The sequence below is a fragment of the Accipiter gentilis genome, chromosome 31 (assembly GCF_929443795.1).
Source record: "Accipiter gentilis chromosome 31, bAccGen1.1, whole genome shotgun sequence".
In the NCBI taxonomy this organism is placed as follows: Eukaryota; Metazoa; Chordata; class Aves; order Accipitriformes; family Accipitridae; genus Astur; species Astur gentilis.
In genome coordinates, this window is record NC_064910.1 from 19,894,550 (window position 1) to 20,182,907 (window position 288,358).

Consider the following 288,358-nt stretch of genomic DNA (forward strand, 5'->3'; position numbering starts at 1 on the left):
ATTATACAAAGGAAAGGAGTCTGTAAAAAGTCGATAGTCCCATTCAAATAAGATCTTACATTCTTATGACATATATTTCATTGTCCGCACGGAACTGTCCCACAAGGTCCTCACTGTCACTCTGTCTTCATTTAAGCCTTGAATACCATTTTCCAAAGCAACATACAGGATTTTATATGAAGTAATCTGCAATTTGGACATATCAACAGTGCCTTTTTAATAAAGGACACATATACTTGCTGGAGAATTTATTTTCTCAGGTCCTTTCTGAGAATTCTGATTTACAGATCACTACTACCAATTTGCCAAAATATTGAACTTCTGACTTTATATGGGATCATTTTTCCTCTCCCCACTTTTCTAAGGGATGGATGGAAACAGCAATGTTGTGATATGAAAGATCATTTCAAATTATATATAAATATAAATGTAGCTCCTATGGCTTGTTGCTGGACTGTCAATCTCTGGCTTCATGGTTAAGTGGCAAAGCTTTGACTATACCCCCAGACACTGAAGTCTGTTTATAATACTGGAGAAAACTAGCTATATAAACCTAGATTATACATGTAAAATATGTTGCTATTTATACATAAAATGCTTACAAAAGTGTTGCAGAGTAGCATCAAAGACAATTACATAAATGTTCACAGGCAATTTTTCTGATACATTATGGCCCCCGGCTTTTTTTGTAAATCAAAAAAGTTTCGAAAGGCAAAATAAATTTTACGTGTCTTTCACTTATAAATACAGCCAAATCAGATAAGAAATATTTTCCATTGCTAACCTGGGCCAAGAATGCTAACTAACAGTACAGTTCACAAGGGTCTCACCGAAAATAGCTGTTCTAAATATGTGGTTAGATTAGGCTGTCTAAACATTTGTAAAAGCTCAAGGAAAGCTATCTGGAAAGGCTGTCTTTCATTTCTAATTGTAATATTTTCATAGAGTATGACTTTTATTGGCTACCGCATTTAATCCCCATTGGATCTGCTTCCTTTTGTCCAGTGCTCAGGATTAAGCAATAATTCCCAGTGTCTTGAGACATACAGACCAGACCAATTTAACTATAGCATACATATTAAAATTCTGATTACTGCTTCTTTGTTTGGTTGGAAGTATTGAGCAGACTTACAGATTGTCCTAAACTTCTTAGCAAGGGAATAAGGACTACAGACATGAACATGGAAAAACTATATCCCTATGTTCTGATCATCCTAATCATCCATTTACTAGGTCACCCTGCTGGAAAGCGTGCTGTCAGGGGCACAGCTTTTCCCTGCACATTGCTCTCCGTGGGTGGCCCCTGCTCTCCCCTAACAGTGTGCAGGCATGCAGCCCCACCAAGATAAAAGGGTGGAGAGCATTGGGTCCTAAATCAGTTCCAGCAGGTGGCAAACCAGACCTGATAGATGATATTGAGCATGTAAATAATAATCTCGTAATATAAACCTGTTCTGTGGGCATTTTTCTTTAAAGCACGGCAGTACGCAGAGACTGAAGAGGAAATGAAAGCAGGGAGCTGTCAATCCACCAGCATGTTGTTCTGCTCAACCACAGACTTTTGTTGTTTTTATTAAGACCAGCGTCTCACATACTTGCAAATCTTGTCATCTTGTCGTTCACCAGACTGCCATTTTTGTAGAGCTGAACAGAAGCTTTAAGGAGAGTTGAATACAGATTTACCAACATACCCACTGCTAGGCTTGGTGTGAATAAAGGGCGTCAGCACTGAAATACAGTGAGACACAAAAATCAAAGTTAGTGTACAGACTTTTAAAAAAAACATATAGGAAGGACTGCACTGAACTGGGCTGAGGGGTTTCACAGACTTGTATAGTGAGCACAGATGCCTCTTTGGTCTACATCTGTAAGCCTTAGGTACAGTTGCCATCTGAGGAGCAGACACTAAGAACAGATTTAGAAAGGTGTCTTTTCTCCTTGTGTCCAACCTCACAGGCTCAAGGTGTTCTTAAAGCTGCTTTACAACTCGCTTACAGTCAGCAAGGTAATCTGGGACAATGACCAACTTTCCCAGGAGAGTCTAGCACCTCCTTCAAAGGCAGCGTTAAGGGTACATTTGTGCGCGTGTGTAACCCCTATCAGAGAACTGCAGCTCTGCATATGCTACTTCTCAGTTTTGTGCATATATATATATATCCATGCACAAATGTACGCAAGCGCTGTGAACAAGCACACTGGCATAAATATCAAAGCAGTATTTCCAGCCTTGGCTGTGAGGAACCTAGCAGTCTTGTGCATTGAAAATCTGAAGCCTAACTTAACCTCTGAAACTTCTTGCTCTGAGCCAAATCACACAGTATTCAAGGGAATTACTGGTACCTATGACTGGATTCCTTTCCTCTAACTTCAGACTTTTACAAACAAGTATACAGGTTTATTGGACCAAGTATACACACACATGCTTCGAAATGAAGACTGTGTCCTAGCAAGTCTGTTTGCCTCCACTGAATATACAGTGAGTCCAGGGTGACTAGCTCCGGCGCAGATGGATTCTGTCTTCAGGGTTGCAAGCAACTCCTTCAGATGTCCTTCAGCCATGTAGTAAAATCGGAGTGTTTTCCAGATGCATTTTTCTTCTGCTTCTCATATACTGCCTGGAAAATGTCAATTTCCTAGAAACATTTTAAATTCTTATGCCACGTAAGCCAATGACTTACCACTTCTTACGGAATTCACAAAGTATCCCATCTGGGGTTGTTGCTTCATCTGAATTGAAGTATTTCAACCCTGTGTCCTTTTTTCCTCAAGGTGAAAGGAGGTCTTCCAAAAATTTCTGCAGGTCCCTTCAGCTTTTAGACACGCTGTTTCTTGAACAACTTCCAGTAACTCCCTTTCTGCCTTAGTTACTATCCTGTAGCATTAACCTCTAGCAAAGGATTTCCCTCTAGATCAGTTTACTCCCTACTTGATTCAATCTCTTTGTTTTGGCATAACAAATTGCTTTCATCTTTAGAAGCTTCCCTCCATTATTAACTACATTTGCTTCACAGTCACACCTTAGCCGTGCAGGCTGCAGCAGCGATTACTTAAAAGTAAGGAAACAGCTTTTGTTCCATATGGAACTATGCTGCACCACTGCTAGGAGAAGTAATTACATTTAATAGAAGATGTAGTTTACTATCTGAGATGTACAGTAGTATCACTGGAGATGCTATACTGAATATTACACAGACATCTGTTAAATTCCAATACTCCACAACTGGTGTATATTTTCTAATGTTAGAAGGCTTTAGAAGGAGTTTCTTTTCAATTATTAATCAAATTCCTAAGTGTAGTGTGGCCTTTCCACATTGTTCTATGCTTTACTCTTCAATGCAGCCAAGTTAATATTGCTATGAAATTATGACTTTGCACTAAAAGGATTTTGGGTGTGTCAAATTTTAATGAGTACCACAGTGAGAAACACTCATATGTTAATACTACACACATATTCACTAACTACCAACAAGCTAACGAACATCTAGCTAACAGCTTTTTGGGAGCTGCTACTGTCTCAGGAATATATGTGCAGCAAATCAGCTGATAGGAATCCTGCTCAATTACACTGACCACATTTTCTACATTCCCTTCACTTGCCATGTGCAAGAAATAATTTGTCCTTGGTGATCACTTCTCACAGTGGGGAGAGAGGTGAAGTACTTAAGTTCTGAAATTCTCAAAAATATCATCTCTTTTATTCTATACCTTCAAAATCCCTATTTTTTCCCCTTCCATCCATTCTTTTATGCTTCCACTTAGTCACTGATAAAAATGAAGGGTGTACCTCAGTAATTTTCTTTTTTCCCCCCATAATTTTAAGGCTAGAAATACATAATTAGGGAAACCTCCATGACCCTTTTAAAATAACTTATCTTCATCTGCAGTTAGCTCCTAAATCAAGGCTTGATTCCTAAAAAGCACTACAGACTCTAAATCCCTCACCCGATGCCCATCTGTGAACATCTGCTTACGCTGGGTCTAACCCACTTCTTTCATACTTACCTTACAAATTGATCTTGGATGCCACACAATCTGCTCCTCAAGCCAAACTGCAGACTGTTGGTTTTGGCTTGATACAGTTGGCTGATACCATTCTCCAGAGTGACTGAAGAGTGTTAAGTCAGCTCAGATCTCCAAGGATGGTATTACCCTAGAGAACTGTACCACATCCTCCCAAAGGATTTATTCTTAGAAAGGTACTTCAGGTTAAAGAAATATCTTCCAACTTCCCTATCAGATAAACAGCACTGTTGATTATGATAACTGAAAGGACTTGACATATTTCTTTTGCATGGGATTGCTTAATGATTTTGCATTTCTCTCACCCTGAGCAATGAGAATAAATCAGCCTTATCTGGTTTTGCTTATAGCTGGTTTTGTTATCTGCAATTTTAAATCATCATAAGTTAACTGCAAATGATGATATTTAGGTTGCAAAGAGGTAGGAAAGTCTTCTCACCATGATTTTTAAAATTTATGGGAGCATGTTCAGTGCTTTTAGGTATTTGAAGAAATTATTTTTAAAACCCCTCAGATCCTGGAACTGGAATTTACAGGACATTGTTCACTGAAGAGTGTTTGTGGCAAATGGAAAGCAAAATGCTTCTCCCCTTCAACACACCAGGTCTACCATCAAAGTAACAAACATGCCCAAAGTACTACAAGTGTGATAGAACACCCATGGAAAACTTAGACCAAATGTAAAAAACAAATCACAACACTGCAAAGTTGCAATATAAAGAACATTGCGATGCAATTTCTTTTTAAGACATTGCAGCCAAAATAACAATAGTTTCAGCTAGAATACGCCAGAGAATCTCACAAGAAACTGTCAATGAAATCAAACCTTACTCTGTTTTTAGGTGTTGCTAAGGTAAGACATCACACCAATTCTCACTCAGCGTTTTTTAAACAATTATCTTTTGTGAATATAGTAATGTGCAGAGACAGAAGCAACGCAGGGTGACTATTTTAAAAGATGAGGTGTATCTACATGTTATTAAATTAAAAATCCCCATGACATTGAACCTACCTCAGAAACAACAGGTCAAAAGTGACTTTTTTTACGGCAGCTATAATACTACTCAGCTACCTCCACTTACTGCATTTGTGCTTTTACAAAGGGCTGGGTTAGAAACTCCGGTTCTACGTACAAATGGGCACGGAAACTTCATCGTGCAAGAAGAGATAAGCAAGTGTATTTGTGATTAAAGTGATCTGCTAAATCAGAGCCACCATCTTCTAAGTCATTCATGACCAGAAGGTTATTCATGGATCATCATGTTACTCTGACCCTTTGCTAAATTTAACTTATTTGCTCACTACGTTCCTGATAATTCACATGCTATGACCACCTCCAGGCTTTCTCCTAGCAGTTCAAAGCCAAGATCTGGTATGCTGATTACAGCAATTTAATACAGTTCTGACCACTCAACTACAGGTCTATTCATACATACCTCTATGATGCATATAATGTGTAATTTGGGGTGATTTATTAGGCCCAGCTTCCCATCTTTATTATTCTTCTAATACGTAAGTAATTTGTAACCTATGCCTGTAAAGACAAAAAAGCTCATTGGTGGTGTTACATGCTTGCAACTTTTGATAGCATCTTATTCCTCATCTGTCCTTTTTACGTGAAAGCAGCTCATAACTATATCTTGTACTGCAAATGAGATCAATTTCTGATGCAAATCAAACCCACTGCAATAGGTAGTAGTGAATCCCCTTTTATAGCTAGCAGGAAGAAATGTGTCACAAATGTGAAAGCATTATGCGACGTTGAGATTCTGCTAATCCCGAAGGTGACCCTTGACTGCTGTGACTAGCGCATGCTGCTCCCAAGAGGAGGGCTCATCAGATGGGTGAGGGTTGCAGAAGGTGGCCCCGGGTTCTCTGCAAGCCACATGGAACGTACTGCTTTCAAACTCCCAGACTGCCTTCTGCTGCTCTTGCACTGTGCAGAAACATCTGTCTTCTGCGAGAGCAAAATCACTGACCAGCTGCTTAACTCTTAGATGTGTCTAGTTTAAAGGAATCACATAGGCAATTAAAACTAGTTCCCTGAAAACTCATCTCTAATGGATGTGTGTCACCCTTTATTTATTGTTTCCATTCACTCCTGTGTGAATCCTCTGATGCTGATGAAGTGCAGATTCTGAGGGATGTTTTCCCTCTGGTTTTAAGGCTACACCTTCTCTCACAGGGACAGTAAGAGTGGCGTTCATGTTGTAGTCTTCCTCAGTTGAGGGCTCTTAATAGAGCCTCCATCCCTCCCTGTTTGCAGGAAGTTTACATTATCACTTGCATAATTGTTTGTGAGCAATCTGCTTCAGTCCCTCTGTTTGAAACTGGCCAGTGGGTAGACAACTGTGAACTGACTGACATCAAAGTCATTCCACGCTGAAGTCCTTACTACCTAAAAGAAATGCAAACAGTATCTTGTGTGCAATACATTGTGCATATATTATTAGGTACTTCAGACTGAAGTAAATATACATTGCAATCCTACAGGGTTTCTCTTTCAAAGTCTGTCTGTAGTAGATTTATACAGGAAAATATACGATTACCACTAGCATCTGTAATTAATCTTCCAATTGTAGTCTGACAACTAACAAATCTACAGAAGCCAAATAAAGAAGGAGCAATGAAACAACACATTCGAAATACCACATGAAAAATGGTACTGTTTGAGCTGTCTGTGTTTAATTCTTTCTCCAAATACCTACTCATTCATCTGCCCTCACATTAATACAGCAGATATGTATGAAGGCATTTGGAATGCCTCCTCACTTACAAGTTTATATAGCTGACAACTTCACTTTTGCTTCTTTTTTTAACTCCCACCAAGTGGAACTTTTAAGCTTAATTAGCACTAATAAAGCTGCCTTCTTTCACCAAAGCCATCAAAGGCCCAAACTCTCACTTGAGGGTTTTTTGAACCATCAGAGAACCCAAACGTTATCCCTAGAAATAAAAGGGCATGCTTTTCTACAAAGACAAAGTTTCTTCTCTCATCCTGTCCATCACCAGTTGAGACAAAGAAGTTCAGTCCTCTTGCTGGTATACTTTGACCTTTCATTATCCAGAAAGCAGTGAAGACCTTAACAAAATCAGCTCCAATGTTAATCCATGGTTACCCTTCCAAAGGACCAAGTTTTTTCCAAACGAGTCACCTGTAGATGGTAATCAGTATCTTCCCATTCTCCAGTCCAGACCGCAAAGTCACACTTACCAGGCTGGGGTTACATCTTCCAATTCCTGTTGATTCGAACTGCTCTTGAGCGATATTTTAGATCAATACAGATATTCTGCTCCCATATACAGGAACCCAGCTCCCATCAAGCACTGTGCTGCTCTGTCCTTGAAGCAGAATTTGGGAACAGGTAACTGCCTTTTTCGATATGTTTCCAAACACTGAGGATGTAGAACATTGCAAAATTAAGATGTTTTTCACCCTATAAAGGTGACATACTATACCTTGTTATGAATCACACCCATTTCATTACATTCCTCTTTTTCTCCCACTTTCCTCTTCCCCCCAAAATAGTAAGCTTTTTACCTTTAAGAAAGTGGTGTGTTCTTGACTTCTTTGTCCATCTTGAAGCCCAGGTACAGATCTTGTATTTGCATGTGGGTAAAGAAGCAGGGATTGAAAATGTTTACATATCAGAAGCTAGTTTGTAAGATGTATAGGACCACTATTCAAAACCAGTTTCCTTTCCTTTGTTCCTCAGAAGTTAGCTGTAATATCCTAGATAAATGGAGCAGTAGTTGAGGAAGATTCCTACATTAGTAACATTGTGGCTGTAGTAACAGAAGCTATAATGGCAGCTGTATAAACATAATGTGGAAACGGAGAAAAAGTTCATTGTAAAAAACAAAGCCAAGGTAGCAAACAGAAAAAAAAAGATGGGAAATCTGGCTGAGGTAGAACAGTTTGAGGTTAATATTTAAAACACTTTCTCAAGTACACTGAGTAGAAGTATGTAATGTCCATCATGAAGGAAGAAGGCCGTGGACAGTAGTTGCATCTTCTTTCTGCTTGACAGCTCCAGCACAACATAATTTTTCTCTGTATTCTGTAAGTATTTATGTACCTACAAACTCTTCAGAAGACAACAGGGAATTTGAAACAGGAGAGAAATTAATAATATGTATGGAGACATGACTTGTTGCTGTCATCATTCACATAGTAAAGCAAATTAAGGGAAGCTTAGAAGAATTAAAATTTTAATCAATATTACCCTTCACTGGAAATGCTATGCTTGCCTTCAGAGGTTACAGGCAAACTAGAGGAATCACCACCCTTGGACTGATATTCACTGGCAAATGCCGGTGTTTAAAGGATTACATCACACTGGTTCATAACAAAAAAAAAAAAATCTCATAGAAATCAATAGCAATTATGAAATCTCATCCATGCACGTGATGTGACTAGAACTTGAATAAATAAACCAAAGAAAATGCCCACTAGGAATAGCAATGCAGTAAAATAATTTTTCCAGTGGGTGTTTACTTGGCTTACCCTTATTTGGAAAGATTTCTAGTTAAGAGGCAATTCCAGATGTACATAAGAAAACCCTTTCATTTCCCTCCCTCTGCCAAATAAAAAGACAGTATGAGTGCATTGAAGTTGGACATTTAAGTTTTCCAAAATATACATCAGTCCTCCCTAAAAGAAAAGCAATGAGGATTCACTGGAACTTCCTGCAGTATTGTGTAACAGCCCCAAGGCGCTCCTGCATTCGTCTCTGCAGCTGAATAAAAGTGCAGCTAGTTACAGGGAGGGACCGTCCCATTATTAGGCCATTCAGCTGTAAGGGACACGGTTAGGAGGTCAGCAGCAGACTGCCTAGGTTTAAATGCTGCCAGACATTTCTCTATCACCTCTTCCTCAGTGGAATGCTGCTGCTGCAATTGATCACCTTGCAATTCTGGTAGAGCCTTCTTCTTTTCAAAGTTAACAATTTAGGGATTATTCCTGGAAAAATTGCTGCTGAGCTCATGTCCTTTCTTGAAGGCCTACTGAATCTAACATACAAAGCAAAAGCAAAAGAAAGTCTTTGAGACAAGCTGAACTATCTTAATAGAGAATTACATTTCTTCTTAAAAGTTCTAAAAAAAAGGCTAAACGCTATTCAAAGCTCATGCGACTTTTCAGGGAGCCCTCAAGGCATTATTGTTTCATCCCCATGCTATCCTGCAATGTATTTTCCTCACAGGATTCCTCACAGACTGCAGGAGGCTTCACAAGATGGTACTCTGTCCATACACAGCAACAAGGAAAAGCCGATACTGAACTAGCCACGAATGCCCAGACAATAGCAAAGCAGGAATGCTGTCTTCCTCCGTGCTCATAGAGACTATTCGTATATATTGCGTGATCATAGACATGACCTTTCTAGGTCTCTGCTGACTGACTTCAGCTACTTATATGTCTGTTTGACAAGAAAGTTAACTGTCCATAAGCAAACGAAGTAGAGCTCTGTGGGTGCCAGTCTGCACAACAGTAACTGGGTATGTACAAGAAACCATCTTTCAGCAGAGACTCTGTTCTGCTTGGACAGGACAGCTTGGACTCTCTAACCACACAGTGACAACTTCCTGATCAAAGTTATGCCCTTGATCATATCACAGCTGCTTTGAGCTGGCTTTTTCATCAAATATTTCATCAAAATACTGCAGTGATAATTTTACTGAAATCGCAAAACCAAAATAACAGAATACTTACTGTAGATAACTTCTTGTAGACCTTGCCTGCAGTATGCTCTTCATTTATACAAATTGGATAAAAATGAAGTAAACTGAGTTTAAAATTCAGTGGCAATGCTCTGTGAAACTTAAGTACTGAAAATCTACAATAAATATATGCAATGCATTCCAGTGCTATCAGGTAGGGTTTGTTATATTTCAAAATATGTAAACAACTGTCTTATGCCTGTCTACTTCTTCCATGAAAACAAAGCACCCACAAAACCGAGAGATTTCAGAAAGGTTCTGGGTGTCAAAGCCTCAAAAGATGACAATTTACTAAAAAGTAACACAGTGCCACTTCATTATTTTAGTAACAAAACGGTGTATCCCATTCACCTGGCTTTTTCAGTGAATGAAGTTCAGAGCAGAAATGGTAGTCGAAACTTTGGAAAAAGACACTGGAAAAAACTCAATGAAACAACCCAAAACATTCCAATAGCTTGAATTATCTGAAATTGTAACTTTTGGCTGCCTTTCTAGCTGATGGACAGAAACAGACACTTCAAAGGCTTATTTATCTTATCTTAAAATAAACAACAAAAATACACCTGTGAATATAACCCTAAAATTCTCTCAATGTACCGTAAGGAGCATCTAGGGCAACCAACTCTGCCTAATTAGGGCAGATAAATACCATCCTAGTTTTACTGGGTGTTTTACATCTGAGAATAGTCTACGTGCATTTAAAGGGAAGTTTCACAATGGAAAACAACAAAGAAACCAGAAAAAAACCTCAAGAGGAATTAGACTGAACATCTGCTTTACAGCACAGAATAGATCACAGAATCGCGGACTCTTTGAGGTTGGAAGGGACCTCTGGAGACTGCCTAAGTAGGGGCAGCTACAGCAGCGCTCAGGACCACATCCAGTCAGGTTTTGAGTATCTCCAAGGATGGAGACTCTAGCACATCTCTGGGCAACTTGTTCCGGTTCATACAATGGTCATTTACATCAGAGCATCAAAATAAGATGAGAGAGGATACAGGATGGTGGCTCACCCTGCACAGAAGGGGGTTAGATATTACCCCAAAATACTGAGTATGGAAAAATGTCAGAAGTTGTCTGGCCTAGCCTTTTTTTTTTTTTTTTTTACTGAGAATTTCTAGGTTTTGTCACATAATTAGTCTCTGTTTTGTCACACATGTGACAGTCATGAAATCATTATATCCTCATCATTTATATTTAAAACAGAAAAGGCCTATTCTGATGTTATTTAATGCACATGCAGCCTAGTCAGCTCTACATTGCTTGCTGGTTAACACATTTTATTACACACCCTAAGATTTAATTTTATGCACAGACCAAGGAAAAGCAAACTTGTATTTTTTAAGAGTGAAAACACCGGAAGATTAGACTGTAGTCTTACAGGTCCCCTTTCATACAAAGAGGTTTGTTTCCTTCTCCTGTTGCTCATACAGACTTCCCAGCACATTTATTTTGGGATGGGGATGATTGGCAGACTTTTCACTGCTGACAAATCCTCCAGTCTGCCTTGGTCTTGAGGCACCACTCCCAACTGGAAAGTCTGCCAAGGAACAGAAAAGGCCACAGAGCACCCTGTGTCCAGGCAGATAATGGGGGAGCTGCCTACCTCCTAAGCAAGTATTAAATAATGTTAAAAATTGAAGCTCTTTGATGTTCTTTACCTTTTTGTAATTTTACCAATACTATCTCTGTCACCACCACTAGACAGCTCCCTAATTAAGGACCGAACCAGTTGAGGAACTGGTCCTTAGCAAGCAGTCTCACATTGTAACCAAGTGTACTATCTCAATACAGAAAAACACACAGATCAGAACTAAACTAAACTTATAAATTCCCTTTCTGAAATGAAGAATTACCTATATTGTATGCCCTTCAAAGAGTTTCCATTCAGAAGTCTTTAATTTTATCACCCCTAACATTCTTTCCTTCCTTTCCTGGGTTTTATTTGTAAATGTGTTCTTAATTATAAGAAAAAAAAAAACATTGCCACACATAAGCTACGCAGCCTATTGAAATCACAGCTGCTGCAACAGGGAGACACTGAAGTTTCTAGCACAAGTATGAGAGGCAAGAGTATATATATCCATACTAAATTCCCCTTTTACACATTAGAACTGATTTACGAACCTTTTTTAATACATCCATTTTATTGCCAAACTGAACCAAAATATAAAAAGTGAAATAAAGAAGAGAGGCTGAAACAGTGGGGTCTGCATACCAGAACAGTCATAAATTTTTCACCATGTGGCTTCAAATGTATCCGTAACTATTTTACAATCATATTTTAAAAGATATTTTTATTTAGTGTTTTTCTTCAAGCTTGCTCCATTTTTAAAACATTTTTAGAGTATTGTGTTTAATTTCCTGACCCAATTATAATTTGCAACTAAGGTATCAAACACAATGTCTTAAAACATTATAAAAAAATGAATTAGTCTTTCTCCCTGTTTTTTTTCTTCTAGTAACAGTTGTTTCCTGACAGAATAAAGAAACCAAATAGTTTGCATCCATATACTGTATTAGGATAGGTTATTCATAATTCCAGGAACAATCTACGCTATGCAGTCAAAGGGATTTTTGGATGGGGATCAGCCAAGATTTTCTCCAGTTTTGCTTCTCGAAATGCTCTGTATTGGACATCCCACTCTTCTAAGAGCTGCTTCTACAGGTCTTACTCAGATCTAGTCAATGCATCTTCTAGAATAATTGCTGTTTGTTAAGTAAACTATACGTCGATAATTGTCTGTGCTTTTGTTTTGATTCACATATTGCAGCACTAACTTTATTTTACCCAACATCTTGCTTCACCTAGCTTTGTTTTTCTGTTGTACATCTCACCCATCCAGTCTTTCCCCTTCTCCTCCCCTCAGCGTCAATGAATCGTAACCCAAAGACACCATTCCACAACCATCCTCTCTTTGTAATTCCTCTCTGCTCTCTCCCTAAATCCTTTAAGTCACAGGCCTAACTTCACTCAAGCAGCTTTGCAGTAACATAACATCTAAGTCCTCAGGAATCAACTCTGCCATGTCCCGTATAAATACGAAACAAAGACGACAAGTCCTAGAGAGCTTATGGTACGGCTTCATCTTACTTTAGGACAAAGATCAGCACAGACAAATAGGCGAGTAAAGGAACCAGTAAGGCAACCTGGTGATGATAGGCAGTGGACTCGGCACAACCTCAAGTTATTATCAGGCTTGCTGTACACAACCTGGCAAAGCAAGTTCTCATGGAGAGATTTAGAAAAGCAGATGTCCCTAAATAACTACCATAATAAACAAAGATAAATTTTAAAATGGTGCACTAGAATGTATCTAAACATATAGCAGATGAAGACAGACATGTGGGTGAAGGCAAAGATGGCTAAGGCAACTTTTAGTGTTATCTGTGTTAATATTTACTTTTCTTAAGACAGATCTTTGTAACCTTTTTTTTTGCTATCATTTTCCTATTGCTTTCTGCTCTTGCAACAGATATCCTTTCTGCCAAGATCACAGCCTATCAATTGCGTCTGAAAGATCAAAACCTCTCTTTGCACACAGAACTCCCTTCAGCTAAACATAATTTCACGCCAGTTCAAGATTCTTTCTATGTAGATAAAAAAGCGAAATTGTAGCCTCAGATTATAGGCTGTTTCAGGCATGGATCACATTTGTGTGATTCTGTGAACTGCAGAAAACACTTTGGACAGCTAAAAAAACTTCTGCAATCAAGAAAAAATGTCACTTTGGGGACAGTATTTAAGGACTGCAAGCCAGCGGCATGATGGTAAGGAGGAGAGTCAGAAGGAAAAGATCTATTTCATTTTTAAGAGCAGTAACAACCTCCAAGTCAATCACTTCCTGGCAGTTAATGACCAAAAGGATTAAGATCTCCTCCAGATGGCCATTAACTGCCAGGAAATAGTCAACTCGTTGGCCATTAGTGCTTAAAACAGCATTAGGATACTGCTCTTCATTAGTCACATTCACATGATATTACTATGCACTGAGGATATGAATGCAGCAGTAAACCTTACTTTGAAAAGACAACAGAACGGAACAAAAATAACACTGAAATAGATGGATAGTTTCACTTATTGCTGCTAGAATGGTAAGAATGTGATGCTCTTGAAAATCACTGTCAGCAATGTAAGCCTCCCCACACTAATCCACTTACGTGCCTTTCTCTTATGTCCTGAAGAGACCACCCCAAGGGGTGAAAGGTTAGTCTCCATGCCAAATCAATTGATCGTTTCCCTGCTAAGATGTCCAAAAAAAGTATGTGACTGTTAAGATTAGGTTACTTGACCACTATTAACAGGACTAAGACAAAAATTCCAACGTGTAGAAAGCACAACCATTTAGTTTTAGGGTACATATACACACACATATGTTAGCCTATTCAAAGGCAGACTAAAATTTTTTCCAAGCAGTCTCTAAACACTACAGTTTACTATAGTTTATATATATATTATTTATTAGTTATTTATTATTTATAGTACTATAATATAGTTTACATGTATTTTACTATAGTTTACTATGGAACTATGGATTGAATCATGTGCTGGTATGTATTTATAACTACTGATATGTATATTTAACTATTCCCAGCTATTGATAAAAAACTTCTGTGGTAAGACCAATGGGCAAGCCCATAATTAATCTGAGCCTTAATTATCATGAAATCTCCAAAGTTAAAGCTAGACCATTAATCTATCTTTGAAAATATTTTTTCTGATTCTTTTTATGTATGTGAACAAACATATTAACATCTATGAACTGAAAAGGGAACAATTTGTGAAGTTGTGAGTAAAATAATTATGGAAAATAACCTGTTAATCTTACCAATCCAAGATAACTAAAGGGTAGCAGAATTATGGAGAACTGTCTTCAAAAGAACAGTGAGTGCATCTAGAGTTCTATTAGTTTTACTAGTTTTAACAACAGATGCAAATGCTTCTGCTTAGTCATCAGCCAATCCTTTTCTGAAAGACATAGGAAGGATGGTCTCACCGTATCTTTGCCAACTTTAGATAGCATTTTTGCAACATATTTTACACAAAGGGCATATTAAAGCTTACCTTGGAAAGATAAAGCTAGTAAAGAACTCAAATTTCTTCTGCAAAATTAAACATCACTGATTGCTCACTTGGTGCTGGTGCTTCAAAGCTTTCCCACTGCAACTTACAGCACTGACACTGCAGCCAAGCTTATCCATTTTGAAAGATCTGCTCTATAACACTGTGAGAGAGCTAAAAATTATTATAACACTCATGTACAGTGTAGAGGAGCTGCCAGCAAGATGGTCTTACCAAAATCCTGCACACCGTGTATTGCATTTTCGCTGAGCTTTGTGTCCTGAACATGCTAAAATTTCATTCCACCAGATGCTGCAGACATGTTAAAAATTTGGAGAGGGCTTGTTAGACTGGGTCAGAGCTGTCTTCTTGAGAAGAGGATGTTTTTACTACTTCCTTTTTTTCTGCATTATTTTACTACAGTAGATTACATTTGTAATATGTTTGCTGAGGTCTTCATAGGGGGAAGATGCCATTCAAAGTAAGCCAATGGATTTAAAATAAATAAATAAAGGTAGTGAAATTATTATCCCCCCAAAATGCCAAAGATTCTCAGGTGCTTTCTGAAACAAAAAAACACAGAAAGAAATCCAGCTCCCCCACCCCCCACAGAGGAAGCATTCTAAACGTGCTTGAAAACAGATGGCTTATAAAGGAGGAGTGAAGGAATCTTTAGCAATGTGAACATGTGTAAATTAGTAATTCTGGATACAACTGTTGTGAGCTCTTAAACTAATCCATCAATTAATGAGGAAGACTATTAAAAGTGTGCATGAACAACTCGGGCTGGCAAGCAGGCTGGATAGTCACTAGTGTAATCTTAACACCTTAATGTAACTTCTGTCAAGCTGCCTATCTTCACAGACATCCTGAAAAAAAATGTAGTGCAGCCACAGCGCACTATTGTAGCCCAACGGTGTATTAACTTAACGCAGCATTTGGCTGACGCTCACCAGTCCATGGTGAACAGTGGAATCCAGGTTACCTCTTTAACGCGCGTAGGGAGCTGCCCCTCAGCACATGAGAGAAAGTCCTGGATGACCCATGTAGGGCAAAATGGGACAGTTGGAGAGGGCAGGATTTCTTTTAATCCATGTACTCTGCATTAATATGCTAATACCAGAATAATTCAGACAACAAGCTCAGAACAGGCTTCTGAATGCCCTATATAGCAATGACTTACCATGCCCAGATGTCCTACACAACTTTTCTTCTAGTTACTTGTTCTAGTGATTTATATGCTTTTCTTCTGTATGTGCCTTGCTAGGCCTGTTGTGATGAGCAATCAGCTAGTTTACTCATTACTTGATTACCTCATCCCTTTTTTAGCAAACAAGAGTCCCTGCCAATTACAGGGTACAGATGTCTTACAGAGTTTAATGCCAAAGAAGTAGAAAACGCTCCTCTGTGCACAGGCAAAAGCAATGCCAGAAAATTTTTTATAATGAGGAATAACGACTTAGGTTCCAACTTTGAAAAAGTTAGACATAACACAACCAAGTTGTATCTGAATGTCACCTGCCTCAGGCAGGCAGTATACACAGAATATTCTCTTCCATCTGTTGATGGCAAAATATACTGACTTCAGGAGAGCCAGAATTTCACTCCAAAATTTTTCAGGTAGTTTGTATCATTAGGAATGCTAATATAGGAAAAAACTGACAATTATATTTTCCCAATTGATTTTACTGACAATAATGTAAAATACTGATTTGTGTACACTCTCACTGTGTGACTGAGTATCCTTTCAAGGAAGTTTACATGAGGATATTTTATAAAATAGCAAGCTGCAATGAAAGGGTGGTTCTGAAGAGAGCACTGTAGACAGCAAATCAGGAGATCAGGCTCTATATCCAGCCCTTCTGCCAGTTATCTGGCTGGGCAGACACCTCCTTATCTATTAACAGACCTAATACTTGGTGTAGTGTCCCTCATTTTCCCCCTATTTTGTGATGTTTTCCAAGCATTTTTTTCCTATTACTGGCTAAAGATACGTGAAAGACAAACAAATGGTAAAAAAAAAAAAAAAAAAAAAAAAAAGAAAAAAAAGAAGGTTTCCTCCCTTTTTTATTAGGGACGGAAAAAAAACCAGAAAAAACCTCCTAGCACATGGACCCACTATGTTCTTGCCAGAGGGCAGTAAATGTCAACACTGTAGTATATTTCCTGCTTTGAAAATGAACCAGTTTAATTCAGAACTATTAAACTTCATGGCAGTGGTAACCCCTTCCTGTGTGTCATCTTTCAGTTGGGCCAGTCTCTTAAATCATTCAACGCTGCTTGCTTGAGACTGAATCCTCAACAAACGAAACTACCCCTGCAGTCAGATTTCTGCAATAAGGCTATGCTTTGATCAGAGCCTTCCTTCTTTCCCTAAGGATGAGTTAACCTCATAAAAATGCATATCCTTCCCAAATGTTTGTTTGCTCTCATTTATTCCATCCTTAGTACTAATAGCAAGATCACTGAACAAACAAACTACTGAGCTTGGGTATAAATACCCACCCTTCAATGGCCATTTGTCAAAGGTGATAAGGCCATCCCACAATTCATGCTTTACTTGTAGGCTGGGCAGCCGCTGTTCCTTGTGTTGGTTCAAAGACACCCATTGAGAACAAGCATCTGGTCTGGGAGAGGGAGCAGGGACATTAAATCTGAACAGTATGAGCAGATACAAGTCTGAATTTTCTTAAATCTATCTACAAATTCTTCTGTGCTCTATCCCAGTATGGATAGTAAAATCCTTATTGGGAGTAGCTATGTATGTAACCACAATTGCCTACCACTGAAGTCTTTGTTCAACACCACCTTAATTTAGATCTGGTAGTGCAGACTCCTGCCCTTATCTGCACCCTACTAACCAACATCCAGGGGATTGCGGAGCAAGACAGGGAAGGGTCATCTATAGAAGAGCTTGGTGCAAAATCGTGGTCCTATTCTCTATTTTATAATAAAATGCTAGAGATGAAGTTGGATGGACCATGACCATCTGAAAGGTAGACAGCCAAAGTACTTTTCCTCAAAGTCAAAACAAACAATCTAGTAGACAGTACAGGAGACAGCCACTAATGTGTTCAACGTGCTGCACACAAGCACTGTCACCCGATGAAAGACTGAGACATAGTGCAGCTTATTACATTGACACAAAAGTGAAGATACAAGGCAAATGTAATGCAAATTTGCGTTACCTTTGCAGCCTTGTCCACTGTTATTTCCTAACTATTTTTACCCCTAGCAGATCTCTAACACAGAACCCATGCTTTCTTTGGTGTTGAGGGATATAGATTTGCACTGGCTCTGTCAGTGATACTGGGTTTTGAGGGGGTTTGGGGAGGTAAACAGAAGTCTCAGCCACAGCAGGAAAGGTACCAACATCATCCAGCCACTGTCACAACTGGAAATGTGCTGTCAGCTTGAACAAAAAGATCAAGAGGACTGAGCTGTTCCCACACCCAGTGTGCCTTTCCCATAGATAGGGGGAAGCATCACAGCTGCAGAACAACAAGAGGCTTGTGCTTAACCATCACACGTAAGAGAATCCATAAAAAACTGAGAGGCATCTAATTACAATGCTAGTAATAGATATAGAAATGTTATTTCAATATGCATTCATCTTCTCTTTCTCCCATAAAGGTTATTCTGAATAAAGATAATAAAACCACAGAGCTAGATATCTCTACAAAACCGATAAACAGACATAAAAATGAAGGAGCTACAAATGACTGCCTTACGTCATGCAGCAAGGGTGCCTGGAATGAGCTTATGTCAGACGTAATGCGATGTTCAATTTTAGGGAGTTATTAACTGGTGATGATTTGTTAATAAACATTAATTCAGTCCTTCCACTGAGACGACAGTCTAAATTGCAGTGGCCTTATCAACTATGAAAAATGCAAAAGGCCACATGCACTTTTATAAACTGAGTCAAAGCAATAATTATCTTCTGGGAAAGTCAGTCCCCCATGGCGTTTGTACTGAAAAAACTGGCTCCATTCTGTTGGTAACAAATAGTTGACTCTTATCTTGATTTGCTGAATTGTTTATAAGCTCCAGGACATGCCTCTGTGGCCCCAAAATACTGGCACAGCAGTCAGAAAGCAGTAAGATTTTGTTTTGGATGGACAAAACAGCACCAGAAGTTTGGCTTTAAAAGAAAAATAAAGTAGTCTACACCCTCATGTTAAGTCTACAGGACCTGACAACACTGGATGCAGAAGGGAAGGAGCTGGAGAAGACAGTGTTCTCCTTGGTGACGAGGCTTCCTTTAAACTCATTTTTAGTGGCATCCAACAAATCCATGAAGAATGGGAGTTCCCAAGTTTCACCTGCTTATGTGCCACCCTCATGAGAAGTATTCTTTATTATGTTCATAGTGGTGGCAACAGCAGCTTCAGTTGTGTCTGGGTCCTGCGAAAATGTGCAGGGAAACAGGTTTCGAGCCCTAACTCACGCTCGCATGTGAAGGAGGAGGCAGCAGCAACAGCCCCTACAGATCATGAACCATTCGCTAGCACAGGAAGCGGCATCTGACTGTTGTTCATCTCCCACGTAAGATAGAATCATAGAACCATTTAGGTTGGAAAAGACCTTCAAGATCATCAAGTCCAACCATCAACCATGTCCACTAAATCATGTCCTGAAGTGCCTTGTCTAATGTGCTTTTAGAATACCTCCAGGGATAGACTCAACCACTTCCCGGGGCAGCCTGTTCCAATACCTGACAATCCTTTCAGTAAAGAAATTTTTCCTAATATCCAACCTAAACCTGCCCTGCCGCAACTTGAGGCCATTTCCTCTTGTCCTGTCTCCAGCCACCTGACAGAAGAGACCAGCACCCACCTCACTACACCCTCCTTTCAGGTAGTTGTAGAGAGCGATCAGGTCTCCCCTCAGCCTCCTCTTCTCCAGACCAAACAACCCCAGTTCCCTCAGCCGCTCCTCATCAGACTTGTGCTCCAGGCCCCTCACCAGTTTCGTTGCCCTTCTCCAGACATGTTCCAGTACCTCCATGTCTTTCCTGTAGTGAGGGGCCCAAAACTGAACGCAGGACTCGAGGTGCAGCCTCACCAGTGCCAAGTACAGAGGAACAATCACCTCCTCACTCCTGCTGGCCACACTATTTCTGATACAGGCCAGGATGCCGTTGGCCTTCTTGGCCACCTGGGCACACTGCTGGCTCATATTCAGCCGGCTGGTGACCAGCACCCCCAGGTCTTTCTCTGCTGGGCAGCTTTCCAGCCACTCTTCCCCAAGCCTGTAGCGCTGCACAGGGTTGTTGTGACCCAAGTGCAGGACCCGGCACTTGGCCTTGTTGAACCTCATACAATTGGCCTCGTCCCATCAATCCAGCCTGTCCAGATCCCTCTGTAAAGTCTTCCTATCCTTGAGCAGATCAACCCTCTCTCCCAGCTTGGTGTCATCTGCAAACTTACAGACTCATCCAGATTGTTGATAAAGATACTAAACAGAACTGGCCCCAGTACTGAGCCCTGGGGAACACCACTTGTAACCCACCACCAAGTGGATTTAACTCCATTCACCACAACCCTCTGGGCTCATCCAGCCAGCCAGTTCTTCACCCAGCAAAGAGTACACTTATCCAAGCCATGAGATGCCAGCTTCTCAAGGAGTATGCCATGAGAGACAGTGTCAAAGGCCTTGCTGAAGTCCAGGTAGACAACATCCACAGCCTTTCCCTCATCCACTACGTGGGTCACATGGACATAGAAGATCAGGTTGGTCAGGCAGGACCTGCCTTTCATAAACCCGTGCTGACTGGGCCTGATCCCGTTTGTCCTGCACACACCATGTGAGTGCACTCAAGATGAACCATTCCATAATATTCCCCAGTACCAGGTAGTTCCTCAGATCCTCCCTCTGACCCTTCTTGTAAATGGGCGTCACATTGGCAAGCCTCTAGTCATCTGGGACCTCCCCCATTGACCAGGACTGCTGATAGATGAAGGAGGGTGGCTTGGCAAGCACCTCCACCAGTTCCCTCAGTACTCTTGGATGGATCCCATCTGGTCCCATAGATTTGTGAGTGTCCAGATGGCATAGTAGGTCACTATTTCCTCCTGGATTAAGGGGGGTATATTCTGCTCTTCATCCTTGCCTTCCAGCTCAGGGGGCAGAGTACCCTGAGGATAACTGGTCTCTGTATTAAAGACTGAGGCAAAGAAGGCATTAAGTACCTCAGCCTTTTCCTCATCTCTGGTAGCAATGTTCCCTTCTGTACCCCTTGAAGGATAGATATTCTCCTTGGCTCTCTTTTTATTGTTAACATATTTGTAAAAACATTTTTTTTTGTTGTCTCTTACAATAGTGGCCAGACTGAGTTCTAGCTGAGCTTTTGCCTTTCTAATTTCCTCTCTGCATGACCTAACAAGATCCCCATACTCCTCCTGAGTTGACTGCCATGATGTGCTGAGATGAATTGTTTTGAGGAGCACTTTGAAGCAACATCCGCAGTACCACCAACTGCTTACCTACTGTGGAAAGTGACCTGTGGAAAGGTATGTCTTGGGTATAAGAAATGAGAGCCTTACTGTTCTCTCTGTTCTGGCATAGCATGGGGTAAAACAGGCAACTCAAGGTCCTCCTCTCAAATAACATCAGGAAGCAGCTTCATTTGATCAAAAGCAGATGTACAAAATGCAGACATCTGCATTTAAGCTACTTCCTGAGGTCAACAGGCCTGATTCAGCTTCAGCTAAAATGGAAATCTAAATTAAAAATAAAATCCTTATCCAGTGACAGCCGAGACCTTTAAAATCAGGTAAAGTAATTCCACTCTGTGTTTCCAAGAAACCTGTCATACAGCATCAAGCCCAGAGTTCTCCTATTTAACATCCATCTGCGATTTTTGAAACTTCAGTTACATCATTTTCTTCCCCTTTCTGGAAACATATACTTGCTCCATCTGGCAAGGGGAACCATAAATCTCCCCTGACTCTACTTGCTATTTTGGCATATTTGCGGTAGTTCACACAGATAGAGTGTATTTAGACAAATGGCAGAAGGAAAACACTTCTGCAGGCATATCAGTGGAAGCCTCAGCTATGAACAGTGTTTCTACTGTATTACTCTGAGTTCCTGATTCTGCACATCTTGAACTCGGCTACACCTTCTGTCTTTCAGCACTACATTCATTGTTTCTTCATGACTGCTTTCTGTCAGAAATACAAGATTAGTAGATGAAAAGAATGCAGCAAATACCACCCTTGAATTATAGCAATCTGCCTTACAAAAATCTCACTTGCAAAATTAATGTGAGGCAGCTAGCATGAAAACAGTCATGTGGACTGAAATACTCCATGAACATAAGCAAAGGGTAGTGATAAATAGCTAAGTACAGAGGTCAGGGGAGACAGCTAATAGAAGATTTAGGGATCAGTGTAAATCTGGTTTTATTTAAAGTATGTATTTAGGATCAGGAAAAATAAGGGGATACCACATAAATGTAATTTTTAGATGTTACTAAACCAAGAGGAATGTCAACCACCAGTCAGAAGGGAGAAATCACGCAAAGAGTCTTTGATCAAAGGCAGAGGGTGAGAGCTTGGTGAAACCACGTCTGGGAGAAATATACAACTGGGGGAAAGGAGGTAATCTGAAAACCTGATGCATATAATAAGAGGAAGGAGACACAGTAACAGTGGTGCTGAATGGCACAAACAGGTAGTAGGAGTAGCAAAGTAGAGAGACCTTCCTATTACAGCGAGGTACCCAAGATGACCCAAGATGCAGTGTGGAGTTCCACGTGCAGAGAGGTCCTCTAGCGCAAATGGCACAGACACCCCCCCCCCCCCCCCCCCCCAACCGAAGTGCACCTCCTGGGACACTGCTGGGACACCGAGGGGCTGGGAGAGAGAGGCAGGCCAAGGACATGGTGGTTTCTCCAGGTTCCTTTCCCCCCACATCCATCAGCACCAACAGCATCATGCACGTTCTGTCTCCGGATGGGACAGCAGCTGTGAGGATTGATGGCCCCACTCTAAGTATACGGCTGCCACTGCCACAGACTGTCCTCACTTCTGGGCCTCAGATTGCTAGTGCTGCAAATCAGTGTTGAGGGAGGGAAAAAATCTCTGAGAAAGAAGATCTGGGGAGAGAAAAGTGGACTGTACTGGGAGAAAGAGCATGGGCCTAAAACTGTTAAGGCTTTGTATATGTAACACAGGAAGATATACTACTATTTGCTAGCAGGACATACACCATTTCAGTGTTGTTAAGTCTAATGGCATTCTTTTTAAAGCTCCAGGTCCTGAAATATAGTTACGCAGGAATTTGATTTTTTTTTTGAGAAATGTTTGCAAATGTATGCAAAACTGTAACATTTATTATCTTTTCTTTTTTAAATCCACCTGAAGACCTGGTTCCATATTTCAGTTGATAATACTGTTATGTAAGTTCTTAAAATAGCTATAGGTACTGGGACTAACAGAATGGGATGGCAGAAGAACAGAAATTGTAGGAGTATTTGGAAGGTGAGGGTGTCTGCTCCATTAAGGTTATCCAATCAAGAATCTTGTCAATGCCAAGGGGGATAACAGGTAGAGGAGAAAGCCATGAACAAGAATTCCCAGAGAGAGGAAAGCAATAAACAAGAACACACAGAGATACAAACCTGGTAGACAAGGAACGACAGAGGCAATGCCAAAGACCAAAAGTCTCCAGTCACTAATTGATGGGCCACTGAGAAATTACAGTTCTAGCTTTGGAAAAGGACAGCTTGGGCTTTGTAACTGATCAGCAGATGGAAACAAGAGGAACATAAGGATTTGGGATGTTCCAGGGGCTCAGTGGGACTATGCCGAACTTAAGGAAAGTTTAGGGAAGGGGACTGAGGAGGAACAGAGAGGAACTAGACAGAAAGGGATATAAAAGGGGCCAGTTGTATGTAAAACATCACTGGTCAGTACACTTCTGTGACTGAGCCCTGCACCTGATCACCACAGTCTGTCCTATCTGTTTATTTAATCCTTTAACTTTCTCTCTGTGCAATCTCACTGTCTATACTATGCAAGTGCTGTTAAGGATGATGTGCCCCTAACCAGCGTGGCAGGCGTGAGTGAACATGGGGCCAGCTCCTGGATTCAGTCTGGGTGGGGGTCTCAGCTGCCAGCCACCAGGGCAGGGATGGTGCATGTCCTGAACATCGGCTGCTGGGATGATTGGGAGCGAGCGAGTGGGAAAGCAGCAGCTGCATCTGTTGGCCTGGGATGGAGACCCCAGGTCTCTGAGCAGGGCTCCAGTGGCTGGGCAGGAAGAAGCCCCTGGCCTCAAACGTGCTGGAGGTGCAACTGCTTTTAATATCCCTTAACAGAAATCATGCCAGAATATTAGAATTATAGAATATTAGAAATTCCTTGACACATAAGGCATGCAAACAGAAGTGGTATATCCCACAACACTTGGGCTTGTCGGCCTCATGAATCAAAATACTTTTTCATCACTGACCTCCTGTTATAGGACACTGGTTGTTTAGACACTGACAGATCAGGCATGGCCTTTCAAGGCTTGCTCTTCTGGGAGATATAGGTCGGGAGACATAATGGCTCATGATTGAAATGTAAGGCCAGGGAACACCCCTAAAGCGTTACTTAGCTCATGCTCCATGCTAGGATTTTAATTGCAACATGGCTGCACTTTAAGGGAAGCCTGGGACACCCAATTTATCCCTTGCTGTATCCAGCATGCAGGTTCTCTGCTCCGTGTAGGTGCTCTGGCATTGAACCAACAGCTGAGAGGGTGGATGGCAGTGAAAGCAAGCTGAACATACTTTGCAAGAAAAGACAACAGAGGAGTAGTGACGAGCTGCCGCAGATTGCTTCAACGACTTGTAAAAAGACAGAAATTTAGGAAAAAGCAACAGTGAGGACTCCACAGTAGGGGCAGGAGGGGATTTTCCTACAGTGACAGGGCTGGGAAAGAAGTCCTAGAGTAAATGCAGGAGAGGAGCCTGGCCAGATAAACATAATTCAATACCTTGCGGAACAGGCAAAAGGACAAGTAGAGAAGAACAGACAGGCAATAACTTTTGTTTTATATTTTCAATAAGCCAGGACTGATGAGGTCTAGTCTTAATTTTAAAAATGGGCTGTGTGTGATACTGTTAAGTACCCGAGGACACAGCAGAAGCGGAGGCAGAGACAGGTTGTGAGAGTCCACAGGAGTAAAGCCTGCTTCAGGTTTGTGAACTTTGAGACTGTGTTTCACAGGATTTTCAAAGCCATAAAAATGCACAGAACCATCTGAGGAGCAAGCTTGCACCTGAGGTTTCTGTCAGAATTCTTCAGTCTTAGAGATAAAATCAATTATTAAGGCCTTTTACGCTCCACATTAAATTGTTCTCATCACTATTTTCATTAGCGAGAAACAGCTTCATATAGCAGTTGGGGATCTCTGAAATAACCAAATGGATACAATCAATTATTTCTCAGGAATTTGTTAGAAGTGGAGACAGAAGAAATGAGAGGCTGAAGCAATTCAGACAGACAGCTGGGTTTTGCACTGCTCTAATCTTTGCATACAAAATGAGCTCTGCTTTTTGGTTTACTGTGACAGTGGTCTGGCAAATTAAAATATGCTAACAGGAACACCACATGCTAGGCATTACATACATATATAAATGCCCATAAAAGAAGAAGGACTCAAATCTTTGCCTTGAACTGTTTTGGGGATCATTTTACATAAATGCATGTGAAAATAATACAATGAGTAGACACACAGGGAAAAGGAATTATTAAATCAATCAGTCTGAAGTCTATCCAATTGGCCAGCACCTTTTTTCAAGTAGCAACAAGCATGAGGTACTTCAGAGGAGAAGAAATCCCACATCAGGCAGATTAAGTGTCTTTCTGTTTTCTAACAGAGACTGTCTCAAGCCCAGAAGGATGTGGTTTAATAGCATTCTGATTTTTTAATATTTTTTTAAACCAATAACCACCACTAACCCTGAATGCTCTTATTAACCCTGCAATTCTGTCAAATGGTTTATGAATCTTGTTACATTCTCAGCATCAACAACCTCCTGTGGCATGAGTTCCAAAGCCTAAATACATTTCTGTTTAAAAAAGCATTAGCTTTCATCAGTCTTCAGTTTGCAAACTTCACATCTGCACTGAACCAAGTGTTCCTGGATCTAAAGTGCCATACCCTATTCTGAAAAACAAAATAGTTCTCACTATTAGCTCACTTCTAATATTTCTGTATATTGTTGGTTAATCCTCTCTATATAAAAAATTCCCAGAATACATTTAACTTTTCACTAGCTCCCTTCTGTTGAAACAGAATGAGACAATCTATGTGACATCTGGGAGTTACCTGTGGTACTAAACAACAACTAAAAGCACTACCTGCACAATTCCCTTTATAAAAAACAATGTGACAATATAGTTTAAATTCATCATCAATTAATTTGTAATTTAAACACAGTGGGGGTTTGTGTCCCAAGCTACTGCCCTAAACATAGATCATTCAGGGACATGCCCAGCAGTTGGATTTTCTCTTTTGTCAGAAGAGAGGTTTTGGCAAGCAAGCACTCATTTGTCCATCATTCTAAATGTAGGAGTAGACCCTGATCCTATAATATGCCCTTTTAGCTACCATTTGTTTATTGCCATGACTAATGAGGTGATCATTACATACTCACTGCATCTGTGCTCGAAGACATTTAGCTACCTATAATTTTAAGTCTGGCTAGTTGGTTTTGCTGCTTTAAAGAGAGGTCAGGTCATGAAATACCCTGGTTTTTAAGCATGAAGCCAGCAACGGCAAAACTTTTCCTGCAGAAAAAGTACAGACACAGATTGGAAGCGTTTTTGGGGGACTGTCTATTCCTAAAATCCTGGTCCTTTATGAATGTCTCTCTGTAGTTGAGTCTTCTGTGGTTAAAATAATCCTCCCTAATTATCTACCAGTAACACAGATGACATCAAGTATTTCACTAGCCAGCTTGCTTATTTCTAAGGGCATCATTTTTGCAAGAAATTAAATCACAGCATTTCATATGACCTGCATATTTGCAAGCCTGAGACTTGTTATACACCCAGGTGAGCTTTTAAAGTTAAGAACCTTATAACTCCAACCACCCTACCTAGACAATAAAGAAGAGGTACTTCTTAGTGTGATAAAGGCTGCAGGGCGTCTTGGAGGTGCCCATTTCCCTTTATTGAGAAAGGCTATGTTGAGTATAGGCATTGCTTAATAGAAGTAGTAAGGAACTAAAATTGAAATGACACCAGGCCTATCTTTTATTTAAATGTATTTTATTACACTTTCAGAGAAACTCTCAAACTCTTTCACTTAGAAGTAATTTAGCATCCACCCCTATATTGCATCTGTTCAGAGCAGTTCTGGCTTCTGCTCTTTTGGTGGCATGACCTTACTTCATATTTGTTGTAGCACCAGATTTGCAGCAGAGATAGATCTATTTTCCTTACCCCTAATATTTCTAAATATGCTGTAGTCAGGTAATTATTCTGTTTGTGATACAAGAAAAAAATTATTTGGTGCAATCTTGGTAAACCAGGACATAATTTCCAAATGAAAAAGTAAAATCCTTCATATCTAGCAATTCTTTTGTACACAGGAGGAATTTCTAGTTCCTAGAGTCTTCTACTTGCAGAATGATGTATATCAGTCTTATAAGTACTTTTCTTAGGCAAATGCATTGAATGGCATGAGCTCTGTACTATGAAGCAATGCTCTATAATTTTGAGTTTCTGTTTTTAGTCATGGCACTTACATGTTATTGACTTGGTACGAAACAACTGGACTTCAGGATAAAGGGGTGTGTTGGGACCGCATTAAGTAGCGAGAGAGGTCTACAAAACAAACAGAAAAATACAGCAACATTTTGTTGAATGAGGAGACACCTCATTCATAAAATGAATGCTTCTGATGGGATTCCTAGCACTTTCTTTAAAGCTACTCTACAAAAGTCCCTTCTATCATCCATAACACTCTTGACGTCCAGTAAAAAAAAATGTCTGTGCACTTTTTTCTGTCTACACTCTAACTATGCTTCATAGACTGCTTGGACAGGAAGAAATTTCCTGTGCCAAGCTACAGTTTGCAACAGAAAAATTGGATCCCTTCTGATCCACAGTCCCCAGTATACTAGTTCATATCAGCCTATCAGAAACAAATTACAACAGCCAAAAAAAGCTAAACATTCCTGAAATGACTTATGTTTTTTTTTTCCTCTTCATTTATCTGTCTGCAATTACAGATGGAACCCATTACCACCCACTTCCTCAGTTAGGAAATGGTTCCTCTGTACACTTTGTACTGTTCCTCAGATGCTCTGGGTGCATTTATCCAGACTGTTATGAGTGAATTCTGAAAACACTGTGTAGATGTGCCCCTCTATATCATTTGCTTGTAAGCAGAGACTTGCTTGGTAAGATGGTCATGGTGCCCTGTTACTTACATATATACAGTTTATTTCTTTCAACACTACATTATTTACATCCAGCCTAAAGTTAGCCTCCAAAAACCTACATGTCAGGCCTATGTTTTTGGATAAAAGTTTTTGCTGCCTAACTTTCTGTAAAGGCAGTGAAGAAAGAGAAGCACCTGGACAGCTAGTTTATCTGGTCTGAAGAACACGTGTACAATAGAGAGAGATGCTTCTTCTCCCATCAGTTAACCACGATCTCTGGATGTTCAGCTAATTTCTGTAGAGCCCTACATGCTTTACAGGAAACATACAAAACTGACAAACTTTCTGACTGAAAAAAGTTAAAGCCTGGAGATATCATTTACCTGACTAGTACCTCTTATTCATCCTCACTGAACTGGAAGCAGAACAGTAAGATACAAGCAGTTCTTTAGGGCACCCAAAAGTTATCACAGGAAGTTTCATCTTCATGCAGAGGTAAGGAGGAAAGCAAAAATATTCATTAGAAGGTATGATGCAATGGATGGGTACATTTCCTTACACATGCTGTTTATTTTGCACAGATTCTCCTTCTAATCATGCAGGCTGTCTCCTCTAAAGCCACTGCTTGAATGGGCACCTGGACTGAACTCCCCTTGGGTTGAGAACTGCCAAATAAACATGTATGTCTGACGGAGACACTTGCATGCTCTTGGCTTGCTACAGAGCTGGCTGGCAGGTTAAAAGGAGGGGATGAATGCAGAGGCCAAGGTCAACATTGAAGCTGGGAGCAGGAGGGAGCAGGCTCGCCAGTTCCCTGCATGGGCACCTGGAAGCTGCCCTGCAAGCTTTGTTTTTCCTTCCCAACCTTCTCTCATGCAAACATTCTGCTGGTTCACAGCAAAGACAAAAACTCAGTTTTCTGTGACAAGGCACATTCCTGTTGATCACAAAGGCATTCTTTCTTACCTAAACCTTGTATCTGTAGAAACTGACTCTCTCCTCCATCTACTTCTAGACCTGTGTGTACTCAAACCCTAATAACACATTGCATTCTAATACCAAAATTATGAGTGAAAATAAGCAGCTTGACTCATACACGTACAAAACCTCTCACCCCAAAGACAGGAAAGATTGAATTCTTTGTTTTAATTGCTCAGAAACAGGAAGTAAAACATGAAACAAAAGCACTTCTCATTGTGCTTTCATTCTTTTGACACAAGGCACACTTTGCTACAAGAAAATTACTAGGACAGGAAATTACATACGCAGGTAAACTTGAAAGTTATTATTTTTTCCCATTATTTAAATTTTTCCATTTCATAATACACTAGTACTCCATAGAAATTTTTCCAAGACAAGTTCCTATTTGACCAGACATCTGGAAAAAATGTGGGGTTTTTTTTTCCTATTTTGAAAAAGAAACAAATAAGGTTGTTGCCTTTCTGATGCACACAATTTTCATTACTATGAGCTTTAAGTGTGTATGAAGAAAGAAAATCTCTCCTGAGGCTCAGTGAAAGGGAATTTATACTTCTGAAATGTATTTAATTCATACTTCTTAAATACACTACAAATCTTCTAATCTGGACACTAATATGAATCTTTACATTGTCTATAAACAGCCCTTATAAAAGGAAAGCAAAACCATGTAAAGAAATATGAAAGTGTGTTTGACACCAGAAGGTTGTGCTGCCATCCACAGGGACATCAACAGGCAGGAGAAATGGGGCTCATGAAGTTCAACAAGGGAAAGTGCAAAGTCCTGTACCTGGGGAGGAACAACTCCAGGCACTAGTACATGCTGGGGACCAACCTGCTGAAAAGCAGCTTTGCACAAAAAGACCTGGGAGTCCTGGTGGACAGCAAGCAGGCAATGTGCCAGTGATATGCCCTGGTGGCAACAAAAGCCAGCAGCATCCTGGGCTGCATTAAGAAAAGCATCGTCTACTGGTTGAGGGAGGTGATCCTTCCCCTCCACTCAGCACTGGTGAGACAGGTCTGGAGTGCTAGGTCCGCTTCTGGGCTCCCCAGTACAAAAGAGACACAGACATACTGGAGCCAGTCCAGCAAAAGGTGACAAAGATGATTAAGAGACTGGAGCATCTGACGTAGAAGGGGCTGGAAGAGATGGGATCATCAGGCCAGGAGAAGAGAAGGCTCAGGAGGGATCGCATCAATGTGTACAAATGCCTGATGAGAGCATGTGAAAAAGAACCAAACTCTTTTCACTGGCATCCAGTGACAGGACAAGAGAAAAGAGGCACATATTGAAATGCAAGAAATTTCAATTAAAAGTAAGAAAAACCACCTGTTTTACTGTAAAGGTGATGGTGCACTCGAGCAGGTTTCTGCCATTGGAGCTATTCAAAACTCGACTGAACACAACCCTAGCAGCCTGCTTTGCATGACCCTGCTTTAGGCAGGGGCTTTGGTCTAAAATATCTCCAGAGGTGCCTTCCAACCTTAACTATTATGTCATTCTGTGTTTCTGTAAGGGGTAGAGTATTGCCCTAATATTTATACCAAAATTTTAAAGTCAAACACATCTGGATTTTGGTTAGTGTAAAAACTATAGTCATCAGTTTTATCTTGACAAGCTGCAAGAACAGCTTGCTTACCAGAGGGAAAAAATGCGCATGTCAAACTGAAGGGATTAAGGGCAATATGTCTTAAAACAGGTGAACTGTAATGCTTCTTTTTATGCAGCTATGCCAGAAGACCAGAACCTTTGTTGTTGTGGTACCCTTCCTCTGGGCTTCCTAACTGTGCCATCAGTTCTTACAGGTGAAAAAGGACTGAAAGGCTATCATTCTGTCCCCTTTTGCTTGGATTAAGTGACAACATAAAGGACAACATCATGCAGAACCAGGCCTCTTTTTACAGTCTGCTTACTACACCTCCCTGGTACCCTGCAACCAGTACTGTGCTGCTCCGTGCCAGAGGAACACAACCGCACCAGGACACGAAGAGCAGGCGAACAACCCAGCTTTGCAGACCTGTTCTGACACTCAGTCCCTACGGCACACATGTCCTGGGATCAAAACTTCAGAGTGGAGAGTGAGTTTTGTAGGAACAAAAGCAGCATAAAGTCTTTTTCACACCACCTACCTTGACTCAGTTGTTCCTGCTACTCTTCCCCTGAACTGTTAAGCCCATCCCACAAAAAGCTATCTTGACAGGGCCCTTTATCAGCAAGACTGGACCCCTCAATAGTATGACTTGTTTCAAAGAAATACTGGTCTCCTTTTTTAAATGTTATTTTTAAAGGATCTGCAATCTGATGTTAACTAACCCCTCTCAGACGAGCAGAGCAGATTCAAACTATTCATGCAAGTTAGAGTTGTACAGACAAGCCCCGTGCAAAGAAATGATAATATTCTTCCCTTAACAACATGTATACATAAGACTGTTTTTCATTCTGAGTGGAGAACCACACAATAAATATGATTTATAGTGTATCACATGAAGGAATGATTGTAATAAAATGAGGCATTGCAAGAAATATATCTTTCTAATTAGAAATGACAAGATGGAACTTTTACCACATAACTGCAACCCTCAAAATTTATTTATAAAAACCAGGGAATCTTTAGTCTTGAAGTATAAGGAAGCTGAGAAAAGCATTATGTTTAAACATGTCTACAGATGTATGATAAATAAAGCTCCACAGCATGCAAATCACTTGAATATACCTACCAGCTGTCCCAGTGTTCTAAAGAATTTGCCTTTGCCCCCAGCATCTCTCCTGAAGTGATGGATGGGATTATGCCATTCTTGCAGGGGTTTGGCATTGCTTTGGCATTGCTTTGTTTTTGTTGCATGATAGCGAGGCCTTACCATTTTCTCTGATCTGCTCAAATTGATTCAGATTTGCAGGCCATGGGCTAGTTTCTCTGAGTAAGAGATCTCTGCATGAAGACTTGTCTGTCTCATCCAGTAAAGAAGAAAAGGTTCACAGCTGACAAACAAAAAACAGAAGTCAGCCACTGAATTTTAGAACACAGGACCATATGAGGAGAGCAATGCCACAAAACATTTTGCAACGTAAGAAAGATCCATAGCAAAATACTAAAAGACAAACTGCAGTGTGGTGACATAGATAGAAAACTCACAGTGTTAAAGGCTACGTAAACATCCTACGCTCTTTCAACAGGAAAGACCATGTTAGAGGAAGCACAGATAGAGAAAAATAAATACTAGAATTGCATTTTATGGGACAAACTGATATGGCTGAGGCTTTCCCCTGATTTGAAGGTAAGGTAAGCAATCACTTCATATCTATTATCTGTTGATTTTTCTGTGTTGAAATGGTGCATGGGAAAATACCACTAAAATGTCAATCAGCACTAGCAGATCAAGAAAGCATGGCAATTCACTGCTGCTGGAGATTTAAGCAGGTCAAATCTAAAGATTCTCAGTAAAACATGGCATGTTGAGAATTCATCTGCAACATAAACATGCTACATTTGTGAGGGCAGTGTACAATACTTTGGCTGACTTCACAACAGCTGGTTGCAACATACCAGAGAGATGCGGTAACAATGACATGCAATATTTTAGGCTGCAAAGTCTTCATTAATTCACATAAGAAAGCAGATGGAGCCTTTAAAATATCAAGTACTCCTTTCTGTCAAGATTCCTTTATGTGTAAACAGCTTGGCTTCAGTTTAGTCACATGTCCACAGAAATTTTCATAAGCTATAAAACCTCTGATGGCTAAGTTACCTTGAAGAACAAGGGATACAGATTAACTCAACAAGTGCTAGCTACATTCAAAATGATCACAAACCCAAATACTTTACACTAAAAACAAAAATACACACTCTAATAGAATAGGCAGTGGTATAACCGAAATAGTTTATTCCACTGCAGCAAACAGCTGAAGTCAATTTGTGTGGTTTCTACGCCTGATGTGAAAAATTTCACTTTTTGCCTTTGTTCTCTTCATCCCTCTCCTTTTCTCATTTCTTTTCTTTTTATTAAGCCTTGCCACCTTTTCTGCCTTCTCCATTCTCACACCTTTGAACTTTCCTTTTTTGTTGTTGTCGTTTCATTTCTAGTACAGGAGAAAAGAGCAGTAGGAATAAGCTAGGACTTTAAACCTGCACACCACAGGTTTTGTTACAATTGTAACACAAAAGAACTGCATTTCGCTAAGACTGTCCTCAATGAGGAAAGCAGGAGGAAAAGCACCACAGCACAACCATGGTCAATTTTTCCTGCAACGACGTATTGAGGAAAGCACTGCCAAGACATCTGCAGACGAGTGCGCAGGTCTGGCTGTTCCTACGAGCACATAACACTCACTCTGAGGTTTTCAAAGAACTGCAAATTAAATCTGCATGAACCAGCTGCCGAACTCCCTTGTTAGCTGGACTGTAACTGCTGAGGCAAGAAGGAATACAATCCACTGGCCAAGCGCCTCTGAGTGTCACTTGGTTTCAGCTGCCAGATGGACACAGGTTCATGCATTTCTCCACCTGCTTTTGCTCATCTCAGATGAGCCTCAACATCTGAAGGTACAAAACAGTGCTGTACTATCTCCTCCCTGGCTCAGCTTCACAAAAAGAAGTTATAGCTTGAGCAAAACTTAGGTCGAAGCAGCTACAGATCTGAGACAATAAAACCAAGAATTGAGAAAGGCCAGGGAGTATAATTACATGGGAGAGAAGAGGGTCAGAAGTCAAATATAAAGCAGCATATGTGCGCACCTAGAATAAACAGCCAATCAAACCAAATATGATCTCCCATGCAGGGACTGACACAGACAGCGATTGTCAAAAAAGCCTCTGTCCCCCTACTCCAAGTGAGAAACTCAGCACAGCCCATCCTAACCATTTATAAACCACAAGTCAGGCCTCCAGAAGTCATGCTGCTTTAATAAATATATATGTATTTTTAGAGATTGCCTACTGTGTCAGTTTATTTTTCCAGGAAGCCTCCTAACTTCATAATGTAAGTAAACTGTTCAACAGTCACTACAAAAGGGAAGCAGCAAATAACATTCCCCCACTCTGCATGTGAGAGAAGCTCCATCCATCACACCAAAAATCAGGCAGGTGGGTATTTTAGCCAACCTCTCCTGTCACCTCCTGTCCCATCTGCACTATCTCTTTTGTGGACCTTCTCCTGCCCCCTCCCAGGCCATCTCCTTCATCTCCTCAGTCTGCCTACGTAGTCGCATCACCCCATCTCTCTCCCACTACATCCCAGCCATCCAGGCTTATCACATCTGCAGAACACAGATTTTTCTTTTTTGTTTTCTTTTTTTTTTTTCCCAGTAAGTTGCAAGTATCTTCAAATGAGTAAATTAAGAAAATGGCAGCCATTCTGCTCCACTCTGACTCCACTGGTATGGAGTGACTGGAATCTGCAGTTGTTTTGAATGGGGAAATAAAATCCCATGACATGGAAGGCAGAAATAAGGAAAAGACATGTAAATTAGGCACACATCTCAGTATCACAAGACGAAATCGACAGATACATCTCACAGAAAAGAATAGTGATATGCTTACTTATGCCATGGGTGAATTTGGTCCAGAACACTTTTTTTCTATTTATGAAGATGAAGAAAAGCTTTTTCAAAACACTAAGAAGGAGCTTTTGCAGGGTACATGTAGAAATTATCACAACCTCAACAAAACCATCTGTATCATTTTGCAGCCATGGATTTCTTTACGTACTACAGTGAGGCAGTATTTTATACAGTTATGACTTTGTTTCAGCATTTGCATAAAAAGGTTGCTGAAAAATCAAATTTTAAGGACAGCTAATCCATCTCCAGAATTATACCCACATTAATATTCTTACTCAACTCATGTATGAGGTTATAGTAAAACCCTCTCTCCTTTTCATCGAAGAGCTTCAGCGTGAATTATTTCTAGCATTTGTCCTCAATATGTAACAAGTTACTTCAATGTATAACTCAATTACAGGGGTATTACTAACATTTTTAGCTCTCTAAAGTTAGATTTTTGTGGTTTATGGTGTTTGTAGTACACCATGCATTAAGTGAAATGCAATCTTTGCAGGAGCTTTATTATTTTACATACAATTTGGTAATTTCCACCTAATCCTTCTGCTGTTTTCAGTACACCCCAGTCCTTTACCTTGATCTTCTGGAATTATATAGTAAGACCCACAAGCAGGGTCTCAAAACAAAAATCTGTGGTTACCACTTCCCAGTTAAAACAATGATTTTCAATATGAATTGCAATCTGTAATATTGCATCTTTATTCAATGCCACCATAGTAATCTAACAGCAGCATTTCTTCACTGGTTTTCCACCTTTTCAGTCACTGAACTTTGGATGCCTTGTCTTGTCCACTCTATAAAAAAAAAACAACTTATTTGCCCTTGAATTTACTGAGGCATTTAGTTAATATATGCTTACTGTGATGTTTGAATGGTGTAATCACCAGTCATCAATGAAAACCTGTATTTTATTATTTCCCCCAAGGTACGAGGGGAGATATTCTTTTAAAAAGGAGGGTTAATTTACTACTACCACGCTTAGTTTTATGCCACTGAAACTTTGCAGTGAGAAAAAGGCAGCAGTGTTACACCACTACATAACTGATGTTGTATCTGGCCCTTGAACAGAAATCTACAAGAGAAAAGCTCTATGGATAAACCTGTGCCAAGTCCTTTTGTATAGATGTCAGGTCCTAGTTTCTCAGGATGACAACTCAGGTTTGCTGATTCCCAGGTCAGGATTAAGGCGAAACAACAGCAGGCATCCTTTAACTCACAAACCTCAACTTTTATTCACTCACAACAAGAACTGGCATGCTCACAACAGAAACTGGTATGCTCTCAGCAAGAACTGGTATGAAACTACACCAGTAAACTGTGTAACATGTGCTAACTATGCTTCATCAAACATATACTACAGGCCTTGCTTATTTGGGGATCAGTTGAGGGAAGACAATAAGGAGAGCCCTCCTGTTCAGTCCCGAGGTTCAGAGCGGACCCCCCTGCTTTCTAGACTCCCTCTCAGAAAGGGGCCAAGGTGCAGCCAGATCCACTCCTAGTCCCAGACTTGGTCAACGGTTTATGCCAAGATGGATGAGGTGTAGAGATTACCAAAAAAAGAGAGAGAAAAGAAAGACGTCACCGGTCCTGGGTCCAGCGTTGGTCCAGTCAGCCGAAGGGCCCAGTCAGCCCAGAAGTCCAACTCCAGCAGGCACACGCACCTGGGGCTTCAGTTCGTGTCCTTTTATCACCTCCTTGCCCCTCCTTCAGGTGGGCACTCGAACTCGTTAGGCTAATTAGGGTTCATAGGCAATTTGTGCTTCCAGAACCTTCGGGAAATGGGTCGGTGGGCTCGGGGCTCCTTCGGGGAGGAACTTCTCCCTCCCTGCAAGTACGACCGTTCTTCGGCCTTTGGCCATATATGGTGAGCTGCCCCGCTCAGCCTATCAGAACACAGAACCGCGCACCCTCCGGCCCGCCCTCCGCGCCCTGCTGCCAACCGACTTCTTCGGTTCGTTGCTAGGCAGAGTTCGTTGTTCTCCAGAGGCCGCCATTACGCAGAACTTGCCCCACCACGACGTTTGAGGCTTTAACTCCTCCAGTCTCTGACAACAGATTACGTTTCACCTTTTCATTCTGTTATATTGTGAAAACATCCAGAAAAGTTAAAGCTGCTTTAGACTTTTTTATAACACCTCAAGAGACCTAGCTCGATTTTTTCTAACTATCAATCTAGAGATAATGTGCATAAATTCAAAAGAAAGAACTTTCAGGTGTCTGAGCTCTGGGAACAGGTAATGCAGTTACCCTTGGATCACCTCTTTAAGGTGAGTTTCAGAAAGGTGCCGCTGGCAGAGAGGCTGCTTATCAAGTGTGAATGCTACCAGAAGCCCAGAAAAAGAGAAGTCCCATGCCTCTGCACAGATGCCTCGGGATCTCTTGCTGAAATGAAACGCTGCTGAGATAAAACAGTGGAGAAGAGAACAAACAGCGATAGGCAAACATTACTGCTGCTTTGCAGAAACCCTCAAAACTTTTTCTGAGGAGGAAGACATGAAGCACCCATTGCTCCTTCACAATTATTAACTCCACAGCAGGGTTACAGCTGGCTGTGCTCAGGCAATTTAAAGAGCAATGCACAACTAGAACAATTTACAGATGCATTAATCACCACTTACTCTTGTTAGCGAAGGACATGTGAAGCATCTTCCAACTTTAAGGCAAGTGCCATATAAAGTTCATCAGATAGAGCCAATTATTCATCCTGAAACAGTGCTTGGTTTTAATCATAGAATTAACTGCAATGAATGAGAGTTTAATCTTCAAAGGGAGACTACCATTCATGAAATAGCTGAAGAAAGTTTTACACACAAATTCTGTTTCATAATAGCCAAATCAGACACACACACAGGATAACAGTGTCCCAGCAACTCAGCGTTTTCTGCCCACAACAACATTTGTAGATTTAACAAGATCATCATTTTTTGTCTAGGAGATTCTGCCAGATTAAAAAAGGTGGAGAAGGAGGAATAAAAACCACTTTACCAGTAACTAAAGAATGAAGAGTGTTTTTGCCAATGGAACATATTTGTTTGGGGCAGTGTCAAGGAAAAAAGAAACCCTAAGTCTTTTAACATAATTTGAAACCAGATTCTCCTCAGAGGAATGGAAAGAGGAAAAAAAGAAAAAAAAGCTGTTGTGGGACAAAGGCACACTGCACTATTTCTAATCAAAGGTTGCTGCCCCCACAACTATCCTCCTGCAGACACGTACTTCTGCACTGAAACAACACAAGGCTCAGGATCCAAATGAAGTGAGACTACTTTGTTAGACCTGTTTTCACATAGGAGACTCCAATCAATGTGTCTAACACTAATACTCCTTTGACAGTATTTCCCTTTAGAAAGCGTGGCTGGGAGATGCGGGCAGAGCCGGAGCCAGCAGTATTAGAGAGACTACTCCGATGGGTAACAGCAGGAGGGCCCCACCGCCTCAGGGTGGGGTTTCGAGCAGGAGAAAGAGGTGAACATGAAGCTCAGTTTAAAAAGATGTACTAGAATAAATGCTTTCAGGTGAATATTTCATCAAAATTGCAGATTCAAAATAATTAAAGCCTTCACTGAGAAGAGTGAGTTGAGTCAGAGATTGAACCAGGGCAATTAAGCTGGTTGGCACCTGGCAGTGATTGATTTTCCATCAGCCTAGCATCTCTGTTCCCGGCTTTCCCAGCCCTTTAGTCCCTATGCTTCCTTTAAGGAACAGGGAAGAGGCAGGCAAGCTGGCAGCAGCTAGCTAAAAAGTTGCATTTTGGTTCCCCCTGAAAGTGCTTTTTCTCTCTCTAAATGTTTGGTGGCTGTAGTTGCATTATTTGCTTTCCTTTGTGCCAATCCTGACATATGAAGGTCCCGTCTCATTCCCACATCCTCTCTTCTCAGTTCTTTATTTCCAACCCTGTATCACAATTCCCAGTCCTCATTATGAAAATACACCTTTTTTAGCACATAGAAATGAGTTTATGGCAAAGACCACAAACAGTTGTGTTAGTACAACTGAGAGGGTTGCAGGAATAGCAAAGAGCAGGCAGGAGATGAGAAAGGGCAAGAACTTCTTGCCTCCAAAGAAAATACACTGCAAAGCACCCTCCTGAGAGTTTGGCCGGTTTCAGCCAGGCTCCTGGCTCTCCAGAACTACTCCCCAGGCCTTGGCCCAGTACATCTGCTCCCCCTCAGCATCAGCTGCATTTGCCGTAGTCATGTGAATTTCACAATACTAGCTGTTTTCTGGTAGTTCTGCTGCTCTGGAATCAAGAAAAATTCACTTGCATTAAAAAACAAACCAAAAAAAGCATTTGTGGTTCGAAGACAAGTTTGATAATGCGAAGCCTGATGACTCACCACATCTAGAAAGAAGAAAGCTGCATGAAATTAGTTATTTGTTAATGGCTTGATTTCATGTCTTCGTGGACCAACTCATGAGCATAAAGCTCAATACCTGCAACACTCCCATCTGCATTTGACTAGGTAGGACACAGGGTGGCTTTCCCTCAGTTTGTTCATCATTTCTCCCTAAAAAATATCAACTTCTCCATGTCTATAGAATGTGTATGCAACTCAAAACGAGGTGCTTTTCTGTCTCTACACACACACATGCCCACAATAAAGCAAAATACAAAATTAAGAGGGAGGCCATTGGCTCTATCCACTCCCAGATGGAATAAACAGATCAACCGTATCAATGAAGTTTGGTAACACCTGCTTTTCTTTGCCATGCTCTGCCACCAGCACTACGGTGGAAGCAGTTTCATGACACATGGTGAACTACCGTAAGAGCTTGCACTTGCACTTGCCAGCTGCACGCTCCCTCTTGCCTTGGTTGTGCCAGCTTTTATGCTGTTCGTCAGAGTTCTCCATGAGCCAATGTAACTTACGCAATGCGGAGAAACAACCTGGCAAAAAATGAAGATACTTCTGCTGTTCTAGTGAGTCAAATCAGTTCGGCGGAAGGTGAGCCGCTAACACACAGCCTCCGCCAAGAAGAAAGCAATCTGAGTGACCTTGCACAGATCATTTTCTCCTTTACCTCAGCTTCCTTTTTGTAAACAATGCTCATGCAGAGAAAGACATGCTATTAGAACTGGTGTTTTTTTTTCTGAATGTTCATGAACTTCATCCAGTTGTTTTGGCCAGACTTGTTTCTGTTTTCCCAAGCTCTGAGTTTCCTGTAGTTAACCAGAAGCCACTTACTTGGCAATTGGAGGCTAAACAGAAAGAGGTAAGCAGTCTCTGCCGAGCAGTGTGCCCGCTGCCTGTGACTAGCAGTGAGCTACTCCAGAATGCAAGGCTTTAGCTGGTATTGCATAGCCATGTGCTCTGGAGGCATATCAGCCTCTGCACAGCTGGCTGCAGCTCTTCCAACACAGAGCTGCTTCTCTGCTGTGTAAACCTGCAAAAGGTTTAAGCACAACATTGCTTCAGGAGACAGGAGGCTGATAACCAGCTCAGCATTCCTAGCCAGATGAAATTCAATGCCTTGATCTGGATTTTGAATGCAAGTAAATTTTGCTTACATGCTGCCAAGGTCTCAGGCAGATGTTGCCTCCAGAACAAGCACTTTTACAAGACAGATTTGAACCAGAATTCAGATCTTTGGAGATGGGATAGATACAGGAGAAAAATGGGAATCCAGCTCCTGGCCTTGCACTCAGCACCTTCCTTAAGGTCCCCTGGCTTAAATTGGAAGCCTGATACACTAAGAAAATCCCTATTTGAAACCACCATTTCCTGAAAAATATGAAACTTTTCAGATTCTAGGAAGTATTATCAAAGACCTTAGTAGCTACAACCAAGGCTATTCCCTCCCTCCACCAATGCTATGTGTGTTTTTGGGAGGCATATGCATCAGGAAGTGTTTAGATCAGTCAGTAACAAAGGCTTCTCTCTCCATAGACTCTTGTCTTCATGTCCTAAGTGAAAAATTTCCTTTTAAGTGAAATCTGTAAACTTCAGATACAGAGATATCACACAGCTAGTATTTTTGTTCTGTAAGAATCGCAATTTGAACACTCATCAAAAAGTTATTCTTATGACAAGAAGAGATTGCAAAAGTCCACTATAGTTTCTGCTACTTAAAAATAAACCCAAGCAACACTTTCTATATTTTTTCTTGCTATTAACTCTGACTCTTGAGATTTAACATTTAGTCTTACTGCAGCCCTTCACATAAAGCAGACATATCTGAAAAACAAAGGTTCTCTCAGCTACAAAGAATGCATGACCTGATACATTAGTGATTGGCCCCTTGCTCAGTATATCTGCTCCCAGTTTCACTACTCTAAGTCAGTCATCAAGGCTGATATTTGACTCAGAATAGGTCATAAAGGTTGTTATCTTAAGCACTATCTCCATGTATTTCAGCATTTTGGTTGGAACATCTGCAACAGAATATGTCAGGAGTTCTTTCAGAGGATGAATTTACAAATGCAAACATTTTGATTTGACAAAACCATTATGCAACTCAGTCTCAACTCACAAACACAATTCAAGTTCAAATAAGCCAGCTAGTGGGATGTTGCACTTTTCTTTCAAACCCAATCAACAGCAATGTGCAGCACTATGTAGTTCAGCTACGTGAGATTCAGCACGTTTTCTTGTCTCAGCTTTATATGGTTTTGTACCTAATGAACCTCATTTAGACTTTGAGCCTAACCGCAGAATTGCTTCCTAAATTTGCTGCACAGGTCATGAAAGTTGAATCCCATATATTACACAAACACATAGTGAGGGCCTGGGTGTGAGGAAGACTCATGAAACCATCAACACCAACAAATGGCTACAAATAAACAAGAAGGAAGAATTAAATCGAGTTCTTTTAAAACATTTATAATCCTCTGTGAAATATTTGGCAGCCTTTTAGAGAAAGGACATTGACATAGTCCAGAGAGAGACAACAAGAATGATAAAATTTGATTGTTAGCATGCACAGAAATGCTGGAAAAAACATGAATACCATAAAGTGAAATCTAACCTTTTAAACTCTTCAGATGGTGTTTCATAAAAGAATAGAGCAAAACCAGCAGTATCACTCAAGGAACAAGACAGTGCATTTTGCAGAGCAATAATGGAACAATAATGGAGTTCCTTGCTTGTGATTTTAGGAGTAAAAGCTCTGTTTGCCTACCTCTATGGTTATACACTGCTTAGCACTGAGGAACCCAGAGTCCAACTCTGAGCTTTTTGGGCATTTTTAGTCAGAAGTCAGCATTCCCGCATTTATACAGATGATACTAGCATCCTGACCGCACTAAACTCAGATCCAAAAGTTCAATTCAGTAAACAGGGAGCACACTGAAGCCCTTTCAATTACTTTGTCATTTCACACATTTTAAAGATCAAAAAACCACAGGTAAGTGAAAGGACAGATCAAGTTTTTTTCTTCCTGTAGAAAGTGCTGCTGTTGTGCCCAGGCAGTGCCATCCTTACATGGCAGTGGAAGGATGGACACATATACCACAGGAGGAGTGTATGTATCCACAGTGAGTGTGTTTCCTGTGCACTGCATCCCGTTTCTGAGGATATATCCTATTTCCTTTCCTCCCCCTTTTCTGTCCTCACTCTGGGCCTTATTCAATGTCATTATTTTTACAGTAAAGGGAATTTAGACTGAAAATAACTATATGTTACTCTGGATGACCCTTTACTGTGGCTAGATCTTGGTGTCAGAGCTCTGACATTATCAGGCTGACAACAAATGAACCTCCCGAAATTCCAACACTCCCAGGGCAAAGAGCTCCCTACTTCAGCACATGGTTGTAAGTGACCCGACAGGCTCTACCCGCCTGATGAAGCTAGACTGAAATGTTCTGTCCTTCCCCGCTTGGCCTTCATTTCTGGCCACTAGACAACCTCTGCTGCTGTAAATTTCCACCAACTCATTTAACTGACTCAATTTTGAAGCCCCACCTTGTCTGCTAAATTCAGTAAGCGCTTAACATTAAGAGGAACAGGGGCAGTAATTTTTTTTCAAAGTGAAAGCGTGAGCAAGACATAAGGAAGACATTAAAATGACTGAAGGCACCCTTACACTGTGCAGTGGAGTATGGCACAGAGATCTTCAAACCATCATGCAGTAAATGAGCTCCAGAACAAGCAGCAATGTAATTACATCAGAACCACACTGTTTGTGGGCTCATTAGCCTTGCTGAGAAGCACCACATTAACGCAGTTACAGTGTTTCCAAGACTCAAGATCACTGGTTTTGTGGCTAAATCAAAACAAAAACTCATTTCTGTTAATGTGAAGCTTTGAAAATAGTGATTGTGGCAAAAATAACATTAAAAAGGACCCAATCATTTTAACCCAGTCACTGTGGGCATTTTTAATAATATACAAGGCTAATCTCATAAGGACAGAGAAACAGCCCCAAAATCCCTTTACTGTCCTCCATAGCACAGTCTTGGCACCTTTGCAGAAGAGTGCAGTTCACTCTTCTCTGCTTCACTGTGAGTAGACATTTGAACTAAAGCTTTGTCTCCTACTCTAAGAAAAGGTGGAGACCCATTACATTCATCCTTTTCACCGGTTCCAGTACCCAGACAACTACCGGCCACAGAGAAAAAGACTGACACTGTGATGGTGATTAACGAATTCTTTGGAGAGTTTTTGGTTTCAGCTCTTAATCCAGTACATATTTCAGAGGAGCCATTTCAAAGACCAGAAGAAACCACCCTGAATCCCCTGCAGCCTACGGCAAAACAAGCTCTACAGGAAACAAAGGACCACATTTCAAATTCCTCTCCCAAACCTGGCAAAGAAATGACATAAGGAAAGGTGCTCTTTTTCCTCCCACTCTTCAAAACGAATAGTCTGACCACTGTGTTACGAGGGTGGGCTTCCAGGGCTAGCAGTAAGTCCTTTGAAAATTGTTTGAATATTGTTTCTGAATTTATTTTAAACAAGTTTCATCAAATTCACCCCAGTACCGCCATTAACCAGTCAAATGCCACTTCTGACAGCTCAGTTTGTCCCCCTCAAGCATTTGTACAAATATATTGCTACTTCATCATATTAAGCACCTTCAAACTGCTCAGTTTGGACCTGTGTCTTTGTCCTGTAATTCGGAGCAACGGCATTTCAATACCATAAAGTGCAATACTAAAAAGTTAAATAAGCTTTTATTCCAAACACTCAGCTAGAATTTCTAAACTGACAGTAATCACAAAGCCTTCAGGTGCAAGTAGTCATCAGCTTATAAAAAACATTTATTTTGCACGTCTGCCCATTTCTGTGAGCTTCTCCCTGAGATTAAGGTAATGCATACATATAAGCTGACAATAGGTAGGGAAAACCTTCCAGCTGCAACATTTGCTTGTGCTGGATGTACCTGAACATGGTACACTGTAATTACTCACTTTCTTATCCATATCTGTTTACCACGGCAAATACTACTCAACCACAAGTCTTTTGCATCTACAGAAATAGTTTATCTTGTTACATTTGTTTTGATGTATTCGTGGCTTGTATCAGAGTACAGTAACACCAACAGCATAAGAAATCAACAATAAAATTAGATGGACCCGATCATCTCTAACAACCATTTCTGTTCACATAAAGACAATCCTGCTCCCTGCCTCTGTGTTTCCCAAGGACTCCTCAGACACTCACCAGAAATGAGATGTGGGCTAAACTGGTAAGCAGCAAGGTCCCAAATGCCTTCTCTCCTTTGAGTCCCATGTCCTGGTCCCGTTGATGACTGGTGGTGCACCTTTCTGAGGACCAAGCTGTAATGTCTCTGATGTGTTGGAGGGCCCATGTCTTTCACTCACTCAACAAGCTTATGTGCGCACACGAGGTCGTGAGACTGCCTACCTATAAGGCACCTATAAGGTGCTCCTTAACAGGTCAAATGGCCCTCCTGTTAGAAAGGGAGAGCCGGGTAAGATCACCATTAACCTACGGGGCTAACCTTACACCAGGAAGGCCGATCAGAATAGTGTAGTGTTACGGGGCTTGGGCTCACATAATACACTCTTGATACAAAACAGACCACAAAATAAACTTTTTTTTTTAAAACTATGATGAATACCCCTCTCTGAAGTAGAAGTTGTTCTTATTGAGCCCTTTTTTCCTAAATCAACAATTTTTTTTAGTATTTATTCCAGTATGAAACGTCCTTTATTGCCGCTTGTGGATTTACTGCTGTTGAACCGTGCCATCTGCTGGCTCTCCTGAGGAAGACAGACTGGTGAGACCTCAAAACCACAGGGTGCTCCCCAGGCTTAAAGGGACCTCCAGAGAGCCTTCTGCCCAAATTCCTGTGGGAAAGGATGGCCCTGCATATGTCAGGCTGAGTCTCGACTATTTCCAGCAAAGGAGATTCCACCATGACTCTTGGCAACTTATTTCAATATTAACTCTTCTCACAGTGAAGTAATTTTTCCTTATATCCAGACAGAATTTCCTGACACAACCTGTCTGTTGCCTCTTGCCCTGTTGTGCATCTTTGTGATGAGTGCCTCGATCTTCTCTAGAAGTAACTTTTAATATTTGATATTTAATATTTGATTAATTTAATATTTGAAGAATGTGACTAGTTCCCCCCAAACCTTCTCTTCTCTCTCCTCTTCTTCTCTTCTCTTCTCTTCTCTTCTCTTCTCTTCTCTTCTCTTCTCTTCTCTCAGCAAACCCAACTCCTTCAATCCTTTTTTGTATGTCAAATTCTTCAACAAACTAACCATCCTGATGGCCCTCTCCCAATTATTCAATGTCCCTCTAATAAATGTGGAAACCACAGCTGGGCAGGGTATACCCTGTGTAGCCTAACAAGTGCTGCATAGAGCAGCAGGAGTAGGGCAGTGATCCTCCCGCTGTACTGGTGAGGCCGCACCTCGAGTCCTGTGTTCATTTTTGGGCCCCTCTTTACAAGAAAGACGTGGAGGTGCTGGAGCGTGTCCAGAGAAGGGCAACGAAGCTGGTGAGGGGCCTGGAGCACAAGTCTGATGAGGAGCGGCTGAGGGAGCTGGGGCTGTTTAGCTTGGAGAAAGGGAGGCTGAGGGGAGACCTTATCGCTCTCTACAACTACCTGAAAGGAGGGTGTAGCGAGGTGGGAGTCCGTCTCTTCTCCCAAGTAACAGGCAATAGGACGAGAGGAAACGGCCTGAAGTTGTGCCGGGGGAGGCTTAGATTGGATATTAGGAAAAATTTCTTCACCAAAATGGTTGTCAAGCATTGGAACAGGCTGCCCAGGGAAGTGGTTGAGTCACCATCCCTGGAGGTATTTAAAAGACGTGTAGATGAGGTGCTTAGGGACATGGTTTAGTGGTGGACTTGGCAGTGCTAGGTTAACGGTTGGACTCGATGATCTTAAAGGTCTTTTCCAATCTAAACAATTCTATGATTCTAAGTAGGAGTGCAGTTTGTCATCCCATGGAATAATATCCTATTTCAAATAGAAGTCAGTTGGTAGATAATAAACAAATGACTAATCCTAAACCAGAATAAATGACATGCATGTTTAAGCACACCAGTGATAATATTTTAAGGGACTTGAGGCTAGACGCTACTAACATCCCCTTTAGAAACAATGAATTATTGTTGCATGTCCCCAAAAAGTAGTTTTGATTTTATATCATCATACAAAAAGTGCTGACCCTCAGTAATTTTTAATTGCACAGAAAAAAGATTGAGGGAACAAGAGAGCTTGGGGGGGGGGGAGATAAGTTTTCTGTATGTAGTGAAATTAGACTGCCACTTAACATATAAAACAGTAGGTATAATATTGCAAAGATTTCACGTGTCTTGTAATATAAGATCCTTTCCACTGAAAAGTGAGGGCCAAAATGCAGAATAATTCAAACCACCATTTTAAATGAAGTTTTAAATTAGAAGATAGAAAAGCTTAAGACTATTAGGACTATTTCCCATGCGTACTTGAGTTGTCTCCTTCACTGGTTTCCATTACACGAGGATCAGGAAACAGTTCCATCCCTTAATCTAAATATGAGTTGCTAAAATGAATACCAATAGGATGCATCATAAATATCTATATTTAAATACCATGGTTTAAAGGAAATGTGTTCCAATTTTTTATGTTTATGTTTTTATCATATTAAAATAAATTGCTGGTCTCATTTCTGATAGCTTTTTCTTCAGTGTTTGTGTTAGAGTCACCTTAATCATAAATTGTAAGCACCAAGGTAGTGCTTTGCAACTGGTTTAATTAACTAAAATGTATTTTGAGTGTGGTGGATTGGAAAAAGGTCAGTTTCTCAAAACATTCAAAGTTAAAAATATTACGGTTCACTAGCAAGGCTAATAAAAGTTGTAAGTAACTAGAGATGATTATTTTTGCGTCTTTCCACACCTTGGAAGTTTTAGAATTAGTAGCTCTCACCCTCCACATCTACTTTATTTGGAAGAGGAAAGCAAATGTGTGCTATTCCAAATTCTGGGTTGTTTCAGACCTCCAAATGAGCAGCTTACTGAGCTGAAATAGTTCACCTGAAACAAAGGACAAAGCTCTCTCTCTGAACCCACGGAAGAGAACGGCTGTAAAAGGTCCGGTATTTCTACAAACTGAAGTGGTGTTTGGCCGCCTTTTGTCCAGTGAATGCCAACAAGCCTGCTGCGGTGTCCTCACACCAGTAGGCCTGCCCTGGGGTGGGACTGGAGGGACATGATGGAGTCTTTCCTCAGAGATGGTCCGTGTAGCAGAACGGGAATAATCTAGTTCTGCAATGGCTCACGCTGGCTGACATGTGCCCGCCACCCTGAGGCCTTTGCCTGATGCCTCTCCTGCCCACCTCGACCCCATGTTCTGCCCTGGTGGCTGCTCATCCCATGGTCCTACTCCGTCCCCAACCAGCCGCTGGGCCGCCCTCCCCTGCTGGACACCCCCACCAAGCCCCTGTCTGCCCCCGCACGGACGCCCCAGACCAGGCCTCGCATTCCACCCCAACAGCTACACCCGACTTTCCACCCCAATGGCTTCATGGAACCCTGCCAGCCACCTCCCCGCCTGCCAGCGACCATGTTACTTCCCCCCCAGCTGCCCAAGTCTCCGCTCAGGGCTGTGCAAGGAGACTTGTAGCTGCCCGTCCTTCTGTCCCACCTGCCCAAGCCCTCCCCACCAGGCCTCTCGTTATCCCTGCTCTCTCCCAGCCCACCCACCCAACCCCACCACCCTGTCCTGGTCCCTCTACCTCTGTCCCCACCCCCCCAGCCTACCCCCGCTGCGCCGTGTTGTTAAGGATACGAAGCCAAGCGCTTCCCAACAAGTTTGCTTATTTCTTCTGGGTGGAGGACACGTTTCCATTCGGTCGGGAGTCAGGACCTCCACCTTGCCGGCACTTCTGAGGAGGGAGCCACGCTTCCAACACGGCTGTGTCCCCAGCCGCCATAGCTTGGTCAGGTTCTTCCCCAAGCTTCTCCTGTCACAACTGCTGTCCCTTTCCCTCTTAGTTTTCCAGCTGGTCACTCTTCTGGAGATAAAGGTTACCGAGAGGGAAGGAGCCTGAGTACTCTGCAGCTTGTCTGCTGCATTCCAGCCTACCGTTAGAAAATGCCGAACACCACGTCCAAACCTCCTTGTCAGAAGCAGCAGCTAACGCTAGAGAAAGTGCCTCTAGCCTTCGGGATGTCTTGGTCCCTTTCGCTTGTTCCTTGTTGAGTATGGTTCTGATAAACTGTCTCGCAACAGCCCTCTTTCTGAATGACAGGTTGATCTCTGAGAGTTTAAAGATCTGTTGGGGGAACAGATCTTTTATATTTGTCACTGTGTTATGGAAAGCAAAGAAAATGCAAATAGCCTCAGTACAAGCACAACTGTTTGAAATACAAGACGCAAATTTCAAGCGTGGAAAAATAATAAAAGATCCCTAGATCCTTCATGTCTCTTCAAATCATATGGAACAAATGTTTACAGCTAACTCCATATGGCTTTTTATTTTCTTCCAGGGAGAAATTTGATTTCACAGTTGAAGGAATAAAGCTCCATCCAGCAAAGAGGGAGGATACCATACCTTGCAATTCTCTAGGTAGGCAGAAATTTGTACACGGCACAGCCCGCTCTTTGCACTTTCTGCACCAAAGGATCATCCCTTCAGCACAGCGGAGTGGTTAGCTAGCACAAGCACGTTCTGACTCAGCACAAAAGACTCTGCTCACAAAGGAAGGGCAGCCTAAGCAGTGAAAAGGCAGTGCAACACAAATATATTTTATTCCTGGAACTGTAACCTCGTTTAAAAAAAAGGGGGAAAAAAGTTGAACAGTTCATTTGGCATAATTTCAGCTGTTGTAATTTCTTTCCCACAAGCAGAAAAAGAAGAGCATTGTGCACTGGATCTGGACAGGAAGTAGTTTTGCTGTCAGGATTTTTTTTTAGAGCTTGAGATTGTTTTCTATCTCAAATTGTAATGAGAAGTCAAAATCTGGAAAACATTTTTTTAAACTTGAGCCAGAGCACTGCAGTAATGAAGTGGCTTATATATGCTGCAATGTAAACAGCTGCTCCCTGAAAGGCGGAACACACAGTAATCTGTTTCAGAGAAACCAAGGGATGTAATAATTGTATAGGCTTCTTCGAGTCTTATAAGTGTTTCTCTTAACCTATACTTTTAACTTTCTATTGCACCCTTACAAGTAGGTCATGTGCTTGCCACAGGTCCACAGACAAGGCAGAAGGCATGCTATTAGATAACAAGGTGATCCAGTATGTCATTTACTATGCAAGGGCATATCCAGAGACATCGAGTTCCTAAATTTAACAGAATATTGTTTTCAGCTAATTACTTTTAAAAGAAGAGTATGTGGGTTTTCCCATATCAAGAAAACAAAATCTTGACCATTATAAATATTTATAATTTTAATAAATATGTTTAATTAATCTTGTAGGCATTTACTAATTACTTCATAATTTGTATTTGATATATGTAATATATATTCTTGTACTTTTAAATACTGTTTATTAACAAATAGGTGTTGCAAGGTACAGTTTATAGAACATAAGGTTCTAATATTTAAATGAAATTACATATTGTGATAAATCCTTTGGTCTCTACTCATTTCTTGGTGTGCACTCATGGCACAACTTTGTCAAACCCAGAGGTTGTTTTGTTAATGTTTCTACCAGTAGTAATGGAAGTACTTGGTCTTTTTTCTAAGCCACACTAAGTGTAGACTGCAGTCACTCTGTGTGGCTTCAGCTGATATTCTCTGGGCTCACAGTGGTCAGTGCTAGAGCCGATGTGGATTAGAATCCTGTTCTCACATGAGCAATGTTATCAGTCCTGGCAGTTCAGGTAATTGCTCAGATTAATTCAAGCAGCAGTTAGTAAAGATCATGTAGTGACAACCCCAGAAAAATGACCTGCTTTAAATAATGCTTTAAAATAGGGTAGCTGAAATTCCATCTCACCCATCCTTTTTTCTGACCTCCAGTACCCCTGTGAGCTCCATGAACTTCAGTGAGTTGGAGCTAAAGACTGGATGTTTCCCAATATAAAGAAACGAAAGCACATGCTGTTACAAAAAGCAGGAGTTCTTACTGCTCTGCCATGGGAATGACAAGTTTTGTACACTTTCTATCAAACCTAATATTTTAATCGCAAAGACAGCTTCTCTAAGCTGTGTTGAACTAACTCTTAATTTCATGCTAGTTACTCCTACAGTCAGTCAGGGCAAGTACCTACCCTGTAATGCCTGAAAAATTTCATAAAGTGGGGTGGATACTCCTCCTTTCCCCCACATCAGAGCAGACACCTCAATAGAAAGATTTCAGCCCCAGCTCTTCCTTTACCTACCCCAAGCTCTTATCTTCTTCAGATGTCGCATGTCATGGCAAGATTACCTTTAAGCTGACTCACCAGTGACACTAACATACAATGATCTCTCCAAAATGGAGTTGGTGGTAGGTGTAAGTAGGCACCCTGTCCACGGGGAGGGTAGCCAGAAGCCCCTGGTGGAGTAATGGCTAGTAAGGACCCTCCTTTCCTCTTCAGACTGTTCCTACTAGATATTTGTTTTTTTCTGGGTTCGAGTAGGTTTCAGTGGTTAGATCAAGTGGGTGTGATAAGCGTCATGCAAATTTTCTCATTCTGCTGGGCTCTCTGTAGTGAACAGGGACATAGCAAAGTGGGTTGCTTAGCACAACACTTCCCTTTGGAGCTCCAGAACGTATAAGGCAAAGGATGTGACCTGCTTTCTTCACATTTGGGTAAGATAACCTGAAACACACAAAACTATAGAAATATGATGGATCTCATCCTTCTTGGCATTTTCTACTGTATGATTATCCAGGCTAAGAAAAAATACATAGATATAAGTATATATGTATATATATGCGGTGCAAGAACAGTTTTACTTTTTGATCTTTTCTACATGTCACTGTTCCATAAACATGTATTTGTTTCAGTTGAAAGAAAGAAATGGGAAATTTCCAGTTCAGGGAACACACTTGTCAGCACTAGGTATGTTTTTCTGGTCTGTAAATAGAAGTGTTTTCTTTTTGTTGTCGTTCTCTCTGCTGCTGTAATGACTTCCATGTTATGCTGCAGATGTAATACATCTGTGCGTAAAGCAGCCTGTGCTCTTTGCCAGAAAGGGTGCATGGCTTTAAAAGGAGAGCTCCTCAGACAATAAAGTAACAGAGACACCTTGTTTAGAACTACAGTATATCTGTAGCTTAATTTTTGTATACTATGATTGTTTTTATCGAGTGAATAAGCTTAACAACCTCATTTGTTTAAGCAGTATTAAACACATGCTTTGTAACCATATATTACTAGAAAATTTTATAAAACATAAAGGGCAATGGCTCAATGTATTTGTTATTACAGTTATTTCTATAGTTGGTGTTGTTATGTTTATTAATAGTAGTAATAAAAGTAACTATGATGTTCTTTTAGGGAAATATATAATGGAGAAGAAAACAATTCTAGAAGAACTTCTTTTAAAGAAGTCACAACAGAAGAAAAAAATATCACCAATTAACTACAAGAAAAGGTTGTTTGTTCTGACGAAAGCAAGCCTTTCTTATTATGAATATGACAAAGGGGTAAGACATAATTTTTTTAAGTAAACTCTTCTAAGATTTTCCAGTGTCACCTTATTCCTCTGGTTTTATTCTGTGAAACCTGATTAGATGTTATCTTAGAACAACAGGTGTACTTTGTTTTGAGTAGAATTATGAGGTATCAAACCCTAGTTTCAGTTCAGAAAAACACTTAGCTGCAGGCTTAAGAGTGTCTCTATTCAGAACAACTCTTACTGTTGTGCTTACCATTGAGCATCTGTTTGTGTCCTTCCAAAATGAACTTAAGCAAGTAATTAACATTGGCATATATTTACACATTGCCTTGAATAGGGATGTTTTCCTTGCTCAGGTTTCCCTCTGAACTGATGTAAATAACTGGCTTCAGAAGTTACTTGTACGAGACATGGTTAGTTCAGAATCTCATCCCTCAGCTGCACAAAGCAGATGTTTAAACTATCCTTGTTTCCTAAGGAGTGACTGTATATCACAAAAGGGTGGCTTTTTACTGAGAAGATCTCCTGTTGGGAATGGAACTATATGTCTCAGGCAACTTATTTTAAAGTTTTTGCTCCTTTTCTTACATTTGGACTCCTCCTGTGAGTTACACCCCATTACAAAACTGCAGGGAAGCTCAGTGAGAATAAGCTCCATTACCTTAACAAAATTATGAAGGCCACAGCTAGGCTTCTGGTTTGCACTTAAGGTGTTTTTCTCTTAATTCCTCCTTCTTTTCCTGCTAGCCCCCCCCTTCTGCTCTGTACTCCTTCAGTTGCAGCGGATGCTTTCTCAGATGTAGGGCTGTGTCCCATAATTATTGTCACTGACTTAAAATTTAATTTGATCAATATATTAGATGCAGATAGGTCACCAAGGAGGTTTTTTTCCTACCTTTCTTTTAAAGTTTAACAAACCTGAAGCTATGGCTTATACAGCTTGAAACACAAAATTGTACAAAATCATCAAACTAGAATACTTTATATTGTGTTAACATTAGTTTACAGTTGGCTGTGTTTTTTCACTCTTAGAAAAAAGGAAGCAAAAGGGGATCAATTGAGATTGAGAAAATCCGATGTGTTGAGACAGTGAATCTTGAGGAATCAACACCTCCTGCAAGACAATATCCTTTTCAGGTTAGCCATGAAATCTGTTTCATTTGCATTTCATTAAATATGCCTGCCAGCCATCCTAAGGCTACACCTACTGTTCCTATCCGAAGTGGTGATACCTGTTACTGCTGAGTGCTACTGATATTTACGGCAAATAGAAAATCAGTCCCTATTACTTGAAATTGTGACTTTGCTGAAATACTTTGAATTGACTGTGATAGAATTTAGATCAAGTCTTGGTTTTTTTATGTTCAAAGGTCTATCAGATATTTGCTTTAATATTATCTGGAATACATAGGTCACTACACTATGTGATTATCACTTATTTTAAGGAAGAATTAAGCACTTAAAAATTCTCATTTTAATTCTTACTGTCTCTTTCCACTTCTTTTTTTTGGCTTCAATACCAAGTGCAGGATTTGACCCCTGACTGCCTGATTGCAATTCAAATGTGCCACTGTCAGGAGATCCAAGGCTATGCCTTGTATCAGAAGATGCAGCTGCACAAAGCACTACACATGTTTAAAAACTAAATGTGATGAGAAAACCATAACTTCAGCTTTGCTGCCTTTCACCTGCTTCAATTGCCCAGCTCAGGTTCCTCCTAGAGCCTCCATCAATCTCAATTCTATGGGCAGTGGGACATGCAGATGTGAGAAGTGCCCACAGATCCCCTTTTGCAGTGCCACTGGCAGGCTGCTAGAGTGAATAACAGGGTTGCTGAATAGTGCGTTAATTCATGACCCTGCAATAATTGCCATGCCCAAGGGCAACCTCATGACACACACTTAATATTTCACTGCCTGGTTGATCCTAGGTGTCATTCCAGTCTTCCTTTCCCTTCTCCCTCCCCCAGATTTGTGGCACTGAATAACACATTTATGTTAAATGAGTGTATTTGTGTCAGGAATGCATAATTCAGTTAAGTGGGGAAAAGAGTGTATGCTAGTTATAGGATGGGGGATGCTGTTCTGGGGAACAGTATCTCTAAAGAGGACTTTAAGGCCATGATAGCTGAACATAAATTCCCAGTGTGATGCTGTGGCCGAAGGAGCTAATGGCATCCTTGGACATGGAAGGGGGCACATATTGAGCGAAAGCACTCAATGTGATTTGACACTACTGCGATCACCAGGAGAATATTGTGTCTAGTTCTGGTGACTATAATTGAAGAAAGATGTTGTAAACTGAAGAGAGGTCAAAGGAAAGACTTGACAATGACTAATAGATTGGATGGATAACATGTTAAAGAGAAAGGCTCGCAGGGCTCCACCATTTAACTAAATAAGGAGACAGGAAGCAAATTGATCAGTCATGTATACTTACCAGTGGGAGTATGCATTTAATAACAAGAGCTCTTCAGTCTAACAAACAAAAGCAATAAAGTGGCATTTGAAATTCAGTGCAGATGACTGAAAAGCAATGTACACAAGGGAAATGAAACCCTGACCTAACGCAGGCACACACAGAGTCAGCCCAGTACTAAACATGATCCAAAAAGCAAAGCAGATGTTAGTAATTATTAGGTAGGGAACAAACAAAGCTAGAGGAAGGTAGGCTGAAAACAAGCTCTCCTGGTTTCAGCTGGGATAGAGTTAATTTTCTTTCTAGTAGCTGCTATAGTGTTATGTTTTGGATTTAATGTGAGAAGAATGTTGATAACACACTGATGTTTTCAGTTGTTGCTAAGTAGTGTTTATATGAAGTCAAGGATTTTTCAGCTTCTCATGCCCAGCCAGCAAGAAGGCTGGAGGGGCACAAGAAGTTGGCACAGGACACAGCCAGGACAGCTGACCCAAACTGGCCGAAGGGATATTCCATACTATATGACATCATGACCAGTATATAAACTGGGGGGAGTTGGCTGGGGGGTGCATATCGCTGCTCGGGAACTAACTGGGCATCAGTCAGTGAGGGGTGAGCAATTGTATTGTGCATCACTTGTTTTGTATATTCCAATTCTTTTTATTATTGTCATTTTATTATTATTATTATCATCATTATTACTATTTTCTTCCTTTCCGACCTATTAAACTGTCTTTATCTCAACCCACGAGATTTACTTTTTTTCTATCCTCTCACCCCTCCCACTGGGTGGGTGGGAAGTAAGCGATCAACTGCCTGGTGCTTAGTTGCCCGCTGGGGTTAAACCACGACAGTCCTTTCTGGTGCCTAACGTGGGGCTTGACAGGTTGAGATAACAACAAATCTGACTGGAACACATTAGAACTAATTTGTTATAAGCATTCATTAAATTAGTTCAATAATTGTGGGTCACAATGTTGATTTATTTGCTTTCAAAGTTGGCATGCTTTTTCTTAAAGTTCTGTTTTGTAACACCTTACTTGCAGTAAATGCTCCCTGTTGTGCTGTTTATCACCTGTGGGAACTGGGCTAAAGTTATCATGCTGTTGTACTTTGTAACACTGGCTTATGAGACAATGGAATTGCTGGTTATGAAACTAATCTGGTATTTGTATTCAGCAATGCCGTCATCTCCATACTTTGGGAGCCATCTTTCAGAAACTATTAATAATTACACATTTTACCTTTTCTCATTGGAAATCCATGCGGAAGACACATTTCTTCACCTTCCCCTTCTCCTCCAGGAAAATTACAATAGCTCTTGACAATTTTGAATATCCTTGGGATGTTCAAACCAGCATGTTCCTATTGCTATGTCTCCTGAGTGTTTTCCAGGTCTTGTTTAAGGTTAAACAACTGTTTAAGAATATCACGTAGAGATCTGCCCCGAGGCTGGATAATCACAGATGGCTTGGCATGTGGGAGAATATGGGCAGGTATCTCGAGAACTTCTCACCCCCAGTGGTTTGGAACTTCACTCCTAAACAGCTACAGGACCCTGATAAAGTGATAGAATATTTGAAAGGAAAATGCTGTGGCTATTCCAAAGAGGCACAACTTACCACACTGTGCTGGGCTCTGGCCAGTATCTACCAAACACTGCTGGATATTATGCAGCACCCTCAGGGGGAAGGGAGGTGAAAGAGACCAACAGACACTGCGGCAACTCCAACCTGTGCAGCTGATGCTGCAGCTGAACCAGGGAACCAACCTGTGCCAGCATCAGTCGCCCCTATACAGAAGAAGAAATATAAAAAAAAATCAGTTCACTTAGTAAGGGATGAAGGTCAACCAGGCTCATCTCGAGAACAGGAGGAGGAAGTGGCAGAACCAGAGGTAATCATCTGATTCCTATCCCTGAGTGAGCTGCAGGATATGTGAAAAGATTTCAGCCGGTGTCCAGGTGAGCTCATTATCACCTGGCTGCTCTGATGCTGGGACAATGGGGCTAGAAGCCTGGAATCAGAGGGTAGGGAAGCCAAGCAGCTGGGATCACTTTCTAGGGAAGGTGGCATTGACAAGGCAATTGGGAAAGGGACACAAGTCCTCAGCCTCTGGAGGCAACTCCTGTCAAGCATGAAGTAAAGGTACCCCTTCAAGGAAGATGTTATATGTCAACCAGGCAAGTGGACCACCATGGAGAGGTATCCAGTACCTGAGGGAATTAGTCATGCTAGAGTTGGTTTATTATGACCCAGACAACCCACAGTTACCCAGACATCCAGATGAAGTTCAATGCACACAACCCACATGGCAGAAGTTTGTACGGAGTGCGCTATCATCGGCTGCCAACCCGTTGGCAGTATTGACCTTGAAAGACTAAGAGGCACTGATAGTGGATGAAATGGCTTACCAGCTCCACCAATACGAAGAAAATCTCTCTTTGTCCTTACAAGCCTGTGGAAAAACTGTCCAAAAAGTCCGAAAAACTTATCAAACTGATCCAAAAGTCATATTGCCCACCTATATGACCAGTATCTGAGCTATTAGGAGCGATGGTTCCTCTGCTCAAGAGAGAGAATATAGACCATGGGGTGCCAGGCATGTGGTTTTACCTGCATGACCATGGAGAGGACATGAGGAAGTGGGATGGAAAACCTACCTCGACCCTAGATGCATGGGTCCGAGTTGCAAGGAAAAACAACCACAAAAGGGGATTCTTACAGGAAAAAAGCCGCTCCAGATTCCAGACAGAGTATAAGGGCTGATATTACTTCTGATCCTCTTGAAGGGACTTCTAAGTCATTTTTACAAGAAGTGAGTAATGAATACTCTGACCAAGATTAGAGGGGTCCTGCCTCCAGCCAGGTGGAGGAAAGGGACAACTGGGTTTATCGGACTGTGTGGATTCGATGGCCTGGCACGTCAGACCCACAGGAGTATAAGGCTCTAGTAGACACTGGTGCACAGTGTACCCCAATGCCATCAGGTTGTAAAGGGGCAGAACCCATCTGTATTTCTGGTGTGACAGGGGATCCCATCAGCTAACTGTATTGGAGGCTGAAGCAAGCCTAATTGGGAATGAGCAGCAGAAACACCCCATTGTGACTGCTCCAGAGGCTCTGTGCATCCTTGGTCTAGACTATCTCAGGAGAGGGTATTTTAAGGACCCAAAGGGGTATTGCTGGGCTTTTGGTATAGCTGCCTTGGAAATGGAGGAAACTGAACAGCTGTCCACCTTGCCTGGTCTCTCGGAGGACCCTTTGGTTGTGGGGTTGCTGAGGGTCAAAGAACAACAAAAGCCAATTGCTATCACAGCAGTGCACCGGTGCCAATATCGCACCAAGTGAGACTCGCTGATTCCCATGATAACCCGATTCGCCAACTGGAGAGCCAAGGAGTGATCAGCAAAACTCGATCACCTTTTAGCAGCCCCACATGGCCAGCGTGAAAGTCTAGTGGAGAATGGAGACTAACAGTAGACCACCATGACCTGAATGAAGTCACGCCGCCGCTGAGTGCTGCTATGCCGGACATACTAGAACTTCAATACAGACTGGTGTCAAAGGCAGCCAAGTGGTATGCTACAATTGACATTGCTAATGCATTTTTCTCAATCCCTCTGACAGCAGAGTGCAGCCCACAGTTTGCTTTTACTTGGAAGGGCATCCAGTACATCTGGAATCAGCTGCCCCAGGGGTGGAAACACAGCCCCACCATTTTCCACGGACTAATCCAGACTGCACTGGAGAAGGGTGAAGCTCTGGAACACCTGCAATACATTGATGACATCATCATATGAGGCAACACAGCAGAAGAAGTCTTCGAGAAAGGGAATAAAATAATTCAAATCCTTCTGAAAGCCGGTTTTGCCATAAAAGAAAGTAAGGTCAAGGGACCTGCACAGGAGATCCAGTTTTTAGGAATAAAATGGCAAGGCGGATGTCATCAGATCCCAATGGATGTGATCAACAAAATAGCAGCTATGTCTTCACTGACTAATAAAAAGGAAACACAGGCTTTCTTAGGTGTTGTGTGTTTTTGCAGAATGTGTATTCCGAATTACAGTCTGATTGTAAGCCATCTCTATCAAGTGACCCAGAAGAAGAACAATTTTAAAAGGGGCCCTGAGCAACAACAAGCCTTTGAACAAATTAAAGGGGAGATTGTTCATGCAGTAGCCCTTGGACCAGTCTGGGCAGGACAAGATTTTAAAATTGTGCCCTACACCACAGCGGGGGCGAATGGCCCTACCTGGAGTGTCTGGCAGAAAACACCGGGGGAGACCCAAGACCGACCCCTGGAGTTTTGGAGTCGGGGATATCAAGGATCCAAGGCTCACTATACTCCAGCTGAAAAAGAGATCTTGGCAGCGTATGAAGGAGTTCGAGCTGCCTCAGAAGTGGTTGGTACTGAGACACAGCTCCTCTTAGCACCCCGACTGCCAGTGCTGGGCTGGGTGTTCAAAGGGAGGGTCTCCTCTACACATCACGCGACTGACGCCACGTGGAGTAAGTGGATCGCACTGATCACACAGCGGGCTCGCATAGGAAACCCCAGTCGCCCAGGAATTTTAGAAGTGATCACGGACTGGCCAGAAGGAAAAGATTTTGAAATGTCACCAGAGGAGGAGTGCTGAAGAGGCCCCACAGTATAATAAACTGCCAGCAATATGCCCTGTTCACTGATGGATCTTGTCACATTGTAGGAAAACTTTGGAGATGGAAGGCTGCTGTGTGGAGTCCTACATGACAAGTCGCAGAAACTGCTGAAGGAGAAGGTGAATCGAGTCATTTTGCAGAGGTGAAAGCCATCCAGCTAGCGTTCTAGCGTTAGACATTGCTGAAAGAGAAAAGTGGCCAGTGGTCTATCTCTATACTGACTCATGGATGGTGGCAAATGCCCTGTGGGGGTGGTTACAGCAATGGAAGCAGAGCAACTGGCAGCGCCGAGGTAAACCCATTTGGGCTGCCACACTGTGGCAAGATATTGCGTCCCGGCTAGAGAATCTGGTTGTGAAAGTACGTCGTGTAGATGCTCACGTACCCAAGGGTCGGGCCACTGAAGAACATCGAAACAACGAACAGGTGGATCAGGCCACCAAGACTGAAGTGGCTCAGGTGGACCTGGACTGGCAACATAAGGGTGAGCTATTTATGGCTCGGTGGGGCCATGACACCTCAGGCCATCAGGGAAGAGATGCAACATATAGATGGGCTCATGATTGAGGGGTGGACCTGACTGTTGGTGCCATTGCACAGATTATCCATGAATGTGAAACATGTGCTGCAATTAAGCAAGCCAAGCAGTTAAAGCCCCTGTGGTATGGAGGGTGATGGCTGAAATATCAATATGGGGAAGCCTGGCAGATTGACTATATCACACTCCCACAAACCAGCCAAGGCAAGCGCCATGTGCTTACAATGGTGGAAGCAACCACTGGATGTCTGGGAACGTGTCCTGTGCCCCATGCCACTGCCCAGAACACTATCCTGGGCCTTGAAAAGCAAGTTTTATGGTGACATGGTATCCCAGAAAGAACTGAGTCAGACAACGGGACTCATTTCCGAAACAACCTCATAGACACCTGGGCCAAAGAGCATGGCATTGAGTGGGTGTATCACATCCCCTATCATACACCAGCTTCTGGGAAAATCGAATGATACAATGGACTACATTGAAAGCAATGGGGGATGGAACCTTCAAACATTGGTACACACACTTAGCAAAGGCCACCTGGTTACTCAACACCAGAGGATTTGCCAATCAGGGTGCCCCTGCCTGATCAGAACTTTTATGTACCACAGAAGGGGATGAAGTCCCTGTAGTGCACATAAAAAATACATTAAATACATTATATACATGACCTCCGAGAAATATTAGTGAGTTGTGGGAGTCTGATGTGGCTCCACAAAGCCTATTCTTTTGGTTCCCATGCCCAGCTCTTTTCCCCTCCTGCATAGCAACATGCTTTCAGGCAGTAGACTCTCACCATGCTGTCTTTCCCAACCTTTTCCAGGTTGTGTACAAGGGTGGACTTCTTTATGTCTATGCCACTAATGAAGAGAGCCGGGAGCGGTGGCTTGCAGCTTTGCATAAAGGTAACACTATTCCTTTGTGTACAAAAATATTCAAATAACGTGAGGCGAGATAGGAAAATGCTCCTGCCTCATCACTTTGTGCCACTCTTTGTCACTTGTTTTTAGTGTCTTTCTTACTTCAGTACTGCCTGGTTGAAATGCACGGTATTTTCAAGAATGGGTTAGAAATTTTAAAGGCTGAAGGTTTCAGTGAGAAATAAGCCAAAATAAAGCTTTTGGGGTTTATTTTTCATGGGCATTTTTTAATCTTTGTCATATGTTCAGCCTTTACTGATGCAGATTAATAGAGCACAACCATTCTTTATGTGGCTAGTATAGCTCTTACCTGCGTGAATGCCATTTTGATAACCAATACTGCTAGTGCTTTTTCCTTTGTATTTTCCTCCTTTTTTTTCCAAGGAAATTTCTATTGTATTCAATGAAGCAGAATCAGAGTCATGCAAAGTGTAAGTTATAAGCAGAAAACTACATCCCTGTGTAACCCCAGTGAAGGCAAAAACCTCACATTGAATAGGGCAACCCTCACACATGCTGGCCATTGTAGGAACAAAAATAGGCAATCTATAATGGGCTGTGAACAAATATCCTGCCCAGTTTTACTTGTAAGCCTGTGTATGAGTTACCTCTCTGGTTGTGACTCCCTTTGCATACACAGAAATAAGGGTATGTCAATTAATTTAGCAAAGTTATGAAGAATGTGGACCAGAAGCATTAGGCAAACTACACTGGCCCTTCTAGAAACCAAGATTTTCGGTAAGACTTTTTAAAATAAAATAAAAGACTTTTTAAAATGCAAGTAAGCTTGCATAAAGTGATATATTTTGTGATGGTCATGAGACAAATAATAGCACCAATATTCAACTGCTTACAAGCCTTTTTAAAAGTATATAAAAAGCACTTGTCACGAAGGGGTGTCCTGATCCTTCTGCAGCACTGTTGCACATTCAGCAATCTTGGGTTTACACTACCTTACTGCAGCACAACTGAAAACCTGTCCTGAGACAACCAATTTTAAAGTCTGACTCTACTCCTTCTACATTTCTTCTAGATACCTTTTGAAACCAAACTACTATTACAGCTTACAGAACTAGTGTATCACTAGCACAGGGATACTACTGGTGCTATTTTTCTAGAGTAAAGCAGTGCTTCAGATATAAAATAAATATTTCTGTGATGGTGTTCCCTTTTGATGTGCTTAAATAAGAACTGTATTTTAACAGATAAATGTTAGTTTAGATTTACCATATGGTGTATTGAGTAACAGTGAATATGATTTTCTTACAGTAGATAGATCTAGGAAAATACTCAGCATATTTTGATATATGAAAATGTTTAATTAGTTTTATTATTGATAGTGAAATCTTTGTAAGATGAATGGATTTGAATCACAGCTGTTGGGCCCTGTTTTGGCTTTGGGTGTTTCATTGGATTGTACTGTATCTCCTTGACACTCAGGTTTCTTTCTCAAAGAAATAGGGGGGGTATGGATTTCAGACTTGATTTTGCATAGAGGAATATGGTATAGAGATAAAAAACGTGACCAGGATATGTGTCTAGAGCTAGAAGTCGGTAAGCTGACTGGGGTTCCATGGTTTGGTGCAGCAGACTCTATTGATCATAAGGAACATTCCCATTGTGCAGCCTGTCATGTTCTCTTTGGTTTCTTTGTGCTTTCCAGAAATTAAAGACAATTCTGATTTACTAAACAAGTACCATAAAGGATTCTTCATCAACGGGAAGTTTCTCTGTTGCAACCAGACCTGTAAAGCAGCCCCTGGATGTACAATTTGGGAGAAATGTAATGTGTTTTTTTATTTGTTTGATTAGTTTTATTGATGTTTTTCATAATATTGCCAAATGACATGGATATTTAAGGCAGTGCAATCAATATATACTTACACCTTTTCATGTATGTGCTAAGCTCCTTTTAACTTCATAGCTGCTATACATTGTAGCTTATAGTATAACTGGGGGAAATAATACACTAAATTATATCTGCTGTGTTTGATCAAAAAGTTAGTGACATTTTTGCCTACAAAATAAACCAGTTATAGATAAAATTATTTTTGTCCTTATTCTTAAGATCTCCAGCTAAATTGTGGTATTATGGTATAAGAGCCTTCTAGCGATGAGGTCCAGTAAGCTGGATGGGTAGGAACAATAGAAGTTCAGCAGAAGAGTCTGTATGGATGAGTGCAAAACAATACAGTGTCATAACTAAATAGAAGTAAAACTCTTATATTAATATATAATTATATGATTTTTTTTCCTAAACAGTGTGATTTACTTTGCAGCATTTTTTTAATTTTAACATTCTTTTCTAAAGTATTTTTTGTAGAACTTAGTTGCAACTATTTAGGGGTTTTACCTTTTATCTGTAAAGACTGAGAGAGGAGAATTTGTAAAGCGGTACCCTCCTAGGTGTCACATTTTCAGAAGGGAATTCCCTCATGTCTATGTACATGCTTAACAGTGAAAGGCCATGTTTGGGAGAGGGCATAGCAGTTTATGCGTATTTGGGCTTCAACCTTTTAAAGCCTGATTATTTGGAATTGTAGAGCACTCATAGATCCACTGATTTCAATCATGATTGAACCTTTGTCTTAAGCAGTTACAGTCACAATCAAAAAAGTATGAATCCAAAATTAAATCCAAAAATGTAGGTGTGAGCAGTTAGGAACCTGATTTAGATCTGTAAGTCTGGTTGTAACAGGCATATGCTTTTGAAAATTGAAATTAATTATATAGGCTTATCTACTATTACTACAGGTTTCATCATTATGGAACAGTAAATAATGTAAAGAGTTGCCAGCTGATTGGTAACAGTAACTTGAATAGCTTCCTCTAGCTTCAAAACCACTTGTTACAAAAGCAAATAAAGCCATGAAACCCCCGGGCAGTTGCAAGGACAAGGAAATACCTCATTACCAGTCATGGATGGATTAGCCAAGAGAATTAAAAAGAGAATTTTTGTATATTGAATGCTTCATTTATGTCTGAGAAAATAATGCATGTAGGATAATGTGCTGTATCTACACTAAATTTGTTCCTAAATAAATTCCAAAGGTTGCTAAGATAGATGTGTGGAGCACAGGGAGACTGTCTGTGTAGGGATGACTCCAGACAGCCTCAGTCTCGTAAGCACTGGGTAATTGAAAACAGTATTTCTTATTCACTGCTTCATAGACTAAAAATATCAATGAAACAATTTCTGAAAAACAGGATAAAAATAAAGCGTACATACATATGTTTTCCTCTGTATGCAATCAAATTGGTCTACAAAATGACAGTTTTCAATTCTTGGAGAAGGAGGGGGGTCAGCAGAACTGCTACCTTGGACTTGTGGAGGGCAGCCTTTGGCCTGTTTAGGGAGCTGGTTGACAGAGTCCCTTGGGAGGCAGTCCTGAAGGGCGAAGGAGTCCAGGAAGGCTGGAAGTCCTTCAAGAAGGAAATCTGAAAGGTGCAGGAGCAGGCCGTCCCCATGTGCCGTAAGATGAGCCGGCGGGGAAGAAGACCTGTCTGGCTGAACAGTGAGCTTTGGCTGGAACTCAGGGAAAAAAGGGGAGTTTATGACCTTTGGAAGAAGGGGCAGGCAACTCAGGAGGACTACAAGGATGTTGTGAGGTTATGCAGGGAGAAAATCAGAAGGGCCAAAGCCCACCTAGAACTTCTCCTTTTCCTGCCATAAAAGACAATAAAAGTGTTCGTAGAAATCCATTAGCAACAAAAGGAGGGCTCAGGAGAACCCCTGCATCCAATAAAGGACAGAGAGAAACACAGTCACAAAGGATGAGGAAGAGGGTGAGGTACTTAATGCTTTCTTTGCCTTAGTCTTTAATAGTAAGACCAGTTGTTCTCTGAGTACCCAGCCCCCTGAGCTGGAAGACAGGGATGGGGAGCAGAATGAAGACCTCATAATCCAAGGGGAAATGGTTAGCGACTTGCTACACCACTTAGACACACACAAGTCTATGGGGCCGAAGAGGATCCACCCAAGAGTACTGAGGGAGCTGGCAGAAGTGCTCACCAAGCCACTTTCCATCATTTATCAGCAGTCCTGGCTAACCAGGGAGGTCCCAGTTGACTGGAGGTTAGCAAACGTGACACCCATCTACAAGAAGGGATGGAAGGAGGATCCAGGGAAATATAGGCCTGTCAGTCTGACCTCGGTGCTGGGGAAGGTTATTGAGTGCCATCACGCGGCACATACAGGACAACCAGGTGATCAGGCCCAGTCAGCATGGGTTTATGAAAGGCAGGTCCTGCCTGACCAACCTGATCTCCTTCTATGACAAGGCGACCCACTTAGTGGATGAGGGAAAGGCTGTGAATGTTGTCTACCTAGACTTCAGTAAAGCCTTTGACACCACTTCCCACAGCGTTCTCCTGGAGAAACTGGCTGCTCGTGGCTTGGATGAATGTATGCTTTGCTGGGTAAAAAACTGGCTGGCTGGCCAGACCCAAAGAGTGGTGGTGTGTGGATTTAAATCCAGTTGGCGGCCGGTCACAAGTGGTGTTCCCCAGGGCTCAGTACCGGGGCTGGTTCTGTTTGATATCTTTATCAATGATCTAGACGAGATCAAGTGCACCTTCAGTAAGTTTGGGTGGGAGTGTTGATCTGCTGGAGGGTAGGAAGGCTCTACAGAGGGATCTGGACAGGCTGGATCGATGGGACGAGGACAATTGTATGAGGTTCAACAAGGCTGTAATAAAGTAGCTGGAAAGCTGCCCAGCAGAAAAGGACCTGGGGGTGCTGGTCAACAGCCGGCTGAGTATGAGCCCAGGTGGCAACAAAGACCAAGAGCATCCTGGCCTGTATCAGAAATGTTGTGGCCAGCAGGAGCAGGGAGGTGACCATCCCCCTGTACTGGGCACCGGTGAGGCCGCACCTCGAGTCCTGTGTTCAGTTTTGGGCCCCTCACTACAGGAAAGACATGGAGGTGCTGGAGCGTGTCCAGAGAAGGGCAACAAAGCTGGTGAGGGGCCTGGAGCACAAGTCTTATGAGGAGCGGCTGAGGGAGCTAGGGCTGTTTGGTCTGGAGAAAAGGAGGCTGAGGGGAGACCTTATCGCTCTCTGCAACTACCTGAAAGGAGGTTGTAGCGAGGTGGGAGTCCGTCTCTTCTCCCAAGTAACAAGTGACAGGATGAGAAGAAATGGCCTGAAGTTGCACCAGGGGAGATTTAGATTGGACAGTAAGAAAAATTTCTTCACCAAAATGGTTGTCAAGCATTGGAACAGGCTGCCCAGGGAAGTGGTGGAGTGACCATCCCTGGAGGTATTTAAAAGACGTGTAGATGAGGTGCTGAGGGACATGGTTTAGTGGTGGACTTGGCAGGTTAACAGTTGGACTCGATGATCTTAAAGGTCTTTTCCAACCTAAATGATTCTATGATTCTATTATTCTAAATAAGGTAACAGAACTGGGTGAACCATAGAACAAAATACGACTGCAAATGTCCCTGAATTTGTTTTTTGGCATAGATGAAAACAATGGTTGATGGGGTTTTTAAAGATATTGAGGTGGTGCTTGAATTAAGAGAAGGTTGGAAAATACAGAGCTAAAGCATGTCGATACTTCAGAGAGATTAAAAGTCAGCTGTCATGATGCTGTTTCTGCCACCGTATAGATCCACAAGTGAGAAAGCCTCAAGAGATAAAGCCTTACTTAAATTCATGGTTTCTTCTTTAATTCTCCCTCTCTTCTAGTTGTGACTCTGTGTTGTACAACTGAGTCTGTGAAACCACTGCCTCCATTCCCTCAAACACTGGTAGGTGAAAACGTTTGAGTATCTGGCTACAGGGAAATATCTGGCATCCAGGTGATAGGGCAAGCTGTGGGATGGGATGGAGAATTGTAAAGAGCCACTCACTGGAAGCTGGCGTAGACCTCTAATCTGCAGTGCAGCTTCAGCATCCTTGTGTCCATCAGCATGTCAGAGGGAAGCCCTCCTCCACGTGGCAAACTGGGAAAGTCTCAGCCACATTCAGTTCACTTTAACATGCTGGTGGCAGTACTGGCTACAGCCCTTGTAGGTATGTCTTTTACTTTACACACTTATTTCCAGTTGGATCAGGGAATGCCATCAAAATTAGGTCTCCAGTGTGGGGGAGGTCCCCATTCCTAGGGATGCCAAAAACTCCCCTCCACCACCCTCCCCAGTGAAAATGGCACTCACAGTACTTGGAGAAAACTTTGTAACTGAAGATATGAACAAATATACCTGCTTTGCCTGGGTGAGAAATGGTGGATGAACTGCATTTATCTCTGGCAAGTCCCACGTTGTGATCCTCTGGGGTTGGGTCAGGAGTACAGATGCCTGTTTAGGAACGTCTGTTTAGCCCAACTTTATAGAGGCAGCCTCTGAGTTAATGAATTGGGAAGTGCATCTGAGCTCTTTATGCGCTCTTGCCTATATCTTGACTTTATATCGGACAGAAACCCAAGAGCATGGTGTCTCGCCAGCGCTGACTGGCCTTACTCTCTGTCTGAGAAAGGCAGGCTTTCACAGACCCAGAGACAAACAGGACACCAGGATGCCAAAAAGTACTACCCATGCTTGATTCAGCCTGAGTCCTCTAGCACAGCAGTTGCTTGATGAAGAACAACAGCTGGCAGGGTTAAGAATAAAAGTAAACTGGAAGATGTGCTTCTATGGTTATTTCCTCAACCTCCTCCTGTACAAATACAAGGGCAATAGTGGTATCTTTGATCTTAGTTTTACTGCCCAGCTTAATTATTGAGGTTTGTAGGTGGGAAGGAGGTAACAATGACAGGAGAATAGAAAAGGCTTAAGTTATGATGGTTTTATCTCTTAAAAAAAGGACTTACAGTATGGTCTGACGGTGTGTTCACACATAGTTACACAGCCTCCTCCAAATTAAACCAGATTGGGTTTCAAATCATGGGATTTTTAAATCTGTATTTTCTGCTTTATTTTAATTTGTCTTCTGTTCTGTATCTTTAGAATACAGTCTGGGTCTATTTCCTAGCTTCCCTCTGTTGATCAGAAAGTAACTTCAAAAAGAAAAAAGCTGGAATTTTTGTGTATACAGTTGACATGAACAGCAAGAGCTTTCAGAAACACATAGATTATCAAGAGACAGAAGGTAAAATCACAAAAGCCGTAAAATGGAGCTTTAAGAAAAATAATAATAAAGCCTTGGAAAGAAGCTATGAACAAAGAAGCTTTTGACATTTTTTCTGATAATGAGATTTGAAAGTAACAGCATTGTGAACACGCAGCAGCGTAATTAGTTTTGCATACCGTGGTCTGTTTTGCCTGGCTTCCATCAGGAGATGCTTTGTCTATCTGGAGAGATCATCAGTCATGCAAATCTGCTGCTGAACGTACTGGCTTCTGCTAGGCCTTTATGATTTATTTTTATTATCTGCTTTAGTTCAGAGAAGGTATTTTGAAAAGGAAATATAAAAAGCAAGGACATGACAGTATTCAGATGGGTACTTCTAAACCAGGTTCATTAAATGAAGATGTGATAACTAACACATCTGGTTAGAATAACTTGACTTAATTTTCCCAAGCCATCTGATATAATTAGGTTAAGAAGGCTAATACTGACTTCCCATGGTGAGGAACAGTCTAAATTTAGTCACAGAGCTACTTCTATAAGCTCTCCGCACATTTTTACTTTGCCCTTTCATCTACTCAGTTTGATCATCAAAGGTACCACCGTACCCCCATCCTTCCTTCTGCCTACCTCTCAGTTCACGTCCCTCGCCTCTCCAGCCTCTGCAAGTCTTCCTCCCTTGCTTTCTTCCCAGCTGACCAGGGGCATTCCTTTTGCATATAGGCAAAACTGACCAGAGGCATGACTTTTGCATGCTTACATCCTGCACCTCTGGTGCCTCTGTCCCTTGCATCATTCAGCATTGTACCGCTAGTCCCTCACAGGGGACCCGATTCCTAGAGAGCGATGCCATTACAAAGAATAGTGGGCACAAAGGTCCCTTCGTGGGAACCAGCGGGCAGTTCCCCTGTGCTTTGATAACAGCAGGAAGCAGGAGTTTCCTTCCTGAGAAACATTTTCCCCTCTGCTGGTGCCTGGCATCCACTGTCTTTGCAATGGAAAATGGTTCATGTAGGTGAGACCAATACTGCAGTAGATCAGAGAGAACTCCACTGAGTGCACACTCATATCTTCCCATGATTATGTGTTGGCCAAGTTTTATGGAAGCTGAAGTGATCCTGCACATGCTTCCTTCCAGCTGTGCAGTAGGGGTGCAGTTCTGCAGTAACTGTTCCCCATATACACATCGCAGCTGAATCGCAGATTGTCACCTACGTTTCTTTCTAGACGACAGTGGCACAGTCATCAGTATGAAAACCACAGTAATATCACTGTCAGCATAAAGGAAATAATAAGACCTACTCAGTTACTATTAGGAAATGCTCTGGGGCTTTCAGCCAGTGCTGGAAATGAAAAGCTGTATATATGGACACAAATCAGAACATTAATCTGTACCAGGTTACAGATGAAGTCCATCCAGAATATTGCAACAGACAAGTACACATCCAGCAGTGAAACCCAAAGGGATACAAATCTGATGTGCTCATCTTTGGCTAGTTCTTTTCCCTGGCAGGTTGGAAGAAGCAAAAGTCATTTCTATGATAATAATTCTTTGTACCATTCACTTTGGCCAATGCTCTGCGATTTCTTCTGTTCACACAAAAAGATGAAAGCTCCATCAGAGGATGATGCTCGGATCATTCCACAAGCAAAACACAGGAAATTAAGAAAGAACAACTTAATCTCCAAAAATTACCAAGTCCAAATGTTAGAGGTGAACATCAGCTCATAAATACCTTTACTGAATATCAGCTTGCTCTAACATCATTAGATGCTTTAAAGACAAAACAGTTTAATCTCTGTATTATAATTTTCTCCATCAGAAAAACAACTGCAACTGCAGTTTGACAACTGCAGGCAAATCTAGTTCTGTCATTATTCTACAAAGCAAATAGGCAATTCTAAGACTTGAATCCTGCCTAATACAGGCCCTCAAGCTATAAGCTCCTTTCCACCGAAGTCAGATATGACCAACAGGAACCACACTTACTGGGTTCAAGTGGTAGTACTTGATGAGTAACAGACCTACTTCTAGTCAAATGAAAAGGACTCTGCTGTGAGTGAGTCCTTTAAAGAATGAGTATCTCCACTGGAGCTTATTGAGATTAGATTGAGACTTTGTGTGTTTGCAGGAAGAAATCATGTGTGGTCTTCTGGCTCAGTGGACTTAATCAGGCATTCACTTGGCTCTTTGGTTTCTCCTTGTTGAAATTAATTAAAGAAATGTCAATAAAGAGGAAACAAGCAAACATACAATGCCATGGTCACTTGGACTTGATTTACAGGAATCACAGCCTCCTTCAGGACACTTGGCATTCTTCCCTAGTATTGCATTACAGTGGTTTTCAATAATAAATAGGTGGCATTTGGAGCCTTTTCTCCTAAGTCTTTCTTATTTTCCCTCATCATTTGCTGTCTGTGTTTCAAGTGTAGTTTTCTCTGCTCTTAACGAATTGTGATGTCTAGATTTTCTCAGTTATGACATTTCCCTGATTTCTAAATTCATTTCAGTGCCTTCATTTTAAATGCTCTTTTGCCCATGATTTGAATGATGTCACCTAACTTTAATGACAGGCTTCTTATCCAAGTCATTTATGTAGCCCTCCTCGACAATCAGTGACAAGAGGTAGACATTTCTGTAGGATGACATATTTCACATGAAGACACGAGTCAAAACTAGGTAAAATGAATCCCATAGCTACATACCTATACTTGTTTAACTCTGCACAGGGAAAGTTAGGCACCAAGGAGTGGGATTCCTTATATCCAACATGCTTAGCAGAGAAATGTCAATAAAACATGGTAACAAAAGGGAGTGATTTAGAATTAGCATAGCTTTTTGCTTTCAGTGGTTAGTAGTAACGATTGACTAATGCTTGTTGTGCTTCATGGTAACATTACTATTGATCAAAAGCCATTCAAAAAACAAAAGTTATTTTATAATACTCTGATGGGGTTTTTTTAGACAACTGGACATCATTGCATGTAGTTATAGTAAAGCATAATTTGGTCATGTGGACAACAGTATCTGGGCTGTGCTTCTAAATGGATGAGGAAAAAGCTGCTTGTCTCTGCCCATCTTCTAAGCTTTGATTAATTTGACTAATATCATTATACATGTTGAAGATATAAGTGATCATGTACATGCATTATTTCTTACTGTACCCTGTTGTCCTGGATTTGGCTGGGATAGAGTTAATCTTCTTTCTAGTAGCTGCTATAGTGTTATGTTTTGGATTTAGTATGAGAATGTTGGTAACACAACATTATGTTTTCAGTTGTTGCTAAGTCGTGTTTATACGAAGTCAAGGATTTTTCAGCTTCTCATGCCCAGCCAGCAAGAAGGCCAGAGGGGCACAAGAAGTTGGGAGGGGACACAGCCAGGGCAGCTGACCCAAACTGGCCAAAGGGATATTCCATACCATTTGATGTCACGCCCAGTATATAAACTGGGGGGAGCTGGCTGGGGGTGAGGGGTGGATTGCTGCTGGGGAACTACCTGGTCATCGGTCAGCGAGTGGTGAGCAATTGCATTATGCATCACTTGTCTTCTTGGGTTATATTTCACTCTCTTTTTGTTATCTTCCTTTTCATTACTACTATTATTATTTCTTTTTTATTTCAATTATTAAAATGTTCTTATGTCAACCCACAAGTTTTACTTGTTTTCGATTCTCCTCCCCATCCCACCAGGAAGGGCAGGCAGGAGTGAGTGAGCAGCTGCGGGGTGCTTAGTTGCTGGCTGGGGTTAAACCATGACACCTGTGCTGCATCTCCTTACCATTTTATTTCCTCTGTCTTCAAAAGCAGAAGCGTAGAAGCTTGCCTCAGGTGGTATCATCAGACAAGTCAGTCCTGAACATGGCTGTGGCCCAATGCAACTATGAACCCAAAGGAAATTCAGCTGTCCAGCTTGTCAGAAACAATAAATACTATGTATTGCAAGAGGAAGATTCCGACTGGTGGAAAGTAAGGGATTTGAAAGGGTAAGTACACCCTGCAGAATACTTTTGTTCAACAACCATGGTCTTCCACATATCTCATCTTCATAGGCAGCACTGCTGGCAGTCCTGGTGCCTTTCAGGACATATGTTAGCTTTTAAACATTGCTCTAGAAGCTTAATTGTCTTTTGTACAAGTCCATTTTCATTACCACCCTTGGCTGCCAGGTTGAGTAAGATTTATAACAGTCACTGCCTACTATACTAGCTAAGATAGCATCCAGTGGCCTTAATTTTGATATGTGCCTGAAGAAGGGCTTGTGTACACAGAAGCTATCAATTTTTTTCCAACTATTTAGTTTAAGTGAATAAAAAGATAAACTCGCCTCACAAATGTTGCCTCTATTTCATGCACACACTGTCTTTAGACCAATGCCATTACTATTGCATATCAGTGACAGCACAGGAGGCCAGCGAGAACTGCTGGGGCACGAATCACTTACCACTTCAGTCTCTCCCCAGCTTTAGCAGTACTTTTCCACAAAGACAGTGCATGCCTATCCTGCACAGGGTTTAATTATTCTCTTTGAAGTTCACAAGTGGAAGAATTCCCTTCAGCCATTGAAAATAAGATATTTTTCATTAACATCCAGCTGGGGCAGAAAAGAGCATCTCTTCTCAAGTTATTAAATGAGAAACAGCTTTAGGAGCACACTGGAAACAAAGGCAATGCAACAAACAGGAGCTGCCTGGAAGAGATAAGATTCCTTGTCTGTCTCATGATGGATAGTAGCTCAGTTTGATTTTAAGTACATGACAGAAATGTGGAAGGGAAGGATTTTGAGCTAGGGGATGCCCAAACTGGTTTGGAACAGAATGAAATTACTTCATCCACTCATAATTCACTGATTAAGTGTACAACTGCAAGAAAACCAACAAATAAAGCAACCTTAACTTAAGGTTAAGTGTCTGCACTTTGTGACTCACAGGATTGGCATACTGTTCTGGATGAAGAAAGCAGCACACAACTCCGGAAACTCAAAGACAATAATAAATTAGTAAGCTTGGGTATTAGTAAGCTTAAATGCTTTCACTGGACTGTTTATGGCTATGTAAAAACATATGAGACAGGCAGCTCTGCTTATAGAGCCTGAGTAGAAGGCTCTAAGGTAAATGAAGGAGCAGAGAGAGAGATCAAGAAAAAGGGGGAACGTTTACAGTTTTTTCTCTGCCTTGAGAAACTGAGACTTTTGCAGTATTGATTCTGTAAAGACAAGTCATATATATATCATAACAAACCCTTTAAATTCTGCTTGAAAAAAATTGAAGATCTTGTTTTCTTGAATGTAGTAGGAACAAACATCAGGAGTTACCCGTTTCACCTGTTTTCATACACTCTTAGTCTTTTTCTTGCTCTACTGAGATCTGTGTTAAAGAAACTCTTCCTTTCTGTGTCCGTCCATACTCAAGTATGCAATTTATTCCCCCTATTTATCCTTCTGATGGACACAGCATACAGCCCACCTCCTTACAACGATAGATGCCTGTTGGCCCCCATAACTTCGGTCCATCATGCCGTACTGCCAGCTGCTATAAGTGGTAGCTCAGCCGTCCGTATTCACTTAGCTTAACTTCTCAGTTGTGTCTGGCGTTGGGTCAGGAAGAGTGCTGAGCCTACCTATTGACTTTCTGCGTTCGACCTTGGATGCTCTGCCGGCACCCATTAGTCACCGGCATCCTTCATCACAGCAGCTGATTTGGCATGTAATGAAATTGTTGAACAGCTGCTCCAGTCTTCCATATGATGAATCCAATCTCTGAGGAAGAATCCATTTCAATGACTAGCAAAGAGTACTTCATCGAAATGTATTTTTCTAAAACAAATTACTTCTGTGTTTTTCTACATAGTAAGTAAAAGCAGAAACGTTTTAACCATGAGCAGTTGGTGGCATTCTAAAAAGTGACTTTTTGATTAATCCCTTTTCCTATTTTAAGGGACCAAATTTAAGATGCAGTCATGTACGATAGCTAAACTGTGTACTGTTTATTTTGCAGGAATGAAGGTTTCATACCAAGCGCTTACTTGAGAAAGTTATCTCTGGATGATGATAAGCCAAGGTGAATAAATATGCAGCCATCCACTGCTTAAATGTTTTCCTCGCAGCTCTAGTAAAGATTAGGCAGATTATTTCTGGAATATTTTTCTTTTGAAGTAACTTTCTGAGTACTAAGCATAACGTTTACTGAAAGGTATAGAATCAGATACAATTTTTCTTCTTGACTCATACATTAAGGCAAAAAACATCAGCTGAAAATCCTGGTTTCATTTAAATCAATAGGGTTTTGCCACTGACTTCAGTGACCCTGGGATTACAGTCTTTGTACTTTTATTTCAGCATTAAATCAGCCTCGCTAGCACTCTCGTGCCTTTGTGTGTATGTGAGTAGTCCTGTAAAAGGTAAAGGGAATCCAGGTCTGTCAAAGTGATACATCACACCCATCTTTTCCTTTTTAGTAAGGTGACATGAAATTGTAAGCATTAAACATAAGCCTAAGTATTTGAACAAAAATCTGACAGAAACATAGCAGATTGTCTCATAGTAAACCATACGGGACGAGATTCAGAGGTTTCCTTAAAAAAAACCCTACTCTTACAGTATCCTGTAAAAAGCAGCATAAATAAGAATCATTATTTCTGCACAAGAGGTTATTTTAGGGGCCTCTTTTTCTGCCACATGAACTCCTGTTGTCTGTCACGCTAAGAACATTTATTGGGGAAGTCTAGGGTTGTGCAGTTTTGGAAATCTCCCATGTAAATTATGAAAAGGTAGATGCAATCTCTTCAAAAAGTCGCTAAAGGAATATGTAGTTTCATTGCCTGTTACAGCATGCACAGAGAATATTTGGCTTTCCAACACATTGCACAGTGGAGGGGAAAGGTTGTATAAGTGTTTACCAAGTCAGAAAAAATCCAGACAATTAAATATGTCTCAACTTTTTGAAATATCCACCTTCAACCACGGCATAACTACTCAAAAAATATATATAGTATGACTTTTAACCCAAGGAAGGTATTTTTCATAACCAGTTTTTCACAGTTTCAGTGTGTTGTTTTGTCTTTGCAGTGAAAACTCCAGTGTCAGTGAACAGACGCTGGCAGAAGAGCAGAGTATTGCTACGCATGAGTGAGTATACAGAATATGTCTTCATGAGAATCAAAAGATTCTTTGGGCAGAGGTTGTCTTTCCACTTTACATGTTCACTATACCTAGAGCAATACATATGGCTGTCATGATAATAATTATAGATATTGTCATCAGCAACATCACTGCCCACAGACTTCCAAAGGCATGAATGTATTTGTTTTCAGACAAAAAAACGCATTTAGACAAATCAGTCTAGTATGCTAATCGAGGGATGCTTCATAAAAGTGAACTGCTATTAAAAAGGCTTCATTGGAGCTCCTTGAGCTCATCTGATATAGGATGTTTGGCTTGTTTCCTCCATTTGGGACCTCTCAGTTTACTTAAATGTTATGACAACTATGACAAGGTTAGAGGACAATTATGCACCTCCCAGCTTTTAGGGAGACAGCTGTGTCATGGTCTGCGGGAGACAGAGCAAACTGCTCCTGGTAGAGCTCCTGGCAGAGCATTAGAGCAGCAGGATCCTCCTCTAAGGATGTACTGTAAAAAGTCAGAGTCACAGAGCGGGGCAAGATATTTCAGGAGGAGCCCCACTGGATGGATGAGAGGAAGCAGATGGGAACTAGTGTTTTCTCTTTTATCTCATGGCCTAAAATCACACAGGCAGGACAAGTCCCAAGTCTACTCTCTGGCTTTTAAAAGCAGCTTTGAAAATATTTACAATGCCTGTCATTTTCGTGTGTCTGCTGTGCCTTATTCAGAAATCAGCCTGTGAATAATAAGCCCAATATTTCTCTTTGCAGTTGGTATGCTGGTAATATCTCCCGTGCCCAGTCTGAGCAGCTGCTCCGTCAGAAGGTCGTACATATCCTTTATCGCTTGTATATGAATAACCATGGAAATTTTTCTGTGTCTGTTGTCTTTGCTACACTGTGTAGCTAGAGGATGCTGATGTTCTTCAAATAGCTGTAGTATTACAGAGTGCTAGAAACTCTTGTGCTGACTTGGTATTGATAAACAGATCTCCAAAAATGCCTGGATGCGTTAATGGCTCTTCTACATAAATGAACAAATGCTGCACCTCTAAAATACGTCTGGAGCAAAGCCACGCTGAGTGCATTTCCCCTCACAGCTCTGCTTTTTGGTTTTACCTCTAGGCCTGTCTTGTTTGCTCCCCTGTGGCTTTTTCTGCAGGTCAGTCTAGAGGAATCCTCTGTGATGGTTTTACAGCACACAAACAGGGAGTAGAAGAAGTTCACCCAGACAACCCTGAGCAAAGTGCTATGCCCACTGAGCGTTGGCTGGATGCAGCTGACAAGGAGCAGGGATGGATAGCGCCATAGGACTGGTCGTGTGGACCAGTCTTTACAGCATGCGACTGCAGAGGGACATGTCCACGTACCTTTCTGGAGAACACCCAGCCTCAGCCATGCTCTGCACTTGAATGCGCTGTGTAAACGAGCTTTCCTCTTGTGGCTTGCTGCCTTCTCACAGCCATTCTTATTGGTACTCGGCCACTAACAAGTTTGATATAACCCAGCCCTTTGGGAGCCTTGGCTCAGTGTCCGTTCCCTTAGACCTGCACCATAGGTTCCGGGGTGAAATTCAAGTGTGGCAAGTCGCTGGAGAAAGGCGGTTATGTCCCAGTCCCAAAAGGTGCTGGATACTGACTGCAGTTAACTTTAAGGGGACGTGAAGTTTCCTTTGAACTTCACAGCAATGAAACTTGGCCTGTATGTGAGGTTCTAGATCTCTTCTTTCCTCCCTGCAATAGTCATTCCTGGCACATTAGAGGTGTAGCTGTTAAATGAACTCTGAAAACCAGAATTTCCAGCCCAGTGCGGTAAACCATTGACAGAAGTAGAAGTGGATAGTGAAAGTTAGGACTGGAGTACCACATAAAGACTAAAATTAGTCCAAATATAATAGAGTGCAGTGAAAATCTTTCTATTTATTCAGTAATTCAGAAATACTTTGGCAATAGAAAATAAATCAGTCTAATGCATTATGTAAAGGAACTAAGGGTGGTGGACAGAGCTCTTATTCAAATGGGATGTATGTGGCAGTGTTACCCTCTCTGGAGAGTAAATGAGGAAGGAGATGAGTTTAACAACTCTCCATCTTCCCAGTTAGAAATCTGTATCTGTGCACAAAAACAAAATTGCAGACTACTTGCTTCATGTCTGGGCTGGGGTGCAACTCACCTAACTTTAAACATTTACAGTGGGATACCACAACCAGTTACCTAGACCCACTTTTTAGTGGAGAGAAATAAATATTTCTAAGGCATAATTCATCTTGTCTTAATGTAGTCTTTAAAGGAGGTCAGAGGAGTCATGTCTCCTTCTCTCCTTCATGGACATTACAGTGTAAAAGCCTAAAGTTCACTAAAATGAATACCAACCTCATTGTTCCTTGTAATTTTTTTTTTTTTTTTAATTAGGGGAAGGAAGGTGCCTTTGTGGTTCGGAAATCTAGCCAAGCAGGAATGTATACTGTGTCTGTATTCAGCAAGGTTCCTGAGTGAGTATCCAAAGAATATGTACCATTTCTATGAGTGTGCTATGGGCATGCTGCTTGGTGTGACTGGTCAACAACAAAATCTCTGCATTGTGTGAAAGGTGAACCTCAGGCACATTCAGGTCGTATTAGTTATTTGAATTCATACATGACAGTGCCTCCCTGAACAGGGGAGCAGAGGTCCAGAATTGTCTCATCTAAACATAGGCACACGGCAGGCACATAATCTGGGGGAATAGCGGGGTCGAGAGAGAAAGAAGGAAGGAAGGGAAGGGGAAGAGGAAGGGGAAGGGGAAGGGGGAAGGAGAAGGGAAGGGGAGGTGTTCAAAATTAGATGTAGAACCATTGCAAGGGCAGTATATGAAAGTCTTTTGCTCTAGATTTAACCACTGGGAGACGAGTACTACATCAGAGTGTGCAGCAGAAGTCTCCAAAGCGCGAGGAGCCTGTGCTACATAGCCAGCAGGTGTTAAGAGGGCAAAAGCAGACTGAGGCAAATGTAACAGTCTTCCTGGTGACATCTACTACCTATTTCGTTATTTACCCAGCAGGAGTGTTGCAGTTCATTCAGCAACTAACCAATCTATTAATGTATGGGCTGGAAGGCACTTCGCAAGGCTTTGACATGTACTGCACTTTGTGATGTTTTTCAGAAGTAAAAAAGGAACAGTCAAACATTACCATGTACACAAAACCCCTGAGAACAAGTATTACCTCTCTGAAAAATATTGTTTTGAATCAATTCCCAAGCTTATACACTACCATCAGCACAACTCAGCCGGTAATCCTATATGCTCTTCCTATTTGATTGGCTTTGGCGTAGGCTTCTGGACTTCTCAGCATTATGGTGAATCTTTTCCAATACTGAATACTCTATTGAAACATCTTTTGGGAGAGTTTGGGTGAAACTTGATCTAATATCTTCACAATCAATACAGTTGTTTTCTTTTGCTGTACAGTGCTTTTTTGGTATTGTACTACCTCTTCTTGCAATACCTCTGCTGGACCAGCCCTTAAGCACAGAAAACTTTCAATCTTGTGAACTGATGCAGCAGCTGCTGAATATTGAATATCTGTCATTACCTGGATGGTTGTAATATAGCAGGGAGAGGGAGGTATTAGTTTCCCTGTATTTTCTTTGATTTCAGAAGACTCGTGTATATATTGTGACCTTTAACAGGTTTTCTTTGCAGGTATGGTGACAAGGCTCCGGCATGCAGTGTCTACACAAGTAAATAAAGTTCCATCCACAGCTTCATTAGGAAATGGTATGAAGATAACTTTCCTTTTTGAAACTGGTGTCAGTCTTGGCCACCAAGAATAACCAGAAAATCATGACTGTTACTGCTTTCAGACTTGCAGGAGGTTACAGAATCTTTGTTTGGTGGCCATTTCTGCTTGTCCATGCAGGAGGCAATGTAAAAATTTGGGAAGGATGATCTTTCAGTCAATAACTCCTTCTGTAGTTTCTTCTTGTCCAGCGTAGCATTGAGACTTTATGGTTCTATGAAATAGGGTATCCCTTCCTACAAGTGCATCTAGTCTACATCCAGGGCAACACGAATGCAAAGGCATTTTATGTCAACTTTCATGTTTTGCCCTTGTTAAGGCATTTTATGTCAGGTCTTATATCAACTGTGCAAGACCTTGCATGCTTCTTTCCCCAACACATCTGAGCCATGGCCATTCTTTCCTTTTGCCACATTACCTGGCACAGTAATACTTGTTCTCCAATCTCCTCCATGAAAATATATCATCATTTGATGAATAAACCTTTTTCAAATCTACTTATAAAGCTTAAACCTAAGCAGTAGCAAGCAACATTTGTAGGAAGTGTAATCTCCTTCCATAACTCAAACACAAAGCTGAGACAGGTATGTTGCTTCACTGCTGCATGGTTCTGCAACCCTCCAGAGAAAACAACAGCATCGTATATGGGGGATAACATGCTTGCATTTGTCCATTTTTTTTGCTAAAAGAATTTCTTTTGTCCCACTAGGAATCTGGGAGCTGAAACGAGAAGAAATTGTCATACTGAGAGAGCTAGGGAGTGGTCAGTTTGGAGTGGTGCATCTGGGAAAGTGGAAGGGACAATATGATGTGGCCATAAAGATGATTAAAGAGGGAGCGATGTCAGAAGATGAATTCATAGAAGAAGCTCAGACCATGATGTAAGCTATGGCATTGCTTAATTATTTGGAAATAATGATCTCTCCAAACATTAATCACTAATGTATAGCACACACAGGAAAGAGAATTTCCTCTTAGAAATAGCATTAAGTAGTGTTGAGTACATTAGGCACAAGCTAAATAGTTAGCCATAAGGAATATTTGAGGTATTACCAAAAGAACTTCACAAAGATTGATACTGTCATCTACAAAGTTTGCAATTAACTTATCTTCCACAACTTCAGAGGTTCCACATATGTCACTTAAAACTCTGCTTCATTAGCATTTATACAGAAACAGTTAGAAAGCTGTTCCTGCCATCCTGCAGGTAGGAATGAGAGACAGATCAACAACTGAGAAATGCCAGAAATATGAACATGAGACTTGACGTTTTAGTCTCTGACTCTGAAGAGGTAAGGATGTTATAATTTCCAGTGACAATCCATGAGATGATAAATGAAGCATATGAATTCAAGTATATTTCATATATCTCTTATCCTGAAGGAATGCACTACATTCCTGTCAGTTAACTACCTGATATGATCAGGATTCTCAATGTAAAAATTTTGCAACATGGTTTTAGTAGAAAACGTTAAGGTCTAAGGTCCACCCCACCAACTCGGATCTATTTTCTCCCACCATTAAGGTTGCACATTTGTGCTGCTAAATCCTATTTCAGGTTTTGACTATGGAGTTGTCATTTCATCAATACTGAGTCTTTTGTTTGTCATCAATACTGAATTTCAGAGTACTCAGCAGAAGGACACTCAGTTCTTCTTGAAAAGGAATATTTGAAAAATGAGATGGGACTGTATCCAGTCTCAATAATTGCTTTCACCATGTTGTATTAATATTTGAAGAACAAAACCTACAGAAATGCACAACAATCTCCATTTATTTGGTTATTTTTATGTATTTCAGGAAACTTAATCATCCCAAACTTGTTAGACTGTACGGTGTATGCTCAAAATCATATCCCATCTATCTAGTGACGGAATACATGCCTAATGGCTGTCTGCTTAGCTACTTAAGGAGTCATGGGAAGGAACTACAACCCCTTCAGCTTCTGGAAATATGTTACGACGTCTGTGATGCTATGGCATTTCTGGAGAGCTGTCAGTTCATACACAGAGATTTGGTAAGCTGTATTATGGGAGAAGCAGACCGGGGAAGGCAGGGGCATGGTGTAACACCAGGCAGTCCTGCCCCTCAGCATCACCCGCAGCCCCGCGGGCTCTTTGGCTCTCGCCCCAGCAGGCACTGTGGTCCCCTGGACAGGGACACCCCACCGGCTCAACACGAAGCAGCTCTGGGCGAGCAGCGCTAGAGCCATATGTAAACGGCACTGCCCACAAGCTAATTTGCTCTGCTTCAGAGCTGAGCAGGTCTACAGCCCTGCATACTGTGCTGCCTGCAGTTACGGGCTCGAGCCTGGAGGATGTGCGTGCCGCTTGGCAGCACAGACATCCGATTGTAAAATTAGTCCACTGAAGTAAAGGGTTCTGTCCAACAACGCTGCAGTCCTCCAGGAGAAAGCGGTGCAACATTAAAGATTTGGGTCACTTAGGTTGTTTTTTTATGAGTTAGGGATTTTTCTAATTGGGAGCTACTTCTCTCATAAAACGAGTGTGAACACTACTAGGATAAACCGGAATTTACTCTGGTGCTTTGCAAGCAGGAGCAGAACTTGAAAGTCTGCATCTACTTAGCTCTTTTAAAGACATTTATCTGCCAGATTTCAAGCAAGTATTTCAAGTTGCTTTCGATGAAGGGATCAGACCTTTCAAGGAGTTGGACCGAAAGTTTATGCAAAACTTAGCTTTCAAGTATGCTGGCTTTGGGAAAATAAGCTGTTATTTTATTGGCCTATTAAAACTGAACCTAGCCAAATTTCTGGTGCATTGCACTTCAGAGTCAGTAGCAGTATTTAGCCTTCTAGCTCTAGACAAAAATATGTTGGAAGATTTGTAACAATTATGTCACAGACTTGTTTAATTTTCCAATAGGTGTGCAGTCTCCCCAGGTAGCATTTTAAATGCCTTGTTGATGCTTTCAAAGAGTTGTCTTAAGTGTAAACAAAGTTGTTAAAGCCATACCTCACCAATTTTCAAACCCTGATTTGGAAATCAGGAATATCATACAACTTAAGTAGCAGAGTTTAAGCTGTAAATATAAATATATGGCTGTGCACCATGGGAAAACAGAGATAAAACAAACTTGATTTCATGTTGAAAACTGTAGATGCAAACTGTTTCACAGAAGTTAATAAGCATGCAGGCAGAGAATACAGCCTTAGATAAATGTTCTCAAGTTATCATTTGCAGAACTAGGCTTATACTGAACTTCTCATAAATCAAGCTCTTTAAATCACCTTTCATTGCTCCACTGTGTTTATAGTGCATTGCAAATAAGCCAATCAATGTTTTTCACATTTCAATGCCTCAGTAAATTCTGAAACTACTGAAAAGGACCCTGGAGTGGGACACCATTTGAAAGGCAGGGTTTAGTTTCTGGCTCTGTTGCTGTTTCTCTAGGTGAATGTGGGTTTCTCAGCTCTGTTTCCTCATCCCTCAATGTCCTTATTTGTAAATCTGTGATAAGGGTAAAGAAAGTTTTTCAATCAATAGTCAAAAAGTTAAATAAGAGAGCTACTTACTGTTCCCTTGCAGTTCCAAACTTAATTGTTTCAATCAAAGAATGTCATTATCTATTGAAATGCTAGAGGACAGAAATTATTATTAGCAAATTACCAAGACATGACGTTATTTGCTCCTCTTTGTATTTTTTCCACTCATCTCTTTTCTCATTTCTCTACTAAAGGCTGCTAGGAACTGTTTGGTTGACAGCAATCTTACTGTGAAAATATCTGATTTTGGGATGACTAGGTAAGTAAAAGAATTGGGATCCTTGGGAAGCTATGATGTTAGTGTACATATAGTTTACTGGCATCAATCAGCTAGCAACTGGCTGTTCGGAAAGTTAAGCACAGATACAGCTCTTTGTGTCTCCTTTCCATTAACGACCTGAGGTGGGTTGACCTGGCTGGGTGCCAGGTGCCCACCAAAGCTGCTCTGTCACTCCCCCCCTCAGCTGGACAGGAGAGAGAAAATATAACAAAAAGCTCATGGGTCGAGATACGGACAGGGAGAGATCACTCACCAATTACCATCACCGGCAAAACAGACTTGACTTGGGGAAATCAGTTTAGTTTATTAACAATCAAATCAGAGTAGGGTAATGAGAAACAAAACCAAACCTTAGAACACCTTCCCCCCAGCCCTCCCTCCTTTTCAGGCTGAACCCCACTCCCGGTTCTCTCTCCCTCCTCCCCCCGGCGGTGCAGGGGAACAGGGGCTGGGGTCAGTCCGTCATACCTGGTCTCTGCCGCTCCTTCCTCCTCAGGGGAGGAGGACTCCTCCGCACTTGGTCCTGCTCTGCCGTGGGGTGTCTCCCACGGGAGACAGTCCTCCAACAACTTCTCCAGCGCGGGTCCTTCCCAGGGGCTGCAGTTCTTCATGAAATCTCAGCGTTTAATTTGTGTACAAGATTTTCACCTAATTTGGGGGCCAAACTTCTTAATCAGCAGCCTTAATGGAGAGAAGTTGGAGACGATGAGCAGCCTAGAGAACACATCCTCTGAGAAGAGGCTGAGGCAGCAGACTGCTTAGTCTGGTGAAGAGGGGGCTAAGAGGGGGTCTAAAAGCTGCCTGTAGCTACTTACAGTTACAAAGCTGATGGAGCCAAGTAAGTCTTATCAGTGCCAGGTGATATAGCAGTGGATATCGGCCACACACTGCAGGTTGGGAAGTTCAGGCTGGACAGTAAGATGTTTCCCCAGGAGGGTGGTGGAACAGTGAAATATGTGGGTCAGGGAGACTACGAGATTGCAGACTTTGGAGGCTTTTAAGACTTGGCTACACAGAGCCATGGCTGACCTGATCTGATGTTGGGAGTAATCCTATTTAAGCAGGAGACTGGGCTAGATATCCTTACAACAGGCATTTCCATGATTCTGCATTATTTCTCTAGCTTGTTAACAGCAATGATCTGTTCTATGATTATACCTAATGCCTCTATCAGGTATCCTTTGGAAATTTGGGTTCTGCCCAGGCTTTTCTTAGGAACCCTGTGATGTACAATGAAGAAGCAGTAAATAGTATTTCACTGTAACTCGGTCACAACTGAGTTTGTGTCACGACCCATGCTGGACAGTCCAGGGAGGAGACGTGATGAGTTCAGAATTCCCTCAGGCTAAATTAAGGTGAAGCAACACCAAAAAAATCAGTTAAACTTTTTATTCATAGCAGAAGGAACCTGAACTTGGGAGGCATAACAGTAGGTGGTGGGGTTTCTCACAACAGGAATTGGTATGAAACTATGTCAGTAAGCTGTGTAACACGTGCTAACCATATATATCAATTCAGGGAATAAGGTGAGTCCTCCTGTTGAGTCCCCAGGTTCAGAGCAGACCCCCTTGCTTTCTAGACTCCCTCTCAGAGAAAAGCTGAGGAGCGGCTGGATCCGCTCCTAGTCCCAGACTGGGTCAACGGTTTATGTCTAAAGGGATGAGGTGTGGGGATTACGAAAAAGAAGAAAGAAAGAGGAAAACCACTCCTGCGTCCAGCACCGGTCCAGCCAGCCTACAGGTCCAGTTTGGGTGGACACGGACGCAGGGCTTCTCGTGTCGGCGTCTTTCATAGCCCAGTTCCCACCTTTTCTCATGTCAATCACGCCCCTCTTGGGCTTCTGGGCGCCGCCCATAAGGACGTATATCGCTCTCGACTGTGTGCACAGGCACCATTGGGGGTGGGGGACGTGGACATGAACGTGGGACGTGGGACATGGACATGAACGTGGGACGTGGGACATGGACGTGGACGTGTGACGTGGATGTGGTTGTGGACGTGGTCGTGGACATGGACGGAGGATGTGGACATGGACGTGGACGTGGAGGTGGATGTGGACGTGGGTGGTGGCTGTCGTGAAGGGTCTCTCAGGTGGCCGTGAGCCCCTTCCTCACGTCAACGCTGTGTGACCTCTGGCCATAGGTGGTGAGCTGCCCGCTCAGCACAGCGGGACACGGAACCACGCACCCTCCGGCCCAGTCCAGCCTCCATGTCCGGTCGCTGGCCGGCTTCTCACCCGCGGTTTGTTGCTCTGCAGCGTTTGTTGTTCAGCAGAACTTGCCCCGCCATGATGTTTGAGACATTAACTCTTTCAGTCTCTCACAGTTTGGTTCTTACCTTGTAGGTATGTTCTGGATGACCTCTATACAAGTTCACTAGGAAGCAAGTTTCCATTGAAGTGGTCAGCACCAGAAGTTTTTCATTACACCAAATTCAGCAGCAAGTCAGATATATGGGCCTTTGGTATGTATGGAATTTGACATATAAACATCTATGCATATATGCCATTACCTTTGGATTTCCTCAACTTCCTAAGCAAAACCGCTAGATATTTACACACTGAAGGAATGTAAAAAGCAGTTACAGCTTATGTTCTTGTTTAATATTTTTATGCATCCAAGCCCTATCCTCTTGGGATTTTTCTAGCCCTACTGTTTTTCTTTTAGGCACATAGAAACTCTGCTTGCTCCCCATTTGCTCTATATGTGTTTAACATGGTAAACTAAACTGTTGGTGTAACTAGACCATAAAACAGTGCTGCCCAAGTCAAAAAAGCTCTTCTGTTAGTCACAGAGGTCAGAGTGGACTCTGTGCATAAGCCAGCTGTGGAAGAGAGTCTGTGTGAGCTGGGACTGTATCTCAGCAAAAATAAGATGGTTTGCAAGTCACTTTCTACCCAGAAATTTCAATCATTTGAACTTCTACTTCAGTGGTTTTCAAGCTATGATTTACAAATCCTTGGAGTCTGTTCAGTCTTTCTAAAAGTCTGCAAAAGGTGTCAAAGGAAAGGGAACCTTCTGTGAACGGGCTTAAATTCCACTTACATGGGTTTGCTCCTCCAGTAGGAAAGTTTTGGCAGTAGTCAAGTCGATGAAAGATTGGCAACCCACTGTTCTTGACATTGAACCATCATGAATAAAGCAGATGAAAGTGTTTCCAAATGCTGGGATTCTTCTTATCTTTAACTTCAGCTAGTCTACTAATATTAACGACTCTGGGAGAGAAACAGCTCATTCATGCCCTTTATAAGTTGTTTATAATATATACGATTACATCAGGAGCTGGATTTTCTGGTGATATGTTTTCTTTTTTATTTTATCAGTGAAATGCTGGCTTCAGGCTTTATTGTTGTTAACTTCAATATTGGCTTTAACTTCAAGGAGAAACATTATTTTTCCATAGAAGGTCTTTTCTCATTTTAACACTATCCGTCGATGCAGTGAAAGCAAGGGGAGAGTGGGATCTGTCAGTTCTTGTTTGGTTGGTTTTTACTAATGAGGCTTTAAAGGGCTAAAGAACTGAACTGATGTATTCATATCCCAAAAGCAGATGTCAGAGAACAAATAATCTTGTTTTTTTAACGTTCTCATCAGGGAAAGCTGGGATTCAGGTACCATTTTATTCTGATCCCACTGTGACAATACTCCAGTCTTTGAAGCTGGAGGGAAGTCAAAGATCCAATAAATTTCTTTTTGGAAAAAAAAAATTTTAAAAAATCATTACTGCCAGTATTATATATCATTGTGAAATAAATATTTCACAATATTTTTTTTTACTTTATGGTTGGCATAATATCACATATGTTCAGTTACAACAAAAACTGTTTCTTGCAAAGCTATCATTATGAATTAATGATTATATTATCCAGTGTTTCTATTGTTTCAGTATAATCCAGTTTTTACAGGTCTGAGTAGCTGACACTAGAAAGTATTCAGAAACCTTTCTGCTACTAAAGGAGTGTATGTCCTACTTTCTTAAAAGAATCAGTAAAAATTTTCTTATTGTTCTATAAAAACATAGGTACCTATAGCTGTCATTTTGTTTTTCCTTCCCTGTCTTTGTGTACACACACATACGTATATAAGGGGATGTTTGTATGTATTTTGTAAAAAATTTGGTCCATGGATACCTATGTTTTGTATTTTCTCCATCATTGTCCACACTAAATATATTTTATAACTAGCTTTATGGTCTAACTTTACCTTCTGCAGTAGAAGTTGTTTTATATTTCGGTACAGAATCACACTTGTCAATCATCTCCATACCTTTTTTTGGACGATATTCTCTGTAAAGAGTCTGATCGGTTATATGTTGCATGTGTGTCTTGTTCTGGGAAAAAGGAGTTATCTTGCATTTCTTGACTTTCATTTCTTGCCTTCCACTGCCATGAATATTTCTGCAGGTATCTTAATGTGGGAGGTGTTCACTTTGGGAAAGCAGCCCTATGAGCTTTATGATAACATGCAGGTGATTGAGAAAGTTTCTCAAGGATACAGACTTTATAGACCACAACTGGCTTCAGACATCATCTACCAGATAATGTACAACTGCTGGCATGAGGTATGTATGTCTGCACACACAAACTGAAGAAAACAAAATAACAGGAGTCAGTAGGAGTCCCTGTTGATAGCTGAATTAGTGTTCATAGTGGAAAATATCCTTTACAAAAGCCATTGCTTGTATGTAGTACATTCTATACAGCAGTCTAGTTCAGGACATTGTCAGTACAGAAAACAGGGCATAAAGGAAGATTGGCTCCCTTCTTTTCAGAACCATGTGTTTAAGCAAATGACAGTAAAATACCTTCAACATCAACATAATACACAAGGTGAGATTCTTCTCAGCAAATTTTAATGGTTTAAAATTTGGGTGGTGAGCTAAGCTGATTGTCTGAATTTCTTCCATGATCGATTACAGGACCATTAGTGGTACCTCTCCATGGTCATTTGTCCTTTCTATCTTAGCCACCACAGAATAAAAGATACCTGCTTTCCTGCTTTAAGATACAGAGATCTTAAACAGCAAATGTAGATGAGACCTCTACCTTTTTAGATAGCTAAAGTTGTGTGAAATAATCCCACCCTTAGAATGACAGGGATGTGTTACCCCATCTGTGAGTCTTCGAGGAGTTTTAAGTCAAATGCTGATCATGCTCATTTTATTTTGAGAGATCTGCATCTTCTGTGCCAAGAATTATCCTGATTTATTGTTCCTCTTCATCTAAATTTTAGTCAGCTCTCTGTGGACGATGACTTGTTTCTCACGAGCAACAAAGAACTGTTTGGCACATTATTGGTGATACCATGAAGTGACAGTGATGTTTGGGTTTGTTTTTTTTATATAATTGTCAGAAAAATTAGAAAAATAACTTATATTTGAGAACATGTTAATGCAAAGAAAGAAGATTAAACTATCACAACATAAGATATAAAAAGTAACTTTAATTTGCTTTACCTCATAATCACTGTCTCTACAGATTTCTGCATGCTAAAATAAAGAAAAACTAATGTGAATTACAGTGCCTGAATTATTTCAAAATTAAATAACCATACCCATCATCTTTGCTTCATCTAGCTACCAGAAAAGCGCCCTGCCTTTTATCAGCTCTTATCATTTTTCGAGGCACTGAGAGAAGACAACAGAGCTTGAAAAAGAAGATTCAGAAACAGATGACTATGCGTACTGGTTCCATATCACTGGTCTTCTGTACGAGAGCTAAATCTGAAATCTGCCTGACATTAGCCACCCCTATTGTTCTGTATATTGGTGTTCTTCTCATTTAATCAGGGAGTTGACCAAGAAGCGTATGGAGAAAGCTTTTGTGACACTCTGTGGGTGACAGAATTCGGAAGGATACTGTGGAAGAATATAATTCATTTTGTTAGCGTTGTCTCAAAAGATTTCTCAGACACTGAGAGATATATACCAATTGTGTACACTCCTTCAGTGCTTCCAAGCTGTCATTATTTGGCCCTAACTGGAAATGTAAACAGGGAAATATATGCTTGTTAGGTTTTCTGATTATCATAACTCATCTGAATGTGGTTTTTCTTTATAATCACTTGAAGCTGATGCCTGAAGTCAAATTTAGAACTGCTGCAAGTGACAGCAACATAAATAGTTATAGTCTCGCTTTCAATCGCTTAGGAATTACTACTGCTAAAATATTATATCAGTTTGCTTACCAGTACTATTGACTTCAGTTTCAGCCCTCAGGGTGTACATTTGATTTGGAATTTATTCTAAGCTACATATCTAAGATATTTGCAACTTAGCAACATATGAGGTGTTTACTAGAGTGTTATTGCTTCCTGCTACAGGTAAAAATAGAGAGCAAAAAAGTTTTATGCAGAATTCCATAGTCATTGCAATAGTGAATGGTAAATTTGCTGATCTCTATAAAACCTGAAGAGAACTGAAAACACTATAAATATAATTGCTTAGCCTAATGTTTTACTACTGAGGAACTGGAATTTGGCTCCTGATGTTAACACGTAAATAAGAGTGTTAACTTTCAGATGTGCATAGCACCACACAAATTAGTGCTAACTTCAGTAAGTCCAGAGATACCAAATACATCCGAAGCTACCTAACTATAACAGAGGTGACTAAACTTAGACGCCGACATTTGTAAAACGCTGATCCAACATGTATAAAGGAAAAGGATTTAAAAATAAAGTAAGGTCTGAAAAAAATCCTCTCCTCTCTCCTGATATTTGAGCTAGTTCACTGTGCGATGCCTCGAAGAGCCCAAGTGACTTCTGCTTACCCTTTCCCTGCTGGAGCTGGCCCAGCCCTAGCAGGGACCCCTCTGCAGCTCCCGACGGAGCTCACCTGAACCTCACGAGCCAGAAACGCAGGTGCAGACGTGTGGGGAGAGGAGAGGAGACAAAAACCAGAGTTCGCTCCGGCGCCTGGGCTTGCCGGCGTTGCCTGGCCCCAGCGCTGGAAGCTGGCTAGCAGAGCGCATCCCCATCTCCGTGGGGAGCAATGTTTACGGGAAAACGTTTAAGGGAAAGCAGAATTTGGGGACGTGCAAATGACTGCGGGGATCTGCAGGGGCGCGGGGGGCCGTGGGAGGCTGCGCGTGAGGGAGAGGTAGGACGTGGTGTGATGTTGCCTGGGCACCAGGCTGGGCCGGGGAGCGCTGAGCCCGAGAAAGGGTCAGGAAGGAGAGCTGACACAGGGAAGGTCCGAGAGGAAGGTGGAGGTGGTGCTGGGGCAATGCACGCCGTTGATTTTTTTCATATAAATGTTGTCTTTTTATTTCTGTTCTTCCAACGTCCCGCTGTATTTTTTTAGTGGCTTTATGTGTTGACGATTCTGAATGGTGTTTTTTGATTCATAGCACAGCTTTTAAAATTAATCGCTTTGAAATGAACGCCTTGCCTTAACAGAAATGTTAATCTTAACAACAGATCTGAAGATGGCTGGCACGACTAATTACGTTTGATTGTTTCCAGCTTTGCCATTCCCTTTTTCCGTTCCTGCACGGTAAGTGGGAAGACCACACATAGTTGAATTATTTACCTTAAAAGATCAGCTAACGTACTAAGGTTTGGGGATGTTATGGCAATGGGATATGTGGTGTAGGCAGGCAACTGAAAGAAAAATTATTTTCATTCCTTTACCTTCCTGTTTAGTTTGTGTTTAATCAGTATCATCTGCCTACCATTTTGAACTGTCTCATTTGAGTCTTGTCTCTTAAATAGGAAATGAGTGCGGAGCAGTAGGATAGTGCTTTGAGAGCCCACAGCGTCCAGCTGTGTGTTTTCAGATAGATGTTTGATTGCTTTCTACAGTTTCTGATCATGTCGGAGGCCCATGAGTTTAGGAGTCTGTGCATTTGCTGAACGTTTTTGATGCAGGCTCGTGTTTGTGCTGGCTCTTTGTCGGAACGCGGGGCTGAGCAGACACCTTGTGCCCTTCGGTCACCCTGGTGTGTACAGAACAACTTCACAGGTATCGCGGCAGGTATGGCACGGGACCTACAAGGCACAGAAATGCTGACTCTGGAGATCATCTCGCCAAAATTCTCACTCCGAGTGGGACTGTCCCCACCAATCGATCAGCCGTACCTTTGTCGGTTACCTGAGCTCTGAAGACTTGTAAAGGTGGAGATCCCACAGCCTCTCCCAGAGCATGGAATAGGCAACCTGTTCCAGTGCTCCACTACCCTCCTTGTGAACAGCTTTTCTTTTTCAGGTGCAACCTGAACCTCGCAAGCCTCAATCTACTGTCCCCTGTATGTAACGGTGCAATTTGTATTTGCAGCATTTGTAATAGTGGAGGCAATGGCTAAGGTACTGAAAAAAAAACCCAAACCTTTGATCATTTAATATTAAGGAAGTTTATTCCATTTTTAGATGACAACATAACACAGGGGTTTTGGTTTGGTTTGGTTTGGTTTTTTAGGGAACATGGGCTATTTGGTCTCTACAATACTTATCAAGCAAACAGTTAAAAAAATAACTTATATTACAACTTCCTAACAAAGTTCCAGTGCCTGTTAGTCTTCATCCAGTATCCATTTTACATTGATACAGATTTCCTGAAGGTGCAAAATTTGCAGTTATTTCATATCAAATTGAGTTCTTCACTAAGGTTCTTCTGGTGGTCAGGTTTTTTTCTCACTATCTATTAGATACACTTTTGAAGTCTCCATCTGGAAAGATCAGGATGTTCCTCGTGGCCATTAGGAGTATGTGAGTTATTCTTATGTCTGTCCTGATCTGTATACAACTGTATACTTCCAAGATTTTTGTATCTCATTACAGAGGAAACAAAGAGAAGTTGGATGCAGCACACTTACGAAAAGCAGCACAAATAGTGTGTAATATTATGCGCATAATTCATAGAAAAGCCACAGGACATATATCTTCAATTTTTGCATGTTTTCTAGTTACCGCATAAACAGCACATTTAGTTGCTGTTGTCTGTGAACCAGTAGATTAATGGTCAACCAGAAGACATTATGTTTGATGACATCCGTACTGTTTTGGTCCTTGCTAGGCACTATTGTTAAAAGTGAAATGAAGAAAACCAGAAACCCTTAGTGTACCCACATCTTCTAGAATGATGTTTGTGTCTCTTCAGATGGCTCAAAAGCCATATTGCTTTTTCCCTCTTCATCATAAGGGTTCACCTGTTCACAGTTTGATTTTGCTTCACTCCTACTTTCTCTCGCTCTCCTGTAATGAAAATTCACTTTGTGTTAGAAGCCCCTTTTCTGTTCCGAGCCCATCTGGATCCCCAGAATCCCCTGCTGTAAATAATACTGTGTTTAACTGGGCATATTTATATAAAAGGAATTGTATTGGGTTTAAGGGGAACTGCAGCAAACCTACTACGTTCTTAGAAGCCCATGAATGGAGAGACGTAGAAAACCAACCCAGCTATATTGTTGTTCATGCAATAGTATTTAAGGAAAATTACGTTACTGGACAGCCTCCAACAAGATTATTGAAAACTGCCGGTGCTGATGAATGTGGGCAGCTCTGCTGTTGGAGAAGGCCCTGTCTTCCCAACAGGCCACTCCATCCACCTTGCAGCAGGGTTGGCAGAAGCCTGGCCACGCCGCAGCGTCCGGCTGCCTTGGTTAAACCGCTGCTGATGGGGAAATTGCACTAAGCTGCCAAAGCTGCCATGCACTGAAAGGCAGGGGGTTCAACCTTTAGCTATCGCTGTTGATGGGAGGGCAATAATAAGCTTTAATTCCTTAACTTGCTTCAGTTAAATTTGGCAGCCTGTTTGTAAGCGCCCCAATGATTCAATCATCGGGACATCTCCCGGTGGTCGTGGGGATAGTATCAAAAATATCACTCACTTTTTGCGATCTCTCTGCCCAGTGATGATCAAGACAATAACTCCAATGACAACCAGGCTAATGACCACCCCAAATATAATTAACCAGACGGTGACTGGCGGTTCATAAGGTGTGGCCAGGGTTGGAAGTATGCCCACAAACTCCAGCGTGTTATCACCCAGTCTGAAAGCCTCATTGATTCGTCCCCGAGACATCCTGCCATCAAGAGAAAATTCAAAGAGTTTCACATGTTTGTTCGAAGGAAATAAACAGTTTTTAGTTGTTTCATAAATCTCTGGTGTGACAAGCTTCCCCTGAACTGCTCAGTTGAAAAGGCTGCGCAGAAGCTGCTGCTAAACCCATATTACTTCTGGCATGGGGTGGTGAGTGACGACCACAGTCACTTAAGCCCTTAACCTGTTGCAGCTTAACTGACATGTGCAGACAGTGTATGCACTCTTAAACTCAGTCTTACCACTGACTGAAATGAGGCAAATAGCCGTCTCATCTCCCTCTCTATTTGCATTTTGCCCCTCATTCTCTTCCCCCTATGTTTCTTGGCTATCCATAAGTTTCTTGGATATGTGACAGAAAACCACAGCTTTGACGTCTTCTTACCTGCTTCCCTCCTACAGTCTTCCATAGTGTCGATTCTTGTGTTTTTCACTGCCCTGAAAACCTTTTCCCTGGTATATTTTCTGTGCCTTGTTTTTCCCTGAACTTCTTCCACTATTCAGTGCTAACCGGACAGTGACTTTCATAGCCATATTCTTCTCCCTTGATTCACCAACTTAATCTCACCGCATTTTCAACCCGGTCTCATGCTGCTGCTGCATTTAGATTTGTTCCCCCTTCATTTCCCACCGTACATTATCCATGACCATCTGCAGAGCTGCAGTTTTACTTATTTTTACAGCAATGACTTACAGTGGTGTCACACTGCGCTATAAAAGACCTCTTCATTGACTCGTAAGTGGGAACTAGCTTCTGCTCTGACCTTTTCTATATAATCAAATACATCTGGCTGTCTTTCTAATACTTCATCCTTCTGGGGTCCTTGCTAACAATAATTCTTGCACTGAATTTTCCTTAATGAGAGGAGGAAAACACGTGTGCATGCACACACCATTACCGTGCTCTGTATTGCAGAATATAAGATAGTTCCTGTTAAAATTTGAGCAATGATAATTCCTGGCAAGGTATGATGCAATTATGTGTGTTATGGCAGTTTTACAAGCCCCCTGAAGCATTTTACATTGGCTGTTGTCCAAGACACCATCAGATAGATGGACTGCTTTCTTTCTGTCATAACAGTTTCTCTCATCCGACTTTTTCCACGCTAACTGCAGAACTGACTTTCTTATCCCCCCCCCTTCTGCCTCAGCTGACTTGAGCACTGCTTTCCCTTCCACCCTTTCACCTCGTTGTTTCTTTTTTCTTTTTTCCCAGAGAGCATAATCTCACCTGATGGCATTTTCCACGTCAGCCTTGGGCACAGTGTCACTGATATTACCTGGCATGCTGACAGTAAGGTAGAAGGAGATCCTTTGTGTCTGTTCCCCAACATGAATGTCTGTAATCCTGAACGAGAAACAGAAGAGAAAGGGTTTTTTTGAGATTACATTAGCTTTAAATTTGGGCAAATGAACAGTTATGTTTGATCAGCAATGCCAGGGTTTTAGTTTATGCTGAGTGAATGCTCCCTAGTGACCTCAACTGGGAACTGAAATCAATTTTCCTGAGAGAATTTCTTTTTCTATGTGCTAATTCATAACTTCAGACGGAGAGAGTCTATCCTATTCCTAATACCATCCTTGGCGTAATTTTCCAAAGCACATAATCAGCTGCAGACCAGAGAGTGTTTGGGGCAGGTCAAGTACCAAGTGAAAAAAAAAAAAAAAAAAAAATCCTTCTTCCTTATATTCTGCTGGGATTAGATCCTAGACATTACATGACTGATGTTCTATAAAGTAATATCAAATAGCTTAAGCAGATAGCTTCTGAAAATTTTTGAAGAGGCCTAATAAAAAGGGTTGTTTTTCTTACCAAAATCAATTTCAGATGATAGATTTTATGCTTGTAAGTGAACCTAGATAATATTAGTAAGTCTGTGCAGAATTCTAGCGCTTTATAATCAGGTTTATCTTTCCTTGGCCCAAAACCTCTTGGATATTCAGTATCGTACACATACATTGTTAGAAATTTTTATTTCTAATCAAGGTATCTTCCCTGATATTCCCATATAGGCGTCAGGCACAAATTCTCAAGGCTCACTTCCACCACTGATAAGCTGTGGGACACAAAGCCTTCTGCATCCACTGAAGTCACCTAACTTTAGCACGTTACTGCTAAACGTCAGACGCCTGGGTGAAGAGGAAAGACAGCAGTAACCAAGCTGGCATCTTGCCTTTTACAGCCACCTGATGTTTGACATTGTTTGCTTTCACCTTACATTTGACAGAAGGTACAATTAATTCCACCAATTCTTGCCACTAGTGAACCAGAAGCAATGTAGACGTAGCTGGCACAATTAAGCAAGCCACTCACTGAAAGTTGACTTTCTGTTTCTTCACTTCTGCAAAGTATTTTCTCATGGCATAGGCGATGGATGACTTGAACAAGAAGAGCTCGCTTTCATCCCATTCATACTGCAAAAACAGCACAAGAGAAATCCATCAGAGATGGCAAGTTATCTGACACTAAGAAATCATTCTAAAAAGAAATAGCAATTGTAATGCCTGGCATGCACTTCAGTATTATTTATTTGTGCCATGATAGCACTTCAGGAACCTCCTCAAACCTTTTAGCTCTGTTAATTTGGGCGCTCTGCAGGAGAATAACCAAGCAGGCATCCCTGCTGCCAGGCACTGCATCATGCTGTCCCTCTGCAATTTCTGGTACCCTGACACGGGGCTGCTGAAGATGCTGCAGCCCCAGCCCATCTCCCTGCCTTACTGGGAGAAAAGGCAGCGGGAGCAACATTATTCCTACTACATATTGTGCAATCCATTTGAAGTCTAAAGATTTCATAGTTCAGATCTTGTTTTAATCACATAATTTTATTTGCAGACCTGTTCTTTTAAGGAGGAGAAACCCTGGGGTGGGGTCGCTGTGTGAAGGTGGCTCACTGATTTGCTTGACGAGCTGGGATTTTTGTTTGGGGTTTGTTTCGTTTTGGTAAAAAACTCTTTGCATCAGTATTTCTGCAGCAGGCATATATTTGTTGTTTTTCCGTGGAGAATAGATAGGTGATATAAAAAAATGCACTGCCTGCGTGCAGGCTCCTCCCGGCCTGCCTTACGAGTCCAAAGTTATTTGCAGTGGAAGTCAAAAACAGCTTCTCTGGGGCAGGAACCGAGAGCTGCACGGGGGCAAAAACCACCGCGGGACCTGATAGTGCGGCCCGGTCTGTTGTGCAACACTGCGTGTGCGCAAAGGGAAAATTCCCGTTTGAACTCTGTGGCAAATTTTTTTTTTGTCCCCCGAAGGCCTAGATCTGACTGTGTTTATGGTACCCGAGCCGGAACGCCTATAAACGCTGTCAGCGGTAGTTTCACACAGCTCCTGACTTTCTTGAGTATGGCTCAGGAAGGCGCGGTAGGAAGCAGCTCTGTTGTAACGGGCTTTATAAAACCCAGCGACGTTTTTCAGCCCTGTCCTCGTCTCGACACTGAGGTAAAACGAAGGGAGAGAAGTACCCGGGAGGAAAGAGCCGGCTGTCGCCGATCCGTGCGGGATCAGCCCCCGGGAGACGCGGCGGCGACCCAAAGCCACGGCCGTCGGAGCAGCCCCGTGGCGTGCGGAGGGCCGGGGCTGTGCCAGCTCTGGCTCTTCCCGCTAGCCGGGGCCGAAGCTCCGAGTCAGTCCCTTTTGCCTCGGCAAATGCCCCCGGCTTTGTCCTGCTGGCTGAGGGGCAGGCAAAGCCCCGCGCCGGAGCACCTTCCATCGTGACCGCTGCTGTCTCCGGCAGCTGGCAGTGTTGACCGTCACAGCCGACAATGCTGTTGGGGGGGGGGGGGTTGCAATTTTTCATTTATCCCAACATCTTTAGAGTCTGCAGTGCCTGCTTTTTTTTTATTTATTTATTTTTTAACCATTAGCTAATTGAGCTTGATTCCTCTACCACTGCTTTCTGTACTTAGCATCTCAGCTTTTTAATCATTTATGCATTTCCGCAGCATATAGTTTGTCTTTTTCAGTCTAATGTATTCTAATTGCCACTGTGCCTCTCAAGTGCCTTTACAAATACCATTACTGGCTGTGTGGATGGGAAGTACCTGGCTGGCTTCAGATCTGTGTTTGAGTAATGACTACCCCCACGCCTTCCCAAGGCATCTCAGAAACCTGCCGTGGCGCTCGCTGCTTTGCTTTCAGAGCGAAATGAACTTTGCCAAGCGCCTCTGCTCTATTATGGTGTGTTCCTTCCAAGATCCCACGTGTGACTTGAAAGACAGTGTAAGTCTGGCCCCCGATTCAAAAAGGATTTTCCACTGTAAAACACACCTAAATGCCTGTAGGCTGACAGCTCTCCGTTCCCCAAGGCTGTCTCGCGTGCCAGTCTTTTACAATGTAATCACATGTATGACATTGACCCGGGGGGGGGGGGGAATTTTGAATTGATGTTTGAGGAGGGGTCCCGTGTTCAAGTGGTGGTCGGGGGGCTGACACTCCTGGAACCCTTTATTTTAAATAAGACAGACCCCAAGCGATTCAGTGGGGGTCTTGTAGTGGTTTCCTTTAGGAGGGCACTTTCATAAAACCCCAGCTGAAGCAAAGCTGTGGGCGTTTCAGCCTCATCAGCTACCCCCGTTATCTGGTGCTGCTAGGGCTGCAGCTTTAATCTCATCAGCCTGAAAACAATTAGCAGGGTAATTGCGGCAGCACATGCTCTGGTACAGCTGGCGTAAGCCCATCCGTGTGTCCGGGTGCTTAGTTTGCCAGATCTCTGGACTATTGAAAGTTCCCTGCTGGCAACAGCCGGGGTCTGTGTTTGGGGGGTGCAGGACTGCAGCCCCGGCTGCGGCTGCCCCCGCTGCCCCCCAGCGCAGCTCTCCCTCTGCAGAAGAGGGGGGATCTTCCCCCTTCTGCTCTATCCAATGCTGAAGAGCAGAAATCCAAAAAGATTAGCTGGCATACTCAGAATGCTTTCTGCTGCCCTAACGGTGCAAAGCAGCTGGAAATACATCTTAAACAAACAGTTGCACCGGGTTCCCAGCTTCTGTGCGCTGTGAGCCGCATAAAGCAGCCAAAACATATTGCGCTGTGTGGTTGGGCTGAGATTCCTGCCTGAGGTTCCCCCTGCCTTTTCTCTTTGCCAGCTCATGCATGTACCATCACCCGCTGCTGGCATACCAGCATTCAGCCTCATGTCCCCGGGAGCAAAGCATAAGGGAAATTTGTGGGGAGGCAGAAAGATGCTGAAAGGAAAAGGTTTCTTGCAAGTTGGTGATGTGGGCTGGTTTTGAGAGGAAAATGCATGGCTGGCTCTTCAGAGCTTAGGAACCTACCTTCCATGCAATAATTCAAATTAAGTAATCTGTATGAGATTGTTTTACAGCTGCTCAATTGCACAACAAAAGACTATGATGGCAAAAGGCAGGCATAAAAATGGTATTAAGCTAAACATTAACCATAATGACTAATAAATATGTTGTAATATGGAACCTTTTCATGCTGTTGATATCAGTTTTGAATTGTATCTAACTCGACTCAGTGGTCTAGGAAGCAATAAAACTCCAGTGGGGCTTGCATGTGAGAAAGCGATAGAAGCAAAAGCACCAATTCATATGAAAAATGAGCGCATGGTATTGTGTCCTTGCTAGTCCAATAGGCTCCAACGTGCAGGTCTAAATGACCCTCCTGATGACATACTCGTTCTTGGAAAATTACTAATGTTCTGCAAGGTGAAAATGGCTATTAACAGGAATGAAGTGTCTGCACTTAAGCCTTCTCTGCTGCCTCCGCCAGATTAGCATGAAGAGGCACAGCTAGAATAAGGAACAAATTTTCAGCCTGGGTTGAGCAGATGGGCTAAGCCAACGCTCTGCTTAAAATCTTAAAAGCCATCTTTGGCTTTGCTGAGTTCTTTCAGTTGCTGTAATACATTTTATTGGACCAGCTGGTATAATTGGGGAAAGCAGACAAGCTCTTGGGAATGAAAGCCCTTCTCCTCGTCTGAAACAGAAGCAGCTGCGCTGCCCCCCCGCAATCTTAATAACAAAGCTGTCTCTGCATAAGGGTTGGAGGGCAGGGAGGCAGCTGAATATATCAGGGCCTGGAAAGATTACAGCAGACAGGCAAACAAAAATCTACAAAGGAATGCTGACAGAAGTGTTTCAGCGTGAAACCAAGAGCATCTGAGAATAGAGAGTGGGATTCAACCCCTCTGCTTTAGCCCCACATTTAAATGTGAAGTAGCTGCTCTAATAATAATTTCTGAAGGCAGCCACCATAGCCATGATAATGGAAATTAGAAGAAATTAGGTAGAGGCTTTATTTAGACACATCAGCTCAGCTGGGAAGAATATAGCTGTTTCCAGGTGCACGGGTTCTCCTATGCTAGCCTTCCAGTCCTGTCCTGCAGCAGTAAAAAATGACCAGTACCTCCACGGAATAACTCAAGTCATCTAGCCGCGAGGTCTGTCTTGAAGTGGGTGGGATCACCCCCTGGAGAGGTCCCTCCACTAACTGTAGAGGGAATCTTGACCACAAACTCGGATGAGACATCTTTTATGTGACAACCCTGCACCTGAGCTGATGCCACTCTTCAGACACAAAGACCAGCTATACCCTGCGTTATTTTCTGAGAGCCATTAGCACAACATCTCTGTTGCCCAAGCAATGGGAACGAGTGCCACAGCGCGCACACACTTACCGCCTGGTCCCCCAGCGCTGACTTCAGGCTGATGCGCACTTTGATGGCATTGCCAGAATCTGGTTTAAAAAGAAACAAGGGCCACGTCAGAGCTGCAGTGACAGAAAGTCTGTCCCTGGGAAACGCTGGGATGGCCGGAGTTTCCTGACAGGTTCCCCTGGCCAGCTTGGTGGGACTGATGTTGTTTCCCTTCAGCCAGCTCCGCTGCAAATACCTGCATCTGGGCTGTCAGACACCCAAGTCGGGGTTTGTAGTAGACAGAAAGAGCGAGCACACCAGGAGTGCAGCCCTCTGGTCTCCTTTAGACATTTCGCAAAGGAAATGCCTCATTCCCGCCATTGGGAATGAGCAGCTCAGTTGCAGATGTCAGTGTCTGGTTGGGTGAATCCCACCCTTAGAGACTGGCACAGCACTGTACGAGTTACGGTGCCCTCCAGTACTGACAGTGATTACACATATATAACCTGGGTGGTTCAACACTCAATGTCACAACAATAGGCTGAAAAATGCATTTTACCACGGTCTCCTCCCTTTGAGCCCCCTTCTTTGAATAGCACATGACAGCAAACAAAAGATTAGTAATTCTTCTGTACTGGTTTGCCCCTATGCTCCCACCTCAGGGTCCTCTGGCTCCCGGGACTGGTGGCTCCCAGCCCTGCAGAACAGGAGCACCACTCCCAGGCAAGACCAAGACTCCGGTCTTTCTTCCCTGTGCACAGCCATCCCATACTCTTAGTGCTGCCACTACTTAAAAAAGTAATGAACTCTATTTCTGAACACGGGATGAGGCTGTGACAAACCTCATGATTGCTGACTTCTCCAGCTTTGGCCATGAGGAAGCCAGTCTGCCTTCCCATGAGTAAAACTTACTGCTCAGTGTGTATTTCCCATAACCCTGCTTCCCTAGGGAGAGGACCCTTCAACAGCTGCAAGAGAAAGGGACTTTGCTGGTCAAGGGTTGAGGACTACCAAGTGTCCTTAATTCACCCACAAGCCATACGTACATGGAGCCCAGTCTGTTTTCCAACCAATATATCTGCCAGAATTGTTTTTTTGCAGCCACTTATATAAAGGTTCGAAGTAGTGGAGCAAGGGTGCTGCATTCATGTATTTCTCTCCTGTTACGCTTTCCAGTGCTTGAGTCCAGGGCTTGGATCTGCCTAATTCAAGCAATTGCCTGTGTATGTGGAAGGAGAGGTAACATATGTTATTGCCATGTTCCATCTAGACATCTAGCAAAACAATCTGCAATTGGTATCAAAGTTTTCCTTTTTGCTTCTGAATTCCTTCCTTCCTCCCATCATTCCCATTAATAAAAATAAATTATTTTCTCATTAACAGACAATTAAACCTTTGACGTTTTGATCCTCAGTGGACATAAATTTAGTCAACTTCTCGAAATAAACTGAGTAGATATATGCTAAATTTTCAAGGTAGGTTTATTCTTGATGCAACCTCATTGACTCCAGAAGCTTGCGAGGATGAATTGGGCTTTCTTATAGTCTGATTTATTTGTGAGAAATTTGCTTTGTTACCTCAATTTCTGACCAGCTGCACTGGAGTTGGTAATGTCACATGTGTGAAGAGGGCCGGTATGTTTAGCCGCTTTACAAAGTGCCTCCTGAAACTGGAACTGATAGATGGTCCGGGTATAATACCTAAAGGAAGGGAAGGAGAAGGGAGGCACGGGTTTTGTTAGTCATCTGGCAAGGAAACGTGCAAGCCCTTGGCCGTTGGGACGCTCTGCTCCGTGAGCCGGTGCTCCTGCCTGGGACGCTGCACCGCAGGGACAGAGGCCAGCTGATGTTCATAGGCTACGCCAACTCGGATTTAACAAAATGCCAAGACCAAATGCAGCAGAAGAGCCCCAAATCTGTTTGCTGCAACATAAACAGGGAGCAAGTAAGGTTTTTAAGGCCCGACTCTCTGCACTGGCTGGGCCCTCTAAAAGGAGATGGCTGGGACGCGGAGGGACATCCAGAGTTGGTTGCTCCAGTGCTGCGTGTGCATGGCCCGAGTGACAGCGGTACGGGGCACGCTGTCTGCCCAGGAGGCACATACGGACGTGCTCCTGCAGGTTCGATGGCAGCACGAAGCTTCTCTGCTCAGCAAGAGGCTCAGCAGCCTCCTCGCTGCTCAGAGATTGCTATGGAGCAGTGCCTGAAGTCCACAGAAAAAATTCCACTGACATCAGTGACCTTCAGGCAGGACTTTAAACAAAATAAGGTTGTGACCTGAGACAGTAGATGGTTTAGGTAGTCGGGGCTTGTTCTGTACCCAAAATGTAAGTCATGAATTAAACACTGAGCTACCTTATGAATGAGTAGTCATTGGCCACATGAAACAGCGCTGCAGGGTCACAGTAGGTTTCATCATGAGGGACTGGTTCAACAACACCAACTATTTCTCTCCTGGGGATGAAGGAAAACCACAGCATTTCTGTTAATAGATAATAAGGAAAAATAATCTGACTCTGCTCTTCCTCTGTATTGTCTGATAAGTAAGGACACCTCTCTCGCTTCCAGACAGAAGTCCATCCAGCTCCCAGTAGCCCCAAATGAGTACTGCTCCACAGCTGGAGACCACGAAGAAGCAGCTGCTTTGAAACTGGTAATGCAAGGAAGGGATTTGTATGATAGCAGAGTGTACAAGGAGTAATTAGTGGCATGAAAAAAAAATCTAAAAGACACGAGCTTCACACACACACCCCTCATGCCCTGGCCCATCCCGAGTTTGGAGACTAACACTTGTGGTTTTGTGCTGGGTAAGTGCATGCAGAGACTGGGTGACCCAAAAGTTGTATGGCCTGCTGTGCCACTGGGCTGGAGGTGAGGTTTCTTTTTATTTTCCTCTCCCGAGAGCGTGTTTCCTGAGCAGTACTATGGAAACAAATCCACACCCAAAATTCTGAAAATGGTAATAAGCTTACATGGAAATATTTTCCATAAACCTATATTTCAAGGTCTTGTTCCAGCAGAGAGCTTTGCTGTGCTGCTACAACAGATGTGATAAGCTTCCCTGAACAATTTGTCATTCTCTGTTTCTCTGACATCTCTGCTACTTTTGAATAAATCAAAGCTGACTGATTTTTACAGTGGGTCAGGAGGCTTGCTTATATCAAGTTTTATTATAGATTTTGTTTGCTGATGGAGGCTTGCTGTTTGTGTTCGTGTTTTAAAGTGCAGGCTCCATTTTCAGTGTGGGGCTTCTTTGGTTTCTTTGCATTTTCTGCCCCCATGATAACCAACCTGGGAAATGACAGACTCCAGTCTGAATCAAACTGCTTTTTAATCTTGAGCTCCCAGGTGCTGAAAATAGATTGGTTGGTGGGCATAATCTGAAAAGGCACCTCTGGATGTTACTTGCCAAGAGAACTGTATTTTCTTGACCAAGGTGCTATCTTAATACATCAGCAAGGAAAGAATCAGTCTGGAGTCTTTCAGATAATTTGCCTCCAGAACCACTCCAGAAGGCGGAGGAAACACAAAGCAGAGAAGTGTGCACACATTTTTGGTAGGCTGAGATCTATATGCTTCTCAGGCTGGCAAGTATGATGAACTTCACTTTCCACTTGCCCTTCAGAAGGTGGGAAGCAAACCAGAGCGTACGTCTGATGAGACTCAGGGAAGGGCTGTACTTAAGCCATGAAGATCTCTTGGGGCACGCGTTGGGGGGGACAGCAATGTTGATCCTGGGATCTGGAACACCCTGTGCACAGGCCATGGGCTGTCTTTATCCGAGAAGCTGACATTAGAAATTAGGAGAAAGTCTGCTGAGAGGCAGAGTAAACTGCCTGGGGCTGTACACGGTGCTAACGGGGACACACAGCTTGTGAGACGTTGTCTGCACCAGGTTGGGTGTTTCTAGCCGGCACTCTGCCGGGCTTTGTAGAAACACCCTGAGAGACAGATCCTGCCCTACGGGGGCACAGGCACCTCAGTACGTTGAGTAACTACAAAGAGTTGGCTTTGCAAGTTCATTTGCAAAAAATCATCTTTGTTTCTCAAACTTACTTCATCTCCCACCACCGCTTCGTCCATTCCTCCTTTGTAATCTCACCCTTAAACACCATCCATCTCCACTTCTCCAGCATGTAAGTAAAAGGCATTGTTCCAACAATCGTTAGCGCTTGTTTGAGCAGAAAGTTGATTTCAGTTTCTGAAGAGAGAAGCAGTTAAGGTAATGGTTATGGTAGCAATTAGTATCTGATTAGACAGCTAAAGTTGCTTCCTTTTACAGCTAATGCTTACATCTGGTTTGAATTACAGATTTTCACTAAGGAAAAAGTGAAATGAAGAATACTGCTGAAAAAAAAACCATGAGAAAAGTTCACTTAGGTATTGTATACAGTTTTGACTCTCTTTCTTTCCCCCCTACCTCTTAAATAACCTAGCCCATTGGCATTTACATTTCACTATCCTCCACTGAAAACCTTCCCAGGCTCTGGGGAATTTTGAGCTGAAGACTTTGGTACATCTCCATCCTTATAAGGTAGTACTCAAAGAAGCTAGACAAGCGGCATTATAATCAGGGCCTAACTACATTGCCCGCTCAATATTCACTTAAGTGGAGATGTAAATCTCAAGGTTTCAGTTTCATTTGAACTGCTAAATACATACCTTGGTAGAGATAGGTACGGATTCATGCAACAGAAATTGAAAAGACTATTGGAGGCTCACCTACATGAACTATGAAGATTTTGGGATGAGTTGTTTAGCACTGAAGGTAATGCAGTGCTAGCTATTTGTTTCTAAATTAAGTAGCAGCATTATAAAGTAGCGATCCATGCTTCACGATGTGACTTGGGAAAAAAACAGTATTTCTGGTAAGTTAGAGGGGTAAGAATTTCAGAAGCCTCTCAGTCGGTCATTCGTTTTGCAGACACCATCTTCTGCGACAAAATAAGGCCTGCAAGTGTTTTCACTTAAATATATAATATTTACGCATTTATTTACCTTCATCCTCTTGGAAAGTTGGCTCTAGGAGGTCAAGAGATTTCAAGTGCTGAGGAGTGGCTGCAGAAAGTGACATAATTTCACCCACGGCTTCGTGGAAGCCCTCGTTGGCACCGTCTCTGAGCAGGTAGGGCTGCACGGAGTACGCCATGTCGTACTCGATGTGGCCCATCTCGTGGTGCGCGGTCAAGAAGTCGTCCATGGTCACTTTGGTGCACATCATGATCCTGCGCACCGGAGCAAAGCGTTTGTGGTTAGAGGGAGGGTGGCCCAGCCAGCTGCCGCCCGGTCCCTGCCTGCCGCAACCGCGGGGCAAAGCGTCCTCCAGAGCTCGGGAATGCCCCTCGCCCCTCGCAAAACCCAGGCAGGCACATCCTAACATGGGGTGCAGCTCCTCCTGCAAGAGCAAGGCTTGGAGGGGAACTCGGCAAAACGCTTTCAGCAGCCTCAAAACTGTGCCGGGAGTCAGAGAAAATTGCCGTTTTGTGAGAAGCAGCTGCTCTCCGAAACTCGGTGATAAACTCGCTGTGTGTGTTGGAGTGGGTACCCGCCATCAATCTTAGGCAGAGAGTAGTATAAAAAAACCTGTGTGTCAGTGACTCCTGCTACTTCATCCGTGTGCAAATCCTATTTAATAACAGGGTTTCCTTTCACCTTCCCCAGACTGCGGAGGTGTGAGGCCGGCGGCTCTCACTCAGGCTCAGCTGGGGACCAGCCTCTTTCCCAGGGTAACTGTGGGGACAGCAAGAGGGGACAGGATTTGCCCCAGAAACTTACTGTCCCTCTCCTTTCCCAAAGATGGAAGAGACTGATGGATTTTCGTGAAACTGGATATATCTGCTAACGATAGATGGTGGGCTCTCAGGAGGTTTTCACTTGTGACCAAAGGACCCTATGCCATCGCTGCAGAATGTGCAGGTGTCCACAAATCTCAGTGGTATCCACAAGCACCCGCATTTCTGCTCATTCCTTAAGCCCTAGAACATAGTCATTATTTCTCTAATTCATATAAATGATAGTCACTTCTCTGCTTTGAGAGCAGTCCTTGGGTCTTCACAGAAGTTACACAGAAAGGTTTACAGTCCTGCAGGATCCCTGCTCTCTTGTCTCCCTTTCCCCTCTTATTAGCCAGAAAAAAATTAATAAATAAGGAAAAATTATAACTTAAACCAGCATGGTGCGCCTTTAGCGAAAATATGAATGTTCTAGGAGATGGTATAAAAAGGGGTCGTAGTAATTGCAGTACCTGTAGTCATTTTTCCCCAGATCCCATGCCGTAGGATGGCAGACAACCTTCCTGTTGTCGGTCGGCTCTGTGAGCATAGAATTATTCCAGAAGCCCTCAGTCATTGCACTGAGGCCGATGGAGGTGAAGAAGGCCTCAGCAGCTTTGAATATTTTCACTGCATCCCATTTCTGAAAGAGACAACACCACCGTTAACCACCGCTTCTGCACGGAGCCTGACCCCGACGTCTGGCTTAACACAGGGCAGCTGACTTCATATTTATCTCCCAGCCACTTCAGAGCAGCCCCTGACTTACTGGGAGTAAGACGGCAGCGTCTGCCTTCGGCACTTCTGTAAATTCTGCCGGGAACCGGAATTAAGTGTTTTCCCCACGAACAAAATAGGTTTCTGCACTGAGAGTTTCAGCAGATAGCACCTGACCCAGAGCAGAGAAGCCCTCAATAAAGTTAAGGTGGTGAAGATAAAGAAGGCATTCCTGTCAGCGACACGTCAGATCTGGGATCCGACCTTTCAGCCGCTTCAGTCGGGGACAACTCATCTGAGGCTGTGGAGCTGCACTCCCAGCGGACGAGCAATGAGAGGAAATCGTGGCCAGAACCATAAAACCTGGCAAATGTACCTAGAGGAGTTACTTATCGGATTGTAACTGCATGTTAATGTCCAGAATATTTTTGTCATTCAGCAGTTTTATTATTCTACATAGCAGTAACTCTGCGTTTACTGGACTGAGTTTTCACAGAGATTTAGGTGGCAGACAGCTCAGCTGGATGAGAATCCTAAATTGGGCACATCCACCAACCAGGATGAGTCCAGCCTTGCCCCGAGGCTCTGTAAGTAATGCTTCCCTCCTCACGGTGGTACTTCAATTACACAAATTTATGGCTACAAGGGGGTCAGTACTGTGAAATGGAGGTGAGATAAATGCAGACTTGTGCAATCTGCTTATGAATCAAATTTAGCTATTCCTTCTCTTGCCAGCATAACATTTGCATGGAGTGCTCCCTACGAGAGGAGGGTAGATTTCAGGTGAATAATCACATCTCAGAAATCAAATTCCACCAATCACTTTTTATTTTATTCCATGTTCTCTGTCTGCTGAAGGTGCTGTCACGGCTGTTAGCACTACAGATCTCAAGCACAGGCCTTATGGTGCTATGCAGTTATCAAAAGATAACAGGCAGCATTGCAGTTTCCTAGCTGTATCCAAATAAAGGAGACTGGCAAAAAAAACCCCCGCAATATACAAACTATTTGATTATGGTAATGGTTGGCAAAGGTCATATTTGATACCAGCCAACTCCGTGATTTGATACCAACCAATATGTTAATGAATAGGTGTCTCTGAAGAAAATAGACTTGGAGCCAAGATTGAGCCAGTCAAAGACGGTGGAGAAGAAAGAGAGGAGAATAGCTGAGGGAAAAGGTACAGTGGAAAATGCATGAACGCATTTAAGGTGAAGAGAAAAAAAGGATGCAGAAAGCAGTGCTTTGCTGGTGGTGTGTCTGCCTTAGGGCAGCTATGGTTTTCTAGAGAGCAGCTAACATGGTGTATAATTTTTATACCGTCTAGATTTGCTACATAATGCGTAAGGCATGTCCTACCTTTTGAACCATTGCAGAAGTTACATCAATGTTTGGTTTGGCTGGATAGGGAACGGTCAAGGCATACAGATTTGTCCAAAATCTACCCCACATATCACCTTCAAAAAAGAGAGAAACACAGAAACACTTTAAATGGTTGATTACATATTGTTCGAAAATGCCAGACAGTTCTATAAATTGTGCAGTGTCTGAAATAGGCAATCCTATACATCTAAACAGTTCTGATCCAGATGTGGAGGGGAACAGTTCTGGGAAGTCAGATCAAAGGGCCAAAGATCCTTTTATTCCCCAAGATCAGCTATTCTCGTACAATACAGTTTCAGGACTGATCACCTTCCTAAAGGTCTATTCACAACTGAACATCCATGTTAGTCCACGTGATTGCTGCTGCCGTGTTTATGTACATTACAGTTACAGCAGCTTGATGCTGCATGCTTTGAAAGCAAAGTCATGAAATGTGGGAACGTAGGCTAAGGTTTAAAAGGAAAAACGAGTCTCCGAAACTCTCATTTCTAAGGCAGGCAAGTGCTGCAGAGGGGAGATAAATGTCCTAGCCCAGCGCTGGAGTTTTGAGCTGGGTGCCGCCAGCTCTGGCAAGGATAAGGACACGTGCCTTCCCTACCTGCCTCTGCTGCTAAGCACCCGTGTCATCCCTGCCAGGGACTTCTTCCCCATTTCTCCTCCCTCCTTCTCTTATCTGTAACCTGTTTGTTAATATCCTGGGCAAACAGGCAGATTACTGTGTTCCCACGTGCCTTGAAGGTGAGTGTCCTGTGTACAAAGTCAGGCTCGCACGACGCGGCTGCATTGACATACCCAGCAAGTGAGCAGGGAGGCATCCCGTGGAGCTGATGAGCTCGGGGCCATAGACCTGCTCCAGCCGGTGCCTCACGTAGGCATGCAGCTGCGTGTACAGAGGTTTTATCTGGAGGCAGAGGAGGAGAAAGAAACAAATTATTTTCTCTTTGCTCTACACCACTCATCCTTCCTAAACAGGGGGCCTCAGAGGTGTCTCTGACGAAACTCTGCTGGCAAGTGAGTGCACCCCAAACCCGCAGCTGAACTTTGCCCCCTGCCTTGGGGCTCAAGCACTGAGTCCAGAACCTAGCCCCAGAAGTCCTGCTCAGGTACGAAGGAGGGAGCATGGCTAACTTTAGATGCGGCGTATCAAGGATGCCATCTACCCCACGGGGACCATACCTCCCGCCATGGGCCCTACCTGGAGGACAGACATGGGTCTGCAGAGCTCCCTCTTTCCCAGCCTTCGGCACAGTGCAGCCCAAGGGGACCAAGCTGGTCCTAGAATGGCTGCAGAGGTAAAAATGTCATGTATGTCTCCCAACGTCTGTTAACGCCATGTAGACTGAGATTAGCCAATTTAGAGCAGGCCTTGTCTTCCTTCGCAACACCGACACCGAAGCCCGCCATCACAAAGCACAACCCCGTGGCCCAGGTGAGAGCTTTTTCCTGCCTCTACCTGCTCAAACGTCTTCTCCACATCTTTGACCAGCTGCTCACGGCTGTATTTGTATGCTTCTGGGTAGTCTGCTTCATAATTTGCTCTCCAGTAATCTCCGTAGTCAGAATAATCTGTAAAGTGCAGATGCGTCACATCAGGACACCACACGTGGCACTGCTCAGGTCTGCAGGAGCAGTGGAGCTCCTCGCTGATCCCATGCAGACCTCCAGCCTTTCCCCCAAAGCAAAGCGTGAGATGCTGTGGGTCTAGCGGGGAGGAGAGTGCTCCCCTGAGGGTCTGTCCCATGAACGTGCGGGTGCGGGAGATCTCCAAGAAATGCAGAAATTGCAGTCACGGTTGTCTGCTAATTAGGGTCATTCCAGCTGGAGATGGACGCCAAAGGACATCGTCACCCCTGACTGGAGCTCCTGTGGCTACGAGGGAGGGCAGCCTCTGCTCAGGCTGGATACTAAGGGGTTCTCACGGAAGATATAAGCTGGTGGACATTGAATATGGGCCCCCTCCTCCAGCAATAAAACCACCAGGGCATGCATAGACACCAGGACTGAAATTCAGCTCCCAGTTCCGCTAAGCCTTCCAGTCCACGGAGCTCCGTCAAGCCTGGAGCAGAAATGGCTCATAGCTGAGAGCGGTACGGAGGAAGGTCATAATGACCATTTCTTAATGTTTGGTTTTTTCCTGTCTAATTATTTGGACTATGATTTCTTATTCCTGGTGTCTAGCTCCAGCTTTTTAACCACCTGGCTGCATCTGCTGGCCCAGGTCTACCCAATCTGGTCATTCTGGTTAGGGCATAATGCTTATAAATGTAAGACTGCTTGTGGCTAGTGCAAGAACGTCAAGGCTGAACATCAAGCAGATGTCACCAAGACTCAGCGGCACTCAAAAGCTGTTTAAATTGAGCGTGCTCGCCCATAAGCCACAAGCAGTGCAGTTCTGGGCAAGGCAGACTGTAATGAAGGACACTGATACATTACGGTGTTTTGGGAAAGGTGCCAGCAAAGACATCTCCCTTCTGTTCTAGGCTGGTGACAGACCTCTGATCTGGTCAGTGGCGCCTGTCTGCATTGCCTCTCACTTTGCGACATGCACACCAAGAGCAAATTAAGTGCAAAACACTGCTCGTCAATGTTTAAAAAAGTATGGGGTTTGAATTCCTGTGCAATACTGCGGTATGTTTGTTAATTTCTGGAAGCCAGCAAAAAAAAAAGAAAAAAAATTGTGACTTACTATTAAGCTCTGCAACCTCATTTTTAAGTTCAACATACTCTTCGTATAATGGTCTCATCAACCTGCCAACATCAGCTCTCCAGCCTTCCCAGGCCCATAGCCTCTCGTGATAATCCGTGCTGTTAGCCATAATAGCATCCAGACCTGTCAGATGAAAAAAATAAGTACTAGGCCTTGAAAAAAGCAGAATCTCTTTATTTTTCTTTCACAGCAGGCAAATGAGCCAAAGCGAAAGAAATTTCATAAACTAAGAAGAAAACACTGTGTTCAGTACACTGAAATATCCTGTTATTTTTTTGCATTCTTTTCTGATATAAGATTTTCCCCTCCTTCTCTTTAAGAGACACAGAGCAGATCACGAGTCCCTTAAATGCTCTCTCTGCATTAGCTTCCCTTAAGTTGGTAGCATTCTTGGGACTGGCCTCAACACAACATTGAGTCCAACAAGACTTTGACGACAGGGGAAAAAAATAGACTTTCTGTGACGGAGGCAAACCCCAGGTGAGAGGCAGGCTGTCATACGAGGTGAGCAGCCCTCTCCAAATATTGCCTACTACAAGTAGGAGACAGTATGTCTCGTGGGCAGCAGGCCCGCTGGAGGTCCCTGAACTGCAGGGTGCAATTAAATTATGACTAAGCTTTATTCAGCAGGATTTAGCTATTGAACCTACAGCCTGGTCTCTTGCAGTCAGGAGCCACCCTGGGGCTTTTTCTTTTTGAACCCTCAGTGTAAAGGACACAGCAGGGGCACTCGTTAGTACCGTACCTGGCTCCAGCACCAAACACTCAGACGGTTCACCAATTTTACAGACGGTCCCAGTGCTGTAGATGGTACTCATTGCATTTAGCACAGTGTTCAGCTGCAAGTTAGATGTGAGATAGCCCGTTAGAAACCCACTCTGCGCAAAATAACAGCCAATTATGTTAATTCCTTAAGAGCTCGATTCAACACTTCACCCACCAGCTTAACATTTAAGCTGAGTAGGGATTAATGAAAGAATTTGCCTAAATGCATTACTGAACCAGGACCTAGCTGGAAAAGACAGATAATCTCCCAAATATGTGACGTAATCTACAGGTCCTTAATATCCAGTCAGACCGAGCTCTGGGTTTAATGAGCACAGACTGTCACGAGAGAGCTCTCAATATACAGCAGCAATAAAACAATAAAGTTCAGCAATGCGCTGCCATAAGCGTGGACCCACCTAAACTTTCCAGGTAGGTTGTGGTTTCGAACGGCAGCAAAAAGGGCCCCTTCTGCAGATGCTGCCAGGCTGACTGCTGCTTGTGGTTTTTAACATCGCATCACACCGATTGCATAGAGCTGCTTATACTCCATTACACAGAAGTTTTGGCTCATGTCTTGGGTCAGCTGAAGGCCAAATGCATCTGAAATCATTCAGCTCTGTCTCAGAAGCCAGGCTACATAGCTCTGGTTTTATTTTTTTTTTAATGTTTTCAGGTTTTCATACCTCGAGAAAAACATGCGCCACTTTTAGCTTTTCCTTGAGGACTATGTTATTTCTCATTTAAAGCTTTAAATCAGAACTATGTGGAGCTGTCAGTGGGAGGGGTAGTTAATGACTAGCTCTAACTTTATCTCTGTCAGCATTAAAATAAGTGGACGCCCAGGGAAATTTTTGTATCAGTGAAGAATATTTAAATATTCCTATGGAATCCCATCAGACTATACAAAAAGTCACTTTTCAAGCAAGAATCAACAATTTCATCCCCAAAGGCCATTTATCTAGGAAACTGCAAGTGTCTAAAGACGGAGGATACCGAAGAAAATAACCTCCTCAACAGAGACAGCATTACCATCAGTGCACTGCTGCGCTCCAAAATAAATATAAGTTTGTATGACCTGTCAGCGTTCCCACCAAGGTAATGGGTCTTTCCAGAAAGACATCTCATTTGGATCAGACAGGAGATCCAGCCAGTCCGCTGCTTTTCTTGCTCGGTGGTTAACACTGCTGATCTTAGCAGAAAAATCTCAGGATCCTTCTATAATCAGGACTGTAGGATCCCCTATCTCAGTGATATGTTTCAGTTTGATCTCCAGCAAAAGGAAGCTAATTTAACCCTCAAGTGTTTGGTTATAAATCCTTTTTGCGTCTGCATAGCTGCTTGCTCCAGTTCCACCTACGGTCGTTATCTATATACATGCCTTTTACACAAACTTGTCAATGGAAATGTCAAATCTCATTACGAATGTTGCTAAATCTTGCTGGCCTTCAGCAGCTTGCTGTGGAAGGAGGGCACCAACCCTCCCCAGCTTCAGGCATCCCAGGGTGCCCCCTGTATAGAAGCATCCCCCCTTTTCCGCGGTTTGATAACGCAACGTGTGCAGAGAAAGAAAGTCTTCCTCCACCTGCACCCGTCTGGCTCATTGAATGTCCCTTCACCCACCTCCTTCTGCTCATTGCCCTGGGTCTGGACTTAGCCGAGCGCTCACCACGGGTCCTCTTTTCCTCTTATGACTAACCCGGCCATTTGTGCAAGGACAACTCTGAGGCGTGTGCGTGTTTGAAATTCATTGCACACATTACCCGGCCAAACTGCTGACTCGAATGGGAACCGGCTGCCCAAGCCAGACCGCCCCTTCCAGTCCTGTACTGCTATGAGCACCTTGTGGAGGGACCCTCTCCACACCGATGCCGGGACACAGCGCCATCCTGACACAAGCAGGGTGCCCACAGCACCATGCCCTCCCTCGGGGGTGTTGTGGGAGGCAGCTCGACTCACCCCACAGAAAAACGAGCTTCATTCAGCAACTTACTCTGTTATATTTTTCCAGTGGCAGTACAGATGATCCTCTCTCCTGGAGAGCCTGGATCTGGAGCCTGGTGAGGTCATCCTGGATACTGGCTAACGGGAAGCTGCTGGCGTTCCTCGAGGCCTCGTCATAAAACGCGGACCACTTGGCAGCCGCCTCGTTCTGAAAGGGGTTCACAAAAACCCTGAATTACTCCGCCAAAAGAGGGCAGCCTGATATACTCAGTGGGCAAAAATATTACTTCTAGGGAGAACTTCATTTGCGGAGACCACCTGTGGATCGCGGCTTGAGCGCTTGCACTGCGCGGTGAAATGGCCGGAGAACTTTTTGCCTTTGTTTTATTCACAGATCCAGATAACCGTTTTCCTTTGGAAACAGCAAGACTGGCCCCTCACACCATGCTCGTTATAATTTATCCAGCATCACCTGGCTGTGCTCCCTGCTACTCTAAATCACCACATATTCTTCCCTTAGTGCTTTTCCTCACCCACCTGTGCTTAACAGCAACCAGATGCAAGCCAGGGCACAAGAGGTCTGTGACACAGATGTCATTCCCCATTTCTCCTTCAGTAGCACTGATAGGCACCAGCCAAGATATTGATATTGAGTCTTTTCATTATGCAAATATCACTTGCTCCTGAAGTTTTGGTAAATAAAAGACTATACTTGGGTATAGGAGGCTTTAAACCGGTGCCTGAATCGGGCGTGCAAAACCTCAGTGTTTTGCATGAGGTTGCTTTTACCACTGCCGCGATTACATACCGTGACACTTGAAACTCCCAAATTTCAGTGCACAAAGTAGCACCATAAGAACATTATTTCTATTTGGGACCGTCTTACTCACCTTTTTTTAATGTGTTTGTACATAGTTTAGCACGTCAGCACCCATCCCAACTGGCAACAAGAACAGTACCAATTAACCTGGGTCCTTGGGACAGTTTAATTAACTGTGCTCATGCCAGAACTTGCCGGGCTGTGGAGAGGACCCCTATATCACCTTATCCCTCCCTGCTGAGGCATCAGGAAACACAACGTCACGTGTGCCTGCGGAGCAAGTTGCGTGATGGCCCCACTGTACCTGCTTTAGGCTCTGGCAGAGAGAGGCGGTGGCAGATGTGAGCCCTCTGCCGCCCCATCCCTCATCTCCCCCTGCCCACGCAGCCCCTCTGCGGGGGGGGGGGGCAGCCGTCACCAGGAGGTTTTCCAAATTCTTCCCTTCACGGGAGCAGAGCAAACAGCCCTGCCGCTGCTCAACGGCTTGCAAAGCTCAGTGGGGAAGAGTTTGATAGGCACCCAGAGGAAGAGCATCGCTGCGTAAATCTTTCTGAACTCCTCATCCTGAGCGGGGACGAGGAGGTGCCTTAGGAGCGGCGCGGCAGAAGAGGGGGCTCTTTGGCTACAAAAGCCAGGGGAAAGAAGTTAGATTGCTGTCTGATTTTTCCGCAATTAGAGGAACTGGTTGAAAAGTCAGAGGAATAGTTACGGGGTTTCTGGCCCAATTTACATGGAAAATGGATGGGAAGGAGACAGAAGGGACAGTATTCATTAACTCTGCTCCTCCAGCAGAAAGGGAGGAGGGGAAGCAGCGGGTTTATTACCAGTGCTACGGAAGAGATCAAGCGAGAGAAAACGTTCTCTCTGAGCACCGGACTAATTGGTTCTTATTGCTGGTATCTCTTCGTGTATTTTATTATCATCTCATTAATGCTGAAAGTACTATATGGGGCTGTCATTTTACATGTTTGGAAACATTACAGTTTAAGTACCTGGTGCCTCAGAAAGCATTCCAGATTGACAATGATTAGTCATTAAGATTTCTTCCTGCAACCGGTCTCCTTGCTTTAATTAAGAAATATGATAATTAAACCATGTTTTAATTAAGCTATAAGACCACAAAGTGGGAGACTTAAACCATTACACAAAAGTAGATGTAGTATGTTCAGCTTCATTTTTATGCTCCGAATTGTTTTTCTCTAAAGCTTGAGTTAACTTTAGAACACACATGGCTACAAAATTCAAGGTGGTTTTGTTCGTTTTGAAACGCTCCAAGGTTACAAGATGCTAGGCTGAGGCGTGGCAGTATCCATAACCAGCCAGATCACGGCTGTCTGCTCTTTATAAACACGGTACTTGCCTGGAGACCCCCCTTGGCTGGGACAGCTAGAGGTTGGCATTGGGAAGCAGGGAGAGCTGTGTTGCGAGATAGCCTAAGTACAAATGCTGCTGTTCTTCCTGCAGATAGAAGCTGACTTTCAAACCAACATACCAGACTACAGATTATACTGCTGGCATTTGGAAATCCATGATCTCGCTTCATTTTTTCCCAGTTCAATACCTCCAGGCAGTCTACCAACAGCCCTGACTGTGAGAAGAGTGATGGGGGGCAGGGGGGAAGGTCCCACACTGGGTAAAGGGTGTGGACCACTATATAAAACCATCAGCAAACATTTAATAGAAAGCCCACATTCAGAAAATGTTTGTATATTCAGTGAGGAGTAAAACAATTTCAGCAGCAACGAAGAGAGAGCGTTGCCCGTGTCAGTAAAAAGCCCACTGTTAGTTCAGTCTTAGGAGAAGTGGGAGACCTGAGCTCCTGTAGGTGCAAGATTCGAATCCCATTCCCTCACGCCGCAGGGCAGCACCTAGCCCAGGCCCCGGGAGAAGACCACCCCTCCGAGCCGTGCCGTCCCCAAGAGGAAAGGGGCCCCGCACAGAAGCGCCGTGCTGGGAGGCACTGGTGCTGGTGGACCGTGAGCAGGAGAAGCAGCCTCTCTCCATCCAGCTCAGATTCTGGGGCCAACCATGCAACGCTCCCTCGCCTTTTTCCCTCCGCTCGCCGGGGTGACTCGAGGTGATGGCTACAGACATGTCCAGCCTCTGGCCATCCCTGTGCGGCGCGAGGGCAGCCCGGGCACCGGCCCGAGGCTGCAGAGGCCGGTGGTGGCCCCGGCACCTCCATCGAGGCAGCGCTACGTTACAGCAAGCCCCTCTACCCTCCTGGAACTACAGCACAGGTACCAAAGAAGTAGCGCTCCAATTTCAGCCAACCGCGGTGGAACCAAAATAAACTAGAAAGCAGCTGTCAGGTTCCTCAAACAACAGTAAAACCAGCAGGACGGAGCACTTACCATTTTCCTGGCATTCTCCTCAGTGATGTTGGTGTTGTAGTTCCATGAGGCAAGGGAGCTCTCATAGCTGATATTTTCTGCCCTCCTGTTAAACTCTGCCAGAAACATTTGGGCTTGTTGTGTGACATCCTGAGGGGTCACCACAGCGCTCAGACCACAGAGAAGCCAGAGGTGGACCAACATATTCGTGTCCGGGCTGAGAACCTCCCAACGAAGTAGATTTCCTCAGGTAAGCTTCTCTGTCGGGCTGTCTCATCAGCCTTCAAGCATGGCTAGTGTGAAGAAAAAAGGCTGAATCCAATTTGCTTGGCCTTTTATAGGTTTTATCCATTGTAGGAGAGAAAGGAAAAAGTTTTTTATAAAAAGCCAAATAAACAAAAGTCAATGATTAACTTTGGAAAAACGTAATTACTCCTGCCATTTTATGGCCTTCTTATAAAAGGCTTTTACTTTTGGTTAATGTTTCCCAAATGTGCTGTCAATGATACAGCTGGTCACTTTATCTATAGCCTGCCCGTGTCTTTGGTAGCTCAGAATCTGTGAATCCTTTAACAGGTTGGTGATAAGCTGTAAAAATATTTAGAAACTTCACTGAAACACCAAGCCATGAACCTTAACTCCCAGGCAGGAAGAAACCCCAGTTAGCCTGACATAGGGTACCCGGTTGGGTGTTTAGGTCCATGTTTTAAAAGGCTGTGTAAAGCCCAAGTGATTTGGAGAATATACCCAATTTTCAAAGCAACTGGGGCATATAAAACCAGATTTTTAAATGTGTTCACTGAACTATCAAAAAGTACCAAGAGACTTCATGGGATCACAGCATCTTGCGTAGAGGCTTAACCTGAACTATAAATCAACTGGATTTAAGTACTAAGGTGACTGAGACTACTAAGATGACTCCAGTTTAATATCTAAATACCTTTGCTAATCTAGCTAGGAACCTAGCACTTACTGCAAATCAATGGGAAAATCAATGCATGAATTAGTTCTGGAAATGCAGCTTGGGTTGAGTGTTATCGATCAGACAATACCTTAGTACTTTTAAAATTAGTCTATTTCTGCTCAGCATCACTTGATTGGTTTCGGTTTGGGTTTGCTTGTTTCTTTGTTTCTTTCCGAGACACAGCTCTGCAGCCACATCCATGGGGTTGGTTTCCAGTTCCCGGCAGAGCTTCTCCAAAACCACTATGAGTCTGTCTACTTGGGAGCAGCAGCAATCAGCCTCTCCATTGCCAAGCCCCAGGCAAGGAGCTCCAGCCCTCCCATCTGCGATGGGCTCAACACAGCACAGCCTCAGCCGGGCCACCAGCGACAGGCGTCCCCAGCAAGCAGAGCCAGAAACCGGGGACCTTGAGGAAGCACCTTGCTTCAATATCTTCTGATACCCATGTCCCGTGGACCAGGGACAAGTGACCTCTGTCATCCATGCGCAATCCTCTAACAATCTTTTTTTTTTTTTCAAGGGAAGGCCAACAACATTCACTCAACCCTTCCCCAGAGGACACGTTCCCTAAACTGCATGTTACTCTCCTTGGTGCCATCCAGACTCGCCGCATTTTGTGCTTCCTCAGCGATGGAGTCCGCTTCTGATCATAACCAAAACCAACGATCAGTAGCGCAATCACTGTCTGCATCTTACATGCTGTACCTTGCTGCTACGCTCCTTCTTTCTGGCAACGTTAGCCAACATTGACTCGTATTCCAGTTGTGAGCCTTCTGGTAGCACTGCTACTTGCTCAGCCGTTCCCTTTCTTGCCTCTGTACATCTGGTTCTAGGGTGGCACTAATTAGCGCATTTTGAATTTGTCTGGGCTGAAGCCCACGGCACTGATTTCAGACCATTTTTCCCATTTTTTATGACGATTTGGAATTGTAATCCTTCAAAGGACTTCCAGCTTGGCAATGCCTACAAACCTGTTAATAGATAGGTTTTGCCTTCCCACATCCAGATCATATACAGCAAGGCCCAGAAGAGCTATCACTTAAAACGGCCCCTCTTCTTGACTGAGAACCATGGAGCCTGTTTTTTAAGTAATTATGTGCCTTTTGTGATTCTTGTCTAGCTCGTCATTCCTCAGTTGGCCAGTGAGACTGTCACGTGATGAAATGTGGAAAGGTTTTTGTGTTGTCGTTTCATCTGTTGTCTGCCAGAGCAGAGAATTATGTCTATTATTACCTTGATATGATTTCCTCTCCTCCAGTAGGGAACAGGGACTATGTTGACTATTTGCTTTAACTCTTTTCTCTTCTATGCTGGTAAGTTAACTGCACAATCACTGGACGACCCAGTGCTTTTTAGGGTACTAAAACAGGGCTGAATATTCCAAAATTCCCTTTTTACATGCAGGTGTTGTTCTTTTCCCCCTTTCACAGTGCCCTGGTGCCTTCCGCAGGGGCAGCGCCGATAGCTGCCGTCTCCCTGCCGTGGTGCAGGAGTCACCGGGGCTCCTCACTCCAGCCTGCGCCTGTCACCCGCCCATGCACGGCCCCGAAATCCCGAGGGGAGCCTGCACGACGCAGGGGCCCCCAAGCAGTGGGATACTTAGGGGATACCTGGAGGGGGGAGAAGGGCGTCACCTCATTTCGTACAGGGAGTGCATCGGCACCTGCATTTAAGTGTGCATGCAGGCATTGCGGTGAGCTGAAAACGTAACAGGGAGGGTCACACTGAATTACGCTGCAAATTTTCAGCCTTATTTCTAAGCTCTTTTCTATCGCGTACCTAAATGTAATACTTAATAACACGTGTAAGGAATAATATAAAAATTACATGGCATCTCTCTTGCCATTGCCTTGACACAAGAGAAAAAACTTTAAGCTGTGAGATGAATTAGCACAAACATGTTTTGAGAAACAGCATTACAACAGTGGGGAGCCGCTGGGCTCATCGTACGCACATCGTACTTTCATGGACGGATTTGCTCCCATTGAGCAGACACATGGGAGACCACTGGATACAGACTTGTTTGTGTCAGCCTTACTACCACAGCAGGCTTTCTGCAGTATGGCTGCTCTCCGAGCCGAGGGCGGTTTTTGTAGCCTGAGACGGTGATGGTGGGTCTATGGGGAGAGGATGCCAGCCGTTCTCGGATCAGCTGGGAGCATTTCTTGGGGTGGACCTTCAGGCTGGTCAGGAAGGCATGGCAAGAGCATGGAGACAGTTTGTGCCACAGCAAAAAAACTGAGAAAGGGAAGTGCCTCGAGCCTTTTCAGGAAATCCAAACCTCCAGCAAGGGCAGCAAGGCAGCAGCCATGGGGTTTGGGTGACAGGAGAAGAGCAACTGAGAGGTAAAATCCTGCCTCGATCAAATACTTTGTTGTATGCAATGGTGGCCAGCCTGCTTGGCTCGGAGCAAAGTCAGTCAGTTTGCCACCGTTACAGTACAAAGGCTGCGGGTAACCTGACATAAGACAGGCTCCTTCTCCTCCGGTGTGCGAGTCCTCCCCTCCACCCCTCGGGTCTACAGCGTGAGCTCTGGCTTCCAGCTCCTACCTGATACTCCCAGTCCAGTAGTCCCCAGGGTCCGAGCTGTCTGACGTCTGCTTAAATAGCTGCCCACCAGTGTTCATCTGTACCCTGGCTCTGTTCGAGCAGTTTTCTGCCTCATCACTCATGTTGTTGGCTGAGCTGTGCTATGAAACTAGGACTGCAATAACAGAGAATTGCATTGAGGGCATGCCTCAATAAGAAACCACTGTGTTGCATATTGGGCACCACACACCCTTAAAATTGCTTAAAACACCGTTATCAGGCCATTTTTTCCAGGCAGGAGCACCGCTTAAGCTCTCTGCTGCGCTTTGTCGTCCCACCCAGCGCATAAAAGATGGGCATAAGCATTACTCGGCGACCGATTTGCGGAGGGGGGCTCTGAAGGGCTGTGGCTGCCCGGCGCCGGGGCTGCCTGGCCTGGAGCATCCCCAGGGAGGGTGAGCTCCATGGGACGGGCACCCCACCGCCTGCGCGGGGCTGCAGCTGCCCCGCTCTCTGCCGCTCCTCCGCCGTTTCCCCAAGAGCGGCTCACATCGGTTAAATACCTGCCAAATCCTTGCTCTGAGGACTCCCCGCAAAGCGGCTTTGTGGAGGCAGTGGGCGGCCCGGGGGTGGCTTCAGCCCCTCCGCACATCGCCCTGATACGGCCGTAGCGCTCGGAGAGGGGCCGCGCTGCCGCAGCCGCACCTGAGCATCGCTGGGGGGCAAGCCCAGATCTTCTCCCTCTTCCTCGTGCTTCAAACCGGGGGCTGGGCAAATAGTCCCTTTAATCCCCCCGAGCAGCCTTTTTCCCACATGACTAACTCTTCTGCACGCGTGACATCCGCCTTTTCTCGGACGAAAGCCCTCCTGCCGGTGCTGGGAGCGGGGCGCTGGCTCCCCAGCTCCCCGGCCGCCCTCAGCCCACGCGACGGGGCTGGGAGCCCTCCTGCAAGAGGGGGCTTTCATGGGATCCTCGTGTCCGCTCTCCCGGCGAGGAGCAGAGTTGTGCGGCGGTGAGGAGGACGGACGTCTCTGCTCCTCTGCAGGCAGGCGCAGCCTGTCCTGCTCGACCTCTGAGCCGCCCGGGACCAGCTCCCCTGCAAAAGGCACGTTCCGGCAGCCAGCCTGGGCTCGGACATCAGCGGTTTGGGCTTGGCTGGCTCTTCCTCTGCAGGAGCAAGACAGGGCAGGTCAGCGGCTGGTCGGATTAATTCCCCGTCGCCCAGCGGGAACGGAGGCCAAGGCGGCGAGTGCAGAGCAGAGAGACCCCCCATCCCCTGCCCCACGCTGGGGACCACTGTCTCGGAGGGGAAGAAGTGAGGGGAGCCGCTACCTGGCTTGCACCCACCTCCTGCAGCTGGCTCGATCGTGCAGCCGTATCCCGGTGATGTACCGGAGCAGGGAGCGGTTTGCACCCCACTGGCCCAAGGCTGGGGCCAGTGCCTTGGATGACTAATCCGTATCCCTTGAAAACCTTCTGTCCCAAGACCGGCTGCTTCACCCCCTGGATTTCAGACCTAAAGAGAAGCTGTCGCCTCCGCACCGCTCCTTTGCACGCCAAGGGAGGCGCAGGCTGGTGGCTGTTGCCCGAGCCAAAGCGTGCTCAGCATCGCCGAGGGGGAAAGTGCCCCATGGGCAGGGGCGAGCCCCAGATCTAAAGACCACAGCAGGAGCTGTGTGAAGATGCTGTCAGTTGCCCGAAGCATCAAGAAACCAGTGTTTTTGCAAGGTTTTAGGAGAAAGCTTTCAAGCTGAATGATTTTCAGGGAGGCAGATGAGTGTACGAATCAGCAGGTTAAATCAGGATTTCGTGAAGCGTCATTGCTGAAGACCACAGTCAAAATCAAGACCATATGTTAAGAAAGCAGAGGAGAGGGAACCGCTCAGGGGCACAATATTCTGTGTTCCTTACACCTTGTCTGCTACAAAAAGCCACCTTGCCCCACCAATGAAGGGAAAGGTATTGATCCTGTGAAACACAGCTTTTCATCTAGGCAACCCGTGTTTCTCATTTCAGTTTTACTAAGGCAGGAGTGAGCGGTCCCAGTTCATTTTACAGGGACCATGTGTCCGCACATCAGCATCTACAATGTCGTTTAGATACAGTATCATAGAGAACATTAGTCCAAAGTCTAAAATTCCTGTTGGTCCACAACTGATAAAAGCTACACACTGTAATTTGTAGCAATTAGAATCTAAATGATAGGAGAGAGGCAGAAGCTGATAGAGAGATAATGCCAGAATGCTCTTGCCTTTTCTCTAAAATTACATGCTTTCTATGTCGCTATTGCTGCAGCTAATAAGATGCTTTGATAGCTTCAGATTGCCACCTCTAAGGGAAAGGGAAACACAGTGGGAAGGAAGAAGACAGACTAGCAAAATCAAACTTTTCTTTTTGATCTTAAGTCAAATTCAGTTCCTACTGAACCTGATGACTTTACTGAGAACAAAGTTGAATCTGTGCTACAAAGGTAGAATTCCTCTGGACTGATGCAAACATCACTCCAGCCACAGAATATCCAGCTAACATGCAACTGCATTATGCTAAATGCACCCACAGTGCTTAATGTATTCACAAAACTGAATATACTGACACATTTGTGCTGGCAAGTGTGTATCGCTCGTCACTGTCAATGTACTTTAGATTTACATGATTTGAAAACTAGCAAGTTCAGTCTGTCAAATTAGGCCTATCTAACAGTGCAAATTTTTCATTAGCAATTGTCCAGTAGTGTAGGAAGCTGTGGTGTCACCCCGTCGCACACATCCCTTCTTGCACGCCACATTAAAAGGAAACAAAAACCATGACAGGCCAAAAGGAATTGCTCATAGCAAACCAAGCACAGATTGCTCATTGCTAATGGATTGTGGACAGTTGGTCAATGCATTTTCTATAAAAACTTGGCGCATTTAAACAGCTCATTTCAGGAGTCACAGGTTACTGCACTGACGAACTGACCAAATTTCTGCGGGCATCTGAACCATGTTTTTAAGAGTATCTAGAAACATAGGCTCCCACTTTTCACTGGGAGTTATTTTAAATCTTTGTTGCACTTCTGCCCTAAGTTTTAGAGCAATTTCTTTTGTTTTCCCACATGTGGGAGGTTACACATGAAAAACACTTTCTGTCAAGGTGTGATAATACTCCTTGCTGGGTCAAAACTGACGTCCGGTTCTTGGAACCAAATTATCAAACCAGAAGCTCTTGTGCTAATGCCATGATTTGCATTAATTTGGGAATTATTTCATTCTCACAGTGATGAAAGAAGAAGACTTGAATCCTGCCCTGAGGTTCCTTGTGCCCACTTCACCATTCTCTTTTGTGAACAATGGCAGAAACAGTGAACTGGCTTCAGTTGAGTCTTCCCTCAAAAAGCAAAACAGAAGTGTCCCTTTACGAAGGCATAGCCAGGGAAGAGTTCTCCACGAAGGTCGGCCTGACAGAGGTAAGTGCCATACCTGGATAGACAAACAGGAGCGTATAGCCTGCAAGAGGCCCATGAGGTCACCCCTCCAGGCTCTTCAGCCTGGGAATACTGGGCTCAGTTGTGAGTACCAGACTTCAGACCAGTCTGTACCAGAGTACAGACTTTCTCAAGACTTTCTACACTGTCCTGCAGGAGAATAGGCAAATGCCGACGTGGCAGAACAAACTTTGGTCTAGTTTTCTCCAACGCAGAGTAAGCATCAGCTTGCAGGACAGAGTGGTTAGCTTTCCTCAAAGCAAGTGGCAGAATGGCTCAAGTAAGAACTTCAGCATCTGCGCACAGTTTGCAATCTTCTGTAAAGAAATATTGATAAACAAGGCCTACTGATTTCATTTACAAAACCAGTCCATGGTCAATACAATGCTGAAGGCTGTGCGCAGCAAATGGTTGTGCCATGACCAATGCCGTCCCTAATTTAAGGAGGGCACTGCAGAGTTCCCAATGTTCTCCAGCACTCCAAATGTGTAGCTAATGACTGACAGTGTAAACAACTTACTCATGCATGATTTGTGCTCATTCTAGCCTAGACATCAATACTCTCTCTGAAGTAAGCTGAACAGAACTGTAACGTCCTTCCTGAAATGCTGACTCGCTGGGGATGTGGAGCTAGTGATAAACGTTGCAAATTTTCTTTAAACAGAACTTCTCTGGCTTTATTGCTTCATTTAATTGGATTTTCTTTTCTTCTCTCTTTTCTCAAATGCAGCTCTTGAAAATGAAACAGCACAATCTCGGGCACCGCACGTTACTTTGTCAAAATTCATTGGCACGGCACAAATGTGACTGAAAGCAGAAACAACTCATTGTTTTAGGAAATCGTTTACAGTATAGTCTATATCGCTTGTTATTCATTTTCCTGTTTATTATCAGGTCATTCGGTGGCAGGTGATTTAAAGAAAAAGGATGGTGAAAGTTACATAAAACATCTGGGCCAGATCCTCACGGGATATAAATTGTCATTGTACCATTTGCAGGCTCTGGAGGACAGGCTTTACCAAATCAAAGTGCTCTTTGTTTTCTAATACGTTCCTGCTGCACAAAGAGACTAGAAAAGAGATTTATTTCTTCTGTAGCACTGTGCCTTTGATTAACCTAGTTTGTGGTGCCTATTTCAGTGAAAGAGCTAATACCAACACTGGCTTCAAAGCATTGCTAAGTGTGATACCTGCCTGTTCATGTATTATTTGCTTCTCTCAAGCCATTTTCTGTCAGCAGAGAGGCAAGCAAGATGTATGCTCTGGGTGAATCCCATATGATCATTAGCAGAAAATTACGCCAAACTGCTGTAAAGTAATTATGCGGCTAAAAGGTGAGCTGGGAGGAAGTCAGTGATTAAATACTTACCACCAGAGTCAGCCCACACCACATAATGTTTTGTTCAGAGGCTTTCAATCTTATTTTCAAATCGCTGGCCAGTGCCACGGGCTGAACTGAACCTTCACTCAGGCATTGAGAAGTATGCTCAGATATGCTTGGCCCTTTTTCCTATCAAGTGAGTTTTATTTCGGTATCATATAGTACAATACAGGATAGCAGTAATTGTAATTGGTAGCTTGAGGTTGCTTTTGCACCACCAAGCTCTTCTCACCGAAATCTTTCACGGGTTCTTGCAGAGGTGCTGCAGTAACTGCAATCCATTGTGGTCACACTGCAGTGTAGCTATCTGTCATACAAAGAATGTGAGAAGTGTGAAGGTTTAGAAATGATGGGATCTGAACTACCTCAATAAAACTCTGCCTGAGTGAAAGACCTTGGAGCAATGACTGAGGAAGCAATAATAACACTGTACTCTATATCCTTCCTCCAAATGATCTTAAACACTGGTAAGCTTAATCTTTGACATTCCTGTGAGAAATATATCTCCATGTTGTGGATGGTAATTTTGAAGCACTGAGATATTATCACTAACAACTGACTTTATTAATCCTTTTCCAGAATGGAGCAGGGGCACACAGAAGACACAGTCCCTGTCCAGAGGGACCCACCAGCAGGACACCAAAGATAACCGTGACAGATGAGACCATGTGAGGCAAATGATCACTGGGTTCCATAGTTTTATTCTGCATTTAGCCCTCTTCTCCCGGTCTCCCCTAGCCTCAGGCTTCCCCCGCGCAGCTTCCTCCCTTCGCTCCGCTGCTTCCCCTTCTCCTCCTTCCATTCCTCCCCTTCTGCTCACCCTGTTCCCAAGAGCCAGCGCTGAGTCAAATGGACAGCCAAAGGTGCTCATTACAGCCAAAATGCTGAAGAATTTGTACCCTGGGAGACAAGAAACTTTTGTCCCTTTCAGGACACTGGACAGTCCTTTATAAGCAGCTATTACCCTGTTTTACCCTCTTCCTGTTGGTGAGGAGTCTGATGGAATAACCCTAATAAGTAAATGGGTTTTCTAATATTCCCTCCAAACACGACACTGGAAACAGGATGGCTAATGGTCAAATCCTGCCTCCAGTGACGTGGGCAGCGGTTTGGTGACTGCAGATACCGCATTTTGCTTCAACACGCTTTCATTCTCTGGGTACCCACATGTACAACTCCCCTTTACTGGGGCCCAGATCTCCTGAAATCAGTCAGAATTTTATCACTGATTTAAATGGGAACAGGGTTAGGGCACAGGTAGTACATATATATGTAGTCTGTATGTATGGCTGACTTCAAAGTAATCCAACAATGCAGTTTAGGGTCTGGCACCACTAGATGCCCTCAACTCCCAGCCACACAAATAGGAAACACAGGTTTGAATGGTCTCTGCTGACTTACCACTGCCTACGTGTGCTCACCCAGGTCAGGTGCACCAAGCCCAGCCGCTGGTGTTTCAAGCACTGAATCTTTCCAAAAGCTATCCAGCTGTCACATGAAGGTTCATCTGACCCCAGGCTGGCTCTGTCTTGGAAATCTACTCTAGTTTTATCATTAAAAAATGTAAGGAAGATTTTTTCCAAAGAGCTGCAAAATGCCCTCATAGATTTAATGAGAGCTGGGCCACCAACCACAGATTGCACCTTTGGAAAATATGCCCTTTGTTGCAACTTTTAATTTCAACAGATTTCAAACTTTTGCAACTTTTAACTTCCAGGTCATGTAATCTCTGACTTTGACTGTCAAGTGAAAAACACTTTTAGTACCAGACCTTTGCTAGCCCTAAAGCTATAGATGACCCAGCCACTTTTAACCTGCTCTTTACGGAGGCTGTGAAAGCTTGCTTTTTTTTTTTTTTCTTGATAAATGAAAACTTTCATGCACTGATCACTATTCCACCCAAAGGCATGCTGCATATCAGCAAACATAAGTCATTTTACAGAGAAACTTTTGCATATGGCTTGAAAGAAAGCCCAGCAAGAATTGACAGTGATAGATGATCTCCCCAGTGACATTCAGGAATAATGCAGTTTCACATTTATATCAGGGAAAAACAAGCAATGGACATATTTAAATAATCATTAAAAATTAAATGCCTGACACAAGGCAGGTTTCAACCCTGTTCTGCTGTACATCTTCCGGAAATCTTTAATGGATATCATTTGACGTCTTCTCATTTGCTTTGCTCACGAACAAAAGCTTTGTAATGGAGGTTCGAGTGTATTTGTTATCAGCAAAAGGTTCTCTCAAGGGAAATTAAGTGAAAGGACATTTTTCTTGTCTTCATGTTTGACATTCAGAAGTAGTGACGAGATGAAGTAGGCACAGGCAGGAGTCTTTCAAAAAACCGCCAGATAGCAATGGCAGCATTTCATAAGGACGTGAACCGTTCATCATCTGCTGCAAAGACTCCATTAATGTGGCCTGCTTTTAAATCCAGCGCTTCGCAAGGAATCCCATTTTCTACCGTTACTGTCACTTCACCTTTCTCTTCTAAATTTTCTCTCTCTGTTGACTCTTTATTCTTTCTAAAAACAAGAAAGAGAAAATCATCTTATTCTGTTGACCTGCAGCACTCCACCATGATTCCACAGACAGAAAACTGCACATTTAGTCAGGAGTTTATCGTAGGTTATGTTCTAAAAGGCATAATCTGGTGCACCTCTTTGCTGTTGTAAATATACCATGGAAGGTGGGAGGTCCACAGATTGGGAGCCCTGGTTTAGCAGTCTGAGGTCAGGATTAGGAACCAGAAAACCTAGAGTAAACATGTTGTAAGTATGTTATAAATATTACTTCACCTCCTTATTCTGTAAAATGACTGGAGGGTGCAGAATGAAAAGCTGGTGCAAAGCAAAAATGGAAAAAATCTCTAAATCTGTTTTTGCTTTACGTCAGGAAGGACTGCACTAAATGTCTAGTCTGACCCTGTTATGTATATCATAGATTTCACCCCATGATGCGGACAAATTAAAACATACTTTTTAGAAACTTTAGGCTATAGCCTCCAAATGTGGAGACCCAAGTGCGCTCACACTCCTTGACGATCTTCTCCAGAAGTTAGGCACTTTTAATGCTGAAAATCTGCATTTTTAGTTCAAATTTCATTAACAGCCACCTTCCTACCCAGTACTGTATACTTTTGTTTTCTAGATCAAACAATTGCACGGCTTTCACTTATCCAGGCTCCAGTTCTCACCAAGAGCATATTAAAATAGTTGCTGAATAAAATTATCTAAAAATACAACCACGAGAAGATGTAATACAGCAGTATCAGTCAACATGTCATGATGTTTAATTCCAGATTTATTCTGACCTTAAGATCTTCTAGTTCATAGTTGAAAAACCTGCTGTACTTTACAGCCTGCAGCATCAGCGGTTTCAGAGGATAAGAAACTCAAAGGTCAGCTACACTGCTTCTTCCTATCCCACAACATGTACTGTAACAATCTGACGCAGGACAATCGTAACAACCTGACTCAGTGTAACTGCTAATAACAGCAATATTAACAATAATAAAATTTCATTGGCCTTTGGGAGATTCTTGGCATTACAGACTCGCTAAAAATAAACATGGGGGGTAGTAGTGGAAACCTCTGACCTCTGGCTGCTGTATCTGCTCTTAAAGTGATAAAAGGAGTGTTCTCCAATACAAAAACCGTGGGGGCAGAACATAAAAGAAGATACTAAGAAGCAGGTTCAAAAGAAATGAGAGGAGTAGATGTGTGGAACTCGTTGCCATAGGAATTCAGAGAAGCTAAAAATTTCTGTGAGCCCAAGGGGAGACTCAACAAGTTAAGGGAAGAGAAAACATTGTGGGTTACCCAATACACAAAGACCAAATCCAGCTCAGTAAGGCCCCCAGCTGCAAATTAGATGCTGGGACAGTAATAGAGGGAAATGCTGTGTGTGCTTACTCTTTTTTCACTCTTCAAGGCAAATGTTTATGGCCTCTGCTGCAGATGGGATTTTGAGGGGTAGGGGCAGACTTCGGTCTAGTTCAGCATAGCCAGTAGAGGATGGTCCTGCCCTGGGTATGTGCCAAATCTATTATCGGAGAGGGAGGTGTCCTATTGCTGCAATGACAGGAGAACAAACATAAGGCTGGGAGACTGTGTGTCTGATCCAGCTCACTGTAGAGTCCAGGCCTACAATCACATGGAGCTCTTCAAGTTGCAGGCAGCTGCAGCTTGGAATTTTACATGTTGGCAGTGATGCACAGTGAAGACCTAATTAAGAAAATCTTTCAGTTCAAAAAATGACGCATGAGTCTAACTCATTACTGAAACTCCATTATAGGCCAATCATGTGCTCCCTTGCCACTCCGAGTACGAAGAGCCTGAAGCACGTGCTTTTGGGCTTCTCTGAACCAAGGTATTTAACTTGTACTTTAAAGGCCTACAAAGACAAAATGCCAGTTTTATGAGAAGTCAACACCATCCTTGGGGCCAGATTTCCAACACAGCTTACTTGGCAACAGGGCTGCCATTATGTCAGCTCTGGACAGCTTTCCAAGAAAACTCATTACTGGACATGCTGGTCTTTGACAACCTGGTCACATACTTCGGTGGCTGAAAAAGAGACGAGCACTTTAGAAATTCTCTTCTCTTCTCTGATGTCTGGCTCTTCTTTTGAGAAGCCAAATAGCTGAGACCAGCCCTTTTACCTCTCCAGCCTTTGCAACAGTAGATGGAAGAAATATATGCTTGGTTTACCCTCTCTCTCTCCCCCCCACCCCTGACTGCAGATGCTGCTGATGTGAAAGGAGGGCTAGACTTCAATCATGCATTAATCTGCTCCGAGGAAAGGTTATATGTAAAGGCATACAGAGAAGTGAAAAGGAGCATAACAACTAAAAGGACAAGAAGAGCATGAGACACAGAGGATGCCAAGTGACCATAGGCAGGCAGCAACAAACCATATTACTGGCAGTACAACAATAAAAGCATGTAGTTTACACCATATTGAGGGGAACTGCTCAAGCTCATCTGAGTTATTTCGAAAACAGAGGGGGAGGGAAATGCTGTCTTTCAGCATGATATGAAGCACAAATTATTATTTTAGCTAGAAAAATCATAGCCATTTAGAATAATTTATTTGTATTACACTTATTTAAAACATTCAAAGACCCACTTTAAGTTAGGCACTATATAGACACACAGCCATGATACTACACAGAGGGCAGGTATGGGCTTCAGGTAGCAACATTATTCTCCAGTTTTACAGAAGGGTTGCCTAGGTTCAGGGGATGAAATAACTCAGCCCATACCACCTCAAAGGTTGTGACAGGGCTTAAACTATCCACAGATCCCAAGTATCTGCCCAGATTCTTTCCCCAACAGAACCTCTCATCTATTGTTGGATTTTGTTTTTTGAAAACAGAAAGGGGTTGGTTTTGCAAATTCATGCAACTCTTCTCAATGCAAAATGTAACTGAAGGGATTCTGACTACAGTACTTATGCTTCACAATGTGTTGTTTTTCTGAGATCTTTTAATGTTGTTCTTCAAGGTGATAAGGATGCAGAAAGGAAAAGTCTCTGCAACGTACCACTATATGGGGATGCAGTCCACCATACAGTCAGTAATTCTAACATTATCTAGTTGTCAGCAGAAGTTTACCCTTTTTCAGTTCTTCTGCTGTTCCTGTACGACCCTGTTGCTGAAATCATAATTTTGTGCTAACCTAACCTCCACGGCAGCCTAAAGCATGGCAGAATCTCAGCTCAGCTGAGCAATTTCTATTCCTTGTGCCCAACTCTGAGCCAACAGAGATGGCAGCACTAAAACTTCACCTACTCTCTGTCTTGCTCCAACATGCTCACACTAGGGAAGCATGAATAGCCTTCTCTTTTTCACCAGTGCCACCACAGGGAAGAAACTGAGAGGAAAAAAGAGTATCTCTCTCCCACCCTACTGCCAAACAGCAAACACCTAGGGTCATGGGGAGATCTGGTCATGAACCTGTGAAGTGCTCCGTACTTCGGACTCATCAGGTCATGAACAGTAGGAGAGACCATGCACTGTTCCATTGAGCAGGCCCTCTTCAGCCATACATTAATCATTTTTGTGTCCTCTACTGAGGCTTCTCAAACTGCAGCAGCTGATTTTTTTTTCTAGCCCTGCCAGCTTTTGACACTACTGCCCTGGAAGGGGTGCAGTCACTGCCAGCCTTCTCCCTCTTGGTAGCTATTTGGGTAGTCTGTGAGAGGCGGCTCATCTGTGCCACACTAAACCTTGAGAAGAATGACAGCAAATGTCTTTGTAAAGCTATCATCTCTAGTTAGGTGGCCTCCAGGATCCTATTCTTGTACTCCCTATTTCCTCATTACACCCCAGCATTACTAAGGCATCTATACTTCATACTTAAAAAATTTAACTCCTTTGCTAGGAAAAGGACACATGGATTATCTTTACCTATGGAGGGAGGGGGGGGCACAGCTATAATTTCTCTGAGGCTGATCTGAAAAGCAAAGCCAGCCCAGCTGACTTAACTTGCCAGTATTCAGTTAAACCAGAAGAAAAGCTAAGCCGCTTACTTCTTGCGTTGCTGAATCCCTGCAACAACAAGGAAAACAATTCCAGCCACAATGAGACAAAGAACAACACCAAATACGATAAGCCAAACAGGCGTGGAGGGTTCAACTGGAGGTGATAAGGTTGAGGTTATCTTCAGGAACTGCAGTGTTTTGTCACTCAGTAGGAAGGCACTGTTGATTCTGTTCCGGTTCATCCTTCATAAAAACACAAAGAACATTACAACTCTTTATAAAGGTATTTCATAAGTTAAAATGACAGAAGAAAAAAAGAAAAGGAAATTTAATGTATGTGCTGCAAGTCTGGCAGGGCTGAATTTGATCCAGCATGATCCAGACCTTCACTTTAACATAGACCTTATCAGTAATCCATAGACACCCACACACTTACAAGTTTTTGAACACCAGACTTTTGTATGTATTTATCTGAAAAACTGGGAAATACAGATGAGACCTGAAGTACTGTATTATTATTTATTTCTGGTTTGGACCACGTGCTGAAGACATTGCAGGTTGTAATCTGTAAGGGTGGCTTGCTCATGCAGCATTCAAGATTAGCATGGGAGTGGCAGGTATACCCTGCAACGTTCAGAGGATTTATCAGTGCCCCTTGGCTCCTCAAACTGAACCATCCTGCATGTACAGGATGGCCAGTACATCTGCTCTTGCTGCTGTAGATTTTCTTAGGTCCATGAGGCACAGAATACAATTTGGTCCAGAAGAATCCACCCCTATTGCCAGCACGCCCTTCTTCCCTTACAGGATGCAGCTAAAGGGATTTGTACTTTGCACATTTTTTCCATTGTGAGAAACTATAAACCTGAGAAATATGCTTTTTCACATGAGTAGTACAACTGCTACCCTTTAACTGATATCTTCACCCACATTCACTACTTCTAAGCATTTGCTGGTATTTCAGGATCTGAATCTAAGCAGCCTTAAGATGCTTTAGCAGTTTCTTTCATTACTTTTTCAAAATGTTAGAGGTTTTTGAGAAAATATATTACATACATTGGTCTTGAGAGATTCTTTTTGATTGCAGTTTTATCATTTACAGCAGCTTTTTCTTGTATACAATTAATTTTATTTACCATAGAGCAAGTATTTGCTAAGAACAGATATATGGGAAATACAGGTAAGATTTTGCAAATTTCTTTTCTTGGAAACCATAACATTTGACTGCCCCTTAAACAGGAAGTTCTTAGCCTTAATGAAAAGCTAGCATTCCTGGAGAGGACCGAAAGCCATGGCATATTATAAGGCTCATTATACAGTAAGCCATCTTTGATTTAGAAAAGATTTTCATCCTTATTGATATGAAAGGATGACTGTGAACAGCTAAAATAAGCATTGCTCACCCTCATCTAATGGCTGGAGTTACAGAATTATGTGCTGAAACACATGCAGGCAACTACAGGTGCATTTCATGTTTGTATATGGATAAATACATCTTGTGTATATTTATGCAAGATCTTGGGTCTCATACATAGCTCTGAGAAGGTTTACCTTCCTCTTTATTCTTATGTTGAAGAGAATCTCATACAATAAAATTCTGGTCCATGGGTAGTTTTTTATGTGCTACTGTAGTATGAAGAATTAGAATAATGGTTTAGTATGGAAGCCTGCAATCAGAAGCAACTGAATAAAAAGTATTGTAGTTTTATAGGCCATTTTATTTCTTGTTTCTAAGTTAGGTAGGAATTAAAACTTTTCATAAACAGCATATTCTTTACTGGGTGACAGACAACAGTTAAAAAACAAACATACTATAATAGCATCCAATTTCTGTGGCAAACAGGGCACAGACTTAAATAAATCAGCTTATGCTACTGAACGTATCAAAGAATAACAGAAATGCAAAAACCCTGCATTCCAGCGCTCTTACAGAGAGCTTCAGTGAATAAATAATCTGCTTCCTCCACTAATGCTATGAAGCTATTGTTTGGCGTCTCTGTAGGAAATAGTTTAATCTGCTCATAAGCTTAAGTTAATCTTTCCAAAAGAACGCATACTCATTCATCAGGAATTAGGCATTACACCTCCATAGAGATAACATGAATTTTCAAGACAAAGTACAGAATGCCTAAAAACAAAGAGCTCTGTTTTCCACTCCATGCTTGAGAAATGTATGTGAGTTATGCTGCTTGTGGGAGTCATCCCTATAAACCCCTTATGCCGGTTTGGTCGACCATTGAAGTCAGATTACCCATTTTTTTCTTTTTCCTTCTTCAGCTCCACACTCTTGCTTTTACTGGCTACAGAATGCAATATTTAGTAGAAAGCAAACTGATTTGTACTGCATGGTACTTTGCGCAAGCAATGCTCTGCTACGATATTGACTGGCATTCTAGAAAGAGCTGGTATGAAAAGAATGTGAGTATAAGATTGTTTAAGCCAAGCTGGGACACAGCCAGGTCTGCTCATGAAGAGTTCACACAAGCTCTTCTCATGTGAAAGCTGACTTCTAAATTAAGTCAGATGACCTGTACTCGAGAAGCACCAAAATGGAGCCTATGGTCATTAGTCCAGGTGTAGATGTGCATGTGGCATGCAATGAAAGTTAAATGATATAAATCCCACCCAGAAAATGTGCAATTCTGTCATCTGAGGGAGAACGCTCTCTCGCTGGGAAATGTAGCACCTGGATGAGAGCAGGGTATGTGCCACACACTGGACAGCAAATTACAAGTAGGGCTCTGGAAAGGGACTAGATTTCTTCTGAGGCTCTAGCATTAAGAGAGATTCCTACCAAAGTTATAATCCCAACGCTCACATGCTTTGCATTCTGTGGGACTGTTAAAAATCCTCTAATGTCACATGCATGAAAGAGTACTGACCCCTTGGTGTTTTAACTACTTGGATTAGTCCACCCTTAAAGAGGCAGAGTGCTCATTCATACCAGGCCCAGAGAGAGAAAGCATCCTCAGTCAGCAAGAAAGAAAAGGTTGCAGAAGCAGTGACTGTACCTGATGGCTGCCTCTACCACACTTCCAGGAACAGTTGTCATGTTTTGGGAAGAATCTGTGACCACAAACCAAAATGACACCCGATCCGTCACATTGCAAAGCAGCACATCGGAAATTCTGCAGATAGTTAAACCAATAATCATCATTAGAGAAGCATGGAAGGAATTATTGAAATATTTTAGATTTTCTTAAAATAATGCTTTCATCTAAAGGGGGGGAAAATTCTTACTTTTAAAAAAGTTAACAGTTAATGCTCAAGGAAGAAATATCACTCACAGCATTTCCCAGTATGATAAAAAAAACTTGCATGGTCTTGGACATACATCTGGTGTAATCAAATGGAAAAATACATATTTGCATCTTAATCATCAGGGCTGTGACAAAGGCCATATAATGGGGCAAATGCACTGGGGAATTAAGAATTTTGGTTTTGACAGCTAATACCACAGGGACCAGGCATGCAGGATTCCCCACATGATTTTCAAGTGGGTGCAGTCCTTCTACAGGATACATTTGTTGGACGGAAGAGCAACAAAATTTAGATTATTCTTTTTGACATTTTTGTTCACAGAGTCAGGCATAGAGTGGAGGCAACCGGTTAAATTTAGACATTCTACTGGCACTGGCCTATGCCCTTTAGCTTATGCTATGACAAATATTTATCTTAACTGTTTTAAAAGAAGATAGCTCAGCTTTATGTGAAGTTATTAGTGGAAGGGCACAGGCACACAGCTTCTTGTGGCATATTATGTAAAAAGTGCATGAAATGTCTTTTAAATGCCTTTTTTCAGATTCTTACAAATTTGTTTTCTACCACTAATACTAGTAAATGGTGGAATTATCATTAGAAAAAACTCATGGAATGACATCATCGTGACTATTTAAACTAAAGAAGTGAAGGTTAATACATTAGTATCATAATAGTGACTGAGGACAGATGGTGCCCCTATGTTGTTCTATCTGTTCCTAGTTTATTCACACAACTAAGAAACAAGCCAGCCAAACTTGTGTAATATACAGGAACTGTATAACGTGGCATTTATTACAGCATAGCAAGGAACATAGTATGTATCATAAAAGGTCAGCCAAAGCCTTTATGAATTCAATGACAGATAGGTAGAGAGATAAAAATGGGAAAAAATACTTAGCTCTATACCATTATTAAATAACCCAAGGAATTTGGCTCAGGATTCAGATTTACTGGCCATGTCCAAGCAGCAAGCAGATATTCTGAAAGGCCAGGCCAAGAATTAGGATCATTTTTATTTCCAGAAAGCAGCTTGGCTCACCTTTGCACAAGGTCTACCTGGCCACACGCACAACACAGCCGCCCTGTCTTGACAGACCCTCCTTGGGATGATAGGTCTCCAGATACCACCTGCTGTTCTGGAGAAGGAAACCCTGCAGTGTAGCAGCAAAGAAGGATGCAGCCCCTCTTTTAATTACCTGCAGTGATGTTTGCAATGCCCATTCCTAACTACTGTAATTGGTTTTAAGGTTTGGCCTGTCCGTCATCAAAATGCAAGTTTTAACATCTCCTTTCCAGCCTGTGCTCTTCCTCAGGGTAACAAATCCCCAGCTGCAAGCAATCTCCCCTGCCACAGAGCTCTGTTTTGTAGCGCCATCTCCTGGCTAATTACAAACATAATTAAATGACTTCTGCAGTGGCTTGAGGGGCAGGAAGTATGAGGGAGGGAGCCACAGAAGGGAGCCACAGAAGGGAGCCAAAATTACCCGTGAATGTGTAGTCCCCATCCAGAAAAGAACGAGTTCGCTTTTAAGGCAGGACAGGCATTGGCTTGACCACAGTAGTTCATTATGGATATTTTCCTAAAATATTTTACCTATTGATGAAAGTTTTTTGGTGGTGTTTTGGGCACCTCCGGTAGTGCAACCTTTGTCTTACAGAGAAGGTATATATTCCATACTGACACAGAATAAAATGGAAAGGAATGATTTTGCAGAGCTGAAATACCCACTTTTACCTCTCTGAAACAATGTCAATTTTGCAAATACAGAGAATTTTTATGGATAAAAGAGGAAAGCCACCCTCTGGAATTTGAAAAGGTGTTCACATCAGTTTGCTGGCACAGTCAGAAGATGAAAGCAGATTTATTCCTCCCAAAACAAAAGCAAAGCACAAAATTTACAGGAGGGGGGAAAAAAGATTCTGCTTTTGGCTGGTGGCTGACAAACTCTTGCTGACTTCACAGAATATCTAAAATTGTATCTGCAGAGGAAGTTTTCCATCAGGAGAATTTATAACAGTAGTACCCAAAGCTTCATGTTATGGCAGTACTTAAAGCTGGAATTTCTGTGGCGCAATCAAAAACTGGTCCAGGTAGGAAATCTGGGTTCATGTTGCTCTAGAGATGTTCTTGAGATGGGGTTAGTGTGGAAAGTTTGATCCCCAAAGAGAAAGAAATTTGATAGATAAAGACTGGCAGAATGCCTTGACTGCATCATTCTCGTTCAGAGACTCAGAGACCCTCCAACCTGGGGTCTTCCCTACAGTTCCAAGGCTTTCAGCATGAGATAGGAGAGCCGGTCATCATTAGGGGCAGCATCTCTCTCTCTCTAGAACACAGTATTGAATCAATTCAGCAGCAAGTCTTACACTGGGATACGTAAATTTTGCCTCTTTTCTGCTCCCTGTGGTGTCTAAAATCCTTGCTCGATTATAAGCCTCCAAAACCTGGCTTCACTGCCACCACTTTTTCATCAGTGGAATCTGAATACTGTAAAACCTTCCAGGCTCCAAAGAGAATAATACCACTCACAAAAAGTTCAAAGGGGACTGAGTAAACACCAGACTGGTTCAACAAGCACCAATGTGGCAATTTCTTTACAGCAGTTATACCTCCCCCCCCACCCCCCCCTGCTATCTGCACACAGGTTTGATTCATAGCATGCAGAAGCATTATAAAACTATGCTTTTACACTGTTTAGATTTAGGAAACCTGACTTCTCCATGCACTATGCTAATTAAGTGTATTGTAAACATATATGTGGACATCTTTTTATTTCCTTAGCAGGTGATATACTTCTGGCATGGGGTTTACAGGACACTGTTACCATCAAAATGACAAGATCCTCATTCTGCCTTATGGCACCACGGCAAAAGTCCAAAATTGTATTTCCTTTAATATATACAAGTGAATACCAGTGAGTAGAGTGCAGGAAATCCTGATGGTTCCTTGGCCTGAAACACCATCATTGTTCCTTACAGAGATTTAAAAGATTGTTTAGGGGTAAGAAAGAGCTGCCAGAGACTGAAAGGGAGCTGGGTGCCTACAGTGGCTGTTAGCTTGTGGGAGAACCATAGTACCCAAGTCCCAAGCACCTAACTCCAGCTCTCCCAAAAGCATCAGGCCTCTTCCAAACCACTGATGTGCAGCTGCTCCTGCTCCTGCCCCAGCAGCCATGGGGTCACCTTGACATAACAGCTTTAACTCTTGAAGCTTATTTTGTTGTTCTAAATGGTCACAATATTTTAAGTATCAAAACAGCCCGTCTTAGGTAGATGGATAATGTTGATGAACTTTTTCTGGTCACTTCATGAGGAAAACTGCAGCTTTTTTAATCTACTAATGGAGAGAAGATGTACCAAAAGTAGATTCTGTTACTTGAATGAAAGTAAATGTGATTACATTCTTTCTGCTCTAAAGATTAACTAGTCTCAGGCCCAAAAGAGATGCGTATTATTTCAAATGAGTGACAGATTAGAGAAACCAGAGTTACTAACACAGACTACAGACAACCGTTTTTTAACACTGAGAGATCAAAGGTTGGCTTCTGTAGTTGATGAATATATGTATTGAGAATGAATTGAAAGGCATTATATATAGCAGGATATAAAGCGGTTTTATTTCTCTGAAAAAGAAGTATTTATTTTATCTGTATTAATAATTACTGAATAATGGGATGGATTGTGTCTTTCTTCCGTTTCACACAAACTTGAAAATTTGACAAGCCTTTCAAACATTAAACACAGCTCCATGATTTATTAAATTTTAGTTTGGAAATTAACTTTAGAGAACTCGAGATGTAATGTGCAATCCTGTCCATTCTGCTTTGGGTCACTCAGTGGTTACACAAGGGCAACAACAGCATCAACTGCTGTTTCCAGCAGCATATTCAAATGCTTGTCATTACAGGCTGGCTTTTATCCACCTTCAGAAGCCTAACAAAAGGTGACTTTGAATCTCAAAAATGATGGGACTGCAACAATGGTTATGATGATCCACCAGACATTATTTTGGGGTGTGATCCAGCTTGCTGAAGTTAATGGCATTTGGTCTCATGTGGGACTTAGTGGTGGCTGTGAGTTACTGCAGGGCTGTGGGTGTGTTAGAAATTAATGGGATGTTAAAGGGAAGGTATGTCACATTCTGGTTATGGCCCTGTGCAGAATTTATACCCTGGCAGAACCAATATTTGGTTATGTAAAATACTGGTGAATTTTTCATGAGTCTTTATTTTGATAAAAATCTTTAATTAACCAGATGCAAAATTTGGGTGAGTTTAGATGCTACCAGAATGCAGTCACAAGCAATTTGTTTGTTCTTTTATGACAGAATAATTGATCATTGATCTTTTACAGCTCCCAAAGAAAATCTGTCGGCATTTATCTGTAAAAGCTCCTGTAGTGTAGTGTAATTCATTTGCCACAAGCTCCTGCTTCTGCCTGCTCTTCACCACACTGCAAGCCCCTGCCGCTATTCTTGCCAGCTATGCAAGAGTAATATTCCTGTGTGCACAGCATGCTGCTGTACCCTCTGGGATGCTGAGTGCTCCCACGCCTCCATACCCACTGCAGGGGGGACAGAGGTGGACTGCACTCCTTCCTCTACACCCCTCCAGCTGCCAGCCACAGGGGTGGCGAAAGGAATGCATTATTTCCAGGACTTCTAACAGGATGGAGGCTTTCATAGCTTTCCTGCTCCGATGTAACAGGCAGGTTATTTGGGGTGTATTGGGAGGTTCATCTAGCTCTCCATCACTGAACAGGAACTCTAAGGTTCCTTGGGATTTGGGAGAGATCTATGGATAGGAAACTCCTCAGCCTGTTGCCTAGTGAGTTGTACCAGATCTCAGAGCTGCACAGCTGTCCTTCAGTTGACATGCTGTCTACACATGACCCCAAAGGTATCTAGACGTCCGAGAAGAGTTATCAGTTATACCTCCAAGGTACACCCCAAAAAGTTATATGCCATGAGGAATTCCTATACCATCTTAAAAAGAGGCAAAATGCCCACACCTAGCTGTTTCCAAATATTATACGGACTTCTCCTTTGACAAACATAGTAGCAGGCAATTATTGATGTGTGCAACCCCACCTCCAAATTGGAGTAACACTGACATTATTGTATTTGTCCATAGGACAAACTGTCTTGGTAGGGAACTGAATTAAGTGAGCATAAATTTTGTGATTTCCCAGAGTCAATAGATGTAACTTCCATTAAAACTTTAACTCCTTTCATACTGGCTTGATTTTTTTCCCATACCTGCACCAAGCTTTCTAGTATTAGTTGAGTCTGCAAAGACCCATGGTGCTTGAAGCGGAAAAAGATCACCAGCTTCTGGCACAGGTTTTTTACTGTGTGAAAGCACCATGACTTTGAAGGAAGACAATAATTTTAAAAAAGGACCTGGGACTAAAATAAGTATACAAAAGTAGATCTTTATGGATCAGATACCGGATAAAAACTCTGCTAATTTGAAAACCTGAGAAAAAGCCCTGCATAATCACCTTTCATTAGCTTTTATCTTGAACTCATTTTTTTAAGTGTCATTTTAATTGGGTGCTGTAGCATACTTGGCTGGTTTTGTTAAGCTTGGTGTAATGGCTGTCTTGCTCAAAGGAGACAACTTCTGAGGAATAAAAATGAAACAGCAAGGAACCAAACACTCCTGTTACATGGAGGGGGAAATCACCTTCTACTGAAGAGAAAGTGTAGCAGCCACAATAATCATCATGTGACTAAAGTTAACTAGTATCTTTGCAAATGTGGAATATGCTTCATCTGATGCCATGACAGCCTGAAATAGGTTTTTTTAAAGTAAATTGAGAACCTTATCCTCATTAGCCTACCAAAACCATAAATCTTTCCTTTGAGATTGAAAAACAATGAAAAAATAATAGGCCTATAGAAATACACTTACAAGGTTTCTCATTTAAGAAAGATAAGAACATACTGAAAACACAGCTTGCTAAATGGTCTGTCTAATCTGGTATCTAATTTCATAAGTAGTAAGGATCAGAAGCCTGAGAAGAATATTCAATACCTCAGGGTAGATTTAATCCCAAAACCAATTAAAGGCTGATTTATGTCTGAACTGCAATGTCTGAAACTTCTTGATGCTAGGTAACTCAACCACTGCAATATTAGGGATAGATACCCCAGCAGAACACAGCACTAACATAACTATCTACCTTCCAGTTCTCTGAGTCAGCTCATCTTCAGCATACTGCTGAAGCTGTGCTCTAAGAAAATGTGCACCAAAGCTGCTTATTCAAGGTTCTGTATGGCATTTCTTGACCTTGCTAATGTGCCCCTTCACCTCCTCCTGGTATGGACTCCAGAAGGTATCATGTCTTATTGCCAGATTCTGCTAGAATGAATTGGCACAATCCCACTGAGATCCACAGCTGTGTCACTTCACATCAACAGGGATACTGGTCCAAAGATTGAACATTGGTCAAGACAGAGAGAGTGTGATGTTTAACATGTATCCGGGTGTCAAAGAAGTATACTGGAACGGTCTGTTTTTAGAAGCTGTATATAATGATTTCTGCAGTTCAGTACAGCAGAGAACAGGTGGCTACATGCAGCATTGTTAATATGTATAAGGCAAATCAGGGTAGACGCTTACTGAGTTGTGCTCTTGCTGGAATATCTTCTCATTGCAAAAGCCACCATTGCTTTGAAGAGGTACTCTTCATTAGCATCCCAGGCATACTGTAAAGGAAGGTGGAAAATAATCAGTTTCAGCACCAGTGCTGGCAGTACAGACAGAGAAAAGAGTCACTGAACTTGAAATTCTATATTGATCAAGAAAATGAATAAATTCTCTGGTTGTGCTACAAAAATAAATTCCTGCCCATTATTTAGTGTGCACAAAGAACATTTTATAATGGCTGTTGTAAAGCGCAATATAAAGTGCAAAGAACGCTTCAAAAAAACCAAATTAATTGAGTGTTTCCAAAGGCTGACCAAACTGGAGATTTAAAGTTTCATGTACCAAAGACTAGGCACATTACTAGAATTCTCCCCACAGAACTGCAGCCATCACCCTCCCTCTTTCGCTGGATAAACCCTGTTAAAGTAGAAGGTTTAAATCCACTCTCAAAGACCATTTGGCTCTGCCCCAAAATAAGAAAAAACCTTAATATTGAAGGTAGTCTCTGGGAGTTGTCCGGACACCAGGAAATAAAATGAGATTATGGCCTTATTGCTGCACACCATCCTTGCAACAAGCAGACAGACTCAACTATAGTACAAATTACTACATCACACATGAGACAAAAGAAGAAAATAACACCCTTACTACTTCAATAAGAAGTAAAATACAGGCTCCAAAACCTGTTCTCTGTTGTCTTGATGAAAAATCATGCTTCCATAATTTCAGTTTTCTGAGATAGCTTCACTATGTTCCCCTGGACTGTCATTCACATATGTAATTCTAATGACCTGTAAGAACTGCACCTATTACATTTTTATAACAAGAGCCATAACTGAGGCATACTGATTTGAATTTCCCCTTTCAGCAGATTACAAAGATTAATAGTTTCTTGGAATTATGTTAATGGAGGTTAGAGGTAGCTTTCTTCAGTCAATCAAAACACAAATCTAATCTTTAACTTTCAGCATTAAAAAAATCTGCACTGTAATCATCCAAACCAGACACCCACTGGCGTGGATACTTAACCCTGTTGACAACTTTGACCTACTTTTTCACAGGCCTTCATAACACATTCAAAAACCAGCAATGTACATCAAAAAGCAGTAGACTAACCAGCATTGAAAATGCCAAATCTTAATTCTGGTTTTTAAATTCTGATTTTGGATGCATGGAGCTGCAACCTCTCTGCAAAAAGAAGGAATCCAAATTCCAGACATCAGCCCTCATTTGCTCTGACATTCTGTGGACTGGGAACCTAAGCAGGGAAGGAAGCAGTCATTTAAAGGGCAAAAAGTCATACTGATCATATTTATCATCCCTTGGCAAATGATGAGTTGTGAAATGGGCTTGCTAAGATGCGGTAGGACAGAGACAACAAAGCTGAGCAACAGCCAACTTGAGTAGCATTACAATCCAGATGCAAGGCTGAGAACCTGGGTTCTGACTCACTACTCTTGGTGAATGAAGGGAGGTGTAAGCATACTGTGGTAATGCATGCCAGTCTGGGAACTTAAACTGGAAAAAAAAGAGACACTCTTTGAAAAGAAATTATAAAAGCCTGTATTTTGATCCCACTGTGCTGATGAAACCGTGATAGTAATGACAGCAACTAGTACTAAAAGCAAAAGAGATAATGTAATAGATGAATTAATACAGATGAGAGCCATAAAACCATTTATTGTAATTTTAAAGACATATGTATTTAAACCATGGAGCACAATTTGCAATACTATAAGGGAAGACCTTCCTATTTTCTGTGTGTGGTACTATTGACTGAATCCCTACATGCCATCTGCAGTCTTTGAGAACAGGTCCAAAAGGACAGAAAAAAATAATTTGTTTTCCAGTGGATTAAACCAGCTGTAGAGATAATTTAATCAGTTGTCTTGAAAATGGATAATGATGAAGAACACTCCATTTCATGCTTACATGGACACAAATGCAATGCAACACTACCAAGTATATGTACTTGATATGTTTATGTTTAGTACATGTATATACGCACAATTTGTCACTATCAAGTATTCAGTTTTCATAAATAATGCAGTAGCCTAGAGCTTCTTTAAGTCAGAGTAACAAAAAGTGTATCTCAAAACAGGAAAAATAATTTGTAGTGAGGAACTCCAGCCCCAGCTGAAAGAGTAAGCACTTTAAAAAGACAGAATAAACAGAAAGCTGCAAGAAATGGGGGAGGAGACCAGCAGACAAAGCTCAGCAGAAATCAGGGGTCTGCTTGAGTAAGGAGAAGATGCTGCACACAACATTCTGGCCACAAGGGCAAGAAGCTCCAAGAAAATGGTGATCAGATGTGAGGCAGAGGAAATGGAGATGGCTGTGGGCTCCATATGAACAAGAACCTCTGTACATGACTGCATGCAGGGGGGAGGCAACATAATGAGGAGGAAAAGTATGGCAAGAATACCTTTAAGCTAATAAACTGTATCAACTCAGGACAAGTGGGCACAAATTGCCAGAAGCCAATTTCTAATCATCAGCTTTCTCCAGTCAGAGGGATAGGTGCAAAGAAACCCAAATTTTTCTACTCTGGGGCTTTATCATTTTCATCTTTATCCTCCAGTTGCAAAGGTCTGCCTGGACTGCAGCTGATGACTGAGGATGTTGCTTCTGTTCTTACGTTCCTATGAAGCGCAGCTATTGATGCACATTTTATGCTGCTATAGAGGAAATGTATTAAATACCATTTGCAACCACACACTATAAACTTAAGATAACCCTGTTATCAATGAAACATTACATGATGGTATCAGAACTATTAATGTCTACCATCTTTGCTCTACAAAGGAGCAAACACAAAGATCTTGATTCAGTTGCACTTGCCGTCCTTTCTATGTTAAGTAGGAGCAGAATTAGACACAGCTGACTCTAAAAGCCAGTCTTAAGTGCCTGTTAGTGAAAGAGGAGGTTGATGAGATAATGGGTAAAAGATGATGAGTGTAGGTTGTTGATGGGGTGAAATGCTATAGTAGTGCTCTAAGGAAAACAAAATTTAAGCTAGTAGAATGAGATTATAATATTACAAGAGTGCCCTGATGCCCTGCTTTCAGCTGGGATAGAGTTAATTTTCTTCCTAGTAGCTGGTATAGTGCTGTGATTTGGATTCAGCATGAGAAGAATGTTGATAACGCACTCATGTTTTCAGTTGTTGCCAAGTAATGTTTAGACTAAGTCAAGGATTTTTCAGCTTCTCATGCCCAGCCAACAAGAAGGCTGGAGGGGCACAAGAAGTTGGGAGCGGACACAGCCAGGACAGCCGACGCAAACTGGCCAAAGGGGTATTCCATACCATGTGACGTCATGCCCAGTATAAAAACTGCGGGGAGTTGGCCTGGGGGGGATCACTGCTCAGGAACTAACTGGGCATTGATCAGCGAGTGGTGAGCAACTGCACTGTGCATCACTTGTGTATTCCAGTCCTTTTTTTATTATTGTCATTTTATTAGTTATTATTATCATTGTTAGTTTCTTCCTTTCTGTTCTATTAAATTGTTCATATCTCAAAGCACAAGTTTTACTTTTTTTCCCCCGATTTTCTCCCCCATCCCACTGGGTGGGGGGAGTGAGTGAGCAGCTGCGTGGTGCTTAGTTGCTGACTGGGGTTAAACCACGACACCTGAGCAACCTGATCTGATTTCAGTATTGACCTGGCTTTGAGCAGCCGGGGAATAGGGACCTTCCGAGGTCTCTTCCCTCCTGAACGATTCTGTGTTTTAACTAGACAGCCATTCAGACCGCAGTGTGGCTACAGACATACGAACACACTTCCAGGTCCCATTTGGTGGTAGGACACCAGGTGCACATCAGCCTTTCTCCCTTCATCCTCTACCTTGGCAACAGCCTGAATACATGAGCCAGAAGGGAAGTGCACTTTCTACTTCACCTGTCTGCAGCCCCTGAGGTGCCAGCTCTTTGACTCTTACCGTTAAACTGAGTGGTGACGTAGAGTTACATAGACTTCTCAGTGCACTCACTTCAGCTCACTCCCTAGCTGTCTTTGGCCCTTTTGAATTAACCCTCTAGCACTCTGCTAGCTCCATGGAGTAGGAGCAACTACTGACTAGCAGCTGTTCCAGAAGCCACTCATGAAGTTAACACCATCCTCAGAGGGACTCATAAATCACCTTCCTTCCATTTAGGCTTACAGACACCATGTTTCCTCCCACTGGTTAGCAAACAATGTCTCTGTCAAGTACACCCATTATTTGCAAATAAAATGATAACAGCTAAATACTTACTGTGTCTTAGCTGCTCTTTCCAGCGCCATTGTGATAAGAACTATACAAATAAACTACATGGAACTCCCTGCCTCAAAGTACAGCCTACCTTGTGAACAAATTAAAAAATGGTGTCCTGTCTTTATCAGCCTCACACAACGTGGATGGCATGCACTAAACCATGGGGAAAACTACACTAACCTATTTCCTTGCCCCTGAATGTACATTGGAGTTATCCTGCCAGTCCTAGAACAAAACGCACACAGTGTCAGGGTTTTCTGTTATCATCTAGCTTGAAGTGACTTGGAAATGAATGAAACGGAATTCAGTAGCAGAGCATCATACAAAGATCTCCTAAGCTGTCTGTGTCCTACTGTGATACAATGACAGTACTATGCTTTTCTTTGCTAAAATAAATAAATAAAATTTAAAAGTGTCCCAAATTCTTCAATCAAAATGGATTTCAGTTTGATAGTACTTTCAGTTTTCAGTTTCAGTCATTTGCAGAGAAGATTGCAATGGCTATGAAATGGAACTACTACCTGTGTACTTAATAAATTGTTATTTGTGGGTAATTTTGCATGGCATCAGACCACATTCAGCATGTTATTGTCTTAAAATGCTGTTCTAGATTGCCCCATGCTTAGGGCTTTCCCACGTTTTGTTATATAAAATAAACTACCATCTATCTACAAAAACCAATAGGCTCCTCAGTTATTGCTTTTTTCTTGTAATATAAAGTGCCTTTAAGATTAATGATTTGCATCATACTCTTTTTGGATGGAAAAACCCATCACAAATGATCAGACAAAACCTGCTTATTTTACTGTAGTTGGAGAAGTAAAAAGCACTAAGAAAGAGCATTACTGGCAACTGCAATTTTCATTCTTTGCTATTTTGAACCAAGATTAAATCAAAACCTTAGCAGTTATCATCAAGAGGAGCTTCAATAATGATTTTGACCTATTTTCAGCCACAGGATTTCACTATTTTTAATAAATTTTTAAACAAACCAGGTTTGCAGTACTGTTTAATTAAAGTCTCTCACCCAAGAGGATTGACTTCAATATGAATTTCCACAGACAAATACTTTAGTGTGTATCTTAAATATTTCTTCCCAATTTGTCTGGTTTATGAAGTTACCAGTGGAATTAGGTCCCTGCTAATGTTAGTTTAAATTACCTGGTATTTCAGGGTAATTTTAGAGTTATTTCCATGGTCATAGGGAGATTCTCGTATGTCCAGTCTCTTATAACATGTAACCAACTGCTGCTTGTTTCCCAGGACTCCTAACACAGACACCAGAGTTCCAGTAGAGATGACTGTCCAAGACATTTCATACCTAATTTTATGCTGAGCCCTGTAACACACTGCAGATTTGCTCTAAGCATGCAAAACTGCTAATGAAGTACTGGATTCTGCCATATTTCACAGCGCTTTAGATGAGGAAGGACCATTCAGTCATCTAATGTCCCAATCTCTTATGTATCCCAGACCCTTATTCTCACACCAGTGCTTCTACATTAAGCCCAAGGACTTAATTCAAGCCAAAGCATTTCAGTCCTCATGAGACTAGCCTGTGCACTACAGGCAGAGAAGCCACTGTCCAAAGCCCTACATTAGTAGGGAATTGATGAGATATGCTTGAATGATCTCTACAGATCATGCTTGTCTGAGAGCCTGACATAAAGTCCCATTTCATAAAGACCTAACAATCTTTTCCTGCTTCTCTTCCCAGACATGCTTGACTTTACAATTATCACTCTCAAGCAGAAGTGCTTTTCCCAAAATACAGACTTAGATTTATGCAGCACCTTTCATGCATAAAGTGTAACATCTCTACTGTTTTTCCAGGGAAAAAAAAAAAATCGACAGAAAATTATCTTTATGAAAAGGCAAGCTTTATAATTCTCTTAAAGGATGCCATTTTAAGGAGTGTGCTAGTCAAATGTCAAGAAATGGATGCCTGAATCATGCCTTGAGCAAGCTATTACAATTAACACTTCAGAACAAATTGCTTGTGCTGCCTTCAGAAATTTTACAGTATATATTACCTCTATTTTGGCAGATATTCAGTTAGAAAGAATATGTGAAGATACTTTACTTACTGCATTATCTCCCAAAGCTGTTTTGATACTAAGCCGTACTTTGAAAGCATTCTGTGCATCTGACACAAAGAGAAAAAAGCAAATATATTGATAGTCAGCCAAAATAGGATTTGAAATCATTTACTTCTCTAATTATTTCACAAACAGCAGCTTCTAAATGTGTCTTAACAGATCACCTGGTTAGAACAGAAGTTACTAGCATGAAAAAAGCCGCAGCCCTACAGAGTGTGAGATCTACCATGAACTCAAAGATCAACTTCCGTACTTAATTTGCAAACTCATAAAAGTGAATGCTCAGTGATTCAATCTTCAAACTGGAGACTACTTGTTAAAATAAAAATCTGAGAAGCTGGCAGCTTTGTAGGCATAAACTCATAGCTAATTTACCTGGGGAAGGATGGGAATCGGCTCCAAAACTTACCTGGCTTGCAGAGCTCAGCATGAGCAATGGCAACTACAGTGAGAGTAAGCAGCAAAACCCGTAACATCCCGTCAGTGTGGAAAAGTTGAGGCAAAAAGAAGTGAGTCTCCCCTGTAAAGCACTCTTAAACTTTCTGTGACCCAGGATTAAAGCATCAGCAGCACAAGTGAGCAACCAAGTAAAAGGTTTAATAATTAACCCCCGTTATTTTAGCTAAAACAGGCACTAGAAACAAGTCTTCTGTTAGCTATTTACTGCCTTTCTCCGTAGTAAAAAAAAGCCATAACAAGTTTTTCATTTTCCTTCTTCCTTTTTAGAATAATTCAAAACTTCACACAGTGCTCCGGGACCCTTTTTCCCCCCAGATGCAATGTCAGACAAGCACACAAGATGCCTGAGGGACATCGCACCAGAGCAGCTGGTGACTGTCACTGTGGTGGTGGGATGCCGTGTTGTTACCCACAGCAGGTGAATTTGAAGCTTGGCTGCCAACAGATTCCAAAGGAAACTGCCACCCGCCTTCCTTGGGAAACTGGCTGGCCCCACAGAGGGCCCTTGAGGATAAAGGAAGACTGGGCACCCTTTTCATCCCTTCAAAAGAAATGTGTGATGAACACAGAAGCCCTGGCCCCCAAAAAACAGGGCTCCGGATTTGCATCTCATTTGCCTTTGAACTCACTGCACGTCTGAAGGGCTGGCCTGGTGATCCCAATGCCGTGTCCCCCCATCCCTGCCCCAGTCTCACTCCTGCATCCTGGCTCAGGAGCTTGTCTGAGCCTGGCAGAGCAAACGCTTCATTCCACACAAAAACACTCACATCCAAGGCACTGCTTTGCACAAAAAGAACAATTATAAAGGTGGAGAAATACTTTCTTGCTGTCTGAGGATCATTACGGTAGCAACTGGAATAAGAAGAGGTGCAATAAAAGGACTTCATAGGAAGCATGATGGATAAAGACATATTCTTGTTTTGTAGACATGACATACTGTGTATACACATACGCATGCATATATTTTAATATTTTTAAAAATATTTTAATATGCACTCTACACTATCATGCACTCTACACTATTAGTCAAATGTTTACAAAAACAAATAAATAAATACAGAGAAGAAAGAATTCAGAAACTGAAATGTATCACAAGTACTTGAATGGTCTTTGCAATCTGGGCAGCAAGATAGGATTATTTTATTCCACTCTGCTGCTGTACTGCCCCTGTAGTCGCTCTGATTAATGGTTAGTTCCTAAATTGAAGATCACTTCAAAACTACTTTCAGTTGGTCCTTTAGCACTGACAAGTGCGTCTTGAGACTGCAAACCCAAAGACCTTCACAAGAATGACTACCAGTGAGAAAATTTTACTTAACTGTGGGACTGAATTTATGGAAAATGATAACCAGTATTTACTACATAAGAATACTTGGACTTTCAGGTAATGTAGAACTTACTGTTTCACTAATATAATCTTATTTTTAGAAGCCACTGTTAGAGGACTTGATACCCTGTCTTTAAAAGTCATTAAATCAAGTTGATTCCTGGGCATCTGTTTACCCTCACTAGGCAACCAGTTCTGAGTACAAAACTATTGGATACATTATCTGCTTAGCCGTTCAATCTATGCCTATGAAAACAAAAAAGTGATGTACTCATTTCTAATGACAGTTTAAATTAACACCCTGTATGTACATGCATCAGAAGGAGAGTACTAAAAGATGTAAATGTATGAAAGACTATCAGTTTTCTGTAAAGTTTTTAATTTAAAAAATCTTAAAAAGAACATGAATGTAATCAGTTTCATGCTAAATTCACGTGTGTTGCTTCAATAATGAGCATCTGAACTTTTTTGTACCTTTGTGGAAAATACTGGAGAACTTGGGAACAGAGCAGAAAAGCCAAGCATCATTTCCCTGCTGCCAGATGGCAAATGGAACTGAGCGTTGATATGTGGCATCACCACTTCTCCCCGCTGTAAACCACTGTAAATCGGTTCTTTCCTTCGGAATCGCATGCAGCCGGTGTCAAAGTACATCAGAGGCACACGACGCCCAGCAGGAACAACCTCAGAGGACATGACTGGATTCCCTGATCAGGGCTGCTGACTTCCAGCCGGGATGGCTGATTTTCCCCAATTTGTCTTGCTGGCAAGCAGCAAGACAAACGATCTTTTCCAGCAGAGAGGGGAGGAGGCCAGGAGAAGAAGCAGTGTGATAAACACCTCAGCTCAGAGCTCACAGGAAGAGCATCATGCAGTTGATGTATACGTGCACAGCAACTTGGATGCGTGTCAAATGCATCCGGCTGACTGCCCATGTGCTTATCTGGTTCTATATGCGCAGAGCACTGCACATAAGCAACTGACTGCTGCACATCTATAAATCTTTTTGCAAAGCCACAATGTTTTTTTAAGCAAGCCAGGTAGACAAGCAAGCCTAGATCAGGTGTTAGCAGAAAGCTAACTTTTCTTCAAATCAATGACATTTTAAATAGTGTCTTAAAAAGCACTGCAGCTTTTCAGGTTACAGATGGAGTAAATATCAGTATAATCTAAAAGGACAGACATTCTGCCACTTTGTGTCCCTGTCATAAATCTACATGGGTGGATAACATTCTGCCCAGCCTCTTTTCTCCCATTTTGGCTAGATATGTAGCACTGTTTAAGCATGTCTGCATTTGTTTGCCACTGATTAATCAGTCAGGCATCAGTTTTCTTGAACAAATTACAATCTACATGCACATACACAAGGTATGTTTTTAATTCAGCACTCTGTGAGGTATTAGATTTCTAAATAGTTCCTCTTTTAGAGTAATTTTGTTTTTCCAAACTACTGTTGAGCTACAAATCATAGCCATGCAGAATTTCACGCACAATCTGCATCCCAGAAATATCATTGAACTAGTGCAAAGAACTATTTCTCTTTTGGTACTAATTGAATTTGTCTGTCTGGTTGAACATAACAGTATCTCTATAATATTTTTCACTGCCTGTGACCTCCAGAAGTTCATGTATTATCTGTATGTATATACTTAGCAGTATACCATAATTTGGACTTCCAAACAAATTGAGAGGACTGAAATTTCAAGAAAGCATGACTCGGTAAAACAAACAAACCCCTTCCATCTTCTCGATGCAATTAGCAATGTACTTCTCTGCTTCTTTCAATGTCTTTGAAATGGAAAATCCCAGGAAAGTAAAATATTGATAGCTATCATATAAGTTAATTAACAGCTATGGACAAACTTAACCTCAGTTTTCAAATTTGACAAATTAACAGTTCTAAACTCTGAGGAAGTTAATCTTTAGTCTTAAGTAGTTGTGTTCAACTCTTATGAGGGGAGAGTCAATGTGCTACTCTCAGCATTAGTCACTCATGGAAATGTACCTGGAGAACTGCAGATCTAATTGTACACGGTCCTTTGCAGTTCTCCGGGTGCAATGGAAACGACAAACACTGCACGTCTTTTGCAGACTTCAGAGGCTGATGAGATTAGGATCTAAGTGAATGTCAGTATCATCCCATACACCAGGGGGGCTGATACAGATCCAGCCTAAGTCTCATTAAATGGGAGATTTTCCAGTAACTTTGGGGGGAACAGAGCGTTGAATGAGGGCCGCCACCACTGTCAGCATTGTAATAATGCAAAAGTGACTTACATTGTGATGGAGTTTTTATCAATGCTCACAGAAGTAGACGGTATGTGAAAAATCGTTTATCCCTCGAGACAGTAGTGTAGCCATTAGGCAGCAGGTGGGGGAAGGATGTGCTCTCTGGAGTTCGCATACATTGCCTTGAAACGTGCACTTTGAAGTGGAAAGCACCACGGATCGCCCACAATGGGGCTAGCGCTGAGAATGAACAAACAGAAACTTCCAGCGTTGAGGGGATAGTGAAAGGCGGTGCTGCCGCTGCCACTTCCAAGTTTATACTACAATCTACAGCCCCGAAGTGTCAATAAAAACTGACCGCTTCCCATCTCAAACCCACACTTCCTCAATGTCTCCTAGCCAACATGTATTTTCTGAGTCGACCAAATCCACGTTAGCAATTTACCACCATTTCCCACGTTTTCTCTTACGTCCATTTTTTTCAGCTAGGAAAATAAAAGCTGTACGATTCCATGACGGAGGGTACTGCTCTTCTACTGGAGCATATGGCAAAAATCATGATGAGGACAACTTTAGATAATCTGTATGCTTACAAAACATATCTTTTTTTCCACATGGGGCTTAGACATGCAACAAAGAGAGTGAACGCTTTCTGCTTATGTCAGTCCACAATGGTAGGAAATACGAGAGAAATGGAAACCTGAAGAACCACATGAAAATGAAGTACAAATGTGTGCTAGACAGAGCACCGGTACTCCTGCTCGGAGCTGGTCTATTGCGCATGCATAGTTCTGTGCACAGATCTTAAATGACGTGCAGAGATTTATAGTGCAATATGGTACCTAACTTCAAGTTATACAAGAAAAGTTTCTCCGTTCCATGCTACTCTGTGAAGCATAATCAGTGCAGCCAGTATTGACCTTCTCATGATGGGGTTCACATTGTGCCATACTGTGCAGGTATATTTTTCTTTAGGAAACATGGAAGAGCGAGTTCCACAAACTTCTTGAAGGTTTCCACAAAAATAAACTATGCCTGAAAAGGCCTGTGGTCTATAATCCCAGCGTAAGGGCTAACAACTACTGAACAGAATGCTACATTACTTCGGATATGTGAATGGCTCTTGCCTGGAATGGCTGTATTGTTTCTTTCTGACACTGTATCAATTAAATTGTATGGAATTCTGTGCCTGCACTTGCATATCAATCTGTTGTTATGTGCATAAATAAACAAAATGGAGAAAAACACAATTATTGTATTCCTCTTTCAAAGAGGCGTGGCAGCTTTTTCCAGAATCATTATGACTATCTGTAATAGCTGATGTATTTTGTGTTTTCTTATATATTTCAGTAGTGAAAAGGAGGATCTCCTTACAAGCTTAAGATGGTTCCTTCCCCAAGTATATTGGGAAAATGACAAAATGTAGCATACAAATGAAAGAAATTATTGGATTTCTCAATTTTGACTTACAGACAGTTTAAAGGAAGGTTATTGTTACGGCACTTACTCTGTTGAAAGGAGGATGAATTCCTTAATGAAATAAGATTTATGAAACACATTTGGTTGTGTTTTTTCCAAAACTTTCATGGGTGTCAATGGTTCATCCGTTGTAAAATGCACAATACTGCCATCTTCTGTATCTAAGAAGCAGCAAATTATGTGTTATTTTACATGTATGTTCTGCACAAGTCAAGAGCAAAAGTAACAGATGCCAACTCCTTCATTTGAAAAGGCAGTCTAAAATCTGAAACAAGGTTAAGTAATAGCAGAGAGGTCATGGTCTGAATATTCATTGGTCAAACAGCAAATGTAGCTGCTGACAATAGCAGTCATGTGCTTGATTTGAATAACTTCACTGAGCTTCAGAATAAATAAAAGGATACTCATTATGCTGTTAATGAACAGCACAGTCAATTACTCTAATTTTGATAAAGCCTGCTCTGGTATGCTTCAGGGCCAGCAGCTTGGACTATTTATACAATACACTACCTCTAGGATATATGAGATAAGCTCCTACATTGTGGTTCATGACAATAATTGAGATCTTAATCAACAATGTACATTACTAATGGCTATGCAAAACATGCCCAAATAAAACCTACAAATGAACTGCCTCTGAAGGCTGCAATCTATAACGCATGTCACTGAGGAACTGATTACTGACAACTTGCATATTTCGACCCATCATATCCATGACAGTCTGTGCATTGTAACTAATTTCCTGCCACGAAACATGTTTATGATCAAGACAGGTAGTATGCCTCAGAGATGATGAGAACATACCAGCAGCGTCAGTTAAATTCATCAGTGTACCAGTCTGGTGTGCCCCTGCTACACTGGAGCTGTGACTTCCCTCGATGCTTTGAGGCTGTAGGCCAGGGCAGCCATCCATCACCCGTCTTCACAGCAGCTGAGAGACACACTAGAAGCTCGCCTCGTGGCAGGCATCGTGCGCCTCACGTTTCCACACACATTTTGCAAAGTAACCGAGGCAACTTACGGAGCACAAGCTGTCAGCAGCTACTTACTACAGCCGGGGAGCATCCAGATAGCAGACACTGCAACACGCAGAAAAAAAACCCGGCTAGCTGTTGCACTGCGCGCCACGCGCACTGCTTTCCTTAGTGGGGCTGGGAAAATATAATCACAATTATTAATTACAGATAATCACAACGGAAGATTCAGCGGACTGAACCTTTTCTGGTCTTGAAAGAGAGTTTAGTACATTGGAATCTAAAATGCTACTTCTCCACGCATCCACTGAATCCTGAATGTTTTTGCCGGGAGGAGGAACACAAACTCCCCCTCGTCTTCCAAGACGCGAACAGCTCCGGTCTTTGTCTCCCGCGTTTCGCGAAGGCAGCTCGCCGAGAGCAGCTGTACCCGCCGGAGATCCCGCACCGCCCGAAGCCGGTTTCCTCTTCCCCGCCATTTCAGGCGTTTGCTACCACCGGCCGAACGGCGGCTGGGCAAACCACGACCCCGACCCCCCGCCCCCCCGCCGTGCCTCCCCGCACCCTCCTCAGCGACCCGGCCCTGTCCGACCCGACCGGCGACACAGCCCCGTGCCCCTGCGCCGGTTACTGCGCTGCCTGCCCGCCTCCCGGTCCCGGTCCCGATCCCGGTCCCGGTCCCGGTCCCGATCCCGGTCCCGGTCCCGATCCCGGTCCCGGTCCCGATCCCGGTCCCGGTCCCGATCCCGGTCCCGGTCCCGATCCCGGTCCCGGTCCCGATCCCGGTCCCGGTCCTGCCGCCCATCCCCTCAGGCGGCGCGAGCGCCCGGCTGCCCAACCGCCGCCCAGGGCTCGCGCGCTCGCCCCCGCCTCGCCCCCCCGCCCGCTCGCCCCGCCCAGGCGCCGCTGGGCTGCCGGAAGGGATTTGGCGCCCTTCCGTCGCCGGCGGGTGGGGGGGAGTCACGTGACACCCCCCTCGATAAACGCAAGATGGCGGCGCCCATGTTGCTGCCCGAGTCCCCTCTGGGGAAGTTGAGGTGAGGCCGAAGCCGTGTGCCGGTGCCGGGCCTCCCCGCCGCTTCCAGGGGGAAGGGGAAGGGTCCGGGGACACCCGCTCCCCGAGGAGGGTCACGGCCCGGCGCCGGCCGAGACCGCTCGGGCGGGCACGGTCGGGCCGCGGCCGAGGCCGCCCCGCGGCCGGGCCTGGGAGTGGCGCAGCTACGCGCGGCGGCGGCCATGGCCGACCGGCGGGTGGGGGGGTAACCGGCTGCCGCGGGGGGGCGGCGGGCGGGAGCGCCGCCTGGGACTTTGTGGGGGGGTGCCCGGGGGGTCGGGGACGAGGCGGGGGCGGGGACGCGGCCCGGCCCAGCGTGGGGGGGAGCCGGCGGTGCTGCGTGCGTGCCCCGGCCGAGCTCGGGGTCCGTGGGTCCGCGGGGCTCGGCGGGGCGGGCGGGCAGGCAGCCGAGCCCCCGTGCGGCCCCCCTCCGCAGACACGGCCGGGGGGGGGAGGGGGGGATCCCCGGGCCGAGCCCGGCCCGCAGGTCTCTGGGGGCCGCTGCCCTCCGGGCTCGCCGGGGTGGCCTGGAGGGGGAGGCGAGCCCCCGGCCCCGCAAGGGGCTGGAGCAGCGCTGCTCCTTGCGCTTCAGCTGCTCGCCCGGCTCCTGATGCGCTGCTGCAGCCTGGGAGCGAGGAGAGTCGCTCGCTCTCGTCCTTCCTGGGGTTTCAGGAGCACCTGGGAAAGCCTGGGAGCTGGGAAGGAGGGGTCCTCGCTTGTCGGCCCGAGGCACCTGCCGAGGGGGTGAGATTCGTTTCAGGCAGGTGGCGTGACAGGAGGAGCCCCTGGGCTTGCTTGATCAAAGGCGGAAGGTTCAGGCGTGGGCCCCGCGCGCGGTCACGCGTTGGTCTTCGACGGCACGCGCTCCGCTGCGGGATGACCGCCGCGGCGTTACCGGTGGCGTGCACGGGTGTGCGTGCACGGTGAGGTTGTGAGTAAGCCTGAACTGAAGGGTTAGAGATGCGGCTGAGGTTTTGGGTGTCTGAGTTATACCTATGGAATCTTTTATGCTTTTATGGAATCTACATGCTCCCAAACAGGAAGGTTTTGATTTCCTGTCAATGTTTGGCGCGTGGCAGAATGACAAGAGTTGAAGATCACCCCTGCCTCCTGCTCTTCCGTTACAAACTGGCTGGAAAGAAGAGAGCTAGAATGAAAAATGACAGAAAAGGGGCTGATATGAAAAGGCTTTCAGATACTTAGAGGGGCTTTAACCATAATGAAAGCATGGGGCCCCTTCTAGGCAGCCTTGCAGAGCCATCAGACAAGCAAGGATGAGTCTGGCCAGGCGTCAGTGGCAGAAGAGTAGACCTGAGCACTATCGGTGGTGGCCGTTAAGTGTGCTTTGTTACCTATACATTAAGACTGCTGCCTGTAGAGAATATCAAGGGAGAAGGGGCCGGACTTAAAATTTCATACTCTGTAAAAGAGAGGAAGACTAGAATGTGCTGAAAGGTGTGCCAGACTTGTAGGGTAGGAGATCCCCAAATCTTTCTCCCTAATCTTACCTAGTGACCAAGTTTCAGGAACTAAGGGAGTTGGTGATAACATCAAGTACTGCAGAGCTCAAGAAGGATGAGACCCTGTCTGTTGTGTCCGAATGTTATTGTTGCTGCTGTCCACGTGCAGCTTTTAACAGCATAGCTACAGATTTTGCTGTCGTGTCAGGTGTCCCTGTAGAGTTACTGTTTCATAGCAATAGCTGTTAATTTTGCAGTTTGTGGGGTTTTGTAATGCTGATGTAAACTGAGTGCATGTGTGACAGTAAGAATCCTTTCTTTGGCTGTTTTAACGTAAATAATATTCTCTCATTATCAGCCATCAAAAATACAGAGCTATTCTGAAGAAAGAAAAGCGAAAAAAAAAGCGGCAAGCGCTTGCCAAACTAAGAGACTCAGGTAACTGTGAAGTGTTTTGTATTGTCAGTGGAAATAGTGGTGATTTTTTTTTTTCCTTTTTTTTCCTTTCCATTTTTTAAAAGGATATAATTTTGTGTGTCTTTGCGGACTATAACGCCCAGTTATTTAGATGCATTGTTTTGTGTTTCTCCTCAGAAGCTACAGAAAAAGATGAATCGGTGTCTGAGGAGGAAGAGGAAGAACTGGAAGAAGAAGAGGAAGAGGAAGAAGAAGAAAAAAAACTTGAGGCAGAAAGGTGAAAAATCTATAAAATGGCATATATGGAGTAAATACATTTGTAGTCAATTCCATTTTGATACTTTGAAAAGTTTCTGTAAAACAGAATCCTTTTTGTATATTTCGGGCTACACAGTTTTTTTTCTCTAAAGCCTGAATGATTCCTGTGGAATTTTCTCTTCTAAAGATTAGATAAGCTGTGGTTATTGCTGAACTAATAAATTTGGATTGTATGCATGACAATTACATCAGTTGTGGGGAGTCATTAAATTTTGTCTTAAGTGGTATCTGGTTTCCTTGGTAGACAAAAACTACATGAGCAGTGGTTGCTGAGAGAAGAAAAGGCCCAAGAAGAGTTCAAGCTTAAGAAAGAAAAAGAAGAGGCTGCAAGAAAACGTCAAGAAGAAGAAGAGGTGACGTATAAACCGAGTGTTACACTTGTGTCTGGCAATAAGGTAGACTTGGTGTAATGTCTTTTACTGTTCTGTAGTGGACCAGTTTTCTTGATGTTGGTATGTTTGAAAGCATGAGCTCTTCTTTCTTCCATTCTAGAAGAGCAAAATTAAAAAGGAGAAGAAAAAAAAAAAGACTCTTTAAAAGGGTTTTTGTCCAGAGATGTAGTTGCTTATGACTGGATAAAAACTTAATGGTCAAGGAGTTGTAATGCAACATGATAGTTTTGAATTTGACTGGTTATAAAGCGTTTGTTTCCTCAAATAATCTTTTAAAATATTTTTTTATCATAAAGAGGAAGATCAAAGAAGAATGGGAGGAGCAGCAAAGAAAAGAGAGAGAAGCAGCACAGCAGAAGCAACAGGAGAAGAGAGAGAGAGAGGTGATTCCTGGCAGTGGGAGGATAAACATGTTACATATCCTCTTATGTTATCAGATGCAACAGTCTATGCATGTTGAAGAGAGATTTTTATTCTAATTAGCAAACGTATAAATGCATTAGTTAGTTCTTCTCTCCATTCTGTCTAAATTCCTGAAACTATCAGTCACTGTTAAAGAGGATCTAGTGAATCCATATGCCTAGAAGGGTGACTAGTTTTAACACATCTGGTTGTTCGTAGTATGTAATATTTACATCAGTTATATACAAAGGCATGCTGTGAATGCAGGTTCTGATATGTGCACTTCTTGCATCATCCGTTAAAGATAATCCTTACTTAATGTCCCAGTTGAACACGGTCAGCGTTGAAGAAAATGACCAAGGAGGATATGGAATATGGAATTCCCTTGCTGCTGTTCCTTAACACAGTTTTTAATCAAAAGATATATTACAGCTCTTCTTTACCTGACTCATCCAGCAGGACGTATCTTTTTTTCAGAGCTCCTTGGGTGGAGAAAAAAAGTGATACTGAAGATACTAGTCATTGATAACATTTCTGTTTAACGATACATTCTTAAGTTTTAGAGGTTGAATGACCTGGATGTACAATGTCCTGTACAGAAGTCCGATGTGAGGACTGGCCTACTGCCAGTAAAGGGTGATGGCAGCTGTTGTGGTTTAACCCCAGCCGGCAACTCAGCCCCACGCAGCCGCTCACTCGCATCCCTCACGGTGGGATGGGGAAGAGAATCGGAAGGGTAAAAGTCAGAAAACTCGTGGGCTGAAGTAAAGACAGTTTAATAGGCAAAGCAAAAGCTGCACACGCAAGCAAAGCAAAACAAGGAATTAATCCACCACTTCCCGTGGGCAGGCAGGTGTTCAGCCATCTCCAGGACAGCAGGGCCCCATCATGCCTAATGGTGACTTGGGAAGACAAACGCCATCACTCTGAACAACCATCCCTTCCTTCTTTCCCTGGCTTTACATGCTGATCATGACGTCCTATGGTCTGGAATATCCCTGGGGTCAGTCGGGGTCAGCTGTCCTGGCTGTGTCCCCTCCCAACTCCTTGTGCCCCCCCCAGCCCCCTCGCTGGTGGGGTGGGGTGAGGAGCAGAACAGCCCTTGGCTCTGGGTAACCACTGCTCAGCAGGGACGAAAACATCCCTGTGTTGTCAACGCTGTTTTCAGCACAAATCCAAACCACAGCCCCATAACGGCTACTATGAAGAAAATTAACTCTATCCCAAAACAAGCACAGCAGCCTTCTAGGATGTAATAAATAAACCCATTTTAGCTTCTCCACAATTGTAAGAGTCCAGTCACGTCACTGGGAGGTGTTCTGCTACTGTGTCTGGTAGCCACAGCAGGAGAAGAGATGTGGGCAAACATTATTGTCACCTGCATTTAATAGTTGGTTGTCACCGATTATGCAACACTTGCATGAGGAATGGAGAAGAACAGCAGTTGTTTTATTTCCTGTGTTACTTCCTCTGTGTTAATTGTCCATTTCCGTTTTTGCAGAGTAGGGAGAGAAAATGATGGTCGTGTCCTTTTATTTCAGGTTGAGATATAGTTCCAAGAGAGTTGAACCATGGTAACAGCGGGATTTTGTTCCTTCCCTCTCCTTGTGCCTGGGTTTGCCCACACCCTCAGTGGGCTAATTTGGTTCCCTGAACCAGATGGAAGCCGCTTTCTTTTTTGTTTGATTGTTAGGTTGTTTGTTGTGTTTTGTTTTTTTCTGTGTTACTGTTTCACTGGTTTAGTGAGTTAAATTGGCTCATAGAGGGCACTGACAGGCACCCAGAGGGAAAGCGAGTACCCAGCTGGGAGTAGAGCCACCCATTTCAGCAGCGGGAAGTTGTTCAGTTGATTTGGCCTGTCTCTTGAAACAGCAGTTTATTCAAATTCTGACTCACTGATTTAAAAAAAAAAGTTGTGGTTTGGTTTTTTCCCCTTCCTAAGATGAGAAAATAGATTTTTCTGGTTTGGTGGGGTTTTGCTGGGTGATTTTTTGTTTGTTTGTTTTGTTTTTCTTTAATAGGGTGGATAATATCTGACATACTTGATGATTCGTACCAGATGCTGTCTGGGTCCTCCTCTTGGATTGCATTTTTTAATTGTTATTTGCTCTTCCTCCTTTTTAATTTCGTTAATTCTCTTCCAAATTAGAACAATGCTAGCATACTTTCTTGTATTGGTTATGTTTAAATATCTCTTTTTATTGGAATAATTTGTTGGAACTAATTTCCAGCCAGTTTTGGAGAGTGATTTTATTTTTTTGCTCAGCCCACTTAGAAGAAGGAAGGGGAATAATATCCTTATTGTTTTCCTGTATTTGGAAGGCTAGATACAGTGAACTTACGATATTAAAGTTTCTTAACAGTTATATGCTTTGCTTTAACAGAGGCTCACTAAGCAATGTGTTTTTCTGTGTGTTACATAGAATGTTCTAAGTTTAAAAAGTTTAGTGCAACTAAATGATTATGAATTTAACTGTAACCAGACTGAGTACTACAGCAGGAGATATATTTAAATATTCAGTAGTTCAATGACAGTTTTAAAAAAGAATAAAATGAAACTTTTTAACTTGTCTAGCATTTAGATTAGAAAATCATCTACAGGAGGGTCTTGTCTGATGTATCCTTTAAAAGCTTTGTAGTACAGAGCAAAATTAAAACTTCGTTTTTAAAGCAAACCCCATCAAACTTTTATTATGCATAATCATTGAGTATTGTAAATTAGGTTCTTAACTAAAGAAACCAGATGTTTTGCGTGTCCTCAGGGTTTTCACTAGTCCTGTGTTTGCACCATTTATAGGCAGCTGTGCAGAGGATGCTGGATCAAGCTGAAAGCCAGGTATGCTCAGAGACTTTGAAAAAGAACTGAAAAGTAATTTAATTGCCATCCAGCGTTTGCCTTCTAGCATGTTGTCCATCTGCTCTCAAGAACCTAATGGCTTGAATAAATTTAATATGTAGTGGCTTGCATGAGCTGTAAACAATTATTTACTGGGTGAAACATAATTAAGTGTATTTCTGGCTGGTTGGTGGCGGTGCAGTTGTGCGTGCTCATTCCTGTTCAGGAGGTCTGAGTCAAAATGAATCTGGAAATACTGCTGTGTGCTGTTATAAAAACACTATGCATGATAGTTTATTTGTGAGTTAGAATTCTAAATAGATCTGTCAGTCCTTCTGGGTGGCAAGGCAAAATTGTCTTTTTAAGCAGATGGCAGGCTCTAAATAAAAGGATTCAGCAGTAGAGGAGGGCACAGATCCTTAAGAAAAAAAAAGTGGGGGTGGGAGAAGCTGACTGCTTGGGTGCCTGGAAGAGCATGGATCTCAAGCTGGCAGTGTGTAGTAAAGAAAACCGCAGTTTTCATTTGAATCTTGGAGAGGATGAATTCAGTCTTTCCTGTTGCCTTAAGGAACAATTTGGCTTTTTATCCCTGTCCTATGGTTAAACTTGTAAAAATTCTTGCTCTCCTTAAACCACTGCATGAATCTGAAAATTAAGTTTTAACCTAGTTAACCCCTTGTATGTTGATTGCCATAGCCACACTGGAGCTGCATTCAGTTCCAAATTATGTTTAAACAGCTCTTCAGGTAGAGAATCTAACTCTATTTCATAATACGCCCAGAAAAATGCTCTGAACTACTACCTGCCCAGAGCTCAAGATGTATTAGCAGCCATTTCTGCAAAGGAACAGGCAGAAGTGTGCTATGTTAGAGACTTCATTATAGTATCAGCTCAGGGTTCAGTTACTGTTGAAGTGACAGTGCTGTGCTGTTGAAAGAAAATTACAATGCAAGAGTCATGAACGGAACTGGTAGCAGGGTTAAATGCTGCTTGTAAATAAACAGAGTTTTCGGTTGATTTAAAACGAGAACTTAGGCTAGTCAGCTTTACAGATCTTTTGGTTAACAAAATTAAAATTCCCTTTTTAAAATGTCTGGTTTGTTTGTTGTCAGTCCAGGCTTGCAACTTGATAATCCCATTTTGAATTACAGAAATCTTAATGGCCCGAGATGATCAGTATGGAGGCTTTTACTTCCAGTGCTAACTATGAATTTAATTTTATTTTTTTTTATGTCTGGCCTTTGGCAGGTTACTTTTATTTTAGCCTTTTCTAGCCACATAAAAAGCGATAATGATAACCTTACTGAGCCTTGAGCTGCTGCAGACACAAATAAGTAAATAGTCCGAGCTTTCTATCTGCCAGGTATATGAAGTGCTGCTCAGTGGGTCCTGGAGTGAAGTAGGTAACAAGCTTAGCTGAATGGAAAGAACCTGTCCCAATGTTTGTAATTCTTGTGGATAACAAATGAAATTGCTGTTTGAGGAGCAAATATATTGCAATTCTTTTGGTTATAACGTCTTAAGAAGCTTTTCCTTTAGCAAAAGAAAACATCCAGTTTGGTGATTTTTCTTTTTTTTTTTTTTGTTAAAAAGAAATCATGAATACATATTTGTTCTTAAAACTGAACAATTGTCAAGAAAAGAGGTTTCCATCACCAGAGACCCAAGGCACTGGGCAGCGTTGTAAAACAATGCTTAAAATAGGTTCAGCTTGCCTTGTAGTAACACGCTGCTCAGAATTGCATATGGATTTAATTGGTATTTTATTTTGCCATTACATTTCTTTATTCTTTTCTAACTGCTGTGTATTTTAATGTTTTTTTTCCACAGCTAGAGAATGGTGTGACCTGGCATAACCCAGAGCCCCCAGAGAATATAGGAACAGAGAAGGACAGAGCAAACTGCCCATTCTATATTAAAACAGGTTCCTGCCGATTTGGAGACAGGTAATCAATTGAATATTTACCAGCATACAAGTGTTTTGGAGAGATGAAAGGCAAGCAACTTCATTAGGTAATAAGCAAACTGAAGAAAAATTGCTATATAAATTACTTTCATGTATTTGGATGTGGTTCCGTTATTCATGATGGAACTAGCATTGAGAGCAAAAGCATTGCCTGGCTGGAATTGAACTATTTATTGTTACGGCATATTATTGATGGTGCATTCTGGTTACATTCATCAAACTGACTTTTCTGTAGCTCTGACACATGCACAGATATATTCAGACAGCATATATTTGATTTCTGTTATTAGTATGGGTTTGATATGTCAGATCTTGTTTTATCTTGTGTAATTTGCATATGCCACGTCGTCTAAAAAATACAATCAAATCTCAAATGGACTACAGCAAGTTAAGATACATCTGCACAGTTGGAAAAGCTGTTGTGTAGCTTCCAGAATTCTCCTGTTTGTACACTTTTTAAATGCGTGATACGTTCATTCTTGATTCTTGTATACTGTTACGGGTGCCCTATCTCGGAAGGGAAGTATGGTAAAAGGCAAGAACAGAGAAGGACAAGATGATCAGAGCTGAGGAGCAGCTTCTGTAGGAGGAGTGCCTAACTAGCCTAGACTCTACTTTCAAAGAGATGATGGAAGAGGGCTGTGGCAGATGAACACTGAGCTCATGAGTAGGATGGGAAAGATTATTTGCTTTTATTATGAAGCAGCTTAATTAATGTCCCTGACTGTTTACCAGCTTTAAAAAAATAAAGTACTTTCTCATATGAGAAAAATGGCAAAACTTGTTGCCAGAGGACATAGAGGAAGCCAAAACTATAAATGGATTCATGGAGTATGGCGGCCGTTATCTTTAATGGTCACCGATGAACAAGTGCAGCATCTGGCTAGAAAATACCTGAATTTTTGTGCGCATTAAGGAGGAACAACAGCTCAGCAGGGAAAGACTCTGATACTTATTATCTGAATCTTCAGCAGTAACTAATAAGGCTATTTTACTAACTTGTATCACTGAAACGCGTGTGGTCCAGCTATTGTAGTTTTCTTTATCCTAGAAGCAATTTGGTCTAGTGTGATGTATCCTGTGGATAATTATGTGATAATTTAACTCCATGGAAGCTTCAAGTCCACATCTTTTTTTCTGTTCTGAAATATGTGTTGAATTCCTAAACAAAACTTTGGCCAGCTATTTCACTGCAGACAGCATTTTTGCTTTTCAAATGTTTAGCTCTCTGTAATCTTTGCAGGTTTTTTTGTTTCAGTGGTATTTAATGGAGGTGTTTAATGGATTAATTATGGATTGTATAAAAATCAGGTTTGCTTTGAATTATCAATAGCTGTGGTAAATAAATACTGAGAAACATCATATTCTGCCCTTTTTTTCTCACCTGTAGTTGTTGATCTCGCCTACCTCTCTTTTATCTTCCTTCCTCCTCCTCACATACCAGCTTCCTTCATATTTTGGTCATTTTAACCTCTGGTGTTGACCGTTAAGTTGAGGGACTGAGGCACAGCTAGGATAAGGACTGGAAGAAAGGGTTGGAAGCTGAAATGGACTGCAATGGTGAAAAATTGGGAGCCAATGTTATCAATAAAATAATTGTTGAATCTTGTCAAAGCTCACTATGTCCTGAAGAAGCTAAAACTGGCCGAGTTCACTGTTACTAATTTCCCCAGTAATTCAAACACTAATATTTTGTAGTAATACTGGATTTTGGGTCATTCATTTTCCTTGGGGTTCCTTTTGTTCTGTCATATGCTATATTCATTTTGTGTACAGACAATACTGCTTGGGTATAATATTTTGATTTCTATCATTCAAATAAAATAGTGAAAGGAGGTAGCTTCTAAAATGTGTGTGCGGGAAGTCTCCGGTTTTAGTTCTGTGTTTGGAATTTTGTGTGTTGTTGTTTGTTTTCTGAAGTCCTAAGTTGTCAACCAGAAAGTGAGAGTCAATTTCTGACTGACTGGATGCAGAAAGAAACCTATCTGAAGTCTAGGTGGTAATTGCCCATTTTGAGCCCTGACCCCCCTCCAATTTGTCTGTCCTTTGCCAGTGCTAGATAAAGAGAGTAGACTAGTCTGGCTGTTTTTCTGATCATGTCATGAAAAGGAGAAATGTGTTGGAGAGTGCATGACCCAGTTGCTCGGGGAAGTGTTTGAAATGGAGATCATAAAGCACAGTGAAATAAACATGGAGGCTAACATCTATGTTCTTACTGAATCTAAAGGCTTGTGGGGAAGAACTGTATTCCAGCATGTGAAGGAGGTAGCCTGAATATGATGCATGGTGCAGGAGCTCCAATACTTTTATGGCTGTCAAGAAGACGCAGATTAAGATAAGACTGACTTAGATGAATCATTTTTTTAGAAGTGGAAAAAATACTACTCTTGTACTCGTCCGACTTCAGGTCTAAGTGTGCTTTCCTTCCCTCGCTCCCTCTGCCCACCCCCCATATGATGAGGACAACTTCAATAACAGTTTAGTTTGCAAAAAGAAGAGCCAGGACTTGCTTTAAAATGTCCTAAAAGATTGTCAGTAGTCTTTCTATAAAGGCCTTCAGAAATGGGGAACACATTTAACCCTAGTAGCCTAAAAGAAATTATTTTAGCTCTTATTATGTTACTGGTATCTATAGCTTTTGCAGACGTGCTTTGAATGTGTTTACGCATGGCAGAAAGCATTAAGGTTATACACAAACTCACTTCCAAAAGGTTTGTTTTAATAATTGAAATATGTTGATCTCCCACTAAAGGATTTTCTTTTGTAATAACTGTTACTCAAAATGGCAAGTGTGTGAAGTTCTGATGAGTGCATCTTCTGCTGAAAGTTCTGATCTTTGCGCTTTTCTTGCTTCACTACAAATGTCCAGGTGTTCTCGCAAGCATAACTATCCAACCTCTAGTAAGACACTACTCGTCCGAGGGATGTTCATCACTTTTGGCATGGAGCAGTGCCGGAGAGATGACTATGACACAGATGCAAGTCTCGAGTACAGTGACGAGGAGACCTACCAGCAGTTCCTGGAGTTCTATGAGGACGTGCTCCCTGAGTTTCAGAACGTGGGGAAGGTTGTTCAATTCAAGGTATGCATCTGACTGTAACAGCTTGTTAAATACTTAACACGTACGGTGTAAATTGTGTTTTACTGGCCTTAACAGGAATTCTGTCCAGCATGCACTAGGTAAATTCCATGTACATTAGAGAACTATACAGTGTCCTTACAGCAAACTGCACATGTCTCGTGTCGCCTGTAAACTTGTCACTGCTGTTACAGAGCATTTTCTTACTCTGGGTCAATCTTCTCTCCTGTTCCCCTGAACTGTTATAAAAGCTTGTGCTTTTATATCACGAGTTACTTATACTGCTCAACAGTTCACTTCACCTCACAGTCCCTTCTTTACTGAGCCCATGATAAGACCCAGAGGGTCCACTAAGACTGTTTGACGATATAAATATATCTGGGCTATTGTATTTGTGCCTAAGGAATGACATACTGGGGGTATAAAAAGTATTTGGAGTATACACCCAAAGAATGTCATTTTAGGACTGGTTGGATAAAACAAAATCAAATTACAATGAACTGAAAAGGTAGTAGATATTTCAGTAGGAGGAATTATAAAAAGGTAAGTTATGTAAATGGTGTTGAGATTTGTCGTTCATCTTTAGTTTGTGCATTTGGTTTGCTGGATGTTCTGTACTGAATTTTTCCCATTTACATTATGATTTCTTACGGGGCAAAAAAGAGGGACCTGTAAATGGAGATTTTGGAGATGAATGATGTGTGTTTACAGTCCCATCTTGCCCCCAAATGTGCAGCTTGGATGGTGAAATCTCCTTATAGCAGAATCTCTTGTAGCATCCCTTTCTGCTTCTGTTCCTCAGTGTTCTCTTGCAGTCACCACGAAGCTCACAGTGCCTTTTCTCCTTTTGTTTCTTTCCATCTACTGACAGCTGCCTCAGAACTGGGATTGTATTGGTGATTCAAGCAAGAGGAAAGTAGAAAAAGTGAATTTCCAATAGTTGTATAATAAACTGTAGAGTTAAGAAACCTTCACTTGTTTGGAGGAGTATCCCCCCCATATTTTGACTCGTGGGATATTAGCAAGCTGTACTCCATCCTAGAAGAGGGGATGTAGATTCCCAGTGGAGCGTAGGTTGAAATGCTGTCTTATCATCAAACTCAGATCCTCGACGTTGTATCGGTGTCAGACGCAGCTGTGCTAAGTTGCACATACTTGGATCCCTATGACAATAACAGGATAAGAGCTTTTAGTGTGGCATTTCTTAGCTTCTGAAGCAATTGTGCAACTGCAATATGATTCTTGTGGGGATTTTCATTATATTGGATACGCTTAGAAATTACGTGTTGGCTGCAGGGATCTTGATGGAGCTTCGTCTCTGCTACCATTTAGAATGAGATTATACACACCCCTCTTCCAGCTGACTTCCATTTCCAACGTAGCCCAAGGTTTCATTCTTGCTGTTCTTTCTGTGAAGCTACTCCAGAATCTGGCAGATCCTGACAAAACACACACTTCTTTTCCCACTCAGAAACGTCCGTGGCAAAATCATTCTTGCTTGTTCTGATCTTGATAGTTTGACCGTTTACTCTGTAATATTTAATTATACAACTGCTTGTTGTGCCTGAAGCCCTTGCCTAATGCAGCGCACACAGAGGTTATTCTCTGAGGGTCAGTTGGGGTGCAGTGATGAAAGGAGCCGTTTGCCTCGTTTGGTGCCGATATTGGAAGAGGCCTGGGGGCGAAGGAGACTGGGCTTATGGTTCTGCCCTGGAGAGCTGGGTTCTAGCCTGCTTGGGCCTGCCCATCTCAGGATCTTTTGCAATGAGCAACGAGCTTTTTGGAAGTTAATTTGTATATTTTTGAGAGCTTTAGATATACTTTGAATGCTGAATCAATATGAAAAAAAGGTGTTTCAGAACTGTACAGTGAAAGCTAGTGACTTCAGCTTTTCTAACTCATCTCGCAAGGATACTGTGAACGTAAATTGCTCTAAAGATACTCCTACTGTAATGAATCCCTCATTTCCACGAGGATACTACTGCTTGTTTTCAGAGCAGGATTTGGCTGTTGCACAGTAGGGTTTGCCCAGACAGGTGCAAGACAATTGAGAGTACAAGCTGTCTTGCGGTCTTAAGTGAAGCAGAAGTCCCAGAGTTAATCAAGGCATAATGCTGGAAACAGTCAAATATAAGCTAAAAGGGCTGGTTTGGTTTGTTGGGGTTTTTTTGTTTTGTTTTGCTGGGGTTTTTTTCTCTAAAACTAAGTGCTCATAAAAAAATCATATCTCAGTTCATATAGATGAGCTGTCATAAATCGCAATGGCTGCTATCTCGGCACGCGTGAGCTGCTGTACAGCATAAACCTTCCGTTGCGCTAACTTAATGTTTCCGTCCCCTTAGGTCAGTTGCAACTATGAGCCCCACCTGCGAGGAAACGTGTATGTCCAGTATCAGTCGTAAGTACTTGCAATCTTACCAAGTTTTAGAATTAAACTCCAAAGTCCTGTAATGAACACTGTATAATACAAGTGATTCATTCCCATACTGTAACGGGAGCCTAAATCTGGTAAGTAACATCTTAAATGACTGTATGATGATAATGCTACGTGTCATTTTTACTTTTTAAAGGGAGAAGGACTGTCAGGCAGCTCTTGCTCTATTCAGTGGACGATGGTATGCAGGCCGACAGCTTCATTGTGAATTTTGCCCTGTGACAAGGTGGAAAACTGCTATATGTGGTGAGTCACATAAACACTGGGAAAAGAGAATGTGTGTTATTGACAGAGTACTTATGGAAGTGAAAGAAAGGGAATTAGCCTGTAGCTTTCAGATCTGCCTCATGTTGTAGTTCGTTTCTGTTTGGAAGACAAATATGCTTACTTGCTTGTGTAGATCTAGGAGAGGAAGGGAATATTTATACCATGTCACCTAAGTGTCTGAATTGTTCTGGTGGATTTACCTTGGACTGGAAAAGAAAGTTTGGATCCTAGCTTTGGAAATAATAATCTTAAGGTGAAACTACAGGAAGTACTAATGTATCTCTTTAAAAAGCAACTGCAGTTTCTGACCCATCAACTGTTCTTAGCAGTAACTATCACATTTGACTTATCTATATTTACATTCTTGGATTAAGGTAGTAAAATTATTTATGAAAATTGTTTTAAGCCAACACCTTCATAGCTGTTAAAAAAGTTAATTCCAAGAAAAGTACATACTGAAAATTAATCTTGTGTGAATTAAATTGATGGGTGGTCAGATGCATGTTTTTCTGTTTGAAGCACCAAAATTCAGTTTGAGTTTCTTTCCATAACGAAGAAATACATACGCACGTAATGAGGGAGGAGATTTAACAGGCCTGGTTCATAAAAGAGCAAACCCTAATCTGTTGCAGGCTTATTTGAAAGGCAGAAGTGTCCAAGAGGGAAGCACTGCAACTTTCTTCATGTATTCAAAAATCCAAACAATGAGTTTTGGGAGGCCAATAGAGACATACGTATTTCTCCTGAACGGACTAATCAGTTGTCTAAAAACTCTGAAAGGAGAAACAGAACAAGCCATCGTGATGACTATTACAGCCGGTCAAGGAGAAGGGGCAGCCCAAGCCCAGATCATTCTTACCGGAGAAATGGCGAATCTGAGAGAAAAAAGAATCGCCGCAAAAACAAGAGAAGGCGCCGCTCTGGAAGGTCAAGAAGTCGAGAAAGGAGGAGGTCTCGCAGCAGGGGGAGAAAGAGGAGAGGCCGCAGTCGCAGCAGAAGTCATAGTCGAACACGCAGCAGGAGCAGAAGTCGGAGTTCCTCTCGATCCAGGAGCAGGGGTAAAAAGAGATCGAGCAGCAGAGGAAAAAGTAGTGAAACTCCCAAAACAAAGTGAGAATTCCTTTTAGAAATTGCTAATTGATCAAACATAGAGCTGACAAATCTTTCCAGTAGGGCACCAGATATATTTGAGTTTCAAATAAAGTGTTCTTGCACATTAAAATGTTTCTTCCTAATAAAGGAACCTAGTTTATTGTGTGCTAAGCTTCAGAAAATTAAAAGTTTAAGTCCTACATAAGGTGTGAATGTCAAGTACTCTAGCTACTCTGTCCCTCTGAACTGCTGCAACATCTGGATGCATACCGAGTACAAATAGAAAGAGAAGTAAAGCTTATTTGGTATATGCTTATTTCTGTGTTATGTGTGTGTTAAGTGTTTACTGTCCCTGTAAGGAGTTAGTACAGAACAGCCAGTGTGCTGTAAATTCACACCACAGCATACTGCAAATTGAAGTCCGTGTAGAAGACTGCCATTTATGTTTTCCATCTGTTTATGGGAAAATCTCTTTCTAGACAAAGTAGATATAATCATGTTATGAGTTGGAGAAAAGGGATCTAAAAGACATCACTGTTTGATTGTACAATACTTGCCCAGCAGGAGCTCTGTGGTCGTAAGTGTTGGATTTTTCTCTCTGACTGAGCTGCTGAGCTAATTGCCTGTAGGGATTGCAGTAGACTAAAACCAAGTAGGAAAAACAATCAACTTATTCAGTACCTTAATCCCCAAGTAAGAGTGGAGACCATGCACTTGTAATCCTTGAGTGAGGATAAAAAATACTTTGCATACCTCTTGGTTGCATACCATTTGTAGTTGAAAACAACCTGCCTAACGTGTGATGGAGTGGTGGAAAAGTGTCCGTCTGGTAACCAAAGATGCATATGTAGTTGTGAGGGCTCAAGATGATGGTTGCGGAGTGGCTGAAGAAACCGAAGGTTTTATACCTGAAACTATACTTCAGGTTTTTGGGAGAGGAGGACTTGACTTAAAGCCTTTTTAGGCTTATTTTATAGACGGTTTAAGGCACCCTACTGGCTAGCTTCCCTATGGTCAAGGTGGAGAGTAGGGTATGGTACATAAAAATGAAGTTACTGGGACAAAACCTTTTTGAAATGACAGCTGTATTAGCAAAGTACCTGCAATTAGCTAAATCCTTACAACTATTTCTTCACTTTTAAATGAAAGATTTGTGCTGTTAGATGGACTGTGCTTCACACTGCTTAACTTCAGGTATTTAACTTGGGCACCTAGGCATCCGCAGACACTTGGAGAGAGCAGTTTGTGGCACTGAAGGTGCGGGTGCCCTGAACGGTCTGCAGAGATACCTCCCTCTCTTTAGCCTATCCAAAGAACCCAGGCTCCTGCCTTTAGAGTGCAGTTCAGACCGCCTAAGTTAGAAGCCTGAAGTAGGCGTGGAAGTCCTCCCACATAGTTATTCCTTATGACTCCAACAACGTAACATAAAGTCCTGTAGAAGATCTGGATATCTGATAGCATTCCTCACAGCAAGAACGTTTTTCCCCCAGGATAGTTAAGAGTGAACGAACATTGCTTCTGGATATAATATATATATTTTTGCTTTTCTAAATGCATACTGCACCTAGCATGCTGATTATACATTTTCCTTCTTTCATGTGTAACTGTTGTCCAATATGGAGTAATACAACAAAAGTGCTATATATTGATGTTCAGTTCAAACCCAACTTTCACTATATATTGTCATAACTGTAGGCAGAATTGTAGCTTAGTTAATTTGATTAGATGTTTTAGTTATTAACAGATGTAGGAGTTGTAATTTAATAGCATAACTTTTGAAATAATAACTTTGTTCGAAAGGCATATTTCAAAGGATAGACAGCACTAAGTTTTAAATTACATTTGAGAAATTTGTGACCACCAGTTTCTCATAATGTATCTTTTTCTGACTAGCCCTTACAGACAGATTTTCCCCGAGGTTTCTATTTTTTCATAGATGCTCACTTGTCTAGTTGGGTCACTTGTGCAGAACGTAGCGAACTCTGGTTCGGTTCCCTGGAGCAGAATTGAACTGGCATTTCCCACTTGCCGAGATGCACCACCAGCAGGCCGGGAACATCTTCCTTTCACTGGTGCTGCCTTGCGTCCCGCGACTCGTGCTGCTGCTCCAGCCTGCTGGTTAAGGCGTGCGGGTGGAGGAGGTGACCCAACGCGTCTGTTGTGCGTGTCCTGCGGCAGGGCAGTCGCCGCGCGTTGTCTGAGCGAAGTCAAGGGCTGAGCTCAAGCAGAAGCGGTGGAATGGGTGGTGGGAACCTGTGACCAGTCGGGTGAAATAAGCAAAGCTGGCCTCAGTAGGATTAGAAACCAAGTGCCAACTAAGAGCCATGTGAGAATTTTACAGGTAATTAGGCTCCTTGTCCCCACAGTTTTGTAATGGGATCTGGGAAGCTGAGCTGCTGTATTTTTTTAAGAAAAAAGTTCTTATAATTAAAAAAAAAAAGACTTGCTCAGAGATGCATGTAAAAATTTAAATATGCTTTATTTCTGCTACCACACTGGCTGAAGCTTCAGCTTTTTTTTCTTGAGGTCTGGACCCAAACTTACTGGCTGTACCCGTGCAGTGTAGGACTGGTAGCTGCGATTATCATTCACTTTCACATGCAGTCTGTTTATTACACAGAAATTGAGTGCTGTAGATCTGACATTTAGTTTGCATTTGTTAGCATGAAACCCAGAATCCAACCAGTTTTCTAACTTCAGAGTTCCTATATTTCAGTATTGTTTCCTGACTTCATAATCTTAAGTAGTGTTATATGCATGGTTTTGTTTCCTTATTAGCCGAGTGAGCTATTTGTCTCTTCAGAATAAAGAGACTAGAAGTTTTTAAATGCTAAGCTTAATTCTTTTTTCCAAAGGGGAGAAGCCCCAGAAGAACACAGAAAGGATTTAAATTTGCAAGGAGTAACTTGTTCTCACTGCATGTTATTCTGCATATTCCACATAAAAGGACCTTAAAAACTGAATCAATATTGGCCAAGTTTTGTTTTGTCTTTTAACAGCTGCTTAAAAGCAGTGGCTTTCAGAATTCCTTTTTTCAGTTGCAAATTCTGCAAGGATCACGGAGGTGCTTTAGAGCGGTTGCGAAAGCAGAGCTGCCAGAAGTTGGCTGGGGTCTGCCGGAGAGCTCGGGGGGCTCACTTCAGTCAGGGTGGGGAGCAGGCACTCCCATGGGAGGAGGAACATGGCCCAGATCGTGTTTTTCCAGTGGCAGACAGGGAATCTCGACAGCATGGCAGCAGCTCCCGCAGGCGCAGGCACTACGCTGCCCAGCAGCATTTGGGCACGGGGGAAGCGGGCTCGCCCCCTCGCAGCAGCGCAGCCTCAAGTTGCGGCAGGCGGCCGCTTCCCTGCGATTTCCCTTGCGCCCGTCCAGAGCAGCGAACCGCCGTCCCCGCGGCGAAGCACACGGCCACGTGCCGAACGCGAGGCTTTTGGGTCTTACAGTTGTGGGGGGGAACGAGCACACGGGAAAAGGCCTTCCCTCGCTTACAGGGCAGATGGTCTGCAACGCAGCCTAAGTAACCGCTCAGCTTATGTCCTTCGAGGATAGCACGTCTTTCTCAGGTTCGGTTTTGCGTTACCTTAGTCAGTGTGTCAGAAATTGCCCTGAAGTTTACTAGTGAAATTCCTGTGCGCTAAGTAATGTTTTGGGTTTTTTTTTTCAAAAGAAATGCAAGAGCCTGCTTAAAGATGCTATTGCTTCCTGTCCTGGGATCAGCACTTCTTACAAAACATGAAAGTCGATGCTAGTTAATAACTTAAAAGCTTAATTTACTTTATTACATCATCTAAAGAGTGCAGCTGATTTTGCTTTCACTGTAAGTTTGTTGTAATTAAAATAAACCCCTATTACTCCACATATCCTTCTATTCAGCACTGATGTTATCAGCTGAATTCAGTATCTATCTCTGATTGAAAAAAAAAAAGATACAACACTGACAAGTTACACTTTGGTGAACTAGAAGACAGATGACAAAGCAAGCCATACAAGCGTACCCCATGGCACACAGTAACTTCACAAAGGCAGCCACAGGGTGACCACCACCATGGCATTAACCTGAAAGAAACAGCAGGTGGTTAGGAAGGCCTCTTAAAGACCAAGATTCAGCGATGAAGACACTCAAGCCAGCAATCACTTGCCTAAACAATCCAGAAATTCTAATTGATTATTTAGCCTCCCTCCTCCCCTTCCCCATAAGATAGGAAATTTAAGAAACAAAATTTTATTTGATGTAAGAAATGTCCTAAAATGGTAAGTTTTCCCTGTGCTTCTGCTGATAACATCAAGCAGTTCAGTTCTTTTAGAAAGCTGGAGAACAGATTAATGTGAGAAATTGTTGGCTGAGACTAGGATTGTGAACATTGCATTGACTTGCTCATAATTCCATGTAAGGAACTGAATATCCAGAACCCTCTTTCAACATGTGGTTTAATTTTCAAATGAAGTGGCACTACTGCATCAATTTAACATCCACTTTAATAAATTTCATGTTTAATGTGGTAAGCCTTCCAGAAACTTGCTAATTTATTGCTTTCTGTACAATTTAAATGGATGTAAATAACTAATCTTGGACACAGTATACTCACACATTTTTTAATAAAGTGCTCAAGAACAGGTTAAGCACTGTAATAAAATTTCTCTTTTTTTACGCTAACACTGAGTAGCCTCTTCTTTCCTCTGCAAACACCAGAACTAATTACATATAAACACACAGCAATGGTGTAAAAACGGACATTTATTACAACTAAACCAATGTGACCGACAGAGGTCAAATAGTTTATTTGTCACAATCACAACAAAGCTATCCAGCCAAGCACATACAAGTGACAGTGTAAACTTTAAAAACATGTTTAATACATACAAAATTGCTTCAGGTTTGACTTAAGGTAATTTTACCACTTCAGTCTCGCACACGGGGTCAATTCTGCTACCACTTACTTTATCCTCATCTATCCCTGCACATCGTGCACTGGGGAGAGAGGAACCACTCCTTCCATGTGCCCTAGGATAAAAGCGCTGTCTAGCAATCTGGCACGTTTAAATCCCAGAAAGGGCCTAAGCAGACAAACTCTAACCCAGCAAGTTGCCCGGCCCCAGCCTGGCACAGCCACAGAAGCACACAGACCTGCCCCAGCCGGCCCTTCTGCTGCCAGGAGCATTTATACCAGGATCTGGAGCAGGGGACTTGCAAGTGGCAACGCTGAGCCTTCCCTGGTGGGTTAAATTTAACCTAGATGGCATCAAGCCCACAGTCTAGCTCTCCAGATGGCTGTGTAAATGCTTACGCTAGCGGTGCACGACTGCTTCCAGCAACAACGCCAAAGCTAAGTTTTGTGAAAACGTGGCACTACTTACTCAAGCGAACAAGCCAAAGCACTGACTCCTGGGGCGAGGTGACTGGGGAGGAGGGAAGGGAACAGCCTCCCCCCCTCAGGGGCCGTGCAGGCAGCCAGCAGAACGTGGCTGCTCCAAAGTGTGGCACTACCTCCTCAAAAGCACACACAAATTGAATTTCCAAGTGAAACGGGTTTAGCTTATAATTACTGAAAGTCTGCTAGAAGTGTCAAAATATTCCTTGATACCACTTTACATGATTTGCAGTGAATCTACTATACAAATCTAATATTTAAAAGCTCGCACTGCAAATTAGTTGGTTCAACTGTACATTACACCGGAGTTTCGTAAGGGATGTGTCACACATTAAAGGTGTAAGTCAAGAAAAGCAGTTAAAGTGACACTGACACTTAGTGTGGGTTTTTTAAAGGTACCTATACACCCATTAAAGCATAACTATAAGACACCAATAAATAAAAATTAATTTGTAGAGTTTGAAAGAAAATAATAAAAAGTCCCTTTTGTAAAGCTCCTTCTTTCCCATCTTCAGAAGTACCCAATTTTCATTATGCCCCTCTCTATGCAGTCAGAAAGCCTATCTCCTTTCTTGTGTTTATGTTCAGAGCAAACCAATATCAAACCTGAAACTAGTTTCCTTGATTGAATTTTTTTCTTTTTTTTAAACTACATGCATTCCCTTTTTAGTATAGTAACTTGCACAGTTTTTCTCAAGGTAGCTACACTTAAATACACCTTCATTTCTAATGAGTTTATCAGTTTACATTTCTTGCAAAAAGCAGTATCACCTTAACAGTTCTTACCAGTTTGATATGCAGATCCTAACAGGATTCTTTGGTATAATGACAAATTCAGTAGTAAACAGGTATTTCCAATCTTTATGCATCAACTGAAATAAGCAGAATTATCACAAGTGGTGACTAAAATGTAGATGAACAAAAGTCTTTGGTTGCATAAACACAATTTCTACACCATAACATTTGGAGTTGTCCATGTAGTTTCTTCTCATTTAGATATGCTATGTCATCATGATACATTTATTTCCTGAAGTCAAGTTTGCTTATAAAAAACAGTACACTTAAAGTAAAATGCAATTTCCCTATAAATGCAGTGAAGGGAGACACTGAGTCAATTTAAATCTAATTCCCTTTCATTTATGATTTTTTGACTTTAGTTTCTTGTTCCCTTTTCAAAGGAGCATTTTTCTTGTAGGCCTGAATGAAGCAGCTTAGCAAAACAGTAATACTGACAAACAGCATCTTACACCATTAGCTAAACATTACAATGAAGGCAGTGAACATTTACAGTATGAGACACTGAGATGTCATCAGCTGAAGCGAAGATTTATGTCAATCCAATTTCTTCAAGTACACTACGTGGGGTCTCTGCTTCCTATGGAGGGAAAATTTGAGACAGTGGTAAATGAACCCTGTGCTTCTTATTGAGCAGTACCATAACATGCATTAGTATGAAAGATGCTTAATTAAAAAAGAAAAGCTGAAAGACATGAAAATATTAAAGTACTGCAGTTTGCAAACATGGTATTAGCTGCACTTTTCAAAGAGCTGTTAATTAGCTTGTCATGGTTCACAGGAATAGCTGGCAGATTTTATTGCCTTTAAGCGTAATAAAAATAAAGCAATTCAGATGTACCAGCAGGGAACAAATCACAACCCAGTAACAGAGATATGAATTGGGGAGGGATGGGGAATCATCTTGCAACAGAGTCAGTGATTTTTGTGGTGAACTGTTTCATGGATCTCAAAAATCTGTTAGGGAAGAATGAATAGATCAATGAATGAAATGACCGATGCAACTAAGATACAGTATCCCTTAAGCTCTTCATAAAGGGCCTAGATTTTCTTACACCAGTCCCATGCTTAGTTCATAAAACCAGGCCAAGGTATCTTGGTACACCTGGTGTCAATAAATTGACCCCTAGAGAAGTGGAGGAATTGCCAGGATCGGAATCGTATTATTCCACACCAGGCAGAAAGTTTTAGGTTAACTCTAATCTTAAAAAGCTTTGTTTAGATTAAGAGCTAGTTGTTTAATACAGAATTCCAAAGGGTTATCAGTTTTCTATTTGTTATTCCTATAGCATCTGAAAAGAAACAGTAGTTTAATTAGAAACATTAGGCTGTCCTTTTCCATAATTATTAACAATATCACAGTAAATAAAAAGGGATACTGTGTCTTTAAGGAAACAAACAGCGTTAGTATCCAGAGTACAAATAAACTTACTTTAGCATCCTAAAACAAGACATGTCATGAAGCAGAAAAAAAGGCAGATAATAGTTAAGGCAGCAAACAAGTTATTTTTCAACTGCTTTCTAAATATTAGAAAAAAATTGTCAGTAAAATACATAATTAAATGCCTTGAATCTTGCAAGTAACACCACAGCATTGTCTCTATCAACCTTGACTATGTAGCACAAAATGACCAAGCTTACAATCCTCATTCAGTTCATGTATCAGGTGATTTAGTACTGAAGGAACAAAATATGATATTTTAAAGGCAACTTCATTTGAAAGTCAGCCAGTGCTTGCTTGGAACAGGCCACCTCTGAGCACTTCAAGATGGCTTCCAAAATCCAGCAGCAAGAAAGAAATTGCAAGAAAAAGGCAAGTTAAAACTGGAAACAAAAATACTCAGTGTATTTTTTACATATATACACACACACATTTTATAGTGAGTTTTTTCTCACTCATAGGACATTTAAATATTCTTAGAACTGCACTGACCTTGATAAAGCCAGACAGGATGGCAGGATTAAAGATTTGTATTTTAACACAAATCCCCCAAAAGGAGACACTGATTGAAGAAAAGGCTATGTGGCATTTTTAATACAACCTGTTGTATTTCTATTCCAAACTACTTTGCTGCATTCGTTTAAGAAGAGATGCGTCTCCCTCATCCACCAACTTAAAGCATTTTACTCAAAAAAAAATAAATTCTACATTCTTAACTATAGCAACAGGACTCAGTATTCTAACAGAATATAAGTTCTCAAGCATTTCAGGGTCTTGAAAATATTTGTAATAAAACAATTTTTCACTGTTTTAAATATTAGACAGCAGTGGACACTTACAGTTACTCAGTGGTGAAACAGGATATTTACTAAATTACCTGAAAAAAAGTTGCTCAATACCTATGAAGAAATACAGTGCACTGCTGCTACTATCTTCATACCAGTTTAGTATTATTGTCTCCACTGCCAATTCAAAGTTGTAGGCTATTTTCAGCAGACATATACTTAAATAAAGATTAAATTTCTTCAAGTAAATCAAGGTCATTGGCTAACAATGAATTTAAAGCAATGTATTTCAAGGACATTGGCTACTTGTCCACAGATACCTAACCAGTAAAACTCAGAAAGATTAAGTTTTTAATACTACAGCAGTAACCTTCAGACAGACATGCCGTCTTATATGCACATCTACAATACAATCTCAAAAGGAACACCTAAAGGCTAATGTCTTTTGCTAGAGGAATAATTTTATCAATTATGACTTAAGGAAAAATAGAACGAATTACACTGTTTTGTTCACGTTGTTTGTTTTAGGAAGTGTCAAACATTTCATCCAATTGTTATGGAAAACATTCTGCAGTATTATACACTACCTGCAGCTCAGAATCACCCAAGGCAAACAATGAAAATTTGAAATATATCACAACACAGATGAGGAAAAAAAGTCATTCACATGAGACAAAAGTGCATGCAATACTTTTATTTCAAACATGCCAGGAAAGCTAATTCATTACCTAGTCATTTAGAAGCAAGCAGCTGTATACAGATAACAAGAAAAACAGCATCTCATTACAGCTCAATGCACAGCATTTTAAGCCAACAGGCATGAAATAATGCAGGCTAAAGCAGCATTAACCAGACAGTCAAACACATTGTTAATGTCTTACACAAAAAAAAGGCAAACTTGGAAATGGAAAATCTCTCTTATGATCTTGTTTTCTAAGATTTCAGAATGCTGCAAATCCAATCCAAATCTTTTGTCTAATCCCCTAAAACTCCCATTTCTATGTCAGTTTAACATTTGACAGGTAGTGCATTACCACATATAGTACGTGGAACTAGCTGTTTGTGGTTAATCTCAGTAACCACCTCCTTGCTAACTACATGATTTATGCCTACACCAGAGCCATTTTAAAAAACAGCATTGGTTTTAGGTTACAAATTATTCCTTCTACTAGACAAACAGAGGATGTAATACATGCCCTCTCACTCTGACCACACTTTATAATTAAAAGCTACTTATATTCATCCTCATGGCAGCTCTCTGACATACAAGGTAGTCTGCACTTAAAACTGAAAATGCCAATTGAAGGACACTTATTTCAAGTATGCTGTTAATGGACTTAAAATCTTTCCAACCCTAACCATTTGTAAAGCAATGAACTTGTTCTCTCCTTCAGTAGCAGCAATAGTTTAACTCCTCACAAGAGTGTTTTGAACATTTAAATACAAATGTTGTAACTTTAGATTTAAGTTGTTCTCTTTGTCCTAATCAATTCTGCCTTCCTCCTCTTTATAAGGTAAGTCACACTATCGTGCCAGTCCCAGAAAAGGACACTGGTATGTGCATCTTCAAGATGCAAGCTCTGTGTAGAATTGTGTGTAACATCATTTAATACTTGTGTGTATCAACATTTCACATACTGCTACTCCTTCACTAGTTTCTCTGTAAATATTAACTTAATCTACAGGTTTTAAGTGTATGTTCAAATAAGTTGTGGTGGTATTTAAAAGATAAACACAGGTCAAGTAATGTTACAGTATAGTTGTTGAAGTATATAGATGTTTAGCTCAGAAAATTCCACAGAATTTTTAAGCATAAGACTTCAAGCTTAGACACAATAAAGAAGTTAAACCATATGCCAACAAGCACAAGTTTTGTTGAAATGAGACATGTGAAGAGACAACACTGTAAAACAGAGGGGGGGAAGTACAACAGCAGAGAATGGTTGTGGTATTCTATTAGATTCAAGATGACTGGATTCACCAAGCTGATGATAATGTTCTGTCATGAGTAAGTCACAGGTCTATCTCCTCTGAAATTCTGCATGCATGATGAATGAAGCCATTTAGTACACTGGGACATTAAAGTATTCATGACGTGGCTACAAAAGAAATGTACATATTCTTATACATAATAGAAAGGTGGACAGATATGCAAGAAAACAAAGATTATCTCACTATTCTATCTCTGACATGAAAAGGACATTTGATACAATATTCTTATTTTTGACTACTGTAGACCTTGGGCGGGGGGGGGGGGGAGGTGTGCAAGGAGAACCATCATTTTACCTCCCCCCCCTTACTTGCATGCTGGCTCCAACAACATACAGGACAACCTCACATCATAATTACTGTATTATGTAAGCTCGGAGTTTCTTCTCAGCCAAAAATTGTTTGAAGCTGAGATACTATTCCAGAGATGGACCGCCCTGTATATTTGCTCCATTTTAGCCTCTTCAGTAGACATTGACTATTGGCTACTGTCAGAGAGAGGGCACTGGGCTAAGTGAACTTCTGGCATCACCTACCATATCTGCTCTGATAAGCACATGCTGGTAACAGACCTCTAGAACATAGTGGTGAGCAGCACCATGCCAGGGCTGTACAGCAGCAGCATTACTTGCAACAAAAATTATCAGAGTGCCTGTTTAAAAAACAGTAGGTATCCGAGACACCTCTCACAGCAGGCAAAGTTTTCTTTGCTTTTGGATTATGCTGCTGAACTCAATACTCTCTTACATTACTAGCATGAATGTTAGTATACAATCCATTGAAAGATGAGTTAGAAAGCAAGCAATACTCAGTTTTTTGTATTAAAATCAGTGCCATGAAGACAGATGTGGACTTTTTAATGGAGTAATAGCAATTTAGGAGTATCAGCCTCACATATGCCCGTTCCACATTTTCGGGGGGACGGGGGGGACACCCACAACTCTCTGCATATTGGTTACCATCTTTTGTGATGTGACAATTAAAACCTTCAATCTATTTTAGTATCCTAGCCCCAAAAATCCTACAACAGAACTGAGACTTCTGAACCTAACAATTTCCTCTGTGCCATCTCAGTTTATTCACACATTCAAGCTTGTACATTTTAAAATTCTAGTCTCCAATTACAAAAAAGCACAACAAATATACCCTAGAAGCTTTACAGGATTTATACTGCTTTTCAGTACCAGTACTCTGAACATTATTCTGTAGTAGTTAAAATTATTCTGAACAAGCCAACTACAAATCCAGTAGTTATCAAACTAATAGCAGCTATAGCTCAGTGGCAGTTGCAAATAAGTTGTACGAAGTCTGCTGTGATTTTTGGTAGAATTCAAAAGAATTTGGTATATAATAGAGAATTACAAATGTGAATTTTAACTCTTAAAACCTCTCTTACTGCTTAACTCAAATGCCAGCCTACATTAAAAAAATGCTGAGGCATATTCCTAACTGGAAAAGGAATTGCATGATGGTGGTATACATACTAACCCCAAGGAGTAGAAGCTTTGACTAAAAAGAAAATACTAACTCTAGAACTTCTGGAGCCTCCACAGACAAAAAATTCCCAGAGAAATTACTTATGGAAAACTTCTGCTTTACTTAACACTGCTAGCATGATACAGATTCAGGAAGACAACCGAAAAAACAGGCATATTTTGTTACAATCTGAAATGTCCAATTTTTACAGTTCTGTATTTTCAGTTTTTACCTGGACATGTATGTACACATGTGACTGTGATTCTCCTTCATCTTGAAAAACAAAGTCATGTCTTCCAGTGTTTCACCCTTGGAAACCTGGAGCCAAAGTTGGTGTCTTCACTGAAATGCCTGTCAAATCTCATAACAGATTTCTCAAATTTACAACAACTCTCTGGACGGAAAGGAGAGTGAGAGCAGCTCACTTTCTAGCACTCTTACGAGGTCGATTACCATTGACTGTTGCTGTGTTCAAAGATTATCCCAGGCTGCACACATTCTTTTGCACACTCTTTGGCCTGGAAGCACTGACCATGTTCCCTTTTACAAAACTGGTATCAACAAGTAAGGACGTGGAAGTGTTAATTTCATTTTTATCCACTTGTTACCTGTCAGTACTTTCCAAACTTCTACTCTCCCACATACTCCCAGGGTATTCCCCACCTTGTTCATATTTTCAATGGTTTATAACTTGAGAAATTAACTGTCTTTGATTGATGTGAAAATCCTGGTACACAAAATCAGATGATTGACTCAAATTACTGTTATGGGATTAGTGTCTCATCTTGACAGAAATTCATTATCTACTGATAAAGCAAGATAGATTGCCAGATAACAATAGGAAGAAAGCAGTTATTTTGCTCCTGGCAGCTTTTTAGCTTACAGAACATGTAAACACCACCTGCAACTAGACTAGCAATAAACTGACATTGTAGAGGTAAATCTAGAAGATTAAATGGAACACAACAGTAACCAAGATATGAAGTGATAACAGCAATATTGTGAGATGGGAAACACTGCAGTTTCAGTGAAACCTCTGTACCCCACTGAGGACATCCAAGACCATCACGTACAAAGGCTCTGGCACTGTGAGCGGCCTGACAAACAACAGAAAAGAAAAAGTTTTGAAAAATTATTTGTCATCACAGAACTACAGTATCTCACAAGCTCGAACTATGATTTGTTAATTTTTTTACTGCATTCCCTGCCACATTGTCTCCAGAGCAGTTAGCCTGCTGGTCTGAATACCAGAAAAGACAATTTGGGGGAGAGGACAGGTATCAACTTCCACAATCAGCATCTAGACTACCTTGCCTTCCTTCTGTGGGACTCTGCAGACCTCAGACAACACCTGAGCCTGTGAAGCATGTCCTTAAGATAGCTAGCTACCTGGATCTAATGAGTTTATAAATGAGTTGATATAGCAGCTAGGGAAAGAGGCAATGGTATCCTTACAGCACAATACAATGGGAAACTAACATGAAATACTACCTCTGAAAAATCATCACTTATTTAAAAATTTGCATGTAGATTGTTTATCTGACTTTAACACATAGGTCTTAGATCCTAGTTTTGCCAAAGCAGTAATAGGTCTACAATACAAGCTGCACACTGCAATTCCACAATGTTTTAAAGTTACTAGAATCCATCTTTCTCAAACTGACATCTGTGTTTACAACTCATTTTAAAAAGCTAATAATACTCTCTTAAATTGTCAGCCTGAGGCACCAGAGATTTGTAAATTAGAAAAATGGTAGAGCTGATTTTAGTCAACAGAACTATTTAGCTAGCCCAACCCAACTGACATTTTTCTCAGTCAACTCTGTCATGACCCAACCTAATTAAAAATCATAATTAAACTAAAGTTAAAGGGACTTAATTTAATCCAGTCCCCCAAACAGCATACCTATAACATTCCTGAGAGATATTTCATCTGTTAAAGGCATCCAGTGATGGAAACTTTTTAATGCCGCCCCCCTCCCCCCCCGGCTATCTACTTCAATGCTTCATTCACCACCACCACTGGAAAATTTGCCTAACATCTACTTTGAAATTTTCTTGCTCCAACTTAAGCTATGTCTTTAGTGCACAAGAAAACAGTCTCTTTCCTCAGGCAAGAGAGAAACAAGAAATGATTTATGCCTACACCAAACTGACTCAAGTTCAGTGTTCTGCAGTGCTGCCATTTACTAACATCACACAGCGGTGACATGGACTTCATGAATACTTGGCATACCTTCTTTTTCAGGGAGTTTGCTTAGGTTTTTGTTTTAACTTATTTCCCATCAAAACCAGCACAAAACCTATGAAGGCAAGCCATGTTAACCTGCAGACAAAAATTACAACTACTACCTTTTGATAAACACTTGGCTTTTTTTTTTTCACCCAGCATCTAAACAAACCCTAAGCTAGAACAGACAAGAGGCAGGACCATGGAGTGCACAGCAGTTTGGGAACAATTATACAGAAAAAGGCTATGGGGAAAAGAGGGGAGGAATGAGAGTTTGTTTAGAAACATGAAGTTCTTACAGCAGGAAGAGATTTTAACAAGCTCTTATTTAGCAATGCTTCCGAAGCAATTACTTTTACACCCTACTTCCAAATCTTTATTAGGAAGTATTTCCAATGAAAGTCTGGGTATTGGGTCTGGCTGAGATGCAGTTAATTCTCCTCATAGGAGCCCTCATAGTGCTGTGTTCTGCATTGGTAGCCAGAAAGGTGTTGATAACACTCCAGTGTTTTGCCTACTGCTGAGCAGCACTGGCACAGCGTCAAAGCTGTCTCTCCAACATTTTCGCCCCCCTCAACAGCAGGCTGGGGCTGGGCAAGATCTTGGGAGGAGACATAGCCAGGACAGCTGACCTAAACCAACCAAATGGATATTGCATACCATATGACATCAGCTCAGCTATAAAAGCTAAGTAAAGGGAGACAGAAGGGGGGCATTTTCATCTTCCAGAGCAACCACTACATGTACTGAAGCCCTGCTTATCAGGAAATAGCCAGACATCACCTGCTGATGGGAAGTAGAGAATAACATCATTTGTTTTCCTTTGCTTTCATGTGCATGGCCTTTGCTTTCACTTTATTAAACTGCCCTTATCTTTACCCATGAGCCTTTTGTTACGTTTTCTCTCCCCTATCCAGCTGAGGGGGGAAGTGATAGAGCAGCTTTTGTGGGCACCTGGCACCTAGCCAGGGTCAACCCACCACAGGTTGCTTTAAGAAACTGCTGCTGTTCACCTGCCTTTTCAGGGATTTCAAAATAGTAGAGTATCTGTTTCTCAATCTTTGGTTAGCTAACTATTCAGAAACTCCAATTACACAGTTATTGGGAAAATCCTACTTTACTTTCAAAGGACAGCAAAGGGTTTTCTCATAGAGCCTAGAAACACCCATGAGGTCTTGAACACATTCAAAGACAAATAGTAACTATGACGCTGTTCAAAACCAAAGAACAATCCTACATCAATGCCAACTCCAAGTCAAGACCTTGTCTGCAGCTTCCTATACAGAGAGGACAAAAAAAGAAATCTTCAAGATTGGTGCAAATTAGTCAACACCATACTCAACTAGAGTCTGAAACAGCAACAGTCACCATGCAAGCATTGTTCAGCAAAACATCCTAGCATATGCACACACTTCAGCTCTAAAACATCACCTCAACAGACAACAGCAGAAGGATATGACAAGATCAGCAGTGGCCTGCCTCCCTCCCTGTCAAAAGCAGAAGTTAAAATATCAGTGGAACGTTCATGTACTGTAACCAGATAATAGTGGGTGCTTTCTGCTTTAGTTGCTATTCTGATCTGTTGGATCTGCTGGATCAGAGGTGATAATCGCTCGGTGAGGCAGTGCTTTATACCTGCCAGTCAGTTGTTAAGCAGGGAGCTATGAAGAATTGACAGTCTAATCTTTAAGGGTAAGGATGGTTCTAAGCATCCACTGTAGGGTCCACTTGCCCACCACAAAAACACAAAAAGCAAATACTACCGCTGAACACTTTTGTATTGTGAAGCTAGAGCCAAGATTATTACAAATCACAGAGTTCTCTATCACATAATCCCACAGTGTCTGTACATTTGGTAGTTTGCCAAACTACACACATAAGGATTCATTGGTGTTTTCTTTCATTTTCTTCCAGCACTGCAGCTACAGGTTTGGATTACCTATTTCCTTTTGCTTAAGGAACTGTTTCTTAAACTGCAGGGCTGTATCTCTGAAGGGATGACCAGAATATACTGCTGTAAGAAGCCATGTCACATCCAATATCATTCAGCTTCCATGGCAATGGCGTTTACGCATTCCTCTTCCTTCCTGTTTCCGCAGCATTTTGCCTTATAGTTGTTTGGACGAATGTTTGCAGGGCCAAGTTGTAAACACGGAAAAGAAAAGCTGCTGACTATGTTTTTAAAGATGAGCAATTTAAATTGGATCTGTTTAAATGCATCTGAACTCCAGTTCTAGAATGGTCATATAAATAGTTTCTCTGGCACAAAGGAAAGAGGCAGGGAAAGGACAACCGAAAACTCCGTCAGCCAATACTGCTGCTGAAGCTCCCTGCCACACTCCTATGACTCAGGCCAACAGCAGGGGTGCAGCATAAAGTCAGGTAAATTAGAACTTACCTAACTATGCTAGCTGACTTGGGTGTTCACAGCAGACATGAATCAAGCCAAGATACATGGGGAACACTGGCTTTTTAAAACACTTAGATACACTAGTAATTGTGAAAAAAACAAAATTTAAGTTACACTATTAGCTTTAGCAAAAGTCCCAGCTGTCACCAAAAGCAGCTGCCTTTTACTTCCCTTTTCAATGCCACTGCTTTCCTCCTCCTGGCACTTCCCTCATGCTCCCCTGTGTATTCTCAGATTTTACCCAACAAGCTAGGAGCCACATAATCACAGGGCAAGTGGATCAACACAAGTGCCACCACAAAGGTAGCAGCAGGAAGGATCTGTCTTTCTTAACAAGAGTCACTGTCAGCATGGTTTTAGGTGATGAGAAAACTGAACCCTGACTCAAGACCATGACTTCACCACCTGTAAACTCTTGATACAAAGCATATGTTTATTCAATAGAACTTGAGTGTACAATAAAAAGATTTCACCCTGTCTATTTGTATACCACTTTGGTTTTTCAACATTATACAAGGCTTACCTTAAATTTAACCAAATTCTGTATGGAATAGACTACTGAATATGTGGCTTATTACACCTGCCATACAGCACCTGTAGAACTCAACACCCTAGTTTACAAGCAAATCTCTCTGAAACAGCCCTCTACTCATTTAGTGCTTTTTTATGCTTGATCGAGTAACACAGATTAAATAATTTGAAGCTGTATAACCTATAAGTTAAATATCAGGTTAATCCAAGCACAGAAGCTGTATGAGTCAAACTCCTCCCCTTGCCCAAAGATAACCTTCTTTACCTCAGGAGATCTTTCTTTAACACAGATCATCTTCATTCCAATATACAACCTGCAGTTCCTTCCTGCAGGAAAACTATCCCCATCTCTTATGTGCAACCATCTATCTGTCCCTCTCCAGTCACCCCAGCAGATGCCATCCCCTTGTCTCCATATTCTGTGGAATCATGACAATCATGTAAATTAAGTTCTGTACACAGCAACTATTCCTTCACTCCTTACAAGGAAGGGTACAGGCCAGGAATAAGCACCCCATGAGCATGTGAAAATGCCACTGTGTTTAAATTCATGGGGACAAAGCACATTTCTTCAACTAAAACTGTGCCCATACATAGAATTCATCAGGGACATACTGTAGACAAGTAAAGCAGAGTCACACAGAATTCACTAAGCCTGAGCTTACATGTTCCAGAATTGGTCTGTAGCCATCTAAGACAACAAAAAAGATTCAGACTCCTAAGTAAAAGCTCTATGCTTAGCATAGGTCCAAAACAATATAAATACTTTTTAAAGTTTTAATCACAAGGAAACTTTTATAATCACAGTATTAATACTAACCTCACCATGAGAATCATACTCTTCGTACATGAACTTGTTATGATGAAGAGGAGAGAAAAAGCAATAAACATGGGGGAAAAAAACGTGGAAAAAATCAAGCTTGAGCATTTAGGTTTTCTTCTTGTTTTAGAATATGTCCAAACTAATATAAAAAAATCTATTTTGAACAAATTACTTGTCTGCCCTAATTCTACAGGTCCAACACACAAGCAGGCTATTAGCTACTCCCCATTCCCCAACACAGATCAACAGCTGTACCATATACTAGGTAACTTTCAAATGGTAAAAAAACCATAAACCAACAATGAATTTGATTTTGAACATGTTACAAAATATTGTCTATTATAATAATTTTCTTTTGTCTGGAAACTAAATCCTGATATTTATAAAGCTGCATATGAAATTAGATCTATTACTGCAGTTCCACATTACAAAAGCCAATTTGTTTACTTAACTACTTGTTTATCATGATATCAAGTAAGCAGTGGACTAAAGTTTTATCCAGCAAATCATTTTCATGTGCGTTTTAAACTTGGCTTACGTAAAATAAAATCTTACCTTTATTAGTAGGACTGCCACAATGTATTCCACTTATGCTTTGGACAAAAATATGTTGCAATGCACTATATATGCAAATAAGCTTTGTTCTGTCATGCAGCATCCGGCACTTGATATACAGTCAATTGCAGCAGCACCCAGTCTTTTTAGGGCCCATTTTCTTTGCACAGCAGGTGTAAACAGCTCATTTTCCAGTAAATACATATTTACATAGGTTGATTGTAAGTAAACAAAGCCAAACGTCTGTTTAGTTATTAGTTTTGGTATCCATTTCTCTAACTTGCATTATCCCACTTAATTATCAACACCAAAGAAAGCCAGTAGAAGTCAGACACTTCAGGTTGATGCGGTTAGTACAAAAAAGGAAAATAAAAAGGAACACTCAAAGCACTCTTCAAAGACCATCATGCAAGTGTTGCAGAAAGTTAAGCCCATCACCCACTTTGTGTTTACCCTTGCAAGGACTTAATTACACGTGCAGCAGTCTTTGCATAGCACCCATTTAATCCATGCCACCAAAATGGTAAACTTGGTAGTTACCAATCATTTAGATGGGGGTCAAACGGGCTAATGCCTTAGATTGCTCTTAATCATAAGATATCCTCAGACAAACCTCCCCAGTCTTCATTCTGGCTCTACAAACACAAAATCAAGCAGCAGTGAAAATGTAATACCAACTACTTAAAAAAACAAACAAAAAACCCACAAAAACAACCCCAACATCTGCCCAATTATTTACAGCTTATTTCCATTTAAAACAAGAGTTAGAAAATATTCTAAACTATATACAAAAGTAAATTCAGTTATTTCACTTAAATGTGTTTCAGCTATTGTTCTTAAGTTAATACAATTTTATTAGGTCCTACTAAAAGTCCACTGTTAAGAAAGCAAACAACAAATGCATCAGTAAAAAACATCTGTTCAAAGACCTCAAGTAGATGCATTAAAAAACCTTGTAAGTTTATTTTTCATTTCTTAACAAGATAAAGGATATTAGTACCTTAAAAAAATAAGTTTGAGAGCCATTTAAAAAGCTTCACCTGTGCTTGAAGCAGTATTAACTGAAAGATTTTTTTTAAAAAGAGAACTTAAGAGCATTTTTCATTATTATAACAGATTAAGAGCATAATAGAATAGGATGCTACCAAATTTACATATATTTAATTCGGCAACTAAGTTTCACACAGTATTATTAGTAACACTGATATTAAAGTAAGGCTTGTTCCATGAAAGGAAATAGAGTTTCATTCAACTTATCTACCTACCATCCCTGAAGTAATTTAAACAATTTAATTCAAGAGCTATGTAATCATATTTATTATTAAGTCATCATTATTACTTGCTGAGCTGTATGTGATAAGCCAGTCATCTTCATGTAGTAATGCTTGGTGCAAAAGTTGAACATTTTCACTTTAAATAATCTGTTAATCAAACATAGGTTTCTCAAAGAATTGTGAACAGTAGGTCTTCTCAAACTTTTTTTTGCCTTTTTAAAATCAAATTCTCAGCATAAGATTTTAAAATAGATACACTTTTAATGCATCTTGATATCCAGCACTAGAACTACTACTGTTGCTAGACAGCTTGGCAACAAAAACAGAGCTTCTTCCTTAAAAATAATAAATAAAAGCTCCAAAACACATACCAGCAATGTTCCTGACATCTGTACAACACACAGATAAGACCACAAAGAAATGAGAATCTAAAAACCCAACACAATGGGATGTCTCCTGGGGGAGTTCATATTCTTTTCACCTACTATTCTGTGGCACTCTAAAACCATCTTCACAGGTAGTGAGAATTTTAGGAAAGGGTAGTAGCACTGCAACATGACACATCATCTCAGACAACTGTCAGACACCAGAGTAAAAATGGAATTTTCTCCTATCTCAAGGTCCAAACATTAACATTGCTCTTTTCAGCATTCTGCCAGATTCAGGGAACACGTTCTATTAAAATGCAGATTAACGTGCTCATTCAGAAAGAGCATCTAATTTTGAAGATAAGATTCTCCTTACTGTCAAGCAGTCCTCTGCAATTGTTCATTGAATTTATGATGTTTATTGACCAAAAGCACACAACTAAGCTTCTGAAAACAGCTATGGCATATGCAGCAGCGCTAAGATTTTCATTGTATCACCCTGACACAGTGCTTCCACAGACAGCAACAGACTATCTCTGGAGAAAAATCTATCAGTTTAGTGTACAGATAATAAATATACCCTTAATAGAATTAGAATCTATGAGGAGTGTGGTGTACTGTTAATATACCCTCAACAGTTCTACAAGAATTGCTTATATCAATGAATGATCAACTTCGTAGGTAGTTTTGTGAAGTGGATGTTGTTGGATCAGTATTGGAATTCACATCAGAGAGGGTACTGAATAGTTACCAGACAGCAAGGACTTCACTTACACTAGTTTGTCTTACTTATAATTGAAACTTCTTAGTGTTTTGATTTGCAAAGCTGACTGAATGATACTGATATGGAAGTCTCCTTCCTTACAACTTGAGTCTTAACTTCTCATCAGCATTTTGATTTCTTTAATAGAATAAGACTACTCACACCTTACATGCATACACACTAAGCAAAACAGGAAAAAACGGAGAATATTATAGAGACAGATTTACTAAAATGGTATTTTAAAGGTCTGAACAAAAGCTCTTCAGGTGAGAAGTGGACTGCTTTATAATTTTCAATTCATAAAGCCAAGGACAGATTAAGATTTAACAACATGTTTCTGGAAAGACAACTGGATTTCTGAAGCATTTAGAAATCACAGCCTGCAAATCTAAGTCCTAAGCATCATGACACATCCAGAAAAGCAAGAAGCTTCACAAGGAACATTAAGATGCTGAACTGCATTTTTCCAAAAATAATCAGAAGACTCACGTACAGACCAGTAAATACTTAAGTTACCAGAAAATAAGCAGTGTGAGAACAGGAAGGACATGAAGTATGGCATGGTAACTTCTGGATGCTCAATGCCACTTCAAGACAGCATTTAAATCTGAAAAGGTTAACTTCCCCTCCCCCCATTCCTACTTCAGAATAAAACAGAGATGCAGGTTCTACTATTAATTTTCTGGACCAATTCCTAGTACTTTAAACGGAAGAGTATGATTTGGTACATATTTGCAGGAAAGCTTACTCCACTGTACAAGAAGGACAGTTCAAAAGTATCTATTAAAAATATGGAAACAGCTTTGATAAAGGGTTACAAACCTGTCTGCTACTATTAAATTTACAACTAGTTGTCTTTAGAGGTTTGTTCCAAAGAGAAGTGATGTACCTACGATTACTGATTACATGTATTCTTACAGTTCATTCCATCTAAAGTCCAGCTGAATTTATATTAGGTTTTTATGAAGCTATGGTGACTTAGAAAACTGTTGGCAGGTTTTATCAGCAATTTTATAAACTCAATAGTCTATAGTACAGTCAATGACAAGCAAGATAGCCATAAACATATATATATGAAGTCAGAAATACAGTTCTATATAGATTTTAATTTACTTTTTACTTGAACAGAATGCTACAAAGAGCAATTAACACAAAACATACACAAAGAATAGATGATAGCATGACAGGGCTTGGAACTTTAACTGACACATTTGGAAACACCATGCTCCCACAGTTCCACACAATCAAACACTTTATCTCCTTGCTCTCCATCCTGTGATCGCCGAATTGAAGCAGCAGTGTAGTTTTTATGAGAAGAATAACCTATATTGAAACTGAACAACAAATTAACAAATTTTCCGAAGAGATGCAAGTAAATTTTTCCAAAGTGAAGCATATTACATATACAATCTTATAGCGCACCACTGTAGTTCAAGCACATATACAAGGCCTACTTCATTCAAAAAATAACCATCTGTTCAATTGATGTGGGGAAAATGAACACAAAAGCAACTGACCTCTTCACTTAAGCACAATATGCTTTATCTTGGTTTTGAGTAATAAGTTTCGTGACAAACTATGGCAGTCTTTAAGAATAAGCAATTCAATTTTTTATTCCCAAGACTGGAGGTAAAAAAAAAGAATCTCTCACACTCAAAGTATCTTACAAAAAGCCTTTTCCACATGCACACATTTTCTCACCTACTACTTAAAAAGCACCTACATTTTGAACAGCACAATTAAGAAAGCATGCAATACCTCAAAGAGTAATTAAATTGAATGCACATTCCCAAACTGGACTTATTTATACTGCTTATGTATAGATTTTACCTATCATATAAAATCAGAAATAGTTTTATTCCAGGTTCTTAAGTAACATCTAGAACCAATACCATAAGCAAGCTCACTTTATTTGTGATCAAAGTATCAGAGTCAATACCTTCAATATAAATGGGCAAGGCATACACTTCATACTTAAACCAAAAGATCAAACAAGCTAACTGCATTATAACCTCTTTCCTGTTACATATCCAACATCCTTCAGGGACTGGAGTCTGAAATGCATTTTACAAAAGTGTCAGCTACCAAGACACTACCACAACTTACTGTATCTTCTACAAGTTGGGAGGGATTCCAATCCACAAAGATCATAGCTATTTCCTAATTCTTAAATAATGAACTAACAATATATTCCTTTCTCTTCCATGCCAACTCTCATAGCTCCCCATACATATCTTCCAAAATGTAATTACAGATCATTATCTGTGCCTAAAATGAAGAACATACATGTCTTAAGAACTGCAGTCTTAAACTGACCAACCAAGCTGGCTACCTGAAACTGAGCCAGAAGTTACACATGAAGAACAGACAGCAGTGAAGGCAGTCAGATCTCCATTACAATAAAGATTTCATTATTCATTCTTGTTTCATGTCAAGAGGAATACAGGTATAGCCAAGGTAAATAATGTCACTGCCAACTTCAGAAGGCAGTCTATTTCAGTAGTCTACATTTAAGAGCTAACAAGTGAAAACTGAATTAATTGCATTAATTATGGTAAGTTCCTCAGGAGACTAGAACAAAGCAGGTGCTTACAGAGGCTGTTTCCTAAACCAGACAATAACCCTTATATTCCCACCCACTCGAGGCTTAAGTATCAGGTATTTTCTTTTGTCATTGCTAATGCCAACACTGCTTTACTTTGCCATATCTCAAGGACAACCTAATACCATACTGACACTATTATGCATCCTGTCAAACCTACAGTTTCCAATTAGCACATTTCATCTCCATGAAGAAAATTTTCATGGCATACACAGGAAACTCACCAAGTTTTAATTTCCAAAGATGCTCATTCTAAAACCAAAAGGTTAAATCTGCATAGCAACCCTAAGCATCTAGAGCACATCAGCTGACACTAACAATTTAAGCACCCTTCTGGATATAGGAGGAAGTGAAGGATTGGGATAGCAAGGGAAATAAGGTGAACTGATAGCATATCTATTATTCTTCATGTGGAAGGACTAGTAAATACAACCTGAGGCCAAACTCCAAGAGCCTAAGAAAAAACATTCACATAGCTTTTAGATTTTTGATCATTATTAAAATAGTGATGGAAACAAACAAGTGATTTGCTAATAGATCCACTGGCCTTTTTATTGAGATACCGCTTAAAAAAATATATATTTTAAGTATTTTAGATGCTCTGCAATCAACTATTAAAAGAATACATACACACCCAGAAAAGAATAGTGAACAAAATGGGGATAATTTCCAAAACACTTCTATAAAAAAATATGTAGAATGAATAACAAAACGAGTTTTCACTCAAAGCCAATGTTTAGGAACTTTCTTCCACTTCAAATGAAGATGAGCAAAGTCTGTATAGATTTGCTTGGTTTAGATTATTAGAATTATTAACTCCTTGATTTTAGTGTTTCAGCACAGTAAATGACCATGAACTTCCAAGCACCATACTGAATTACTTGGACCATCAAATAAAAACACAGCAGTTAAGACTTAAGTTAAAAAAATCAGATCCTCTTTTGCACAGAAGATTTTCTTGCTAGGTTCATGCATTAAAAAAATTTAAGTACTATGAAATCATGCACAGGATTATCTTTTAGCAGTTCCACACACCACATGTATACAAGTCATGCAACAACATAATGCATCTGCCTATTTTCTTCTCTCAGCGTAATTAAGTTGTTCACACAAGAAAAAACACCTTTTCAGAAATGCATGCCTTTGTAATCACTAGTTAAGTATTTAAAATTTCTATATCAAACAAGGTCTAAAATTATCAAACAAGACACATAACAGCATTCTTTTGAACAGAAATATTTCTAGCAATAGATTTACAAGGAAGCATGGAAGCACTGGAATAATTAGTTTTTACTACCATTCGTACAGATAACATCGCTAATATTGACAACTGACTATTGGTAAGTTAAAGTAGTAATAAATGGGCAGGTAAGGGAATGAATATTTGAGCTGAGCACATTACTGAAGAGCTAACAAGAAAATGAAGGTGGAAAAGGCTTCAAGGGTTAGTAGGTTTCAGGCACTCTAGCAGTTAGTAAGGGGACAGCACAGCAAGATCTTAATGACAAACTGAAGCAGGTGCTCAAACAGAAGTACATCCTGGAAAACTGCCACAGAAAATACAAGGCAAGGCTATTAAGAACTAATTCACTATTCAGCAATCTATCCCTCTGCCTATTTTTTTAACATCATGCAAATAGCCACTTAATGTATTTGTAATGATTTTCCTTTGTATAAGTATTCTGTACAGCTTTTAATCTTTAAGGTGCTTCATACATTAATGTATGTAGCATTACTAATTAATAATGTTGTATATTCAACACTGATTAGTAGTTTTTAAATTAGGCAATATAAGTATTCAGGGCCAAATAAAAGTCCTTTTGTTGCATATAATTAGAATCTGACATGGTCAAAACCAGACACACAGCCACCCTGCTAGAAATGGTTTGCATTTGGAATCAAACCGCATTTCATTCCAGTAGCTTTGAAGTATTCTAGAAAGCAAAAATTAACTGAAAGTACCAAAGAGTCTTCAGTTGTGACAAACTATTATTTTAACAACCCTCTTCAGACTCAGCATGCACATAGCAGCGGTTGATACAAAAAACAAACCTCTGCAGAAAGAGTCCAACTTTATTGGAAGCTCTATTTAAATACAAAGTCAGACTTCAATGGGGTTTATAAACTAAAACACATACATGGAGTAGTTTCATACTTGATCAACAGTCAATATAATACAACTAAGAATGAAAAACAAAAATAAAACATGACTACAGTGGTGCTGTGATAAACTGTTACATTCCAATTTAATGAGAAAAGATTTAATAAACCTTAACAGAACAGAAAGTCTCAGAGATAGGGAAAGGAAGGGTAATCAGAGTAAAGCTATCAGGGCAAGGGAAAAGTATCCCATTGAAAAATTGATACGTCCTTTTGCGAAAGATTTTTAACTTGAAATTATATTAATGTAAAGAGACAATGCTAATTGCTTGGATAGAAAAATCAGTAATTAATTCCTAGAGGTAAAATGCATTTTTGCTATAGAAGAACCCTAAGAAAATGATGAAAATAAAATTCAAAACCAGTGAGAATGAGAAAAAATACAGTAATTCTATTTTACATATCATTAACTGTGCATCTGCAGGAAACAGACTGGAATGGATAACTAATCTGTTATATCTGTTTTTATATAAAGAGGAGCAAAAAATTTTAAGAGAGTAAGGGGATTATTTCCCCCCCACCCTTTGTAAACTGCAACAGGACTTGTGGTTAAGATTAATTCCTTCTAAGAGTAAAGAAGGGCTCAACAAAAACTGCATCAGAACACAAGCAGTAAACAAGTGCATGTATTTCCTTCCCAGAAAAATAGCATAGCAAATCCGTGTGTAATGGCTGACCTTTTTCATAACACTAACTAGCTGTTGACAGACAAGAACTTTAATGTGCTGTGGATTTGCCTGTACTCTGAAAGGATTACAAACACAGCTACAAGGGTAAAGGACATTATGTGTTTCCCCATCCTATTAATACCACATTCAACAAAAAAGAGTACCAAGTGGAACACAGAATGGTTATATGAGAATTAAGCAATTAACTCACAGGACAAAATAACAAATTGAAGGTTCACACGAGGGGAAAAACAACCAGAGCAGCTTACATTTATATAGAATCTTACCCGTGAACCTGAGTACATTTAAAAAAATTAAGGTTCATCACCCCTGTTAAGCCACATGTTCCATTGACTTGCACACAACACTGATGATTCCCCCAGCACACCAGAATTCTATGACTTCCATTTAGACATTCAAGGACCTTAACACTGACCTCAAGACTACAGCAATTCAGTAAAACAAAACAAAAAAACAGCATAGGATGGAGAAACATGGGGAAATGACACCAAGTTTTTCTATACCATTGGACCCCTTCCCTTCAAATGTTTTCCAAAGAAAAATGGTAGAGATGCAATCTGTCTTCGAAGTTAATGAACAAAAAAAGCATTCAAAGTGAAAAAACAAATGTTCTTATACTTCATTTTGTTATGTTTCTATGGCACTACTATTACTGCTTTATCAACTGAAAAGACAGAAATGTTCCAGAGTAAGCAACCTACAGCAGAAAGGCAGGTCTTTAGAATAAGAACTATACCTGAATGAGTCTCAAAGAAGAGAGTCTAGCTTCTGGATTTCAGCAATGAAACAGTAAAGAAGTGAACATGCATCAGGTATAACAAAAAACTAATGGTTGATTAATAAAAAGAAGAAATGAAGACAAACAAAACTAAGTTAAAGCAGCATGAACTATCACCATCTAGGTATACACATAAAACAGCCAATTGCATGTCTAGCAAAACATAAAAATCACAGTAGGTTACAACATAAACATGCCAAACAAAATGAAAAGAACAGATAACATCACCATATAGCACAATTAGGACAACTAACTAGAAACTACATGCTAAGCATGCTAAAAAGCACTTTCTACAAGCTTAGAAAAACAGGAGCTTTTTCAAATCACAGCCTACCATGCTGATACTTTGGCCAGAGAAGCTGAATTTGCTTACCTCCTGTAAGAGATCTGCTTGTTCAATGGCTTTGAGAACATTTTTCTTGGAAGTCTCTTGAACTTCCCCTCCTAAAAGGAACTCATCCAGAATGAAATAGGCTTTTTCGAAATTGAAGATGATATCAAGTTCACACACCTAAAAAAACCCATCAAGCATTATTGCAGAGTGTGAGGATACCATCTATTGAGGTATATGCTCTCACAAAGCTTAACTTGTTCAGAGCTTCACCAAACTTCACCAAATCAAGATATTAGCCTCAGGCTATAACCTTTTAAGAAATGGGGCAACAACAAAAAACAACAATCAAGTCCTTTGAGAAAAAAATGAATGGAAAAAATTTTTTGCTTGAGTTAAAAACAGTTACAGCAACCTCTTTGAAAAATGTTTTCATATTTAAAAAGAGTTCAATTCACTACCATCAGTATGACGTGGTTCTTCATGAAGCACAAGAATATCCTTATAAAACCTCTTTTCTTGCCTGCAGTATCCAAAGGCAGATCATGCAATCTTAACAGAAAAATGTGAAAACACAATCTCAAATTTCTTATTCATCCTGTGCATTTCCTAGTCAGAAGGACTAGGAAGGCAGAAGGACGAGCAGCAGTTTTTCTAAGAGTGCTAATGTACATTACTACAGTTTGCGTTTGCTACCTGGGTAAGCAGATGTCTGTCTTTTCTTTCCTTACCACTCCTGCTAGTTCACAACCAACTGCCTCCTTTGGAAGCAGATGCAAGAAGTGCTCACACAACAGAGCAGTGCCAGGGAGAAGAAAAGCTGGGTGCCTAGACAGAAAGCTAAGGGTAAGATTTTATCTGACCAAGTGATACTACTATGAAATAAAACAAATACAGGCAATTAACACCAGAATACTAACAGTTGTTCTCCCAAATTAATTTTTCAACAGTTATATAGGCAGCCATCAGTTTAGTTTGGCTAAGCAAGCAACATAAAATGTCGATGCACCTTTTCAACAGCTAATTGATGGTGTTTTTTTAAAGGGCTGTGGGCATTAAAACAAAATGACATAATGTAAAGAAACTATGAATATATAAAAAATAAAAAGAAATTACTTACACTGCCAAAATACTTGTCAAGAAGTTCTACATAGCGATGAATTATTTCCAGAGTTATTAGTTCATTGTCCTGATCTTCAATAGCACAGCAGAAATAGAGGCTTGCATATCTGTAATAACAAAATAATCCTGATGTTAGCATAAGGACATGAGCAAAATGAATGCACTTGAGATGTATTACATTCTCAGTAGTCCTTCATACGCAAGTTTAGCATACTATTACTTTAAATCAACAGCCATGCAAGTTCTACCAAAGAATGGCTGCAAAACCAGCAGACATACACATGTACAAAAGGGATCTGCCTCAAGTCAAGCAGGACTTCAGTCTTTACCATCCTTTAGCTGACAGAATTAAATTAGCCTAAGAGGTGGCTGGAAAAGGAAATGTATTTGATTGTTTGGCCTCCTGGCAGAGTTCTGGGGCAAGATATTTTCTCTACTATCTGTAACATCCAGACACTACTATACTAATCAACACATTCAATCTTAAATTTTTATCAAACAAGCTACACAGCAATATTAAAAACTATAGAAAATGCCTTGGGAAAAATAAATTGAATTAGCAATGAGGATTTGGTCCTTATAGTGAATTTAACAAATGCCCCCCAAACTCCAAAACTAACACTGACATCATATAACCCACCTGCTATTAAGTCAACAACTCAATCACTACCAACTGTCCCAGTATTAGACTAATGAGAGGCCATCAGCTAGTTTCTAGCAATGCACTTCCACCTTGGAAGACAGGGAATTCTTTACTTCAGGTATGATCTTGAGTTCCACTTTAACAGAAAGACCATCCAATTCTACTGTGACCAATCATACACTTGTTCAAGTCATGTTTAAAAAAGCTGATGCAAAAACAAAACAGGAATGAAAGCTAAAAAAACCCGTTTAGTCTTTTCTAAAGTGCCAAAACCATATGCCAGACACACATGGCACAAATAAGATTAAGTATCACCTGTTGTAACTGGTAATTTACATGAACCAAAACCAGCTTTTGTTTGCCTGTTTAGAGAGGACAACTGGCCACATTAAGCACCAAGTAGCCAGCCCTATTGAAAAACAAGTCATTAAGATGTGAATGCCAAGTTTAAGATGCATATGTTTCCCATGCACAGAAACACATACATCTTTTAAACATTACGTATATTTTATCAGCTAGGACTTTGTAAGCCCACAAAGAATCTGTCAAGGTTTTCGGCTCCAAGTCCTGCAAAAAAAATGTTGCATTTTGTAGTATGTTCAAATTTGTCTCCCAGCCACTCACCTAGCATCATTCATGACCTGAAAGTCCCCCCACTCTGCTCTAGCTGAGTCAAATTCCTATGGCTTCATCATGAACAACTAATCAGAGTAACTCTTGAGTAAAAGTTTTAAACTAATATAAAAAAATTACTGCCTATGGCTTCTTTCCATTCTACCACAAAATATGATGGGAAAGAGAGGAAGACACCTCCATTGAAGCACTTAAAACTTTAATTCCCTTGCTCTTTCATCTCTTCACCATGGTGACTTCTCAGCTCATCAGAAGTCCTATCTGAGCATGGTTCTTTTGATTTTACATTGTTGTGCTTGTGCCTCACTAATTTTTCAAGGACATTTACAGTCCTTGTAGTAGCTTGCAAGATTCAATCTGTATAAGGCATCTTTTAGACAAAGCTATTTTTAAAATTATTGGAAAGTGATACTATAAAGAAAAATCATTCCTACTGAGGAATTTATAAGTCAAACTCCATACTATTGTATTTCATTGCAGGAGAAAGAGCTTTGGCACATTAGTTGACATTTACAGTAATTACCAGCACTCAGGCCAAATCCATCTAAACAAAGCCTTCTTCATATTCAGATGAGCAGCACTGATTATGAAGTGTAGTTAAACTGTTCCCTCACAGTGCTGAAACCGACGTTGAATCATATACCAGCAGACCTCATCAAATCAAATTCAACTCAAATATTTGAAATTTATCCACATGGGACAGCCCTTTTGTGCTTCCCTATTACTTAAGAGTCTCTTTTGATGCACAGAACTATTTTATGCAAATACCCACCAAAAAAAGAGGGGGGGGCAGAACTACATAACAAAGTATTTTCCCAGAAAGTGGTCTGCTCTGTGTCCTCATTTAAAAGAAAATATAACATACTTTTGTAAGACTTTATTTGGCAGCTAGTGAGTAGACTACACATTCAAGCTCTGCCAACTGCAGTTTTGGAGAAAGAATACCAAGAAACAAAAACTACTCAGTGGGCGTCTTGACACAAAATGGAGGCCTGGGTATCTATCATTATATGCAGAGAATATTTTTCAAAGTATTTTTTTAAGTAGCAACTGAGACTAATGGATTACTACTCAGCAAAAGAAAACAAATGCAGGTTCAATAAGCCTACACAGCAAATAGCAGAAGAGTATAAACAAGTCAGCCAGCACTGCAAAGGGCATGAGCATGCTACAAAGGTATACCTTTCTTCAGACACAAATTCTCAAAGGCAATAGTTTATTTTTTTTCCTCTGCAGACCAGGGCTCCAGAAAAAAAAGCATCTACATAGTCTACAGCAGATAAACTAGAGGTTTTGCCAAGTGTAGCATCTTACATGGAGACTGTCCATACAAAGTAGATTACTGTACTTGGGCTGAAAAAGGTTTCTGCTCAGCAGAAGCGTTGTTTCTTCCTAATGAGCCTGACAGAACCCTGTCGTTTATATGCATCCAATGAACAGGCAAATCTTGACAGTAAAGTATGCCACATCACACAACAGCAAATGTAGTGCAGTCTGTAAGAAACGTTCTGCCCTTTTTACTCCTATTGCAATTGTGGTGTTTTGGTTGTTTGTTTTTTTTCCTCAACAGGTATTATTAGCAGAATCTTCAAGCCCAACTCAGCTGCTTACACTCACTTAGGGAAATATTTTACAGTAAACATTCTCCACTTGTCAGAAAGGGGACCAAGCACAGAGAGACCAAAATCAGTTTGGAAAAAGTCACCTAAAAACATAGAATTAAAGAACAGAAAGGAAACACAAGAGATAAATACACAAATTCCTGCTTTCAGATAGATGGCCTTAGAGCTTTTTGTGCTAGCAAACAAATTCATGAACCTTCCCGTCAATAATTGCACCAGTTCAGTAGCAGGAAGCCTCACAAATTGTCAGGCAATGCTTCAGCAGAGTTCTCCACTACTACTCTGCTCGCAACCAGGTTCAGTAACTCTGCTGGGAGATCAGGTCACTGTGGACAGAGCATAAACTTGCAAATCCTATCAGTTCAATGGTGTTCTCCTACCAGGTGAGAACACACCTGCTTGAAGTCATCCCTGGAAGTTTGTCACCAGGTAAAGCTGCAAGCAAGCCATAAGTCTGTCAGCATCTAAGTCACTTTGCATGTAGATCCTAATTAGACATTTAAAGCTTATGGAGTTCAGCAGGAGCAGAGCTGAATTGCCACTGACAACTCAGCTGCCTTTGAGGCAGACAGGTGCGTAAGGGAGCCCAAGAATCTGTATTTTGGTGATAGCTGACCCAGTGAAAACTGGGACCACTAAAAAGTTGTACTTGGCAAAAGATTTTTTTTCTCCTCCAAAAAACTTACACATTTCTTTAATAAAACAAGAAGTTCTGAGACTCTGGGACAGATTAGTCACTACAGAAATCAACAACAATAACACTACCAAAGTTAAGCATTTCTTTTACAGTTTCTCATTTCAGCAAGGTCACACCCTCCCAGTAGTTTTAGAAATTAACAAAAGCTTGGTACTGGTAATCCTCTAAGAAAAAGCAGCTGCCTCCTGATGCTGAAGTCCTCCTGTGCCACATGACCTAGAATGCTGTACAAAGAGGACCCCATCAAGTTAAAATAATCAAACCCAAGTACCTAATTCACTATAATCATTGCATTCAGTCAGTTTTACAGAGCCACCTAATTAACACCACAGTAACATGTTTTAACAGATACAACTGGCAGCTAAAATGTACATAAAGAAAGATAGGGATCATGTCAACTGCTGGGCACACACCACTAGCCACAGGACTGCACCTTAGGTTCACAATACTTTGAGCTGAGGCACACTACTTGCAGAATGGGCTCTTTCATTGTTTCTTTCAGTGGGGAAGGGTAAAAAGAAAGTTGTAAAACTTATTTTTCCATAAATCTTTAACATAACCTATGATTATAGTTATTTAATGTTACAGTGAAAGACGATCACCACAACATTAAGGGCAGCACAAGTTACAACAGTTTTGTAACTTCATACTGCAAAGTGACACATAAAAGCAAAGCCACAATCCTTAATCAAGTTACCAATCAACAATAACAAGTCCCAGGATCTCAGTAAACCAAGTACTAACAAAGTAAAATTTACATAGAAATTGGTTATTCTGCAATTTCTGAATTTGACTGCAATATAACTCATACTGCCAGAAGCTAAAATAGTGAACAGCTGAGATCTTCAAAGAAAAAAAAATCACATCAATCATAAGTTTCCTTTTTTTAGTAAAACTAGGAATTTTAACATTTAACACATTTCTCTGCCACAAGGGGAAAGCTGTATGAACTTCTAACCTGTATGCTCCAATACCACTACAGTTAGTTTTTAAAACAACAAAATGAAAAGTGATCATTAACTGTGTTTGCCAAGTTTGAGCTGTGTGCAGATGAATCCCTCTCTATTTTCTTAAAGCGCGACTGTTGTTGGCTTCCAATATTTGAATTTTTTTTCTTTCCAGCAAGTTACTTCAAACCTCTATTTGTCTCTTGAAGTTAAAAGCTCACATCCTTTTTCAATCTTCTGGTGTCTACCAGTCTGAAAAACTGTCTTCCAAACGAGCTACAGAACACAGGCATCCCAATTCATGAACCATGTCAAGAGCAGGGCACCTTTCCATCTGTGTTGTGTAGCACTAAAAAAAAATAAAGGCCGCAACAACTTACCCTATTTTGCAACCATTATCAATGCTACATGTATGAAACCAAGGAAAATAAAAGTTAGTCACACACACTCAGATAGATTTTAAAACACAGTTCTATTTTCTTGAAGTTTCATTCAGCAAGCATCCTATGAGGATGAAATGCTACAGAGCTAAGGAGGCTAATCAAAATAGTCCAGCTTTCTTGATAAATGTTAAGTATCAGAAACAGCAAAAGCTACTGGCTTGCCGATTTTGCATTTGAGTTCATTCTGTTCTTACAAAGAGGTACATCAATGAGACCCTCGAGTATACTTCCCATAATGCCAACTGTTCTTTGAGTCGCAGTATCTAGGTCAATTCTCTTTTACACATTGATAGTAAATACACAAGAACAGCACATCAGTTTCAGCAATACAAGACTCATAATAGCAATACGCACATGCAACATGTACAATAGCACCATGAACCTACTTTTATAGCTTATATTGAAAAACATTTGCACCAGGAGGTTCAGGTCCTTCCCAGTAATAGATCAGACAAGAACAGATCTTAGTAGAGATGCTCAAAAGCCTTTTGTCTGTGAGCAACTGGGAGCACCTTTTGCAATTTCACAAACCACACAAAGTTCCTGCAGGTGTTTCTTTTTTAGCCACCCACCTTTCAGAAAGTATTAGACTTTGACTATTACAGTTGTCATCTTGGGATTATCTACTTTTGAGCTATAGCAGATCTGTCTTTTCTAAGAGTCATACTAGCTGGTGCTCATCAACTTTAATTACAGCACCATAATTGGAAGAAGTCCCACGAATGTAAAAGCTGTTAATGTTATCATATACAGGAATTTAAACTATCACCTCTTATACCCAGTCCTTCTGGTAATGTTTTACCCTAACAAAACACGGCAAAAAAGCAAAAGTAAAACAGGATTTGAGATGTTCATTAGCTTGATACAAGGTAATCTTAAGCAAGATTTCATAGGCTAACTGTGCCAGATTGGTTTGCAGACAGTGAAATAAACTACCGCAGTCAGCTGTGCACACCAACAGTCTAGCAGATGGACTGCAGTCTACATCCAGCCCAAAATGGGCTGGATACATCTCCCAGCAAATTTCTTCATTCTCCTTGACCACAGAACCCTCAGCACACTGAGATGCAGGAACACCACAACTTTCAGGAATTCAAATGATCACACCCAAATTTCCACCAGTTCCCTAGATGCAGAAGGACATGACAAGTAGCTGTTAACAGCAATAAACAGACAGGGAGGGAAAGCAGCTGCATGGAATCAACTCACCACCAGAACAGCTACTGCTGTTCAAGACTGGGCAAGGAAAGGAACAGACTGGCCTACTCATGCCTAATTTTTCTGATCTAGTCCCATAAAAGCCCAGCTGAAAGAGCACTTCCAGGCATTAACACTTAAAGGAGCACACAAAGGATTTGAGCAAGCTCATCTACATGTACATACAAGAAGTTCTGTGAGGAAAGCAAGAGGCAGAAGAAAAAACATGTATGGTTTCTCTAAACACAGCCTTACACATTGTTCCTCCTCTTTCCTCATCCTTGTGTTAAAGAACTACATGCATTAGATAGACTGGTAACATTGATGTGCATGATGTTACATGCACCAATGTAGATATGAAACCAGGACTTAGAACATCTAAACTTTTTTGATTCCACCCATTTGGTATACTGGAAAAGTTACAGACTCTTCACTTCAGCTCCAGTTCTCTGTCCTACCTTCAGAAAGGATACAACAACATTTATTGTAGGGCACAAATTACTTACCATCTCAAAGCAAAAATGCATAAACCTTCTGAAGTTTATAACTAACCAGGGAAAGGAGATAACTCAAGCTTCCGTAGCACCAGCTTTAGCTGGAAGAGATGCAGCCTACCAAATCAGGATGAGGATTAGTGTTACTTGTGGAGAAAAATATGTTCACACCACTACGCTGTAATACATTCTAAAGATCAGCGGAAAGCTAAAAAATGCTTGCCAAATACTCCCAGAAAAGTTAGGGAACAACTGAGAAATGAAACTACTGCAAAGAAAATTACACAGTACTTCCACTAAAAGAAAGTTAGTCATGATTTTTTCAATTAGGAGAAATGCCTTTTTATTCATCGCAAAAAAACCAAACACACCAAAACACAAACTAGGTACTCTGAAAAAATTATTTCCTTGTTTCTACGAGCCTTTAAAAGCAAGTTACATTTTCAGGCGATTTATGAAGTCATTGCTTGAAGTAAATGTTTATAAAATTTAGTTTTTCTTTATCACCTATTAAATCTTACATGCTTCGCATTTATGTACTGCGTGAATCTAAGCAGAGTACCAAGAACTACCACTCCCTATAAAAGTAGGAGGAAACCTCATTTCTTCAGCACATTTCTAAACGCATGAGTGATTTTGCACACATGAATGATTCCTACTTGGTTATCAAATTTGATTCAAGGGAAAAGTCAGTCTTCTCCATAACCAGCAGAGGGAAGGGAAAAAAAAAACAACAAGAAAAAAATCAACTTTCATTATCTTCTTCCTACTTATTACGCTGTTTGTGATGTATGGCAATTACGAGGTTAGTGAGACAGAACAACCTTTTGTAGACAATCTTCAGGTCTCTCCATTCCAGGAAGCTGCACATTTTCGGTTTGCGGGCTAATACTGTTTGAACAAGTTCCCTTGTGATTTTCTTCTTTTCTTTGTCAGATAATGGGACATACCACTTCTGGAGTCTCAGTTTCCCCTGGCGACTAAAAAGCAACATAAACTGCATCTGTTGAATTAGAAGAAGGAAACAAAAAAAAGAATTAATCTCGGTCTCTTAATTCTAAAAAGATTTCTGTGAGGAAAACCAAACAGAAGGCAAGATAGCCATCCGAAGCCCTAGCTACATTACGCATTTCTATAGCGGTAGCAGATGTTACACAAGATTTGGAAGTACCAATAATACAAAGGATTCCGCTGAACAAGGTCGGTCAAAGCAAAGATAGTAGAAAGCACACGCAAGTTTCAGAAACGGGTATCAGAACCGCCAGGCAGCGAGTGAATACACCCAAATTTCAGACAAACCGTGTCCAGCACTGGCAGGGTTGCATTTGCGTTTACTAAAGAAAATGACAAAAACCAGCACAGCAGTCTCCTCAAATACCCAAACTCATTTTCAATTCACCGGATTAGAGCCTTACAGCAGCAGCAATTTGCACTTAAGATCTTTCCGAAAAGCCTCCGAATACTTTAAAAGGCATTAAATCTCCCAACGGAGAGTCCTACGGCATAGAAAAGCCTAGTCTTTTCTCACATTACACAAAAGGAGTAGAGATTAAGTGCTTTCCCTGCGGTCCTATGTTCCAGGTCTCGCTTCCTCCAACGGAGTGATGTTGCAATTATATTTTAAGAGGAACTTGTCGGCTGTGCTTTCCAGCAGCTGTAATATTAAAGGAAACGGCTTTTTTTTTTTTCCTCTCCCCCCCCCCCCCTTTTTTCGCTCGAAGTTGTATTGGACTGATGAAGTTTCCCAGCCAATACGACAGACGCGAAACACGACGAGAAAACCCAGCCTAGTCCCGGGTGGCAAGTCCGACCAGCGCCAGCACAGACAAGAGGCGGCGGCTCCGAAGCCCGGCGGTGCCGGGGCGCTCCCTCCCGCCGCCACGGCCCCCCCGCAACTCCCGCCGCGGCTCCTCCCCAGGCGGGAGCGGTCGCGGTCGGCCCGCCCCGGCCCGTGAGGAGAGCGGCGCCGGCTCCCCTCCACCGGGCGAGGGGGCAGCCGCCGCCCGTCCCGGAGGAGCGGGGAGGGGAAGCGGCGCCGCCGGGGCTGCGCCCAGCTCGCCACGGCTAACGGCCGCCGGCCCGGCTGAGGAAGGGGTCCCGCAACCCGCGGCGGGGAGAACACCTCCCGAGTCCCCGTCGCGACCCACGGCGGGCTCCCGCGTCCCGGCGAGGGGAGGGAGGCGAGTCCCTTCTACGGCGCGGCTGTGCTCACCGTGCCCCGAGGAGAACGAGGAGGGAGGAGGAGAAAGAAGGAGAGGAGGCGGCGGCGGCACCGCTCCCCGGGCGGGCGCTGCTGCTGCTGCCGCGGCGGCTGCCGAGCGGGACTGAGGGGAGGGGAGATGCCACCGGCTCGAGCCCGGCGCGCGCGCGCGCGCGCGCGCCTCAACGGCTCCCCCCTCCCTTCTCTCTCTCTCTCCCCCCTGAGCGACGCGCGGTATTGGCCAATAGGAGGGAGGAAAAGGCGTCGAAGGCGGAGCTGGCGGCGGCGGTGGGAGGGGCTGAGGCAGGAGGTGGGGTTAGAGAACCTAACCCGCCTGGCCCGAATGGGGATAGGGCGACAGCCGGGGCGGCAACAGCCAACCGGGAAAGCGGAATGCAGATAGCGGTCCTCAAGCAGCCAATGGGCCGGCGAGGCAGGCGGTTGGGGAAATGACATCAGTCAATCAGGCGCCCGGAGAGCGAGGCTCCGCCTTCACCCGCCCCGTTGCCCGAGGCGGGCGGGCGGAGCGCGCCTGCGCCGCGCGGTGTTTCCTTCCAGCACGTGCGCGCCCCGTGGCGGGGGGGGGGGGGGCGTTGGGCGGGAAGCTCTGGCCGTGAGGGGAGGGGGAGGCGGGCCCGCCGGAAAGTTTTTTTTTTTCCTCAAAGTCACCTTGATTTGCGAGCGTTAATTAAGATTGGCAGGAGGAGCCGCCGTTATCCCTTCGGCGGTGCTGTGTTTTCGCAACTGCGGTTTTTATTTCATTTTTGTTTCCTACTCCTGTACAGCTAAAGAGGTTTTCCGTGCCAAAACAGCTCGATCTGGGGGTTGGTTTGTCTGGTTTGGGGGTTTTGCGTCTTTTTTTTTTTTTTTTTTTTTTTTTTTTTAGCTCTAATGGAGGTAGGCTGAAAATACACGGTGAAATTTTAGTTGAAAGAAATTGAGAGATGTGCCTCTTAGAGCCGAAGCGGGAGCACCTTACAAAAAAAATCTTTTAAGGAGCTAAAGCTCTCTCCATCCTTGGTGCTCATCCCCCCAGCATTAAAGGTGGCAATAATCAGAAAAGATTACTTTAACCGGCTGATCCTTTAATGGTGTAACACAGTGATTGACAGGACTAGGGGAAAAGGTTGCGCTCCCTTCCGCAGCTCTCCGTTAGGAGCAGCTCCAAGTGCTTTGGGACGTGTCACGCTTTTATTACTTTTTATTACTGACACTTAAGAAAAGCCTATTCTTCTGGCTACAAAACAGCTGTGGCAGCAGAAACCAGTGCTGGAAATGCTTTTGTGTAAAAATGTGGATGTTCTGAAAGGAAAGCCAATTCTCTGGCGTTTCAAGGAATGGTATAATCAATTGTACTTGAGGAAAACTGCAAATATATTTCCCATTTTGTGGTAGAGTTTATAACTGTAAGAGAAAACTGACATGAGGACGAGGGGGCATGCGTGAAACCAAACTGAATGGGTAAGGCAACTACAATATTAGGGTCACATAGAAAGTGAGACCTAGCGGTCCAGGGGCTCGTTCCTGTCATAGTTAACGTTTGTTTAGCAGCCATCCTCTTCGCATTTGACCTTGCCTTTCATCAAGCGCAGGAACAGATGTGTATAGATCAGTTATCTCACTTCCCTTGTACCATTGTTTTATTTTGTCCTCAGTAGTTGCCACACATTGCAGCTCTGCTTGTTTCTTATGAGGCTATTCCATGGTCTAAAATACCCTGTTGTTCAGAAAGCTTTCAGAAATGATCTCTTTCCTAATCTGCACTTCGCTGTTCTTGAATTTAGCATCATGTATCCCATGAGATCTCTGTTATGAGTGCATGCATGCTTCAGGTGCTTCTAGATCTTCTAAATCATTATTTTTAAGCCAGGAACCAACTTTTATTCCTCTTCATCAGAGCTACTTCCTGTATATTAGCATCATTATGGTAATGGGAGCTCAGAAATGAATTTCTAAAGGACTCATACCAGACATGTGTTATGATTTGTCATTTCCCAGCTCAGTGAAATATTTCTGCCTGTGGATCAAACCACACATTCTACAAATGCTTAGTTGATTGAAATCAGCTGAACTACCCAGATGGTTCAAGAAATGTATGTATTTTGGTGGCATAAAGGCAAAGTCTCAGAGCTCCACTGATGCTTTTTTTTTTTTTTTTTTTTTGATCCTGTATCTTTGTTTTAATTTTTTGTCAGATTTCCTGCTCAGTTTCAGTTTATGGTTTCATCCAGTGATACAAGGGCATTGTTCCACTGTTCCTTCTCCCTCCTCTCTGTTATGTAGCCGGATTTCTTCAGCCCTTAACTTGGAATTTCTTAATTAAATCTCCTTCTGGTCAGAATTGCTCTGCTATATGCAGTTTCAGGTGGTATGATAAGGCATGTGAGACCAGTGGTATGTCGGGAACTGTGTCTAGCCAGCTCTAGCTCAGCTGAAGCTTTCGGTCTTCCTCAGCCAGTCCTGCCCCCTCATCACTGTTCCAGTGGGAGGATGCAATTTTCTCAAGCCTGCCCAGATTGCCACTCATATTGTTAAGAAATATTAGTTGATCAGCTTAAATAAGTAAGTTTTAAATAGAATTAATCACTTAGACTTGTAATGTTGTGTGATTTAGTATGCTCCTCGCTTACTTAGCATGAGTAGATAGATTTGCTGAAGCCTTAAGCTGCAAGCTGTAAACTTTCACCTAGATTAGCTGAACTTGTACTGAACTTGTATCTCTTCAAGCAAGACAAGGCCTTCAGGGCCAGCACAAACCAGAAGATGAGGAGGGTACAACTTGACAAGATAACAGCCTGCCTGGTGACAGTGAAGGAATCCAGTACGGAGTCAGAAGGTGTCAGAAGATCTCAGGCCAAAATCACTATTAGACCAAAGGGTGCATGAAAGGTGTGTGCAGATTGCATGAGGGGCAGATGCATAGTCCGTAAGGGTATAATTGCCTGGGAATTTCTTTGTTCGGCGTCCCTCCCTGGAGGCACCCAGCTCAAGCTGATCCTGCTGCTGTACCACTCTATTAAATTATTTTTACAAGATTCGATGCCCGAGATTCTGCTTCAGGAAGCCAAGGGTTCGAACTGCGGAGTAACTAACACCGGGCACCCAGACTGAACTGCGCTTCTTTAACACACATGATTATTCTTTAACTAATTTCTCTCAAAACGAGCCTCCTTATTTTAAGCACTTTAAGGTGTTATTCCACGGCAGCTTCAGATGATATGAATTGCAACTTCTCCCACCCCCTCCTCCCATTCCCTGCCCTGTGTTCCCATCTCTTTTCCTGTGCTGGCACTTCGCTGCGTCTCACATGGGGCATTGCCAACGAGGCTGGTTTGGGCTGCACAGGTGAGGATACAACAAACAACTAAGAGGGACAATTTCAGGATCAAGTACCGCCGTCGGGAGAGCAGTGACAAGTGGAGGTAGTGCTGTCTTTTCTGTTTGTGCTGTTTCTTTCAGGAACTTCTGAAGACCTTCTGTCTGCATTTTGTTTCAGTGTTGCAATTTGTACTAATTACCCCCCTTTATACTGACTCCATCATTTGTTCCTGTAAGAAATTATCCTGTCACTTACCCATTGAACTAGCGATATACTGAACTAGTAATTATCAAATTGATAAAGATACATATGATGCTTAAAACAATAATGTAATAGCCTTTGAGTATTCCACAAACCCATGACAATGCAAATGTCATGCAGTCTAATTTTAGACATGACACAGTGAGTCTTCTGTTCATTAGCCTTTGTCTATTGTCTTATAACCAGCTTTAACAAGGTGGATTTTAAAGAATGAGCTCAGTATTTTTGTTTCTAGGCCATGAATGATAACCCCCTTGTTTATTATGGATGGATTTTTTAACTGCTAGAGTTGTAAAATCCTTGGTATTCCATTTTAGATGTAAGGCAAGTCTTCAGGGGATATATCCATTGACCATAAGACATTTGGGGTCCCCAGCCAAGAGTTTGCTCTCTAGGTTATTTCCAGCATGACTTGAGACACAGAAGAGAACTGCCTGGAGGTGGGGAGAGAGGCAGGATGGGAGGAAGGAAGCTTATATCAAATAAGATTAAATTTGCTTGGGTTTGCCTGGTATGGTTTATGTCAATTCTTGAGGATTTTTGTTTGTTTGATTGGTTGCTTGGGGGTTTTTGTTTGGTTGGTTTTTTAATTAATTAGAATATGGTAAGTTTGTCTGGAATATTGGGTCTTGTACCAAAATTAATAAGGCCAACATCCTGGCATTTGGCACTTCATGCATGCATGGTGTTAGTGCCAAATCTGAAGCCCCTAAAAGAATTTTGTTGTGTTTTCATTCTTAGCCAAAATGATGGGTAAACAAAGAGGCCTTTATGACATGAATTATTTATTAATTCCAATGGAAAGTTTGTTTACTATACTTTAACAGCTTGCCTTCTGCCCCCCCTCCCCCACTTCAGGAAAGCAACCCAGTCTTTAGTAAAGAAAGGCTTTGTTCCTGCATCCCTTTCAACCATCTCACTACTCAAAAGAGGAGGGCAACACGTATTAAAAGTGTATACTGTATCTTTGCAGGTCTCCATTGAAGTAGGTGGTGGATGTATGATTAAGACTCATTTTATTGTTAATTTATCTTCTTGATGCTCTATATCAGACTCCATTTTCATTGACTGAATAACTGTGGAGTCATTATGAAGGCAATAAGAACTGAGTTACTAGCCTTGGAAGTGATTACTGCTAGATTTTTGCCTCTTGAGCGCCTCCAAACAGGATGTTGCGTTATTATATGCAATTCTTTTCTCTGATGTACTGTCTGAGCATTGGCCAAACTATCAGTGTACCACTATGATTCATGCAGAACACTTAATCTCAGTGGAGCCAAAGAAAGTACACATGAGACCGTAAATGACAGTTTTCATTGTTATGCTCCTTTTTTTAAGTGGAGCTCTCTCTCTCGATGAAATACTATTTAGTGTAATCTAGTAGCCTGATTGCTAGATGCTAGTAAATCATCAGATCATGCCTGGAATCCTTACCTGCCTGTCTTTTCTCTGTAGGTGTTACAGGTTTGCCTGCTAGAGACTTCTAGACATTAAAGTTCTTTTAAATACGGTTGGTTTCTAAATGTCATGTGTGGCTCTCCCTCAGGAACATGGATGTCAGGTCACACGTGTGTTATGCAGAGCTACAAAATGAGCATCATGGATGTTCATCCTTGAAGTTGAATTTTCAGAGCTGAAGGAGTAGTTTGAAAACGTTAAGTGTGGTCTTCCAGCCTGGTTCTGAGAATTACAGAGCCTAACCATGGCTTATACACGTCATTTGCTTTGGAAAATAAAACCCTGCTTTTGAAAGTATCTGAATATGCACAAATGAGGTAAGGAAATGTGGTAGTTGCCAGTCAGCAAGGGCTTCCTCTTATTTACCATCTTTATTAGCTTGAGCCTGGTGCGAGGCACAGCAGCTGTTTGAATAAGACATGCACAAGCCAGCTGGTAGCATTGTGCATGTTGGGCTAGTGAGCAGCAGATTTCTCTTTTTTTTACTTAGGTGATGTTCTTGTCTTTCTTTCTTCAGTGTTTATATTGGAGTAAGGCTTCGAGGCCCCAGAATTGAAGAAATGAACTGCTGTGCAGACACTTATGAAGATATTTTCAGAACTCCTAATGCTCCTTCCTGCTCCACTGCTTCAAACTGTGCCACAGCACAGCAAAGAATTGAATGGTTTCTGAAGCAAGTGTGTGAGGAAACCTGGCTTTTCAGCCTCACGAGGTAGTTGTTGGGAGGAAGCGGGAGAGAGAGGGAGAGAGGAAAGAAAGAGAGGAGGCTGGGATTTCCGAGACTCCGTCAGTACTTTGAGGAGTTGTTGAATAAAGCATCTTACATACATCTTGCTCATCCTCTGGCACTCCTAAGAAAGCAGCAGCTGCCACGGCACTTTGTGAAGTGGCTGATGCTGCAGGTTAAGCAGTACATACTTACTGGATCCTTCCCCTCAGATGAAGTAGTACTTGGACAGGCTTGTGCCGAGCTGCTCCATTTTGCCCAGGATGAGGAATTTTTTTTAATATACCAGAGTACAACTCCGGATAGGACACCTGTGAAGTCAGGCACATTCATAGTAAGACAGTACATAGGCTTTCTGGAACACACTTTGATCACCCTAAATCCACTAAAGTTCTCATTTAGGCATACGTGTCCTTTTCTGTCCTTGCTTGCTATGAAACAAGTCCAACTGATGATCCTGTAAAGCCTCTTATCTAGCTGCGTGTGGAGCCTGGTCTAACATAGCCCAGAAGGTACTGCCTTTTGCACCAAGGAGATAATCCAGTTTCCAACTTCTGACTTTCCCAGATTCGCATATTGTTTTGTGCAACTGGGACAGAAGATACAGACTTGCATAGCATCTGTCCAAATTTTCTGGAGATAGAAACTTCACATGGAAACTTGGAAACTGATTGGAATATGAAATGGTAGCCCAAAACTAAAATGTTCCATGTTATAATCAGACTCCTAAATCTCCCAAGCTTCTGCACTGATCTATATAGTATTACACTAAGCTTTCATTTCACATCCTTCTGGAAAACTCAGTATAACTTCCTCTGTCATTTTAAAGAAAATATATTACAAGATCTTCCTAGTTCTTGCCACTACCATAAAGGGACGATGCAGGCTGTAATGCCTTCATTTATTGCCATTTTCTTTTTGGCTGAAGAGTTTAAAGAGAATGAAACTGGGGCAACCAAAGGCCTGTAAACCGTTTACTCCCTACTTTTAAAGGCTCAAAAAGAATTTAAATTATGCATAGATTTTGTGCTGGCTGTGTTCACATGTGTGAGAAAATTTCATCTGTGTGGATTCCCATTCAAGCCATCTAGACCACCTCTGTTGCCATTACTTTGTAAAGGCTATCTTTGCAGTGCCACCCTCGTCTGACCTTAAAGCTGCCAAACAGCAATTACAGCAAACGTGTTTGTCGGGGGGATGTGTGCATCAGTTGAAAGAGTGTGTACCTGGGATCTCTCGGTTTTGAAGGATTTTGAAGAACTAAAGAGCACAGGAAATGAAGCTGATGAAGCTCACCATGAGATCTTATTAAAGGCAAATGTGACCTTATAAACAAAATCTCTAGAGTTGACTGTGTCCCTTTAGACTTCCACATACTATGAAGCACCAAAATTTGTTTCTGGCTGAGATCACATGTGTGATCATAACAGAAGATAAGGATGCTGTCTGTTAAGTCCTCCTTGTGCCTTTGGGTTTCTTGATTGGCAAGTGAACTGATTTGGGACTTGCTTCGTGTGCGCTCTGTAGGAGGGGATGGGGTTTGGGATTGTTACGGGTTTGTGCCGCACGTTTTTTTGGGAGCAGGGTAGGGGCTGCAGGGCCGGCTCCTGTGAGAAGCTGCTGGAAGCTCCCGCGGCTCCAAGCCGGACCCGCCTCTGGCCCAGGCCGAGCCCCTCAGGGACAGTGGAAACACCGGTGGGAGAGCAGATTTCAGAGGGGAAACCTGCAGGGAGTGGGGGATTGGAACGGGAGAGGAACCCCTCTGTGGGTACCGAGGTCAGGGAGGAAGGCAGGAGGGGATGCCCCCGCAGCCCGCGGTGAGGCGGCAGGCTGTCCCCCCCAGCCATGGAGGGGAGCGGAGGCCCCCCAAGATGGCCGCCGCTCCGTGGAGTAGGATGTGACTGAAGGACTGAACCCTGTGGGAAGGACCCGCGCTGGAGAAGTTGTTGGAGGACTGTCTGCTGCGGGAGACACCCCATGGCGGAGCAGGACCGAGCGCGGAGGAGTCCTCCTCCCCCTGAGGAGGAAGGAGCGGCAGAGACCAGGTATGACAGACTGACCCCAGCCCCTGTTCCCCTGCGCCGCCGGGGGGAGGAGGGAGAGAGAACCGGGAGTGGGGCTGAGGTGGGAAGGAGGGAGGGATGGGGGGAAGGTGTTCTCAGGTCGGGTTTGACTTCTCAGTATCCTTGTTTTGATCTGATTGGTAGTAAGTTAAATTGATTTCATTCCTTCCCCAAGTTGAGCCTGTCTTTTTCCCGTGCCCATAAGTGGGGAGTGATCCCTCCCTGTCCTTGTCTCGACCCACGAGCATTTCTTTGTATTTTCTTCTTATCCCACGGCGGCTGGGGGGAGGAGTAGTGAGTGAGCGGCTGGGTGGTGCTTTGTTACCAGCTGGGCTGAAACCACGACAGGGATACTTTGCGTCACTATTTTGTTTCACTCTTCACAAATTCATGAATGTCTTGTTGTCTTTGGGTATTTTATGGCTCTGGGCTTGTTCTTAATCTTGTTTGATACCTTAGCTTTAGATCATTTTGTTCCTTCTCTTCATTCACATATCTTTCTTTTTAATATGTGTTCTGCTTCTTCTGGTACTTTCACACACACACACATAGACACACTTCCACTCGCACTCCATTAAGTCTGATGTTAATATTTCTTACAAATCACTGCAAGCTCCTCCTTCTTCCTTGAACGCTTTGTTCCTCAAGTGCAACCCTCACTCTTTATTTCCATCTGTATGGTAGCATATCAAATACAGGTGGAAACCTGCCTCAGTAAGAAGGCCACATTTACTCTCTGACTTTAGGATTCTGCCCTATTCCAATGGGTCATTAGTGGAACAAAGCCAAAAGGACATTCAATTATTTGCTCAAGTCTGAAAGGCCAGTGTTTCAAAACTGCAGAGTGTGCCACTAACAAGGATGAATCCTTTGGCAATGTATCCTTTCTACTGAAAATACTTGCCATGTGGAACCTAAGACCCTTATTACAAATTCATGAATGATTTTAATCCATCCTGGCAGCTTTCATAAGCATTGCAGTCATCTGGAAGCAAAAAAGATCATTGGTTTGTGCAAAATAATACAGCTATGCCCATATTTGATCTAGCTCTCTAGTGGGAAAGGAATACTTAAACATTTTAAAAAAAATTAATCAAGAGACGTTTCTGCTATATTACATCTCAACAATCTATTCAGAAGTCGTATTCAATAAGAGATAATAACTCAACACAGAGCATCAACAAAAGAAAAAAAATGTCTAAAACGTGCACAGCACTTGATGTGTTGGAGAAGTTGTAAAATCGTGTTGTAAAACTTAACTACCAGTTGTCAGAAACTAACACACTAATAGGAGAATCTGACTATCAAGAAGTCCTTTCATTTCTATATAATATTTTAAACTCTTTCCCCAAAACATGAGTTTCTCTTTGAGCACTCTTAACTTAGGCACCATTTGTTGCAGAGACAAAGCTGTCAGAAAGGAAATCAGATCTGAGAGCGAGCAGCTTTTATTTCCCTGGGGCATTATGGTGTAAAATGATAGCAACAGTCAACAAGTAACATTTATTGTGGTAGATGCTTGAAGAAGTACCCAATAGCTGATTTCTAGTACAATTTTCATAATATTATTTTTCTGAGTAAGCAACTGTTGTGGAAACAAAAGAGATACTGTGTGATCACAAGTCAGAGAGGAATCATGCATGGGAGAGGATGCATTGAAATGAGTAGTGTTCCAGAGCTGTGGTGTATAATACAGTTGACCCTGATGTCAGGCCAAAACTAAAGATTCAAACTTTCAAAATTCCATCTCTTATTGCTGTAAGAGCCAAACACAGCTGAGCTTTGGGTAGGGCTCCTAAATGCTATGAAATCTCTTCATTCTGTAGGTAGAACAGGCTTGTCCCACTTGCTCAGATTTGCAAAAGGAACTCGGGTAAAGAAAGGTTATAATTAATCTCTCTTCCCAGTCTGCCATGAAGAAATTAGTTTTACAGCTTGCATTGCCACTGATAAATAATATCAATAAAAAATAATAATAATCAGAATTAGGCATCCCTCCTCAATTTGCATTGAGGGGTACCAAAGAACAGCGTAGTGAAATCACTCTCAGGCAGCTAAACAGTCTGAAGAAATTAAGTCTGTGTATAAACTACATGTAGATTTAAAAAAAAACAACCACAAAACCCAACAAAAAAACAACAACAAAACCCCAAACCAAACCCTGAGACCCATGCCTGAAACAGAGCAACAAGCTGGGGAATATTTAGGTTGGTTTATATTTATTTACAAATGTTGGTAGCAGATGGTTACCAACATTCCATCAGTATGGCTGTTTAAGCAACTTAAAAGCTGTAACAAACAGCACAATTTATGTAGCAGCTCGCCTTCTTTAGCCCACTCTTACTTGTGTTACCCAGAACAACTCCCATTACCATTCATCACACAGCTAAGTAGCTAAAAAAAGGAAATAGATGCAACTGCAAAACCAGGAAAGCAGCATGGTTGTCCAAAACTAGAGATCAGTGGTTTCTCCATCATAAATGCCTGCTGTGAGTGATAGTTCCATGCACAAATTATTGTTTTCAGAAGATTTCTTCCTCTCCTAAGTACAGAGTGTACCTTGGTTATTAAAGCTTGTAGAAGCTACAGATGTAGACGCTGCCTTAGCGGCTAGATAGGCATAATTTATCTCACTGCTCTCTTTTTAAGAGAGCATATATTTAGCAGACAAACTAAACTAGTCTGCTTTTTTTCCCACATTACCCTTTTATTTTCATGCAACTCCCAAGCTGGCTGAGATGTGGTGATGATGGAGAGATGAAGGTGGCTGGTCAAACGGATGCCTGTGATACCTATTGGCTAAAAAATACTATGTAAAGAAAATAAATACATACAAATGGAGGTCTGAGCTGAATTTCCCAAAAAGAAGGCCTCACACCTAAGAATATTGCATCTAAAGTTGTCATACAGGACATACCTTTTTTTTTTTTATACCTCCCACTGAAACAGTTTAATTCAGGTGGGCTCCTCTTTCTTGGATACCCAATTCACTCACAAATTCATGAAGAAAGATTATGTATGCACAGGCAGCTGGACAGAACTACTTGTGATACCAACGTGGAGGTAGAAGAAAACAATTCTATCGCCATAAAAGGGATGGGCAATATAATGAGCAAGCAGTGATTTAAAAATGGAAACATGAATGCTTGCTTTGTAAATATTTACCATGAAGCTGACTTTCCTGTTCAAGCAAGTGGTAAGGAACAGGGTGGTCACTTGTTCAGGAGAATGTCACTGTAGATGGCCCGGAGAGGAGAGTACCACCGTCATTTCTCTGTCTGAGTTGGCCTCACAGCCTGCCTGGCACCAGAAACCTCCATTCAGCAAGAGCTCAAAGTGTGCGTGTGCATGTGTGCGCGCGCGTTTCTGTCTGAGAAAGGATTACTGACTGTACACCTGCAAATTGAAAGAGGCACTGACTACACTAATTTGATCCTTCCTGGGAAAATTCTATGTACAGGAGTGATGCAACGTCATAAAAACCAGGTGCAGTCTGAACCGGAAATGGGTGTGGTTTAAGCTGGTTTAATTGATTACATTAAAAATATTAAGAGGCTGAGGAAAAAAAGTGTTTTTCCTTTCTTTCCTTTACATGTAGTACATGCTCAAAACAACTTGTATGAGAGTATCTCCTTAATTAGGAGAGGTGCACTTTTAAAAGATTCTTTCTGCATAACTTGACGCGTTCCACAGCAAGTTTTATTTAAGACCAGGATGTGCGTGTTTAGATCCGATGCGTGCAGGGTATATGCCCACTGTACATTTTGCTGAGGTCCCCTCTCAGCCGTGAGCAGCTCTGAGCGTGGCCACGAGCCCAGCATGTGAGCCTTTCAATGCCGCAGTGTGGCTGATACTCCCGTCACCTCGTGGTTTCTGTACCTGCTTGTGTGTAGTGGAGCGCGGAGCCCGTACCTCTGTCTGCAGGGACCTGCCCTCGTGCCACCCGCGGGAGCCCTGGCGTGGCCGGGCTGACAGGGCTGAAGGACGGGGATGTAGGGCTGACCGTGCTCCGGCGCGCCTGCACCCTTGCTGCAGATCCGCCCAGTCCTAGAAACAGACAGGTGCTAAGTCAGTTTTGGGCCTTAAAGCAGCGCCAGACTGAAATCGCCAGACTGAGGGGTGGATGATGGATGGGTGCAGGCTGAGAACTGGCTGAGCGCCCTGAATAACTCCGGTTTAGACATCACCACGCTGGAGGAGACTTTGGCAGCATCTGCACTTACCTTCCACTGAGCGCTGAATCATCCTGCTCAGCTGGGCTAAGCAGTACCTGGCCAGGGAAGGGACGCCAGGGAAGGATGCCGCTGTGCCAAGGGGCCGTGCCTGGCTGGGGCTCGGAGCAAGCTCTGGGGCTCGGAGTGCTCCTGGTTCCTGGGCGCACTCACAGCCGTCCTCCCACCCGCGCAGGGCAGGCGCCGACGGAGCCAGACGGAGCCAGACGTGCGGGGTCTGTCTCTGAGAAAAAGGCAGATCTGCCAGACACCAGGCAGGCAGATTTATGTGGTTGCTCTTCTCTCCCTGCGCTGCAGAGTGGAGCCCGTGCCTCACCATCTCTTGGGAAGCAGAAGCTGTGGGCCTTGCCGGCGGTGTATGCAACCGGTGCCGTTAGACTTGTCTTAGAAGTTGCTGGTAATGACGTATTTAGGTTACAGCAGATGACATTTTCATTAGTGGTGCTGTTTCTGGAGAGGAGCGCTGAGTAGTGATCATTATTATTGCTTTAACAGATTGTATCTGTGCACAGCTGCCACCTGCCACTCTCAATACTGCGCTGTAGAGACAGCCCTGTTTTTCAGTCCTAGTGGGTGACCTTATTATAAGTTCCATGTTTTCAAAGCCCACAGAAGCCTGGCCCCAAATTATGCAATTTAGAAATAAATACATTGGAAGGCTCCTTTTTGTTGCTGTTTGGCTTCTGGGTCTTTAGTATCCATGCAGGTCATTTTTCATTTTTTTGTCAGGCTAAGATTTTAGGTGTGGGAAGGAGGGAAGGAAGGGGGAAGAGGGGAGGGAAGGACAGAAGAAAGGAAGGGAAGAAAGGGGGGAGAAGGGAAGGGAAAAAGGGAAGAATAGCAAGCAAGAAGAAGAAGAAAAATAATTTCTGCAGAGCACCACCAGGATCTATGCCTTTAAGAAAAGAAACAGGTAAAATAACTTTCACATAAAACCAGAGACAATAGCTCTGTCAAGCTTGGCTCGCTGAACAAGAGTGAAAGGCAAAGTAAATGAATATATTTTATCCAGCAATAGCTTGTCAGCTTAAAATTATCCATGCCAGCACAGACATTAACAGGGTTGTAAAGCCACCCCATTCCCTTCTCATAAATTCCCCAGCTTGAATTAGTCAACTTGAGATTTCTTGTCCCCTCAGTACTTGTGATTCTTGGGACTCTAACCCACAGCAGTCCAGGTAATGGATTACCTTGGTGCTGAATTTTATTTTATTTCCTGAAGTAAGAGGGCTGGGATTTCAGGCTTTTACACTTGAGTGCTACCTTTACTTTCTGGGCTATTGAATATGCAGGTGCAGAAGGACAGAGTAATTTGGGATCTGTGGTTTCTCTAGCTGGCTGGGGGTCACAGAGGTGATAATTCAGAAAAGGAGTTAAGACAGTGGGGGATCCAGGAGTAATTGTTTGGATGATGCTACAAAAGTACAATATGATTTTGGGAAAAACGCAGTGCTCTGAGCTTTGTCTGGAGGACTGACTCCCTAAGGCCTGTCCAGGCAGTCACCTGAGTCAGTGTGAAATATGGCATGGATTGTTTGGAAGGTGTGAATTTGGACCCTTGTGCTGTGTAAATCCCTACATCTACCCGTTTAATAGACAGATACAAGTTTACACCACTGGCAAGTTTGGCAATAACTTTAATTTATAATCCAAATCCTTTGTCACAAATCTGGATAAAATGACTCCAAAACGTGATCCTTGACACTGGGAACAGTGTCATTTAAATGCAAGCTGTGGATTGGCCGCGGTCAAAGGTTTCTGCTATTCATTGCTTCCATTTTAAATGTGTGTAGAAAGAATGGATTTTGTAGTTGAAAGCCTGGTAACGCTGATATCCTTGTTCAATTTTTTAGCACCATCTGTTCTTCCCAAGTAGAAATTCCTGACAAATCATGTGAGCAAAAACTTACTTTATTTCTCTATGCAGCAGATGAACCATTAGAATTATGGAAATCTGGTTGGGCAAAGAAATATGTTTATAAAATGATTGGTTTAAGTCTTTGTTTTCTGAGAAAATGACTTTTTAATGTACTGACAGCTGTCTCCCTCTGGCATGTTTTCAGTTTAACAGTTTATGTCGGAGCCAGATCATTTGTTTCATAACTGGCTGTAGCATAACAAACAGCACTTTTAAACCTCCAATCAGCCCACGTATCACATAAATATTATCTGTCCCAATTGGGATACTTTTTGAATCACTGTGTTCACTTAATCATGCCTGAAAAATACGTAAATAATATGACCACTTGATAATCCTCTTTTAAGTCACATAGATAAAAAATTGAGTTGAGTGAAACATTTGGATATTTTTATTAGGTCATTTTAATTTAGAGTCAAGGAAGCTACCCAGCACATTAATGTATATTTATTTATTTGCTAAAATAGTTCTATAGTGCTTCTTCAAATCCTATCTAGAAAACAAATATTATTTTCTGATCCCTGGAGCTTCCAAAGCCCAGTGCACTGGGCGCTGTGCAAATATACTCCGGAGGCCTACAGGCTAAATCAGAGGTTCATTTAAATGTCTTCATACCTTGCTTTCAGATAGGAGAGCCCTGGGCTTCATGGTCCAGTCCCTCCATCTGTATCCAGTGGTGTCCAGCTGGACCCAGGCTGGTTTTGTGTGGGTGAGTGCAGAAGTCTGCACACAATTTGTTGTCAGCACTCCCATCCCTTGAGCATCCTACAGGACATCCTCAGCACCACTTTGGAGCAGTGCCTGCACCTTGGGTTGAAAACTGCACTCTGAACACAGATATCAAGTCGTGGTAGGGGCAGCTGGAAGCGAAACAGAGGGAAGTTCTCTTCATTTCCATCTAAAGTGGTCTTTTGACGTTATTTTATCACCTTAATGGTATGTGGTGGATGTGACATAGAAATGGCAACATCAGACTATTATTTCTATTATTGGCAGTGTGGTGCTACCTTTCCCTGTTTCATAGGGAAAACAGAAGATTATAGGCCAATTGATCTGTAGCGTATTCTGTGTACCGTGATGCCACCCATAATCGTTTGATAAGGATCCCTTAACATTGTGTTGAAGAGATGTTGGTGATTTTACTGATTGATTAGATCTACTCATTGTGGAACCAGAGCAATGCTCAAAGCATCTCCTCGAGGCTTAAATATGTTCTTTGTTCCTGAACAATGGCATTTGTACCCTCTCCTAAATCCCATTCGTCAAATAAATTTTGCAACCAAAGTGGCAAGGATCTACTGTAAGTAGAAAATTTTCTTGCTAACCAAACAGTGAATGTTACCAGTCTCTAGTGTATTTCTGAGGCGCATCTGCATCTGTGATCTGTCCCTGGGCTATATACATTCTGAACTGAAACATTTATTTTGTGTCACAATAATGTGCTTATGGACCGTGTAAAAACAGAACAAATATTAAAACCTTTGCAAGCCTTATACCACAAATGAATAGATGCAAAAGGAAGGAAAAATAAAAGCTCTCTGTAGAAATAAGCATCTGGATAAAACATCTATAAGGGAAATTATGCCTGGTGGATGGCTTTTTAGATGAAAACCAGAAGCCCCATTAAATAAGTATTTGTTGGCAGGCTGTTGGAGGTTGCAGCCATGGGTAGGAAGTGTGGTCTTCTGACCTGTGCCTCCAAGATTTTCACTATAATCTGTGACAGTACTACTGTGACACCAGTATGAAACGTGGAGCTACAGAGGCAGCATTACCAAGGTTATACTGCCTGTGCATTGTATGGGTTCCTTTCCCTTCCTTTCCCTACAATGACTGTCAAATCTGAATTAACTCTGATTCAAGGTAAGGCCTGAATGTCATTATTGCACTGGACCCTGGGAGGTCTCATTGAACATAGTATTCATTGTGTGCTGGTCACAACTCTAGAGCAGATTGTACCATATGGAGCCATGTGAGGAGTTCTGGGATAAAGGGAGAAAGAGTCGCGAGGGCTCTTTTGGTAGGAGGCATGATGAATGGGAACATCTTTTAACCACAGGATTTGCCACGTCACGTAGGCTGACCTTCAGTGGCAAAAGAAGCATAACGGTCAGAAAGGGAGCTATGGGACTTGTGTGAATGTCTTAGGTGATCCAGTTGCACCTTGAAGGAATATGAAGTGAGGCAAGTACATGTTGCATTTATTATTTAATCTATCTCTTTGTACTATTTGCATAACCTTAGTGAAGATCCACTCATTTTGGAATCTGAGAAGCCTGCATGCATGGTACATGCATTATATGGTACATATGTCACATGTCTTTTAGGACATGGACTCATAGAAACTCTGGGGAAACCCTTCAGTTTAAGCTATTTAAGCTGAAGGTGTACCTGTACTTATCTGCATTGCCGCTCTCATCTGATCATTTTGCCTGTGGGAACTAGACTGGATAAGAGAGGCCAGTTCATAGTTACTTCTTGCTTTAGTTCAGGTACCAGAACTCAAGTGTGCTCCCAGATTTGGATACAGAGGTAGAAGTGGAGGTAATCTTCAGGGCTAAACAGTTTTATTGTGAAGTCCCAGCTCTCAGGTGTTACTAAATGAACGAGCTGCACCCAAGAGTATGTGCAGAGATCTTAAATCTGGGTCAGTCTTGCTCCCTCTCTGACTTGGGAAGCTCGGACTCGTGGTATGTAGGCAAAACAGTCATGTCTACCTGAGTATTATTCAGTTCTGGGGAGCGCTGCCAGCACAGTGGCATTCAAGGTGGGGTTTCTCAAAGTGTCAGGGGTTTGGTGCAGCGCAGTATGGAGATATAGCTCTCCTGGCAGTGCGGAGGAGAAAAGCTGAAATTAAGCCACAGTAGTAGAAACAAAATATTAATAATTCTGAGTACAATTTTCTTCATAATTTTTTTTAACACCACCCCCCACCCCCCCCTCAGTTCTGTGTTTTAAATTGTGGAATCTCTTGCAAGATGCTCTCAGCTCTGAAGTGTGTCCTAAAGTATATTTTTTTTGAGCTGTTCAGATGGCAGTGGAGTGTCAGGAATATCACAGTAGGTGTGTGTGGATATATAATAGCATTCATGAGCTTCCGTGATGACACAGGCTTTGTTGAAGCTCTCTGACTATAACAGATCCCAAATAAGTGATTGTTCTGAATAAATTGTCTATGCTATTGTTTTCCCACTGCAAATAGAACTGAGCCATTTTTAAACAGGCTGGATAAAAATGACACAGAATTCGTGTGAAAGAAAAGGACAATTTCAATTCTATTTTCCCTGGTATTTTCTGAACACTTCTCATAATGTTTCTTTTTTTATTGCATGGTTCTTTCAGTTCAAGAACAGGCAAGGCTTTGGAAAGTGTTGCCTCCCACTAATAAACATGGGAGTAGCACACAATCATTCACTTAATGTTTCGGAACAAGGAGTCTCTTACGGGGCTACAAAAGGGGCAGAGCTTGGGAAAACTTTGATGTGGCATTTCTCCAAGCCACAGCTGAAGAGAGCTGTGCTTTTGTTTCTTAGATTTCAGATGCTAATTGCAGCAGGATACTTGTCCAATGCATTAGTGAAAGCCTTCAGTAAGACAAAGGTACAGCAGCAGTCAATATTCACGGTTCAGCAGATGAGCTGAAGCCTCAGTATTTTACTGGGAAACATGGTGCTGTCTTCCTGATGAGCCATTGTGGTGGGTTCATGACCTCTCATGGTCATTACAGATCCTGAGTCAAATTTTGTGAAGAGGTGCTGTCAATCCAATACAGATGATAGCAGCCTGACTCCTGAAACTCTCACTGCAGTTTCAGCTGGATGCAGAATTTCTGCTGTCTTAGGTTGTGATTTACAGAACAATTATGAGATATTTCACTTCAGAGCAAGGAGAACAGCAGCGGTGAGTAGGGCAGAGTGCCTGAGCAAGGACTGATGTACATGCGCACCCTTAGAGGAGCAGCCTTTGGAAGGACCGTGATTTACAAGACACTCCCTTGTCCAAAGAGGTGGATGTTTCGGGGGATTTCACAGGCCTTGCAGCACATCTGCTTTCTGCCTGCTTGCCCCCACTCTCCTGCTTTCAGGGCTGCCTGTAACCCCGGCCGCCTCCAGCACAGAGAGGCATGACTCAGGCCAAGAGGGAGATTTCAGGCATCTTCTAGCGAGCAGGCAACCGGTTCTTCCCTACCGCGTCCCTCATCACACAGCTCCCGTTTAAGGCCTGGCTGAAACCAGACGGTGGTGAATGCGCCGGTGGTGGTGATGCCATGAAGCAGAGGGTGGTCTGGAGCCCCGCTGCCTCTCCTCACCCGCTGCTCTGGGGTCCCGTTCCCCGTGGCACTGGGGTCCCTGGGGCACTGCTGCTGGTGCAGAGGGACGTAGCGTTACTTGGGGAAAGGCAATGTCTGAGGCTGGAGAGGATCCACGCTCATGTATTGAGTACTTAATTAATACGGTGCTTTGAGACTGGAAAGGTACTAATTAATAGGACACATAAGAAATAAAAGACATTTATTTCTTCTGTTTTAAACAGCAGTGTCAGCTAAAATGTGTGTATTTTTACATTTAGCTTTCATACTGTATCAATTCCAGAGCCAGTCACGTTTTCCCCGTGGTAATATTACTAATGTAATTCTCAGCTGAGCCATAGCCTTATTTTGTATCTCATCACTCTTTGATAACTGGAAACATACCACAGATATTAGACATGTACTGGAAATGAAGAATTATAGGAAACAATTGTCTCATCCTTGAGAATGACAAAGTATTCTGTCAAGAAAATCAGCCACAGATTGTCTTCTGGAGTAATTCACCATCAAAAGGTTCTCAAATCTGTTTTAATGATCAACCTTCCCTTTAAAAGCCTCAAAGTGCCTGCATTATTCATGGTGGATTCAGATATGGTTTTTTGTGGTTTTTTTTTAATTACAGCAATTAAAAACATTAGGTCAAAATTTTCATTAGGACTCATGAGTGGAGGAAACCACAGTTTGGGTGGGGTGAGAGGAAGAGATGCTTGTCGCTCCGTGTTTTGTTACTCCAATCCTATGCCACGCTGGGCAGCGCTATGAGCGAGTGCCCTGTCTAAAATGGTTTTGGTTTACTGAAATGCGGATCACCGCTTCATTTTCTTTTCAGAAATATTCCTGCCCGTTATTGAACGTTACTGTGAGAACGAGATGCCATCTTGTGGTCGGATTTTCATCTCACAAGCCTGAGGTTGCTTTTCTGAGAAACTAGTTCCATTATCCCTCCAGCTTGGGGATGCAAAATAACTAAACCAGCATTTCCAGATTTCATTATAAACTCACATCCTCTAGTAAGACCTACGGGCTTTTACAGTAAAAACTGGAAAGTTTCGAAGTAAAATTGTCTGCTATTAGTCATTACCTAGAAATTGGCATTTGGAGGTAATAATAATTTTTTAAGTTATCAAAACAAAATGCTGATATGTGCAATTTATTTTTTCCGAAGTCAAGCAAACATATTAATTTTGCAAAGTGTAATGATTTTGTGTAGATGCTTGGAAAAAGGTGGTGCAAGCATTATTCAGGGGAAAGCTTATGTTTTCCCTAATTTAGGGTGCTATAAATAGCTGTTAGGACTACCTCATATTTTTCACTTCTCCTTACTTCTCATCCTCAGGTACAAGGCTGAGTAATAAGAATACCAAAATGCAAAATCTGCGTGGAGTACAAAGCTTATGGACTTTGGGAACACTGAAATGTAGATTTTTGTCCAGTTGGTTATTCAAGATTTACCCATGAAGTTAAGATACAATCTATTGCTTTTGATACACTATCCCCTATGCTCTGGTATGTTTTGTGCAATATAAAGATCCACTTTCTTATTCCAAACTGTTCAGTAAATGAAGGAAAAGCCAAGGGTATGACTGCAGAAATCTTTTAGCAATAGAGGGTAACTGCCATTGAGGTTTCCTCACAAGGGCTGTACCACGAGCTCTGGTACAGGGCACATTGTAAGCAGAGCAGTAGAGCCCTAATTATGTCAGAGACCACTCCAGTCTCTGGAACAGCGGAGGAATGAAAGCAATAAAATGGATATGAAACTGCTTTACCTCCCACTCCTTTTAGGCTACGAGTTCAGTGTTTGCATCTGTTGGAGCCACTCCCTGGGTACAGCTATGCCACTTCTGCATACAGACACTGGCTGTCTTGGTGCCGTATGGATTCATGGGCATGCTGACCGTGTCCACGTGTCTATACTCATAAATGAAGCATGTCCAGAAGCTTCCCTGGGCATCAGGACTGCCTGCTGTGGGACAGCCCGTGTTGGTGCCAGTTCCCCGTCTGGCTTGCAGATGGAAGCAGCTGTCGTCACACTGCCTGCTAGTGATGGCCAGCCTGCTGCCTTCACTGCCAGACTGTGCCTGGAAGCTGCTCTGGAGGAGCACTAGCTCAGCCAATACTGGGATCAGGGAGCAGTTTAGGGTAGAGACTAACGGCCCTGTGCTCAGGAACCTGCTTGCATTGACTAGGATAGATGAGCATTGATTAACAGACATGCTATGTATGCAGTCAGGGGAGGAACGGAGCAACGTGGACTGCTACAGGCTATTTGTTATTTGATGTAATGCTGCACATTGCCCAGCAAAAGAAAAGAACCCCGGACCTGAGGAGCTTGCAAGATGAGGGAGGGGAGGAAAGCAAAGGCTGAGTGATGGGAAATGCCTGGCCAAAGCTGCCGAGCCAGCCCGCAGCAGCGCTGTGACCAGCACCCACCTTCAGGAAGGGGAACCCGCAGCTGGGTCGTGGTGGTGCTGCTGGCCTGGTTGGCACCCGGCCTCACACCCCAGCCAAGCAGAGGGATGCAGGGAGGCCTTGCCGTCTCCATGCCGTATCCACCTCCGTGCTGGAAGGCAGGTGATCAAGGCGAGTTAGGCGAAGAGAGGAGCAGGGAGCTCTCCCAGGCCAGCCATGTAATAGCTCCAGACGACATGTGCTGCCGTGTCTTAGCTGGTGTCAGTTTGTGGAGGAACATAACAGAGTAAAGGTGCGAGTGTAAGCAGGGTATACAGTGAAAAAAGAGACTGTACCGCTGCCAATTGATTTTTTTTTTGGCAGCAAAGAGGCTTTTATTCTCGCTGCATCACAATGAGGGCTTCAAAGCCCATTTAAGTGCCTGTTTGCCTTTCCTTTTACTCTGCATTGCAGCTGGCATGCCCAAGAAAAACAGCTTGCTCTGAATGCACATTAAGGCTTGGCCAGTGCGTGTGTAAAGCAGAAGTGATAGACCACCATTTCATAGCCAGCAGGCATTGTGATCGGAGAAGAAAGTGGAGGACACGACAGCGTTCCCATTCCTCCCAGGTGCATCCTCATCCATGTCAGACGAGGCACAGCCACCAGCGCTGTGGGCTTTGCTCAGACGTGCTGTGCCAAAAGGGATGGAGCTGAACGAAATGCAAACTGCCAAAGCTGGTTGTTGAGATCCAATTGACCTGTTTCTCTGTGGGTACTTCTGCCAGCAAAGGTAGAATTTCTCCACATCCACATATTTATTTTGAAAATTTGACCAAACGGAGCAAAGGTAGAATTTCTCTACATCCACATATTTATTTTGAAAATTTGACCAAATGGGTGAAATTTTGTACTAGATGTTGGTTTTTTTCTCTCTGCCCCCATATTTTTTTTTTAATCAGCTGCTACACTAATTGATGTTAGGAAAAAAAAAGTGAGGAAAATGCATTTTTGCTTTTTTGCAAGTAATCTATTTCCTTCCTCCCTGTATCTGCCAAATTTGACAAGTACCAGATAGAGCAGCACGGCATCCTGCCTCGGGTCAGCTCAGGAACACACACTACTGCAAAGCTGGCACAATCAGGAACCAAAGTACCTATAAATATCAGGTGCATCTTTCATAGGCTGTAGATGTGAAAGGAACCCCTGTGGTCATGCACTTTGGTCTTCTGCATAAATAGGACGTAGAGCTGTTCTCTGCAACTGGATGACAGCCAGTTTAGCAAGACAGTTAATTTCATTTTAAGAGCCTGTGCATTTCCCCTGGTAAATCATTTCAGCTGTTAATTTCCTTACTTCAAGGAAATTGTGTCCTATTTCAAGGCTGAGTTTATCTGGCAGAGTTCAGCTTCTAGCTGCTGAATCCTGGTAAGCTGCTCTCTGCAGGATGCAAGAGCTGGGGCTGGAGGAGCTCTGCAGCTTTCTGGGGGAGGGAGGGGGAATATGTGGGTGTTGCTGCTGTACCACTAACACAGCAAATGCACAGCCCCAGCCTGTGCCGATAGTAGATTGCAACCCTGTTAAGATCCTCCTCCTCCCTCTTTCCCGTGAATTCATGCCTGTAAAAGCAACCCCCAAGCCCACGTTTTTTTGTGTGTAAATACACACCTAAAATGATTGTAAGACCTCTCACCCTTTCTTGAACAAGCTGAATAACTCAATCCTTCTGGATCCTAAGAATCCCCTCCTCATTCCGGTTCACTTTCCCTGTCCTTCCTTTGTATTCTCCCTCTCTGACATCCTCCCTGGCAGCACACTATTCTAGAAGCAGTCTTAACAATCACTGCATTCAGAGACAAGATGACTTTCCAGCCCTAGCCTGATATTTCTTTTATGTATTGATTTTACTGTGTTATAGTGATTGCCAAGCCCTTTCCCAACTCATTGCTTTCTGTGAGAAGCAGTCTGTTCCCTCAGCTGACACAGATACACGGCCATATCTCTAACAGGGTGGGTGAAAAGTCTCTCCAAAGGCAGACTTGCCTTCAGCAGGGTAATTGTCCCTGGGCCAGGCCTGGAGCTCATCTCATGCTGTGACATCCTCAGTCCTCCTTTGACTGGTCACCCAGAGCGGTCAATGCAGGTCTTGGTCCCACGTGGTCTATCTGACAGGTTAAGTGCCTCAGATGTTGAAGTTTACGTTTCTGCTTATCACTGAAACCCTCCGCTGACTATGAGTTCAATGTATGTATTTATATTAGGAAGATATTTTTTATGATGAGAGTGGTGAGACACTGGAATAGGTTGCCCAGAGAGGTTGTAGAAGCCCCATCCCTGGAAGTGTTCAAGGTTAGGTTGGACACAGCTTTGAGCAACCTGATCTAGTTCAAGATGTCCCTGCTCACGGCAGGGGGGTTGGACTAGATGATCTTCAAAGGTCCCCTCCAACCCAAACCATTCTGTGATTCTGTGATTTATGAAAAGTTGCATGACCCATATTTAGTCACCTAGGAAGCTTTCAGCAGTCCAAAAATGGAGAGAAATGCTTAAATCTGAGTGCCACCAGCACATAGCAGCCTGGAGAACTGGCAGCCTCTTGCACCCAGGCACCAACCACAGGTCCTACAGGGGATTCCTCTGGCAAAATAACCTGCCTGAGTATAGTCACTGAGCTTTCACCAGATCCAGCCCTGCTTACAGTTTAGTTTGTAGAAGCTGGTCAGGGTTATTTTGCAACTCTTAACAGCATAGATGATACAACAAGATGCTGCTGCAGCATCTCAGTAACTCTGTCTGAAATGACACTCCTGGAAAGATCAAAACAGCAGACAAAGATTAATTGAAAACTCATAAGGCCATCACCATCCTCCCACACACTAGAACCTACTTCTTGTTCCCACTGGTTAGATTTCCTGTGTAAAAAGCCATCACAAACTAGTTTTCAGATTTTTTGGCGAAGTAAAATAAAAAAAGCTTCTTTAAAAAAAATTGTATTCAATAATGTTTATCTACAATGTTTTATAACTGCTAAATATGGGAACAGTGCTAAGAGCTGGAAAAATTCCTCTTATTTCCACTTACATTATGGTCTGACAAAAAAAATCCGTCCATTTAGAATATCAAATTGGCATCCACTTTCCTGCTTTTACCTCTGAGGTATAGAAGAATATTGCATTGTCAGTTCTACTCAGACCCAGCATGAAGGGCTTGCCTCTTGCTGTACCTGCTCATAGTCCAAGCTAATCCTTTCACAGCGCTTGTGTGTTAGTATTTAACAGGCTCCAACATGCTCAGATTCAGTGGCCAAAAACGTCACTTATAAAGTAATCCTGTAGTCAGATTCTTTTTTAGTTTGTAACACTTAATCATTGCCTTTGTGAAATATTTTTGATTACTTAGAAATTCTGGCGTGACCTTAATACACCTTTCATAAAGAATTACTGCAGAGGTGACAAGTTAATTTTGTAGTGCAAAATATGAAGACAGCAGTAATACATTATTGGCAGAATTTAGTCACAAATAAGAGATAATTGTTCTACTAATATAAACATAATTTTATCTCTTCTATTAATTTCTTTACTTTGCATTATTCAGATATTTTGTGTGTATTTAATTATTGCTCTCCCTTAACTCCTGAACAAACATAATATATATATTTTTATAAATAAAATATTATCTATATCCAGGAATTAAAGGAAAGCAACACCATTAGGATTGTAAATAATTGAATAGTATAATTTATTTATTACTATAAGCCATGAACTAAAACTTAGGTAAAGAAAGTCTCAGGCTCCAAGCCGGACCCGCCTCTGGCCAAGGCACAGCCTGTCAGTGATGGCGGTAGCGCCTCTGGGAGAATGGAGTTAAGAGGGGAAAGCTGTGGTGAGTGGGGATTGGAACGGGAGAGGAACCCCTCTGTGGGCACCGAGGTCAGGGAGGAAGGCAGGAGGGGATGCCCCCGCAGCCCGCGGTGAGGCGGCAGGCTGTCCCCCCCAGCCATGGAGGGGAGCGGAGGCCCCCCAAGATGGCCGCCGCTCCGTGGGGAAGCCCGCGCTGGAGCAGGCTGGGACTGAAGGACTGCAGCCTGGGGAAAGGACCCACGCTGGAGAAGTTGTTGGAGGACTGTCTCCTGTGGGAGACACCCCATGGCGGAGCAGGGCCGAGTGCGGAGGAGTCCTCCTCCCCCTGAGGAGGAAGGAGCGGCAGAGACCAGGTATGACAGACTGACCCCAGCCCCTGTTCCCCTGCGCCGCCGGGGGGAGGAGGGAGAGAGAACCGGGAGTGGGGCTGAGGTGGGAAGGAGGGAGGGATGGGGGGAAGGTGTTTTCAGGTCGGGTTTGACTTCTCAGTATCCTTGTTTTGATCTGATTGGTAGTAAGTTAAATTGATTTCATTTCTTCCCCAAGTTGAGCCTGTCTTTTTCCCGTGCCCATAAGTGGGGAGTGATCCCTCCCTGTCCTTGTCTCGACCCACGAGCGTTTCTTTATATTTTCTCCTCATCCCACTGGGGCCAGGGCGGAGGAATGAGTGAGCGGCTGTGTGGTGCTTTGTTGCCAGCTGGGCTGAAACCACGACACATAGGCATCAGGTCCTCAGCACAACTGTTTCACTCTAGACACCTGCTCCTACTGACCGATGTTACCTGCTAATACCAAACCCTGTTGAGGAGTGCCATCCCCTCCGCTTCCTCCCTGTTCACCCCAGCCCTTGCTGTCCCTGTGTTTGTTCCCCTCAGCTCTGCCAACCACGGTCTTTGTCAGGGCGGAGGTGTGGCTGGACCACCTTGACCTGGGTCAAGGATGAGAAGAAGGGTTCTATTTTGCCTTGAGCTGAAATTCTTGTTTGGCACAACCGAGAGCACAGCATGCTGCAGTGGGGCACGGGAGAGAACAGCTCAACACTGGGGAAAGGTGATCATCCCGTTAGTGTTGCTGAGAGTTTGCGGAAACAGCATTTTCCTGTCAGCCTGACAAGAAGCTGTAACCTACTTCCAGAATACCTTTCCCACATCAGCCTCCCTTCCTTTATTTAGCCCAGTTAGCAGGAGATTTTGAGGTCAAGTCAATTTAGGAAAAATACAAACACTGTTGACAGCTGACACTTGAAACTGAATAGCTGTGCAAAGGTTGCTCAGTAAGAGTAGATACTATATTGCTCATTATATTGCTTTTATGCCCTGGCCCCATGATCCGTTCATGAGGGCAAAGGTATTTTAATACATTAACTGGAACCCCTGCCAGCTTTTGGACTGATATAATTTGTGGCCGATGAACTCTTGTAGTCCATCATTAAATTCCCTAACAGGTACTTTCACAGGCTGCCATTGAGAAAAACTTGCCAAGTCTGAATGACTTTTGCACAGGGCTTTTCCATATGCTTCCAAACCCTGGATGCAGCCTGAGAGGTTACAGAAAGACCTCAGGATATACTTGTTATTTCTCAATGGACACCTTCTGCATGGCATCTTCCTGAGTTACTCAGTGAAACTATTGAAGGCATAAGGTCCAGTCATTTTAAAATATCTCCTAATAGAAGATTCTATACACTATGATTATGAACTGAGGTAAAAAAAGCTATTACAGTGATGAACTTACCTAGTTGACTGAAACTACTTGTTTTCTTTTCAATTACTGTTTGATCTGGTGTGCTGGTTTTGGCTGGGTGTTATGGATTAACACATGCCGGCCACTGTAACAGGGTCTGACCCTTGGATCCCACTCAGGATGCCAAGTCCAAGTGAAGGTTTCCAATTAGGCTTTTATTAGTTCTTAGGTTACAGCTTAAGCTGGGTGCCTCCAGAGAGGGACACCTACCCCAATTCATGCTTCTCAATTATACCTGTACCACCCACCACCTGATCCCCACATCCAACTCCAAGTCCCATCACTTAATTCTGGTCAGTGGCCTCTTGATTTCTTACTGGTATTCACTGTCACTGGGTTAGCCTTCTTTTGAAGTTACTTCATTCTCTTGGAACTGTCTCCTTGGTCCTTATCTTCTTCATTCTGCTCGTATCTGCTAAATTCAGCTAGTTCTTTGTTAGCAACATTAATTTTCTCAAAAAAGTTGACTCTTTCAGCTCTTGTGGCCTAAGGCTTCAGCTACTTTAGCTGGTAATGCTAAGCCATTAATGCTAAACAAGACTATTCAGAGAGAATACAGTTAATCAAATTTCTTCTATAACACTGGGATAGAGTTAATTTTCTTCATAGTAGCTGGTATGGGGCTACATTTTGGATTTGTGCTGGAAACAGTGTTGATAACACAGGGACGTTTTCGTCCCTGCTGAGCAGGGCTCACCCAGAGCCAAGGGCTGTTCTGCTCCTCACCCCACCCCACCAGCGAGGGGACTGGGGGGACACAAGGAATTTGGAGGGGACACAGCTGGGACAGCTGACCCCGACTGACCCAAGGGATATTCCAGACCATAGGACGTCATGATCAGCATATAAAAGTCAGGGAAGAAGAAGGAAGGAGGTGGTGTTTGGAGTGATGACGTTTGTCTTCCCAAGTGACCATTACGTGTGCTGGAGCCCTGCTTTCCTGGAGATGGCTGAACACCTGCCTGCCCATGGGAAGTGGGGAATGAATTCCTTGTTTTGCTTTGCTTGTGTCCACAGCTTTTGCTTTTCCTGTTAAACTGTCTTTATCTCAGCCCATGAGTTTTCTCACTTTTACCCTTCTGATTTTCTCCCTCATCCCACTGCAGGGGAGGTGAGCGAGTGGCTGTGTGGGGCTTAGTTGCTGGCTGGGTTAAACCACAACATCTGGAAATCAGGATTGAAATATTTCTCCAGTAACTTTCTGAAAGTCAGGCAAACTTGCATCTTGCCGGCACAGCTGGAGACAAAATAGGGGTGGTATGAAAAATGACATAAGTAAAGCGTTTTCTAGAAAGTTTTTGTAGAAATAAGAGCTATTCACCCAAGTGATATTTGTCTAGAAGTCCCACTAGAAATTGCAGCAATCGTAATTAGAGGACACCAAGGTTTCTAAGAGCTCCGCTTGTTTGTAGATACATGTGCAATCTTTTCTATGTCTGCCTCTTCCCCAAAGAAACAGAATGAAAGTTTCTTTTTGTTTTTATAACACCCTTCATATCATGTGGGGTTCCTGAAGCTGTGGCTTACTAGTTGGTCACTGCCTTATGTCTGTCAGGAGGGACTTAGTCTTGATAATGGATAAACTTAAGAACAAAACAGCAAGTTTATTCTAGAAAAGAAGATTGTTATGTCATTTGATTACAGAAATTGGAACTAGAAACACATAAAAGAAAGAGAAAATTAATCTATGAAGCGCAATTCTCCATGATGTTTAGCACTTAGAGCTGCTCCCACATCTCAGATAACATGAGGGCCTGGCAGTCTAGTCCCCCCACACCGAGTAGCCTTTGTGACTGTATTTTCTCTTTTTGTCCAACATACAGTCTTCTCACTACCTGTATTGTCAGCCTGCACCCTTCCCACCTTTTCTTGAATTCTTCAGCACAGCTTTAGCATCACTGAACTCTTCTATCCCACCTGCCTCTGATCATTTATGGATCTTCCCTCCTGAGCAGAGGGATCCATCCTCCTCTCCCCTCCCCTGGAACTGGGTTCTGATGTTCAAGCTACAAAGGCTTTAAATGGGACACATCCCAGTCCTGGTAACTCCTCTGCACATACACTGATGTTGCAGTCATTAGCAAGCAGATCTTTTGCAGCTTAAAGAGCCTTCCTGCTTTTCATATAATTTTCAGGATTGCCACGGAGCTTTATAAAGCCTGTGCTATGAGAAAAGATTCCCAGTGCTGGTACCTGATTACATCCACAATCTCTGGCTCGGTGGTAATGCATTGCCAAGACTACAGGGGACAAAGTAATGACTGGGGTGACAGAACTCAAATGGAAGTATCCAGATTTTCCAGCATGTCCCTTTTCCCCCTTTACCTTTTACTGATTTTAAAAGTGTCCTGGTTTCAGCCTGGATAGAGTTAATTGTCTTCCTAGTAGCTGGTATAGTGGTATGTTCTGGATTTAGTATGAGGATAATGTTGATAACACACTGATGTTTTCAGTTGTTGCTAAGTAGTGTTTAGACTAAGTCATGGATTTTTTCAGCTTCTGATGCCCAGTCAGCAAGAAGGCTGGAGGGGCACAAGAAGTTGGCACAGGACACAGCCAGGGCAGCTGACCCAAACTGGCCAAAGGGGTATTCCATACCATGTGATGTCATGCCCAGTATATAAACTGGGGGGAGTTGGCCTGGGCAGATTGCTGCTTGGGAACTAACTGGGCTTTGGTCAGCGAGTAGTGAGCAATTGTATTGTGCATCATGTGCTTTGTATATTCCAATCCTTTAATTATTATTATTGTCATTTTATTATTGTTTTTATTATCATTATTAGTTTCTTCCTTTCTGTTCTATTAAACTGTTCTTATCTCAACCCATGTAGGGGTTTTTTCTGATTCTCTCCCCCATCCCACTGGATGGGGGGGAGTGAGTGAGCAGCTGCATGGTGCTTAGTTGCCAGCTGGGGTTAAACCATGACAAAGAGTTTACTTAGGTTTTACAAATGGAAAGTGCAAGCTCAGCTTCCCCTGCCAAATCCTGCCACCAGGCTTGGCCCTACATGGGGAGGTTTTGTGCCCTGCAGAGCTCTGTGCAAGGCGTGCTCGAGGAACTGAGCCCCAACAGGGGGAAGGTACCAGGGACTCTCTTGTTGGTGATATCCTGCTGCCATGAGAAGCAGAGACTTCTTGGCCAGTTTTGCTTCATGGCTCTTGCAAGCAGTCAGGTTGACCAGCAGAGCTCCTGGAGGCTTCCTGAAAACTAGAGGTGTCATTACGGTAAAGGTTAAAAAGGAAAAGTATGGCTATGGATATTGTTCATTGAGGTTACAGCTTACATTCAACACGTGCTAGGTGCCTTGAATCTTTCTCAGCCTGTGTCACTGGGTGTCCACCTTGCTTGCTTTCAGCACTAACTGATGCTCTGGGGAGAGTCTGGCACCTGCCTCCTGTTTGAATGTTCGGTTCACAAAGATTAATAAGCATGAATGATGCTATATCTAGCAGCAGTCTGGGAAAAGCTGATGACAAGTTGTACAAATCTGGTGTCTCCTAGCAAATGCAGATCAGCCAAGAGAATAGCAGCTGGAAAATCAGTTGGCCTCACACTGTCAAGATTGTCCTGGAAGGATTTACCAGGGAATGCAGCAGCTGCAGAGCATCAATCCAACCTCATCCAGCATGGAGGAGAGTGCCATGACCGAAGAATATACATCTTTGACGGGAGTTAGCAAATCAGTTCTCAGGGGAGAAAAGAATTTGCTCTGCCCTCGGTGAATAATTCAACTAAGGAGTTTTGCTTTGGGCAACTTGTGAAAGTAGCAGAGCTTCATGTATAAAATGGTGTTTCTGAAAGCTTTACCCATTAATTTAACATGGGTTAGCTCATTTCCAGCCTTCCTTACACAGTACAGTCCATCTTCTGCTTTGGTAGTCAGGACTGATGTATTCCTCTGAAGTGTGAAGTAAACCAGCTGCTTGCAGATCTCAATAAGTTGCTTCCACGGCAAAGCAAAAGGAGAGCTTTAGAACAGCAAAGGAAGTCATACAGAATTTCCGGTTTACTCAGCAATTTCTTATTCATTCTGTGCTGTGCACTATTCATTTATGGGTAAAGATATTGTAAGAGCCATTTAAATATCCGATTATAATAAATATTCATAACTCCTTTTGCAAGATTTTTTAGAAATGTATGGAAAACCAGCAAAGGTATTTTAGGGCTTCCTTTCTCTGTACAGTTCTAGAGATATTAACACTCATGAAAAGCAAAGGACAAAGGGGACTGCATGATCATGCCTGACAGTCATGTAATATAATGTTAGTTCAAATTGGACTTTATAGACAGTATAGTAGAATGCAGAACATGTGCACAGATGTATCAACTAAACTGGGGCTTATATTTAAGGAAATTGGTGGGATTTTTTTACAAAGTTCCAAATATCATTAGAAAATACACATTAAATACATCACCTTATCTCTGCTGACTAATATTGAGATGTTCAGTAGCAAGATAAAAGGAAACATATAGAAATCTAATGGAAAAATAATTCTAGGAAAAGGGTAATGATGATTCTAGGAAGGGTAATGGACAGTGCAAAACCCAGAGCCTACTGCAGCTTTACAACTGGCATGGATGTTACCTTGTTACCCTGCTGCTCTTCGCATATAATTTCAATGTACCTGCTGAATGTTTGTAGGCTGATTAGGTGTTAGGCTTGGTATTTCTTTGGGGGAAGTGGGGTGGAGACCCTGGGGAGAAGAAAGTTTCAGTAAAAGTCATATGGCCAATTTCAGGACTGAAATTAGAAGAGAACAGATTGCTCTACTAAGTTGAAACAGTTTTACAAACAATTTCTTTCAGCAATGTCAGCAGGCATCTTCCTGCTTTGGAGCAGAAGTTGGACTTTTTCAGGAGCAGAGAACTCACACTGGGTTTGGAGGCATACCTTTTTCTTTCTCTGAAAAATCGCCCAGATTTGCGGAGTTGCAACATTTAAACTAATATAAACGTGCAAATGCTGAAGGCTTTTCAACTCTATTCTCTGAAAGCTGTCCAGCCCAAGTGTGTTCCAGCTGCTTGGAGCTGGAATTGGCCTGGGATCACAGAAGCAGTTGTCCTCAGTTCATCCAGTAGCAGAAACAGAATTTCCCTCTTATTTTTTTCTGCCAGCAAAGAGACTTTTGGGAGCAAGAAGATGTACCAAAGGAGGCTGGAGAACAGAAGAGAAAGGAAAAGAGAGAAGCTTTGAGGGGCTGGAAAAAATGTGGTATAATGAGAGCCTTACATCTTCCAGCCTATTTATCTTATCTAAAAGCAATTTCATGGGTAATGCGATTTCTGTATTTTCACAAGAGGAAAATGCTAGATACTAAAGCAGTCTTCGATCCTTGAGAGAGAGATTCAATGGCATACTGTAACAACATCTGAGGAAGCTGGATTCAAATGAAAAGTTAGGCAAAGGTGTTGAGAAAGGAAGTGAAAACACTGGAACAAATTCCTAAAGGAAGCGATCGGTTTACTGCTTTTGGTATCTTATCCAGGCTTGCTGTCTCTAAAGAGTGTGCTTTGACCACTACAGCATTTTGTGCTTACTATAATTTTTTTCAGGTGACAGTCTGTAGCTAGTTTTATATGTTAAATAAGGTTAGGTGAAGAATTGGTGCCTTTTAGTCTTGAACTCTTTGAACATAACAAGTGGAGAAGTGGCAGGGACAGGATGAACATAGGAGCTGAGCAAGAGGAAAGGAGGAAGAGGAAAAGGAATGGATGAAGAAGATGGATGATGAAGGGGAGGGACAGTATGAGAAAGAGGGACCAGGAGCTCAGCTGTGCAGTTGGATTATTAGATCATAAACCAGAGGGCACCCAGCTAGACTGCACGCCCTGAGACTTCCTGGAAACCATCACTATTTAAGCTAGTCCTTCTTTTTTTAGGAACAGAAATACCCTACAAATGAACTTTTTTTTTTTTTTTTACATTGCCAGCAATTGAGTAGCACCACATCTGTTGGCAGATATTACTATGGCTGAGTAATTACATGTGTTGTTAAAAGGAAAGGATATAGTTTCTCTCCAGAAGGGCTTAATCACTTGTTATATGTTATATAAAAGAGAACAGACATTATCTGCACAAATGATAAATTAAATGTTACATTTTCAGTCTATTTGCTATGTTATTCTATTTCCTTATCTAAAACATTCTTTTTATGATGTAGTGAAGCAATGAATACTTAAACAATAGCAAACCTTGACTTCAGTTTTATTGCTTCGAGCTTTCTATTAAAAGAAAATCAGCAGGAGTTTCTTCAGTTTCCTCAAAGTGTGATTCCCTTTCTCAAGGGTCTATTTCTGTGGAGACATTTTCATATTCTTTCTTATGTTTGAAGACCCTTTTAAAGAAATAGCCTAAAATGTTCAGCTTCTCAGCACTTCATTTGCTAACATCCTCACTTCTCAACAATTAAGCACATGACATTTCATCCCACCAGTAACAATCTTCAGATCTGTCCTTCCTGTAGAATATCATTTGCACTGCCAGCAAATTGCAAAGAAACGATGAGACAAATGGTAGACAAGTCAGGTTTGAAACATCAAATTTAGGGATGATACCAGCAGAGGGCAATAAATAGACACGGTCCCTGACAGCCAGCTCTCATGCAGCCTGGGGGCTGGAAGCTCAAGGCTTGCTGTCCATCGTTTTTGAAAAACAGTCTTAGATTCCTTCAATAAATTATGAAGAGTCAAAAGTGGCTTTCCTTTACAAAATCTGTTTAGCCATCACACAGTCCTTTGATAAAAAGTGCTTTCTAGAGTACTTATAACCAGCCATAATGAAGAATAGTAATGAATAGTAAGTGGAGTGAAAGCCATAAACCATAGCGTGCCTGTTTGAAGACATTCACACAGCTGGTATGTGCACGTGCAGTAAAGTAGGTGCTCCATCTACTGCTCGAGAAAAGCTACTTGTTAACTTGATTTACAGCACCTCCTTTTCCTTTTAATGATAGGAAATACAGAATTAGAAACCACGCAACAAACAGAAATAGATGCTGAACAAACTGCCATCCATGAAGATACTCTGTGGCCTTCAGCATGTTTTCTTTAAAATATTAACTTCTAGGCTAAAATGTCTTTTTTGTGTACACAGCATATGCTGGTTTTACTCTTTTTTACTTCAGTATGATCATGTCAAGGGACCATTAACCAGTCTTTTAACTTCCAGCTTGCACATTTATTGTTTGTTGAGGAGGCATTTTCTGGAATAGGAGAAAAATTGTATTTCTGTCCTAATGAGGCAGAAAACACTATTGGAGTTCCCTAGGAATCTTGTTAGATAATTAAGTGCCTTAGGCCTATTCAGAATCACCACACTTTTCAGTACTTAAATTATTTACAGGTAGTTAAGACCAAATGTTTCACCCACCATCAACAGGGATGCTCTGTTTTGTGTGTCTCAAGGCTATTTTAAGGCAGATTCATTAATCTAGGAAGTCTTGCAAACAGAAAAAAAAATTTACAGGTTTTTCCCATTCTGGGCCATGCAACCCCAGTGGCTGATTCCAACTTGCATAAAGCAGATCAGACCCGAGGCTGATATTCAAGGATGTGAGATGATAGAAAAATAATTCTATTCTAAGTGTATCCCATGAAAATATTGTCATCCTGAAACTGGTGTTTTAACAATGCATTTTATTTCAATAACCTGTATTCTGACAGTAGCAAAAGTTCTAGCAGCTGTGTCTGAACAGCTTTATTGGGTCTTCATTTGGGAGTTATACAAGTTAAGTAACTTTTGAATTGTTATACCTCCCATAATGTTGCTATAGCTCATCGGCATTTGCTTTTTCTTTTTTTTTTTAATTGCTACAGTTGTAGCCATTAAATGAAAGTCTAAAACCATTCTTACAACATTTTTGTTTAATGACTGTTATTACCAACACATACATTAAATTAAACAGCACTTTATCGTCCCACTGCAACGGCTACCTCTGCTGCTCTACTGAATACACATCTCATCTCTGCGACCATACCAGACAGGTATGTTTACCTCAGCACTCATTTTCTTCAGCAACCCTTGCAAATAGCTGCATTTTGGAGCCTGTCATCAAGGTCAGGAGAAAAACTAAAGTGTCCAGGTGACATGGTTTCAGCCCAGCCGGCAACAAAGCACCACAGAGCTGCTCACTCACTACAACCCCCCTGAGCCACGGTGGGATGAGGAGAAAATATAAAGAAACGCTCGTGGGTCAAGACAAGGACAGGGAGGGATCACTCCCCACTTATGGGCACGGGCAAGAGACAGGCTCAACTTGGGGAAGGAACGAAATCAATTTAACTTACTACCAATCAGATCAAAACAAGGATACTGAGAAGTCAAACCCGACCTGAAAACACCTTTCCCCTCTCCTTCCCTCCTTCCCACCTCAGCCCCACTCCCGGTTCTCTCTCCCTCCTCCCCCCGGCGGCGCAGGGGAACAGGGGCTGGGGTCAGTCCGTCATACCTGGTCTCTGCCGCTCCTTCCTCCTCAGGGGAGGAGGACTCCTCCGCGCTCGGTCCTGCTCTGCCGTGGGGTGTCTCCCGCGGCAGACAGTCCTCCAACAACTTCTCCAAGGTGGGTCCTTCCCATGGGCTGCAGTCCCTCACAAATTGCTCCAGCGCGGGTCCTTCCCACAGGGTTCAGTCCTTCAGTCACATCCTACTCCACGGAGCGGCGGCCATCTTGGGGGGGCCTCCGCTCCCCTCCATGGCTGGGGGGGACAGCCTGCCGCCTCACCGCGGGCTGCGGGGGCATCCCCTCCTGCCTTCCTCCCTGACCTCGGTACCCACAGAGGGGTTCCTCTCCCGTTCCAATCCCCCACTCCCTGCAGGTTTCCCCTCTGAAATCTGCTGTCCCACCGGTGTTTCCACTGTCCCTGAGGGGCTCGGCCTGGGCCAGAGGCGGGTCCGGCTTGGAGCCAGGGGAGCTTCCAGCAGCTTTTCACAGGAGCCGGCCCTGCGGACCCTACCCTGCTCCCAAAAAAACCTCGCCACACAAACCCAAACCAGCAGGTAACTACATAGTTCAAGGGGAATATGCTATGGTCCTGACCCCATGTCATGGCTATATACCAGGGCACTTCAGTTCCAGCTTTTCTAACGTAACACATGCACTTTGCCCAGCACTACAGATGATTGACTGTGGTGATGTGAAGAAAAAGACATCTTGCTGGAGTGAAGCAGAAGACATCCCCACTCTCCCCAAGGCCATGCAATCTGATGCAAGATACATGGCTTGGACCAAACTGTTGACCTACTAGACCATTGGAAACAGCCCTCAGGGGTTCAGGCAGGAGAAGTGAAATCTCCAGTTCCAGAAAAGAAGATAAGCCTCATGTACTCCTTCAGTCCCCCAAATAAGACAAAGTGGGTAGGCAAAGTCCAGGGCTGTCAGATTGAGGTGCCTTGTCACCCTCATATCTGTTGGTTTGCATGAGGAAAGATCGTCTTCCAGGGGTCCAAATGGTTTGCTGTGAGTCCCTGGCCATCAGCAGCCCCGCTCACTGTGGCCGGAGTGGATGGAGGTCCTCGGCAGCAATGACTTAGCAGTGATATATAATTCCAAGTGGGAATCGGACTCTTTGGGAAATTAAAGGTGTATGCATGTTGCTTGGGGAAAAAAGAATCTGCAGTTCTTTTCTGTAGTACTGGCAGGGGAATGCATGACTTGCCAAGGTCATTACGAAGGGCTGTAGCAGTGGGATTGTATTCAGTTGAACCCTCAGTCTGTCTAATCCAGTATTTTGGAGCTAGATAGCCAACTAACTCTCTCTGTTCTCTAAAAATACAGGGATGGGGTATGATAGACTTACCTATAACAAATGCTTAGGGTGAAAAAGGAAAGACATTTTCTCTCTAAGTTTGTGTACATCCCAATGGGCCAAAAAAAGTGAGAGAGACAGGGAAAGGATGTCCTAGCAACTTATTAGTATTCAGCTCTCTCTTTCTGAGGCTGAAGGAAGTATTAGCCCCATCTCCCTCTCCAAAAGATCATGCACAGTACTGTGTGCCCATACACATGCAGGGAATGAGGTCTTGCAAGGAAGTACCATTCCATCTCCTGTTTTAAAGACAAAACAAAGCCACATCATTTGAAGAAAAAAAAAAAAAAAGAAAAAAGCCATTTGAGAATTGGCTGAAATTATTCAGCACGTTCTAGCCGAATTGACAGAATCATTTAGAGTATTGGAAAAGTAAAAAGTAGAAACATTTAGAGCATTTTTGGACACTTAAACAAAATACTGATTTTTAATTTCAAAGTGGAGTTTTGTTTTCAACTTCACCTAAATGTAATTTTAAAAAGGCTAAAGCATGCTGGCAGCTAAAATATTTTTTTTTTCTTTCTATTTGGACCTGCAGATCAGAAGTCCTTTGACTATAGGCAGGGCAATTCATATTTTGGCAGCTTCTTTTTTTGTTCTCACAGTCCAAAGACTTCTTATGTTTTGGCATTTGACGGCTCTCTTTGTGTTTTGTCCCAGGGAGAAACAGAGATTTGTTTTACCGAACAGGTGATGGGAGAAGTAGAAAAGCAAGAAAGCCTGTGAAGCAACTCCAGGTCTTTCTTTGAATTCAGAGTTCAGGACTTTTAAAGTTCAGGAAGTGTAGGAACTGCCTTTTCCTCCAGCAGCAAAAGTCTACAGAAGTCAACAGTAGGATAGCTCTGCCTGTGTGAGAGTGATTCAGTCTGGAGCAAGCCAACGCATAAGGAACACAAGGCATATTAGGAAGGTCTCATAATCTCAGAGGTTACATGACCCTCTCCTGCCTTCATAGGCATAAATATGAAGAAGTATAAAGGAGCCTGTAATAACAGTACTAATCTCAGAAGAATGCTATAGATGATAACAAATCTTTCCAGAAAAGCAGGGTAATAAATGCTCAGGTTTTATAATGCATTGCTTATTGTAAGAGTGACTGTTAGGATTTAGCACTATTAAATGTTTATAGCAGAATATTGTTCTAAATTGAAAATTTAAGCACCTTCCTGTACCAGGCTGTAGCCATCATCAGCCAACCTAATACTGTTTCTCCAAGGCTGCAGAGTGCTGCAGAGTCATTTTAGCGTGCTGTTAGCTGATGTGTTTCTTCGCAGTGATGCCCTGTTACAGTCAAGAGCTGTAGTGGGGATGAAGCCAAGGAGATGTGACTGCACAGCCTGGAGCAGCCCTGCAGCTGAGCAGTGCTGCCTGCGACCAAGGCAGCCCTGAATTGCCTTTCATGGGGAGCACATACTTTTTTTTTTAAACCAGGATTAGGGGTTTGGCTCTCAATCAGGGGCAAGTCTGGTCGGTTTATACTGTCAGTCTTTTCATACCATGAGCCTACACTTTAGGAAGTAATCACCTTGCTGCAAATAAGAGTGATAACATTCAGCTTATTAATGGCCACAAAGCTCTTTCTGTGCTTCGCTTTCCCAGTGATTGCTATGCTGACAAAGGTTTAGATCAGCTATCAATTTATGTTATGTATTCATACTTAACTTCAAGTGTAACATTTTCAGAGACAAATTAATGAGATCTTGGCATGACACGCACTTCTGAAATGCTGAAGAAAGGCTGCTTCTTGCTCTTGGGTATCAACGCCTTTAATAATCTTCCTGTGGGATGTTACTGTATGCCTTTATATCCCCTTCTTTTTTTTCCAGGCATGTCATTTATCTTTTTATTTCAGTATGAATGTTTTTAACTTCTGCTTCCTGTCCTAGTAACTCGTTATATCCTACAGGTCTGAGAGCTCTTTTTGTTCTCATGTGGGTTCTTAGACATTTTGTTCAAACCCTCTGTTGTATAAGTGATATGAACCAACACCTGTATTTTGCATGAGAAAAGCACATTTTCCACTTCTCTGATTTTCTTTTTTGTTCCTCTTTGACACCTGCTTTGTTTTTCCAGCGCCCTATGGAGCTAGGGGCAGAGGACTGGGTGTGGAGTTGTACGCACACCCCTACTCAGGCCAAAGACAGGGCAATGGTCTCTTCTCATAGCTGGCGGTTTGTCTCTCCTGGGGCCATGTTGATGCTTTTGGCTCAGTGGTTGCACTGGGTACTCAAGTTCAGCTGGTTAAAAAAGATGCAAGAAACAGTCACAGCTTCTTAGGACAGAGACCCTGATGCTGTGGGAATTCCTATGTTCCTACATACATATAATGTGTGGTGTTATAACAACATAAGCCTTTAAATCTCTCCACTTCATCAGATAATTCAGATTATACTGTAACAGTGACCTAACACTTTATATTATTTAGTGCTGCCCAGTCTTTTCTGTCATCTCCAAACTCCATCAGCAATGTATCATGAATGGGTATTTTTATTTCTTTTTCCTGCTAAGTGACTTATCAGTCTTTATGAAAGACATGTTGTCAGTGTACTGTATTTCAAATATTTTAGTCTTAAATATTTAAAATGAAGGCAGGAAGAATTTGCCAGACAAAAGAGGAGGCTCACAAGCCCTGAATGGTTTCCAACTCAGAGAGATGAGGGAAGGCAGGGAGGAGAAGAAAGGGGAGAGAGGAAGGAAGGGGCAGGATTCCAGTAATGGCAAAAATCCCCGTTATCCTTAAATAGATTTGGGGCCCAGTTCTGCTTTTATCTACACCATTTTTGACACCAAGGCAGTGTGATGGACTTCACTGGAATAAATGTTTTCCACCCTAACGAAAATAAGAGGACAACCAGGCTCTCACGAGGAAAGAGGAAAGCTAACTGACTATATTGTAGTGGATGGCACTGATCACTTGCTCCTGAGGTGGAGAGAAATAGGCAGCCTGAGAAAGCATTTAATTGCCACCTGAAAGAGGCCGAGGGAATGACTATAGAGGATGCTAACATAGAATTGCTGTCAAAAGACCTGAGGGACCAAAGCCGGGTGAGATGGATCCTACCTGTAATGATTAACATACTTCTAAACATTTATTTGTGATAAACAATGCCTCATATTGCAAGTGATAAAGGAGCTTTGGTTGTATTTAGCGTGCCACTTTGCAAAATGCCAGTACATAAGCCATGAAGGAGTCCTGTTTAATCCAAAATAAATATATTCAACTTTTTGCCTGATTTTGCATGAGTGCCCTTAGCTGCTGCCTGCTGCCAGCAAGCTGCCAAGCAAGGCACAGCACAGTGCCCAGCCTGGGACTGCGCTGCAGCGGGGTTTGTGTCTGAGGACAAGTGCATGGCACAAGTGTGGCCAGGAGAGGGCCACCAAGCCCCGGCAGTTTCACCGTGCTTGGCTCTTTTACCAAACCAGCTTTGTAAAAGTTTAATTGCAAAGTCATTGAAGTTTGTAGGCGTCTAACCCCAGGGCAACAATTGCACGCTTTCTTGTAGGAGAGGAATGGAAGAGAGATGTTCCTTCAGATCTGCTGCAAACGTTAATTTTAGGAGATGAAATTAAAAAAAAAGGAGATGAAAAGTGCGATTAAAAGTGCAGGGAGTCCTTGCCTTTCATCCTGGCAGGGCAGCCTCTGTCTGATAAATGCCCCACAAGCCACAAGGTCACTAATCTATGCGCAGCTCCAGATGTCCCACAGATCAAGTGGAATCACTCCGTACCTCTTTGCTCCGTTAGGAACAGGTAGCCCTGCCATAGGTAGTCCCTTTGCTAACCTGTCTTACTCTGTTAGGACTAAAACTGTTTAGCAAAGGGGCTACCTATTCCAGCCTATCCCAGACTCTCTGAACAGAGAGAAGTGCCTTAACTGAGAGAAAAATCACTTAAAATGACTGAGTAGGAGCTAAATCACTACCTGTTTCAAGGCTGATTACATGGGGCACTTAGGGGAGGTGCATGCCTCGCACAAGTGTTGCCAAGAGGTTTCCACACATGGTGGAAGACCGATGTGCCCAGCCGTGTCCCCACCAGTGCCTGGGGCGAGCACAGGCAGCCTGCAGCCCCTCGCATGGGCAGTCCGCATGCACACACGCTCCTCTTACCTAATTTTAAGGACCCGCAGGATGAACACAGATCTAATCTTTCCTTCTGAGCTGGCTGGAGTTGATGGGGTACAGGTAGCATGTTTTCAGTGCTCTAACAAGTGGACTGTCTTGGGCTTTCTTGCTTCTCTTTATGCTCGCAGGTACATGTAGTCCTCTCCTGACCCCTTCTCACACTACGGAGTTTGGGAGTTGCTATTATTTTTATCCAACAATCACATTAATAAACATATTTGGTCTCTGAGGAAAGTTGGTGGGACCAGAACTGCCAGGTCATAGGAAGCAAGGTGAAAAAGGAAGCCCAGTGGGCGCAGACTCCAGCTTTACGTCTCCTCTCTGCAGTCTGATTAAACAGGGGGTCAAGCGAGATCTATCCAGAGTAGGAGAGCCAGTGAAATGTGTGCCTTGCTGTGTTTTCTTATGTGTTGATGTTGTCACACTGCTGTGCTCCTTTTTCAGCTGTTGAGCAGGGGTTGATCAGAGACAAGGGCAGCCTGGTATGGAGGTCCCTGCAGCCCAAGTGGAACATCCCTGCTGTGGTGTTCCCATGTGCAGGCTATTTCCCACACAACGATGGCAGGGCAGTGCTGAGGCAGGGCAAGACGCAGAGGAGGACTGAACTACTGGGGCTCCATAAACACGTGGCTCAACCAGGAATTTTCTTCGGCAAGCCCATCATAAGAGGTCCCTGGTAAAAAACCCACTGCTGAGCCCTTGCATGTGGCGTAGTTAGTCGTGGTGGGCTCATGCAACTCAAGTTGGGGTCTTGTGTGCAGGACAAGCTATTTGGGGAGCCTACCCATCCAGGGCCCAAGCTCTACAGCTTGAACCCTTGCACCTTGGTGTCCATATGAGACTACTCAAATGGCAGAGGAGGCACTGTCATTTCTGCCGCTGGGGACGCTTGCTGGTACTGTCAGGTGCCAGCTGTTTCCTTCTTAGTCTGTTGCTATACAAAGTTGTTCTCATTCTGAGGAGAGACTGGCACTGAGATGTAGACACCGTCCTCAGTCCAAGCAGGACTGACATAACTCCGATAAGCAGAGAGCAATTCTTTGAGGGACTGCCTTTTCTCCCACAGGAAGAAACTCTGCTTGCTGCTTCCTTCTCGAGATGGTGAACTCTGCATTTAACTTACTACTTAGACAGAAACAAGATTTCCCTCCAACATTTTTTCTCCATATTTGCTTTATCTTCTTTGAGGTTCTCATGTATTAATCCTGTTGTTTAGTGAAGTTTCTAATTTATGAAGTTTGTAGCTTATATGAGAATTGCTTCCTTAAACAGTCAAACAAAATCTGGAATAACTGTCTTTACTGCTGAAATCCAACATAGCTTTACCAAACCAGAGAAGCTTCTCCATACTTACACCATTAGTGTGGTAGAAAGAAGATAAATGGTAGCCATGATGACATCATCTTGAGGAATCATTCCAAAAAGCGATTCTTTGACTTATTCTTTATCCTCAGCTTGCCTAATTTACATGTTTATTAATTAGCTAGAGCTGATATATATCACCCGGCAATAAACATAGTGTCCTGTGTTGTTCTGGTTTAATTTCATTTACATTTACCTCATGATAGCATATCTTACACATATATCAAATATTTTCAAATGAAAACAACTTGTCTCATTCGATGTCTTACCCATTTTAAGAATTAAAGCAACTTTTCTTTCCACTTAGTCAAAATACATGCCAGCTATAACAAATTAACATGTCACAAAGCTTACTGCCCTATCCCCTAATTCTAACACCAAACACTGTCCACATCAAGTGTAAATCTCTTTCCACTGTGTACCCCAACAAGGCTTTAATTCATTAGGCCTTCCAATGCCAAAATTCCTTTCATACTAATAAGAGAAGATGGTACATAGTAAGATTACTACACACACAGGCAAAAATTTAAACCATAGGTGACTTGCACTATAATGGAGAATGCAGCAGTTGACCTTCTCGGGGGCATGGTCCACTATTAGTACATTATTCTTGGGGTCAAGTTTTTTCATCCATGTTCTCAGTCATTTCAAAAACTTAGTTCCAGTTTCGAAGACTATTGGTCACTGCTCTGGGTAAAGTTATATTACTGGTCTTATCATCATTCATGACTCCTTCATGACTTCACCAGTGCAGCTCCTGGAGCCCAGCACAAAGAGTCTGAATTATAGACACTGTTCTTGAGATACAATCTTAACTTTCAGAGGATATTACCAGACTGTGGGTTAGCCTTCTTTTCAGAGCATCTTGCAAAACCATTCTCTTCACTAAGACATATGTATTGCCGTAGGTTAATACAGCAGAAAGGAAAAGAGAGAACAATTGTGCCATGTAACGCCTGCTTCTCCAGCAAAGCATCAAAAAATCCTGATGTCCACCAGGAAACATTATAGACCTAATTTACCTATGAAATATTCTGATACCATTCTGGCAAGTGCTATAAAAGCACACAGACACAATCTACCATGCTGTAATTAGACTGGAACTGTGGTCAGTGCTTATATCAAAGGTGGGCTGCATCAGCTGGCTCCAACAAGAGCCCAGGCAGTTCACAAAAGACAGAAAAGATGTTAAAATGCTCCCTTCTCCTCCTGGCAGTCTCCTCCAACTCCATAGCCTCAGCTTTCACCAGACCTGGGATCCAGGGATTTGCGTGTATTATACATGGCAGTACCTTGTCACTTGGATACCGTTAGTAATTTCCAGAAAGGAGGCAAGTAGTCTCAAAGTTGCCTCTTTTGGCTAAATCAAAATAAAGTAGGGATCTAAAGGTGCTACTTTACTTTAAAATTACATATCATACTTCTGCACATCCAAGAAGCACCATCTGCAGTCAGGAAAGGCACTGGAATGAGAATGTCATAACTGAAACCAGAAAAAAAGCCAGTGGAAGGTATTTTCAGAGCTCTTCAATTTTTTCTTCTATGTGTTAAGAAACAAAGTTTTCTGAGGCTAAGGAAAATATACAGACAGATCTATCTTGTCTGCCAATATGATTTCAGGAGATTGGAATATAATAACAGCGAATCAGAAAGTTATTATTTTGAGTATGAAGAAGTGGAGGTGGGAGATGTGAAGGGAAGATGCTAAGGAATGACATGCATTGCCACAAGATATCCTGCATGCCATTTGGTAACACCAAGTTAAATATAGGGCAAGGCAGATTAATGCTGGTATGTCTCTGTCCTACTAGTTTAGCAACAGGACTTTTTCCTAATTTTGAAAAAGTGGAGAGAGAAAGAAACCTACCTCTTTGCAGTCACAATCAACTGTGTGTTGATGACAGGTTTTGTCCTGAGTGCTGCAAAGGCTGAAGTTGTCATTTAAATTCATGCTTGCCACCATCTTAGCTCATCCCTGCTCGGACAAGTGCGCTGGCTCACAGAGCTCCCGAATACTTGGCCCACTTGGCTTTAGCTTCAGGACTATGAACATAGTGAGTGTTTGCTAAGTTCTGCTGCAGGTTTTTTAAGACTCAGCTAATGCTTTCACATGTTTTGATTTCTTTTTGGTTTAAATCTCTGTTTACACCTTTGGGGCTAGCTGCACCCCAGGACAAAAGATACCCTGCCACAGAGATGGAGCATGCTGCCTCTGTGGGTGTTGGGTCACATGCAGCACACATCAAAAGTTTGTGGCACTATCAGACCATGCTGCCAAAGCCGCCAGGTTACAGATTCCCCATCTGAACTCCACATGTAAAATGGAGGGAAAATATATACTTTCCATAGGTTTGTGAAATAATTGTTTGCAATACAGAAGCACCTGAAGTGCCCTGTGGAGATTGGACTCAGCTGCATTTGTTAGGACGCGTAAGCACAACGTGTACCTATGTCCTCCAATGTGACAGCAGAGTAAAGCACCAGCAAGAGGGTTGGTGAAGTTTTCTTTCCCTTCAGTGAGTGGACAGGCAGAGGGCAGCCTGGAATGCCTTTACAGAGGCTATCTTAAGATTATCACGGTATCATCCTGAGGCCCTGGGACAGAGCTGAGGACTGGATTCAGATTTCTCAAGACACAGTCAATAACTTTCATCCAAAGCAATTTCCTTCTGTCTTGCTGACAGGCAAATTGGAAAAGTGACAGATGACAGACAAGCTGGCGGGGTGACAAGAGGCTTTCGGATGCAGTCTGCAAAAAGGGCAGGAACATCCATTTTTCTCCCACACCAAATACTCACTCCTACCTTTCCCTCAGCTCCTGTTTATATCCTGCTTTGCCAGAAAAGGCAGTTTCATTTCTTTCATCGAAGTCCTTTCAGAGCCAGTGATCTAGGACAATTGAACATAGGCATTAAGATAATTATAGGGAAAAGTTATTATATCCTGGCCAAGTCTTGTGCTGTGCCTGCTCAATTTTTCTGAATACAAATTTCTTACAAAATTCATCCCCAGATGACACTTTAAGTAGTCACCTGTGGTGAGGCTTCCCAGAGCTTTGATGTGGATCTGCATGAATCTTTTCCCTAAAGTAAGAAATTCCAGGGGAAAAAAATAATCAAATGTGAAAGCTAGATTTACGAAAGCAAAACTCTTAAACCAACAAAAATGCAGAACTCAGAAAAACAGAAATTAAAAGGGCTCATAAACAGATCTTTGCCTTCCTGCTCCATTCTTGAAGAGAGGGACCTATATCACATTCTTGTTCTTAGTCCAGCATCTTTCAATAATAAAAGTCACACAGTCCCATCTGGGGCCTTAAGAAGAGTCTTTCTTACTGTCCCTTCTGAGACCTGACTGTCTGCTTTCTGTTCTTCTCAGCCATCCGTCTCTGCTCTTGGCCTCCTTACGTTAGATGTAATATAACCCAAGTATGGACCTCAGGTAAAATCCAGGTATAGACCTAAAAAAAGCACACACAGGAACAGTGTGCAGTAGGAAATAGTATGATAGAGGACAGTGGTAATAGCCTGGCATCTTGAGAAGGAGAAGGAAAAGAGGAACACCAGAAAAGTGGGGAAAGAGATCAAGAAAACACTGGGCCCGCTGTGAAACAGCAGCACTGTACAGAAAAAGTGCACCAAGAGTGTCCTGTGCTGAGCCTTGGCTGAAAGCAATTTGTAGCTGTGAGCAAAAAAATAGCCACCTTCTGTTGGATTGCCCTGGCATGCAAGAAAATTGTGCACATGCTGCTTCTAGGGCATTTGACTCCACCATCCATGTCTTTGCCCAAGAGAAATAACCTAGAAGACCCCATAGCTTTGTTAACTAACTGGGTAACAATTAGGTTTTAGCAGTTTTTAGTGTATTCACTTCGGGAAAGGTTTGGATAATAGTTCTGATTAATACAAACAAATCAAATTTTAAGGAGGTTGTTAGCTGTCTTCCCCCTAAAAAGCAGAAAAGATTAATGATAGCAAAATTATAACAGGAAGGTAATAATAGCTTGCACTTAGCTTTTTAAACTGTGAGGAACTTTACAAACATTCACTAATTGATTTAAAGCCTCTGTTTATCCTGTGGTGTGAACAAATATGTTAACCACAGAGATAGTGAAATTCATCACGCTCCTCACTGAAATCAGTGTCCACTTCTGTGTTAGAAAGGCAAAGTATTAGACTCTTAGGCAGTTGGTAACAGAGAGCAGATCTTTTAGCTGCCATGGACCTGGAGGAAACCACACTGTTTATAGCAAAGCTGATATGCTCCTAGTGATGTTTCCTGCTATTTGCAACAAAGACGGCTTCCATTGACTTGTGTACCTCTAAAGTATATTCAGGCATGGAGAAACTGAACTCTCATCAAATACAATAATGCTATTAACACTGATGGCTAGCACACTTCTAGTGCCCTCAGTTGTGAGGCCACCTCTGAAGTGAAATATTAGTCCCTGTGTGCAGGGGTGTGAGATTTAAACTTTATCCTTCGCTTGCTAAGTGCACTCATTTTCTGAAAGACAAGCCTAGCTGTCCTCAACAAAGCTTCCTCACAGTGAGGGAAAGGAGGTAGCAGCTTGGCTTAAGGAAAAGCTCCATTTTGAGATCTGAAAGTAATTGCTACACTTGAATAGTCTAAGTGTGGATACATCTCCTTTTACTCTTCAACTCTGTAAATTAGCATTACAGTTTGTTTTTCATAAAGAGGTATTAGCACTGCTGGACTACTTGGCAGTTCTCACACCACTTGTGTTTATCTTTTGTAAAGATTGTGTTCCTGCTTGCAGTAGAATTGGCAGCAGAGGTTGCTAGCAAAACCCTTTTTTGTACAGAAGTGTAAAGGAATTCAGAAAGGAACATAACCCTAAAATAACCACTGCAGACATTTCACAGGATTTGCATGCTTAAAATTGCTCTTGGCCAAAAAGCAATGTTTTTGGATTCTCTTTTGAATGTTTTTTTATACCACACTTAACATCACAGTAACAGAAGACAGAGTAACTGCAAATACTTCTTCAAATACCAAATGAGGTAACCTTGAAAAGTGAAGCAGTGGCAAACACAGTGCAGAGGCACTTGAACTGCTTCTGCATGGAGCCAGCTGGTGTCAGAAACACTACAGCTGTGGTGCAGTGCTGGGCTGTGCTAGAGGAATCTGCCCAGCAATTTCCAGCTGGGTTGCTTCAATGTCCAAGCCTGCATAGAGCGATGCAACACCATGGGAACTGCCTGGCTGCAGTGGGGTTGGAGATCTCTGCACAGCGTTTGTTATGTGGTGTGAGGATCAGGTGGGATGAGCTTTTGTGGTACGTGAAGCCAGCGTAGGTAGAAAAATGCACACTGTATTTGGGCACTTACCCTCAAAGACGTCTTGCTGCGTGGGGTTCTAATTGGCATCTATTAAACTAGGCAAGCTTCACGCCCAGTTGACTACAAGCCCTTGAGTGAGCAGCATCACTTCAGTTTTGACCATTTGTGTAATCCAGCTGATAATCTTCTGTGAACTCAATCCCTCCAGAGGCAGGAGAGCTATGTGTTTTCTGTATAACAGTGCTGGTATGAAATCTGTACTGCATGCTTAGATTGGTACTTGAGTCAATGTCTTCTGACCATTTTAACTTACAGTTCAGATGGAGATACTGACAAAACAGTAGACAGCCAATATGTCCATGTGATGCTCCAAGAGAGCAAGCAGACCGGGGGGGGGTGGGGTGGTGGTGGTGGTGGTGGTGGTGGTGTAGTTTTCCTTTGTAACTTTTTTGGCTACTTTGGGAAAAACAGGCTGTAGTGAATTCCTTAGTGTGAAGTGCTGACTGCTGCAAAAAAAGTCCAGAAGAACATGGATAGACAGATGCCAGCTTTCTGAAAGGCAGGTGTATCTGGCTGGGCACAGCCTTGCACCAGTGCAGGTGTGCTTCCTCTGGGACCCCAGCTTAGCAACCATGACCCCCAGATGGGATAAGTGTACCGACCATCATCCCCAGATCTGCCCTGGCATCACACACACTGCTGAGTGATGTAAACATGCCATTACTTGTCTGCAACAGAAATGACTGTAAACTACAAGTAGCTGACATTCTTCTTTGGCACACAGGACGCCTTTTCAGCATCACAGATTAGATCTGTTCTGCTGGTACACGATTAACTCATAAACTGTCTGGGCTTTGAGGAATCTGTGAATCCACCTCTCCTGTGGGAAGGTGGGTGAATTATCCTCCCTCAGCAGATCCATGGTGGTGTCATGGGCAAATTCCTGCCTCTCAGGAATGCCTTGGGGCTAATTTGTGAAGTAGTAAGTCATTCCACTACTGTGAGGTCCTTCACAATGTCACTAGCATCCTGCCTTTTCCATCTCTAATCCTAACAACTTTCTTCAGCAGCTTGAAGCATTTTTCTGTTGCTATACTTCATCTTACCTGGCTGTCTTCAGTCTGCTGCCAAAGTCTGCTGCTTCTCCTGGACCTGAGTAAATCCAGTGAGGTTTTTTCCAAGTGTTTTCTCCCCTGGCCTTGTGCAACAAATACTGTGCATGACACTTAAACCTAAACCTCATATTTAGTTAACTTCAGCTCCGTGAATGACAAAATTTGAAAACTTCATTAACAAAAGAAGCAAAAAATATCCCCAAAAGCTGTGGAGCTAGGAATGGCTGAACACGAAAACCTAACTTTTCAGCAGTTGAGATTCTGTAGCGTTTTTCAGAAGAAAAGGTCCCTATCAGCCTCCAGTGCATACTTCTGCTTTGGAAACATCCTGCCCAAATAGGCAAAACCAAGGTTTGACTCCACTTTATAGAAGAGAAAAATGAGGAACAGGCAAATGAAGTGGGGCAGTAGGACAAAAGAAAAAGACAGGAACAGGACTCAAATTGAAATGCAAATCAAATGTCCTAATCACAAGGCTATTCTTTCTTTTCAGACTGAGGACTTACCTATTTAAATGCTTTCTTGAAAAAACAAGCTGACTGTAGAGAAAAACTGTGGTGGATTATGTGGGACTGTCATCACCAAGCTTTTTGCATACTAACCATTTGTTTCTTTCTAATACCTAATCTAAACCTACCCTCTTTCAGTTTAAAACCACGACCCCTCATCCTATCACTACACTCCTTGATAAAGAGTCCCTCCCCATCTTTTCTGTAGGCCCCCTTGAAGTACTGGAAGGCTGCTATAAGGTCTCTCCAGAGCCTTCTCTTCTCCAGGCTGAACAACCCCAACTCTCTCAGGCTGTCTTCACAGGAGAGGTGCTTCAGCCCTCTGATCATCTTTGTGGCCTCCTCTGGACCCGCTCCAACAGGTCCATATCTGTCTTGTACTGGGGACCCCAGAGCTGGATGCAGTACTCCAGGTGGGGTCTTATAAGAGTGGAGTAGAGGGGCAGAATCACCTCCCTTGACCTGCTGGTCACACTTCTTTTGGTGCAGCCCAGGATGCCATTGGCTTTCTGGGCTGCGAACCCACACTGCTGGGTCATATTCAGTTTTCCATCCACTAATACCCCCAAGTCCTTCTCTGTAGGGCTGCTCTCAGTCCACTCACCGCCCAGCCTGTATTAGTACTTGGGATTGCCCTGACCCATGTGCAGGACCTTGCACTTGGCCTTGTTGAACTTCATGAGGTTCACACGGGCCCACCTCTCAAACCTGTCAAGGTCCCTCTGGATGGCATCCCTTCCCACCACCAAGTTGACCGCAACACACAGCTTGGTATCATCAGCAGACTTGCTGAGGGTGCCGTCAATCCCCCTGTCCATGTCGCCGACAAAGATGTTAAACAGCGCCAGTCCCAGTGCCGACTGCTGAGGAATGCCACTCATCACTGGGCTCCACTTGGACATCGAGCTGTTGACCACAAGTCTTTGAGTGTGACCATCCAGCCAGTTCCTTATCCACTGAGTGGTCCACCCATCAAATCCAGTCTCTCCAATTTAGAGACAGGGTTGTTGTGCAGGACAGTGTCAAATGCTCCACCAACGCAGTAACCCCATCGTAGAAGGCCACCAGGCACAATTTGCCCTTACTGAAGCCATGTTGGCTGTCACCAGTCACCTCCTTTTTCTCCATGTGCCTTAGCATAGTTTCCAGGAGGATCAGCTCCATGATCTTGCCAGGCACAGAGGTGCTTATATTCTGCTTATATTCTTAAGTAAAGGACAGAGTTCTAAGATGGGTTATGCAGTAGCATGCAGGGAGGGATAAGTTAAAACAGTGAAATGCTGCTATCCAGTGCAATCTCAGCACTGCAGCACGCTACCTAATATTATCTGAACACAGGTACAGCAAGGGGAAATCTGCTTTTCCTGAGCCCTGTTAGTTTTGCAGATACATGGAGTTTTTGGCATGAACTAGGCAAGAAGAACTGGCCTTGGAGAGGTGTACTGACCTAGAAGAGGTGAAGTAATATTGTCTGTTTCCTTTCTCCACCTCTGGGCCCCTGTCCTGAAAGTCCTTGTGGACATGGAAGTAGTCACCCAATCTTCCACTGAATTATTTGTGTGTTACATCAGTGTTTGCAAGTTGAGGGCTTAATGGACAAGGTCTGTACCTGTTATTAATGTCTCAACGTCTGAAAGCGAATGATGAAGATTTTGCCAGAAGTCTGTATAGATTGATGCATTTTCAGTATTCATTTCAAAACAACTTGTAACAAAAATTCTTCTGCAATGCATAACAGGCATAGGACATTTTTAAGTTGTCAACAGTAAATCAAAATGAGTCTTACAACCTTATATTTCTATGGACAGCAGTCAGATTAATAACTACATTTGCCAAGTGTCTCTTAAAGTACCCTGACAACATATCACTTCTGCAGGAATGACAAGCCTGTTACATTCAGTAATAATTTGGAACCAGATTAGAAGAAAATTACATAGAAATAAAGGATAGTGAGGACAGAGAAGGGTGTAAACCAGACATGTTGGGTCTTACAATCCTAATACTTGATATGAAGGCAGGTGGATGGTCATTGCCTGACCACAGTAGGATCAGTAGCAGCAACAAAGTGATGCTGATCTCAGGCCTGCTTGAGGAGCTGCTGTCCCATGTTCCTGGAACATCTCCTTCCAAGAGAGGCTGAATTATGATATTTGCCCAGGCAAGGGAAAGTAATGAGAAAAGAACAAGTGAAAAGTTTAGGCCTCAGAACAAAAATAAAATGTTTCGGGCTTGCTTTGGGTGAAGGCTTGGAAACTGGCAGTTTACATTCTGCACTTTGTTGTTTATGCACTTTCAGGGAATTGAGTAGTCCTCTGGTTTCTTATTAAAATTTTTGCAAGAAGGAAATAAGAAATACATTAAGATACCTTTTAATTAGATTTTAAATACCCACAGATCTATTAAAAACATGTAGTTATAACATCAACAAAGTTGCCTCCAGAGTAACGTTTTTCAAGGATAAATGCTCATTAACTTTGTTTTCTCAGCACTTCAATGCTGTTAATAATTTCAAATATAGTTCTAAAGAATATATTAGGTTTAACAATTAAGACAGTCTTTCATCCTTATTCATAGTCATGGACTAGGCAGCTTCAAAAACAGTTTTTATAGGCCAGAGCTTCAGCTAAAGTTTGACTTGACCATCTCCATTTATGGGTTGCAATATTGTTTGGCTATCTTTTCCTAAGTAAGCATGTACTTAGAGCCCACAATATGAGAACAGTAATTCCATATTTGCACTGATTTGCTGCAAATTTTCATGTAGAATTTTCTTGCCATTCTATTTTGTGGGTGTTGTTATGGTGTTTGTGAACACTGAATTCTACCAGTGTGGTATTATAAATTCACGTACCATATTAAAACCACAAACTGTAAAAGGATTTGCCTGGTACTGAGTGGTCTAATTGAGATGGTGTTTCAGAAATTCCTGATCTTAACCTGTGAGACATATGCATGAGTACATGATTTTCAGTGTACTTTGTACTACCTTTTTAAAAAACAAACAAACAAACATGAAAATAGACCCCCACAACCTCACTCTAATCTTTCCTTCCTATAATTAATTAAAAAATTAAAATTACAAAGCATTCTGGCCCAAAGAGACCCAAAGTACTTGGTACCTGCTCTTATTTGGGATTTAGCACACCTAGGGAATTCCAGCTAGCAGAGCATTAGACTACAAGAGAGATTTAAAGGTGAAGTATCAGTGCAAACAAATGAACAGATGTGCTTCTTGAATGATCTTGCACCTGAAAACAGAGCTAACATCAGAAAAAAAGATTGGTTCGCGTTTAAGTGTATTTACTGAATATTACTTATACAAACCTCTACAAAGGTATACATTTCAAGTATCTTGAGAACTTGCCCTGTTTTGCAAGCCTAATTTTTGTGCAGTGACTGCTCCTTCTGGCTTCTGGGTTAGATAAGTGGGTTCTTTCAGAGCTCTGAAAATAAATCTTGTCCCCTGGAACAAAGTATTTCTCCTACAAAAGGCTGTCAGAGAAACTAAACTGAACTGGTGCAGTTGCTGGTGGGTTGGTTTGACTGCTCAGGACCTGGTCCATAGCCTTTTGGAAAGATTTGCCTCGGCTGTAGGGGTTGCTCCAAACTCCATCACTGCAAGTGTAGTCGCTCTGCAGGAAAGGAAAAGGGGACAGTGACCCTCTAGTCCAAGACTGATCCCATTGCGAGAGGGTGAGAAATTCTTGATAGATACAGCTACCCATGGAGATTTCCAATAGGAGAAATAGATTAACAAGCATCACCCCTCCATACTTTGAGATACAGGAGATATTTAAGACACTGTGGGTGGACAGAAACAATGAGCATGAAAATCCACTTGTGATATTTTTTGATTGGCTAATTACATGTCTACTGGTCTAGTGCCTAATTTACACTTCAAATACTGTAATTTGCCTTGTCAGGTGCTTCTTTGTATTGTGTATTTCACTGTGTTAAGATAATTACCATCATATACTTCTAAGGGAGATTACTGTTGTTGGACCTAAAATTTTGATGAGGTCTTTTCAGTCCGTCACCACAGCCACTCCCATTGCCCCTTGCACTGTGATACACTTGCAGGGACAGGAAAAAACAGGAAAGATCAGCCAAACAATCTCTTTATATACATACAATAATTTCTTTCTGTCCAAAATATTGCCATTCCTGGCAATAGGTCAGCAGTGAATCTGCTTGAAATACTTTCTTCCCAGACAGTTTCTGGAGCAGTGAGTCCATCTTAGAGTCAGACTTCAGATAATTTCATAACTGAGGCAGCTATCCCATGGTTTTTTTACTGTCTGCCTGCACAATGACCATTTTAGACCCACAATAGTGATCTGGAATGTCCCATTATTACTTTGGAAACTTCCCTTTGCATGCCCTCTTGGTATCTCCAGTCCAACATGGAGAAGATTACACAGAAGTAAATGTTTATCAAGAAAGATCTCAGCTGTTCTAGCCACTGCTGTGTTGCTCTAGGCATTACACTGCATGAATTAGGCTTTTACACTGTCATATGCAACTGAACTCCACTCTCTAGATGTTTTCTCCTGGTCTACCGCAGCACTTAACTTTGGGAGGTATCATGCCACACCTGCCAACCAGGGAGGGAGGCAGACAGCTGAACCAAACCACAAGCAATGCTTTAATCTCTTGCTGTTCTTATTACTGTTATTGTACAGCATCCACTTCTATCCCTTGAACTGAAATAGCATAGGTCTTATCAGTTTCTACCTCAAACAAATGATGTGATAACCGTTGACCTCAAATGGCAAACATGACTGAGATTTCATACCCAGCCCATCCAGTTCCCCCACTGTGTCATTGACCTCAGCACGCAGCCTGTGCACCCTTGAAACCCTCCCGAGCTCTAGTAAATGTACAAAGGCTTGTCTTTGCCCATCCTGAAGGCTGCGGAGATCTTTCTGATGATCTGATGGCTGCACCAGAGATTCACCTCCTGTGGCCAGTTTGGATAGTTTGGATATGTCAACATAATAATTTGACCTCCTAGACTTGTTCCTTGGAATGATTTGTTGTATATGGATTTGTTTACCTCCATTCTTCTGAAAAAAATACCTCTGCAAATGGAACTTAAAACAGAGGAGGTATGTCTTCCAAAACTGTTAGCAAGAAAACGGCAGGAATGAACTGCTCAAAATCGCCGGCCTGTGATCTGGAGTTATTCCACTTCACAGTGGTGAACCTTTTACTGAGCAGTAAGAATGTACCACCCTGTTGAGTTAAAACAATGGTCCTTCTAGCTTCATTTGTATAATGGTCTGCAAACAGAAAAAAGGGCTAAATTTTAAGAATGGCACAACATTTCCCTGATATAATCTCCGAGCTTCACAGCAGTTCATGATCCTCCTGAAGCACAGGTCCTAACTGCACCTTCATGCTGAGCTACTGATGACAGATTTTTCCCTTCTTCATCTGAATTGGTTTTGACTTCACCCAAATTTTTGGCCTTTGTCATGGTGTAACCCCAGCCAGTAACTATGCACCACACAGCCACTCGCTCACTCCCCTGCAGTGGGATGGGGAGAGAATCGGAAGAGTAAAAGTGAGAAAACTCGTGGCCTGAGATAAAGACAGTTTAACAGGAAAAGCAAAAGCTGCTGACACAAGCAAAGCAAAACAAGGAATTCATTCCCCACTTCGATCTGCAGGCAGGTGTTCAGCCATCTCCAGGAAAGCAGGGCTCCAGCACGCAGACCAGGGACTTGGGAAGACAAATGCCGTATCTCTGAACGTCCCACCCTTCCTTCTCCTTTCCCCAGCTTTACACGCTGATCATGACGTCCTATGGTCTGGAATATCCCTTGGGTCAGTCAGGGTCAGCTGTCCCAGCTGTGTCCCCTCCCAACTCCTTGTGCCCCCCCAGTCCCCTCGCTGGTGGGGTGGGGTGAGGAGCAGAACAGCCCTTGGCTCTGTGTAAGCACTGCTCAGCTGTAACTAAAACATCCCTGTGTTGTCAACACTGTTTCCAGCACAAATCCAAAACACAGCCCCATACTGGCTACTATGAAAAAAATTATCCCAGCCAAAACCAGCACAGCCTTCAAAATTACCTCCAACATTAAATTCTCCAGTTTAATGATTCATGATTTGGGGAAAATACTTCTGTTTGTTTGATTGTTTTAGAACTCTGGCTAGTTCTTGAATTATGTAATTTTTCTGTTCACCTCCTCTATGCCATTGTGATTTTATGGAGTTCATAAGATCATTGCTGAGCTCTTTCTTTTGTGGAATTGAAGGGTACATTTTTATTTGCAACATGTTTCATGGTGTTTTATTTGCAAAAGCTTTCTTGAGATGCTAAAACTGAAGTGAAGAGTTTTGATTAAAAAAATGGCTTGTTTTACATCCTGTGCTTATACCAGAAAAGATCTTTTACTATGAGATGCTGGTACTATTCTAAAATACAGATTCTAAAGTATCCTTTAACAGCAGAATTAAACTATTGCAAGAGTCTGTCACTGAACCCCAATAGGCTTATCACAATGCAGAAGAATGAGCACTTCAGCTGTTTTAATATATTTGCCTTTATACTCGAGCAGTGTTTCTTCAAATCTATCTATCTCAGAAAGGATCTTCTAGATTAATTGTCAGTTTATGTACATTTAAATATTAAATATCAAAACAAACCATAAAGTTAATTATTAGATGGCATTTTAATTACAGGTTTTTCAGCATTTTTTCTGAAGTTTATACAGTTAAGTGCTCAAAAACTCTTTGAAAATACTATCAAGGAGATGTGAAACATCTGAGAGTATAACCTATTATTATTTACACAGGTCTGAGTCAATTTCTTGTATTGTTTAACATGTTAGAAAAGCCTTTGTTGTCTTAGAAAAACTCATATAAACATCAGTAAACTAGTGAGACTGCAGTTTTCCCCTGGGTACATTGTTATGTGTTGTTAATTTTCAGAGAAAGCTGTTGATGGACTTAACATCTGTGAGTATATCATTATGCATGATAAACTCACAAGCCTTTTTAATTAAATTCCACTGTTTGGTAGAAATGGGATCAGATTTAGCAGATGATGCAGCAGAAACTGTAGTCAGGATTCAAGGGTTTAAATAACACAGCACTCTTTTCTGCAAATGTTCCTTGAAGAATAATTTGCTAGTTTTCATTACTCTGTAGACCTTCCCTTAATGGAGACCATTTAGAACTGGCTGAATAATAAATAAATAAATATGTCTGACCAAACATATTATAATTAGTAATTAACATTATGTACACCATCCAATTGTAAAACCAACTTGTGACTTGTTGCATATTCCTGTAGCTATTTAGAATAAAAGTGACTGAGCTTCATGTTATTTGATTCTGTTGTCTATGCTAGAAATGTAAAATAGGGAACAAAAGCCAGAAACATCTGAATTCTAACCCCAGCATTTCCACAAGGACTTTGCCCATTTTCTTACAAGGTTCATGAATTTTGCATGTCCCATTTGCTGTATGACAAATATGAAATTATTTTGGACCCAGTTAAACTTTCACTGAAAGCAGCTGGCTTCAGTGAACTTCTGTCCAGACCTTTGTTTAGATGTCAAAAGGTGGATTAAGTCCTAATTTAAGACACCCACATTTGAAATGTCAGCCTTTCAGCCTGTGTTTCAATGCTGCTACCTATAAAATGATGAGAATAAAACTAACCATTCCCGTAGGATTTTGGGAGGATTCATCAGGATGTGCTTGTAAAACTGAAAAGCACCAGTTCTACAAACATCTTCATCAATATTGTTTATCTTAGCTGTTACTTAGCTCCGAAGAAATGAAATATTGTCTTCCCAGATTGCTTTAACCCTCTCTACTTTCACTGCAGTAAGTGAAATTCATAGAGGAGAAACCACTTAATTAATATTTCACTGGACATAGTCACATTATTACCCAGTGGTTTTTTTTTAACAAATTCTTAATGGTTAGTATTTTTTAACAAACTCTTAATGTGTGTGTGGGGTTCCATTTAAAAATAAAAACTCTGAAAATAGCCCTATTCATTTTAGTGAGAACCCTTATCTTGCATACAAAGGGCATGCCATGATCCCAGGGAGAAAACTGCAAGGGAAACTTAAGTTTATTATCAGTATGTAGAAAGACTACATTGTTTAGGGCTTCTATAAATTTGGGGTCGGAAAGAGCTACATCAGGTTGCTCGTTCTCCTGCTAGTTTAAGATTTCTTCTCTGTGATTTATTCATAAAGGGATTTATTAATGAGATGCTCAAGATCAACACATCTGCAGGCTGGTGAGCACCTTTGGTGCACTGCTGAGCAAACCTGCGTCCCTTGAATGCGGTAATGTTTAGAAGCACAGACTGGCTTCTGTACCTTTAAAGCTTCAAAAATACCAATTTCCAGCAGTTTAACATCACTGAGAGAGAGCTCTTCATATCTGCAGAACGACAGTCTCGTGGATGCTTGCTTTGTGCTTTCCTTTCCCCAGCTGTAATTGTTATGATCTGAACTTATGTGATATTTCTTTATAATTTTAAAAGCAAATTCCATACATAACTTGCAATTAAACAAAATAATTAGGTCCTGAAAGAAAAATTTAATGCTTTGCATCTGATGGGGACTATTAATCTTTCCCAGTAAGGGCTGCAGACACATTGGACAGTGGCAGTTAAGATGGAGTGTTAAGGCTGTAAAAACCAAGATAAATGACTTCTGCTTAAAGCCATCTGCTGTTCATGGGCCTAAGAGGGGCTTAGCTTCTAAGTGATTTCACAGACCATATCTGCCCACAAGACTTTCACCTGCACACATTTTTGCACATTTTGAAGTAGTTTTGTTAGCAGTCTGTTCGTGAATATTGTTTTACAAAATAATTGTAAATGCAGTACATCAGTCATGTTCGTAATGGCGTCTGTGCCCTTTGTGATGCATAAAGGCAACTTAATCATTTCAAATACCACGACACATCCTAGCTTTCCGCTGAGAAATTTGGCAGTCTTTGGAGGCTTGGCAATGTGACATTACAGGCACTTAAGCCTCAACTGCAGCTCTTGCACAGGGTGGTTGAAAAGGGAGGAGGGAAGGGGAAGGGCATTTTTAATGTATGGCTCAGCGTACAGACCTAACCTGGGGCTCTCAATAGGAGGATCCGGTAAGAACTGACAGAGTAACGCGCTGCAGAGATGCCCAACACAACGTACCCCCCGGCTCCTGCCTTGCACAAAAGGGGTTGTACGTTTCTCCCAATTGCTCTGGCTGGTCAGTCTTGGAGGTTTGAGCTGCACCTTAAAACGGTGCAGCCCAGGCAGGCTCATCCTTGGCAGAGTTGCTGTGACAGCTGCCCAGGTTTCCATTTTCAGCCAGTAACCTTACGGTGCTATGGTTGTTTGGCCAGGAGGAGTAAAACTGAAGTGCCACTTCCCCCCAGGAACCAGCTTGGGCAGTCGTGGGCGACGAGGAGAAGTTCATCTTGTGCCCGTTTTGCATCTCGTCTGCGGCCAGTCAGTCGCAGCTGTGGCCCCGGGGGCCCTGTGCAGCGGGGCGATGCCAGACGCTGTGATTTGCCCATCTTCTGTCACCAAAGTGCAACCGTAATTATGAAGGAAACAACCCAAATGTAGGGTTGCTTCATGTCCCCAAACCTAATTGTTATAATCACCAGGCGATCACTTCCGATGCTTCCTCATGTCTGGTATACCCCGCTGGTCTTTGCCCCTCAGCTACTGCATTTTTTCTGAGAACAGCATTACTTGATTCTGCCACTCTGTGAGTTGGCTTGAGGGTGCCGTTCCCAGCGGTAAAATACGGTTATCTTGGTGAATCTCATTTAGGCTCCCATTTGGTAATTTTATTCTCTCCGGCTACAAGAAAAGTCGTAATTGGTGACTGAAGAGCTCCTTAGAGCAAAGCATCATTTAGGAGAAAAGCATTTTAAGAGAAAACATATCTCGCCATCAATAAAACAGCCTGCGCTCCGACCTGCTGACAAGGTAATTAGTGGTTTTCCACGTGGAGGTCCTGCTAGGACCCGCTACCAATTTTCTCTCCTCCCTGCTGGTCTCTGCCAGAGCTGCCTGACCTGCCCCGCAGATGCAGGGGCCCTCTCAAGGCGCTTCCTACCCACTGGGAGCCAGCTGACATGGCAAACTCCAAATCTGGGTAAGCAACATTAGCACGTCACGTTGGGCACAACGTCTTCCAAGCTAGCGGCTCACTCTGCTGGGTTTGTGGTACCCACGCGTCGCTCCATCCCTGCCTCTCCCCAGCCACAGCATTGTCCCAGGACAGCAAAGCAGCGGCAGAGCAGTCGGGGACTGCCAGCTTGGGGCAGCTCCCCTCATGGCGATCAGGAATTGGATGCTGCATGACCGGCTTTTCCTCGTGCTCCATTTCTGCTCCACATGGATGCATTTTATGTGGGACTGCTGTTCTGTTATGAGAAAAAAAAAAATAATCAGTTTATTTAGATGTGTTGCTGTTTTACGCTTTGCCACCTTACTCCTTTCAGTTTCTGTTAAAATGCCAATATGAAATACTAACATCCTAACTCATAAGTTGTATTTAAATTATAGGCACAATGACTGTGGGGTTTATTGCTTTTCTTTTTAAGATGTGAAGTTATGGAAGGACCATTTCAGGTCATTTGAATAAAGTTCAGAAGTATAAATTTAAAATGTATAGCTGGGAAGCAAAAAAAAGACAATGCAGAAGAAGTAGAGACAAGGCCTAACTTTTAACAGTATATCAAGTAAGGTGAATGGTAATCAGTTCATGTATTCCAGCTGAAGTGTGATTTAGAGTATACTACAGCTATGCAGGATCTAGTATCTGATTACACAAACATAGGAAGGATGAAAATACTCTTAAATTTTCTCTCTAGTAAGCCATGTAGTGTTGGATATACGTTAATAAGTTGCTAAGCCATAGCTATCTTGGTACTGACTTAATTCTATTATTTGCTATTTGAAATGCATAAAATAAAAAGTAGTTAGGTAATAATTAAACAAGAAAAAAACCCCATGGTCTCCTGGATATTAATGACATTCACCCTTTGACTATCTCTCTTATCTACGCAGCACAGGATATTGGGAATACTATCCTACTGAAATTTAGTCAGGAAAATACACACAAAATATGAGATCTTCCAAGCTTAAACTCATTATTGCTGATAGCAGTCTTGTGTAATAAAACTCAGATATTCACCAGATGAAATACAGATTTGATCTGTGAAGCAACTTTTCAAAAAGCTTAGGTGCCCATCAATACAAGAGTAAACTTCTAAATGTTTGAGTTTTTCCCCTAGCCTTTGAAGCTCATTTTTGCCATGAAGCAGGAAAGTGGTGAAGGAGAAGGGAGAGTAGCAAGCACTAGACAAGCTGGAACAAATGAAAAAAAGTTACAATGAACTTTCCCATATCTGTACGTGTCCCCATACACAATCCCGTGGCGCTGAAATCACCCTGACCTTTCCTGTCCCCTTCCCCCTCTTGTTTTGCACATTGTTGAGTCTTATTCTTGCGTTGTGTTGTATGTTAGGTGTGCGCTCATAGATGCTCCTGTGCATACCTAAAGTGTATAACATTCCTTGCATTCAAGGCAGTGCATTTAGATTAAATTCATGGTCAGTTTTGTCCACTAGTTCCTTTAGAGAGCCATGTAATTTAGGGAGAGCTTAGCAAAGGTAGCTTTTGCTTGCATAATACCTTTGGTCAAACTGTTTCCTGGGAAATGGGAGAGCAGCTTCTCAGGCAAAGCAGGGCTGAAGACAGTGCTGCCACTTTGTAGACAAGGTGGAAGGAGGATGAGGGACAAGGAAGAGAAGATAAGACAAGAGAAGAGAAGATAAGGAATGAATGTGTGGGAGCATGGCTTTGTAGTCAGGGATGTGGGTGTTCAATGTGGATGGAAAAGTCCCATGTTCAGGTCTCTTCTTCGTGGGCAATGCACAAATCTGTTCATGAAAAGGCTTGGGGTAAAATACAGGAGCAGCAGTGGGAGTGGGCACCACACCTAGACCATCTACCCCTTTACAGGGCTCCCTCGCCTCACTGCTCCGCAGACCTTCCTTCTTTGCTGACTTTTTCTCTGGCTCCCTGCTCCTCGCCAAGTGGCGTGGGTCCCTGGAGGAGCCACGCAGGGGCCCGTAGCAATCCGCTCACAGCCTGACTTACCCACAACCTCGAGTCCCCCAAGGTGGGCTGTAAAAGGGGTCACCCTTGCTAAATGCTTTGGGAAGGCAGTGAGGAAGAGGGAGCGAGATAGATGCTTTGGGCATTAAAAAAGAGCAAGCTGACAGGTTCCTTATGGAAACTGGCTAGATAAAAAACATTTGTGCAACACTTATATTTGTTCAAATATAAGCATGGGAAGTGCGTGCTTTAGGATACGCAAATGGGGGGATTATCAACCCAGTTTGTTAGAGAGAAGGAGCTTATACTTTTAATGTTTGAAATAGCTCACTGTTTAATGACATAAACATAAAGGGGAAAAGGGGGGAAGGGATCTTGGCGGAGGAGTTAGCAGGGCTCATTGAAAGAGCTTTAAACTAGATTTGAAGGGGAAAAGGGATAAAACCAGGCTCGCTAGAGGTAAGCCTGGGGGCAGCATGCCAGTGTTTGAGGGATGGTGTGCTAGCAAGGTCCTTCAGTCTGCTATCTCAGTGGAAGTAGGGGATGGAGATCCGTGTGACAGCAAAGACGCAAGGGTTACTGATGTGTTAGAAACCATGGAAATGCCTGAGAATGGTTGTGTAGGAATTAGGGCTTCTCCCCCCAGAAGGTGGCAGGATCAATAGCCCAACTGAAGTGTATCTACACCAATGCATGCAGTATGGGCAGCAAACAGGAGGAGCTGGAAGCCATTGTGCAGTGGGAAAACTAAGATACAGTTGCCATCACGGAAACATGGTGGGATAACTCGCACAGCTGGAGTGCTGCAATGGATGGCTATAAACTCTTCAGAAGGGACAGGCAAGGAAGGAGAGGTGGTGGGGTAGCCCTGTATGTTAGGGAGTGTTCTGATTGTCTAGAGCTTAATGATGGTGATGATGGGGTTAAGTGTTTATGGGTGAAAATCAGGGGGAAGGCCAACAAGGCAGATATCATGGTGGGAGTCTGTTATAGCCAGCCCGACCAGGATGGCAGACAAAATATTCTACAAGCAGCTGGGAGAAGTCTCACAATAGCTAGCCCTTGTTCTCGTGGGGGACTTCAACTTACCAGGCGTTTGCTGGAAATGCAGTACAGCAGAGAGGAAAGAGTCTAGGAGGTTCCTGGAGGGTGTGGAAGACGACTTCCAGACACAGCTGGTGAGTGAGCCAACTAGGGAAAGCACCCTGCTGGACCTGTTGTGTGTGAACAGAGAAGCACTTGTGGGTGATGTGATGGTTGGAGGCTGTCTTGGGCACGGCGACCATGAAGTGATAGAGTTTTCGATTCTCGGAGAAGTAAGGAGGGGGGGTCAGCAGAACTGCTACCTTGGACTTGTGGAGGGCAGCCTTTGGCCTGTTTAGGGAGCTGGTTGAGAGAGTCCCTTGGGAGGCAGTCCTGAGGGGCGAAGGAGTCCAGGAAAGCTGGAAGTTCTTCAAGAAGGAAATCTGAAAGGTGCAGGAGCAGGCCGTCCCCATGTGCCGTAAGATGAGCTGGCGGGGAAGAAGACCTGTCTGGCTGAACAGTGAGCTTTGGCTGGAACTCAGGGAAAAAAGGGGAGTTTATGACCTTTGGAAGAAGGGGCAGGCAACTCAGGAGGACTACAAGGATGTTGTGAGGTTATGCAGGGAGAAAATTAGAAGGGCCAAAGCCCACCTAGAACTTTTACTGCTCCTGCCATAAAAGACAATAAAAAGTGTTCGTAGAAATCCATTAGCAACAAAAGGAGGGCTCAGGAGAACCCCTGCATCCAATAAAGGACAGAGAGAAACACAGTCACAAAGGATGAGGAAGAGGGTGAGGTACTTAATGCTTTCTTTGCCTTAGTCTTTAATAGTAAGACCAATTGTTCTCTGAGTACCCAGCCCCCTGAGCTGGAAGACAGGGATGGGGAGCAGAATGAAGACCTCATAATCCAAAGGGAAATGGTTAGCGACTTGCTGCACCACTTAGACACACACAAGTCTGTGGGGCCGAAGAGCACCCACCCAAGAGCACAGACCTCTAATGGTATTTAGTAGGCTAAGTCTAAGCTGACATTTATTATATGTGGTTAAAAAGCAGCTAATGATCAGGGAAAAAACATGATTCCTGCTCCATTTCTCATGATGTGCCCCACAAACTGTTCAAGACAAATCTTCTCATGGAGAAGGTGACCCAGAATCAGAATAAGCTGTCTAGTTTCCCCTTTATTCTTCCTTCCTTCCTTCTTTCCTTCCTTCCTTCCTTCCTTCCTTCCTTCCTTCCTTTATCTCCTTTCTTCCTTCCTTTCTTCCTTCATTTCCTTCCTTCCTTCCTTCCTTCCCTTCACCCCTCTCAGCCACTCCCTTTCTCTTTCTATCCTCTCTTTCTTTCCCCTTCCTTTCTTTCTTAACAAGCCATACATATTTTGGGATATATTTTATTATTAGACTTCACATATAAGAAGGGGAACTAGCTGAATGAGAAAATTTTTATCAATAGAACTTGATATTGGTATAGGTTAAAGAAATTGTGCATTGACAGAGCTTGTCAGTATAATCCCAAAGTTGTTGTTTCCCAGCTTTGGAAATCTAGTTTTAAGAATTTAACTTGAACAGTTTAATTTGAACAATTCCATGCAGAAATACAGTTCTGAGAAGTTTGCTTTAAATAGGGACAATGAACTTTAGCTGTTATCGATATATAAACGCAGTTCTGTTACCCAGAAGGTGAATAATGGCCTTATTTGTTGATTAGAAAGGAAAACAAAGAAATGTTGAGTTACAGTGTTTGTGTTGTTTGCTGCAATTGTTTTTGATTAATTAGAGTACAAGGTTAAATTGTAATAATAATAGTATAACCATTGGTAACATGATAATAAGTATTGATGTAAGTTTGATATAAGAGAGTGATCTGTGTTGTCAATAATAATTAGATACCCTAATGTTTTAATCAATAAAATTAAGAATGCTTGGAAACCAATATGTAATATAGATAAAATGAGGCTTAAAAGGCAGGCTTAAAAGGTTGTTCCTTGGTGCTGTCCCTGAGGTGATGTTTCTGGAGACAGCAGTGTCATTCTGCTCTGCCAGACAGTGCTAAAGATAAACAAGGCAAAAAAAGTGAGCAGGCTGAAGCTTTGGTGGAAAAGAGCACTGTTTGATTTCATCAATAAAATACTCACTTTTCTTTTTGACTCTTGCTTTTCTAAGGCTCTAGGTTTTTAAAAGGATGTCAGTGTGATTAGTCAGAGATGATCCTACCATGGGTGACAGGTACTATCCACTCTGCCTGACCTCAGGAGGAGCAAGACTTGAGCCTGGGTCTTACCTTCCTCAGCAGCAGCTTCTGTCACTTTCCAGCACTAGTTTTTTTCTCCTCTTCGAAGGCCAGCACAACCCTGAGCCATCCACAGCTCATTACTTCCAAGTTTTCTTTTTCATCTGCTTATTTCTGCAATAACAGAAATGCCAAACTAGATTGGACCTGGTCGCTTCTGCATGTTTCTGTATATGTCCAGCTGAAGAGATTAATATAATGAGCAAAACGAGGTGGAGATACCAGAGTTTTACTCCTGCTTAAATACATTCCAGTATGAGTGGCTTGGGATCTATATGCAGATCTCCTTAACAAATCTCTCTTCAATGTGCTGTCAACTGAGAGAAATTTGGCAAGAGTTTTTGAAAATTATTCCTCCCAGGAATACTTCTAAAGCATGAGTGGTCCTGTGAGTTTGGAGTTCAGATGATAAGAAGCATGTCTTTGTTTTAATCAGGAAAAATATCATGTTCACTAGTATGCATCCCTCAGATTGTATCTATTTTTCCCTCTAGTTTGCATTTCTCATTTAGAGAAAGGAGAACTGAGCACAAGCACTCAAGTGCAATAATTTTCCTACAACAGAGCAACATTTTTGTAACAAGTCAAAAGATGCTTGGCAGACCCAGCACAGTCCCCGAGATTCTCTTTTGGACATAATCAGATGCGGACAAAATGCCACACAGAGTTAATTAAAAGAGTGGATTCCAAATTGTGTGATGGTTGCAGTTAATCACATAGGTGCTTGCCAATGGCCTATAGATAGCAGAACTTCTTGGCCTCAGATAATAGAACAGATGATTCCTGAGCTACAGAGAGCGTATGTTTTTCACTGCACATGATTTAATTATATTGAACAAGGTTTCCTATGAGAAGCTTTCTGTTTACATGTTCCCCTATAGCTCTGTGATTCATCCACTCTCCTGCAAGACGACCTGGCCATTCAGCCAGCTTCATTCAAAGACGACCCTTTCCAGGGAAAAAATGCCCTTTGAAGTCCAAAACCCCATCACTAGTGTTAGGGAAAATATCTTCTCTCACCTTTGCGCTTTCCCTTTAATTTGCTCTTTCAAGCAATACTGCTCAATATTCCTCTCACCCTGGATCTACAGTGGCTTTCTACCTCTCCTTTCCCTGTCTCCACTCTGTTTTTTTGCCTTTTCCTTTCTCTCCTCCATGTCATTTCTTCCTTCTTATCTGTACAGATGACACCTGCATATTCTGCATACCTCTGAGCCCAGGTTTGCAGTGCCCAACAGCTACATACTCAGATCCAGCAGGATCCTGCAACTGGAAGGGGGGACATTCAGAGATATGGCATTTGTCTTCCCAAGTCCCCGTTACGCGTGCTGGAGCCCTGCTTTCCTGGAGATGGCTGAACACCTGCCCGCCCATGGGAAGTGGGGAATGAATTCCTTGGTTTGCTTTGCTTGTGTGCGCAGCTTTTGCTTTGCCTATTAAACTGTCTTCATCTCAACCCACGGAGTTTCTCACTTTTACCCTTCTGATTCTCCCCCCCATCCCACTGCAGGGGCGAGCGAGTGAGCAGCTGCGTGGGGCTGAGTTACTGGTTGGGGTTACACCACAACCTTCCCTCAGGCAGGGCAATCATTACCATGGCTGCGTGTGCATGGATTTGCTCATGCAAATATAAATTATGTAGTCAGACTTGGGCAAACCACTCTGTGCCATCAGTTTCTCAGCTGCGGTTGCAGGAATAGTTGCATGGCGTGGCACTGTGTGAATGCTCTCTGCAGCAATGTCCTTACCACTCTGCTGTTTGCCTCATAGCTGCTTTACTGATTTTTTATAGTGCTTTTCATTCTCCCTTTCCCTATGAATTTCACTGCTGTGGGATGTGGTGTTAACTACAGCTTAGTGTCTTTTACACCTACAGCTGTTCAGTAGTACATAAGCCTTTTAAGACCTCCTGTTGAATAAGACTATGCACTGTATTTATAGACTACAGTTAGGCTAAATTCAACTATTTCCTTCCATTCTCAGGAGTGCAGTGAACATTTTTGTTGCAGAGGCTGGCAGTAACGCTAGAATTCTCCCCCAAGAATCCAGCAGGTTTTCCTGTCTGTGTAAACGAGTGAAAATCAGGACTTTCCTGCAATGTGTCTCTCAGGACTGCTAGTGACTCGTAACTTTCTATACCATTCCCTACCCTCCACATCCATCCATCCATCCATCCATCCATTCTAAACAGCTAATTTCCTAACTCTTTACTGCCCATGAAAGACCCAAGGCCCTTCCCAGGCCACATCTAGTGAATACTGCTCTGGTTACCACATGGTCCTGAAACTGCCTATTAAATTTGGCCTCTTCATATATAATACACTATTTTTCAGTAGATGACAGGAATCATAAAGTAAACGTGGAGTTTAATTTTAGAGAAGAGTAAAGAGAGGGGGACAATAGGTAGTAGAGCCATAAAGCGCCAAAGCAATGATAATTTGAGCTAGTCAGTTTAGAGATGGCTGTAAAGGACCAAAAGGTCACCTCAGGTTTGGCCAGCATCTGCTGAAGGTCTGGCAGTATTCCAGCAGATCCCTGCCCCATTTCCCAGGCCCAACACCCCTTCTCTGAGGACCACACACGTCCAAGCAGGCGTAGTCTGGACCTGGGGTTCTGGAAGCAGTTTGTCAGCCTTTTGGCATTATCTTGTCATGTGTACCTGGAAGCAGGGACCATTTCTTCTCTCTCAGCTTCTTTGATTGGCTTCAAGGTCCACCCAGATTCTGGCTTGCAGGAAATTCAGGACTTTTTTTCCAATTCACATGGAATTTGAGTAGTAAGTACGTGAAAATGAAGTGCCTGATGCTCAAGAATTGTTCAGCTCCAGAAGGAGGAGCAGAAATGATCTGTGGCTAAAAAATTGATGAGACTGAGCCGCTGTGGGCTGAGATTTGCGTGTCTCACTTCAGCTGTTGGTGGCTATTGGGGGACAGGAATGAATCAAAGCATTCCTAGCTTGCATGCATAGCGGTATTAAAAACCAAAGCAGTGAAGGAGAAGCTGTGGGCTGTTTCTGGTGGGGCTGAGGCACCAGGGCATGGAGAGCTCTACTCTGTTGGTACGAGTCTCCCCCAGCACTGCCTGCAAGAACACCCGCCTCACATCCAAGAGGCTTCTCCAACTCTCAGAGAGAAGATAGGGCCCACACTAAAGCAGCTTATCTAATAAATATTCAAGCTGTTTCATTTCTAGGTGCTTGAGGACTTCTGAAGGATGGAGAAAGCAAAAGAGGCCAAGTTACCAAAAAGGAATAGAGCTTCCTAACACAGGGCTCAGTGATTAAATGCTCTGAGGATTGTTGTACTGCAATAAGATGTCCTTGTGTAGCTATTTCCAGCTAAACCTTTTCGAAAAAGAGAATATATTTCCCCAATTGAGGGAGAACTTAATGCTGAAGAAACTGTCATTGGGTATTTTCTGCAGACGACAAATCCAGATTCTCTGCAGAATTTAGGTAGTCACCGCACCTTGTCAGTGCCAGGTCCAGTGGAATAGGGTAGGAAAACAGATTTCATTTTCTGCTGCAAATAAAGTTGTTATCCAACTGCTCCACCCAGAAACTCTTGGCTGAGAAGCTAACAGGTCTGCTTGTTACAGAATATATTTACATTTTAACTATGTAATAAAATTCCCATAGCAGGACTTCAATGGAAGCACAGTTCTGCTTCAGATCCTGTGTGATATCAGACTCTGTGGGCAGACTTGAGGCACTATTTACATAGCACATACCCAAGCATATGCCAGGGCACACAAATTGGTGTACAGAAATAAATCTGCATGGTCTGCACTCTATTGCTATTTTCTGCTTTGGGGGACAAAACGCTTATTGAAAAATAACTTGTTTTTATGGTAACATGTATGTTAAAAGAATAAAAAGCAATTTATATTAATTTATGGGTTTTTTTCTTGCCTGCCCCTACTTTATCTACTCTGTATTCATCTGCTACGTCCTACTAAAACCAGTTTTAATTATGCTTCTGTTAGTGGCTGTGATGCCAAATTCCAACTGACTTTCATCGCAGTCTATGGCTTATCATCTGAGGGATGAAAGAAGTGAATCACGTTTTTTCACTAGGATGAATAAACTCATCTCCAGAAGATAAAAGTTGGCCCAGACTATTTCCCATCCATTGAACCAAATCTAATGCATTTTCAAGTAGAGAAAACTTGCTAAAAATTGAAAAAAGTCTGAAACTTCTTCTCCCTGAGTAACCTGGTTGATTTCAGCAGGACTGAGTCAGACCAAGTCAGGGAGCTGTGACTCGATATAAAAACATATTTTAGCTAAAAGAAAGGACACGGGGACAATTTTAGCTGTGCATGTTGGATGATCTCATTGAGCAGGCACAAAAGGCATGCATACTCCAGAGCAATAGCTGTCTGCATATAGAACTTATGATTCTTCTTTCCTTTTAATTCCTCACAGACTGAAAGGAATAATTGCATTGCTATCGCAGTGTACCACATCCCTGTCCTTTCCTTGCCTTGTCTTTTGCCTTGTTCCACCTTGCCTTTGCCTTTCCTCACCACAATTCAATTTTATGGTTAGTGTAAAATTGCTGTCCAAAAAGTTTTAATTTAAGAGTGATTATTTGGTAAAAATAATACGCAGAGGTTCTGTTTGCTCTGTCTCAAGACATCCTCTGAGAAATTAACTCAAATTATACGCAGAACTCTTGTGTTTTGCTAGCAGTCAGTCCTCTAAGTACTTTTCTTGTTTCCAAAAATTGTGATGCATTTTCCCTGGTTTGTCCATTTTCATTAATGTTTAATAAAGTCTCCACAGACTGTGTGCAGCTGCCGTTTGCATCATGCAGTTCTGGTACCTTAAGTGAGTTTGTGTCTACCTAAAGCAATCCAGAAATTGAAAATGATGGAAGCTTTGTGGGTGGTGCTGACCCTGGAAATCAATTAATGTTCCTTCCCATACATTTTCTCCCAGAGCTGTATGAATTTTGCATGTCCAATGTGAACAAAATACGATCAGAAAAGCAGGAATGTGACCATCACTGGTAAATGAATGTACAGCTACAAAGGACCTGCTGGGTGATGAAATGTTGTAGCTTTAATTCTGTAATTTTGCTGCCCCGAGCAGCAGTCACCCTGAGCTCACCACGGCACAGCCGAGCGGGACAAGAAGAGACCCGACCCTGTTCCCAGCGGCTGCCAAAGCCTTGCAGGGCACCTCAGTCCCTTGTTGGTGGATTTCTTCTTTCTGCCCGTGATGTGAGCAGGCTGCGGGTGGTGTAACGCCTGCTGGGTGATGGATCCTGGGGTATCGGCACGTGGAAGGACGGTAATAATTACCTCCCTGCGAACTGCGCTCAGGTAATACACATGGAGGAGCCGCACACAGAGATAATCAGTCCCCAAAGCAATAAACAGCTGCCAAAGAAAAGTCAGCAGACATCGTTTGCTCTTTTTTTAAGGGCTGAGGTTCAAAAGGCAACACAGGATAATCTGCAGCTACATCCGATTTTTTGAAGACAAAAAGTAGCAGGCTTAAAGACAGTCAAGTAACCAAGGTGACTTAAGCTCTCTGAAGAGTACAGGCAATGTAAAAGAGCAAGCTGGTACCACACCAGAAAGGTGAGAAAGAAGATTTCTTGGCCCCAAAGGGACTGACCTCTGGGCAACCCCTGCTAAAATGCTGACATTGCAAGTGTCTCTGCCTTGAGGAGGGGATGGCGGTGCACGGGGATGCTGGCAGCGCCTGGTAAATGGCACTCAGCATCCACACCTTGTCCTGAGGAGGGTGAGAGTGGCCTGATGCACAGCTCCTGAGCAATGGTCTTTCGGTCCCTGGTACAGCAAAGGTTAAAGAAAGCGCTCCTACAAAAAGCTCTTATTTTTTCTTACATTTTGCTGGACACTGCTCCAAACCCAAACTTCCTTAGAGGGGAAATATGGGCTTTTGCCAAAGTGAAGGCCAAGAGGAGCTATAATCCCAAGCACTTTGTTGGCAATACACAATGCAGTCAAATTAAGTATGCAGTTGTCATTATAGGCTGTAACCTACAGTGGGTAAATAACTTGCTACAAGCTGCTACAAAGACTGGCATGAAGTGACCTGCCAAGACTTGCCTGCCAGCCAGCGTGCAGATGCCTCTGCCTTTGTTTTCTCCTGACAGCTTTTATTCTGTGGCTAAAAAGGATTTTAGCCTGTGCTCTGTGCTGCTGATCATCCTCCTGCTAGGTTTGCTCAGATGCCTGTACCAAGCAGCTGTAGCTCTCCAGGTCTCAGATCCTTGAGAAATGTTTTCGTTTCCCCAGATCTGCAACTTTCCATGTGAAGGTCAGAAAAGCTAGCTAGATGAGCAGGTCAAAACAGAACAGGCTTTTTACTGCGGGACAGTGAAAAGTGTTCTTGCACGAGTCCTTTATAACATGGGTAAAGCACTGGCAGATCTGCTGAGGACAGCTTGCCCAGCTGGTGGGGAACCTGGAGAAGTCTCCCTAAAGCTTTCTGCTGCCTCTGGGCTGCTGTACGGCTTGTTCAGACGAAGTAATCGGTGATTTATACGATGAATTAGGTTTATTTGAAAAGCTAGTGGGCTCAACTTTCAATGGAAACTCTCATTATCTATTTACAATAATGCAACTCTGAGTTTTGTTTAGAATAGTAACATTGAGTTTAGTTCTGTCACTCCTATATATTTTCTCTCTTTTTTCTATTTATAATTTAAAAATCCTGAGTATGTCACATTTCTCCACAAGTCAGCATACCCTGTTATTTGCAGTTACTGAAAATAATATTTTGGCTACAATTAAGGTGGCAGAAATCCGCTACTTCTTGTTAATGAAATGGAGTGATTCACATCTAGAAAGCGAGAATTCACAGCTCTGAAGAAAGAAAAAGATTTGTCATCCTACAGTAGTAAACAAAATGAAATATAGTTTTGGCTATTTACAAGGGGAAGCTTAGCGGCTTAATTGGAACATTTTGCTGTTGTTTTGTGGGAGTTTTTTACTTTTACTTTTAGTACTTTCTGTCTTTTGTTTGTCCTGGTTTACACCGTCTTTCTGACTAGTGTCTTTGTGTGGGCTGAATTCTGTCTTCCTTCATGTAGGAAGGGACCCATCAAATGATATTTCCACTAACCAGATCTGGATTTATTATTTTCCTTCTTTCACATTACCTCAGATGCTTAGAGATGAAAATAAATGGTTTGACATAATTTCTAACAAAACAGAGGAGACAGGCCATGGCTGTCAAGCGAAGTGACAGCCACAGACAAGACATACGTTGCTTTGTTCTTCCCTGCAAAGCCTTTGGTTCATCTCTAGCATTTCACTCTTGATTACATACCAGATAACTGTCCCACATGGGGGTTTTTTGACAAGAAGGTCATTTAGTAGACTGGCCTTTTTTCTTTTTGTATGAGAATCATGTTGTCCATATACAAAAGCACTGGACGGGCAAGCAATTTTTAGGTCCTGGGCTCCTATTTGGTCCTGGGCTTTCTGTATGCTCTTGGGTATTGTCACTCAGAAGAGGAATAATCTGTTTGAAACCTAAACATTTGAAATTTAGCTGTCACACCTGGACTTCCTTCCAGAGCACATGGAGAGAAGAGGGGACCCCCAGAGGTGTCTGAGCTTGGGGAATGATGCTTACATATCTTAATGTAGAATATAATGTTAACAAAAAAAAGAAAAAAAGAACTTGAATGTGCTTGGGCTTGCAAGAACACAGGCATTCTGCCTAAATCCTATTCCTTTCAGTGATGCTGAGTTTCTTCTTTCCAGGCTGATAAGACTGTCAGGCAGATTTGTATGTTAGAGTAGCTCCAAGGTAAATTCCAGTCTTTCCCTAAAGCGTCAGTCTTCATCTCAAGGCAAAGTCTAAGAGTCTAGAATAACCTACCCGGAGCACTGGGCCTCTGCCTTAGTGCAAGGAGTGGTTTTTTTTGAATGATATCAAGACATACAATCTACTAATAATTTTTTAAATAGGTAAAAAAATAACACATAGAAGTTACATAAATCATCCAAGCTGGTGTTTGACTGTTATTCAGCAGCTGATTGAAATGCCTTCTGTTTCTAGTTCTGAATTAATTACTTTCTTCTTCCCAGGTGTTGATTTGTGTATTTTGTTCCTCAGTGGCATTTTCAAAAATCAGGGTGTTTGATTTGGGTACTAAACTGGTTTTGTTTAGAAGGCATGAGGGTACAGTAAGGAAAAGCTATTTGCTTAGGAGAACTGGTAGCTGAATGAAGAGAAGTCTTGAAAGGAGAGAAAGTGCTTAATATTCATGGACATATTTGAGTTGCCTTTTATGTGCTGCCAAAAAGAAGCCCATTCTTCTTGCCTTAATGGCATTTAGATTTCCAAGTAGATTGCCCACTTAATTACCCAGGTACCATTTATTAGACCAGGACAACACATTAACAAAAGATATTTGTAAAATCTTGGGGACAATGATTACCCTGAAATTAATTCTGAATGATATTTTCTCATTTAGTTTTACCTAACTAACAAGTGTTTTATTTTGAAAGAAAAGCTCACTTATGACAAGCAAAATGAGCAAAAGTAACACATTTTGTGACATTTAAAAGCACCACCGTTTTGCATCTTCAAGCCATGTAGCAACACAGATACAGAGGACGTAACTACGGCAGCTCTGCAGTGAAAAGTGCTAGTGAAATGTTAGTGTTCAGCTGCCAAATAATAGCTTGATTTTTGAAATTAATTGGCTTAAATATCCTTTTTGTTGGCTGCTTTTTACCTAGTTAATTAGCAGGTTAGATTATTACTGATATATAATTAACACCAAAAAAAGTTTTTGAGACACTTGCATCCAAAAAGTAAAGGAACAAACCCTTTGCTTAGTAGTTTAAGCTCTAAATATAAGCGTGACCTTCCTCCCTGAGCCAGAGATAATGGAAAAGGGAAGGAAAACTGTCGCTACAATAGGACTGACGGGTTTCTCATGGAGGCATAGCCCCAAACGCAGCCAGGGCTCTGTGCAGGGGAGTTGGGGAGCTCATTCCCACAAGGCAAAGCAGCAGCTCCGCAGAGGAAATGGCTCTGGGGCACAACTCAGGACATCCCTATTTCACCTGGGACAGGGAGAGGAAAGAATTAATCCTTTATTGCCTTTTCTAATGTGTGAGTGTGTTCCCTGCTTTCAGAATAATGTTTACTGGTCTGAGGAAAAAAACCCAAGGCAGTTCTGCAAGTCATTTCCAACAATTAACTTGCAGGTCTTTATTTAAGTAGCTCCTGTTGAACGCTATTGCTGGCACATACTTTATTCAAAATATTTACATAACATCAGAGGATAGCAGGTTTGATTAGGAAGCTTCTGAAGAGCACAAGCATTCATGTAACTATTCAGTTTGCTAGTCAAAAACTTCTAGTGTGCAGCCAGTAATACAAATAGGAACTTGCTATATTTTTTACTTAGATATTTCCAAGGGTTTATTTTAAATTATATTGTAGGAGTTTTGCCTGTTACATGTTGTTTCTCCAGACTGCACAGAAAAAATCTCCCAGGGACTTTTACAGTAATTTGGCAGCTGAGCTCTGCAACATAACTAGATCTCTCAAAAGACTGAATCATTTTTCCCTGCTAATGGTTCTTAATTTTCTTTTCAGAGGAAATAAAATTCATAGTGAAAATCATTCTTTGTTAAGTGACAGTTGTAATAAGCTGGGACGCAGAAAATGAGATCGAACCAAAACTTCTCTTTTTTTTATTGTTGCAAACTGCTTGTTAATATTCAGACCTCTGCAAATAGTGAGGATATGTATATGGTCTTTGCTATTCCTCATTTCTTACCAGTCTGCCCAGGGCTGAGGCAAAGGAATAACTCTTGCTCATTTCTCTGTTCTATTTCCTTTTGCTGAGAGGATTACAGTGTGTCCTCCAAGAGGAAATGGAGTTTCTAGACTGATAAAGCCATAAGGAAAAAAAAAAAAGGAAAAGACACACACAAAGTGAGAGGGGAAAACTATGCTCTTGAGGGAAGCCTCAAGAAGTATCATAAGCACTGAAGTCTTATGTTGTTATGTGGGAAACAACACCTAGGACTTTATGCAGACTTGTAGAGATTGTGTGAGTTGCAGCTGTCACAGGTAGGGCGTAAGAAGAAGAAAGGTGCTCGGCAGGGTCAAACCGGGGGCCTCTCCGGCTCTGCCGTCTGCTTCTCGGCGTGTGAGCCTGGGAGAACACCTGAGCCCATCTTCTGCGGGGTGTTCCCTTCTACTTCCAGCACCCAGAAGGGTTGGATTAGGGATGCTGGAACCTACATCCTTGCCTACTCCCTTTACTGCCTGTTTATGGGCCTGTTTTCCAAATTTGTCCAAACCCTTTTAGAGCTTGGTGTTGCCTGCCTCCTTTCCAGAGGAGCACATTCCAGAAGTTCGCTATCTGTTGCTTAAAGAAACTTTCTGTTGTCCCCCTCAGGCTGGTCTACTCATTTCCTAAGCGACCTCTTCTTATAGGATTGCAGGGTTTGATGAATGGCAGCTCCTGCATTCACCTCGTTCATCACCTTGATGTTTTTGCGGACCCCTATCACATCCCCTCTCGGGCTTCTCATCGGCTGACGCCACGAACACGCCAGCTCTGCCCACGACAGCTCAGTGCTGTTTGCACCCTGTCAAGCCCTGCCGGGTATGGTATGGATCGCACCAGTATGGATCGCGCTGTGCCTGGTCACTGGCAGCTGGTGGAGGTGTCATTTGTGAGGCAGCCCAGGTCCCCTTCCTCCCCTCGCTGTCAGCTAAACGTAGGGGTGTCACAAAGTCCGTGCTGACCTCCTCCCCCCGAGCAGATCTGTAGGCTTCTGCATTGTCACCTTTCTTGGGCCAGCCGTTTTCCCTCCCGAGCAGCAGTTTGGCCTGAGATCCTAAATTTCCACAGGACTGACTAAAGCAGCAGCGTGGCTCATGTCAGGGGCAGGCCAGTGAGCAGTTGCAGCGGTGCTCAGCCACAGCCGTCTAGAACAAAAGCTCCACGGCATAAAACACTTGGTTCAGATGAGCAGCAGAGCCCCCCTGCTTTCGCTCCTCGTGCAGGAGCGGTACCCCTTAGCTCTCCCCCCCCTCGCTGCCCTACTCCCTGTAGGATGCCCACACTGAGGAGGAGGCAGCAGCACTGGGACCAGTCCGGAGGGACTGGGGCCCCACCAGTTTGTCAGGTTGGTGCTGACAAATGTGCCATGCAGCACGGGTTCAGGCTGTGTGCTGTCAAGGGGGATGCGAATCTGATTTTCCCGCTACGTGGCTGTGGGTTTTCCAGAAGCTCTTTGTGTCCTTGAGGCTCCCACTCTTCTAAACGTCACTCCTGCTGAGCGAGTTCGGTAGGTACTGGAGAGGGAATGGGACAGAGGAGGGTGGCGGGGGCAACAGACTATGCAGCTGCAAAATTGAATTTCCTCTGGAAATCACGGTATTAACAGAAAACAGTGAGCAATCCAGGCTGGCGAGGTATTACTCGTTGCCCACAAAAGACTTCAGTGAGAGCCGTCTCCCATCTGTCACGCTCCGGACAGGGTCAGAGTGCCGTCCCGCAGGTCAGAGATGTCTCCTTGCAGCAATTACCACAGCCTTTGTCAGACCTCTCCAACGAGAACAGCATAGCGTGTGCTTCTCAGGGATCACTCCCTCTAATGAAATATCCTGGAAAGCCCTGTAAACACTGCATGGGAAACTGTAGTGTTCTGTGTCGAAAATGACGCTAAGGCCCCGTGTATGCCTCTCCCTTGGGGGCTGTCATTTTGTACCAGGCACAGAGCGCTGCCTCAGAGATTCGCACCAGCTTTCATCTTTGGCTATGCATAAGCAGTGTGGCTTCCGATGTGAATATACAGTTCTAAATTTCTTAGGCAGAGCAGCATCGCTGGGATGTCTTGCAGTGAAACACCTAGGGCCAGATGCTCATACCCAGGCATTTGCCAGAAGTAATTCATGGGGTCTGACAGATTTTGTGGGACACAAGGAATGCAAGCCACGAGCATGTCAGGAAGCCTTGGGGGCAGTCAGCTTATCTGCTGTGACACCCAGTGATCTCCTTAGTAAATGGACGGTATTAATGCTTCCTCTCTAAAGTACCTCGGAATCTGCAGATGCAGAAAAACAGAAACTGCTGAGTAGGCAATTAAAAATATATGTTCTACATATGTAGTGTCTTGTAAAGAGCTCTCTCTTTTAAGACTTGGGAGAGGACAGCTGGCCGCGGGACAAGAACAGGGCTTTATGTTTATAACTTGTTTAACTTCATGTATTAAGACATGAAATATACATTATGGCTTTACTGGCATGTGAAAAAGGCAACTTGGAAATCAAAGTTCTGGATCTAATAAAGATTCAAGGAATTATGGCTGCTCTAGTTAAAGAGTTTGCTCTAGTTAAAAAGACCAAGACAACAGTATGGTGCAGTGCTTTAGTACCCTACCAAAAATCTAGGCTAGAAATATGGTGATTTTCCAACATAGATTGTTGCAGCCTCCATTACATGATTCATCTCAAAAGCTGTTCAAGTCTCTAAGCTATGCAGTAGGAGAGGCAAGAAGGCGTCTTTCTCATCGCAGCTTCAAACTCCCTCCCTTCGCCCTCCCGCTTCCTCGCTCCTCCCTGAAATAGCTCACACCCAGCAGCAGTGCTAAGGCACATAGAGATCCTCAATGTATTTTGAATTGCTGGGTCATTTTGTGAGGTGCAGCCTTCTATTCCATCATCACATTTTCTTGCTGTATCAGCCTGGATCAAAGACCAGGACCTCCACAGCGGCAAAAGTGTAAGACCTACAGTATCGGATGTTACTCATATGCAGGTAGTGTTAGAGGTCCTGACTCCAACAGACTATAAAATCTGAGAATAGCTGTGCTGACCAAAGGCTGAGCTACCTCCAAATCCTGTCTCTGACAGTGGCTATACGTGCATGCCTAGGAAAGACTGTGAGGACAGGCCAAGCGTGTAGCAGTACTCCCCTGATATGTTCTTCAGTCTCCAGAAGTTTGTGGTTCAGACACTCCTAAACCATGAGCAGTATCTTTGTATTTAACAGCCCTTAATGGATTTTGCTTCCACTAGTTTGTCTCATTGCGTTTTCAACCCACTTAAACTTTTAGCATCCACAATGTTGTAAGGCAGTGAGCATGGTAGTATAATTATGCAACGTGTGAAGAAGAATTTCCTTTTACTTATTCTGAATCAGGATCCCACTGAGTTATTTTGATGCTTCTTTCTTTTTATGCTAGGGAACAGTGTATAGTCACTGCCTAGTCACAATCTCAGTGTTACTTATGTTTCTATAAAAACCTGCTACATCCACTTCAGTCACCTCTTTTGGACATGGAAGACTCCTAACTGACTTGGTTCCTCCTCATATAAAAGCTGGTCTGTAACTTTGATCATCTTTGCTGTCCTTCTCTAGCCTTTGGCAGTTCTATCTGAGGTGAGCAGTTGAGTGTGATATGGGTTGTGTGGATTGATTTTTGAAGATATGTTAATTCATATCACTTAGCTGCTAAACTGAAAACGCTATCTTTCTGACACAGCACCACTGTAAAAATTCAGATAGTATACTCTTTCAAGATAGAGAGCAAAACTTCTAGCAGTCTAATTACTTGCAACGTTAGTTAATTTAAAAAGCTCTTTTTTTTAGTAACATAAGAAACATATCTATGACCTACTCTTTCACATATTTTTCTTACAGAAAATGCACGAAACAGGACTGTTTTATTAGGAAATTAATTTAGCAGTAAACATTCAGCTTAATTATTTCAAATAATTAATGGTTGTGCTGCTACACTGACACCTGATTCAGCTCTTGTTAAACTATGGTTGGGGTGTGAGCAAGCCATTTACAAATGGTCTATAAATTCATAGAGATGGTATTTGGCTCATGATAAAATTTTCTTTTAGTGAGATTTTGAAAATATCTGAATGCAAAAAGTGTAACTTCAATATTGAAGAGTAATTCTCGTCTCCGTTTTACCAGAAAACAGATAACCAAAACAAATCTTTTAAAAGTACCTCAGTTATGGGTCCTTCAGGGCTCTAATGTCTGTGGGTACTCAACACTCAAGTTCACTTGAAGTGAGATCATTTCTTTGGGGTAAGCTGAAGGTAATGCTACTTTCACAGAAAGAGCGTGAGGAGTGCTGTACTGAAGCTCATGCAGTTAAGGAAATTATAACAATTCTTAAAAACAGCCCTGAGGTTCATACTATTATTTTAGCTCATCGAGCTGCCGTGTCTTGAGTCAATTTAATCAGTGAATTGTATGTCCTCTGGCTTGATCATGACCCAAACTCTTTTAATTAATTAGCCTGATTCTGTTCTTCAAAGCAGTGGAAATGAGGCACATCTCGACGGAAGTAATTGTTATTACCCGATGGGTCCCATTAGGAATACTTGCAATTTCAGGTAGGACAGGCAAACCAAGGAACTCTTCTTTTTTGCACACACTTTGAAGCTGAGCACCCCACTGCAGGCATGCCCCATTGGGGGACAGCTGCTCTCATCCCATTAGGTCGGGTTAGATATACGGCACTTACTGCTTGTGGCCACTGCCTTTTTCCCTTCCTTACATTTCTCAGTCTCCCAGAGCAACAACAGGAGGGAAATAGAAACTTTACATCTGCTGGGCTGTGCAATGGGTAAAGATGCCTACGGGTGGGTCTGCAGTTCTGTCATTGCAGGCAAGTGCAAAACTCACCGATGGAGGAAATGTGCACATTTCATTATTGCCCCGTAAGAGAGCATGTTGTGCAGCCTTTAATTTCATAAACAGTGATGTGATACTCCTGTAGGTCTAGCTTTCTCCCATCTCTGGGAGAATTTTTCTTTCCACAAATCAGAAAAACAACTGAATTTCAACCAGTGAACGTTCCATCACTTTCACACACTAAGGAGCTCCCATCAAGTTTAAAACAGCCTTTCTGACCTCCTGACAAAGACTCATGATGGCAGTTGTACCTGGAAAGGTGACCAGAATTACACCTCCTAATTTTGCTTTCGGAGATACCTTGTGCTCTGTTTGCCAGGATCAGTTACGTCAAAGTTCTGCAAAAAGCATGAGTGAGGGTCCCTTTAGCTCTGTCACTGCACTGAACAAGTCTCTGCTTCTGTAGCTGAAAATTATGGTGAAATATTCTGCTGAGATCCTTTCTTAAAGTGGCAGGAAAATAGCAATGATGTGCAATAGTAATTTTGGATGGAAATAGTTCATGATCTTGAACAGCATTAGACAAACCCAGTAATAGTAAGTGGCTTTTCTGGCCCTCATTTGTGATAGTAATACCTATTTTCTACAACCAAACAATATTTCTCTTTTTTTAAGGTAAAATTTAACATTTTTGCTTATGTTCACATTAACGAGAAGGTAAGAGCAATAGTGAATCCGTAAATTGAGGCATTGGTGCTGAGGCCCTGACATCTACTCCATCATCAGTCTGATGGATCAACTTTGGCCCATTCTACGAAAGCCCTGATCCTGACCCTCACCCCACACGTGGGTCGGAGCTGGACCAGTCTTTGATTCAGACTGCCGTGTTCCCGTTAGGGGCTGGAGCTCCGCTGGTGCCTGCCTGGCGCAGAGGCACCAATCTAGTCTGTGTGGGCCAAAACTGCTGTGAGGACTGAACCATAAGTGGTCACCATCAGGAGATTTGCCCCAGAATGGCTGCGCTGCTCTTTGTGGTCACAAAGTGGACATAAACTTGCCTTTCTTTCCCCGCAGTTGCCTTCTCCGTACCCATGCGGTGCTTCTAACCAGGTGCTCTTTGCTTGTACCCTCACCAGCTTGTACCCTCCGTGTTCCCCCAGACACATCTCTGACATGATTCCCATGGGACTGCTGGGGTTGGGGGTATAATTTCTGCAAACAGACCAGCTCATGCTCATCAGCATTCCTCTACATGGGTTAAAAAAGGGTTGAAAACACAACCCCAACTTAAAGTGGAAAATGAGAGGAATGATTCATTTAACACCCAGCCATGAAAGCAGTGACTCAGCTGGAAGGGAACAATGAGAGTTGGTCTGCACTTCTCCAGCACTGGAACAATCTGGTATTTGCTCTCTTAACTGCGGCAGTACTGCTATTTTCCAACCTCATATTTAGTCAATGTGTCTGGCTTAATTCTCAGCTGGGGCAGTCTTTTTTTTTTGTTGTTGTTTTTTTCCTTTCAGTAGCCTCCAGTTAGCTAATAAAAGTGAGCCACCTACGCAGAGCTGTTTATTGTTGCCCGCTCCCCGTACCGGCGGGGTGGCGGTGAGCAGGGGACAGGTGATTCAGTGTTAATTAGACCTTTCCTACGCAGCAGGTTTCCCGAGTGCTGCAGTTATAGTGACACTCTCAAATAAAAGACCAGGCTGGGGCTGCAGTTACAAAATACTCACAGAATAGCAATCCTTTAACCCTGCCTTTTTGCTTTTCTCTTCTGAGAGCATCCCCATGCTGGGACAGTCCCTTGGGGTAGCAGCACTTCTCTAATAGGGCTCCCCCACACTGGGGGCCCTGCTCTGGGCTGTCAATGTACTCTCCTCCTTCACTGACCCCTCCACAATGATTCCTGCTTTCTGCCTTTTCTTCCTTTCTTCCCAGCAGTTGTTCCTTGAATAAGGATAAGTAAGGTACGCTGTTCCTGCATCTGTCTTCATATGCTGGACTAAATGGACTATTGTTAGTACATTTGGATGGGACACCATGACCACATTGCAAAACCAATCACCTCTTCCCATTCACTGAGCATGAGGAGAAATAAGGTTAATCCTTTTTCTGAAGAGCCTGAGATACCCAGAAAAGCTGCTGACAGCCTGAATTCTGGCTTGCACAAGGAAGCAAGTTTCTCTAGCTCTCCAGTTTCACTAGATGGGTGAGATTTGTTTTCTCACCCAATTAGTACCACTCATAGATCACTGGGTCAAACCTTCAGAACATCCACCACAGACTTGGCTGCTGGTGCCAGCTTGTGACCCAACTGGACAGTAGCAATAAGGCTGGGACAGATTTTTTTTTTCTTTTGGTCTGTGCAATGATCCTGGCTTTACCTACACCATGTCAAGAAAAAGCACCCTCCACAATTCTTTAGTGACATTTCCCATGCTGCCATTGCTGGTTTTATTCACTTTCTCTTCTGCATGAGAAGATCCCCGAGGGACTTTTCTGACAATGAAAAGAGTGGTGGGTGATGATGGTTTTCTCAGTTCAATGATTAGTATAGGTGAAATCCTGAATACTGCCTTTCAGGATTTAGTAAAACCTTTTACTCATGTTTAATACTTTGTTGAGGTCCACAGACTCTATTCTTACAATCACACATATTGATCATGAAATTAAAGGTAAATTTATGCCTTGATCCATTATCATATATTAGGGCCTGATTATTTGATCTCCAACAGTCCAAAGAAAAACAGTGGCTCAAAGGGCCATTACTGATATCTTCCAGAACTTTGTTTTTTACGGACCCTTTGTGCTAATCTGTCTTCTCAAGGGACATCTGTGACAAAAGAAGGCTCTTTGGGATAAAGTATATGGACCTGGCAGTCACTAGCTACTTGCCTAGCCAACATACTCTAGACCTTTAGATCTCCTAAAAGAACAGATAAAGACTATTTTTCCTTTTCAGATACACTGATTTAATTTGTGTAGTATCTTTAATGGCTCTGCCTGGAACATATAGGGCATGGAAGTCTGAATACTGTATTTCCTCCATGTTTGCCTTAACTTCTTGATGAAGGAAACCTGAATGTAATGGACGAGATATGTTGAGAAGAGCCTGACTTTTAGACTGGGCCTGGGAACAGGGCCTGTTCTCCTAAAATGAATGAAGCCAGATGGTCATGATGAAGAGCAGGGTTGTCCCAGCCTCTTCACAGCCCTCTGCTCAGGCCAGAGTCATGGCTTTTGTGAGTTAAACATGCCCATGTCTCCCATCCCTGACCACAAGTGTGAGCATCTTGGAAGCACAGCAGGGAACTGCCTAAAGATTTTATCATTTTTAGTTTGCTTTGACCTTCTCTGTCAGTGATCAGAGTCCTCCACGAGAGGAAGAGGAGAGGGGAGGAGAGACAGTGTGTTGGGTTGACCTTGGCTGGCCACCAGATGCCCACCAAGCCTCTCTATCACTCCCCGCCCTGAGCAGGACGGGGGAGAAAATAAGAAGAAAAACTCATGGGTTGAGATAAAGGTAGTTTAAGGAAAGAAACCAAAGGCCACACGCAGAAGCAAAGCAAGAAAAAATATTAGTTCTCTACTTCCCACCAGCAGGTGATGCCCAGCGGCTTCCTGGGAAGCGGGGCTGGAGAGGCAGCCTCGATGCTGTGCGAGCGCTGCTCAGCAGTAGCCAAACACTGGTGTGTTATCAGCACAGCTCTAGCTACAAATACAGGCAGCAAGCTTGCCTCTCTCTGTCCACCAGCCACGGACGGGGCTGCTCAGTAACACCCCCAGTCACTGCCAGCTGCCCCTGCCTGCCCACCACAGCAGAGATGCCCAGGAGCCAGCTTCACCCAAGGGTCTCCAAATCCATGGGACCCGGACCTCCCGAGCCAGCGGGCTCAAAATTGCTCAGGGTTCCCCAGGCTGCTTTGTGCCCTGCTCTCTGGAAGGGAAGGGAGGCTCTGGTTTCCGAAGCCATCCGAAACGCCTGGCACGAGCTGGGTGCTCCCAAACCTGCCCTTGTCGGTGAGGTTGGTGCCCATAGTGCCACACGGCAGGAGAGCCAGCGCGAAATGCAAATGGCAGAAATGTCCCCTTACACTCTCCTGTTTTGCAGGCACCGCAAG

The 288,358-nt window shown here is 42.4% G+C and overlaps 5 protein-coding genes across 15 annotated transcripts; 2 read left to right on the top strand and 3 right to left on the bottom strand.

The window, feature by feature from the left end:
* The first annotated feature begins 51,576 nt into the window (after positions 1 to 51,576).
* Positions 51,577 to 87,963, top strand: BMX (BMX non-receptor tyrosine kinase). Its single transcript, XM_049834150.1, has 18 exons — positions 51,577 to 51,714; positions 52,719 to 52,823; positions 60,124 to 60,205; positions 61,884 to 62,003; positions 65,913 to 65,974; positions 71,100 to 71,278; positions 73,289 to 73,351; positions 74,359 to 74,418; positions 75,183 to 75,237; positions 76,823 to 76,902; positions 77,553 to 77,680; positions 78,093 to 78,167; positions 78,899 to 79,070; positions 79,990 to 80,206; positions 81,889 to 81,953; positions 84,319 to 84,437; positions 86,377 to 86,534; positions 87,549 to 87,963. The coding sequence occupies exons 1-18, from the start codon at positions 51,577 to 51,579 to the stop codon at positions 87,621 to 87,623; spliced, it is 1,953 nt and encodes a 650-aa protein (XP_049690107.1). The 3' UTR covers positions 87,624 to 87,963.
* Positions 87,964 to 91,044: 3,081 nt separating this feature from the next.
* ACE2 (angiotensin converting enzyme 2) lies at positions 91,045 to 115,254 on the bottom strand. The gene is made up of 18 exons (XM_049834140.1): positions 115,072 to 115,254; positions 111,947 to 112,105; positions 109,934 to 110,027; positions 109,168 to 109,311; positions 107,935 to 108,047; positions 107,274 to 107,382; positions 106,458 to 106,555; positions 104,855 to 105,024; positions 103,609 to 103,835; positions 102,667 to 102,811; positions 100,966 to 101,064; positions 100,189 to 100,311; positions 99,658 to 99,830; positions 98,654 to 98,712; positions 94,327 to 94,427; positions 93,244 to 93,360; positions 91,801 to 91,995; positions 91,045 to 91,165 (listed from the first exon to the last, which is right to left on the bottom strand). Exons 1-18 carry the CDS (start codon positions 115,252 to 115,254, stop codon positions 91,045 to 91,047), a joined length of 2,430 nt encoding a protein of 809 aa, XP_049690097.1.
* Positions 115,255 to 123,744: 8,490 nt separating this feature from the next.
* On the bottom strand, positions 123,745 to 153,146 carry CLTRN (collectrin, amino acid transport regulator). Of its 6 annotated transcripts, none has more exons than XM_049834203.1 (7): positions 152,856 to 153,146; positions 151,668 to 152,718; positions 146,134 to 146,192; positions 139,764 to 139,849; positions 132,888 to 133,004; positions 129,925 to 130,119; positions 123,745 to 125,915 (listed from the first exon to the last, which is right to left on the bottom strand). In XM_049834203.1, exons 2-7 carry the CDS (start codon positions 151,717 to 151,719, stop codon positions 125,759 to 125,761), a joined length of 666 nt encoding a protein of 221 aa, XP_049690160.1. In that variant the 5' UTR covers positions 151,720 to 152,718; positions 152,856 to 153,146; the 3' UTR covers positions 123,745 to 125,758. The 6 variants fall into 6 exon arrangements, with proteins under 6 accessions (XP_049690160.1, XP_049690159.1, XP_049690158.1 ...); XM_049834202.1 differs by having other exon boundaries at positions 151,668 to 151,800; positions 152,689 to 153,146; XM_049834201.1 differs by having other exon boundaries at positions 151,668 to 151,800; positions 152,444 to 153,146.
* A 426-nt stretch (positions 153,147 to 153,572) lies between these two features.
* Positions 153,573 to 172,980, top strand: ZRSR2 (zinc finger CCCH-type, RNA binding motif and serine/arginine rich 2). The gene is made up of 11 exons (XM_049834172.1): positions 153,573 to 153,650; positions 155,486 to 155,565; positions 155,722 to 155,821; positions 156,107 to 156,215; positions 156,551 to 156,637; positions 159,454 to 159,492; positions 161,323 to 161,438; positions 164,328 to 164,541; positions 166,881 to 166,936; positions 167,109 to 167,218; positions 167,872 to 172,980. Exons 1-11 carry the CDS (start codon positions 153,604 to 153,606, stop codon positions 168,351 to 168,353), a joined length of 1,440 nt encoding a protein of 479 aa, XP_049690129.1. The 5' UTR covers positions 153,573 to 153,603; the 3' UTR covers positions 168,354 to 172,980.
* Positions 172,981 to 173,047: 67 nt separating this feature from the next.
* On the bottom strand, positions 173,048 to 205,839 carry AP1S2 (adaptor related protein complex 1 subunit sigma 2). Of its 6 annotated transcripts, XR_007510179.1 has the most exons (7): positions 205,712 to 205,839; positions 204,324 to 204,502; positions 196,822 to 196,930; positions 195,744 to 195,881; positions 187,277 to 187,371; positions 186,179 to 186,211; positions 173,048 to 175,076 (listed from the first exon to the last, which is right to left on the bottom strand). XR_007510179.1 is itself a non-coding variant. In XM_049834220.1 (6 exons), the coding sequence occupies exons 2-5, from the start codon at positions 204,500 to 204,502 to the stop codon at positions 195,340 to 195,342; spliced, it is 444 nt and encodes a 147-aa protein (XP_049690177.1). In that variant the 5' UTR covers positions 205,712 to 205,839; the 3' UTR covers positions 173,048 to 175,076; positions 195,329 to 195,339. The 6 variants fall into 6 exon arrangements, 3 of the variants coding, with proteins under 3 accessions (XP_049690177.1, XP_049690176.1, XP_049690175.1); XR_007510180.1 differs by lacking the exons at positions 186,179 to 186,211; positions 187,277 to 187,371 and adding an exon at positions 175,929 to 178,821; XR_007510178.1 differs by lacking the exon at positions 186,179 to 186,211.
* Positions 205,840 to 288,358: the final 82,519 nt, after the last annotated feature.

Excerpts from the sequence above, each read along its gene's own strand:
- CLTRN (XM_049834200.1), bottom strand. The coding sequence starts at position 146,621 with ATGTTACGGGTTTTGCTGCTTACTCTCACTGTAGTTGCCATTGCTCAT. Across the intron at positions 139,850-146,133 it reads CAGCTTTGGGAGATAATGCA|TATGCCTGGGATGCTAATGA; the intron begins GTAAGTAAAGTA and ends CTTCCTTTACAG. Across the intron at positions 133,005-139,763 it reads TCCAGCAAGAGCACAACTCA|AATTTCCGATGTGCTGCTTT; the intron begins GTAAGCGTCTAC and ends AACTATCTGCAG.
- BMX (XM_049834150.1), top strand. The coding sequence starts at position 51,577 with ATGGAGAAGAAAACAATTCTAGAAGAACTTCTTTTAAAGAAGTCACAA. Across the intron at positions 65,975-71,099 it reads CTCCATTCCCTCAAACACTG|CAGAAGCGTAGAAGCTTGCC; the intron begins GTAGGTGAAAAC and ends TGTCTTCAAAAG. Across the intron at positions 75,238-76,822 it reads AGCAGCTGCTCCGTCAGAAG|GGGAAGGAAGGTGCCTTTGT; the intron begins GTCGTACATATC and ends TTTTTTAATTAG.
- AP1S2 (XM_049834218.1), bottom strand. The coding sequence starts at position 204,502 with ATGCAGTTTATGTTGCTTTTTAGTCGCCAGGGGAAACTGAGACTCCAG. Across the intron at positions 196,931-204,323 it reads CTGAAGATTGTCTACAAAAG|ATATGCAAGCCTCTATTTCT; the intron begins GTTGTTCTGTCT and ends TTGTTATTACAG. Across the intron at positions 175,077-195,743 it reads AAGCAGATCTCTTACAGGAG|GAAGCAGAGACCCCACGTAG; the intron begins GTAAGCAAATTC and ends TTCCCTCCATAG.
- ZRSR2 (XM_049834172.1), top strand. The coding sequence starts at position 153,604 with ATGGCGGCGCCCATGTTGCTGCCCGAGTCCCCTCTGGGGAAGTTGAG. Across the intron at positions 166,937-167,108 it reads GTGTATGTCCAGTATCAGTC|GGAGAAGGACTGTCAGGCAG; the intron begins GTAAGTACTTGC and ends TACTTTTTAAAG. Across the intron at positions 167,219-167,871 it reads GTGGAAAACTGCTATATGTG|GCTTATTTGAAAGGCAGAAG; the intron begins GTGAGTCACATA and ends AATCTGTTGCAG.
- ACE2 (XM_049834140.1), bottom strand. The coding sequence starts at position 115,254 with ATGTTGGTCCACCTCTGGCTTCTCTGTGGTCTGAGCGCTGTGGTGACC. Across the intron at positions 103,836-104,854 it reads CTGGGGAAAAATGACTACAG|GATCATGATGTGCACCAAAG; the intron begins GTACTGCAATTA and ends TCCGGTGCGCAG. Across the intron at positions 93,361-94,326 it reads AAACAGAAAGTCAACTTTCA|GATTACAGACATTCATGTTG; the intron begins GTGAGTGGCTTG and ends TTTCTCGTTCAG.